The sequence below is a fragment of the Oryctolagus cuniculus genome, chromosome Y (genome assembly GCF_051225735.1).
Source record: "Oryctolagus cuniculus isolate XC-2025 breed Fujian yellow rabbit chromosome Y, ASM5122573v1, whole genome shotgun sequence".
NCBI classification, from domain to species: Eukaryota; Metazoa; Chordata; class Mammalia; order Lagomorpha; family Leporidae; genus Oryctolagus; species Oryctolagus cuniculus.
The window spans coordinates 18,334,648-18,623,005 of NC_142889.1; the positions used below are offsets into that span (position 1 = coordinate 18,334,648).

Sequence of the window (288,358 nt, forward strand, 5' to 3'; positions counted from 1 at the left end):
CTGTCTGGTTTCTGATCTGTGAACTTCTCTAAAGTAGTTTCATCCCAGTGTAAGGGAAATTATGATCAGCCCACACATCAAAAATGGTAGTATACCCATTAGCCTCTTCAGTACTAGCATATACAGCTTCATGGTAGCATGTAGTGAAATGTTCAGCAGTACCAACTGCCAAACCAGTGTCAGCGGATAGCACAGTCAGTCTTAAAAAGAGACAGCACCCCCATTAAAAGAAAGTTGCAAAAATTTTGCTCAGTTCTTGCCAAGTGAACCCCCTCTATCAAATTATAATTGAATTGTATTTAAACTTGTATCAGACAAATGAATTCCTAATATCAAAAAATAATATTTGATGTTTGCCTCCACTTGGAGGCTTAATTTTGGTGCTGAGTTATCATGCTAAAATTGAAAATTTTAGTCTACTTAACAATTTTTACATACCCAATTAGAGATGTAAGGTATACGCTGATATTCAATATAAACCAGTGGAACAATATGGTAATCATTCGACTTTTTAGTCCAAAACCAAGTAATTCCCAACTCCATCAACTTTTTTTTTTTTATTTTTTGACAGGCAGAGTGGACAGTGAGAGAGAGAGAGACAGAAAGGTCTTCCTTTGCCGTTGGTTCACCCTCCAATAGCCGCCGCAGCCGGCGCACCACGCTGATCTGATGGCAGGAGCCAGGTACTTATCCTGGTCTCCCATGGGGTGCAGGGCCCAAGCACTTGGGCCATCCTCCACTGCACTCCCTGGCCACAGCAGAGAGCTGGCCTGGAAAAGGGGCAACCGGGACAGAATCTGGCACCCCAACTGGGACTAGAACCCGGTGTGCTGGCGCCGCAAGGTGGAGGATTAGCCTAATGAGCCATGGCAGTGGCCCTCCATCAACTTTTGTCATCCCCTTGGGGCCATTCCTCAAAGGTTTTCCAAGTAGATTCAACTTCTTAGTGCAATGAAAGAAGGGACGTCTAAAGTCAACCACTCTGTCACTCACCTGGAAAAAGTATCCAAATTATAAAACCCTGAAATAATTTATTACCAAATTTAGAATTTAAATGAAAACAAAAGTTTGCTTGTAAAAGCCTGAAAGAAAAAGACAACATGCATTCAAAAGCTAAGATGAAGACACACATTTTTATCTACACAGGCACTGGCAGACACAACTTAATTAACTTTACTCGTAAGACATACCCCATTCTACACTTTCTCATTCACTAATCAATGAGGTACCAATATTCAAGACTGGGAAATTTAATATTGAAAAATAATAATAAAACCTAAAATTGAAGCTGTTCTCTCACCCCCTTCAGAAAATTATGGTAGGTATTGTGTGAAATGTTAATATATTTAGAGACTTTACCATCTATGGTGGTTATTTATTTATTTATTTATTTGACAGGCAGAGTGGACCGTGAGAGAGAGAGACAGAAAGGTCTTCCTTTTCCATTGGTTCACCCCCCAATGGCCGCTGTGGCTGGCGCACTGCACTGATCCAAAGCCAGGAGCCAGGTGCTTCTCCTGGTTTCCCATGCAGGTGCAGGGCCCAAGCACTTGGGCCATCCTCCACTGCACTTCCGGGTCACAGCAGAGAGATGGACTGGAAGAGGAGCAACTGGGACAGAATCCAGTGCCCAACTGGAACTAGAACCCAGGGTGCCAGTGCCACAGGCAGAGGTTTAGCCTATTGAGCCATGGCACCAGCCTATGGTGGCTTTTTTAAGAACAAAAACCGTGTTCCACTTACTGGTTCTGTGATAAAATTATCACTAGGTAAATAGCATTGTCAGCAGACTTTGCAAATTAACAAACAAATCTTGGCTATCAACTGACATATCTTCTTCATACCAAAAGACTCCTGAAGTTTAAAACAATCTCTTTTATTTCAGAACAAATGCTCCAGGCCAAAGTACAAATATTGTGCGACACTCAACGCAACACCGACAGAGAAGAGCTCCATGGAAATTATGAAATCCACCAGCAAAGCAATTCTGTACAAAGTGCATTGCATGCAAAGGTCGACTCTGCATGATTAGCCCTTCCTCCTTGATGTCAGTTTCTCAATGCAGCCACAGTTTAAGTTGTAGTGCATTGACTCCATTTAAATAATATCTGAATAGCCTCTTATCTGGAACAAAACCAAGATTTTCATAAAGTTTCAAAGCAGACTTATTTGTTATTTCTGTTTCCAAAGCAACTTCATCACAGTCTCCTTCAACCATGGCATAAATAGCTTTCTTAAGCAAGTTAGTACCCATGCCATTACTCCTGGGTTTGGAATCCACAGCTAACATGGCTATATAACCTCTGCAGAACATCTTTTTGTGCATATCCAACTTGCAAACGATGACAGCTACACACTCCTCCCCTATGATGGCCAAGAAGCACAGCTGTGGCCAGCTGTGGATAAAATCTCTATAAGTATAAATGGAGTAGGGTTCAGACAGATCTTTGGTGCTCAGTCTCATCACATCAAGCATCTGGAGCTCAGATTCCTATTGGAACTACCCTATCCTATCATCGGATCCTCCCCTGGCTCAACCTCCCTGCCTGAGGGGCTTCTTAAACTGCAGCCTGAGGTCAGGGACAAAGATAGCAGCCACACCTCCTCCTGCTCCTCCTCGCCCTTGGCCAGTCCAGTCCCTTGTGGGCCACCATGGGATTGCTCGATGCCATTTCTGCTGGGCTGGGGGGTGCAGTTCTTGCACCCCTGGAGCGGGAGTGAGGGGGCCTCTTGCCCGAGGGTACCCAGCTCCTTTTGTTGCAGTCACTTTGGAGCTCCTGCCAGGGTGGCCGTGCACACCCTGGACCTTGCTGTTGAGGGTGGTGTCCGCCCTGAGGGGTTGCAGTTCGGGGCTGATCAATCCATGGAGCTGCGGCTGCTGTGGCAGTGGCTGAGGGCAGTGGAGGCACAGATCCCCTTGGCAGCCCGCTGGGTTCCTGCAACCGCTTTCAGGCTCACAGCAGGCAAGTGTAGTTGGGAAGGGGCAGCAAGGCTGGGCTGCAGCCAGGGCTGGAGGTGCTGGAGGTGGGAGGAGGCCGCTAGGCCCAGGCAGGACCTCTGCCCTCCCCTCACTGGTCCCTCCTGCCGCCACCTCCCTCACCACCAAAGCTCTCACTCATGAACCCATTTTCAATTGAAAATGCTGTTAGTCGGGGCAGAGCCTTGGCTCACTTGGTTAATCCTCTGCCTGCAGTGCTGGCATCCCATGCGGGTGCAGGTTCTTGTCCTGGCTGCCCTTCTTCCAGTCTAGCTCTCTGCTATGGCCTGGGAAAGCAGTAGAAGATGGCCCAGCTTCTTGGGCCCCTGCACTTGCATGGGAGACCAGGAAGAAGCTCCTGGCTCCTGGCTTCAGATTGGCGATGGGAGCTGATCTGATACACTGCCATCTATCAGGGAAGGTGTGTATGTGTGTTATACTGCCATGTATCAGTGAAGGAAGGGTGTGTGTGTGTGTGTGTGTGTTACATTGTCATCTCTCAGTGAAGGAAGGGTGTGTGTGTGTGTGTGTTACACTGCCATCTATCAGTGAAGAAAGGGTGTGTGTGTGTTACACTGCCATGTGTCAGTGAAGTAAGGGTGTGTGTGTGTGTGTGTGTGTTACATTGTCATCTATCAGTGAAGGAAGGGTGTGTGTGTGTGTGTGTTACACTGTCATCTATCAGTGAAGGAAGGGTGTGTGTGTGTGTTACACTGTCATCTATCAGTGAAGGAAGAGTGTGTGTGTGTGTGTGTGTTACACTGCCATCTATCAGTGTAGGAAGGGTGTGTGTATATGTTACACTGTTATGTATCAGTGAAGGAAGGTTTGTGTGTGTGTGTGTGTGTGTGTGTGTGTGGTTGGGTGAGTGAGAGAGAGAGAGATACCAGTGAAGGAACAGAGAGGCTAGGTGGTTCCTGACTCAGCCTATAACCTCCTGGACATGAATATGCATGGGAAACCAACCTCAGCACCCAGCTGGAATCAGAAGGCAGAGGAAGATGTGCCACTACAAGACAATACTTATGTGTCAGACACCATTAGCAGTTCTGAGAGTTTGGAAGAAGAGGAAACAGAAGCCCAAATCAACAAAGCCATTCCAGGATCAGGGTCTAACTTTGGGAGTGGATTTGCCATCAAGCAGTAAAGAACAGGCTGACAAAGACCAAGAACACTGGCAAGGCTGTGAATGCTGTGCCATGCCATGTCTCTGAGAAGTGAACAGCTCCACTCCTCTCTGGGATATAAGCCAAGAAGTCAGAAGTTATCAACTTCCTATTCTACTAGTAATTCCTAACCACTTTATCTAACTTTACTCCTCTTTATGTTTTACCTTATTCAGGCAAATCAAAACCACCTTCCAGCCCAATATAAAAACCTAGGAGTCATATTTAAGTATGACTACTCTGTGACATAAAATCACTCACTAATCTTATGATTGAGGTTTTTTTTAATATATTGTGAATACAGTGAGGATCTCCGTTTCTCCACTGTTCCTCCCTGGTTCAAGATACCACCAGCTCTCCCTGGAAAAACTTCTACTATCTCTTAACTGGTATTACCATTTACACTTACCCTCTGCTGTCTAGTCTCAACAATCTATGTGATCTTTTAAAAATCTGACATAAAAATCTCCATGCTTAAAACCTACCAATAGCCCTAATTATATTTCTTAAATTTGTTTTATTTAATTGAAAAAATAAAGTTTAATTAAAATATAATCTGCATTTACACACTTTTATGTGTATCATGTATACATACACTTCTATTAAATTTTGTGGAGAATGAAATTCAAAGGTATATTTATTTTTAGAGTTACTATTTAAGAATAAATGATACATGGATTGGCAGAAAGTATGATCTTATTAACCTTGTATTTCAAGTGTAACCTTACATAATGATTAAAGAGATGTGTAAATTAATAAATTTTATTCCCCACATCACTACTCTTTACTTCCTTTGCTCCCAAAAAGCAAATGAAAAGTCCTTCATTATTCAAAAGCAAGAAGACAGGGCTTAATAACAATTTAGCTAGAAAAGAAATGCCGGTGGGTAAGTGTCACAGTGGAGCTGAGAGTTTGTATGAAAGCACTTTTGAGAGCATCTACAACAGCTTCAAAAGTGTGGTTTTATTGTTTTACTAACATTATCTAAAACAATGTCTACCAGTGATGGGGAAAGGGAAAAGTTACCATTGGTTTGACTTACAGAGACCTTTCTTTGAAGACTTCCAAGAAGTCACAAATATTTTATCCTCATGCTCCCCTCAGACAACATGGTGATTGGCCCAGCAAGAAGCAGCGGGGCAAGGAGCCAGCAAGTGCTGGAAGAGGGACTACAGAACAGCCTACGAGGATAGAAAAAGCAAGAGTAGAAAGTGGAGAAGCCGGAGAGGAATCTGGCCCAGCTACAACCATTTCCATAGAGATAAAAAATGTCAGCGCTGACAGGGGTGGGAAAAGGTGGCAACTGGTAGGCGGGATGTGGCCATTACCTCCAGCAGAGCTCGTCAGGGTGCGCCCTCCTGCTTGCCCAGCCGTGGGCATGGAGGTGAGTGGCCCAGCCCTCTAAAGGAGGATGGCCGGGTTCCGGCTCTGCACTGGATCCTCGGGGCGGTCAGGGTCCCTCCTCCTGCTTGGCCAGGCCATGGGCAGGGAGGAGAGTGGCCTCTATGCACTGAGAGCGCTGCCACTGCCTCTTAGCAAAAGAAGGTGCCGGGTTCAGCCTTCGCAGCCGCTTCCCTGTCTGTGCTCCAGGCCCGCTACACCCTCTTACACATTACCTCCGAATTTGGCGCCAATGCGGCCTTCAAACAGGGTCCGTGTCTGCCATGGGCAGCATGCAGGAGTCTGGGCTCTTGCAGTGAGCGGGAGAAGGGATGGCCTGTGTTGGATGCGGAGTACACCTGGGGTCACGGGGAAGGAAGCTGGTTTTGTCCGCGAAAGGTAGATTCATGGCCCCAGTGCCAGGTGCAGTCAGGGCCTCCACACTGGGAGAAGCCTACATGGTGCTCTTCCCAGACCCTGGGGCTGGGCGGCTGAGCATGCGATTGGCTGAAGCGCATGCGTTGGTTCATGTGGGAGTTTAGGGTGAACTACAAACGCTCAAACTAGACAGGGTCAACAAATGCAACAGTCAAATTTTCCTCTGGTAGCACTGTTTTCCCTATTTTATATGTGAGGTGCCTAAGGTAACACAATATCTGTATGACAAATCCTTATACTCTCCTTTGTGGTTGTGTACTCTGAAAAAATTGCTTTTAATATTAAATATTTCTTCCAGGTTTAGTGTTAAAATTATATATGAATGGGGATTTTTTTGAGACATTACACTTGTGCTAGCTTTTATAATAATAATGCCTTTGTGAGGCTTAGTTTTCTGATTTTTTTTATGTAATAGTAGCTACAGCAATGCAGCACTATTACTTTCATTTTACTGAGGTTCTGCAACTGGCCCAGATGTGAAATCTGTCACATGTTATAGGTGCAATAAATGAAAACATGGCTATGAGCTAACCTTGGACAATCATCCATTAAGAGAACCAGCTGTGTCAGTTTACCACATTTGTAACCGTATTCAGTGGACTTTACTTTAGAGGTTAGTTTAATATTGAAAATATTGTTAGGGATTCATAACCTTGATTGGCTTGCCCCACTTTTGTTCCCCTGAAAAGGATGCACACATACAGATTATGTTCAGTATCAGCACCTAAAGGCCTCTGCCAGCTGAGGTCAGCAATGCTGTGGACCATTTGCTGTTGCTCTCCTGTTTTGACTGGAAGTCTTTTTAATGAGAACTTTAAATGGGTCTGTGACACATGATGAGTTTTATGGTAAGAAATACAAGTTGAATGGACATATGTGTACTCCTATTAATAAGCATGTGCATTTCTGTTAGCAGCCTTTAAAATGAAAGAGCTCTTGACTAGGAAGATGCCTCAGAACTGCCAGGCTCCTAGAGGATTCTGAAGCACTAAACTTTGAGTGAGGCCTGGCTTGGGCACTTCCAAGCATTACAGGTAATTCTGATGCACAATGATCCCATTCTGAACATACATGACAAAACATAAGACTTGGTTTAGACACTTTTTAAATCTTTGAACTTGCCAGGAAATTAAAGGGCTAGGGATAGTGAACTCACTGGAAGTGATGATTTGTCCAGCGATCCTCAGCCTTTTCACCCCCTAACCACATTGGAGCCCTGTGGGATGTGCTTTGTCTTTCTGAGCCCTTAACAGTGCCTTGTGCAGAGTGAGTGTGAATGGACATGAATTCTTCTCCCAAGAACAGTAAATGATGAACTATATATCATTGTCCCTGTGTATACAGATGAACTCAGTTGAAAAATGTTTGGTGACTTCTTTGAATTGGTTTATAACCAGGGAGTCCTCATACAATATTCTGTGGTGAGATCTCTTTGTTTTCTCTTCTGTCTCAGTAGTTCCCTGGGAAGATAGTTTTGACAACACTTACCAGGCTGATGTGTGGTCAGTCTGACTGATTTGTCTGTAAACTTGTGAGACAGAAGTGTATTGTAAGATTTTATTTTGTACCTAGCATAGAATAAACATTTACCTTCAGAAAGTTATTTTAAATGTGCATTTAAATAACAAGGTTGAGTCAATGATAATCAAATTTTGATTGAACAGTAGTTCTTAAATTACTGTTTTCAATCCTAGAGTTTTACATGTAAAGGTTCTGTTTTGTGAGCATAAATTTTTTCTTTTTATAATGTAAGTTAATTACTGATAACTTTTGTAATATTACAGATGGGAGGATTATTACCTTCATATGTATCTGTCTACAACTTTATATCAATTGTTCTGTAACAGTTTATGTTTGATTACTATATATAATAATCTCATCAGACTTATGCAATTTGTGAAATTGCATCTGGCTGTAAAATAACTTTAAACCTCAAATATAGGTGATGGTAATTCCATGGTATGCTTTCTTAACTTAGGTAGATTTCATCCTGCTTGAAGTTGTAAGGTCAAGACTATTGAATATATGCACATAATGTGGCTTGCATTAGAATATGTTATTTTCAAATAAAAATTCTTATGATGTTAAAAACTTAAAAATATTTTTGTGAGTCTGATGTTGTGGTATAGTGGGTAAAGCTGCTGCTGCCTGTGACACCAACATCCCATATGAGAATGATTCATGCCCCATCTACTACACTTCCCATCCAGCTTTCAGCTACTGTCCTGAGAAAAGCAGTAGAAAATGTCCCAAGTGTTTGGGTCCAAGACACCTATATGGGAGACCTGGATGAAGCTCCTGGGTCCTGGTTTCATCCTGGGCTAGTGCTGGCCATTGTGGCCATTTGGGGAGTTAACCAGGGAATGGAAAATCTCCCTGTTTGTCTCCCCCTCACTCTCTGTAACTATGACTTTCAAAATAAATCATACACAATCCTCACCCCCAGAAACTTCTTAACATAATCCCAATTGTCTATTTTTATTTTGATTGCCTTTGCTTCTGGAGTGGTTCCTAAGAAGTCTTTGCTTATGCTTAAATGGTGGCTTGATCAGCATAGCCCTGACTGTTAATGAACAACTTAATACATTATCCCTCTTAGTAGTTTTTTTATCTGTTCTACTTAATATGACTGGTTTAGATCTGTAATTGATGCACAGTTATTCTTAAGTGTTGAAAATTAACTGAAATGTGATCCCTGTTGAACATGGTGATGGGAATGGGAGAGGGAAGAGATGTATAATTTGGGACATGCTCAGGCTGCCTTGCCCCAAGTGGTGGAGTTAGAAGCATACCAGGGGATTCCAATTCAATCCCATTGAGGTGGCATGTACCAATGCCATCTCACTGTTCCAGGTGATCAGTTTCAGTTCACAGTTGGTCATGGTGGAGGGACTGGGAGTCAAAGGGAGCACATAGACAAGTCTAGTACCTGCTAACGCTAACTGATGGAGTAAATAAAGGGGAGAGTGATCCAACATGGGAAGTGAGATACTCAGCAGACTCATAGAATGGCAGATGTCCTAAATAGCACTCTGGCCTCAGAATCAGCCCTAAAGGCATTCGGAGCTGGCTGAAAAGCTCATGAGAGTATTTCAGGCATGGAAAGCCAAGACACTCTGGCAAAAGATCTCTGTGAGTGAGATGCCAGTGGAAAGAACAGGTCATCAAAGAAGGAGGTACCTTTCTCTGAAGGGAGGAGAGAACTTCCACTTTGACTATGACCTTGTCTAAACAAGATAAGAGTCGGAGAACTCAGAGGGCTTCCATAGCCTTGGAAACTCGTGACTGGAGCATGGGGAGATTACTGATGCCATAGACAGGAGTGTCAATTGGTAAAGTCAACAACAGGAGTCACTGTGCACTTACTCCTCATGTAGGATCTCTATCCTTAATGTGCTGTACATTGAGATTTAATGCTATAATGAGTACTCAAACAATATATTTCACTTTGTGTTTCTATGGGGGTGCAAACTGTTGAAATCCTTACTTAATGCATACTAAACTGATCCTCTGTAAAAAAAAAAAAAAGAAATTATCAACTCCCAACTTGACCAACTTGACTCTCACTGGGATTAAACATGACAATAGGTCTGCTCTGATTTCATCATCATTTAAAAAAAATCATCTATTATTTTTCACTTTATGTTTCTGTGTGGGAGCAAACTGTTGAAATCCATACTTAATGTATACTAAGCTGATCTTCTGTATATTAAGATAATCGAAAATGAATCTTGATGTGAATGGAAGGGGAGAGCGAGTGGGAAAGAGGAGGGTTGTGGGTGGGAGGGATGGTATGTGGGGGAAGCCATTGTAATCCATAAATTGTACTTTGGAAATTTATATGCATTAAATAAAAGTTTAAAAAAAAGAAATACTGTGAATAACACTAAAAAAAAAAGAAGTCTTTGCTTATGCCAATGTCTTGTAGCATTTCCCCAGATATTGTCCTCCATTAATTTGATGGTATCCAACTTTTGCCCATTCAATACGATGTTGACTGTGGACTTGTCATCTGATGGTGTTGAGGAATGTTCCTTCTATACCCAATTTGCTTAAGGTACAAAATTAATGGGGGGCTTTGACACCCCACTTTCATCAATGGATAGATCAACTAGACAAAAAAATCAACAAACAGAGCTTACTACACTACGGACCAAATGTATCTGATATCTATACAGAACATTTCATCCTAGAGTTGAATAATATGCATTCTTTTCATCAGCACATGTAACTTTCTCTAGATAGACCATATGCTAGGCCATAAAGCAAGTTTCATCAAATTAAAAAAAATTGAAATCATACCATGTATGTTATCTAACCACAATGGAGCAAGACAGGAAATTAACAACTTAAGAATCTCTTGAAAATATTCAAATATATGGAGATTGAACAACATGCTCCTGAATGAAGAGTGGGTCATAATATAAATCAAAAGGAAGAATCAAGGGCCAGTGCCACAGCTCACTAGGCTAATCCTCCACCTTGCGGCGCTGGCACACCGGGTTCTAGTCCCGGTAAGGGTGCTGGATTCTGTCCTGGTTGCCCTCTTCCAGGACAGCTCTCTGCTGTGGCCCAGGAGTGCAGTGGAGGATGGCCCAAGTACTTGGGCCCTGCACCCCATGGGAGACCAGGATGAGTACCTGGCTCCTACCATCAGATCAGTGTGGTGTGCCGGCCACAGCGCGCTGGCCGCGGCAGCCATTGGAGGGTGAACCAACTGCAAAGGAAGACCTTTCTCTCTGTCTCTCTCTCTCTCACTGTCCACTCTGCCTGTCAAAAAAAGGAGGAATCAAAATATTCATAAGAAAAATGAATATGCAATATAAAACTTAAGAGATACATCAAAAGTAGTGTTACCAGGGAACTTAGGTACTTTATGAAGTGGGGTCCTGTGGATGGATACACTTGGAAGGTTGTTTCCATGTGACCTTTTCAGTCTTCATGAGAAGCTTGTTGTAAAAGCCTGATCTGTTCCAATTCTTTTTCCTCCTCACCCTGTGATCTTTCTTCCATATAGGCTTAGCTATTAGCATCAGACTCTTATCAGAGGGGTCTGTGTTATGTCATTTGGACATGGGGTATCCAAAATTGAGTTAAAGCTTTTCTTTTCATAAGGTAGCTGCTTTATGTATTTCATTGTAATGAAAGTGCAGTGGGCCGGCACCACAGCTCAATAGGCTAATACTCCACCTGCAGTGCCAGCACACTGGGTTTTAGTCCCGGTCGGGCACCGGATTCTGTCCCGGTTGCCCCTCTTCCAGGCCAGCTCTCTGCTCTGGCCAGGGAGTGTAGTGGAGGATGGCCCAAGTGCTTGGGCCCTGAACCCGCATGGGAGACCAGGAAAAGCACCTGGCTCCTGCTTTTGGATCAGCGCGGTGTACCAGCAGTAGCGCCATGGCCGCGGCGGCCATTGGAGGGTGAACCAATGGCAAAGGAAGACCTCTCTGTCTCTCTCTCTCACTGTCCACTCTGCCTGTCAAAAAAATTTTAAAAAAAAGTGCAGTGCATTTATACTTTTGAAAAATTGAGACATTCACTTATTTCTTTAGTATTTCCTTTCCTTTTTTTTTTTAGATTTTTATTTTATTGGACAGAATTATAAATAGTGAGAGAGAGAGACAGGGAGAAAGGTCTTCCTTCCATTGGTTCACTCCCCAAATGGCTGTAATGGACAGAGCTGCACTGATCCAAAGCCAGGAACCAGATCCTTCCTCCTGGTCTCCCATGCAGGTACAGGGGCCCAAGCACCTGGGCCATCCTCCACTGCTTTCCCAGGCCACAGAAGAGAGCTGAACTGGAAGAGGAGCAACTAGGACTAGAACTAGCACCCATATGGGATGTTAGTGCCACAGACAGAGGAATAGATAGTCTAATGCAACACTCCAATGTTTTATTCTCAAGAAAAGTGTGATATAGCAAGTAGCTCTGAGATTCCAGCTTCCCAAATTTTCACCAAGACTGTCAGTGCAAATTTGCTATTTCATGGATGTATTAATTGATCCTTACAAATTAAACATAATATTTTCTTTCAAATAATTTCCTGCTTAATCCACAAAACGTATGTATACTCTTTTCTAACATTTTTTTTGCCTAATTTTCTTTTTTTAAACTTTTATTTAATGAATCTAAATTTCCAAAGTACAGCATATGGATTACAATGGCTTTCACCCCTTACCTTCCCTCCCACCCACAACCCTCCCCTTTCCCTCTCCCTCTCCCCTTCCATTCACATCAAGATTCATTTTCAATTCTCTTTATATACAGAAGATCAGTTTAGTATATATTAAGAAAATATTTCAACAGTTTGCACCCACATAGAAACACAAAGTGAAAAATACTATTTGACTACTAGTTATAACATTAAATCACAATGTACAGCACATTAAGGACAGAGATCCTACATGAGGAGTAAGTGCACAGTGACTCCTGTTGTTGACTTAACAAATTGACACTCTTGTTTATGCTCTAGTCATGAGTTGCCAAGGCTATGGAGGTCTTTTGAGTTCACCAACTGTGATCATATTTAGACAAGGTCATAGTCAAAGTGGCAGTTCTCTCCTCCCTTCAGAGAAAGGTACCTCCTTCTTTGATGACCTGTTCTTTCCACTGGGATCTCACTCGCAGAGATCTTTCATTTAGGTCATTTTTTTTTCCAGAGTGTCTTGGCTTTCCATGCCTAAAATACTCTCATGGGCTCTTCAGCCAGATCCAAATGCCTTAAGGGCTGATTCTGAGGCCAGAGTGCTGTTTAGGACATCTGCCATTCTATGAGTCTGCTGTGTATCCTGCTTCCCATGTTGGATCGTTCTCTCCCTTTTTTATTCTATCAGTTAGTATTTTCAGACACTAGTCTTGTTTATGTGATCCCTTTGACTCTTAGTCCTATCATTATGATCAATTGTGAACAGAAATTGATCAAATGGACTAGTGGGATGGCATTGGTACATGCCACCTTGATGGGATTGAATTGGAGTCCCCTGGAATGTTTCTAAGTCTACCATTTGGGGCAAGTCAGCTTGAGCATGTCCCAAATTGTACATCTCTTCCCTCTCTTATTCCCACTCTTATATTTAACAGGGATCACTTTTCAGTTAAATTTCAACACTTAAGAATAACTGTGTATTAATTACAGAATTCAACCAATATTATTAAGTAGAACAAACAAAAAATTCTTAATGTGAATATACGGGATGACAACCATTCAAAGTTATCTTTGTCACTGATGTAGATGAGATATCAAACACATATATCTTTTGGTGGCTTAAAGTGTTTCTGAAGTGAAGGTCCCACACAATGTAACAGGAAAGGAATTTGAAAAGGTGTGAGTAAAGAGAAACTAAGGGGTATCCTTATTCATTATCAAGTCAAAAATAAAATCTACTTTTTAAAGTTGTTCAAAGCATTTCTATGTCATACAGAATTAGAAATTAGGCCTTGATCATATCATTTGCATATTTCATGTCAATGGTACCACTTCTCTGGGCCTTAGTTTCATCATGTAAAAATAAATTATACCTAAAGTTTCTATCTTTATAATTTAATTGTTTATTACTTGCTTGTTGTCCTCTGCTAAGCAAGATGTTGCCACTCTACCTTGGATACAAAAAAAGTTATCTTTAAAACTAATATTTGTTACTATGCACAATATTGTGAAAGGTTATTAAATAATATTTAAGGATGAATAGAGCCAAGTAAAGAGTACTCTGAGAAGTAGAAAACCAAATTGGAAATAGAAAAGTGGAAAAAAGATGTTGAAATCATCTCCTGGTAGAGAAATTTTTGAAAATGTATTAATTATGTGGCAAATATTTTTGTTCACAATAGTGAGTCTGCATATTTGATACATGTGGAACAACTCAACCCAGAAAGCCTTCAAATTCTGCCCTCAAGTATTCCATATAATTTACCACCTTGGTGTATCTTAAGGAAACAGTGAAAGATAATTCTACCAGGTCCATTGAATGTTATGGAATAAATCAAAAGCAGCCATCCTGTGTGTTAATGGAGAATTCATGGATAATTTACCCCATATGGCTTTGACCAGGTAACCATACCAAAATTTACCCTTATATAAAATGAAGTAATAGTAGTCCCTGATACTCTGAAAATTCCAGGAGACAACACACAATAAAAGAGAGCCAATACTAGTGTTCTATATTTTGTATATAATTTACAATATGTGCATTGCAAGCATTGATGAATCCACTAACCAAATTACAAATTTAAATGTTACTATACTTTGGAAACCTTTTCCTACCTCTCTGTTACAATTCTTCCCCAGTGGAAGTCACTCTCTTTGATTTTATGATAATCATTCTTTAAGTGGGTTGTTCTCTCCTGCACAGGGAGGCAGCCTGTCAGGTTTCTTCCACCCAACTATAAACATTCTTTAAGTGATATTGTTTAATATTTTCTTATTTTGCATTTTGTTTATGAAAAAAATCACATGGTGCCAAATCCAACTTGCTTCCGTAATATACTTTTTAGGATTCATCAGAGTAGACATACGTCTTGTTGATTCATTTTCACTGTGCAGTCTTTACTACATGAATATGTGCTGATTAGTTTGTTCACTCTAACAATGGTGACATTTTGGGCTATTTCCATGATTTTTTGATATCATAAAAAACACTGTTATGCATATCCTTATCCATGACTTCTCTGTACCTAACCCAGATTATTGCTAGATTTCTAACTAGAAGTGGAATTGCTCTGATTCATGTAAAGCATCTGTTCACTAACTGATCTCCACCTCTTTGATTTTGACCTCAGTCATCCCATTGACTTTAATATCAACTCTGGATATCCCAGAGAACCATCACTAGACTGATCAGTCCTTGTTACCATTTCTCATCCCAAACACACACACACACACACACACACACACACACACACACACACACACACATTGAAATAAAAGGCACAATAATATTAGAGAACATATTTTAAAGCTGATTGTGTGAGGGTGAGGAAATCTCACTGCAATGCCTAGTGCTTCAAAGTAACACACCTCTGTGAAAAATGGTGTCTTCTAACTCTACTTTTGTAGGACCCTAGTGTCCTCTTTACCTGACACATTTCATTTTAAGTTACTGAAGCAAAAATGTTCTCTACACTTTAGGAATTCTTTTTGTCATCTATATCTAGATTGTGGGCCTAAAGTAAAAGACAATAATTTTTCAAATGGCAAAATTTTGGATAAGCTCTTTTCTTTGAGCCTAACAGCATCCATATGCATAGTTCTTGATGATACACACCCTTTTTAGCTCATAAAACCCAACAAACTCTCAGTACCTAAGCCAGCATCAACATTTCCTTTACTAATTTATTGTAAATATTACATGGGTTGTGCCTGAATTCCTGTTTTTTTTTTTTGAAAAATTATATTGATAAATGCTCTTGGACTTTTAAATAAATACAGAAATGCACTGGGAAAATTACAGCAATTTTACTCTATACAAAGGTAAACAAATCATGTCAAACACTGCTTTCAGCTTTAATTTCTGCACAAAAATATAAAATAGAAGTATTTCTATGGCTATATTGGATATTCTATTATAAAGGTATTTATTTTTGGAAGGATAGGATGTTAGAAATGGAGAAACAGAAAGATACAGAGGGAGAGGTAGAGAGAGAAAGAGAGGGAAGAACAGAGAGAGGAGAGAGGAGAGAGGAGAGTGGGGAGAGGGGAGAGGGGAGAGAGAGAGAGAGAGAGAGAGAGAGAGAGAGAGAGAGAGAAGCTTTTCAGTTTCATTCTCCAAATGCCCTGAAGAGCTGCAGCTGGAGCTGGGCCAGGCCAAAGCCAAGAAGAAGCAACTTCATCCAGGTCTCCTATGTAGATGGCAGCAACCCATGTACTTGGGCCAGTATCTGCTTCTCACAATAAATTATCAGGAACCTGGATTGATGTGTGCATTCTAAGTGTCAGCTTAACCTACTGTGCTATAACACTTACCTTAAGATAACAACTATTTTGCAGATAACAATACATAATAAGGAACAAAATGAGCCAGGTATTACTAGCTGGAATTGTGCATGCACAATTAACAGCCAAGTGTTATTATGCCCTCTCACAGTTATTTATTTAAATTATATTATCTTTCCTTATTTTCTCTAGTTTTCAGACTACTATCTCTTAAGCTAAAGGAAATTTGTTTTAGGAAACATCTTGAAAACTACTTTCTCTAGACATGTGTTTATTGCAAAAAAGAAGATTACAAAAGTGAATTCATGAACAAGTGAACATAACTGCTATTTTTATTTAGATTAATTTTAATTAAGTGCCTTTTAATACAACTGATAGAAGGAACAGCAAACATCATTTTAGAAACTTTAAAATAGTATTATTATAGTCTACAAGCTATCTATATTACTTGATATATCTTTCTCATAGTTATATTCCTGAAGTAATATTAGGATTGTGTTGAAGCTAAAGGGGTACACACACTGGGAAGTCTTTTCCTTAATATCAGAGAGACTTCATGCCTCATTTGTGGGAGACTAAAGTACCATAAGGGACAACCTGGGTAGGAGATGAGGGGCTTGACTGATGACAATTGTGCTTACTAAACAAAATAAAAAGGATATATTGTTTCTCTTCAGTTAAGAATAAACCTACATATATGGAAAATTGATCCAATGGGCTTATCGAAATCATTGGTATTTTTCCTATGTAATAAAGCTCCCTAAATTGCTTGATCTGTGGCTAATATGGTAATCTGAGAGTATAAAAGTGACATGATCTTGATAATGTGACTTACATTCCCTATATTCTTAGCTCATGGCTACACATTAGCTGCTGTATGACCAACACACTGTGTTTCAGGAAGGAATAAGGAAAATGATTTTGCAGCATAAGCTTCCTCCATTATAATGAACATTCCAAGGAAATTATCTCAATGACTTCCATTTTCACCTTAGTTTTTCAAGAGAATACATCACAACAGAGATTTTTGTTCAAATACTTTGAACTACAGTAATAGTTAAACAGGATGTGCTAACAGATACCATGCAAGTCATGTTGACACACAGAAACAAATATAACAAAATTATCATAATTAAATCTGTGTGCTGTATTTAAAAATAAAAAATACAAAAATGAGTTAAAAATAAAAGTCAAATATTAACACATTTGAAGGTATTACAATGGAAATTAACATAAAGTCATAGGGCTAAGATCTGATTATAAATGGAAAATAAATGTGTTTGAAAACATACAAACTGAAACAAAGCAAAAAATCAAAATAGATAATGAAAATAAAAATCATTATACTATAGTGTGCATAGTTTTAAGCAAAAATAATTTTCCCATATACAGAGGTGGTGAATTTGGGAGGTTGACAAAGGAATGTGGTGTGATGGGGTTAAGATGCATTAACTTTAATATTCTAATGATTGAAATATTTTTATTTATTTTTAAGCTGTTAATATAGTGAAAAATATCTTCCTTACTGTTCAATTATGTAAGTATTCACCCTTAAAGGCAGTGCATGATATAACTTCAGTCTCCACTTTCAGAGATATTCCACCCATTTAACCTATACTTTATTGCCTTTTTTCAGAACCAACAATAGAAGAATAAAGTTACTGGTCTGAATTTTGTTATGGTGTCCAACTGATAAATCTTGAATATAATACTATAAAAGTGCTTTTGTAACTTTGTAAAATCACATGCTGTTACATTTTATATACCATTCTTATTGTTTGAAACATACATTTCCTCTTTTGCCGATTTTATCTTTCTATTTTTCCTTACTACAAGGGAGAGGTCCCTGCCTGGCCCCTTCCCAGATTGGCAGGAAGAAAAATGGCATCATGGCAGTAGGGAGTGTAGTAACTGTGGGTATGGAAGGAAACACAGGTCTAACATTAGCTGTGAGGAAACAGCATGGAACACATTCCATGACAAATGTGTATGTTTCTGTGTCTACCCCATGTGGTCCACGGTGTCCTTGCCTGCTGGCCACCTGTTCCAGATCTTGTTGTGGGATGGAAGAGGGAGATGCAGGGATTCTGAGACAGAGGGGCAGCAAGAGGCAGGGGCTGATGGAGGCCTTCAGACAGCTGGGGTGGGCCATACACTCAAATGTGAGGAAACTGGGAGAGAGGTCCCTTAGGGCTTTGCCCCAATGTTCCCTGAATATTCAACAAGACTGCTCCTCACCACTGAGCCTCTGAGTCTGAGGAGAGAGAGGGTTGCTGGCTGGGTCTCTCAGAGAGTCTGGCATTTGACAGTGTTTCATGTCAAAAATAAATAATTTACTAAAAAGCAGCTTGCCACACCCATGGTGAGCAAAGCCTCGTGGTGGAAAGGGGATGTCCGGCCAGCTGGGATTGTTAATACCTGTTCTATCTCCTCCCAGCCCACCAGGTGCAGCTGTCAGACCCAACAGGCCTGTGACAACAGCTGTCAGATGAGCATCAGGTAGCAGAGAGCAGGGTGGAATGTTGATGATGAGGGAATCTCCTGATGTGATTTTATGTAAAGGATGACAGTGGCATGTGCTGAGTTTCAGAACATGGGCAGCAACAGCAATATGGTATAAATAGTTCCAAGTCCCCAAAGCAGAGACATGGATGGATGTCTGGGCTCCTCCAGTTAAACGTGGACAGCTGCTGTGCAGCAGGCAGGTCAGGGCCTTCATCTGGTTTACAGGGCTGTCAGTCTGTTGAGGGCAGAGGCACTTAGCTCCATAGTGCATTGTGTCAGGATGGACAGGAGTAGGCTCTGTAGATGGCAGGACTGCTCATAGTAAATTGGATAGTGATTGCCTAGTGGGTACTGGATCCACCACCACCACTGTTTGAGGAGACTAGGACAATCACTGTGCTCCTTATTCAGCCTGTTTAAGAGGCAGTGTCACTGACAATCCCTACATTGGCAAAAAGAATCAGGTCCTTGTGGCCTATGAATGGAGCTGCCACCAGTGGCACCAGTCAGGTAGTGGGTAGAGCACATCCCAGCCATGGCGATCCCATTACTGAGGTTGCAGGAGCTGTCCAAGTTCCATATGGTCTCACATGTGATTCATAATGGGAACCAGGTAGTGTTAAAGGCCTCTATGCCTGTGTATCAAAAAAATGGGTTTTTCAAATCCAGGAAGTTCAGGGATTTAGAGCCCATCTTGTCCTGACCATAATATTGATGTCTGTATTTGGGGTCCTGTTGGCAATAAACAGATATGTTGCTGAAAGCATATCTCCAGCCTTGGCAAATTGTGATCACTGTTGCAGGTACCAGAAATGGTAGCAGTGTGTTAAGGGACCTGTCACAGCCATGCAGAGCCACATGGTCGTAATGGAGCCAATAAAAGCAACATCAAACAAGAAGGTCAGATCTCTGAATGAAGCATGTGGAGTTGTATGAGTTCTCCCTGTGAGAATCTCTCTTTGGCTTCTTTTTTTTTAAGATTACTTTACTTATTTGAAAGGCAGAGTTGAGGGAGAGAGAGGGAGAGAAAGAGAGAGAGAGAGAGAGAGAATCTTCAACCCATTGCTTCACTCCCCAAATGAACTCAATGCCTGTAGCTGGGCCTATCTGAAGCCGGGAGCCAGGAGCTTTTTCCATGTCTCTCATGTAGGTGCAGGAGTCCAAGCATCTAGACCAATGTCTTCTGCTTTCCTAGGCCATTTGCAGGGAGCTGGATCAGAAGTGGAGCAACCAGGACTCCAGCCAGCACCCATATGGGATGCAGGCACTGCAGATGGTGGCTTTACCCACTATGCAAAGGCACTAGCCCATCTCTTTGGATTTTGAGAGATGCCTCTGCCAGCATCTAACTTCCTGCCACAGCCCCTGAAACACACCCCAGCCACTGACTGACATCCCACTGCACATGCCACCACCCCAACTGCCATCTTAAATCCCAGCATAGGCCTCGTGGCCACATGAGTAATGCAGCAGCTTGGATGTTCTGTATTTATTGAATGGTGCCCTAATAAAATTAGGACATTGCAGGTAATCACTTTGATATGGATCTCAGAAACTGCAGTACACTTGGGTTAGACAGATACAAACTACATTTCTTGGGGAGACAGTTGTGTCAGAGAGGGCCTTCATGGTGGACCTCAATAATTTATATTCTTCTCCACAATATCTAAGAGTTTCTGATTCCTGTATCATTTCTAATCTGTCATGCTGTGGTATTTGGTATCCCAGTTTACTTTTTTCTCCTTTTTTCATCCTTCTATTGTTTCTATCATCCAAATATTCTATAGTAAGAAGGTACTGCTTTTATTTTCATGAAACATATATCAATATGTTTATAATGTGAATATAAATTCTGTTTGTTTTAAGTTTTATTAATATAATGGGAGCAGATCTTACGCATTCCATAGGTACAGTTCCACGAAGACAACCACACTTCCCCTTACTCCTCTGCTCCCCCAACCCTCTCTCATCCTCCCCCAAACTCCTCCCACCCTGCTCCCTTCATCAATTCTTGCAGACATAATTTTAATCCAGTGTATATTCAAAGACATAATTTGCCACTAATTAATTATAACATTCAACAAGTAAATTATTATTATTAATTATAATATCCAACAAGAAATATAAACACTAGCTAAAATGACAATCTCAGTTTTCTTTCATGTGTGTTTATTTTCTTGTGGGTAAAATTAGACCTGCTCCCATTAAGATACATTTATATTTATTTACTTTGATTTGTTGTCTATATTCTTCCTTGACTTTTCTATCTGATCATTCAGTAGTAACTTTCTGTTTAAATGTCTGTGTCTTCAAATTATTGTCTAAATCTAGAAAGAACTGTCACCTTTCATTGTGTTTTATTTTTAGAAATTCTTCATGCTTATTTTACCCATGAACTTTAAAATCACCTTATAGAAAATACACATCACATATGACAATCACCCTCTTCTCATTAGTGATTGAGCATGCAAAAAGCAGAAAAGATTAATTCATTAAATGTCCCTCAGTGTCCTAATCATCTCCATTTTTCTTTAAAATCATCAGAAGCAATTCCAGCGTTACTAGCCAACTCCTTCAGACCAGCTCTGTACCCTTTGCTTTCAATGATTTCCCACCTGGCAGAAGCTGTGGCAGATTTTCACCTTGCAGCCTTACAGTCACACAAACCAGTTCCTTACTGTCAGCATCCTTCTATGCACCACACACACACACATACACACACACATACAGTGGTTCTGTTCCTCTGTTCCTCTCTCCCTTCAAACTTTTCCATTTCCGTTTTTTATTTTGCCTGGCATTAATATTTTACCTTTGCTCCCATAGATTTTCTGCTGCTGCTTTGTTTTATTCTAAGCATTTATATCTTTCTTTCCATCATAGTTTCTCATTATTGTTTCTACTTATGAAGAGTAGTGTTTGAAAAATATTTATATTCAACCAGCAAAATTATCTTTTTGTGCTATTTGTTTATATATAGTTCTTTTAGAATTTCAAGTTTATCCGCATACTATCTAAAATTAATGTAATTTTGTCTCATTTTCACTGTTACATAACTTTCTACTTGTCATATTACCTACTACCTTCATCACAATACAACCATGTGTTCTCTTGATATTAAATGGATACTTTCCAGGGGCCACTTCCTACAGTGCCAGCATCCAACATGGGTGCCAGTTAGTGAGTCAGCTGTTCCATCTCTGATCCACCTCCCTGCTAGTGGCCTGGGAAAATCATCAGGATATGGCCTAAGTGACTTGGTCCCTGCTACCCACATGAGAATGGAAAGAAGCTCCTGACTCCTGGTTTTGGCCTTGCACAGCACTGGCTGCTGTGGCCACCTGGGTAGTGACCAGCACATGGAAGATCCTTCTCTCTGTGTCTTCCTCTCTCTCCTTCTCTCTCTATAACTGACTTCTAAATAAATAACTCTTTAAAATGGCAGTTTCCATAGAGATTTTATTCACATATTCATTTTTCATTTGAGAAGCGGAATCTTGCATTCACTGGCTCACTGCCAATGATGGGCCAGGACAGAGCCAAGAGTCAGGGAATTGATCTGGGTCTCTGAGTTGGCAGGGACATGAGTGCCAGAGTCATCTGCTGCTTCCCATGTTGTGCATTAGCAGAAAACTGGAGTGAGATGCAGAACCATGACTCAAAGCCACGCACTCTGATGTGGGATGCAGAGTTCCCAAAGCAGTTCCCCACTGCACTCTGAAAGGAATAGTTTCCAATTTTTCATATAACATAAAGTAACAATTTTCATCATGTTTTGCATCATTTTTCTATATTTCCCAAATCATCATTGTCCCGGAAAATTTCATTGATCTATAAGGGGTTTCAAAATATGTCTCAAGAGTGGTTGTTTTGAAGTAGCTGTTTAAGCCTCCACATCAGAGACCAAAATCCCATATCAGAGGGCCTGGTGTAAGTCCCAGTGATTGTGGCCTTCTGACCCAGCTTCCCTCTAATGTCCCTAGGAAGCAGAAGGTGTAGCATGTATGTTTAGGTTCCTACCACCTCCCTGGGAAACGGGGATGCAGTTCTTGGCTCCTGGCTTTGTTCTGGCTTAATCCTAACTGTTGTGGGAATTTGGAGTGAGAAATTCATTCTCTCTCTCTCAAATAATTAAAACATTTGGAAATACAATGGATGTAAAATACTTACAGAAATTTGACATAGAAACAAAAGCCATAGGATTTTGACATAGAAAAAATACAAAATAATACATTTATCTGATTTTGTCCCTATACCATATTCTCTCCTTCAGGTGAGTAACTATGTTAATTCAAAAAAAGGCCTTAAAAGTTGTAAAATGTAAGTGCATTGGAGTAAGAGGATGGGTAGAAAGTAGAGACCTGCAAGAACATGGGGCCTTGTATAGCAGGGCCTTGTATAGACAGAGAGCAGTGCATACCTGGTCACATGAAATACCTGTCCCAGATCTTTTCACCTGTGCCTTAGGGAGGCCTCAAGACCCCCACCTCTTGAGATTTTTACTATTCAGTGGGTTGAGGAGGCTGGCCCTCCTGTACATAAAGTGCACCATTGTGACAGAGCTGGTTCTATGATGTCACTGTTGTCCAACACCCCTCCACATTCCACTGCAATTAGAGGTCACTGATTTTTAGATAAGTCACTATTGACTTGGAGTTGGGACCTTCTCTCTTCATTTCCTTCTGAGTTGGGGACATTCACTTTGAGGTGGGTGGACCCGATTTCTCCTGGCTGCTGCAGAAAGTGATGTTGGCTGTGCCCTTAGTGGTGCCCAATAGATGCTGAGTATGTATATAGTTGTTTCTCTCCCTGTAGGGTGGGATCAAATTTCCCCTTGATATGGGTCTGTGGAGGGATATAATGACTATGGTGCAATTATTCAGGTTTCCAAAGCCTGCTGTGTTTCCTTGGTGTAGTGTGAAGGAATCATTACAATATAAGATGGAGGTGTCTTCTAACTTGATGCAAGCTTCCAAAACATCTTTATGTTGGTTTAAAAGGTGGATGTGCAGGTGTCTGACTGTGTTATGTTCCTGTTTGTCTTGAAATCTTAAGGAAGTTCTTGGTAATTTTAAAACCTGCTGCAAGGTGTTTTGTGGGAAGTCAGAAGATGAACTACAATTATTTAGGTGACTGGGAGAGCATTGGAACTTCCTATCTCAGACAAGCTGTGGTTACCCTGAAAATGATCTAGGAAAGTTTGAGGGATGACCATATACCCATGGGAGAAACTGAGCACTAATGTAGCAGTGTCAGGATTTTGTGTCCCAAGTCAGTGTTGTAAAGGGGAAAAGATAGGAATCAGAAGGTCTCCTGGGAAACTTATATACATCAACAGTGGTTAAATACCAGTAATTACGTTGGATGATATTGACAAGTAGTGGTTCAAAAATAGTTAAAAAAAGAAGAAAATCAATAGCTTAACAGCTATTAAGCCATATACACATAATTCATGTGTACATAGCCAAAAATGTTAAGTTTCCCACTAGCCCAACTCAACCTCAGGCTTGTCACATGAGGCAATGAGCTGGTAGACCAAGGGACATCAGGATAAACAGGTAATTCCTTCCCTAACCATCACTATTCAAAACAAGAAGGCATTTGTTCTGTCTAGCTACTTCTTTAGAGGAACATTTCATTTTATGAGCTTGTGCTCTGCATGCTGCCCTTGTAAGTGAGATAGTAAGTATGTTGCATTCAGAAAACATCCAATAAAGAGGGAGGATTGTTCTAAGTGTCTTGCAGACTGAACCATTTGTTAAAGTGAGACCCCTATTAACAGAAAAAAAGCCTCATATACCACAATAAGATTCTATGGCAGAATCTGGAAATGCAATGTGAAGGTTGTCCTAATCCGACTTGACTTCCATTAATGGAATTATTAAGTAAACTTTTGTTAAAAATGATAAATTCAGAAAATTTTAAGTAGTGCTTGACACCAGATTGGTGTAAAATGGTACTGAACAAAGGCAGCTGAGACATGTGGTCTCACTGACATAGTTGACAGTGAAACCTACAGGGAACCCAGATATTTGAACTGAAGAGAAGGAAAGAAGGACAACAAGCTAAATGATCTTTTATTTAATTGAGAAATTGAACTCAAAACCACATATTCATAATTGTTAAATCCATTTATCCAATAAACTGGAAAATCTAGAAGAAATGGATGTATTTCAAGACACACACAGTCTACCATATTGTAGTCATGAAGACAAAAACCTAAACAGACCAATAATCAAGATAGCAATGGAATCAGTGATAAAGATCCTCACAGCAAAGAAAAGCCCAGGACTGGATGGCTTCACTGCTGAACTCTACCAGTCATTTTTTTTTTAATTTTTATTTATTTATTTTTTTGACAGGCAGAGTTAGACAGTGAGAGATAGAGACAGAGAGAAAGGTCTTCCTTTTTCCATTGGTTCACCCCCCAAGTGGCCCCTATGGCTGGCACATTGTGGCTGGTGCACTGTGCTGATCCTGGTCTCTCACATGGGTTCAGTGCCCAAGGACATGAGCCATCCTCCACTGCACTCCCGGGCCAAAGCAGAGAGCTGGACTGGAAGAGGAGCAACTGGGACAGGACCAGTGCTTCAAGCAGGACTAGAGCCCGGGGTGCTGGTGCCACAGACAGAGGATTAGCCTAGTGAGCTGTGGCACTGGCCCACCAGTCCTTTAACAAAGGACAAATTCTAATTATTCTCCAATTATTTAAAATAATTGAAAGGAGTGAATTCTTCCCAAACTCCTTCTATGAGGCCAGCATCACTTTAATTCAATAACCTGAAAAAATATAGAAAGAGAACTACAGACCAATGTCCCTTATGAACATTCCCTTATGAACATAGACACAAAAACTCTCAACAAAATACTAGCTAATTGAATCCTACAACACGTCAGAAAGATGATTCACCAGGACCATATAGGAGTTATCCCTGGTATGTAAGGATGGTGCAACATAGGCAAATCAGTAAATGTGACACATCATATCAACAAATTGAAGCATAAAAGCCATATTATTATCTCAAAAGATGCAGAGAAAGCATTTGATAAATACAACATCCTTTCATGATATAAATATTAAGCAAATTGGGTATGTAAGGAGCATTACTCAGCACAATCAAGGCAATATATAACAAACACACAACCAGTATCATATTCAATGGATGAAAGTTGGAAGCATTTGCACTGAAATCTGCAACTAGATAAAGATGCCTGCCCACTTTCACCATTGCTATTCAATATAGTCATGGAAGTTTTTGGCAGAACCATTAGGCAAGAAAAATAAACCCACAGCTTCAATATATCAAAGGAAGAGAAACCCAGTGCTCCAGAATGCCTGGGGGAAGGGGAGAGGGATAACATGAGGTGGAAGGAGCTGGCCAGTGCCCCAGGAGAAGCCCTGGGAAACAGCTCTAATTAAGAAGGCACACTGAGGTGTAATCTCATCCAGAGCTTAAACATGGCCCTGACTGATCTTAAGTGTGTGGGGACCTGCAAGGAAGGGCCAGATGGACTACCTAGCCCAGATCAATCTTCAGGGGCTGGACTTGTGAGGAAAATGAGTGGAGGAGGAGAGCAGGTTCCCAGTTTGCAGGCTATGGCCAAAGTCCCCAGTAACACTGAGTCAGTGGCAGGAATGTGGAGGGGGCCCCTCTTGAAATATTGGTGGCTACAGTCTCTTATGATCTCTGACACTGGGGGGCTCAGTCTTTTCCTTGGAAGCCTTCTTCTTCCTTCTCTTCCTCCTGAGGCATCTCAAGCTGGAGCCTGGAGCCTGAGGCATACCGGGGGCCTGTGTTGGAGCAGGTGCTGTTCTCTACTTCTGTGGGGACAGGCCACTCCCCTGTATGGTGGCTGCGGCCTTTTCCACTTTGAGGTCTTCTACCTCTTTGGAACTTTAGGGAGTCCTCCAGCAGGTCCCCTGCTCTCCTCTTCAGTGTCCCTTTCTCTTTTTCTAGGCATGGTGGGTGTGTGTTTGCATAACTGCTTGTGTGTGAAATGCAACCCCTCCCTACTCTGTAGGAGCCTCTTCCTCCACCCAGGCCTGCTCCCACTCCTCCTCCCCTGGAGATGATTGATATGAATAGTCTGCCTAATTTTGTTCTCTGGAACAAAAACCACTTTTTAATTTTTGAGATCATTTTTACTATGGGCAAAGCATAATCCTGTAATTTACTGTGGTAATCTCACACAGAGATGAGATAAGGAGAAAATTCTAAGGTTTCTGTCTAGTTATCACTTTTACTGATTAGTCAAGACATCAGGACAATGCTTTTAGATTCTCAGGCTTGCTCAGTTACACTCAGCATTTTTACCTCATTTTAACATCTCTTGTTCCTTACCTTTTCTTTATTATAAGGGATAGAAACTATAGAATACAAAAACTATGGAATACACACAATGATAATAGAAGAGTTTCAAGTCAAAATTCATTAATTTCTTCACCATTGTTCTTCTGAGACTATTTTTTCCAGTCAGAATGTTTGCTTCAATATTTGCTTGAGTCAATTTTTATTTGAAATTGCATATATATAAATACACTTTCACATATGATGTCTATAGGTGTTAATGAATACTGATTATACACATATACTGACAGCAGTACAAAATTCAGATTCCTCAACTAATACAGTGAAGCCAGACACAGATAAGTCAGCTATTCTCTCACTTTAGATCCTTTGGAGATTATATATTTTGTTGTCTTCTGCTTGTCTTTAGTTTCAAAAAGTGAAACTACGGCTAAGTATGGTTTACCTTGAAAATGGTTTGCAGCTTTTAATGGATCTATGAGTTGATGATTGTTGAGTTTTGAAAGTTTTGGAAAATTTTCAATGATTTTCTGCTTCAACATTGTTTCTGTTTCTTGTTTCTCCTTTTAAATCCTTTCCACTTGGGCCTACAATTTAAAAATGTCAGCAGTTTCTCTGTGACTTATTTAATTCATACATCATAGTCATTTTTCATCTTTTATTTTCTCCCCATTTTAAGACTGAATATTTTATTCTCTCTTGGATTTGGCTTTCTATAAACAGTTTATGCGTTCATGTGTTCAGCAAAAAAAATCGACAGAAAATACATTTTTAAATTTACATGTAGAGCTTCCTCCTCTGCCTTCTCCTCCTGTGGCTGCAGCCTCCGCTGGGCTGAGGAGCCGGGCGTCCACAATGGTGGCGGCAGTGGCCACAGCACAACCAGCCCCCACCCCCAGTCCTGTCCTGCTGGGGAGCGCCGGGCATGGCCATCCCACCCCAAGGCCAGAGCTGGGCAAGTGGATGTCACTGGAAGATGGCGCCCTCAGGCCCACGCAGCGTCAGGCGATGGTACCGGCATGTGTTGTGGTGGGTGCTGTACTGGATCCCAGTGGTGTTCATCAGCCTCCTCCAGGGCTGGTCCTACTATGCCTCCACCATCCAGCTCTGCCTAGTTTCCATGGAAAACACTGGCGAACAAGTTGTGTGCTTGTTGGCTTATCATCTACTTTTTGCGATGTTTGTCAGGTCGTACTGCAAAACTATATATTACCAATGGATCCTTCCAAAGAATTCCATCTCTCTTATGCAGAGAAAGAATTGTTGGAGAGGGAGCCAAGAGGACAACCCCATCAGGAGGCTCTTAGGCGAGCAGCCAGGGTCTTCCCATTTATACCAGGACATGATTGGAGCCATCCGCTACTGTGACAGATGCCAACTTATAAAACCAGGTCACTGCCATCACTGTTCCGTCTGTGATAAATGTATTTTGAAGATGGATCATCATTGCCCATGGGTGAACAATTGTGTGGGAATTTCAGATTATAAATTCTTCCTCCTTTTCGTGGCTTATTATCTGCTGTACTGCCTTTTTATCACTGCTACAGACTTACAGTATGTTGTCAAATTTTGGACAAGTGGTCTACCAGATACTCAAGCCAAGTTCCATATGATGTTTCTATTCTTTGCTGCAGCTAGTTTTCTGTCAGCTTATCTTCTCTATTTGGCTATCATTGTTGGCTAGTCAGCAAAAATAAATCTACATTAGAGGCATTCAGGAGTCCAGTATCTCGATGTGGAACCAATAAGAATGGATTCAGCTTAGGTCTCAGTAAAAATAATGAGACAAGTTTTTGGTGATGAGAAGAAGTACTGGTTTTTACCCATTTTTTCACATCTTTCTGATGGCTGCTCCTTCCCAACTTGCCTTGTTAACCAGGATCCTGAACAACCATCTACTCCTGCAGGGCTGAATTCAACAGCTAAAAATCCTGAAAACCATCAGTTCCTGCAAATCCATAGAGAGAATTCCAGAGCCACCTTCTCACTGACTCTCAGTCTTGGACAGAAAGCAACATAAGCCCTGGAAGAGGCAAAGCTCCTATGAGCAATCCTGTATTAACCATGGAGAATGAGACTTAATCCTCAAGCAAAGTAAATTCATGCTTTATTAAAATATCGATGCTGTATGTGGATGAAAGGCTCCCATATGAAGGCACCGTTTGGATATCCAGAATATGAGTTAATTGTCTGCAAGTTGTTACTTAAAACATAACACACTTTGGATCCAATATACAGAAACAGATTCTTATTAAATATTAAAATGTTTTATTGTATATGAATCAAAGAAGAAATATCTTCTATTGAAAACTCAGCCTAAATTCATGAGCCAGTTTTCACCTAAATAATGTGGGTAGCACAGTTTATTACTTAAAAACTTCATTGATTATTTGATTTTTATTTCAAAAATTGAGACTGTTAAGATATTGTTTCAGATTTAAAGGATTTCATGTCACATTATAAGGTGCTTGATTTGTAAAATCTATTAGTTACTGTTAAGAAGGTAGGGGAAATAAACCAGACTTCTTTTACTTTTCCTTCTGATAGGAAATGAACCTCAGACATAGTGACCTGTCATAACTATGACTTCACTACAAAGTCCAAATGGCCTGTACTTGAAGATCACCATCCATTTTTATCAGACTTTAATTACTTCTAGACTTTGCTCCCCATTAGAAAATAAGTATGAACATTGAAGCTGGAGCTTTCTGAGCAAGCAAATGGCTAGAACACATTTCTGAGAATGAATCCAGTGCTCTTGGAAAATAATTCTAAATCAGAAACACCTTTAATCTTTCCTGATTTTTGTAATTGGAGGAAAATCTGAAATATTACTAAGATTGAATTCTGATACACTTTTGTGGGCTTAGGTTTTTACAAACATCTTTTTTGGTCATTTCTCCTATTGAACTTAGTAAAAGTATTAAACTTCTGTTAAGAATTCCTTTTGGTTCTGTGGGGAGCAACTGGGAGCAACTCGGACTAGACTAAGTTACTCGAATTAAGACTTATTCTATGCATCTGCTCTCCCACATTATGGCGCTGGGAGAGGAGCAAACAGCTTCTACACAGCTGCCTCCAGTTCAACCAATAAACAGCAGGACCTGCTCCTGATTGGAGGAGAGCAGCGTACTCAGCGTGTGGGCAGCCGAGTTGGGATTGGTGGAAGAGGACTATAAAGGAGGAGAGAGACAACATGCACCAGGAACATCTAAGAAGAACATCTATCTGAAGGAACACCTGAGCAGCCCCCCGAGAGAGCCGGCCGGCGATGTGAGTCAGGTTGAATTCGCCAGGTTAGCCCGGGGAACTTAGACTGAATACCGGTGGCGGAAACGTGAGCTAGGCTGTGTGACTCGTGGAATCCGCCACTTGCAGAGAGAGCAGGCGGGGCTCTAATAGAGAGAACGCAGGGCTGGCGCGAAGGCCATGGTGCAGGTGCAAAGGGCGTGGAGACCGCGGAGTGTGCAGAGCCAGGAAGCAGCCGCGGGGCGGGCGCCGGGATGCAAGAAATAGAAGTATAGAAGTAAAATGAGAGAAATAGGAATGCTGGCAGATAGAAGTAAAATAGGATAAATAGGAATGCCCGGAGATAGAGAAATAGAGAAAGGCCTCCCCATAACACGGCAATGAGAGAGCTTGGATTCGGTCTGCCTGATTAGTAAGGCGGTAAGTACCTGTGGGTAGCTGCAGGTCACCGAAGACAGGCACGTTATCAACACCAATAGGTCTCCCCACAACACGGCAATGAGAAGGCTTGGATTCGGTTTGCCTGATTGGTAGGGCTTGTAAGCGCCTGCAGGCAGTTCTAGCAGAGCAGAGCATGCACTGCAGGGCACCGAACACAGGCACGCATCAGCGCCTAAAAACCTCCTCACAACATGGCGAAGAGAGGACCCAGATTCAGTTTGCCTGATTAGTATGGCTTGTAAGCACCTGTGGGCAACTCTAGCAAGCAGAGCAGAGTGTGTGCCATGGGTCACCGAAGACAGGCGCGTATCAATGCCAAAAAATAAAAAGAAAGGGGGATCTGTGGGGAGCAACTGGGAGCAACTCAGACTAGACTAAGTTACTGGAATTAAGACTTATTCTATGCATCTGCTCTCCCACAATATGGCACTGGGAGAGGAGCAAACAGCTTCTACACAGCTGCCTCCAGTTCAACCAATAAACAGCAGGACCTGCTCCTGATTGGAGGAGAGCAGCGTACTCGGCATGTGGGCAGCTGAGTTGGGATTGGTGGAAGAGGACTATAAAGGAGGAGAGAGACAACATGCACCAGGAACATCTAAGAAGAACATCTATCTGAAGGAACACCTGTGCAGTCCCCGAGAGAGCCAGCCAGCGGTGTGCAGCTCCCCCGCAGAAGTGGGGAAAGTGGCAGGGGGAACCGCCCTTCCACGGAGGTGGGAGGGACGGTAGCCAACCCAGGAAGAACCAGCAGCAAACCCGGGGAGGGCCGAGCAGACCAAAGAACAGCGCAGGGTCCTGTGTCGTTCCTCCACGAAGACGGGGAGCGACAGGTTCAATGGATTTGCCCTTCTGTATCATCTCTATTATTTGTCCTGTTAATCCTCCAGTGGTATCTATATTATTTTTATTATGTCTTCTCATCAAAACTATGACAGTAAAACTATATGTTTCCTGAAGTACCTATCAAGATTAAATTATGCAAATCATTGAACAAAAATCATATTGTTTTGGAAATTTAGTTCAGTATGAACTAAATGGCATGCTGTTTGAAAATTTAGTTTAAGATGAAAAGATGTTTTTGTTGATGTCAAAATGTTTGGCTTCACTAAATATACTAAGAAGCTCTTGTGCTTTGTATGCATTATTTACAAAAAAAGTATTATTTTTTATTTGAATGAACTATACTTTTTGTAAATGTTAACAATTGGGATAAGCTCTATACTTTTTTTAGTATTGACTTTGAGAATTTAAAGCAGATTACCTTTTAAAACCATGTAGTTGGGGCTGGCGCCATGGCTCACTTGGTTAATCCTCCACCTGCTGTGCTGGTATCCCATATGGGCACTGGTTCTAGTCCCAGTTGCTCTTCTTCCAGTCCAGCTCTTTCAGTCACAGCACCAGCTGTAGCGGCCATTTGGGGAGTGAACCAACAGAAGGAAGACCTTTCTCTCTTTCTCTTTCTCTCACTGTCTATAACTTTTCCTGTCAAATAAATTTAAAAAAGAAAACAGGAGACAGTGGTGTATCATTAAATTATATTATTTAATTGCTAGATCTCCAGTTAGGACTCTAAATATCTCCAGGATCTACTTTCAAAAACAAAAGCAGAAAGGCTAACTCTAAGCTATTGTATTTGTGATGTTGAAAAGAAAAGTTGAGGGGCCTGCACTGTGGTGCAGTGGGTTAAAGCCCTGGCTTGAAGCACTGACATCCCATATGGGCACCTGTTCTAGTCCCAGCTCTCCTCTTATGATTCAGCTCTCTGCTATGGCTTGGGATAGCAGAAGATGATGGCCCAAGTCCTTGGGCACCTGCACCCATGTGGGAGACCTGAAAGAAGCTCCTGGTTCCTAGCTTCAGATCGGCGCAGCTCTGCCCATTGCGGGGGGTGAACCAGATCTCTCTCTCTCTCTCTCTCTCTGTGTCCCTACTTCTCTCTGTAGCTCTGTCTTTAAAACAAGACAAAACAAAACAAAAAACACATAGTTAAGTAACTGGTAGGTAATCAAAGAGAAAATGATAATAAACTGTTCAAAATGTTTGTTAGAAAAATATTCAATAAAGATAAACTAAAATACCAGAGGACAATGGAATAAAAACTCCATTACTTATCTTTAAAATTACTTACCCTTGCTAAAAATATGAAGAGTTTTATATTAAATGTGTTTATGGAATGAGCTACATAGGCCAAGTCTATTTTATAGGAAAGTAATTCTTTGAACAATATAGCAGCAATCTTTTTCAGACTTTTTTTTAAGAATTTGACAATCTGCTTCAAAAAATCTGGGAAGACATGATATATTCTTGCTTTTACCTTAAAGTTTTTTATCCCTTGGTCATTATTCATTATCCTGAAGTGCCACACTAGAAATGATAACTACTGCTAGAAGTCTTAAGGGAAATAGCAGCATTTGATGTATCAGACTCAGATGTCACCAGATATTTTTTCAAAGCACAGAACTAGTATAGCGATATACTGAACTGAATTTTGTTAGGTGTTCCCTCTTGCAAAGCTGGAAGCTAGGGGAAAAAGAGGGATTTGTATACTTCACCTTGTTAGAGTACTGGTAAGATCCCCTCTGGGTCTTTTATGTATTCATTTAAGCACCTAAGTGATTATACCTAAAATTGCATTTGGAAAAGTAAAAAAATTAAAATAAAAATTTTTCAAAAAAATGAAATCTACATGTTAGATTTAATTGTACATTCAAAGATTTCTTGTTGGACAGTGCGGTGGCTCACTAGGCTAATCCTCCACCTGCGGTGCCAGCACCCCGGGTTCTAGTCCCAGCTGCTCCTCTTCCAGTCCAGCTCTTTGCTGTGGCCTGGGAAGGCAGTTGAGGATGGCCCAAGTGCTTGGGCCCTGCACCCGCATGGGAGACCAGAAGAAGCACCAGGTTCCTGGCTTCAGATCGGTGCAGTGCGCCGGCCACAACACGCCAGCCATAGCATCCATTTTGGGGGGGGGAACCAATGGAAAAGAAAGACCTTTATCTCTCTCTCTCACTGTCCACTCTGCCTGTCAAAAAATATTTCTTGACATTATTCTTTCAATAATACAATAATTATTTTCATAGTAGCATTTACATTTTAGTAGGTACTTAAGTAAATCCAGATGATTTAAGGTGTACCAGAAGATGTGACTATGTTATGTATAAATACTATGCCATTTTATATAAGAGATTTAGGAATCCATGAATTTGGAAATCTGTGAGTGGCATTGGAGCCAATCCTCCATGAATTCTGAAGGCCAGCAAGTATTCCACTTCTCTTTCACTTTAGCTTTTTCTAAACTGTTATTAATCTCATTCACTGACTTATTTTAGTCTTTCTGTTTTTGTGTTAAAGTATTTCTATGTGATTTTTTATACTAATTTTTTATTTCTCTGTGAAAACTGTCTTATCATGAATCTTGAATATTTGTCAGTTATCTATATTCTAGTCTTGATAACTCCAATATATAGATCTCCAGTCATTCTGTTTCATATATCTTTCTTCCCAGCATGTCTATTAAATCTAAGTTGTATTTTAGATACTTTGCATGAAAAAATGCAGACATAATTTGAGGTTCTGAATGATCCTATTTTTATTAAGAAAAATTTTTCTTTTACTTTTTGCAAGCAACCAATCAGTGTAGTGACAGTTTAATTTAAAACAATCAATTGTTTACCTGATATTGAAAATATAGTGAAGATGATTTTAAAGATATCAAAAGGGGCAGCATTGTGGCTTAGCAGGTAAAACTGCTGCTTTATAGTGGCACTAGCTTTGACTGCTTCTCTTTTGATTCAGCTCCCTGATAATGCACCTAGGATAGTAGCAGAAGATGGCCAAAGTCCTTGGGCCCTTGCATCCACATGGAAGCCTCAGATGAATTTCTTGGCTTCAGAGTGACCCAGGCCCAGTCATTGTAATCATTTGAGTAGTGAACCAGTGGGTGAAAGATCTCTCTTTCTCTCCTTTTCTCTGTAACTCTACCTTTCAAATAAATAAAATAAATCTTTTAAAAAGGAAATGTAATATCATTCTCAGTGACAGTATCTCATTTGAAACAACAATGTCTTTTTTACTCTCCTCCAATTTTTGGCATAGGGTAATACAAATTGTATAATTTAATAAAATTAATAAATGAATTAATGAATCAATGAATGTTGAAAAAGAGGTGCATTTTAATATTTTATCTCTATTTGCATGAATTTATATATTTCCATTTTGTCTGCACAAAGCTGGTAACAATATTTTCTTGTTCATCATTTGTTTTTAATCTTAATATTTGGCTTTGCTTGCCTTCTTTAATTCCTTCCACCCTGCCCTCCTCCATCACTTTCCTTTCCCCTCCTCCTGATTCTACCTTCTCCCTTCTCCCCTCTTCCCATGTGCTTCTCCCTCCCTCTCCTTCCTTCGTCCTCTGTAATAATTTGAAAAAAAATTTTAATGAGCACAAAAATTTATACATATTTATGGAATATCATGTTATGACTTGATATTTGTATATATTTATAATTTAATGTATAATCAGGGCTAACATATCTACCTCCTCAAACATCATTTCTTTATGGAGAAAATATTGAAAAGCCCTTCACCCAGTTTGTTTTAGAATAATGTATAATACATTGTTATTATCTATAGTCAATCAACCTTCACCCAGTTTATTTTAGAATAATGTATAATACATTGTCATTATCTATAGTCAATCGACTATACAATAGAACACCAGAAATTCTTTCTCCTATCTAGCTATGGCTTAGTATCGGTTTATCATTTTTTCTCCATCCTTCACTTCCCCCCTACACTCCCCAGACTCTCGTAACCACCGTTATATACCTAATTTACATTAGATCAACCATTTAGATTCCACATGAGTGAAATCGTGCAATGCTTGTCTTTCTATCCTTGGCTTATTTCACTTAAAATAATTAGCTGTACCTCCAATCTTCTTACATATGAAAACATTTAAATCATTTAATGGCATAATAGTATTCCACTGGTTATATGTATCATATTTTCCTTATTCATCAGTGAATGGACACTTAGGTTGTCTCCATTTCTTAATTGCTGAAAATTGTTCTGTAATAAACATGGGAAAGCAAATATATCTTCAAAAGACTTATTTTGTCCTCTGTTGATGGGAATGTAAACTGGTGTAACCACTCTGGAAGACAGTATGGAGATATCCCAGAAATCTGAATATAGACCTACCATATGATGTGGCTTCCCACTTTTGCAACTAGATGGGCACAACTGGAAACTATTTTTAAGTGAAATAATTCAGAAACAAAATGACAGATAGCATATATTTTCCCTGATCAGTGTTAATAGTGCATCTAAAATATAATGTATTATATGAAATGGACATTTTGAGATTTGAGGATTATTTACAGCCTTGTCTCTTCTGTTGAGGGACAGCATCATTTTCTTCATACAATTTGCTGAACTCTTTCACTTAATGTAGGGTTAACTTTATGATCATTCAGTAAATGGAAAATAGATCTTTATAAAAATTAAGAGTGGGAATGGGAGAATGAAGAGAAAAGAATGTTGGAGCATGGGCAGGAAGGAGGTTAGGGTGGGTGTATTACTATGTTACTAAATTTTTATGTATCAAATACATGAAACTTGTATAACTTATATAACATTTTAAGAAATGAAGCAATAATTTCTAAAAATAAAAAGATAAATTTTAAAAAATGGGAGAAAATATTTATAATCAATATATCTGAAAAGGTGCTAATGATTAATACATATGAGAAACTCAGTTTGATAGCAAAAAAATACAATTTATAAATGAAGAACACATTTAAACACAGATCTCTCAAAGGAAGATGTAGAAATGAAAAACAGGGTAATGAATAAAGGCTCACTATAACTAATCGAAAGCTACAATAAGCTATTATTTTATTCTAAGTATATTGCCTTTTACCCAAAAGACAAAGACAATGAGTGATGGAGAGGATGAGGAGAAAGGGGCATCTTTGTGTACTTTGGTGGCAATGTAATGAAGTACATCCCAAAAAAAGGGATTAATATTCCTAAAAAATCTGAAAGAACTACTACATGTTCCAGCAATGCCACTATTGGAGATATATAGATATATATAGATATATATATGGGATATATATATCCATTATTTCCATTGGGCATGTATATAAATATATATATATTCCCTATATATATACACACATATATACACATATATACATATATATATATATATATATATATATATATATATATGTATGTATGTATATATACACACATGCCCAATGGAAATAAGTCTCTATTTTTTAAATTTTGTTTGTTATACAAATATCATGTATTTCCTATATACAGATTTAGAAACATAGTGATACTCATCCCCACCCTATTTCCTGCCCAAACTCCAAACCTTCTTCCTCTTTCTTCTTACATTCCCACTCCTAATTTTTACCAAGATCTATGTTCAATTTACTTAAAGATCATATAGTTAACCCTACACAAAACAAAAGAATTCAACAAATAGTATGAAGAGGGAAAACAAAAAAAACACTGTTCCTTAATGGGAGAGACAGGAGCTGTAAAATAATCAAATCTCAAAATGTCTATTTCACTACATTGCATTTCAGGTATTCTATTAGTTACCTCAGATCAAGGAAAACATATGATATCGGTCCTTTATGGACTGGCTTATTTCACTTAGTAAAACGGTTTTGATAGTGCCCATCTTGTTGCAAAATACAGGATATTGCATAGTTTATATATTGCATAGTTTCTTTTTCTAGTCAAAACCTGATGGAGGCTGGTGCTGTGGCTCACTAGGCTAAACCTCCACCTTGCGGCACTGGCACACCAGGTTCTAGTCCTTGTCGGGGCACCAGATTCTGTCCTGGTTGCCCCTCTTCCAGGCCAGCTCTCTGCTATGGCCTGGGAGTGCAGTGGAGGATGGCCCAAGTGCTTGGGCCCTGCACCCCATGGGAGACCAGGATAAGTACCTGGCTCCTGCCATCGGATCAGCGTGGTGCACTGGCCGCAGTGCACTGGCCGCAGTGGCCATTGGAGGGTGAACCAACTGCAAAGGAAGACCTTTCTCTCTGTCTCTCTCTCACTGTCCACTCTGCCTGTCAAAAAAAAAAAATAGAAATGCTTAAAGTGATCATTTTGTGTTATTCCAGATCTTGGAGAAGAATTCTTCAGCCTCTCCACATTCAATATGGTGTCAGCTGTTGGCTTGTTGTATATGTCCTTTGTTACGTTATTGTGTACCTGATTTGTTCAGAGTTCCTATTATGAAAGACTCTTAATTTTTATCAACTGCCTTTTCTACATCTATTGAGAATGACATACGATTTTTGCACTTTGGTTGTTATAGCATGTCATGTGTAGTGATTTGTGTATGTAAAAACACACTAGTATCCTTGGGGTAAATCTCTTCTGACTGTAGTATGTAATCCTTTTAATGTACTAGTATTTTTGTAAATTTTCCCATCTGTACTTACCAAGGATATTAGTTTATAATTTGAGTTTTTGTTGTATCTTTGGTTTTGGCTTAAAGGTAATGCTGACCTTATAGAATGCATTTTGAAGAATTATTTCTCTCCTATTTTTGAATAGTTTAAGAAGTATTGATGTTAATTGTTTTTACATGTTTCATAGAATTTATAAAAGGGCAGGCACTATGGCCTAGAGGGTAAAGCCACTGTCTTCAGTGCTGGCATCTCATATTGGCCATCACTTCAAGTTCTGGCTGATCCACTTCCAATACTGCTCCCAGATCATATGTCTGGGCCACTGTACCCATGTGGGAGTTCCAGATGAAGTTTCTGATTCCTGGCTTCATCCTGGCACAGTTACAGATATTGTAGCCATTTTAAAAGCAGGAAAATTGCAAGTTTACAACATAGTACTGCATGTAAAAAACTAGAAAAGCAAGAGTACACCAAACCTAAATTAGGGATGACTTATAATAAAACCCAGAGCATAAATAGATAAAACAAAAACTAAAGATGTGAAATAAAGTCCTGGCTCTTTGAAAACATAAACACATTGACAAACCCTCAGCTAAATTAACTAAGACAAAAAGAGAAGTCTCAGGTAACTGAAAATAAATATAAAATGGAAACACTACAACTGATAACACAGTTATCAGAGATACAAAGGGTCACTAATGATTATTAGATTCAATCATATGCCAATATGTTTGATAACTCAGAAGTGGTCAAATTCCTGGACACACACACTTTAACAGAAGTGAACCATGAAACAATAGAATCCCTAAATGGATGAGAAACAACCAGCAAGATTAAATTAGTAATAGAGTCCAGCATCAAAGAAAAGTCCAGAACCAGATAGTTTCCTTTATTAATTCATTTTGTTTTATTGGATTTTAAAGATTTATTTATTTACTTGAAAGGTAGAGTTAGAGAATGAGAGAAAGAAAGAAACAGAGAGGTGGAGAGTGATGAAGATCTTCCACCCACTGATCCAATCTCCAAATGGCCTCACTGGCCAAGGATGGGCAGGCCAAAGCCAGGAGCCAGGAGTTTCTTCTGGGTCTCCTAAATGGGTGTCAACGGGCCAAGGACTTGGACAATCTGTCATTACTTTCCTAGGCTGGGATCTGCATCAGAAGAGAAGCAGCCAGGATATGAACCAGTGCCCATAAAGTATGCTGGTATCTTGCGTGGTGGTTAAACACAGTACATCACAATGCTGACCCCTGAAGCTGATTATTTTAAAATATTTATTTGAAAGTCAGAGTCACAGTAGAGAGGGGGGTATAGAAAGAAAGGAGAGATTTTCTATGCACTGGCCCATTCCCCAACTGGCTGCAAAGTCCAAGACTGTGCCAGGCTGAAGCCAGGAGCCAGCAGCCTCATCTGGGTCTCCCATGTGGGTGCAGAGCCTGAAGCACTTGGGTTATCATCTGTTGCCTTCCCAGGAACATTATCAGGGAGAATGATTGGAAATGGAGCAGAAGGGTCTTGAACAGGACCCAATTGGGGTGCTGGCACTGCAGATGGCAGCTTAGTGCACTACACCACAGCCAAAACCCCCTTAAAGCTGATTTTTTTAAAAGGTGAAATAATGTACTGCAAATCTTCTGATTATGAAAAATAATCTAATGACAAGTTGTCATATTTTGGTGCCTTTATATTTTAATTGTCCCTACAAAAGCATGACTAAAATTTTTAATTCAACATAGTGTGCACAGTCTAGTGCATCTTAAATCTGAGGATATAAATGAAGAGTAGAAAAATGAAATAGAGCCACGTTGATTTATCTGCTTCAAGTTCTGTAGCCAGGGTAGTAAGGATGGTTTTACTTCAGTAACCATTCAAGTGGGGGATTGGATCTTGGAAGGCTCTAAAAATCTAAATGGATATTTTAAAGTTCAAAGATTTCATTTAGAACTTTGGATCTTAAAAAAATAAAAAGACCAATTCATGTTGTCAGAAGTTTAAAACATCAAGATACTATATCACTGAAAAAAATTCATTTATTCAGGGTTTCAACTAGAATTATTGACTAAGTTTTGTCGATTGTAAGGTGACCAAATGTGTGAAAAAAGTAAATAACCTTGACTATTTTACAGCTCAGTTCTACCTAAGCAATCACATCTCAATATACAAAAGAAAATGCATATATTTCCTTCCCAATGACACATAAAATTATTACAAAACTAAGTTTCTTAAATCAGTACAAAAACTTAGAAAAATGAATAAAATAATTAACACATTAAAATTTAACAAAATTACCACATGGCATTAACCCATTACTTCAGACAACTTAAATACATAAAGACAAAGTGAGACGTAGACAATCAGACAGGAGCTGAGTAAAAGTGGAAGGGAATAGCCACACATTAAATACAAGACAAAAAACACTATAGCCTAGAAGATGGGTTGACATTAGATTTTGAAATTAAAAAGATGAAAATTTTGTGAGCAATGTTTAATACAAAACCTTTTTTCTTTAATTTATAAGATTAAATTCTAGTCTTATAACAATGTGCCTTTAATGTTACTGCATCACTGATGTTTAGAAATACATATAAAGACCTGTTCTTTCCACTGAGATCTCACTCACAGAGATCTTTTGCCAGAGTGTCTTGGCTTTCCATGCCTGAAATACTCTCATGGGCTTTTCAGCCAGATCCGAATGCCTTTAGGGCTTATTCTGAGGCCAGAGTGCTATTTAGGACATCTGCCATTCTATGAGTCTGCTGAGTATCTCACTTCCCATGTTGGATCACTCTCCCCTTTATTTATTGTATCGGTTAGTGTTAGCAGGTCCTAGACTTGCTTATGTGCTCCCTTTGACTCTTAGTCCTTTCATTATGATCAATTGTGAACTGAAATTGATCACTTGGACTAGTGAGATGGCATTGGTACATGCCACCTTGATGGGATTAAATTGGAGTACCCTGGTATGTTTCTAACTCTACCATTTGGGGCAAGTCAGCTTGAGCATATCCCAAATTATACATCTCTTCCCTCTCTTATTCCCACTCTTATGTTTGACAGGGATCACATTTCAGTTAAATTTCAACACTTAAGAATAACTGTATTAATTACAGAATTAAACCAGTCATATTAAGTAGAACAGACAGAAAAACTACTAAGAGGGATAATGTATTAAGTTGTTCATTAACAGTCAGGGCTATGCTGATCAAGTCACCGTTTCCCATAGTGTCCATTCCACTTCAACAGGTTTCCTTTTTGGTGTTCAGTCAGTTGTCACCAATCAGGGAGAACATATGGTATTTGTCCCTTTGGGACTGGCTTATTTCACTCAGCATGATGTGTTCCAGATTCCTCCATTTTGTTGCAAATGACTGGATTTCGTTGTTTCTTACTGCGGTATAGTATTCTAAAGAGTACATATCCCATAATTTCTTTATCCAGTGTACCGTTGATGGGCATTTAGGTTGGTTCCAGGTCTTAGCTATTGTGAATTGAGCTGCAATAAACATTAGGCTGCAGACCGCTTTTTTGTTTGCCAATTTAAATTCCTTTGGGTAAATTCCAAGGAGTGGGATGGCTGGGTCGAACGGTAGGGTTATCTTCAGGTTTCTGAGGAATCTCCAGACTGACTTCCATAGTGGCTTGACCAGTTTGCATTCCCACCAACAGTGGGTTAGTGTCCCTTTTTCCCCACATCCTCGCCAGCATCTGTTGTTGGTAGATTTCTGAATGTGAGCCATTCTGACCGGGGTGAGGTGGAACCTCAATGTGGTTTTGATTTGCATTTCCCTGATTGCTAATGACCTTGAACATTTTTTCATGTGCCTGTTGGCAGTGGAAAGAACAGGTCTTCAAAGAAGGAGGTACCTTTCTCTGAAGGGAGGAGAGAACCTCCACTTTGACTATGACCTTGTCTAAACAAGATAAGAATCGGAGAACTCAGAGGGCTTCCATAGCCTTGGAAACTCATGACTGGAGCATAGGGAGATTACTGATGCCATAGACAGGAGTGTCAATTGGTAAAGTCAACAACAGGAGTCACTGTGCACTTACTCCTCATGTAGGATCTCTGTCCTTAATGTGCTGTGCATTGAGATTTAATGCTACAACGAGTACTCAAACAATATACTTCACTTTGTGTTTCTATGGGGGTGCAAACTGTTGAAATCTTTACTTAATGCATACTAAACTGATCTTCTGTAAAAAAAAAAAAAAAAAAAAAAAAAGAAACTATCAACTCCCAACTTGACTCTCACTGGGATTAAACATGACAATAGGTCTGATCTGATTTCATCATCATTAAAAAAAATCATCTATTATTTTTCACTTTATGTTTCTGTGTGGGAACAAACTGTTGAAATCCTTACTTAATGTATACTAAGCTGATCTTCTGTATATTAAGATAATCGAAAATGAATCTTGATGTGAATGGAAGGGGAGAGGGAGCGGGAAAGGGGAGGGTTGTGGGTGGGAGGGAAGGTATGGGGGGGGAAGCCATTGTAATCCATTATTCGTACTTTGGAAACTTATATTCATTAAATAAAAAAAAAAAAGAAATACATACAAAGAGGCCAGCACTGTGCTCCACCTGCAGCACCGGCACCCCAGGTTCTAGTCCCGGTTGGCGCACGGGATTCTGTCCTGGTTGCTCCGTTTCCAATGCTGTGGCCTGGGAAGGCATTGGAGGATGACCCAAGTGCTTGGGCCCTGTATCCACATGGGAGACCAGGAAGAAGCACCTGGCTCCCGGTTTTGGATTGCTGCAGCATGCCAGCTGCAGCGCACCAGCTGTAGTGGCCATTTGGGGAGTGAACCAACAGAAGGAAGACCCTTCTCTCTGTCTCTCTCTGTCTAACTGCCTGTCAAAAAAATACATATAAAGAATTTTTCTAGTGTCAGCCAACCAAATCCTACACAAGATTCATCTTCCACCAAACTTCTAAAACATTCTTGCATTACCTTACTCATTTATTCTTAAAGACCACCAGCGTTTTCAATTTAGGATGAGTATTACTTCAATTTCCCCTGAATTGGCTTCTTTCATACCCCATAGCTTTATTTACCAAGACATTCCCATGACTAAAGCTTCATGTTTCTTTTTCCCCTACCTACAAGATTCTTGAATTTACATAAAAAATTAAGAACACATAGAATTTTAACCTAGAGTTACTTTAGTTTTTTGAACATTAGAGGAATTAAGCATGAAGCAAAAATATTCTTGTCTTTGTTACATAATTATACTTTGCAAAGTGCTGCTACAAACTCTAGAAATATCAGGAAAACTCTAAAGTCTGGAAGATAAAACATTTAAGCACTGAAAAAATGTTTTTAGTAAAGGACAGAAAAGCCCACCAATCGGACAATGGTTAGGAAAGAACATCAAATGAGAACAAGAAAGAAAGAAAAGAGAGAGAGAATATAGGGATATCCTATAGGTACCTTAAGTAAGTCCAAGTCATTCTATAGAGGTGGATGGAGCCAGAAACTGGGTTGGTAACTTCTGGACACCTGGTTCCAGAGGCTGGGTATATAGCATCTGGGCACCTGGGTCCACCCATACAGTTCCTCCCCAACCCACATGTCCCACTTTGTCCCCTTCCTAGGAGGTAAAGACAACCAAACAGTAGGGTGCTGTCCAAGGGGGCTTAGATTTTGAGAAAAGAGGGAATCTACTCATCACCAAATTAGATCTAATAGGTACTCTGGGGTGGGATGCAAGGAGTATCTGGGTAGGCTGCTGCCCAAGCATCCCTTCAGAGGGTCAGCCCAGGGCTCACATAAAGATGAGTGCTTGGGGTGGGGGACACTATGTAGTGATGCACCAACTTCACATAAGTTTAAATGCAGCATGGTCTACATGACCCTGGGATTGCATTGCAGATCAAAATTGCTGCCCTTACATTCAATGCTCAGATTCTTGGTGCCTGACAGGGTCTTGATCCCAAGCATGACATGTTAGTCATGCCATCACATAGGAAGAGGAAAATAGGCTTCACACTGAACAGGCTTGCTTCACTATTGGTGCTCCAGTAGAAACTGCTTTGCAGCTTGTGCATTGTGCTCACAGTCAGCTGGTACTCACTCATAGACCTCAATGTCTTGAGGCACAATCTTGTTTCCAGGGACAATTCATCCCAATGGAGGGAAAACTTGGGTGACTATCAGGCATAAAGGGAATGTGGAGCTGTCTCACAGCCTCTACATTAGCAAATACTATATCCCAGGACTTTCATACCAAACTGAAGTCTCCTGCCTTAGGGCTGTCTCTGTCTTCAGGATAAGGCAGTGGACAGTTGTAGCTCATGGTTTGCAAAGATGTTGGAAGCCAGGAGTTCCCAAAGGGGACTTCATGTGCTTATTGCTTAGTCTTTGTTACCCCAGGCAACCTGGGTAGGAATGAGGCAGAGGCTTTCAGAGCCAACATGGTGGCAGAAATACTTGATGCAAGCTAAGGCAAATCTGGGGATCTCAATGGGAAGTAGAGTTCTCTGCCTGTGCACCCAGGAGCAGCATGCCTCATAGTGCCTTTCAGAGATGGGGGCCCAGAAGCCAGCATGTCTTTCAATGCCTGCTTTCTCAAGCAAGAGGCAAGATGCCAAAGTGCCTTAGAGTTTGTGCATGTTGAGGAGGAATTGGGATGCGAGGAGTTCAAGTGACAATGTTCAGCATTATGCCAACAAATTAGAAGATTCAAGGCACCTGCTAATGCACCTCCAGGGATGCAAAGTACATGTGCTCCCTGATGTGCAAGCATGATTTAGGATCAAGATGTCTGGCACTGCAGGTGGGGCAGGACATGCAGGCATATAGCAGGAGTCAGGCCTCATATCCATTTTTCCCTGACAAATTCCTCATTCCTTCATCTGGCACACACATGCCCTATCATTATCTACATCATTATTTCACTATTTGGTCACAGTTGCTGGCAGTTTGTCATGTGCCTTACCTCTACAGGTATTTAGCAGTCAACATTGTATTGTTGTAGAACCAAAAAATCTGATAATATAAACAAGGCAGCTGGTAATGATGTGGCTTCTGCTGAACACTCAGAAAAAATTTCAAAGGAGTGTAGGTAATGTAGTCAGTCAGAAAAAAAAAACTGAGGTAGAAATTAGAATTAAAAACACCAAGGTTGGAACAGCTCTGTGTTGCAGTGGGATAACCAAAGGCCTACAGTGCTGACATCCCATATGGGCTCCAGTTCAAGCCTTAGCTGCTCGTCTTAATATCCAGTTCCCTGTGAGGTACCTGGGAAATCAGTAGAAGATGGACCAAGCCTCTGGACCCCTAAACTCACCTCTTAGACCTAGAAGAGGCTCATGGCCCCAGCCTGATCAATTGTGATAATCTGGGGAGTGAACCAGCAGATGGAGGATCTGTTTCTCCTTCTCTCTCTTTCAAATTACCAAATCTTAAAAACAATAAGTTGCAAGAGTTAAAAAAAATGATGCTGAAATTCATATGGAAACACAAGAGACCCCACATAGCTAAAGCAACTGTATACAAAAACAACAACAACAAAAAAAAAACACACAAGCCATCAGGCATCACAAAAATTTGAACACAGACCTACCATATGACCCAGGCCTCCCACTCCTGGGAATTTACAAATGGGAAATGAAATTAGCACATAAGAGTATCTCTACCCCCATGTTTATTGCAGCTCTTTTCACAATAGCTAAGACATGGAACCAACCTAAAAGCCCATCAACCGAAGACTGGATAAAGAAATTATGGGGTATGTACACTATGGAATTCTACAGCAGTAAAAAAAAAATGAAATCCCTGAACTGCGATAACTAATAGAGCACCTAATAGGAGGTCTGTAGAAGTGAAATTGACACTTTGAGAAGCAATGAGAACAGCCTTTATCTTGACTATGAAGGAACTTTTTTCATTCTATTTGTTGAACTCTTTGCTTAACAGAGCTAATCATATGTGTATAAAATCAATTAAAAATAGAACTCGGCCAGCGCCATGGCTCAATAGGCTAATCCTCTGCCTGCAGCGCCAGCACACCAGGTTCTTGTCCCAGTTGGGGTTCTGGATTCTGTCTCGGTTTCTCCTTTTCCAGTCTAGCTCTCTGCTGTGGCCTGGGAGTGCAGTGGAGGATGGCCCAAGTGCTTGGGCCCTGCACCCCCATGGGAGACCAGGAGAAGCACCTGGCTCCTGGCTTTGGATCAGCACGGTGTGCTGGCTGCAGTGGCTATGGGGGGGGTGAAACAATGGAAAAAAGGAAGACCTTTCTCTCTGCCTCTCTCTCTCTCACTGTCCATTTTGCCTGTCCAAAAAAAAAAAATAGAACTCAGTAAAAAAATAAGAGTGGGAATAAGGGAGGAGGAAATTTATAACTGTAAAGCTGTATAGTTTTGCATATATTCCTATGGACTTTTTGCTAACAGTACAGTTTATAAACTTGCATTGGACCCCAATATGGGGTCCAACATGGGAAACAGTCCACACAGCAAACTCATAGAATGATAATCACTTCAAATAACACTCTTGACCTCAGAATCAGCCCTTCAGTCATTCTGGTCTGGCTGAAATGCCCATGAGAGTATTTCAGACATGGAACACTATAACATCATGGCCAAAAATGTCCTATATGAAGGATATCTGTGGGTGAAATCCCTGTGGAAAGAAGTCACCAAAGAAGGATGTACTTTTCTCTGAAGCAAGAACTTCCGCTTTGTGTGTGGCCTTTTCTAAATACTGATGGTGTTTGAGGGTTCAAAAGGCTTCCATAGCCCAGGCAGTTTATGTCAAGAGCCCCAGGCAATGTTAATTGTTAAATTAACAACAGGAATCACTGTGCACTAACTTCCTATGCAGAACTTCTATCCTCAATGAGTTGTATTATGAGAGTTAAACTTGTTCTCAATTTTGTGTGTGTGCAAGTTGTTGAAATCTTTACTTAGAGTTGGTCTTCTGTTCATTAAGTAATTGAAAATGAATCTTGGAAAATGGGACTGTGCATGGGAGACAGCGGATGAGGAGGGACTGGAGTATGGGTGCAAGAGTGTTGTACTTAACAAATGCATGAAGTTTGTTATAGTTGAATGAAAGGTTTCTTTGGGGGGAAAAGCAGGATGGGTTTATAGTGCATTGGTAACTGGAATACATATGCTTTATTCTAAGAAATATGAATCCAGAACATCATGAATTAAGGCTCAGGTTCTTGATGGGGAGTGTGTGTGATGAGCCTGGAGCCATGTAAAATAATTCTAGCTGAAAACCCTGTATGCTGTATGGAAGGTCTGGGTTTTGGACAGTGTGTGACTGCAATACACATGCTGCTGGCAGTTTTCTATTCCTAGAGCTCACTGGCTAGCTGCCTATATCATCAGATAGTAAAATGAAATAAAACAGAAGTCAGAACATTGGTAAATGACTCCAAACAGGCATAACCACAATAGAGAGGCAAGAGAGCTGCAGAACAAACAAGGACAAAAATAAAAAGAACTATGGCCAGCACTGTGGAACAACAGGTTAAGCTGCTGTGAGCAATGCTGACATTTTATATTTAAGTGTTAGCTGGGAGTCCTGGCTACTTTGTTTCTGTCACTACATTGCTAATACTCCTATGGAGTTAGTACTTAATGATCCATATGTTTGGGGCCCTACCACCCATGTGGGAGGCTAAAATAGAATTTAGGCCTCCTGGCTTTGGTCTCACCTAGACATGGCTGTTTCAGCCATCTGTGGTAGTGAAGTAGTGAATATAAGAACTCTGTGTACATGTTTTGCTCTGTCATTGTCTTTTAATGGAAAAAAAAATTAAACATTGGCCCAGAAACAATCCCAGGAAGATAGTTTGGACATTTGGCCACCAAAGCAATACTTATGAATCCTCTTCAATCTATAAATAGATTGGTAATATGGACAAATGAGACAGTCTACACACAAATCTGGGATTCACATGACTGAAAAAGCCACAAGACAAATCCTACCTAGGACAAAAAAACAACAACATCCAACTCTAATAGTACAGCATTATGGCTGGCATGTGAGGTAACACAACTGTGGTCACATTACTGATCTGTACTAGAATAAATGGAGGAAGACTCATGTGCAGGCAGTGAAAGAGTTGTACCAAATACTTTGCAAATGTTAGGATTGTATTTCAAACTGAGTAGTATAGAATGAGTATTTACTTACAAAAAATTACATGTGGATATCGTCCCCTACTCATAATAAGTGCAGGCAAAACAGCAGATTATTTGGCACAGAGACTAATGTAGATTTCAAAGACTGCATAGCCAGCCTCTGCAGTACAGTGTTACACCCTCATGTGAATTCCCTAATACCTGCAGAGATGTGATGTTAAACAGGTATTTTTCCACCTTCATTACTGTTTTGCAGAATAATATTGAGTAATTTGGCTAGCACTTATTTTATGTACTAATAATTTTGTGGATAATTTTGCTGATGCTTGTTGAAATCTGCCTCAGAGTAAAAGCTTTGTCCACTTCCACTGCCTTTGTAGAGTTCTTCCTCTAAGATCCCTGATAGTGAGATCTGGCTTATGGTAGAAAGTTTTCCTATATTCACATGCTTTCTCACCTGTGAGTTCTTTGATGTGTGCCTAACACTGACTTCTGGCATCAGGAATTTACATAATCACTTCATTAAAAGGTATTTTTTTCCTTTTTGTGAGTTCTGCCTTCTGTTGAGATGTATCTTCTGGCAAAAAGTCTTTTCTTATCCATAGCATTGACAAGTTATCTCTTACATGTGAGTTCTTTGATGCCTTCTGAAGTTTGAATTCTGAGAAAATGTTTTTCCACATTCATCACATTGATAAGGTTTCTCCCCTGTGTGAACTCTCTGATGTGTAATGAGTTGTGAGTTATTACAAAAGACTTTTCCACATGTATTGCATTCATAAATTTTCTCTGATCTATGCATTCTCTGATGGGTAAAGAGTTGTGATTTCCAACAAACGGGTTTTCCACACATTTTGCATTTATAAATCTTCTCCGTCTTATGTAGAGTGAGTTGTGACTTCTGGAAAAAGGATTTTCCACAGGTACTACATTCATAAGTTTTCTTCCTTTTTGTGGATCATCTGGTGTGCAATGAGTTGTGATTTTTGGCAAAAGGCTTTTCCACATGTATTACATTCAAAAGGTTTATCCACTGTGTGAATTTTCTCTGATGTGTAGTAAGGTTTGACTTCCAGCGAAAGGTTTTTTCACACATTTCACATCCATAAGGTTTCTCATTTATGTGAATCTTCTGATGTGAAGTTAGATTTGACTTTTGGATAAAGGCTTTTCCACCTTTATTACATTCATAAGGTTTCTGCCCTATGTGAATTCTCTGATGTACAGTGAGATTTGACTTCCAGAAAAAGGCTTTTCTGCATATATCACATTTGTAAGATTTCTCCTTTGTGTGAATTCTTTGATGTGAAATAAGGATTGTTTTCCAATGAAAGCCTTTTCCGCATGTATTACATTGATAAGGTTTCTCCCCTGTGTGAAATCTCTGATGTAGAATGAGTTGCGACTTCCAATAAAATGCTTTGCCACATGTTTTACATGTCAAAGATTTGTATCTTGTGTGAGTCATGTGATTTGTAGTATCTGACCTCGGGTAAATGGTTTTCCCACATTCATTGCACCCAGAGGGCCTTTCCCCTTTCTGAGTTCTATGATGGATAGAAAGGCAGGATTTACAATTGAAAGATTTTCCACAGGGGTTACAAGAATAGGTTTTTCTTCCTGTATGTGTTCTTTGACTTGTGATAAAATCTGATTTGTAAATGAGAGTTTCCTCATACTCAAAAGATTCATAAAGTTTCTTTCCTGTGTGTGTTTGTTGAGGTTTACTGAGGTAGGACTTTTTCTGGAAAGTTCTTTACATGTTCAGTTGTCTTTCCTACAATGCCAACTGACTTATTACAGGTGTCTCCCATATGATCCCTTTCATTTGTAAAGAACACCCTTTTCCTGTTGAACCCTTTGCCTTTTACACTGTGTTCAAACACCTGCTGAAAAGGCTGAATCTTGTGAGGCTGCCTGATGGGCTCCCAACGTTCACTTGAGTTGCCAGGTACATTAGTGCCATCAGATTTCTCTGCAGCTCGCATCTCATCAGGCCTCCTAGGGAGAAGCAAATTGTGAAATAAATTATATGTCTCAGCTTTCAGTAAAAATATGGCCTGAGCTTAAATTAAGTGTTGCTTTTTTTTTTTTAACAGGCAGAGTGGACAGTTAGAGAGAGAGAGACAGAGAGATCTTCCTTTGCCATCGGTTCACCCTCCAATGGCCGCCACGGCTGGTGTGCCATGCTGATCTGAAGGCAGGAGCCAGGTGCTTCTCCTGGTCTCCCATGGGGTGCAGGGCCCAAGCACTTGGGCCATCCTCCACTGCATTCCCCGGCCATAGCAGAGCTGGCCTGGAAGAGGGGCAACTGGGACAGAATCTGGTGCCCTGACTGGGACTAGAACCTGGTGTGCCAGTGCTGCTAGGCGGAGGATTAGCCTGTTGAGCCGCAGCACCAGCTAAGTGTTGCTTTTTAATTTAACTCTCTTGTGTGTTAAGTTGTTGTTTGTGATTACAACTTGCCTCAAATTTATTTGTTGACTTTTCCAGTTGGTTCCCAATAGGTCATCCCTTCTGTGGGCTGAAATGAGAAAAAAAAATACTATATCCATGAACCATATCTAAATGTTACTTGTAGAATGTTCAAGTAAAAGCAATGCAATTTCTTAGTGGAATAGCATTTGAATAGGTCAGTAAAAGGTATTCAGTGTTGCCCTATATATCTTTTTCTTCATAATACACTAAGGTAATAAAACAAAGGAAGCTTTCCCAAATTCATACATTTAACTATGTTAAATGTTTTAAGTGGAGAGAGGGGGCAAGTGATGTCAGGCAGTGGGTCAAACCATTTCTGAGGATACATGCATCCCACATTAGTACCAGATGAGTCCTGGCTACTGTGCTTCCAATACAGATTCCTGCTAATGTGTCCTAGCAGGCAACCAATGATGATTCTAAGTGTGTTGGAGCCTGCCACATACTTAAAAGACCCAAACAGATTTACTGGCTTTTGGTTTCAGGTTGGCCTCATTCTTACTGTAGCAGGCATTTGGGCAATGAACATGTAGATGGAGGACTTTTCTCTCATTCTCTATTTCTCTGTTACTTTCATTCTGCCTTGCAAGGAGAACCTAATAAACATTTTCATAACTAAGTAAATATTTATAAAATTTGAGAAACACTTAGTAAAAATACTTACCAACTATCTTATTTGAGTAATAAGCTGCAAACTTCCCAGCAACCATCATCATTTCTTATAAAAGTGAGGTTTCTTGCTTCCTTAATCATTCAGCTTTGAAGATGGGAAAACTTCATTGGATCACTTACTTATAGGTACCAGAAGAGGACATGTGTGTATCCCCTAGGCAGGACCATAACTTAGAAACGGCATCCATTTTTTGGTTGCTGCATGTTCAGTTTTTCCAGGGGAATGGCTATAGAGATCTGTGGGGTTTTTTAAGCAAAAACACCTCCTTTAAATGTTTTCAAGATTTGTTTATTTTAGAGGCTGGTGCTGTAGTGCAGTGGGTTAAAGCCTTGCCCTGTGGCACCAGCATCCCATATGGGTGCCAAGTCTCAGCTGCTCCACTTCAGATTCAGCTACCTGCTAATGTGCCTGAGAAAGCAGCAGAGGATGGCCCAAGTCACTTGGTCCCTGTACCTGCATAGGAGACTCAGAAGAAACTCTGGACTCTTAGCTTCATATTGATTCAGCTGCACGCATTTCAGTCAGTTAGGAGTGAACTGGCAGATGAAAGACCTCTCTCTCTCTGTCTCTACCTCTCTCTCTCTCTTTCAAATAAATAAAAAAAACTTTTATAAAAGATTTATTTTTTTTTAAAGACAGAGTTACAAAGAGAGATGGAGAGATTATTCATCCACTTATTCACTCCCCAAATGGCTGCAATGGTCAGGGCTGTACCAGGGTAAAGACAGGAGCACAGAACTCCAAATGAGTCTCCCAGATATGTGCAAAGAAACATCTGCTGCTTTCCCAGGCACAGTACCAGGGAGCTGCATCACAAGTGGGGCAGCCAGGACTCAAGTTGGTGCCCATATGAAATGCTGTCATTACAGGAAGTGGTTCAACATACTGTCATAATCTCAGCCCTTCCCAAATCTTTTATATGTACATTATGATGACAGGTTTCCACAGATTCCTAAGAAAACCTAGTATCTTCAGATTCTCAGTACCACAGAAGGCCCATAAATGTCCCATACATCATTTTTTGTATGCTTTCCAATCAATTTAAGGAAATATGTTCTGCCATTAGGATTATGTTCACCTTCTTTGAGAAGTACTTCAACCTCATTATGAAACCAGCATACTTGGTATTCTTTGAGTTCTTGGTATACACTCTTGCTCTAAAATTTGAAGTTATGGCTTTTAATGCTTGTGCTAGATGCTCAAAATTATCCCATTTTTACAGAAAACTGACTCTCTTATGCATTTCTAAACTTTTATATTATAATTATATTATAAAAGGAGCAGGAAAAGTATTATAGCATGTTAACCTGCTTGCTGCAACACTGGAATCCCATTTTCTTCATGATTTATTTATTTGAACTACAGGGATAGGGACAGACAAACAAAGCCCATTCACTCATTCACTTTTCAATTGCTTGCAATGGCCATTTATTTTGTTACTCATTTATTTGAGAATCAGAGACAGAAAAAAGGGAGAGAGGGGATGCCACTATGGCATAGCGAGTAAAGCCACTGCCTGCAGTGTTGGCATCCCATGTGGGTACCAGTTCAAGTCGCAGCTGCTCCACTTCTGACTGGGAAAGCAGTAGAAGATGTACAGTAGAAGTACTTGGGCCCTGCACCCATGTGGGAGTCCCAGAGGAATCTACTGGCTCCTGGCTTCAGATTGGCGGCAGATGCAGCCAACTGGGGAATGAACCAGCACTTGGAAGACCTCTCTCTCTCTGCCTTTCCTTCTTTCTCCATGTAACTGACTTTCAAATCAATAAATCTTAAAAAAAAAAGACAGAAAAAGGGAGAGGAAAGAGACAATGAGAAAGCTCACATTCACTAATTCAGTACTCAAATTTGTGCAACAGTAAGGCCTGTGCCTGGTCAAAACCATGAGTGGGAACTAAATTTCTGCAACTCATAAGAAATCAGTTCCTCTGTGCGATCCAATTTTTATAAGCATTGATAGAATAAATACATGAATAGGACAGTGCCATGGCTCATTTGGCTAATCCTCTGCCTGTGGCACTGGCACCCCAGGTTCTAGTCCTGCCTGGGGTGCCAGATTCTGTCCTGGTTGCTCCTCTTCCAGTCCAGCTCTCTGCTGTGGCCCAGGAAGGCAGTGGAGGATGGCCCAGGTGCTTGGGCCCTGCACCCACATCGGAGACCGGGAGGAAGCACCTGGCTCCTGGCTTCAGATTAGTGCAGCACACCAGCCACAGCACACTGGCTGGAGCAGCCATTTGGGGAGTTAAACAATGGAAGGAAGACCTTTATCTCTGTTCCCCTCTCTAACTCTGCCTGTCAAAAAAAAAAAAAAAAGAATAAACATCTGAAGAAAAACAGGATGTGACAGTAGGAAGAAGGACAAGTTTGAATACAGGGCATGTATTTAACCTAAAAATTAGTCTCATTACAGGCAGAAATTGATTGCAATGGAGCTAGCACTATGGCACAGTAAGCTAAAATTCTGCCTGCAGCATCGACAACCCATATGGGTACTAGTTCATGTTCCAGGTGCTCCTCTTCAAATCAGCTCTCTGCTAATGGCCTGGGAAAGTGGTGGAAGACGGCCCAAGTGCTCTCCATCTTGGAGACCCAGAGGAAATTTCTGGCTCCTGGTTTCATATCAGCTCAGCTCTGGCCATTGCAGCCATCTGAGGAGTGAACCAGTGAATGGAAGACCTTTCTATCTCTCCCTCTGTCTGTCTGTAACTCTACCTCTCAAATAAATAAATAAATAAAATTTTAAAAATAAATTGATTGCATTGTTGGTAGTTCTGACAAAATATTCACCCAGAGCAAAACAACAAGCAGATGATGCATCATATCAGCTGTTCTCAGGACTGGGACTTGGGATAAATAATGAGAAATGCTCTACCCAGTCAACATTCCTTGAGATCTTTTCCATCCCAGTCTCCCTGTCCCATGTGTGCTGACTGACCTGACAGGCTCCAATTTAGGGGTTTTGTCACTGTCCATGGCTCTGCCCCCTGTTCCAACTTGAAGATCACCTCAGGTTTGCTTTTGCAGTACCCTGTTAAAGGGAAATAATGCTGGGTGTCATCATATCATTATGTTAGAGTTTTGAAAGACAACAGCTTGTTCACAGGGGCTGTGAAACAAAATTGTTGATTTCAATCCTTTCCTTATGTTTCTTGGCCTCAAATTCTATGCTTATCCACCATGTAATCTTTTAAACAATTAATTTGCTTGCCACATGGGAAGTAACTGTTTCACTTCGGCATGAGAGGGGAATAGCACTCACCCAAAAACAACAGGCTATTGTAGGTCTCCATCATCATATCTTTGTACAGAGTCCTCTGAGAACTGTCCAGGTACTGCCACTCCTCCTGAGTGATGTCCACAGCCAGGTCTTCAAATGACACCAACATCTGCAACAGCACATTTTTTTTTGTTCATCATGCCAGTTCTGTCACAAAAAGACTAGGAGTGCATTTCTCTGTGTGTGTCTTCTATGCCTTTTATATAAGATGCGGATGATTTTGGAATCTATATGGCAACAGCATGCAAAATTACAATGAAAATGTCTTGCTTCTATATTAATTTCATAATTCAAAAATCAGTACAATGGAATGCTCATTATTATGGAACTGCTCTTTCTCCTAATGATTTTGAAAAGAGCCCACACTGTAATCTGTAGACATACATGTAAGCATATGACTGAATTAACATTAGATGAGTTACAGGAGAAAATGTTGAACATCAATTGGGAGAACGAGGAATTTCTTAAAAAATAAATTTTTCTGTATTATCAGATCATTTATTTTATTGCAAACTTTTTAAAATTTATGCATAGTTTTTTTAATGTATTTTTCCATTAATTATTTGATAAATTTTTGTGTGTACTTAATGACTACCACAATTATGTAACCAGGCCATAGGTCAAATAATATTTACATCATGGACATAGAGTTTGAAGCAGGAAAAAGAATATCAGTAACATGTATCAGGTATAGTTCACTCTACTTCATATGTCTACAGGAAAATGCTGAGCTCATAAAAGTATCCAAATCATACAAGAAAGAGATAAAGGGAAGAGGAAGAAACCAGAAACTTGAGGATGCATAGGAATGGAAAACTCTCAAAGCATTTTCATTTGGGCTTTTATTATAAGGTTTTCAAGTCTGCCTTTTTTAATCTTACAAGTAAAATATACAGTAAGAAACAATTTGGAAAGCCAAAACATTCATACTGAAATCCATGTTAACTTGAAAATTAAGGTTATGACCATGACAGCTATTGCTAAATCATGTAAATGAAGTAGTTGTTCTCAATAGAATTTTCAATTGTTCAAAATCACAGGAAGGAGATCACAAGGTACATCTAAAAAACATGCTAAAACACTAGTAACATAACCAGACAAAATGTCATGTTTCAGAAGGCTGACAACTGGCTGGAATAACAAATACACTCACACACACAAATGCACACAAACACACACATTCTAAAGGGTTATACTGTCAGAAACAACCAAATTTACTTCAAAAGTGCCAGAAGATAAAGAAGTTATATTATAAACAAGAAGGAAGCCAACAAGGCAGCCCAGCCCATAGTAAGCATGCTCTATTCAGTCCTGGTCAATGATGTAATGTGGAGCCAGTGCCGTGGCTCTCTAGGCTAATCCTCCTCCTTGTGGTGCTGGCACACTGGGTTCTAGTCCCAATCAGGGCACCAGATCCTGTCCCTGTTGCCCCTCTTCCAGACCAGCTCTCTACTGTGGCCAGGGAGTGCAGTGGAGGATGGCCCAAGTGCTTGGGCCCTGCACCCACAAGGGAGACCAGGATAAGCACCTGGCTCCTGCAATCAATCAGCGTGGTGTGCTGGCCTCAGCGCGCTGGCTGCACCGGCCGCGGCAGCCACTGGAGGGTGAACCAATGGCAAAAGGAAGACCTTTCTCTCTGTCTCTCTCTCTCACTGTCCACTCTGCCTGTAAGAAAAATGATGTAATGTAAATAATATTGATAATGGTTAAAGAAAGCTATTTATTAGAAGAAACAATGATTCCTTGGAAAACAAAAGGTTGAAGAGCTACCAAGGTATGGAATGGAGTCAACAAAGTCTGTGTCTCAAGTACACAGCACAGGCCACTCTCCACATGTATCCCCAGCATGGTCATATTGCCATGAGACAGTGCTGCTATCCTCCAGAATTCCTAAATTATTTTTAAAATGAAATTATAAAAAAGGAATGGCTGTCGTGATTATCCTCCTCCTTTTTAAATCATGTACACTGATTAAAAACGAAGCAGTCACTTGTCTGCTCATGACACACAGGTCTAACAATCAAGAGAAGCCACATCTGGACATGATACATTTCTGGTATCATTCACAGAACTTGGATTTGATTTCAAAGTTGAGAATAGATGATATTTTTTAAGTTTGTCTCTCTGGGTATGGAATGAAGTTAAGATACTTGTGAGATAAGATTAACTGATGTGTGGTGACCACTGCTCACTCAACTTCAGTATTGTTTCTTGTGAGAAAATCACATATCCACTCCCAGTCTAGAACTCACACAAATTCACATGATTCTCACTCAGCAAATATCAGTAGATATGAATTGTGTCACTTCTAGGAGAGCTTTACTTGGTCCAATGGCTTCTATATTCTCCAATCACAAAGATGAGCATTTCTAGTAAAGGTCACTATAGCAGGATGAAGAAAAATAGGAGATCTGAAACACACTTTAAATGTGGAAGCCCTGCAGTGTCTGGGAGTCACTTGTCACCTAATTATACCCTAACTTTTCAACCCAATTGTTGTGAGACACTAACAAATAGAGCATCTGTTACAGCAGTTCACTTTAATAGATGGATCTCTCTAAGTCCATGGAAGGGGGCAAGAAATGCACAGAGGCTGGGGGTTATAGACTTTTTAGCAAATTTTGTGGAAAACATACACAAAATAAAATTAAAAGTGAACCCACAGTTCACACTGAGTATTTAACAACTTTAGAATTACATGCAGTGTGTGATTAATAATCTTAGATTAGGAAAATCTATTCTAACTGAAACTCAATATCCAGAAACTATGCAAGCTCAAAATCAAGAATAGAAAACTCAGCAGAATTTTTAGAGGTAGAATGACAAAATTAGTAACTTAAACATCAGCAGATATGCCTTTTTTGTGTATTGTCAATTGCCAAATTCTGAAGATATGTAGCATGGGAGGTTAAATCCAATGCCAAAAATGACTACAGAGGAAAGAGATTTTTTCATTCTCATTTTGCTGAGGATACAAATATCTCCCATTGGAATGGGTCTCATTAATATGGGATCTCAGATGAAAGTACTGGAGACTCAGTGATGTGTTGGATGGTAGCAAGTGGTATGGGCAAGTGGTATGGCACATATGTAACTGCAGACCTCACTGGGAGTAGGATCAGAGAAATATATCCTAAGCTAGTGAAAATTGTAATCCTATTGATCAACAGATCAGGCTACAAATCACAAGCTATACAGAAAAATGTTAACATTTCCTGAAGAAACATTGTCCTTTACCAAAATTCTAGAGGTTTTTCTCTCCTTTTAAGTATTTATGTATTTGCATGACTGAATGACAGGGAGAGAAAGATAGGGAAAAAATCTTCCATTAGCTGTTTCACTTCCCAAGTCTCAGCAAATTCAAAAAAGTCAAAATCATACCATGCATCTTCTCAGAACACAAAGGAATGAATCTGGAAATCAGCAACTCAAGAATCTCTAGAGTATATGTAAACACATGGAAACTGAACAACATGCTCCTGAATGAACACTGGGTCACTGAAGAAATCAAAAGAGAAATCAAAAACTTTCTAGAAGCAAATGAAGATAACAACACAACATATCAAAACTTATGGGATACCACAAAAACATTGTTAAGAGGAAAGTTTATAGCAATAGGTGCCTACATCAATAAATTGGAAAGGCACCAAATAAATGAGCTACCAAACCATAACAGGGATCTAGAAACTCTACAGCAAACCAAACCCAAACCTAGTAGGAGAAAAGAAACAATTAAAATCAGAAAAGAAATCAACAAAATTTAATCCAAAAAATTACAAAGATCAGCAAAACAAAGAGCTGGGTTTTTGAAAAATAAACAAAATTGACACACCATTGGACCAACTAACCAAAAAAAAAAAGAAGGAGAGGGAAGACCCAAACCATTAAAATCAGAGATGAGAAAGGGAATGTAACAACAGAAACAACAGACACCAAAGAAATAGTCATCAGAAATTACTACAAAGAGCTGTATGCCAACAAACTGGGAAGTCTAGCAGAAATAGAAAGATTCCTGGACACATACAACCTAACTAAATTGAACCATGAAGACATAGAAAACCTAAATAGATCCATATCTAAGACAGAAACTGAAACAGTAATAAAGGCCCTCCCAACAAAGAAAAGCCTAGGACTGGATGGATTCACTGCCGAATTCTACCAGGCATTTAAAGAATTAACTCCAAGTACTCTCAAGGTATTCAAAACAACTGAAAGAGAGGGAATCCTCCCAAATGATTTCTACAGAGCCAGAATCACCTTCATCCTTAAACCTAAAAAAGAGGCACCAGAGAAAGAGAATTACAAATCAATTTACCTGATGAACATAGATGAAAAAAATCATCAATAAAATTCTAGCCAGTAGAATGCAGCAACACATCAGAAAGATCATCTACCCAGACCAAGTGGGAGTTATCCCTGGTATGAAAGGATGGTTCAACATTTGCAAATCAATAAATCATTTACAAACTGCAGAAGAAAAAGCATGCAATTATCTCAAAAGATGCAGAGAAAGCATTCAATAAAATATAACACCCTTTCACAATGAAAACTCTGAGCAAATTAGGTATAGAAGGAACATCCTTCATTACAATCAAGATGATTCATGACAAACCCATGGCCAGCATCATACTGAATGGGGAAAAGTTGAAACCATTCCCACTGAGATCTGGTACTAGACAGGGATGTCCACTCTCACCACTGCTATTCAATATAATACTGGAAGTTTTAGCCAGAGCTATTAGGCAATAAAAAGAAATCAAAGGGATTTAAATTGGGAAGGAAGAGTCAAACTATCCCTCTTTGCAGATGATATGATCTGCAACTCTACCAAGAGACTATTGGAATCATAGAAGAGTTTGGTAAAGTAGCAGGTTACAAAACCAATACACAAAAATCAACCACCCTTATATATACAGACAATGCCATGGCTGAGAAAGGATTTCTAATATCAATCCCATTCATGATAACTACAAAAAACACATTGGAATAAACTTAACCAAGGGATTCAAAGATCTCTATGATGAGAATTACAAAATTTTAAGAAATTGAAGAAGATATCAAAAATGGAAAAATCATGTTCATGGATTGGAAGAATCAATATAATCAAAATTTCCATTCTCCCAAAAGCAATTTACAGATTCAATGTGATACCAATCAAAATACCAAAGATGTCCTTCTCACATCTTGAAAAAATGATGCTTAAATTCATATGGAGGCACAAGAGAACTTGAATAGCTAAAGCAATCCTAGAAAACAAAAACAGAGCCAGACATATCACAAAACCAGATTTCAAGACATACTACAGGGCAGTCATAATCAAAACACCTGGTACTGTTACAGAAACATATGGATAGACCAATAGAATAGCATAGAAACACCAGAAATCAATCCAAACAGCTATAACAAACTTATATTTGATCAAGAAGCTAAAACCAATTCCCAGAGCAAGAGCAGTCTATTCAACAAATGGTACTGGGAAAAACTGGATCTCCACATGCAGAATTAGGAAGCAAAACCCCTACCTTACACCTTACAAAAAATCCACTCAACATGGATTAAAGACCTAAATGTATGACCCAACATGATCCAATTACTAGAGAACATCAGAGAAACCCTGCAAGATACTGGCACTGGCAGAGTTCTTGGAAAGAACCCAGAGGTACAGGAAGCCTACGCAAAAATTAACAACTGGGAATACATCAAATTGAGAAGTTTCTGTACTTCACAATAAAGAGTCAGGAAAGTGAACAGGCAACTGGCAGAGTGGGAGAAAATATTTGCAAATTATGCAACTGATAAAGGAATAATATCCAGAATCTACAAAGAGATAAAGAAATTCCATCACAACAAAACAAACAACCTACTTAAGAGATGGGCCAAGGACCTCAATAGACATTTTTCAAAAGAGGAAATTGAAATGGCCAACAGACACATGAAAAAATTTTCAGGATCACTAGCCATGAGGGAAATGCAAATCAAAAGCACAATAAGATTTCACTTCACCCTGACTGGAATGGCTTTCATACATAAATCCACTAACAACAGATGCTGGCGAGGATGTCGGGAGATAAGCACACTAATTCACTGTTGGTGGGAATGCAAATTGGTAAAGCCCCTATGGAGGTCAGTTTGGAGATTCCTCAGAAACCTGAATATAGCACTACCACACAACCCAGCCATCCCACTCCCTGGAATTTACCCAAGAGAAATTAAATTGGCAAATAAAAGAGCTGTGTGCACCTCAATGTTTATTGCAGCTCAATTCACAATAGCTAAGACATGGAATCAACCTAAATGCCCATCGACAGATGATTGGATAAAGAAATTATGGGACATGTACTCTATAGAATACTACACAGAAATAAAAAAATGAAATTCCGTCATTTGCAACCAAATGGAGGAATCTGGAAAACATCATGCTGAATGAAATAAGCCAGCCCAAAAGGGACAAATAGCATATGTTCTCCCTAATCTGTGACAACTAACTGAGCACCTAAAAGGAAACCTGTAGAAGTGAAACTGACACTATGAGAAGCAAGGACTTATTGATCACTGCAAAGAATATGGAGTTCAGAATTTTAATACAGCAAATTAATGTAAAGCAAATCATTCTGAAGAATATTACAGTATTCACAATTTCTGCAACATATGCCTTACAATACTCAAGATAAAATTCAAAATCATTATACTTGGGGGAAAAATGAAAATCTGACTTATACTCAAGGACAGAAAAACTAGGAAGAAATTTAAGTTAGGTGTTGAAAGTAGTAGACAAGATACCTAAAGAATCTCCAAGTATCTTCCAGTATTTACAAATCATATAAAGTTAGATAAAGACTGATAAGCTATTTAAATTCTATAGATGTAACAGTATTACAGTGAAAACCTATTTGTAGGAAAAGGAAAAAATAGCGCAATGCAAGTTTAGTCCACAAAGTAAAAGTTGCTATCATAAAGAACAGCTTAACACCAATTTTAAAAGACTTCTACTTTTTTCTCTTACTGTGTGATGTTATCTGCCACACTGTGATGCAGGAAGATGGTCTTTCTATATTGGCCTCTTGACTTTAGACTGTCTAGCTCCCAGACTAGAAGAAATAACTGTTTTCTTGAGGCTGGTCTTGTGGCACAGCATATTATGTCACCACTGGTGAAGCTCTCATCTCATAGAGTCTGATTTGAGTCCTGGCTACTCAACTTCAAATTCAGCTTCCTTCTAAAGCATGTAGGAAGGCAATGTATAATTGCCCAAGTACTTGGGTTCCTGACACACATGCAGTGACTCAGATGGAGGTTCTGGCTCCTGGCATTGGCCTTGCCCAGTTCTGGCTGTTGTAACTCCTTTTTTTTTAACTTTTATTTAATGAATATAAATTTCCAAAGTACGACTTATGGATTACAATGGCTTCCCCCCATACCGTCCTTCCCACCCACAACCCTCCCCTTTCCCACTCCCTCTCCCCTTCCATTCACATCAAGATTCATTTTCGATTCTCTTTATATACAGAAGATCAGCTTAGTATACACATCAAGTATGGATTTCAACAGTTTGCTCCCCGACAGAAACATAAAGTGAAAAATAATAGATGATTTTTTTAATGATGATGAAATCAGAGCAGACCTATTGTCATGTTTAATCCCAGTGAGAGTCAAGTTGGGAATTGATAATTTCTTTGTTTTTTTTACAGAGGATCAGTTTAGTATGCATTAAGTAAGGATTTCAAAAGTTTGCACCCCCATAGAAACACAAAGTGAAATATATTGTTTGAGTACTCGTTATAGCATTAAATCTCAATGTACAGCACATTAAGGATAGAGATCCTACATGAGGAGTAAGTGCACAGTGACTCCTGTTGTTGACTTTACCAATTGACACTCCTGTCTATGGCATCAGTAATCTCCCTATGCTCCAGTCATGAGTTTCCAAGGCTATGAAAGCCCTCTGAGTTCTCCGACTCTTATCTTGTTTAGACAAGGTCATAGTCAAAGTGGAGGTTCTCTCTTCCCTTCAGAGAAAGGTACCTCCTTCTTTGAAGACCTGTTCTTTCCACTGGGATCTCACTCGCAGAGATCTTTTGCCAGAGTGTCTTGGCTTTCCATGCCTGAAATACTCTCATGAGCTTTTCAGCCAGCTCTGAATGCCTTTAGGGCTGATTCTGAGGCCAGAGTGCTATTTAGGACATCTGCCATTCTATGAGTCTGCTGAGTATCTCACTTCCCATGTTGGATCACTCTCCCCTTTATTTACTCCATCGGTTAGCATTAGCAGGTACTAGACTTGTCTATGTGCTCCCTTTAACTCCCAGTCACTCCACCATGACCAACTCTGAACTGAAACTGATCACCTGGAACAGTGAGATGGCATTGGTACATGCCACCTCGATGGGATTGAATTGGAATCCCCTGGTATGCTTCCAACTCCACCACTTGGGGCAAGTCAGCCTGAGCATGTCCCAAATTATCCTATTGTGAGTGAAACAGGTGATAGAATCTCCCTTGTTCTCTCCCTCTCTCTTTTATTAACAGAAAGAGAAAGTACATACATTTTGAAAAAAGTATTTTAAAGTAAATACATTTTGGCAAAAAATGTTTTCTTTCTAAATAACCTGTTTGACAGTCTTATCACAAAGAGACTAAGATGGACATAGATCAAAAGACATTTTTTATTTAAAGACTGTATGTATTAATTTGAGAGGCAGAGTTACAGACAGAATGAAAGACAGAAAGTTCCTCCATCCACTGGTTCACTTTCCAGATGGCTCAGCCAGAGCTAAGCCAATCAGAAGCCAGGAGATTCCTCTGGGTCTCCCATGTGGGTACAGAGAACCAAGCACTTGGGCCACCTTCTGCTGCCTTCCCAGGCCATAAGCTGGATTGGAAAAGGAGCATCTGGGATACAAACTGGTACCAATATGGGATGCCAGCACCACAGCCAGAGGCTTAGCCCACCATGCCACAGTGTCACCCCCTAAAAGCCTTTTTTAATTAATGAAAGATACTACATAAATATGCAAAGCTTCAGAAGTCCAGGAACAATATAGAAAGTAATCTAACATTTAAAATGCAGAATTAAAAAGAAAAGTTCACTTTGGTTAAAAAAATTTAATCTACAAATACACACTTTCCATATCCTTTATGAATCATGTTTTATAGTATGCATTTATGCATTTTCAATGAACTTATAGACCAGTTTTATGCATGGGTTACTAACATTTTTGCACTAAAATAAACTTTTTTCTTTCAACTTTCCAGAATCTTTGTGAAGTCCCTCATAACTGCAATAAATTTCAGTAGGAAGAGAATAAATGAAAAACAAAATATGTATTTTGAAATGGTGAAAAGCTTCTCAAATTTTATTAAAAAAACATCAATTTATAGATTTGAAATGTTCAGTGACCCCTTAATCAACAGATAGAAAGCTACTAAAGGCAAATAAAATGAAGGATTCCAAATACAAAGAACAGACCTTGAATGTTGTGAAAGAAACAACAGCCTACTGGGTCAGCTATGTATGAATGATAGCTGACTTCTCCTTAGAAATTAGTGAAAGAAATCTTCACTACACTGAAAAAAATATCCTTCCATCTTTGATCCTATATGTAGTGTTAATTGCTGTAAAATATGAGATGAACAAGGGCAGGTATTTTCGCTCATTGGGTTAAGCTGCTTCTTTGGATGCTCACATCTCATATCAAAGTTCCTAACCTTGCTTGTGATTTAACTTCATAATAATGCACACCAGGTAAGTGCCAGATGATGGCTCTAGTAGCTGGGTCACAGATATCCACATGAGTGATCTGGATTGAGTTCCAGCCTCCTGGCTTTAGCCTCAACCCTGTTCCAGCCATTGCAGGTATTTGAGGGAGTGAAACAGCAGATAGAGCTCTTAATTTTTTATCAAGTAAATAAAAATAAATAAAGCATTAATCCATGAAGTATACAAAAGACATTTTCTGAACAGGAAAATGAGAATATAATATAAAAGAAGCAGTTCATTTTCAAATAAAATGATACAAAATGAATACTTGGATTAGTAGGAGTTAGGAACATAGGAGCATTTTTTACTGACAAAGGCCATTTGGATATTACAACATTATGTGCTGTCCATACAAAATTATCAACTTAAAATTAGCTTGTTATTAGCTCCTTGAATTAATAATACCACCTGTGGTTGTCTTGGCAGGGTCAAACCAAATGATTTTTTGGGTCTTATATGGCTAAAGAAATACTCAGGGACTTTTCATCATAATAAACAGATAATACATCAGGCTGATCATATCATTATAAATGCTAATGTGCCTAAAAACAAAACCTCAAATGATATGAAACAAAGTCCACAAAACTAAAAAAAGAAACTTAAGAAAAATCCTCAAAAGTAATGTTAGAAAATTGATTTACATTTTATAGTAATTGATGAAACTAATAAAACATCAACCATAAACATGAATGACAGTATTGACCAAAATAATATTTATAAATCACTGTCCAACATTTACAACAACAGAATAAATGATGAGCTACAAATCAAAAATATATCATGGTGAGATCCAAGATGGCTGAATCGGGTATAGCCATAATGACTTAAGCTGCTCTGAGATATGAACAGAACAAAGGAAATACTATTTTCCAGAGAAGTGACTGACTGAAATGTTAGACAAAGAAGTAAAAAAAAAAAAGTCAGTCACCCACTGACTTCCTACCTCAACCTGAGAGCTGATGGGGTCTGAGCAACTGATGAGCTTGGAGCAAGGAAGCCTCCTTGCTTCCTTCCCCTCCCTGATTCCTGCAGAGCATGACACTGAGCAGAGAAGATACACAGTGAGCCTCTGCTCTGCTCCTACCAGCACTGTAGAGTCAGGGCAATGTGTAAGGTAAAAGACAGATCCCTGCATCCTGCATCTGTGGGAGTTTGGGGGCAGAGCTACACTCACATACTCTACCTGAGCCAGAGAAAATCACCTTAGCTTCTGGGGGCTACCACCAGAAGCAGGCCATAAAAATGTTTGTTCCCACCCCAGGAGATCTGGGTAATGATCCACTATACCTGAAAGACCAGGACTGTAACAATTTATTGTAAATTTCTGGGTGCCACTGAAATCTACCCAGTGGACATAGGGAAGAACCTGCTTGCATTCCTCCTCTCTGGACCCATACTCTGCAGAGTAAAACCTGTACACCTAGTCCTAGGACTAGGGTTGTTGTTATTACTCAACAAAGTACCAGTTGGACTCTCTTACCAAGAACTGAGGAAGGGACAATCCATATCGCACAGTCCTAAAGCCACAGAAATCAGTGCCACAAATCCCAGTATCACTCAAGCTTGCCAGTAAGTCAAGGACCAGCCATCCTCATCTTCCTCAGCACCAAGAACAAGCCCTTGGCTATCACAATCATCAGGGAGACTAACACAGAATCTGTGGACCAAAGATGCACACCCAAAGAAACACTTATTCATCCCTAGGAACTGCAACTGACTAGACCATTGTGTTACTAACAGACACAGCTGACAGCCACTAAAATAAAAGGACTCACTCAGACACTACAATCCTGGGTTCACCTAGAACCAAAGCCAAGGCAACAAGATTTGCACAAGAGAAATGAAAATAAAAACCATAATGAGGTTTCACTTCACCCCAGTAAGAATGGCTTTCACCCAAAAGTGCCCCTCCAAATAAATATTAGCAAGAATGTAGGCAAAATATACCCTAATACACTTAGGTGGGAATGTGAACTAACACAATCATTATGGAAGACATTTTGGAGATTCTTCAGAAATCCAAAAATGGATATAACATATGACATAGTCATCCCACTCCTGGGAATTTACCCAAAGGAAATAAAATCAGCATATGAAAGAATTACCTGTGCCCCCAACTTTATATAGCAGCTCAATTCATAATAGCTAAGATAGGGAATCAACCCAGATGTCCATAAACTGATGACTAGATAAAGCAAATGTGGTATGTGTGTGTGTGTGTATGTGTGTACACACACACATATATAAAATGGAATACTACTCAGCCATAAAAAAGAATGAAATCCTTCTTCTGCAACAAAATGGATGCAATTGAAGACAATTATGCCTACTGAAACAGGTCAACCCTAAAAATACAAAAATATTTTCTCTGATTTTTGGTAGCCTATACAGCAGAAAAAAATGTATGAGTGAAACTGACATCTTGAGATCTGATTATCATCTGTATCCCTTTTCTATATTCCTCAGGAACAGTGACGTTTCTACTATCTACTTGTTGAATTCTTTATTTAGTGGAGGGCTGAGCTTGTGATTATAAAGTAACTTGAAAATGTGCTATCACACAAATTAAAAGAAAAATAAGAAAGGGAAAAGGAGGAAGGGAAGGGAGAGTGAAAAGTATCATCATGCTCTTAAAACCATATATAGGAAATGCATGAAATCTGTTCTACTTATATAAACAAATAAAATTTTAAAAAGATATTCTAATTCTAGTTAACAGTGCTTGTTTTTATTCCCAGCTCTTGCTTTTGAGTCCAATTTTATGCTACCGCATGTGCTGGGAGGCAGTGGTGATAATCCAAGTAATTAGGCTTCTACCACTCATGTCAGGGAAAAGGAGTACATTCCTGGCTCTTGGATTCATTCTTGGTTACTATGGATATTTAGGAGAGTAAGTTAGTGGATAAGACGCTCTTTGATTTCTCCTAATCTACCTGTCTCTCTTTCTAATTCTCAAATATGTAAATATATTTTAAATGTAAAAGATTCAAGCAAGGAAAAAGCCAGACAATATACTTAATGACATTGATAAATATTTGACTATTTGAATTGAGGGTACTTTGAGTAGCTTAAAGTATGAATGAAGAATGGAATGATTTGCTGGAAGACAGAGCTTTGGGAAGTTTGCAGCACAACCAGCATGTATAGTCTGGCAGGAAGAAATGTATGTAGAGCTGTTTAAGAACCTGAAGAGATTCTGCTCTCCACACAACCCCAGTCCAATCCATAAATCTGGTACAGTCTCCCAAGGGTATTTTCACAATTCCTAAAACACTTTATTAACTGATTTATTACCAGTTAGCAACTCTTACCAGTGCAGAATGTTGTATGTTTATTTCTAGATTGGAACTAAACCACTTCCACTTTAGCATCATATGACCAATAAATACTATTCCAGACTTCATTTTCCACTAGAATTTAGCAAATTCTAATTTCTGATTTGGACCATGTAACAGATATGTCTTTGAGGCACCAGAAAGACTGTAGACAAATTTACAATCAGCTCTGATGGCTCTAATACCTTATAACTATGACAATACTACCTTGTTTATCACTTTTATGTTTCCATTTTAATTTAAAAATGCTCATAAAGCTCCTATAATACAATGTAAAACCAGTTGAGAAATAAGTAAACAACTTACTGGTGTTGTATTCATTTTCTTTGGCCCCTGAAACATGTAGTGGTATCTACAATTACACCTGGAAAAGAAAGTGAATACAGGGAGTTGTAAGAGAACTGGTCTCGCTTGCACTTAGACTCTACAATGTAGGGAAGATCATGATAGAAATGAATGCAGAATTATAGATATATTAGCTGGAGAAACAGAAACAATCTCTGTGGTGATTTAGCAATTTACACTTGATAAGGGGAAGGGAAGATCCTGAAAGAGCACCCAAAATTTTACTAACTGGCAGTGATTAAATCTAGTTATCCTTAGGTTAATGGAATCATTTTGTTGTTACTTATTTTTAAAAAGCAAGTGATAGGGCCGGTACTGTAGCACAGTGGGTTAATGCCCTGGCCTGAAGCACCGGCTTCCCATATGGGCAATGATTCTAGTACCAGCTGCTCCTCTTCTGATCCTGCTGTCTGCTATGGCTTGGGATAGCAGTAGAAGATGGCCCAAGTCCTTGGGCCTCTGCACCCACATGGAAGATCCAGAAGAAGCTCCTAGCTCCTGGCTTTGGATCAGTGCAGCTCCAGCCATTGCAGCCATCTGGAGAGTGAACCAGCAGATAGAAGACCTCTCTCTCTGTCTCTACCTCTCTCTGTAACTCTGTCTTTTTAATAAATAAAATATATCTTTAAATAAAAAAGCTAATGTTATGACTGAGAAGCAATTTATTATTTTCAGGATGACTGTTTAAACAAATTTCAGTATATCATAGAAATAAACATCATTTTGTCACTAAAACCATACTACAGAAAAAAAATACTTGAGTGGTATTAACTACTTTGGTATTACTACAGATGTACTGAACAGGAGTCTGTCCATATACTGAAAATCCTATAGAATTTAGTCATTTAGCAATCTGTGTATTTTTACCCACAACTGTACAGTAAAAATGGATATAATACATACTTATTGTACTATACTTTCCTAGTAATTATCCCAAATAACACACCTCCCAACACACAAGCCTTCAAATAATCTTCATCACAATGATCCTTGGCATTACCATTTTTCTTGCTTTACACATCTGGACATCAGTAAATATGAAACCTACACACTTTGAAAAGTACTTGCTTATTGGAGTTTACCTTATTAAACATTTATATTATGAAGAAGTCTGGGACTTGCCTATTGGAGACACAGAGTTTGGGCAAGAGCCAGAGCAAACCACCAAACTTGAGAGGGTTGTATATGGTGATGCAGATTAGAATATTGCTTGGGACACACATCCCATAAGCAAATTTGTGGTTTTCATCCTGGTTATTCCATACTTAAAATAAAACACCCTGTTGTTGTACCTGGGAGGTAGTGGATGATGGATAAGTACTTGGGTTCCTGTTACCCTCAAAAGAGATGCAGGTAAGATTATTTCCTTCTGGCTTCAGCCTGGCATAGCCCTGGCTGTTAGGATAATTAGAGAGTGAATCAAGCAGTAGATGGAACAGTCTCTCTTTCTCCCTCATCCTTTGTCCCTCCCTCCTCCACCCCTTCTCTGATGCTCAGCCTTTTAAAAAATAATTACAAAGAAAATTATAACATAAATTTTTGTTGATTTGTTATATATCAAATGCTGATATACTCTTGGTAAGGAAGAATTTAATTGCATGCCATATACAATCAAGAGACCTTCACATAGACCTGTTCGTGAGCATGAGTCATGCCAACTCTGTCAGCTAGGCTGCTGCCACACAAAATGCCTGGATATCATAAGAATGTATTGAGGGGCTGGTGCTGTGACACAGTGGTTTAACATCCTGGCCTTAAGTGCCAGCATCCCATATGAGTGCCAGTTTGAAACCTGGCTGCTCCATTTCCAGTCCAGCTCTTTGCTGTGCCTTGGGAAAGCAGTGGAGGGTGATCCAAGTGCTTGAGCCCCTGGGCCTGGGAGACCCAGAAGAAGGCGGATCAGCACAGCTCCAGCTATTGCGGCCAATGGGGGAATGAACCATAGGATGGAAGACCTCTCTCTCTGTCTGTCTTTGCCTCTCCTCTGACTTTCAAATGAATAACTAAATCTTTTTTAAAAAAGAATATATTGAAATATTTTATACTCTAGTTGGGCACTGTATTGCATTTTATTTATATTTTACAAAGTGATTATCAGCAGTAGTCTGATTTGCTCACATTTTATATAATTGGAAATGGGCCGGCGCTGTGGCTCAATAGGCTAATGCTCCACCTGTGGTGCCAGCACACCGGGCTCTAGTCCCAGTTGGGGTGCTGTATTCTGTCCCAGTTGCTCCTCTTCCAGTACAGCTCTCTGCTGTGGCCCAGGAGGAAAATGGAGGATGGCCCAAGTGCTTGGGCCCTGCACCCACATGGGAGACCAGGAGAAGCACTTGGATCCTGGCTTCAGATCAGTGTGGTGCACCAGCCATAGCACACCAGCTGTAGCGGCTATTGTGGGGTGAACCAATGGGAAAAGGAAGACCTTTCTCTCTGTCTCTCTCACTGTCTACTCTGCCTATCAAAAAAAAAAATTAAAAAATAATAATTGGAAACGGACCAACACTGAATCTCTGCAACATTTATGATTGTCAAAAAATGGGTAACTGATATTAAAAGAGAAAAACTTGCATTATAAACATATTTGATTCACACAATCCATAGACAGTATGGGGAGGGGAAGTATGGTCATATAAAGATACTTAGTCTTTTCTACTAAAATAATTAGTGTTCCATCCTTGGGTCATATTCCAGAGTTGAGAAAACTATTCTAGTGCATATTTTGAAACAAAAAGTGTCCACAAATACAAAGGTTTCAATCTCCATTAGTTACATAACTAAGAGCTTCTGAAATCCATCTGTCCATCTAAATATCTAACAAATCACTTACTGTTCTAAGAAATAGATCTGAACTTTTCCCTCTACTCGTTGGTTTATGTTACAAACTAGGCAAAGAGGCCAACAGAGGGTTTCATGGAGCTCTCATATGAAGATGGCTAGAATTGAGATGGGCTTGAGTGGAGTAGGACAGGGTATTGACTCTTGACCCACAGCCTATCCCTGGCTTTCTTTGTGCCTCACCTATGGTTTGCCCTGTTGAAATTCCCAAGCCTTCTCTGATCCTGCCATTGCCCTTTAGTGACTATTGTGCAAAATTGAATTTATAGCCTAGGAACTCTCATCTCAGGACACAGAAGAAATTACATGCTTAAAAAAATGGGTCTCTATGACACATTCCTTGAAATAAAAAAAATGAACTTTCAGGGATCAAAGAACTAGTTTAGCAACACAACATACTGGTTTCTCATACCCATTCCCAGGAATTGTTCCCTTGGTCATCACATACCTCTTTCAATGGGAGCTGTTCCTACTGGGGTCAGATATTTGGATTCAATGAGGAGTCCTGATATGAATAAAAGCGGGAAGAACATACTCACAAATAGATGGCTAACCTTAAGCAACTTCTTTATCTGTTTCTTAAGTATAGATATCATATGATGATTGCAGTTCATGTTTTTGAGCACCAAGTCATGACAGCAATTCTAGTAAGTAATTTGTACTGGATGAATGGGAATAAATAGTCCCTGTAGTATAAAGGGAGAGATGAATAGAAAGGAGATTGGGTAATTAAGATTCCATCACAAGGATTATGAAATGAGGTTAATCTTTTTCTTTTTTAAAGATTTATTTGAAAGGGAAATAAGGAGAGAGGCAGGAGAGACTGACAAAGAGATAGATGGATCTTCGTTCTTGTGGCTCACTCCCCAAGTGTCTGCAACAGCCAGGATGGGGCCAGGAGTCAGGACCAGGCCATTCTATCTGGGTCTCCTATATGGCTGGTAGGGATCCAAGTTCTTGGGCCATGTTCCACTGCTTTCCCAAACACACTCACAGGAATGTGGATCAGAAGCAGAGTAGCCAGGACTCCAAATGACATGCCAATATAGGATGCCAGCATTGCAAGCAGTGTCCTAACCTACTGCACCACAATGTCAGTCCCAAATGTTAGTCTTCTCAGATTCATCTCTGGTAAATTATATATTCACATGCCTCTGATGTCTGACCATGGTTTGTTTCATGTTAATTCATTTCTTAATTTTATTCTCAGAAAAGATATACAGAAAAGATTAATGTCATCTTTTAACCAATATCCCTTGGTCCTGAATCAATCACTGTTCCTTATCTAGTTAATATGCTGTCATCCCTTGGTCTTACATTTATATTCATATTTATATGTAAATATGCAATGTAACCTACAGAGGAAAGTCGACATTTTATGTGCATTGGAATTTGAGACACTAAAATATACATTACATGAAAAGTTTGAAATAATACAATATATTCTAAGTTATATAATTTTCTTAAATAGCATAATTGGATATAAATGCAAATTCCCATGAGATTCATCTGTTAATAGTACCTATACAATTCACTGTTTTCATTCAGTTGTAACCATCACCATTGACAATTTTATAATTTTTTTTTTATCTCCTTAAAGTGTTGAGGTTGAGTTTAGTGGTTAATAAACTGCTTGGGTCAGCACATCCCAGACAGCCTGGGTTTGAGTCCCAGCTCCATCCTGATTCAGCTCCAGCTTCTTGCTAATGGTCACCCTAGGTCTGTATCACCCAGAAGGTACAGGCTCAAGTAGTTGGGACACCTAGCTACATTGTTGACCAAAATTGAGTGCCTAGCTCCCAATTTATAACTGTTTAAAAATAATTTATTTGAAATTCAGAGAGAGTGACAGAGATTTTTCCATCTGGTGGTTTATGCCCCCATCTCTCCAAATACCTACAACAGCCAAAGTTGGGCCAAGGCAAAATTAGGGCTGAGGAATTCCATGCAGGTCTCATCTCCCATACTGGTGTGGGCCAACATGGGTTGCCTTCCCAGGCCTAATAGTCAGAAGCTGGATTAGGAGCAAAGTGGCTGGGATCTGAACTGACCCTCTGAAAAGGGAAGTGAGCATCCCAATTAATACTTAATTCTCAGTGTTATCATGCCTATCTTACCAGCTTCCAATTTTAACTTAGCTCAGTCTTATTTGTTTTGAATGGAGAATGACCCAGCAGGTGGAAACTTTCTTTCATTGTTATTTGTCCTTGCTTATAAAATAAAAAATAAATAAAAAGAAGGCTGTCTCTTTAATATCCCTAATACTTTCAACCCAAAGTCACTGCAAATGTACTGTTTCTATGGATGTGCCTACAGTGGACATTGCATGTTGTGGGGATGAAATCCAAGCATCCTAATGCCCAATACAGAGTCTCCATTATTCAAGTGTGGTCTGAGCCCTTCCTCTCAGCTACACTCACCCAGCACATAGTTCTGGCAGTAGGCAACTGAGGACAGGAAAAAAAATGAGGATGTCATCCCAAGCTGGCAGCTAGCAGGAGAGAGTGCCATGTGTTCTCAGTTGCACTTAGGATTGGAGTTTCCATTGCACTGAGTTGTGATAGGGAAGGTAGGAAACAGGTCTGGATCCATAAGCACTGAGTCTCTCTGCTCTTAACAAATCTGTCTTCAGTAAATATTTCTTTACTTGCAAGTGTCTTTGGAACCATTTCTAGGGAAGGTACAAGAATTTTCCTTTCTTTTAAACAAAATTTGTCAGGGCTGGCATTGTGGTAAAGCCACCATTTGAACTACTTGGCATCTGCATTAGAAAACCAGTTCCAGTCCTAGCTACTATGAATCTGATCTGGTTTCCTGATAATGCACCTGGAATAACAACAAATGATTGTCCAAATGCTTTAGCCCCTGTCACATATGGGAAACCAAAAGGAATTTGGGGCTACTGGCTTTGGCCTTGCTTTGTCTGGATCCTTGGGCCATTGATGGAGTAAACTCTCCCACCCTTTGTCACTCTGCCTTTCAAATGAATAAGTAATATATCTTTTTAAAACATTTTTTATAAATCCTACTAAAATGAAGGCAGACATATACTCACACTGTCATGCCAAAATTCTTTCTAGGAAACATGCAATCTTAATGCTTACTTTTTTTTAACATTTATTTAATGAATATAAATTTCCAAAGTACAGAATATGGATTACAATGACTTCCCCCTCATAACGTCCCTCCCACCCGCAACCCTCACCTTATCCACTCCCTCTCCCCTTCCATTCACATCAAGATTCATTTTCGATTCTCTTTATATACAGAAGATCAGTTTAGCATGCATTAAGTAAAGATTTCAACAGTTTGCTCCCACACAGAAACATAAAGTGAAAAATACTGTTTGAGTACTAGTTATAGCATTAAATCACAATGTACAGCACACTAAGGACAAAGATCCTACATGAGGAGTAAGTGCACAGTGACTCCTGTTGTTGACTTAACAAATTGACACTCTTGTTTATGGCCTCAGTAATCACCCTAGGCTCTTGTCATGAGCTGCCAAGGCTATGGAAGCCCCCTGAGTTCACTGACTCTGATCATATGTAGACAAGGCCATGGTCAAAGTGGAAGTTCTCTCCTCCCTTCAGAGAAAGGTACCTCCTTCTTTGATGACCCATTCTTTCCACTGGGATCTCACTCACAGAGATCTTTCATTTAGTTTTTTTTTTTTTCTCCCCCAGAGTGTCTTGGCTTTCCATGCCTGAAATACTCTCCTGGGCATTTCAGCAGGATCCGCATGCCTTAAGGGCTGATTCTGAGGCCAGAGTGCTGTTAGGACATTTGCCATTCTATGGGTCTGCTGTGTATCTCACTTCCCATGTTGGATCATTCTCTGCCTTTTTGATTCTATCAGCTAGTGTTTGCAGACACTATTCTTGTTTATGTGATCCCTTTGGTTCTTAGTCCTGCTTTATCAATTATATTTCTAACTGCCAAACAGTAATGACACATTAACCATAAAAATAAAACTAAATCAAATATCTCTAATAAATTACTGATGTGATAATTTATGTGCTTTGGAGGCTTTGAAGATTTTAGGGAGACCTATGTCATTATAATATAAATTTCATTTTAAATCCTGCAGTGGCCACCCCAGTGTTCACTAAACTGGCAATATCAGTGCCTGGGTTGAAAAAACACACTCGATGATAAATTTGTAAATTTCTTAAATACTATAAGTGGTATTCAAAGAGCAGAAAAGCCCACCATAATTCACAATTAAGTAGATAATATTGAAAAAATAGGAAACAATAATGAAAAATTACTATAGTGGTATTGGATTTATGCTTTTGGTAAAGTAGCTTGCCATTGTGTCCCTATAATGAAAAGTTTAAGTTTTGAGTAATTATAATTTAAAAAATTTAACCATGTTAAGAAAACACTCCTTGTTTGCTGTTTATGTTTTAGGAATTAGATATTGGATAACACACTTATTCAGTTTTATCATTTTTCTACTTTTCATAATGTTTTAATGTTTGTTACTGTGTCATTTTTAAATAAGATTTGTTTATTTGAAAGGCAGAGATACAGAGAGAAGAGGAGGAAGGGAAGGAAGGGGAGGGAGAAAGGGTGAGGGAGAGGGAGGGAGAGATAGAGATGGAACATCCATCCATTAGTTCACTCCCCAAATGGCAGCAACAGCTGGGGCTACACTAGGCTGAAGCTAGGATCCAGAGGCTTCTTCTAGGTCTCCCATGTGGGTGCAGGGTCCAAGCACTTGGGCCATCTTCTGCTGCTTTCCCAGGTGCATCAGCAGGCAGTTGGATGAGCAGTTGAGCAGCCAGGACTTGAACCCACACATATATGGGGTGCTGGCACTGCAGGCAGAGGCTCAACCTTCTATTCCACACTGCTGGCCCCAGTATGTCATCATATGGATTACTATTATATTAACTTTACCTCCATGCAAGCATTAAACATCTTCACAATAATGTATCTAATGTATACAGGGGTTTGTGCACATGCATGTTCATGCATGCAGCAATATTTACATACGGTATTGAAAATGATACCATGAGGCTGGTGCCATGGTTCAATAGGCTAATCCTCCACCTTGCGGCACCGGCACACCGGGTTCTAGTCCCGTTTGGGGCACCGGATTCTGTCCCAGTTGCCCCTCTTCCAGGCCAGCTCTCTGCTGTGGCCCGGGAGTGCAGTGGAGGATGGCCCAAGTGCTTGGGCCCTACACCTGCATGGGAGACCAGGAGAGGCACTTGACTCCCAGCTTCAGATCAGCTTGGTGCACTGGCCACAGCGCACTGGCTGCAGCAGCCATTGGAGGTTGAAGCAACGGTAAAGGAAGACCTTTATCTCTCTCTCTCTCACTATCCACTCTGCATGTCAAAAAAAAAAAAAAGAAAAAAGAAAATGATACTGTGAGAAACATTAACACACATTTCAAAAATGAAGTCTTCCTTGGAGACAGCTTCCTACAGGGCAAATCCCTGGGTCCTTCTAAGTACTACAGGCTGATCTGTATCTCTATAAAATTTATATCATGAAACGCTGACAACCAATGTGACCCTATTTGGAGATAAGACTTTAAGCAGATAATTGACATCAAATGATATCATCAATGTGAAGCCCTGATTCAAACTGATCAATGTTCTTATAAGGAGGGATGCACATAGACAGAGGAAGTACCATGTAAGGGTACAGTAACATGGTGGCTATGTGGTAACCAAAGGGAGGTCTCAGGAGCAACCAAACCCATTATCATCTTGCTCTCAAATATTTAATCTCTAGAACTATGAGAAATACATTGCTGTGATTCAAGCCACATATTCGACAGTATTATGTTATGGCCACCCTAGCAAAGCAATGCACTCTTTTCTCTGCTTATATTTCCTACAGCCAATTAGAAGGCCACCACAATTATCAGACAAACACAGAAATTAAAAGCCATGGCTGGGGATCAGCACTGTGGGACAGTGGGCTAAGACTCCACCTGCAGCACCAGCATCTCATATCAACACTGGTTTGTCACCTGGCTGCTCCACTTCCAACCAGCTCTCTGTTTATGGCCTAGGAAAGCAGTGGAAGATGGCTCAAGCCCTGGGTTACTGCACTGATGTGGGAGACCTGGAGGAAGCTCCTGGCTCCTGGCTTTGGATCAGACCACCTTCCAGCCCTTGGAGCCATTTAGGGACTGAAGCAGTGGATGCAGATCTTTTATCTCTCTCTTTTCCTCTCTGTCTGTAACTGCTTCCCAAACAAATAAATAAAATCTTTAAAAAAAGACATAATTGATCATAGAAATATGATATTTTATATATATATATATATATATATATATATATATATATATATATATATATATATAATATGGGACTATTAATAAACCGACAGTTGGCAGCTCTACCTGTTATGCCACAGTGTTGGAAACTTAAGGAGTGAACCAGCACATGGTAGATCACTCTGTATCTCTGTATTTAATGAATTAAATTAATAAAAAAAATTAAAATATAAAATAAGATTACAAAAAATGTTTAAAAACAAGAATCAGCATGGGCATTTGGTGCAACAGCTAAACACACCATTTTTTTTTTACTTTTATTTAATAAATATAAATTTCCAAAGTACAGCTGATGGATTACAGTGGCCTCCCCCCCATAACTTCCCTGCCACCCGCAACCTTCCCATCTCCCACTCCCTCTCCATTCCATTCATATCAAGATTCATCTTCAATTATCTTTATATACAGAAGATCAATTTAGTATATATTAAGTAAAGATTTCAACAGTTTGCACCCACACAGAAACACAAAGTGTAAAGTATTGTTTGAGTACTAGTTATAGCATTAATTCACATTGTACAACACATTAAGGACAGAGATCCTACATGGGGAGTATGTGCACAGTGACTCCTGTTGTTGACTTAACAAATTGACACTCCAATTTTGATAACCATGTCCCATATAAGAGTGCCACCTTTGAGTTCAGCAACCCCACTTGTGATTCAATTTCCTGTGAATGCACCCCCTGGGAGACAATAGGGGATGGCTCAAGTTATTGGGTCCCTGCCACACATGTGCAAGACCAGGATGGACTTCCTGGCTCCTGTGTTCAATCTGGCTGAGTTGCAACTGTTATAGGTTTTTTTTTTTTTCCAGAGGGGGTGAAACAGCCAATGGAAGATCTCCCTCTCTCTGTCTCTCTGCCTTTCAAATAAACAAAAATCAATAAATAAGACTTTTAAAAAAAGCATAACAGAGAAAATGATTGCAACCACATTACATACTAACCCACTTACATCAATAATCACTTTAAATGTGCATTATCTAAATACACTAAAGATAGAGATTGACATGGGAAAAATAAAACCAAGACCCAACTTCGTGCTGTCTATAGGAAAACCATTTAAATATACAGATACATGAAGGGAATTTGAAGTCATCTTGGCCAATCACATTTCATTTGCATAGTAGGAATACATTCAAGAGGTCTGTTGTGCAACATGGTGAAAATAGTTAATAACAATGTGTTCTACTATAGAAAAATAAATAAGAATTTAGACTTTTAAGGATTCTTATCATGAAAATAGGTACATAACATAATGGAGATGGTAATTGCCTTCCCTTGTTCATTTAAATTATATAAATATTTCCAAATTCCATTCTCATCAATTTAAGACACATCTATACACAGCTGCTTAAAAATAAAAATATGCAGAAAAATAGTCCATTACAATACCAATTCAATTAAATGTAGAAAAACAGCATTCATTTCAGACTAATCAGAATTTAGGTCAGACTACTACAAGGGTTACACAGTGAGACAACTGGCAGTTCTTCAAGAAGACATTACAAGGCTTGCTACCAGTGCCCCTAAGTAGAGCATTAAGTTATGTAAGAGAAAACTTATATAACTCCAAGCAAAAATACAGATCCATCATTCCTAATCAGTACAAATAGATCAACAGTATACATACTCAACCAGTGGTCATTAGGAACTAGGAATATGTTACCAACCAGAAATGTCAGTTAACACCAGGTGGGATAAATAAATAAGGTAAATCTAACTGCTGGGAAGTCAAAAACTTAGTAAGTGCATAAGCATGAAAAGTTAGATACTTAATCCTTGTATTCCACTAACACTGCCTACAGAAGTAGAATTTATTCACAACCTATAGCCTAACAACATTTTTGCATTATTTTAAAAACATACTGTGAAGCAACACATGAAAAAAAATTAAAATATTATCACAAATATCACAAAATAAACAAAGAAAAGCTCACTGTTGAGAGTAATAGCTTATTATTATTATTATTATTTTGACAGGCAGAGTGACACAGTAAGAGAGAGAGACCGAGAGAAAGGTCTTCCTTCCACTGGTTCACCTCCCAAATGACAGCTACAGCTGGCACGCTGCGCCAATCTGAAGCCAGGAGCCAGGTGCTTCCTCCTGGTCTCCCACATGGGTGCAGGGCACAAACACTTGGGCTATCCTCCACTTTCTTCCCAGGCCACAGCAGAGAGCTGGACTGGAAGAGGAGCAAACGGGACAGAATCCGGCGCCCCGACCAGGACTAGAACCCAGTGTGCAGGCACCACAGGTGTGGAGGATTAGCCTAGTGAGCCGCGGTGCCAGCTGAGAGTAATAGCTTTATGCCACACACACACACACACACACACACACACACACACACACACACACACACAACATTAAAAAGAACCTCAGCTCATTCACCAGTGGGGGCAGAGGTAGAAGAGATCAAGAAGACCCCTGGTGCCAACAATGTAGCACAGCAGATAAAGCTGCTGCCTGCATTGCCAGCATCCCATACAGGTGCCGGTTCCCAACCCAGCTACTCCACTTCCCATCCCACTCTCTGCTATGGCCTGGGAAAGTGGGAGATGCTCAAGTTCTTGGGGCCCTGCACCCCCATGGGAGATCAGGAAGAACCTCCTGGATCCTGGTTTGGATCAGCACAGCTCTGGCCATTGTGGCCATCTGGAGAGTGAACCAATGGATGGAAGACCTCTCTCTCTCACTCTTTCTCTCTCTCTCTCTCCACGTCTACCTCTCTGTAACTCTACCTTTCAAATAAATAAATAAAACTTCAAAAAGAAACAGGACCCCTGAACTGACCAAGGCCCACTTATTTACCTGGGTAGCCATTCCATTAGTGTTTACATTATTAATCAAACTTAGCAGAAAATAAAAGATCCTCTTTCCTTTTTCAAATCTTATTACTGAATAAACTCAGGTTTCATCAAAGAAAACAGCAGTGTAACATTCAAATCAAGTCACACAGTTCCTACACAAGTGGGCAGACTGTGAATAAATGGAAGCAAATTTCTGCAAAAGACATGAGTGGAATGAGCGCTGGGAGGCTGCCTGTTGAACCCACACTCAGGTTCCCCAGGCTCCAGGTCTTGGTGCTCACACTACCTGGGGTTGGACTCCCCCACTCTCCATTTGTCCACGGGGGATCTGTGCCATCCCAAGCCTCACCAGCAGAAGTCCGTCCCCACACCCTGCCCCGCATCCTTGGCTTAAAAACATGTGGTTGCTGTTACATCATTAGCAACAAAACCCCTAGGAAAAGCTATGGACCTGAGACCCAGGTGCCCAACTCAAGGAAATCAGGTCACAGGTGAGGTTCAGATTCTCCTTCTCCCCACACAAACTGGAGAGGTGAGGCCGGGTTCAGGCGGAGTCGCTGCACACTGAGACAGGGCCTTACACCAGGGTTGTAGCTGCCCGCTCCCCTCACCTCCTGTGGGCCTGGGACTCACACTCACCGCTTCCTGCGTCCAGGGACTCCAGGCATCCTCTCAGGGCCCTGCGCTGAGGGGAGTTCAGAGTAGAAGTGTCTGAGCTGACCGGGGCTCTCTCAGGAGCAGACCAGGAAGAGGATCCCCCAAGGTCTGCCCTGTTGCCATGGCGCACCTGATTCAACAGTCACAGAGGCTGCATGACGTCACAGAGGACGCACCCAATCAGCATCATCCCTAGTGTGAGGGCGGGCCCTTGGGGTTACATCGAGTGGGGGAGTGAGAGGCGGGGCTTGGTCTCAGGTCTGAAACTTGGCCTTCCCGACTGCAGGGGGTGCTGCCCCGCCCGCAGGATCCCATCTCCTGAGATCCTGTTCAGACCTTGAATCTGGAGCTTGCCATAATCCTCAGGTGAGTTACAGTTTACTGTTTATGGATTCTGGGCCTTTTTCTCTTTGTGTTCTTGGCTTATTTTTCTGTTAGGTCATTTGATTTTGTTAAATACGGATTTGAAGAGTATTTCTCATACAGATATTCATTTTCTGGATTGTACTTTGTCCGTTACCATTGTTTTCTAATTGCTTCTTACGGGGACCTGGTAACCTACTTGATTGTATTGATCCTGTACCCAATAATTTTAGTTAATTCGCCTATCAGCTCATATTTGGTTTTGGCTTATGTTGGATTTTCTCTACATATACTAATATCATTAACATACATTAAGAGTTCTATTACTTAAAAGCTAACCCAATACCTCACATTTCTTTTTGTTTGTTTAATTTCTCTAATTATGCATCCAGGACAATGTTGAAGAAAGAGAGAGGAGAAAACCTTGTCCAAGATTATTTCCAGGGAAAAATCGTTTAGTGTTCTGTGTTAATTATGCTGTTTATTATTACTTCTCTGTAGCTAGTCTTAATTACAATTAGGGAACTGCTATCATTTTTCTGTTCTTTTTATAGTTATAAGTTGTTGTATTAAAAGCTTTTCAACATTTAATCTCAACATTCATGTGATTTACTTATATTTTTCTTACACATGAATTATTTACTTGGATTATTTTGGAATGTTAAATCATCTTTGCATCTTCTAATGTATCCTGCTTGTTGTTGATCTCTTCTGTTTTCATATTTTGCTTCAAATACCTGTATCTCTTATTAAAGATTTATGTTAAGTTCCTTCCACCTGATCTGTGTCCACTAATGTAAAGCAATGAATTCAAAAGAAATTCAAATATATTCTGTCTATTGCCACTTTAGATGAATCTGGGAAAATGAGCAACAACCTTCCTTGAATGTCTAGAATTTTCTAAGTCTGAATCTGAAATTTTCCTTGTGGAATTTTTAAATTCATTGATTTGATTTTTCAACTACTGATTAGTCTTATTTAACTTATATGGAAGTTCTCTACAGTATGCAATATCTGTGTTATGGTATATTGGTTTCCAAAATTCAGTGACTTGATATCTCTTTAAAATTTTTTACTCCAAACTATTTCTCATAATACTTACTATCTTGTTAAGGTTTATAAATGGAGGAGGGTATCTGGGGGGCTTTATGGTGTAATGAGTAAAGCTGCATCAGGGATGCCAGCATCCCATAAAGGCACCAATTTAAGTCCTGTGTGCTTCACTTCTAATGTAGCACACTGCTAAGTGTCCTGGGAAAGTAGCTGAAGCTGGCCCAAGTGTTTGAACCCCTGCAACCAACACAGGAGACCCAAATGAATCTCCTGGCTCCTCACTCCTGGCTTCTGCCTCCCTATCCACTGTAGCCATTTAGGTAGTGACCCAAGGGATGGGAGATCTCTCTCTCTCTCTCTCTCTCTCTCTCTCTCTCTCTCTCTCTATCTCTATCTCTATCTCTCTCTGTGTGTGTTCATGTGTATGTGTGTAGTTCTTTGTTTTTCTTTTTTTTTTCTTTACTCTGCTGCCTCCCCTGTAACTCTGACTTTCAAATAAATCTTTAAAATGAAAAAAAAAAAAGAAAATTTTTGAAGATGATGCTATTTGGATTCCTGAAGCTGGTTGTTTGTATGGTATTTTTCTTTGCTTTCCTTAATGACTTATACTAATTTTTATTAATTTTGTTAATATGCTTTAAAAACACTTTTTCCTTATTTCTATTGTGCATTTTTCTACAGGTTTCATTGATGCCTGCCTGTTTTTACTTGCCTCTCTTGTGTGGTTTATTCTATAGTTAATTTTAGTTCTTAAGAAAGAAACTGCAGGAAGCTGGCATTGTGGCATAGTGGGTAAAGCTGCCACCTGCAACCCCAGCATTCCATATTGGTACCAGTTTGAGTCCAGGCTGCTCTATTTGCAGTTCAGCTTCCTGCTAATGGCCTGGAAAAGACAGCAAAAGATTGCCAAAATGCTTGGCCCTACACTTGTGTGGGGAATCCAGAAGAAGCTCCTGGCTCCTGGCTTCAGACTGGCCCAGCTCTGGCCATTAAAACCATTTGGGGAGTGAACCAGTGGAATGATGGAAGATTCTCTCTCTCTCTCTCTTTCTCTCAAATAAACAAATCAGTTTTAAAAAAGGAAGCCATAATGACTGGTTCTCAATCACTTGAGACTCTAAATTTTCTCTAAGCAGGTCTCCACCTACTGTGACAATTTATATTGCATCTCCTGTATTTTTTGCTGTGTTTCCAAATCCTGTAATAATATGCCCTGTCTGCCTCCTAATGTTTCCAGTTCCATGTGTCTGCTCACTTTGCTTATCTCTAATCCTGTTCCTAAAGCCCATATGTTATTTGCTATTTCAACATCTCCTTTATCTGGGACCCTTGTTCATTTTGATAGTTTTGTCATTTAAAAAGTGTCATCCAAGCCAGCTCTTTAAAGCTTCTGCTCCTTGTGTCTGCAGCATGTCCCAGCTGTGAGAGTCCTCATCCCTTTTATGTACAGCACATCTCTCTGCAAGTCTCCTGCTGGGCCTGCACACCATGCCAGTCCCCATGGGTCCCCAGCCACTCTGTATGTAGCCCTAATTTTCCCTAAGTGCTGACCTCCCTTGTCCATACATCCTGTGAGGACTTGTGTGTCTCCAGTCTTTCTCTGTATAGAGTGACCTTTCTCCTGCCCTGCAGTGACTTTGTCCCTTTACTCCCAGTTCATGGAAGCCTATGGGTACCACTCTGCCCTTTGCTTACAACTACGGCTTCCTTCAGCTGTCTGCCTGCTACTTGCCTGAAGCCAATGTCTTCCTTGTGTCTCTGGAACCCCTGTGACTCCAGCCCATGCCTTTTCTCTTGTGTCCCCATGTCCAGTGTCCAGGCCCCATATTTCCTAATTCCATGTGCCTTCAAGAGCCTCCACCTACTGTGACAGCTTGGCTCTCTGTTTATCTACTAAAGAACATTTTGATTTCATTCAGGTTTTAGGCATTAGGAATAAAGCTGGTGTGTATGTTTTTATCCTAGATTGTGGGTCTAAGCTTTCCAGTTAGCTGGGTAAATCATCAGGACATCCTTCCTGCACTGTATAAGGATACTATCATAGGCTTTAAAATACCTTATCCAGATATCTTGTGAAGGATTTAGCCATTTTGACCAGTAATGAATAATATTTTTGAATACTCTGCATCCTAGTAAAAATTGGCACCAAAATGATTGTTTATTAAGACCATTTTATAAATATGTAGTGTTTCTACCTCATTGGCATTTAATTTGCATTAATTTTATGGAACATTCATTCTTTTATCTCACAATTCCCTAAAGTTCAATATATTGTATGTATTTATTTCTAAGCTGCATATATCCTATGTAAATACAACTCAATTTTTTAGGTTTAAATTGGAGGATTTATCACCTTATTAAATGTCACAAGCTTCATGAAATTTGCAGGCAATTCTTGTGGATATATGTTTTACAAGTGTTATCTCCCATTGTAGGGCTTATCTTTTATTTAAATAATATGTTAGAGAACACCTTTAGTTAACACAGCTCACATTCTATATTTTTATGGATCATGCATTCAATGCTGTATATAAAACCTTTCATATAAATAAATTCATGTCTTATTAAAAAGGAGAATAAAACAATGTATGTACATCATGATTATACCTGTATAAAAACACTTGGATAGGAAAAGGTGTCAAAACTATAATAACTGAGATTTTATCAAGCTAGCAGACTCATGGGTGATTTTTTTCCCTTTATTCTAAAGCAAATGTTGTTCATTTTGGAAAAAGGGAATTCTGAAAAGCATTAACATGAACAATAACCCTGTGATTCCATCATCCACGAAAGTCACTGCCAATACTGAAGTAGATTCTGCTTTGTTTCTGGATTTCCCCATGTAGCCTATTCAATTGATTGTATGGTGTTGATACACCATAATATGCATATTTTATAGTATAGCCTAATGGCAACTTTTCACTGGAAAAGAAATGACAGCCATGTCCTTACTCAAATTCGAAAAGTCCTTCCAGGGACTGGCTTTGTGGCCTATGAAGTAAAGCCGCAGCCTGCAACACTATCTCATATGGGCTCCAGTTCTCTAGGCTGCTCCACTTCCAATCCAGCATTCCACTAATGGCCTGGGGGGTGCATTTTAAATCTCTGTGGGTGCAAACTGCTGAAATTTTTACTTAGTATATACTAAGTTGATCTTCCATATATAAAGATAATTGAAAATGAACCTTGATAAAGAATGGGATGAGAGAGGGAGTGGGAGATGGGATGGTTGTGGTTGGAGGAAAGTTATGGGGGGAATAGCCACTATAATCCAAAAGCTGTACTTTGGAAATTTATATTTATTAAATGAAAGTTAAAAAATCAAAATACAAAAAGAAAAGTCTTAGCTGCTTAGCCCCTGCCACTCACATGGGAAACCTGGAAGAAACTCCTGGCTCCTGGCTTCATCCAGAGAGTTGGCATAGAGGTGGATGGAAGTCAGGAGAAGACTGAAGCAAAAGGGAGTGCTGTGGCTCCCCCCTCTGGCCCAGGTCATCTGGGGGAATCTTAAAGCTGTGAACTCTATCAGCAGCATTCCTGACCTCAGTGCTCCCTTCCAGGGCAAATGAAATTTGTCTCAGGCCTTAGTCTTACACAGGGGTGGGCTCCCAGAACAGGAGGCACAGCTAGGCATAGAGGGGCACCCTCCCCTATTTAACTCTCCTAATCTGAGCTCTGGGTTGAGGCAGTGCAGGGTGAAGCTGAAGCCAAGGATTATGTGCTAACTGCAGAAAAGGGAACCTGAGGGGCCCAGTGACAGTCAGAGGCCTTCCTAGTCCAGAGCTGACCAGAGCTGACCACGGAAAGGAATGGGGATGGAAGACTGAGACTTTCAAGGCAGATGTTCAGAAAGGCATGGGTTGGCCCTGAAATGTTGTAGAGGGCAAGGAGGAAAGAGAAAATCTGACAGCCAGGAGGAGGAAAGCAGCAGGCTGATGAGAGCTTTCCCAGCAGTGCAGGTGCAGGCTGGTGAGTGTGGAGGGTGGGTAGTGACAGTGTCCTGAGTGTGCCTGGGGCATAAAGGAGACAAGAAATGGGCAGTGGGCTGGTGGAGCAGAGGTGGGTGCATGAGTCAGGAAAGAGGGGATGGGCAATGGGAGAACAACAGGGTGATGCATCTTTGGCTCTCATATCATCTATTGCTACTGTCTGGATGCCCACAATTTTCTCCTTTCCTTAAAGAGAGGCAGGATTCAGTGGCACCAGATGCCTGGAGTCTACTACATCTTTGAGGGCAGGTGATGGATGTGGGTGAGGTGGGTCCCATGGGTACCAGCTCTCCTTGCTGGGGAACCAGCACAAACCTGGAGCTGTGCTGCAGCCACCTGGGGTCAACAGGAACCCCCAATTTCTGAGTGACCTTGTGACTTTGATGGCCACCTCGACTCCAAGCTCCATGGCCAGCTAGGGCTGGCTCTCTACAGTGCCCAGTGGTTTTGGCCTCACACTGCGCCCCAAGGCATGATGCTGCCAGCTGGAGTTGAGGACCATGAGGATAAGGGAGCTTGGGAATAATATCACCAGAGGGATCCCAGGTCCTGTGCTGCCAGCGTGGGTAAATCTACCTGCAGCACCAGTATCCCATATTCCCTACTAATTCCATAACTCCATTATCTGCAAATGATGCTGGGAAAGCAGTAGAAGATGGCCCAAGTGCTTGGGCCCCTGCACCCCCATTGAAGACCATCAAGATGTTTTGGAGCTCCTGGCTTCAGCCTGGCCCAGCCAGTGGATGGAAGGTCTCTGTTTCTGCTTCTCCTTCCCTCTCTGTAACTCTGCCTTTCAAATAAATACATAAATCTCTTTTTAAAAAGTTAAGATTATCAACTTATTTTTCTAAGATGAGTGATCTTAAAACTCTGCATCTGGTCTATACTTCTTGATCAAAGCATCCTGGTTAAATGTGACTATGTTTTCAATGATGAGGAGTCTTATTTTGAGGAGATGTTTTAAACTTCAGATGATTGTGGGTTTTTTTCTTCATATCCAAAATCTAAATTAAATCTTTGAATTTTGGAATTTCCTGTTGGATTTCTTGAGGAATAATATTGTATATAATGCACTGTCAAGTTATTTAGGGATATTTCAGAGTCTTCAAGATTTCCCCCCCACATGTTGACAATGCTACCTGTGTACCTGGGTCAACCATCACACTTGGAACTGAGTTTCAAGGCTGATTCTTTCTCATGGCCTGACTAGGCATCATTAGGTCAGGATAGGGGTTAAAAGTGGAAGGTTCTGCAGCCAATGTACTTGCAGTGCCATCTCATAGAAGCATCAGCTGATGCCTTGGCTGCTTCACTTCCAATGCACTCCCTGCTAATGTGCCTGGGAAAGCAGCAGCAGATGACACAAATCCTTGGGCCTCTGCACCCATGTGGGAGATTTGGAAAAAGCTCCTCATTCCTGGCTTCAGATCAGCCCAACTCTGGCCATTTCTCTCATTTTAGGGGTGAACCGGTGGATAGAAGTTATCTCCCTCTCTGTGTGTCTCTCCTTTCTGTGTAACTCTGCCTTTCAAATAAGTAAATATTTTAAAAAATGGAAGGTTTTTCCACATATGGAAGGACCCTCTGCGAGAGATTTAGAAATATTCAGGATGGGGTTATTCAGTAAGGACTAGTTGATTCTTTCACTAGTATTATTTGATTCCATAAACCCAGAAGTATCGCCAGGCCTGTTCTTCCTCAGTTGGGAGATCAAACAGGAATGGCTTGTTATCTCCCCTTATTTGTTGGAAATGAGCAGAAATGCCTATCTTATTGCCATTATTTTTCCTTTATTCTGACAGGTGAAACCCATGGCTTTATGATAATACTGTATTGTATAAAAACTGTTCATGGTTTGATCCCCAGACCTTAAAGGAATGACCCATCATTTTTTGTAGTATTCCTTGGCTGCAGTAAATTTGAGGGAAAAAACACAGCTAGATAATTGGAACTTAAATTGTAATACCATTTTATAGCTAGAACTATTGTGTCATGTGTGTGGTAAATAGATATCCCTTATGTAGAGGCCTTTATGGCAGCTTAACCAAATACTACTGGGAGCCCACTGTAAGGCAACACCTGCCAATCTATTGCTGGTCCCTTCTGGAGCATCATTCCAGTAAAAGAGCCTTTCACTAGCTGTGAGAATCCCTTACTACCCATAGTGTTCTTTTTAAGGTTGATTGATTTGTAAGGCAGAGTTAGAGAGATAGAGAGAGAGAGATAGAGAGAGACCTTCCATTTGCTTTTTCAGTCCCCAGATGGCCACAACAGCCAAATCTGAGCCAATCTCAAGTCAGGAGCCTGGAGCCTTTACTGGGTCTCCCATGTGGGTGCAAGGTCCCAAGTACTTGGACCATCTTTACAGCTTTCTCAGACCATTAGCAGACTTCTAGATTATAGGAGAGAAGCTGAGACTTGAACTGGTGCACATATGGAATGCTGATGCTGCAGAGAGAGGCTAACCTACTATGCCATGGTGCCAGCCCCCCATAGAGTCTTTGGAAAGTGAGAATCCAACCTCCAAAAAGAACCATCAGTTGAACAGAGGCCAGCATACCCTTGGGTGCCACTGGGCAAGGGAGGTGGGTATGCTCATGGAGATAAGATGAAGAGGATGGAGCAACTGGGGATGATACAGCACATTGCAGGAAGCTTGGATTGTGCATAAAGACATAGCCCAGACCTCATACATCTTCTACAGATTGTGAGTCTGGTCTGTGATGTGATACAGATCCTGGGGGCTGAGACAGCCCAGGTGCTGCAGAGAACATCAATGAAAGTGGCTAGGAGCTCACTTGTTTGTTGTTTGCTGTCATTTGTGTAGCTGCTCATGGAGATGATTAGTTTTCCCAGCTTTTTCTAGCTTTTTTAAAATGGGAAGTCTGCCTTATGGATTTTATATATTTCTTCTTCATAAAATAGATTTTTTTAGATCTAATAACTTCCATATATGACTCTTTAATCACGAGTTCTTGTATAATGTGTTTTAATTTTCTATAATTTCCTCATATTTTATAATTTCCCTTGAGGTTTTTTTCCATTCCATTACTTATTTTTTCCCACAATGTACTGCTTATTTTCCACTTATATTACAACTTCTCAAGTATCATTCTGGTTTTGCTTTTTATAATTTATTCAAAAAAACACTGAGAGAGAGAGAGAGAGAGAGAGAGAGAGAGAGAGAGAGAGAGAGAGATTGCACAGCTTCCTAGATACTCACAACTATTGGAGTTCATCCAGGCAAAATGGAGCCAGTAAGTCTTCCACATGGGTGACAATGCTGCAATTACTTCAGCCATCACCTGCTTCCTACCAGGATGCATATTAAAGGAAGCTGAAATGAAAGCAGAGCCAAGACTTGAACTTAGGTGCTCTGATTTTGATTTGGATATAACATACATCTTTTTAAAAAAAATTATTTTATTTTATTTGAAAGACAGAGTTACAGAGAGAGACAGTGACAGAGAGAGGGGTCTTCCATCTGCTGGTTCACTCCCCAGATGGCTGCAAAGGCTGGAGCTGCACTGATCTGAAGCCAGGAGCCAGGAGCTTATTCCAGGTCTCCTACATGGGTGCAGGGGCCCAAGGACTTGGGCCATCTTCTACTGCTTTCCCAGGCCATAGCAGAGAGCTGGATCAGAAGAGAAGTATCTGGGACTAGAACCAGTGCCCATATGGGATGCTAGTGCTTCAGGCCAGGGCTTTAACCCCTGTGCCACAGCGCCAGCCCCTACACACATTATCTTAACCACTAGACCGAATACTCCTAATTGTGGTCAGAGAAAATATCTTAAATGATTTCAGTTCGTTAAGGTTTATTCAGGTGATTTTATGATGTAGTAAATAGTTTTCTGTGGAAAACGTTGCATGCACACTAAATGAAAGGCATATTCTCTTTATTAGTGTGGTATATATCAATTAACTTTGTTGTTTTATCATATTCAAATCTTCCAAATCCTTTTCAGTCTGTTTCATAGTTGTGCCATCCATTACTAAAAGAAGGATACTGGCAAATCCAAATGCTATTGTTGAAGACTCTGCTTATCCCTTTGTCTCATTTTCCTAAAATGTGCCACTCCACAAAATAAAGAGTTCAACAAATAAAAAATAAAAACAGCATGGTTCATTAGGAATATTGACAAGTCTATAAATAAAAATCAAATAAAATGACGTCCATTTCAATTATACACAGTAAATATTAAAATAATCACAGATCATTGCAACTGTGGTACATCATTCTTAACCATTGGTTTGTCAAAGATATAAAGTTTGACAAAATTACTTTGCAGTGATATTGATACAGGAGTGTCTTTTTTGTTTATGTTTTTTATTTTTAAATTTTAGCCCCCACTGGCACTAGAAATGCTTCCTTTTCAGTTTGAGTCTCACCGGTGCGGCGGCTCACTAGGCTAATCCTCCACCTGTGGCACCAGTACTCTGGGTTCTAGTCCCAGTTGGGGTGCCAGTTCTGTCCCAGTTGCTCCTCTTCCAGTCCAGCTCTCTGTTGTGGCCCAGGAAGGCAGTGGAGGATGGCCCAAGTGCTCGAGCCCTACACCCACATAGGAGACCAGGAGGAAGCTCCTGGCTCTTGGTTTCAGATCAGCGCAGTGCGCCAGCCGTAGCAGCCCTTTGGGGGATGAACCAACAGAAGGAAGACCTTTCTCTCTGTCTCTCTCTCTCTCACTGTCTAACTCTGCCTGTCCAAAAAAAAAGTTTGGGATACAAAAGTCTTCCATAACCTTGGCAACTAATGTTAAGAACCTCTGGGTGATCACTGATATAATACATGAATGTTAATTGTTAAATTAACAACAGGAGTCACTGTATACTTGCTTCCCATGCAGTCCTGTCCTCAATGAGTTGTATTAACAGAATTAACTATAAAACTTGGTCTCAGTTTTGTGTGTGTGTGCAAATTATTGAAATCTTTACTTAGTACAGAGTTAGTCTTCTGTGTATAAAGTTAATTGAAAATTAATCTTAATGGAGAATGGAACTGGCAATGGGAGAAAAAGGAGGAAGTGGTGTGGAGTGAGGGTGGGAAGGTGGGTACAGTGGGAAGAATCACTATATTCCTAAAGTTGTACTTATAAAATTTGTACCCATTAAATAAAAGGTTTCTTTGGGAAAAACAAAAGTTTGGGTCCTTGGTTTGCAAACTGAGGCATGCATCCAGACCAATAATAATACAATCAACAGTCAGAAGAATGGTGTGAAAATGTATTTGGATAGCTTTTTCCTTGGATTTATTACATAATTTATTTGAAAAGCAGAGTTACAGCGAAGGAGGGAGGGAGGGTTCCCTCCTCAAATGGATGCAATGGTCAGTGTTGGACCAGGCCAAAGCTGTGAGCCTGGGAATACTTCCAGGTCTCTCATATGGTGGCACTATCCCAAGCACTTGGGCCATCCCCTGATACCCACTCAGGTACATCAGCAGAGAGCTGGACTGAAATGGGGTGGCCAGGTCTTGGACCTGGGCTCATGGAATGCCAATGTTGCATTCATTGATTTAACCAGCTGAGTCAAATGCCAGGCCTTAAATTGCTTTTGTCATTTCATGCTGGGAGGTGACCACTGCCAGAGAGGATGGCCTCCAGTGTTTGCTGTCTAAGGCTACATGTCAGGAATAGGATACGGAAACTCTCCAACATCAAGTAACAAAAGCTATTCACGGGGTCTGGTATTGTGGTTCAGTTAGTTGAGCCACCACCATGTGAGTGCCATTTTTCTTTCTAGTTTTAAGAACAAAGCAAGGGAAAGCAATGGGAATACTCATCTCTTTGTTAATTGTTTCTTTTGTCATAAATTGCAATACTTGAAGCCTTTGAATTTCCTTATATTTGGCCATCTTACTCATTTTAATTTGGCCTGTGGATTTCCACTTTATCTAGGCAAATTTTAACTTCCAAAAACTTAGTTTACTTTTAATTTGTTACTTATTCTTTTAGAGTCACTCTGCCTCCTATGGAATAATTGAGTTCATTTGACCATGGAAAATTGAAGCATTGTTATAATTAAAAATAAGTATAATAAGTGAATACCTTATTTTTTCTTCTCTTTTCTTTTTGTAATTTTCCTAAGATCATATGTTGTATTTTGTTTAAATTTAGAGCTATCCATAGCTACAATTGTAATTTGGGCCACACTATGGATTTCGCCCATGAAATTTTGAAAATAGGTAAATACTGGAAGCTGTGAAAATTAATTTTAATAAAGACTTATTTATTTTCAAGGCAGAGTTAGAGGGGGGGATGGAGCAAGGGAAGGAGGAAGAGAGACAGAGACAGAGACAGAGAAAGATCTTCCATCTACTACTTCATTGCCCAAATGGCTGCAATGCTCAAGGTTGGGCCAGGCTGAAGCCAAGAACCACGAGCTTCATCAGGATCTCCCAAATGAATGCAGGGGCCCAAGATCTTGAGCCATCCTCTATTGCTTTCCCAGGCACATTAGCAGGGAGCTGGATTGGAAGTGGAGCATCCAAGAGTTGAATCAGCATTCGTATGGGATGATGGCATCATAGGCTCTGGCTTAACCCATTAAGCCACAATGCTGGTCTCAAGAGTTAATTTAGACCCTGTTCTATGGAAACACCATAGTCCATCAGGGTCCTTTTAAATCTGCTTATTATATCATTAAGCATTATAATTTCTACTTGGATCAAAGTATTAGCTTTTTAAAACCACACACATATACATAAGAATAATTTATTCATTTTTGTATTTTCTTTCCCTTTCTCTGATATCTAGATTTTAATGGACATATTTCTAGTGTTTTATTTTTCATTCATCTTATTTCTCTCCTTTTCTCACAGTTTTTAATTTCCATATTTCTTTGAAAGTTTTTTTTTTTTTTTTTTTTTTTTTTGTGGAGCTTCTGGGTGGGTGCAATTTAAGCAGGTAGTGATTGGGTATATTACTTTGCCAAAGTCACCATGACACATTACAACAAATGGGATGGTTTAATTCACCAGATGTTGTTTCTCACAGTCCTGCACATTGGAAGTTTGAGATCAAGGTGTCTACAGGCTTGGTGACTTCTGGGACCTCGCTCCCTGGCTTCCAGTCAGCCAGCAACTTGCTATATGTTCACATGGTATTTCCTCTGTCCATGTGAATCCCTGCTGGCTCTCCTTATAAGGTCAGGTGTGAGCCTGGATTAGGGTCTCACACTTGATATCATTTTCCTTCTGTTACACCTTTAAAGGTCCTGTCTCTAAAAACAATCACATTGGGGATTAGGGCTGCAAGATATTCACTTTTGGGAGAATCAGTTCAGCCCATTACAGTGAGAGGTCCCGGTGCTCTGCTTCAAAGAAGCCAGGTCTGAGGAGGGCTTAATGCTTGAAATGAGGGTTAGGATTCCTCATAATATTATTTTCTATGCTGTCTCTCATATGCACACACACACTTACAAACTCCTGTGTGTGCATACAAAAATATAAATGTCTAAATGTTGCATTCAGATAAAGTCAACATAGTAACCAATGAAGTTGAATATTAGAAAATATTAAAATGGAAAAGAAATAGGAAAATGAGAACACAGGTAATTATATAAGAGTACATATGATTCCACCGTTCATCGTTCAGAAAACACATGCATCATAGTATGAGAAACAAAACTAAAACTATTCTTTACAGGAATACAGACCAGTTTACAAGAGGGATGTTGTCCTAATTATTTTATAAACTTTGAATTAATGTTAATCTGTTTGAAATTATGATTATATGACAAGTAGGGAATATAAGTTCTGAGAGAGTATCAATCTGTTATTATAGGAACAGGTTTAATGCTTCCTTTTATCTTCGAGCATTATCTACTAAAGTAACTGCAGAGTGGTTCAGTATGGATTTTTCAATTCCTTGACAGTTTTATTTTAAAGATTTATTTTATTTGTTTGAAAGAATTACAGAGAGGTAGAGATAGAGAGAGCGGTCTTCCATCTGCTGGTTCACTCCCCAGATGGCCACAACGGCCAGAGCTGCACCAATCTAAAGCCAGGAGCCAGGAGCCTCTTCCCAGCTTCCCATGTGGGTGCAGGGGCCCAAGGACTTGGGCCATCTTCTAGCTTTTTTTGCAGGCCATAGCAGAGAGCTGGATTGGAAGAGGAGCAGCCAGGACTATAACTGATGCCCATATGGGATGCCCATGCTTCAGGCTAGAGCTTTAACCCACTGCATCACAGTGCCACCCCCCACTGCCAGTTTTACATAATGACATTTTTAAAATCATGGCTAGATTTTTTTAAAGATTTATTTATTTACTTTTAAGATAAAGTTCCAGAGAAGCAGAGGCAGAGAAGAGAGAAAGAGAGAGAGAGAGAGAGAGAGAGAGAGAGAGAGAGAGAGAGAGAGAGAGATTATCCTTCCACTGGTTCACTCCCCAAATGGCCACCATTGCCAGGGCTGGGCCAATCCAAAACCAGGAACCTGGAGCTTCTTCTGGATCTCCCATGTGGGTACAGGGACCCATGCACTTTGGCTGTCTTCTATTGCTTTTCCAGGTGCATTAGCAAGGAGCTGGATTGGAAGTGGAGCCGCCAGTACTCAAACTGGTGCCCATATGGGAGGCTGGCACTGCAGGCATATGCTTATAATTCTTGTAATTATTTTACAAATTTGGTGAAGTAGATATGATTATTACTAAACTTGTGAGAAAATGTTAAATTGGCATATATGTCACATTAGTTTCTTCAAAGCCAACAAAGTGCATCAGTAATAATGTGCTAAATTCACAGAATATTGGCAACTTATTGAGTTTATTTTTAGCAGCTAATGGATAATTACTAGGTGGTAATTGCAAACATAATTCACAAGTCCCTGAGCACTCATGTGTTAAAATTGAATGGGGGGGGCAGTGCTGTGGCATGGTGGATGATGCCCCTGCCTGCTGTGCCAGCATCCCATATGGGTGCTGGTTCGAGACTCGGCTGCTCCACTTCTGATCCAGCTCTCTGCTATGGCCTGGGGGGGGGGGCAGTGGAGGATGGTCTAAATCCTTGGGCCCATGCACCCATGTGGGAGATGCAGAGGAAGCTCCTGGCTCCTGGCTTCAGATTGGTTCAACTCCAGGATTGTGACCAGTTGGGGAGTGGACCAGCAGATGGAAGACCTCTCTCTCTCTCTCTGCCTCTCCTTCTCTTTCTGTGTAACTTTTTTCAAATAAATAAATAAATAAATATTTTAAAAAAATGAATGGGGAGCCCTCACGTCCACAAGGTGCCACACCTGCCTTGTACTATGCCTGAAAGCAGAAGCGAGTCTACACATGTCATGGATGCACACTCCTGGAGGCAGAATATGTAACTTCTGAGCCGGCGCCATGGCTCAATAGGCTAATCCTCCACCTTGCGGCGCCGGCACACCGGGTTCTAGTCCCGGTCAGGGCGCCGGATTCTGTCCCAGTTGCCCCTCTTCCAGGCCAGCTCTCTGCTATGGCCAGGGAGTGCAGTGGAGGATGGCCCAGGTGCTTGGGCCCTGCACCCCATGGGAGACCAGGAAAAGCACCTGGATCCTGGCTCCTGCCATCGGATCAGCGCGGTGCGCCGGCTGCAGCGGCGGCCATTGGAGGGTGAACCAACGGCAAAGGAAGACCTTTCTCTCTCTGTCTCTCTCTCTCACTGTCCACTCTGCCTGTCAAAAAAAAAAAAAAAAAAAAAAAGAATATGTAACTTCTAAAAGTGAAAGACCAAGAGCCAACAACACAATCCAAGTCTCCTACGTGCATGGCAGGAATCCAATTACCTGGGCTATGACCACCGCCTCCCAGGGTCTGCATTAGCTGGAAGCTAGAGTCTGGAGCTGGAGCTGGGCTTCAAACCTAGGCACTCAGGTGTGGGACAGAGGTGTCTTAACTATTAGACCAAATGCCTGCTCTGAGACTCTATTTAATTAACTTTCTTCAAGCAGAAGCTGCATGGTGTAATGGGAAAAATAGCCTTGGAATCTAACAAAGCTGATTCCTGGATCCCAGTTCAGCATGACCTTGGGCAAGTTGCTTTACTTCTATGAATTTCCATTTCCTTCTCAATGGACACCTTGCAACTCAATGTCTAGGAGTGCGCCTAGCACAACCCGAGTCGGCCTAAAGGACAAGCAGCAAGGATTATGAGTCTGCCATTCTGTGACCCTCCCCAGGCCAGCACCCTCTCTCAGCAGGTATGTGCACAGCCTGCCTCTGCCCCCTCCTCTCTAGGCTCCCCAATCTGTCTGCGGGGTGTCCACTCACAGACCACAGAGGGTGGTGGCAGTGCGACGGCCTCTTGATGTCCCCGGCCCACTCCAACGCGGAATGTCACCCAAGGGCTCCGCCGAGGCCACCTCCCGCAGAGTGCAGGAGATCCAAGTAGGCCAATCGTGTGCACGGCCACCGCCCCCTCAGCGCTGCCCTGGGCCCTTGCTCCCCCTCCTCTGCCCTCTCGAGCCCCTGCCCTGGTCACCACCGGGCAGTGGTGTCTGGAGAGAGCGCAGAGGAAGTAGCGCCTGCATGCCCTGCGCTACTGCACAAGCTGGGCCAGGCCACCCGGGATGGCGAGGTGGCGGCCTGGAAGGCTGCTGGTCTAGCGCGCCCAGAGTGGAGATCTTGGTCCCACGCAGGCCGTACACCCTCAACCCTTGCGTGATGAGGCACCGAAGCAGCCGCTGGCACTGCGGGGCTGTCCCCAAGGATGAGAAAGCGGCCTGGCTGAGGACGTTGGCGCCGGCCTGCTTGAATAGAGAGGCAGTGAGTGCATGGCGCAGAAACATTCTCTGCCGCTCTCTGCTCCCTGGCCCTGAACTAGGCAGTCCAGCCCCCACCTCTCCTACTGGACCACCAATGTCTCCACCATGGGCAATGACAGTGGCGGGCCTGGGGGGCAGGGCCAGAGCAAGCGGGACCAGCGGTACTGTGAGCCCTGTGGGGAGATGGAGAGCCTGCTGTGCTGCGGCCGCACCAGCGCCAGAACTGGAAGGAGCAGGAGCTCCTGTGCCAGGGCAGGGAGGGCGCCTCTGGCCATGGGGAAGGCCCGCACCAGCGCCCTGGCCTTTCCCACCACACCACGGCCCAGGGCCGTGGGGCCAGAGCCCAATAGGCCAGGAAAGGAGCTGCTCATCCCTAGTCCCTACAGCACCTCCATTGCCTCCAGGTATTCGGGCCGGCTGCAGGAGATGCAGCCAAGGCAAAGGCCAAGTCCATGGCCCACCCTGCCATAAACAGGAACCCTGGCCTCCAGGGCCGGCAGTGGCAGAGGTGGAGCCAGGGAAGGAGGAACTGCTGAGCCGCCCATCGCAGTATCAGGAGCAAGCAAACCAGTACCCACCTAGAAACACGCCCTGCGAGGGACTGAGCCATAGCTGTGGTCTGCAGCCCAAAGGGCAGATGAAGCCAGTTCTGCACTGCCTTGCATGAACAAGCGTGGCATCTGGGTAGTGGATGACTTCCTGGACAAGATATGCGACGAGATGTGCGCCCTGCACTGCACAGGCAAGTTCACAGCCAGCCAGCTGTGAAACCGCTGGGCTGCTGATGAGCAGCATGGATGACCTGATCCACCACTGTAATGAGAAGCTGGGCAACTACAAAATGATTGGCCGGAGGAAAGCCATGGTTGTTATCCAGGCAATGGAACAGGTTACGTGTGGTATGTTGATAATCCAAAATGAGATGGGAGATGTGTGACTTGTATATATTAATAAAGACTGGGGTGCCAAGGTAAGTGGAGGTGTACTTAGAATTTTTCCAGAAAGCAAGCCCAGTTTGCTGACATTGAACCCAAATTTGATAGACTGCTGAAACTTCTATATTAAGTAACAATGGTGAGAGTGGGGATCTTTGTATGAAATGCTTACAGCATTTCCCCATTCAGTAGGATCTGGCTATGGGTTTGTCATAAATTGTCTTGATTGTGTTGAAGAATGTTCCTTCTATACCCAATTTGTTTAAAGTTTTAGTCATGAAAGGATGTTGTATTTTATCAAATGCTTTCTCTTCATCCATTGAGATAACCACATGGTTTTTGTTTTTCAGTTTGTTAATATGATGTATCACATTTATTCATTTGGGAATGTTGAAACATCCCTACATATAAAAGATAAACCCCAGTTGGTCTGGGTGAATGATCTTTATGATGTGTTGCTCAATTAGCTAATTTTTTGTTGGGGATTTTTGCATCTATGTTCGGCAGGGATATTAGTATATAGTGTTCTTTCTCTGTTGTTTCTTTTGCTGGTTTAGGAATTAAGATTATGCTGGCTTCATAGGAGTTTGGGAGGTTTTCCTTTCTTTCAGTTGTTTTGAATAGCTTGAGAAGAATGGAATTAATTCTTCTTTAAATATCTTGTAGAATTGAGTAGTGAAACCATCCAGTCCTGGGATTTTCTATATTGGGAGAGTTTAATTACTGATTCAGTTTCTGTCTTGGTTATTGGTCTGTTAGTTTTTCTGTCTTCATACTCAATTATATTAGATTGTATGTGTACAGAAATCTATGCATTTCTTCAGGGTTTCCCAATTTATTTGCGTATAGCTCTTTGTAGTATTTCCTGATGATTCTTTTTTATTTCTATGGTATCTATTATATTTCCTTTTTCATTTCTGATTTTATTGATGTGGATATTTTCCTTCATTATTCTTAGTTGGGCCAGTAGTGTATTAATTTTATGTATTTTTTCAAATAAAGCAGCTCCTCATTTCATGATATTTTGTATTTTTGTTTTTGTGTATTTCTTCTCTAATATTAAGTATTTTTTTCTTCTACTACTTTGGGTTTTTTTTTCTAGGTCCTTGAGATGCATTGACAGCGCACTTATTTGGTGTCTTTCAATTTCTTATGTAGGTACCCATTGCTATAAATGTCCCTCTCAGCACTTCCTTTTTTGTATGATGTAATTTTGGTATGATGTATTGTACTGTTTCTTTCCAGAAATATTTAGATTACTTCTATGACCTACTGTTCATTCAGGAGCATGTTGTTCAGTCTCCATTTGTCTGCATATGTCCTAGAGATTCTTGAATTGTTGATTTCCAGGTTGATTCCACTGTGGCCATAGAAGATGCATGGTAGGGTTTCAGTACGGTGTAGCATATGGTCTATGCTAGAGAAAGTTCCATGCACTGGTGAGAAGAATGTGTGTTCTGCTACTGTGAGATGAAAAGCTCTGTAGATATCTTTTTCAGTGTTTTAAACATGCCAAGCTGTGTTGACTCAGTAGGCAAAGGCCAGCCTACATTCAAAGGGCAGTAATTTCCACCTCAGATGTTAGAGTTGTAAAGACATTCTGGCCTCCATGTATCTACCAGAAATGTGATTGTCATTTTGTATTTTAGTTTTGTCCAACATAAATTATAATTTTCTTTGTGATTTTTTCATCCATAGATTATATAGGCTATTTGAGTTTTAAATACTAGAGGCTCCTCTGGGCCTCTGTTTTCTTATTTAATTCTTTTTAAAATTTTTTAGAAAGCTTTAATTTAATAAATGTAAATTTCATAGGTATAGTTTTAGGAATATAGCCGTTCTTCCCCGCATACCCACCCTCCCACCTTCAAATCATCCCATCTCCTACTCCCTCTACCATTCCATTCTTCATTAAGATTCATTTTCAATTAACTAAAGAAGACCACCCCTATATTTAAGTAAAGATCTCAACAATTTGCACCCACACACACACAAAGTATAAGGTACTGTTTGAAAACAAATTTTACAGTTAATTCTCATAGTACAACTCATCAAGAACAAAGGCCCTTCATGGGGAATAAGTGCACAAGGATTCCTGTTGTTGATTTGGCAATTGACACTCTTATTTATGATGCCAATGATCACCCACCTGGCTTTTGTTTCATGCCATTTGATACTTTCTGTTGGTCACCTTAATATTTACAATTGTTATATCATTCTGATATATGATCCATTTATTATCATGCTGCTAATGTATAACATTACAATTTATAAGATAAAACTAACCACATATTTGGGCCAGCATTGTGACATAATTAGTTAAGCCATCACCTGTAGTCCTGGCATTCCATATGTGTGCCAGTTCTAGTCCAGCTGCCCCACTTCAGATGCAGCTCCCTGCAAATGCACCTGAGAAAGGTAACAGAAGGCTCAAGATACTGGACCTCTACACCCATGTGGGTGACCCGAGTGAAGCTCCAGGTTCCTGACTTTAGCCTGGACCAATCCTTGCTGTTGTGGTCATTTGGAGAGTGAACCAGCAGATTGAAGACCTCTATCTCCCTCTCTCTCTCTCTCCTTCTGCCTCTCCAATAAATAAAATCAACCTTAAAAGCCCACATTTTTACATTAAATATCTTCCTCACAATAAAAAGAAGTAGAAGAAATCTGAAAATCCTTGGAAGAATAGATGATCTCACACTATCCACATACAGACAGGAAGGAAAATTTGGTCTAAAAAATTAACAGATTTCATCAAAAAAGAGATCTTAAACCAAAAATGATGTATAACAATTATGAAATATTACAATGAGTGCAAAATATTAATAATTTTAAATAGCAAAATAATTATATAAAATAATCTAGATTGAAATTGGTTTAATATGAAATCTATTAATGTAATCAATTACATTGAATAGATAAAAGGAAAGTAATATTGTTATGTCTGATTATGTGCAAAAATGACAGACTTTGGACATAAACAGTGTATATTTTTTAACTTTTATTTAATGAATATCAATTTCCAAAGTACAGAATATGGATTACAATGACTTCCCCCCCATAACGTCCCTCCAACCCGCAACCCTCACCTTATCCACTCCCTCTCCCCTTCCATTCACATCAAGATTCATTTTCGTTTCTCTTTATATACAGAAGATCAGTTTAGCATACATTAAGTAAAGATTTCAACAGTTTGCTCCCACACAGAAACATAAAGTGAAAAATACTGTTTGAGTACTAGTTATAGCATTATATCTCAATGTACAGCACATTAAGGACAGAGATCCTACATGAGGAGTAAGTGCACAGTGACTCCTGTTGTTGACTTAACAAATTGACACTCTTGTTTATGGCCTCAGTAATCACCCTAGGCTCTTCTCATGAGCTGCCAAGGCTATGGAAGCCCCCTGAGTTCACTGACTCTGATCATATGTAGACAAGGCCATGGTCAAAGTGGAAGTTCTCTCCTCCCTTCAGAGAAAGGTACCTCCTTCTTTGATGACCCATTCTTTCCACTGGGATCTCACTCACAGAGATCTTTCATTTAGTTTTTTTTTTTTTTTTCTCCCCCAGAGTGTCTTGGCTTTCCATGCCTGAAATACTCTCATGGGCTTTTCAGCCAGATCCACATGCCTTTAAGGGCTGATTCTGAGGCCAGAGTGCTGTTTAGGACATTTGCCTTTCTATGGGTCTGCTGTGTATCTCACTTCCCATGTTGGATCATTCTCTCCCTTTTTGATTCTATCAGCTAGTGTTTGCAGACACTATTCTTGTTTATGTGATCCCTTTGGTTCTTAGTCCTATCATTATGATCAATTGTGAACAGAAATTGATCACTGGGACTAGTGAGATGGCATTGGTACATGCCACCTTGATGGGATTGAATTGGCATCCCCTGGTATGTTTCTAACTCCACCGTTTGAGGCAAGTCAGCTTGAGCATGTCCTGAATTGCACATCTCTTCTCTCTCTTATTCCCACTCTTATATTTAACAGCGATCACTTTCCAGTTAAGTTTCAGCACTTAAGAAGAATTGTGTATTGATTGCAGTATTCAACCAAAAGTATTAAGTAGAACAAACAAAAAAAATACTAAGAGGGGTAACATATTAAGCTGCTCATCAACAGTCAGGGCCAGGGCTGATCAAGTCACCGTTTCTCATAGTGTTCCTTTCACTTTAACAGGTTTCCTTTTTGGTGCTCAGTTAGTTGTCACCTATCAAGGAGAATAAGTGGTATTTGTCCCTTTGGGATTGGCTTATTTCACTCAGCATAATGTTTTCCAAATTCCTAACAGGGATCACTTTTCAGTTATAATTTAAATACCTAAGAACAATTGTGTGTTAATTACAGAGTTCAACCAATGGTACTAGAACAAAAAAAAATACTAAAATGGATAAAGTATTACATTGTACATCAACCGTCAGGACAAGAGCTGATCAAGTCACTGTTTCTCACAGTGTCCATTTCACTTCAACAAGTTTCCCCTTTGGTGCTCAGTTAGTTGTCGCCAATCAGGGAGAACCTATGATATTTGTCCCTTTTGGACTGGCTTAATTCACTCAGCATGATGTTTTCCAAATTCCTCCATCTTGTTGCAAATGACTGGGTTTCGTTGTTTTTGACTGCTGTATAGTATTCAATAGAGTACAGTGTATATTTTATTATCTCATGATCTTGTCAGTCAAAAATACAGGCACTAATTCATTGGCAAATATGTCCATTTCTCATGACATTGAGATCATGCTGGGATACTCATGTTGGGTCTCAGCTGATCTAGAAGGTTTAAGACAATTGATACACATAACTAGTGTGTTGTCATGGAGGAGGCTAGGGTGCTGGGAATCAGCTGGGCACACTTCCCTCTCTAGGTTTCTCCAGGCATTGCCCATTAGAGTAGTTCTACTGATTTCAGTAAGGCCTAGAGCTGCCATTGCATTGAAGGCCAGGTCTAGAAACTGGCATGACATCATTTATAGTGTAATCTCATGTCAAGGCACTCACATAGTAGCTTAGAGTTAGAGGAAGAGAATACAGACTCTATCTCAAATAAAGAACATCAGATATTTTGTTGGCATTGATAATTAGAGGCAGATTATGCATTAACAAAATCTTCCTCAGATGTAGGACCCCCAAAACCCCTCAATCTCAACAAATAACTGTTAGTGTTAGAATCTGAAAGTGGTGGGTTGGATAGAGGGAGTTGGGTAAACAATTGGCAAAACTGGCATGGTTCACTAATTGTGACAGACTATCACAACTAGTGAGATAAAAATAGAGAAATCTATGAGTGGCTCATTGATTGTGACAAATATATCATACTAGTATAAGATGTTAGCAGTAAGGATTCTGAGAGTGGGATATATGGGAACTGTGTGGTTATTTTGTAATTTTTGTCTTATAAATTTAAAGTATTCTGAAATAAGTTATCTTTATAATGGCATTGATACACTAAGAATTTTGAAACAGAAGTGTATTGCACTTAAGAGTTGGACATAGATGCTACCATTTTCATTGTTATTAGGTTATTAACCATGGAAATAGGGAAGAAAAAAATCAAGTTAGAATCATGATAACTTCAGAAGGAGAAGAAAGTATTTTATTGAAAATTATTTGGTTATAGAAAAAAATTAAAAGAATCTTGGAAAAGCTAAAATTAGCAAGATAACTTAATGAATCAGTTTATAAAACCAACATCCAAATCACAATAGTCTTTGTGCTTTTCAACATACACCAATTACAAGATATGATGGAATAGAAGACCCCATTTTTACTAAAAACAATTTTTAAATAAGATAAAATGTTAGAAGCTTATACACATGTATCATTGTAAAAGGGGAAAATATCATGTTTTTGAATATTGGCTTAATATAAAAAGTTCTTTACTCCACATTAATTTTAAATATGTAAATATGGAAGGTGCATTTTTATAAAATTTATTTATGACTTATAAATTATAAATTATTAATTTAAAAATCCCTGAATATTTTATTTTCTGCAGAAAATTATTATAGGCATGTTTAGAACACTCAAGCTGAAAATAGTAAAAAAAATCCCTGCAAAATAGAAGAGCAATGAGAAAGGACTCTGTAATAATGTTCACACAGTGTGACACTAGTACACAAAGGAACAAAATAAAATGTATATATTGATTCAATTATGCATGGAAAAAATAAAAAAAGACAACATGTTTCTAGCAAAGGCAAAAAACTGAGGCAGAGGAGGAGGTGTAGGAGGTGGGGAGGTGACAGGAGGGGAAAGGAGGAGCAGGGGGAGGAGGGGGAGGACCAGAGGAAGAAAAGGAGGTCCTTATGTAACCAGAAGTTGGAGTGCCATACAATATCACTGAATGCTTATTGATAAATTCCCAATATTGATAAGCCCATGAGGGTTCTTGCCTAATGTTTAGAGAAGAATTCTGAATACTGGCATAAATGAACGAGGCAGCGTGGTGCATTTTAAACTTGTATTCAGTGATTCAGTGCGAAAGATGCATAGGAGAGTGAGGGCTCTGCCTAAAAAGAGAGTTAAATCTGGGCTCATACCAAGTACCAGGAACCAGCCACATGTAAAAGCATCTGGGCCAGGAAGCATGGGGAAGGTGGCCCAAAGACAATGCACCCTGGAGGTTCAGGGCCACACAGACCCTGTACTGGCAAGATGCCAAGGAATAGGAAAGGGTGGACACACCATGTACCAGGCTTTTAAACTATTTTCAAAGGGGAATGGTTAATTAACCTGACTGGCCATTGTGTGCACAGGTGTGGCCAGGTAGGGCATGAGGTCACACAGGGGTGTGGTGAGGCATGGTCTTCCAGCTCACAAATCTAATCAATTTTAACCCATGTGCCTGCCTACATCACTTGGGGCCACACTCCCAGGTCTGAGAAGCCACATTTTCCAGAAGTGACTTCCAGGGAGCACAGGGTGCCACCCCATATGCCCTGCATGCACAGCTGCAGCCCCCACCTTCTCATGAGTGCAGGCCCACACCAGGCCTGTGGAGTGGTATCTGCCCTGGCCCCCACAGTGAGCCCCCACCATGGTCCCGCATGTGCCCCACTAGGCCAAGGGCAGCAGACATGTGGTTGTACTGCAGTGAGGAGCTCCTGTGTCCTTGTGGGGAAGTGACACTCAAAGTCCTGCCACGTTGTGCACTAGTGCAGTTCATGGACCCCCAATGGGGAAAATACTCAGGGGCCTCAGACAGGCCCTACGTGCAGGCTCCACTGCTGACCCGCATCCTCCCTGCAAAGCCCAGAACTCGGTGTCCCAATGGAGAAGATGGACTCAACTGAACTCAGTGAAGATGTGAAAGTTCTAAGCAATAACACCATGAAGGTGAAGATGGAGGCTGAAGATGCTGCCCTGGACTGCCCTCCAGTATTCCAGCTGACAGGAGAAGCCAGCAGTAGTGGGCAGCTGCGTGGGAGGAGGTGGCTGGCAGGAGGAACCTGGAGAACAGCTCACCCCACTGCAGCAAGGGAGCACAGCCCAGCAGGAGCTTGGGCTCGGAGAGGTCAGGCAAGGAGGAGCCCAACAAAGACACAATTTGACTGCTGCTTCTTTGTATGGCATCTCACACAAGCTCCTGGAAACAAAGAATCCACTCTCTGGAACCTGCTCTGCACCAATGAGCTCCTGATGGCAAACCCCAGGAACAGCCACTCCCACTCTCGTCAGCAAGCCACAGAAGCAGGATTGCAGTAGCATAGGGGCCAGTGAGTGACACTGAACCCATCTACTTCCTGATTTAGGAGATGTTAGGCTGAGCAGTGGTTGCTGTTAGGGTTGAGCACTGTTCTAGAGTGTATGATGTCCACACACTGGTACCTTGTATCCTGGAGCATGGCTCCCTGCATTTGCAGATGTAAACACCTACAGAGTACAGAAAAGAAACCTTGAATTTGGTGTCTTGTGATTCTGACTTCTTGCCTGTGTTCCCTGATGGTGCAGCTGAGGTTGGGGGGAGTTGAACTGTGGGAGTGAGGGGCAAGAGGAATGGGGTCCTCTCTTCCTGGCTGTGTCCTGCCCACCCCTGGCAGTTCAAAATGCAAATCAGCAATTGTCTTGTTCTTCTGCCCACATTTTTCATGCTCCATTTTACCTATGTTTTAATTAAAATGAAATTACTTTTTGAAAACAAATTCCTGAGGTTTAAGGGTACAATTTACTTAGAAAACAAAATTTTAAATACTTGAGATGAAGTACCATAAGATGACTTCAGTTACTGAGATTTAAAAAAAAATATGTTTCATGATTTATGATTTATGGAACATTCAGAAGTGCCATGTTCACACATGATGGCTCCAGGTGACTTAAGAGACTTGTCTTTTCCTACTGGGTTGAGAAGGGTCAAGCTGCCCCCTTGCACAGCAGTAGGGAGGATGTCGTGTCTGAGTTGCCTCTCTGCTGTAGTGCCCAGGAAGGTTGCATGTGGCCTAGTCTGTCTTCCAGTGCCATCTGGGTTAGAATGTTATGCACACTCCAGAGAACACTGGCTAATGTTGATGCATACATGAACATAGATGGATGTGAATTGTGTCTCTCATGATCCCCATTGTCTCCCCATACATGGTGCTGGTTGGAGGAGCAGACATATTTACTTGGAAAGGAATGTCTATGGGCATTTGATTCTTGTTTGATTTAAGGGTCGAGCCCCTCTGGGCTCACTGAGAACTGTTTAATCTCTCTGTATGTATTTGTACAAAATCAAGCTCTGGGAGCTGTGTACTGACTTCCCCAGACTCAAGTGTTAGCTCCTCCAGGCAGCAATGCATCCTTGTTCCCCAGAGCCAGGCGTGAGCTAGGGCCCACTGGGAGACCTGACATTGGAAGGATATAGGTGGTTTCAGAAAGGCTCCTGTGTTCTTTCCACAGTCTGCTCAGGAATGTTTAAGTCAACAACAGGAGTCACTGTGCACTTCTCATGTAGGATCTCTGTCCTTAATGTGCTGTACATTGAGATTTAATGCTATAACTAGTACTCAAACAGTATTTTTCACTTTGTGTTTCTATGTGGGTGCAAACTGTTGAAATCTTTACTTAATGTATACTAAACTGATCTTCTGTATATATAGAAAATTGAAAATGAATCATGAAATGAATGGAAGGGGAGAGAGAGTGGGAAAGGTGAGGGTTGTGGGTGGGAGGGAAGTCATTGGGGGGGGAGCCAATGTAGTCCATAAGCTGTACTTTGGAAATCTATATTCATTAAATAAAAGTTAAAAAAAAATGTTTAGGCCCTGTTGGCCCACCCCTACCCCATTTCTTATTTTTGAGCATGTGTCTCTTCCCTCCTTACTGATTGGGAAAGCCACACTGTGCCTGGCTGGCAGCTTGCTCTTCAGGAGTTGGAACAGGAAACTTCCCCATCAGGCCAAGTCTGGAAAAACAATACTTTTGCCCAACCTGCCCTGGGGGCCACATGCCTGGCCTAAGAGGGAGAGGAAACAGTTAAACCCTAACTTAGTAAGGAGTCCCAGATGCCTGGGACATTAACTGATCCACAGAGTGTAGTCCTAAAACCCTTGTGGGAGGCTACAGATTTACTAACTTCATGGCTTAATAGTTTACAGTCTTAAATTGCAAATACTAAGGCCTGGCATTGTGGCATAACTGGTTAAGATGCCACGTGCCATAACAGCAACCCATATGAGTGCCAGTTCAAGTCCTGACTGCTTCATTTCCAATCCATCTCCTTGGAAAAGTAGTGGAGGACAGTCCAAGTATTTGGGCCCCTGACACCCACATTAGAGACCCAGATAAAGCTCCTGGCTTCTGGCTTCGACCTGGTCCAGCCCAGCCATTTTGGCCATTTGGAGACAGAATCAGTGGCTGGAGGATCTCTCTCTCTCTCTCTCTCTCTCCCTTTTTCACTGCTTCTATCTGTAACTCTGCATTTCAGATAAAATAACTTTTAAAATGCAGAAGTACTAGAACTAGCCTGTGAGTTTTCTTCATATCCCTGATATGCACTGTATTCTAGGGGCTGTATGTCATAATTCTGCCTACACACAGTAGGTCTTTTTCTTCTGTGAGCCTGGATTTTGAGCAATGTGTGGTTATTGTAAACACCATTGCCGGTTATTTTGTTGAAGCTTCAAGCCTAAGTTATAGGGATTTTGAAATGCACAAGGAGACACTCACACTGTCAACCACACAAAAACACACACACATACATATACACACATTTGTTGTTAGTAGAAAACTTAAGTGAGATGAACCAGACCTGCATGAATAGTGATTTCACCTTTTTGTGTGCCTGGGAAGAAGGGACTGGAGAACCTGGGAGACTCTCCTCACTACATTGGCCTCCTTAACACATGAATGCACACTTGTGCACCAACACACATGCACGGGCCCTACCCAAAGACAGCTACAGCTCTCTCCAAGCAGCCCTACCAGTGAGGCATCCTGTGGAATATGTTCTAGTGACTTGAATGCATCTGACAGGATTCCAAGCCATGAGAAAACTATCCTGTTCTCACAGGTAGACTGTGACCCTGAACTTCTGCAGCATAATCCATTGATAAATCATTTTTTAAAAATTTCCTGACTACTCACATTAGACAAAACCAACAGTTTATAGAAATTAAGACCACCTCTCTGTAACTTAGATCATCGTAAACTTTTGCAAACTATTTTGGTGATTTCTTCAACACTTTCCTTATACAGGGCTTCTGCTCCCCCAATCCCACAGCTATGTTCAGTAAAGAGAGATGGGTCTGCTCTGAGAGCTGTCTCATGGCCTCCTTACTGTCAGACAATGCCTGCAGCTCCTGTGTCCTGCCTGTATGATGTCCTCAATTCTCCAACACACAGGCAGCTCCAGTGAGGGGTGGTGGTGACAGTGGTCATGATGCTGGTGGTGTGTGTATGTGTATTTCACATGAAGCAGCAAAAGTATAAAATACTTCATTTTTTCAAAATTTACTGTGTTCCAGAAATTTGTTGGCAACCCCCATCCTTGACTCATCTAGTTCTTTGGTTTTCACTATTTTTTTTTCCTTTTGTCTTTGCCTTGTTATCTTGAGGATTAAAGAAGTAGCACACAACTTGACATTGAGTAAAACACTAAGTCACAGTATGTGATAGTATTCATCCTTTTCTGTTAGTAAGTTTTGAAAGAGTTAAAGACAGTGAGAGGAAGAGACAGAGAGAAAGGTCTTCCTTCCATTGGTTCAATCCCCAAATGGCCACAATGGCTGGAGCTGTGCCGGAGCTATGCCAAACTGAAGCCAGGAGCCAGGTGCTTCTTCCTGGTCTCTTTGCGGGTGCAGGGCCCAGGTACTTTTGCCATCCTGCACTGCTCCCCCAGGCCACAGCAGAGAGCTGGATTGGAAGAAGAGCAGCTAGGACTGGAACCAGTGCCCACATGGGATTCCGGTGCCACAGGCAGAGGATTAACCTACTGTATAATGGTGCCAGGCCCAGTAAGTTTTGAAGAATGTATGAAGATAGTCATGAATGCACTAAGCGTTCAAATTCTGCTTCATTTCATGTGTTGTCTACATAACAAACATATTACAGGGAATAAAGTCCTGTCTAGTTTCACAAGTGCTAATGTCCCCCTACCTTTTGGGCATTGGCCCCAAACCTCCCTTTCAAGTTTTCAGGAGGGGCATCACATCAGCAGCAATAAGAAACCAGAGAGCGGGGATACCCTGGCTCTTTTATTTTTTTTAATTAATTAATTTATTTGAAAGTCAGAGTTGCACACAAAGAGGAGGAAAGGCAGAGAGACAAAAAGGTCTTCCATCTGCTGTTGCTGTGGATTTGTTTCTGAAAGGAGGAGCATGGTGGAGGAAAGAGGCACAGGGTCACCACATAGACCCTGGGAGTTGGATGAAAGCAGACCTGAGGCAAGCAGCTTGCAGACTCGCTTATTTCAGTTGCTACAGCTGCTTATATAGCCAAGGCATCCAATCCAGTCAAGGGGCAGTCTATGCCCTAACCAATCACAGCCTGTTGCCAGGCAGTTTCCAAAGCCATCCAATCACAGCTTGTTGCCAGTCAGGCTCTGTTGCCACGCAGTTTCTGAAACCATCCAATCATGGCCTGTTGTAAGTCCATCTCTGTTGTCATGTGGTTTCCAAAGCCATCCAATCATGGCCTGTTGCCAGGCAGTTTCTGTTGTCAGTGGTCATCTTGGCATGACCTTCTCACCTGCTCATGACCTTCTCACCTTCTCATTCCACCACATTTCCCCCTTTTCATTTATTATTGAGCAACTGGAGGCATGATTCTTGGCCATACCATTGTTGACCCCATTTCCAGGTCGTCTCCATACACAGCTGTGCCTGTCTTAGGTTGTCCCCCAGGGGATCTTTCCCATCATTGACTAACCAGCACTCAAAATGAGAGACCACAAGAGTGCTTGCTCAGATAGGGTTAGGAATGAGGAACAACTGTTATCAGGAATGGCATGACCACATGCAGGCTGTGGGCCATTCAAGTGGCTGACCAGAGCTAGTGGCGTATAAAACAGTAACAGATGGCTATGGGCAATTTCTCAGGGTAGGATGATAGGGCAGGTATGTCTGCTAACAAGGCAGATTCTCAGTCTTGTTCAGCTGGTTCTGGTTGGCTGTCAGTTGCAGGCTTGATGTTTCTGGCTGGTACCCAAATGGGCTGTCCTGCATTCTCTGGAAAGACACAAGCATATCCTCAACCCTTGGTTAGCAGAGGGTGTGGTCCTTCCCATTCTCCTGTCAGGGGGTCTTTCCACCTAACCATAGGGGCTGGGGTCTGGGATGGAAAGGAGCCCCAGTGTTTGTAAGCTGGGCTCTTCGCTTGGGAATCAAAAGTAAGAAACTTGATAGTGAAAAGGACCTCAGTCAAAGCAAGCTGTGGGTCTGGGGGCATATGATTGTTTTTCTGTCTTTGTAAGAGATCTTTAATCATCCTATGAGTTCTTTCAATGATTGCCTGTCCCTGTGGGTTGTATGGGATACCTCTGGCAGACTGTATGTCCCAGTATTTCAGGAAGGAATTAAATTCTTGTGATGTATATGCTGGCCCATTGTCAGTCTTTATGATCCAGGAGACACCAAGGATCAGCATGGCTGATTTAACTGCCTTTATCGCATTACTAGCCTTTTCTCCAGATTGGGCTGTTGCAAATACAGCCTTTGAATAAGTATCTACCACCACATGGGCAAACTTAAGTTTACCAAAGGAGTTAATGTGTGTTATGTCCACTTGCCAGAGCTTATGAGGAGCAAGGCCTAGTGTGTTCACTCCTGCTTGTTGCAGTGGGCCTAATAGGGCAAAGGGTGCACAATTCTTGCAAGAGTGCACTAGGTGTTTGCACTGGCTCATTTTTAGCTCTGGGAAAAGCAATTTTATGTTGTTTGCTGACATGAAATTTTTGGTGTAGAATACGGACTTGTTCTAGGTGTCCAATGGAAGCTTTTTTTACATCTGGGTCACAGCATTTTGGGCTTGCCCTATCTGTCAGCATTTGGGCAATTTCGCTGTAGGTGTCCTATTTCCCAACATCCCCAACAAACTGGAGGGTCATTAGACTTCTTTGTGTTGTTTGTTAATGGCCGTAGTTAGGGCCTGTATGGGTGTTTCAGCAGGGTTTACCTCCACTCCCCAATTGGCCACAATGGACAGAAGCCAGAAGCCAGGAGCCAGAAGCTTCTTCCAGAGCCCTCCAACATGGATGCAGGGGTCCAAGGACTTGGGCCATCTTCTACTGCTTTCCCAGGCCATAGCAGAGAGCTGGATTGGAAGTGAAGCATCCAGGACTCAAACCAGAGCCCATATGGGATGCCAGCACTGCAGGCAGTAGCCTTACCCGCTATGCCACAGCACCGGCACCCACACTGGCTCTTTTGTTGGTGTCACTGTTCCAACCACACCACAGCACAACTTGGGTTCCTTAGAGATGGCCTTTGTTTCCATTTTACCCCCCAAAATTTGCTTCTTGCCCAAATGAGAGCCTCTGTAGACACCAGGATGGAGGCCCCTGAGCTCTCAGCTTGCCCATATGTGTAGACATATGACATTAATGTAGCAGTGTGGCCCAAGGCTGACACTGCTTCTTGGCAATATCTGCCTCTTGTCATTCCAGGCTTAAACTTTTCTGACATTCTAGTACTAGCAGATTGTGCATCAAGTGGATCCCAGAGTTAATACTGTGAGGAGACAGACTAATGAGGATATTTTTTACCAAAGGTAATGAAATACCGCATAATGTCTGCATTTTAACTATTGAGTTGAGGGCATCCTTTGGAAACTGAATGTACCAAAAACTCAGGACATTTTTGGAAATCGTATGCTTTGCTAACTTGGTGTCAATTTTTATACAATCATTATTTTGTGAGTTATATAAAATATAAAAATAGAAAAATAAGTAATAGAAATGTTGTTTTATTATTCTGTGATAAGCAACTATTTAGGAAAAACTAATAAAAATGATAGCTTGCTCTCTCTTACTTTGGCTTCCACTTAACTGAATCTTAATTTTAAAAGAAGGCCTGGCATTGTGCCACAGCAGGTTAAGCCCTGTTTGTGGCAGCAGTATCCTGCACTGGAATGCCTCTTCAAGTTCTCATTGTTCTGCTTCCAATATAGTGTCTTGCTATTGTGCTTGAGAAAGCAGTGGAAGATGACCCATATACTTGGCCTCTGCCACCCATGTAGGAGACCAGGATGTAGTTTCTGGCTCCTGGCTTCGGCCTGGCCCACACATGCATGTTGTGGCTATTTGGGCAGTGAGCCAGTAGAAGTGAAATCTCTTCACCTCTCCCTTCTCTCTGTTGTTCTGCCTTTCAAATAAATCTGAAAATGTGACAGACTTTCAAAATTTAACATTGTATCAAAAGGAGTTACTAAAATTCATTTTTCTCATATGAAATATCAGGAAATATTCTCAGTGGACAAAAAACATGAATGTAGAAATGAAATCAGGTGATTTTACTTTCAATACCTGGTTAAAATCTCTTGACACTAAAAAACACAACAAAAAGCATTGAGGAAAGTTTGTGAGAAGATGTCAGGCAAACAACAGGCAATAAAACATTGAGATCACCAAGAAAAGAAAATTTGACAAGCAGTCAGTACAGCTATATGGGTTTCTGCTGGGAAAAATGACTTTTCAACAATACAATGAGCTGGATTCCAGTCAATACCTGTTGCTATTGAGATGCAGTAGTTACCATATCTGAGGACAGCAAGAACTTTCCAAAGAAGAAACTGGAATGAATATAACTGAACAGATGAAAACTTGAGAGCTGGATATGTAAAGTCCCCACAAGCCCTTGAGCATGAGATAATTTGAGCATCAATGAAGTGAAACTATATGAGGTTCACCAGAGAGTAACTGATCCTGAGGTGGGAGTGTAAAAATATATTTCAGATTATTTGGTTTGGAGGGTATCTAAGTTCTAACCCAAGTAAGACCTTGTTGACATATTATTAACATCACAGGCATGTAAGTGAAATACCTAAAGGCTGTACTTTATAAGTAAGAACCACACACTGCAATAATGCTTATTTTAGACCACTCTACAAAAAAAGTATGTTAAATAGCCCTGGTTTGATGTTAAGGGAAATAAAATGTTGGAGGTCAAGACCTTCAAAGCTAATAGTGTTTATGGAAAACTTGACATATAGTCAGGCCTACTATAGAAAAGCTGAAAAACCAAGACTAAACAAATTCAAGTGACAAGCCAGTAATTAGGCTACCTATTAGTACAAATATGAACATAGGAGTCAAATAAAACTGTTACCTGGTGAAATAATGAAATAACATTGACCAATCTTCTCACTGAAATCATATAAAATGCTGAATTCATGGCTTTCAAATTGTCCTTGCAAAAATATTGGAGTTTTAATCTAGAAGAAATGGACCAGCTAAAATAAACAATCTGCCTCAACTCACATCAGAAGAAATAAATATCCTAAAAGTTTCTATATCTATTAAAGAAATTCAGTTAAAAGATGTTTTCACAGCAGTTGCTGCTTGATATGCCTGCAACCAACAGTGGACTACCTTGGTTCAAGTAACAGCTCCACTCCCAATTCAGACTCTCTACTGACATGCACACTGGTAGGTAAAAGCCAATGTCTAAAATTTCTGTGTCTCTATCACTCACATCAAAGATCTGGATTATACTAATATGGAGAGACCTGGGTTGTGTTTATGTCTCCAAACTGCAGGCTTCCTGAGTTTCAGCTGTTGTGGTCATTTGATGAATTGAACTGCAAGAGAAGAGACCTCTTTTTATGATTTTCACATAAATAGATAAAAAATAAATATAAACATAATTTAAAGATAAATTAATTCAGTAACAATCTCCTAAAACAGAAAGCACCAGGCCCTGATGGGTTTGCTGAGAAACTCTATGTAACATCTAAGAAAAAATTGCTGTAATTATTTATGAAGTTTTCTGGAAGATAGAACTCGAAGAAATGCTCCCCTATCCAAACCATACAGAGACGGTAGAGGAAAATAATTTAAAGGCCAGTGTCTTTCTTATACATAGATGCACATATTTTAAAATTTTTCATAAAATTCAATAAAGTATTATAAGAGTGATGTTTGATAAATGTATGGAATTAGTTCCAGATATTTACGGCAGGTCAAACTGGTGGCAATTTAATTTCCCAAATCAATGGAAAAAAAGAAAAGCACAATTTTATCAATTTGATGAATACAGAAAATCCTGACAAAGTCTAACACCATGAGTGATGAAACAAATGGATGAAAAATTAAGTAAGAGCCTCCAGCCCAGGATGTCCTCAGGTTGATACAGTACATTTACACAGACCTCTCAGCTCACATTATAGAGAATGATAGAAAGCCCCAAGTTTTTCCACTAAAATGAGGAATAAAATAAGCGTGTGTCTTCACAACCAATTTTCAACATGTTACTGAAAGTCCTAAACAATGCAGTAAAGTAAGAAATAGAAATAAAATGCATACAGTAAGAAGAGACACTCTGTGGAGCAGCAAGGATTGCACAGACACACAGCAGCTCAGGGGACACCACCAGCTACTCCTATGGCTGCAGCTCCTGCAGGCCTTATCTGGCAGTGAGGCCATCTTCCCAGAGTGAGTTGAGAGGATTCTGTACAAGCCTGTGCACCATTGATGATCCTGTCTGGAGATGAGATTTGTGGTCCCTGCTGACTCTCATTCTGGTGAGGTGAGTTATCCAGGGACAGTGTCCACTTAACTTTGTGAATGGAGGGCACATTGCCCCTTCCCCCACCAAGGGGGAAAGTGCCACCTTCTCATAGTAATGGGAGTAGAGGCTGCCACAGCTAGTGAATGTCTGGGGTTTTTATCACAGGGAGAAATCTACAATCTCCACTGACTTTGAGTCCAGAAAGAGGAGCTGGTGGGGGCAGGGCACCCATTTAGCTCAGGGAATGGAGAGTATGTTGCCTTCCTGCCCTATCCCAAGGTCAGGGAGAGAATAGGTCTCTGGATAGAAAGGCTCCAAGGGCAGAGAGTGGATACCCTACAGTCTGACTGCAGGAACCCTACACTCTGTGACTGGGAATGGAGGTCTTATGCTATAAGCCAGGAGGACTCCATGTTCAGGCTACATAGTGGACAGATTTTTGTGCAGTTTATGCACCTGAGTGAGTTGGGGGCAGGGTGCAGGCACAGAGAAGTTCATCTTGGCACAGAGAAGGGTGGAGGCAGTGACCACAACAACCAGGGGGATCATCCACTCTCTTCTGCTGAATACAGAGGAGAGCTACCATGCATATTTTGGGTGTTACCCTGGACTTTGACCTCACACACAAATGCTGACCAGAGCTTCCAGATCCCACCCAGTACACACCTCTAGATATCCACTGAAGGTGCAGGCATCTCCCTATTCTTAGAGGCATGTTCCTAAAAACAAAGACTTCAAAGGAGATATCCACAAGTGCTTCTCCAGATGTGTAAAAATCATAAATATGAGATATATTAACAAGGAAGACAATATGAAACACCAAAGAGAACACAATAATACTTCAATATTGGACTGTGAAGATGAGGATCTTGACAAAATGCCTGAAAAGGCATTCAAAAGACTTATTGTAAGATTACTCAAAAATACAGAAAAACAATTACATGAGTTAAAGAAACTGATGCATGCCACAGATGAGAAATTCATCCAAGAAATAGAAATATTAAAGAATAACCAAATTGAAATATTAAGAAATGAAGAATTCAATACGTCAAGTAAAAAATACAGTGAAAAGCCTGAACACCATTCTCAGTGGTGCCAAAGAAAGAATATCCATGGTGAGAGACTAAGGTTTTGAAATATCACAGTCTTGGGGCCAGAGCTGTGGCTCAGTGGGTTAATGCCCCAGCCTGAAGCACCAGCATCCCATATGGGTGCTGGCTCAAGTCCTGGCTGTTCCACTTCCAATCCAGCTCTCCACTATGGCCTGGGACAGCAGCAGAAGATGGCCCAAGTCCTTGGGTCATTGCACCCACGTGGGAGAACCAGAAGAAGCTCCTGGTTACTGACTTTGGATCAGCACAGTTCCGGCCATTATGTCCAACTGGGGAGTGAACTCTCAGATGGAAGACCTCTCTCTCTCTCTCTCTCTCTCTCTGCCTCTCCTCTCTCTATGTAACTTTGACTTTCAAATACATAAATAAATCTTTAAAAAAAAAGAAATATTATAGTCTGACAAAAAAAGAAAATAAATTCAGAAAAATGAAAATAGTGTTTAGTCTATGAGATACCATCAAGGCCAAACTACACATGTCTTAGACATTCCCGAAGGAATGGAAAAACAAAGTAACTTAGAAAACTTACTGTGAAATAATAGAAGAAAATTTCTGAAATTTGGACAAAGATATGGACATTCAAGTACAGGAAGCACATAGAATCCCAGATAGACATGATTGGCAAAGGTCTTAATCACAATATAGAATATTTGGCCGGTGCCGCGGCTCACTAGGCTAATCCTCCGCCTAGCGGCGCCAGCACACCGGGTTCTAGTCCTGGTTGGAGCGCCGGATTCTGTCCCGGTTGCCCCTCTTCCAGTCCAGCTCTCTGCTGTGGCCAGGGAGTGCAGTGGAGGATGGCCCAGGTGCTTGGGCCCTGCACCCCATGGGAGACCAGGAAAAGCACCTGGCTCCTGGCTCCTGCCATCGGATCAGCGCGGTGCGCCGGCCGCAGCGCGCTGGCCGCGGTGGCCATTGGAGGGTGAACCAACGGCAAAGGAAGACCTTTCTCTCTGTCTCTCTCTCTCACTGTCCACTCTGCCTGTCAAAAAAATAAATAAATAAAAAAAATAAGAAAAATAAAAAAAATAAAAAACAATATAGAATATTCAAACTTTCAAATGTAAAACACAAGGAAAAGATGCTAAAAAGTACAAGCAGAAATGCCAGATTATCTTTAAAAGAGCTCTATTTTGACAGATTTCTCAAAAACTCTACAGAAGAGGGTAGAACAGAGAGACATAGCCCAAGTCCTCAAAGAAAAATAAAACTGTCAGGCTAGAATACTGTATTAAATTATTTGCATTACCAATTAGCACCCATTTATAAAGATGCATTCTTAACATTGTTTGGTCTGTTGGAATACAGCAGAAAAATTAAAACACTTCAGAAATATTAAGCATCCATTTTTGCTACATATTAAACTGTGGTAACTAGACCACAGTACATAGTTCTGATTAATGTTTATTATCCAAAAACTTGTTTTCAAAAATTATTCCAGTAATCTGGGAATTCTGACTATTTAGAGTTGAATGATCACTATTTTTATGTCAGAACAGAAAGCTAATCGTTAAAACTCGTTTTGCTAAATGAAAACTTAAGTTCACTGGCATAAAAAGCACTTTTTTTTTTGAGAGGTAGAGTTATAGACAGTGAGAAAGAGAGAGACAGAGAGAAAGGTCTTCCTTCCATTGGTTTACCCCCAAATAGCTGCTACAGTCGGTGCTGGGCCGATCTGAAGCCAGGAGCCAGGTGCTTCCTCCTGGTCTCCCATGCAGGTGCAGGGGCCCAGGCACTTGGGCCATCCTCCACTGCCCTCCTGGGCCACAGCAGAGAGCTGGACTGGAAGAGGAGCAACTGGGACTAGAACCCAGTGCCCATATGGGATGCTGGTGCTGCAGGTGGAGGATTAGCCAAGTGAGCCATGGCACCGGCCCAAACAAAAAACATTTTTCTAATGGAATGTTTATTTCCTACAGTAGCTGGTTTGAAACAAATGTACAGAAAAGAGAATCTATACTACCAGGAGATGAAATCATCTCAGAAATTAGTTTGTTTTTAAAGATTTATTCATTTATTTGAAAGTCAGAGTTACACAGAGAGGAGAGTCACAGAGAGAGAGAGAAAGGTCTTCCATCTGATGGTTCATGCCCCACCTGGCCGCATGGGCTGGAGCTGTGCTGATCCAAAACCAGGATCCAGGAACCTCCTCCAAGTCTCCCAGGTGGGTGCAGGGGTCCAAGGACTTGGGCCATATTCTTACCTCTATCCCAGGCCACAGCAGAGAGCTGGATGAGAAGTGGAGCAGCTGGGCCTTGAACCAGCACCCATATGGGATGCCAGTGCCTCAGGACAGGGCATCAACCCACAGCGCCACAGCACCAGCCCCCAGAAATTAGTTTTTAAGATTAGTCTTAATTATTTCAGAACACACTAGAATGTGATCTAATTATTCTTTTAATTATATACAGAAAAATAAAAACACAGAATGACTTATTACCTGGATTGAAGATTCTAATCACTGAACAGGTCCAAGTTTAGATTAATGTACAGCTACTTGAAATATTATACAGAAAGTTTTAAGTAATAGTTGCTTTCTCTTAAAGTGCAAATAGATTTTCAATACCATATATCTATGATTCAGAATGTCAAATTACAGCATTACTGACACACATTCTATGGCAGGAAAGCAGTATTTGGTCTGCGATGAAGGACAATCAGGCAAGAACATTTTTTTCTTGATACCCAGGGAAAAGTCTGTTCCCCAAAATAAAAGGGCCATTACTTGAAGAGAAGAATATTACTCTTTACTGACACTTAAAAGCATTATCCCCACTATTTGGAATAATGTAATACCTTCTCCCTCTTATGCATTACAATCATTACACATGAGAGCATATATAAAAACACCAAAGAGTGCATGGTGACTAAGCAACTTTGGAACAAATTTATAGACTAAGTCACACCATGCAAAAATCTCATTTCTTAACTGTTCATTCATACCTACATAAATTTTTCTTAAGCATACTGTTAAATTTCAAATAATATAATAAAAAATCTGACTGAAATGCTTAATTATTTTTCTAAATTCCAGTTAAGAAAAAAAAGCTAGCTGCTTCACCTATATTAATAACAGGTATTTTGGATCATATTTTACAAATACACGTATAGAAACTGATATATCACAAGTTTCCTATGAGGAGACATTATTTAGTCAGTGTCATAGGTGTTTAATTGTGAAACATTTTAACACTGCAAACAGAAGTTTCAAGGCTGAGTACAGGAAAAGGATTATACTGTATAACAATGATACTGGTGTACTTCTTTTTTTAAAAACTTTTATTTAATGAATATAAATTTCCAAAGTACAGCTTATGGATTACAATGGCTTCCCCCCCATAACATCCCTCCTACCCGCAACCCTCCCCTTTCCCACTCCCTCTCCCCTTCCATTCACATCAAGATTCATTTTCGATTCTCTTTATGTACAGAAGATCAGTTTAGCATACATTAAGTAAAGATTTCAACAGTTTGCTCCCACACAGAAACATAAAGTGAAAAATACTGTTTGAGTACAGTAGAAAGAATGGGTCATCAAAGAAGGAGGTACCTTTCTCTGAAGGGAGGAGAGAACTTCCACTTTGACCATGGCCTTGTCTAAAAATTATCAGATTCAGTGATACTGGTGTACTTCTACACAGTCCTCTTAATGACTCAATCAATTGGAGGTAGGATTTTACCAATGAATTCCTTGACATCCATCTTTTCCTGCTGACAGGAACTGTGACTCATGCCTTCATAGGCCTTAAAGGTTACACTGGCCAGATTTAGCAATGTGTTTAGTTTTTCCACAGTAAGAGAACCAAACATGAGTGGAACTAAAGAGTTGCAATCTCCATGGCACTGGAGAATAGAAACATCTCTATTAGCACCACTGATAGGACCCTGTGAATGAAGCCTGAAGTGGAAGCCAGCAACTGAGTGCAGTGACACCACCAGTTTCTGCTATATGGTAAGAGCAGTATATAAAGCTCCTCCCTGAGGAAATCCTCCCAAAATAATTCTGTTAGAAGCAATGCTACTCGTCACCTCTTGATCTATCAAAGCCTTTACATTTTCTGTTGCTTGTTTAATTCTAGATTCATCCTCCGGTGAGTCTGGTGAAAGTCCAATATTATCAAACCAAAAAGGCATAGCCATGTTTATATTTAATGCAACAGGCACAATGGGTACACGCAGGCTGATATATCTGGCATGTGAACTTGTGCTACCTGCAAAGGCTTCTGCCCATCCATGTCAAGGATCTTCCAATCATGAAGGAAAATTACCACAGTGGCATCCTTCCTGGTGCAAGGCACTATGGCTGACAGTGGAGCAGGCATGGTATTACCACACATACACAGACTAAGCCAACAGCATGTCAGAGGTGGAAGGGATGAAGAGTGTCTGGCCTCAGCCCAAGGGTCTGCCAGCAGTGAGTCACCAGAGCCCTACTTGGAGTATGCTCAGTTGTGTGGGTGCCAAGCCAGAGAAAATAGACTTTAATACAGAAACTGTCAAGGCCAATGCTGTGGCAAAGAGGGTAAGGCCACTGCCAGCAGTGCTGGCATCCCATATGGGTGCTGGTTCATGTCCCAGCTGCTCCATTTCTGATCCAGCTCTCTGCTATGGCCTGGGAAAGCAGTAGAAGTCCTTGGAGCCCAAGTCCTTGTAGACCTGCACCCAAATGGGAGACCAAGAAGAAGCTCCTGACTCCTGGCTTTGGATTGGTGCAGTTCTGGCCATTGCAGCCAATGGAGAGTGAACCAGCATATGGAAGACCTCTCTGCCTCTCCTTTCTCAGTGTAACTCTGACTTTCAAATAAATGAATAAATCTTAAGAAAAAGAAGGACCAGTGCTGTGGTGCAGCGGGTTAATGCCCTAGCCTAAAGTGCCAGCATATGGGTGCTGGTTTGAGGCCCGGCTGTTCCACTTCCAATCCAGCTCTCTGCTGTCCTGGGAAAGCAGTAGAATATGGCCCAAGTCATTGGGACCCTGCACCCACATGGGAGGCCGGGAAGAGGCTCCTGGCTCCTTGCTCCTGGCTTCAGATTGGTGCAGCTGTGGCTGTTGCAGCCAATCTCCCTGCCCTGTGTAATTCTGACTTTCAACTAAATAAATAAATCCTTTTTCAAAAAGAAACCATCAAAAAAGACAAAATAAGGTCATTATGTAAAAAAGCCAAAAATCAATGAAATGAAGAAATAGTGCTTTGAAAAATAAATAAAATTCATACCTCCTTGGTTGGAGCAGGCCAAAATTACCAAAATCAAAGATGAAAAAGCCGCTGCCTAAAGTGCTGGCATCCCATAGGGTTGCTGGTTTGAGACCCGGATGCTCCACTTATGATCCAGCTCTTTGCTGTGGCCTGGGAAAGCATTAGAAGGTAGCCCAAATCCTTGGGCCGCTCCACCTGCATGAGAGACATAAAAATCTCCTGGCTCCTGGCTTCAGATCAGAACAACTCCAGCCATTGCAGCCAATTGGGGAGTGAACCAGAGGAAGACAACTCTCTTTATCTCTGCCTCTCCTTCTTTCTTGGTGTAATTCTGACTTTCAAATAAATAAAAAAAAAAACTTTAAAAAAAGAAAAAAGAAATGTTACAACAACCACAAAAATAAAGAATCATCAGGAATTACTGCAAACAGCTATATGCCAACAGATTGGGAAATCTACAAGAAATGCATAGATTTCTAGAAGCTTACAATCTATCAAACTTGAGTCATGAAGACACAGAAAAGTTAAATAGGACAGTAAGCAGGATGGAGACTGAATTAGTAACAAAGACCCTCTCAACAAAGAAAAGTCCAGGACCAGATGGTTACACTCGAATTCCACAAGACTTTTAAAGAATAACTAATTCTAATTCTAATTCTGAAATTTTCAAAATTGAAAGGGAGGGAATCCTCCCAATTTCCTACTATGAAGCCAAGATCACCTTAAGTCAAAAACAAGAAAAAGATACAGCAAAAAAAACTATAAACCACTATCCCTGATGAACACAGATGCAAAAATCTTCTATAAAATATTAGCTAATCGAATCCAACAACACATCAGAATGGTGATAAATCTCACTTGCCCTGGACCAAGTGAGATTTATGTTTCAACATATGCAAATAAATAAATGGGATACATCACATTAAGCTGAAGAATAAAACCATGGTTATTTCAATACATGCAAATGAAGCATTTGATAAAATATAACATTTTATCATTATAAAAATCTTAAGCACATTGGATATAGAGGAACATTCATTCCTCAACACAATCAAGGAACTATATGACAAACCTACAGCCAGCAATGCACCGAATGAGGAAAAGTTGAAAGCATTTGCACTGGGATCCAGAACCAGATAAGGATGTCCACTTTCACAAGTGCTATTCAATATAGTCCTGGAAGTTTTAACCAGAGCCATTAGGAAAAAAAAAAAAAGGAGAAAGAAAGAAATCAAAGATATACAATTTGTAAAGGAGGAAATCTGATTATCCCTGTTTGTAGATGTCATGATCTTATATATAAAGGAACCAAAAGAGTCCACTGAAGAATATTGGAACTCATAAGAGAGTTTGGTAAAGTTGAACAGTATAAAAGCAAAACAAAAAATTAGTAGCCTTCTTATACCTAGACAATGCCATAGCTGAGAAACAATTTGTAAGTTCAGTACAACTCATAATAACTACAAAAAATTTAACTACCTTGGAATAAATTATAGTTTTGAAAGATCTCTACAATCAAAATTACAAAACATTAAAAAGGAAATGAAGAAAGCACAAAAATATATTTAAAATTCATCCATGTTTGTGAGTTGGAAGAATTAAGATATTCAAAATGTCCATATTACCCAAAACAATTTACAGACTTCAATGCAATCCCAATCAAAATACCAATAATATTCTCAGATCTAGAAAAAATGATGCTAAAATTCACATGGAAACACAAAACACCTGGAACAGCTAATGCAATCTTAAACAAACAAACAAAAAGGCCAGAGGCATCAGAATACTAGATTGAGACATACTACTGGGCAGTTACAATCAAATAGCTAGGTGCTGGCAAAAAAATTGACATGCAGTCCAATGGAACACAATAGAAACCCCAGAAATTAATCCATGTATCTAAACTAACTTTGACAAAGGAGCTAAAATCAATCCCTGGAGAAAGGACAGTCTCTTCAACAAATGGTGCTGGGAAAATTGGATCTCCACACACAGAAGTATAAGACATTTACCTTACACCTTACACAAAAGTCAACTCAAAGTGGATCAATGATCTACATCTATGACCTGATACCATCAAATTACTAGAGGAAAACAATGTGGAAATTCTGCACATTAACATAGGCAAAGAACTCTTGGAAAAAAAACGATAAGCACAGGCAATCAAAACTCATAGACAGATGGGATTACATCAAGCTAAGAAGCCTTTGCGATATAAAATAAAAACTTGACACAGTGAAGACACAACCAACAGAATGAAAGAAAATATTTGTGAACTATGAAACTGATAGTTAATTTTCAGAATCTATAAAGAGCTCAAAATCTCAACAACAATAAAACAAGATACAGTTAAGAAATTGGTAAAGGACATGAACAGGCATTTTTTCAAAAAAGGAAATATAACAACAAATGAAAAAAATGCTCAGGATCAGTAGCCATCAGAAAAATTTAACTAAAAACCACATTAGGTTTTTCCTCACCCAGTTACAATGTTAATAATCCAAAAATCAGAAAAATAATAAATGCTGGTGAGGACGCAGGGACGTTACCTTAATACGCCTTTGGTGGTAATGTAAACTAGCACAATTGTTATTGAAGACAATAGGGAGATTACTCAGAAATCTGAAAACAGATCTATCATATGACCCAGTCATGCATCTCCTGGGAATTTACTCAAATGAAATGAAATCATCATATAAATGAACCTATGTTCATTGCAGATCAATTCACATATAGCTAACACATGGAATCCACCCAGATATCCATCAATTGATGACTCTATGAAGAAAACATGTGGGCCACAGCTGTTCTGCAGCAGGTTAAACTGGCATCTGCAGTGCTGGCATCCCATATGAGCACCCATTCAAGTCCTTGATGCTCCACTTCTGATCCAGCTCCTTCCTAATGCACATGGCCAAATAGTTAAAAATGTCCTGTGTTCTTGGCATCTAGAACCCATGTGGGAGACTTGTAAGAAACTTCTGGCTCCATTCTGGCCCAGCCTTGGCTTCTGTGGCCATTTGAGGAGTGAACCAACAGAAGGAAGATCTCTCTCTCTCTCTCTCTCACCCTTTATAATTCTGCCTTTCAAATAAATAAATAAATCTTCAAAAAGATTTTTAGTACATGTACATGATTGCATACTACTCGGCCTTAAAAATTAATGAAATCCTGCTTTTTGAAAGAAATGGATGCAACTAGAAACATTATGCTTAGTGAAATCAGCCAGTATCCCAAAAACAAATACATGGTTTCTCTAATATATTGTAGTTATTATAAAGCACGAAAGATGTATAGGAATGAAATGGACATCTTACAAGTTGATGTATTTAGCCTTTGTTCATACTTCTGTGGAACTATGGTCTTTCTACCTTATTATTGTTAGTGGTATATTAAATCTGTGAATATACAATGGATTGAAATTGTGCTTTTGCAAAGATTAAATAAAAAAGAACGGAAGGAGGAGCATTGGTTGATGGAGAGAAGGAAGGGAGTGAAGTATGGTTATCTCACTAATTGTACCTCAGAAATATATTAAATCTGTTCTTTTTACATTAATGAAAATCAAAAAGAATTGAAAAAATATTTTGAAATAATGAAGGGAAAATTTTAAAATTATACTGAATACATAGAAAAAGACAGAATAGGAACTCAAATTAGTCTTTCCATCATATTTGTGAAATGTAGAATCCCCTTGTAATCTTCAGTGGTTAGGATTAAAGTCTAATGATTATTTACTATTATGTATGCTTTGTGAGTCCCAGAAAGAAGACTTTAAACTTGTTTAGGCATTTTTGTGTCATCTAGTGACAGAAAATAACAAAGCTAAAGGTCTTTATTCACTCACCCATGTGTCGGTATCTATCCATTAATCACTACCTAAACTTCCAGTAAGTCAAAATGTTTTCAGAGTAGATAAGGAAGAGGTATATACTTCTTTAAATTTCTATTTCTCCACCATTTGTGGAAAACAAATGAGAAATGACTGTTGCTGCACTTAGAGGGATAAGGCATAATTCCAGATCTGTAAGCCTCTAAACCCCATGCTCAAATGCATTATGTACAATAGTTTCTCTCTGGAGAAGAAAAGAAAAGCATTTGTGACCTTCACATGCTACTTAAACTCCCTGGGTCTAGTTTCTTTTTGCAAAACATAAAAAAATTATAGTTTCTGCCTTACAGTGTTATTGGTATACCTGCCAAGTCCAAAATTATTAGCCATTAATTTTATTACCACAATTCAAATTCATGATTTATCCAATTATAGTCATAGTCTCATTCAACAGAATGAGATTGCCAAAGCTCAAGGACCAGGAACTCTGGTGTCAGTGGAGAGAACAGGGATGTCTCAGCACAAGAGTAATGAGATGGAATTGGCTTTCCCTTTCCTATTTTGTTCTGTGTGGACCTTCAGTGGTTTGTACAACACTAGCCCACAATAATGATGGTGAATCTTTACGCATACTGATCCAAATGTTAGGCACTTCTGGAAATACCCTCAGATATACTTGGAAATAATGCTTCACCACCTCCCTGAGCATCCTTTACTCAAAAAATTAATCAGAATCACTAAGTGAAGAGCTCTGGTCCCTAGCATTGAAAGTGTTGCCAAATTGTGTTGGTACCTCCCTAAACATGTTAAAGACCATGGAAGAAAGATTAACAGTCACATTGACAATAAAGTTTGGCGTTCTACTCTTACAAGATAGAAAGCAGCCTGCAGAACCATGAACATTTCAGAAGTTACATCTCAGGATTTGGAGGCTTTGGAGGATAAAGTCACACAGTTTTGTCAGGGTCAGATCATCATTGTTTAGTAAGCAATTTGGTGAAGTATTCAAGTTTTCTTTTATCTTTAGAACATATAACCCAATGCCAGATTACTGTTTGATTTAACAGATGTATTAATATTGATATATGGGCATTTAAAAAGTTTATTGCTCTTTTGTTTATGTTCTTATGTTTATACTCTTATGTTTCTTGCATGTCAGGAAAATTCATCTCTTTTGTGATACATAGCAATGCTTTACAAATTGTGATTTACATTCAATTCTAAGTCCCCCTCTCCTTTAGCCTATTTGCTAGGAAAGTCATTTTTCACATCATCAGAAATTAGTTCGGAGTTTTCTAATATTTATAAGGAAAAATAATTTGGGGTTAATAGTAATGGGTAGAAACAGAAATAATAGTGTATTTGAGAAATATTCATGAGGCAGAGCTATTAGGCTTATTTAGGGCTAAGGGGAAAAGAAGTGTCAAAGATGCCTATTAAAGAATCAATACAATTTTGCTAAATATTCATCCACATATATACACATATTAATGCTAAACCAAATGAAAAACAAAATATTTAAATTATTGCATACTCTATAAAATATTTATCTGTTAAGATTTATTTATTTTGGGTTTTCTTTAATTTTCATATATTTTTAAATGTATTTAAGTTATACAAGTTTCATGTAGTTCATATATAAGGTTTAAGGAACATAGTGATACTTCTCACACCACCATCTCTCCCACCCATTGTTCAAACCTTCTTCCTCCTCCCTCTCCTATTGCTACTCTTAGTTTTTACAAAGATCTGCTTTCAATTTACTTAATCACCATAAGGTTAATCCTACACTAATAAAAGAGTTCAACAAATAGTATGGAGAGCAAAAAAAAAAAAAAAACCTAGAAGAGATAAGGGCTGTAAACAATCATCAAATGTTATAATGCCCCTTTCACTCTAATACATTACATTTTAGGTACTCTATTAGTTATGTCAGATCAGGGAAAACTTATGGTATCTCTCTTACTGGGATTGACTTGTTTCACTAAATAATGGTTTTCAGTTGCATCCAGTTTGTTGCAAATGACAGATTTTGATTTTTTAAATAGCTGAATAGTATTCCATAGTGTATATATACAATGATTTCTTTATCCAGTCAATGGTTGATGGACATTTGATTGGGTAATTTGGTTTGAACATTTACAGCCATTGTGAACTGAGCTGCAATGAACATGGGTTACAGATAACTCTTTCTTATACTGACTTCTCTTTTGGGTAAATTCCCAGCAGTAGGATGGCTGAGTCATATCCTAGGTCTATATTCAGGTTTCCAAGGTGTCTCCACACTGTCTACCACAGTGTTTGAACCAGCTTATATTCCCACCAACAGTCGACCAGGGTACCTTTTGCCCCACATCTTCACCAGCATTTGTCATTTGCTGATTTCTGTATGACATCCATTCTAACTGATGTGATGTGAAACCTCATTGTGGTTTTGATTTGCATTCCCCTGATGGCTAGTGATCCTGAACATTTTTCAAGTATATGTTGGCCATTTGAATTTTCTCTCTTGGAAAATGCCTGCTAAAGCCCTTTGCCCATTTCTCAAGTGTATTTTTTGTTGTTGTTGTTGAATCTCTCAAACACTTTATACAGCCTTGGTATTAGCCCTTTGTCAACTGTGTAATTTGAAAATATTTTCTTCAATTCTGTCAGTTGCCTCTTTACATTGCTGATTTTTTTTTTCAATGTAAAGCTTCTCAGCTTGAAGTAATCCCATTGTCAATTTTGGTTTTGATTTCCTCTGCTTCTGGGGATATTTTCCAAAAAAGTCTTTGCCTATATTAAAGGCTTGCAAAGTTTATCCAAGTTTGTTCTATAATAATTTGATAGTATTCGGTCATAGATAGGTCTTTGATCCATTTGAGTGGATTTTTGTGTAAGGTGTAAGTAGGGTTCTAGTTTCATTCTTAAACATGTGGAAATCTAGCTTTACCAGCACCATTTGATGAAGAGACTGTCCTTGCTCCAGGGATTGATTTTAGCTCCTTTGTCAAAAATAAGTTGGTTGTAGATGCATGGATTAATCGAGTTTCTGTGCTGTTCCATTGGTCTACTCATATTTTTTTTGCCAGTTCCAGGTTTTTTGATTATAACTGCCCTGTAGTATGTCTTGAAATCTGACATCATAATGCCTCCAACTTTGGTTTTATGTATAAGATTGCATTAGCTTTTCAGGGTGTCTAATGTTTCCATATGATTTTAGTATCATTTTTTTCTACATTAGAGAAGAATGTCATTGGTATTTTGATTGGGATCTCATTGAATCTGTAATTTGCTTTTGGTAGAATGGACATTCTGATGATATTGATTCTTCCAATCCATGAACATGGAAAATGTTTCAATTTTTTGTGTCTTCTTCTATTTTATTCATTTTTTAAAAAGTTTCATCATATAATCGCTCACATCCTTGGTTAAATTTATTCCAAGGCATTTAAATTATTTTGTGTCTCTTTGAATGGGAGTGAACTTAAGACATCTTTCTCAGCCATGACATTATTTTTCTATACAAAGGCTATTGACTTCTGTGTGTTAATTTTATATACTGCCACTTTAAAAAAAAAGATTTATTTTATTCATTTGAAAGACAGAGTTACAGAGAGAGGTAGAGAGAGAGGTCTTCCATCCACTGGTTCACTCCTCAATTGGCTACAATGGCCGGAGCTGTGCTGATCCAAAGCCAGGAGCCAGGAGATTCTTTCAAGTCTCCCACGTGGGTGCAGGGCCCCAAGGACTTGGGCCATCTTCTACTTCTATTCCAGGTTATAGCAGAGAGATGGATCAGAGGTGGAGCAGCCAGGTCTCAAACTGGCACCCATATGGTATGCCAGCACTTCAGAACAGGGTGTTAACTGACTGAGCCATAGCACTGGACCCTTGATTTTTTTTTCTTGCCTATTGGATGTAGCTAATACTTCCAGGGCTATATTGAATAGCAATGGTGAGAGTGAGCATTCTTGTTTGGTTCTGTATCTTAGGGGGAATGCTTCCAGCTTTTCCCCATTCATTAGAATGCTGGCTGTGGGTTTGTCATAAATTGCCTTGACTATCTTAAGGAATGTTCCTTCTATACACAATTGGCTTAGGGTTTTCATCATGAAATGATGTTGTATTTTATCAAATGCTTTCTCTGCCACTGTTGAGATAATCTTTTTTTTTTGTTCTTCAGTTTGTTAATGTGATTGATCACATTGATTTGTGAATGTTGAACCTTCCTTGCATATCAGCTTTTAGTTCTACTTGGTTCAGGTGAATGATCTTTCTGATGTGTTGTTGGATTTGATTGGCTAGTATGTTTTGAGGATTTTTGTGTCTATGTTCATTAGGGATGTCTGTAGTTCTCCTCTGTTATATCTTTTTCTGATTATGAAATAAGGTGATACTGGCTTCATAAAAGGAGTTTGAGAGGATTACATCCCTTTCAAATGTTTTGAATAGCTTGAGAAGAATTAAACGCTGTTCTTTAAACATCTGGTAGAATTCAGCAGTGAAGCCAACTGGTCCTGGACTTTTCTTTGTTGTGAGGGTCTTTATTATGGATTGAATCTCAATGTTGGTTATTATTCTGTTAGATTTTCTATGTCCTCATGACTCAATTTTGGTAAATTGCATGTGTCCAGGAATCTATCCAAGTCTTCTATATTTTCCAATTTGCTGGCATATAACATTTTGTAGTTAATTCCTGATGATTCTTTTTATTTCTGTGGTGTTTGTTGTTACACCCCCTTTTTCACTTCTGATTCCATTGATTTGTGTCTTCTCCTTTGTTTTGGTTAGTTGGGCCAATGGTGTGTGTATCAATTTTGTTTACTTTTTCAAAAAATGTGTTCTTAATTTCCCATCCACAGAGAAAGTAGAGATGTTCCCAGAGCCAGCTACCTGAGGGTGCTCCTCCTTGGCATACTGAGCATTGGAACCTGTAATATGTTGAGAGGCTGGGGGCACCTCACAATCCTGTATGGGTGCTTAGCCCCCAGCCAGACTCAAAGTCTGTGGGGAACATGGATTTTTCCCTCTGGTAACATCCCTGGCTCACAAGCACATACAAGTACTGCTGCATCCACTCTGTTCTCAAAATGGCTCCTTCCACCAGGTGCCTTGGTTGGGGTAAGGGAGAAAAAAATGCCCTTTGTCTTCACTGTGTTAGATGGTACCCTGCTCCTATTAGGACCCCAGGATGGAATCAAAGACAGTGTGGTCTGCCAGGCTCTCCCTCTGGCAATATCACAAGAGGCATAGGCTGCTGCATGCAGCCTGCTCTCACCTCACTCTCCAAAGCTGGCAGTGTCCTGTTGCTCATGGTTGTGGGACCCTATATTGTGTTTGTATTCATTGCTGTATCTTCTGCACTATCTCATAGTGTCACTCTTACATCTGTAGAATTTCAACTGCACTTTTGTCTCCAACTCTCTCCTGGGAATGCAATCCCTCCATTTTTTTCTGCTATTTTGTCCTTGCCTAAAGCAGTACATCTCTTTTCATTTCAGCTGTCTTGCAATCCTACAAGTTATGAGGATAGTACCTTTGCAATTACCCCACTGTATTGTGCCTACAACTTCCAGCATTTTGTGGGCATTTTAAAGGGTGATATACAAAAGCATTTTCAGTAAGATTAATTTCTTATTGACTATATAAGGATAAAAAAAAGAATAAATGTTTCCATACTTTAGATTTCTAGCCAGTATTTAAGTCCCTCCATCTCCAAAATGGAGACGACTTTTCTCTGAGAAATTGTAAGAGATGCCACACAACTAGGAATTAAATATAATCTACAGCAAGGAGCTACTTTGTGATGAACACTACTCTGCTACTGGCAATGGGAGGAATATGCCAGGTGAAATCCTGAAACAGAAACCAAATCATGAAATTATGTGGGGTGTTTCTTAAGTGATAAATAAGACAATTTCAGAGGCATGAATGATGAAAATGTATATGAATTCCTATATCTGAAATTAGTTGCCATTGTGCCTTTGGTAATCAAATACATGAACTCTGTAGCTAACAGGCAGCTGCTGTTAGATTTTTGCAGTGTTTTGAGAAATACACTCATCTACATTTAAGCTTAAGGAAATTTCAACTAAGAATCCCAGTTGCAGTCCACAGCTGCCCACATTAAGCATGGACAAGCTGCCACAATGACCATCTAGTTCACTTTATTCATTGATGGTTACTTATGCAGCCCTTCCTTATATAGTCTGAGAACTCAGTATGACTGAAATCATAGAACAACAGGAACCTGGCGGATCCCTTTTTCCAGAAGAATTAAAGGAATTATAATTTTTCTGGTTCAGACTGTCTATTATTTGTTAGAGAACATTTAGGTTCTAAACCCATAACCATTGAATTGTAGAATTCAATGACACTGAGTTATTTAGACATAGTCAATAAACTTGTTACTATTTCTCTCCTCAAGCATGCCTTCTAATTATTCAGATCTGTCATATTTCCATGAGTTGTTGTTCATCTATTACCTGGAAATCTGATTTTTATAATCACAACTTTCTTTCTGTCTAAATAATGGCATCAATTAGAATAAGTATCTCAGATACATTTTTGTTGAATTCAAGATAGTTTGTCCATCTCAGTTATATTCAGCAACATGAATTTTTACCACCTGTTACACATATATGTTGTGCATATTTCCACTTAACAATTCCTTAACACTAATGTTCATAATCAAGCAAATAGCATTTTTCCTTAAGGTTTGATTTTAACTCTGAGAATTTGAATCAAATTCATATTTTACTTAAAAAGAATTTTGCATATTTTTTCAAAATTCTAATTTGAATGACACACTTAGAATTCTGACTAATCCATGTTCTCTAGCATTTTCTATAAAAAGCAATAGGAAAGGAAATAAAAGAGTTGCAAGCAAACTGGAAGCTAAATGCATATACTCTGGAAAACATAAGAAGAAATACTTGGAATCACTGAAAGTTAACCATCTTGAGTTTCAGTATGAAAATTTATTTATTATGCTTACAAATGTAAACAAAATAAATATGAATCACAATATCTATGAATTACAGATTGATTAAAGGCACGTGATAATTTAGCATGCTCTCTGAATTCCAAACACATAGAGAAACATAGTGATGGTTGGATCCCTTGTACATAGTGTAATTTTTCAATGAATAAAATCACATACAAATTATACCACAAGATGGAAATATATGTATATAGCTAATTGTGAATATTTTGACACTTAAACTCCTGCATTTTTGCTACAATTCATAATGATGCATGAATAACATGATCTAAAGCTATCCAAATAATAATAAATCTAATCATATAACTCTTATTTTTTATAGTTCTAACACCATTTATTGACCGATACTGTGTGAATGATAAAATGTTTCATTAATATAAACCCAGTTACATAAAAAATGACTATGAATAGAAAGCATCTGCAAAGGAAGCTGTCAGTTTAACAATAGATTCTGGTTATGATGTATTATCATACTGTATGCCCATAATTATATTATATTTTCCATGACTCATAATTTATCTATATTTAAATAATAATATTTTTAAAGTACAAGGTAGTAATTTCAACATTTTCTTTGTTTTCTAACTGAGGTTGATGCTTCTCTGGTTTACACCTACATTTCAGAATCTATATATTGTATTAATAATTTATAAATGCATTTCTGGACATAAAATTATGACATGTCTACTTTAATAATAAATGCAAATATTTTATTTTGTTGCTCTTCTTGACAAATGCAAACTGTGAAACAGTACCCTGTGTGGTTAGAATTTTTTCCAATGTCAGCTGTGCATTGGGAGAGCACTAACACTTGGCAGCCATGAGATAGTTCACTGATTCAGCTGGGCAGATGGAAGTCATTCAGGACAAACCCTAAGTACATACTGTTTATGTTTTATATTTCTCAACAACTAGACATGCTTTTATAACTTATTAACATACTCAGAAATCTATACTGTATGAAACCCCTTTATTTGTGTTTTTATTTCATGATCACTTTGAAGCCCTTATAGGATCCAAAAGTTACAACTAATGTGCTTGCTTCCCTTCAGAAATATCTACATGTAAAGGAGCTCAAATATTCATAAAATGAAATTATCTCCATAAAATGATCTTGCCATCTCAAGAACATTATATATCACTAGACAGGCCTATTTTTAATAAGATGGGATACTCGAGTCCTACTTCTCTGAAGGTGTCTTTCACTCTACAAATCAGGCTGTTCCCACTCAGAGGTGGAAACACCACTGTTGAGGTTTTGAAGGTTAAAGAGCTGGAGGCATAGGTGGCTGGGAGGCTCCCAGAACTGTAACCAGGCTGCTGTCGCTTCTCTCTTCTCTCCCATCACCTCTTATCTTGAAAATAACTTTTTTACTCCAAAGAAGTGGCGAGGGCAGTAGCCATCAGTGCTTCACTCCCTCTTAGCTCTCTCACCTGGGAGGGATCCCAGGGGAAGTCTCAGCCACCTGGATGCAACCCCATGCATCCCTTTTACACCTGCGCCACCCCCATGATATGCGAGATCGCCACCACCAAGTTCATCATCTCCATGTTCCTCCACACCAAGAGGCTCATGATCAAATGATAGCTGCAGACCTTCAGTCAGAGCCTGCAGGAGACATGGGCAGAGCATTACACACTCCACTGGCTCCCAGAGAAGCTGTGCAAGGGATCACGTTACATCATATTCCTGTGAGCATCAACCAGAAACTGGACCCTCTGATTGCACTGAGCAGTCAAGAGCTATTCAGGCTGCTCCCTGAACACTAACTTGCACTCTGGGCTGATGCCTATGAAGTGTCCTACAGAGTAGGACAGGATGGCTCCACCAGCGTGCTATAGGAAGTCTCACCAGCAGGAGGAAGCACTCAGAACAGCACCAAGGTACAAATGGTAGACAGAAGAATCTGCTCAAAGGAGGGTTCTCTTAAGTAGAAAAAAAACCTTCTAAAAATTATAAGATAATGCCTATCAGGCTAAGATATAGGCTATGGAAAGATGTCTTATAATGGATGGACAAATTTGATTTTTGCTTTGGGTGAGCTTTCTTGAGGATACATTATGGAACTTAAAACATGTCACAGCTTTGAAGATCTTGCACAAAATAGAATGGTAAAATAATTTTAAGTGTCAAAAGCCATGGTTTGTACAGTCCATTTCAATGACTTAGTAGCCTTTGAGACCAAGTAAATGATCATTTTATTTCCTAGGGAGTGAAGTCCTATGTTTCAGTTTCTCCAAGGCATTAAACCTAAAGTTTTATATCAGTCACTTTAATGAAAATCAATATTTCAATGAATCTTTCTCTGCAGTATATCTTGCAGATAAGTTTTCACTATTAATGCTTGAAAATTAGCATCAATTTTTGGTATCTCAATAGGAAAGATAAATGTCTTTAAAATGGTAGTACTGGGAATTTTATGACAAGACTTTTAGCTAGCACTTAAATATCTATAAATTTACACAAATACAGACCAGTAAGCATGACCTGGGGAAATGGTCAGCTCTTGTATTTTTTTTTTTTTTTTTGCCTTGAAAGTAGCAAGTGACCAGAATCTTAAATGGCCACAGGATTTAAAAAAAAAAAAAAAAGACTCTTTAGAAAATACCAGGCACCAGCCAGCTCTCTGTATATTTGTTAGTTTGTAGTTTTCTAAGACCAAATAAACAACTTAATTTTAGAAAGTGTAGGTCTGGTTTGTAACTCTCCTTGGACTTAATTATTTAAAAGTCTTTTCCACAAATCACCATCTATTTCATTAACTTTGTTAGTCATGTTTTATTGTGTAAATTAGGAACTGGTATAAATTTGTACAGATTGTGGCAAAGTTGTACAGATTTCTATATTTTGGATTTTGGATGAGCAATATTTCTTCTCTCTATAATAGTTTCTTATAGTGGCATTGAAAATAAATGCTTTAGAAAATGTCAGGAAATATATAACTCTGTATGTGTTTTGAATATGTCATTTTCAAAAATGTATTGGTAGATGAAAAATATGCTGTGATTTATTAAAGTCAGATATTCTAAGATTCAATTCTGCTTTTCCAATTTAAGCTGATAAGACTGAGTCTCATCTGGAAGAAGACTGAATTATGAAAGTACACACTCAAGAGAGGAAGAATATATTATTCACATTATTATTTACAGGAAGGTGCATCAGATACGTAAATGATTTCATAACATATGTATTGTGTGTATGCAATGTATGATTTCTAAGGCTAATAGGTCTATTTTATCTTTCATCTGGATTCTATGTGGTGCATTTTTGGTTAAATATTCAAATAACAGAAGTTGTATAGAATATATATGTATTTATACATTATTATAAATATATCAATTTGTGATACTAAATGGACCAAAAGTAACTCCTAAACTAGTAGTAAAAATCAATTAAAATCTATGTTTTCAATATTTTCTCATAGTGTAAATCTAGAATTTTATTTAAATAATTTTACTTAACAAGTTTACTTAAATAGTCTTAGAGGCCAACATTATGGTATAGTAATATAAGTCACTGCTTGTGATGCCAGTATCCCATATCAGAGCATTGGTTCAAGTCCCAGTTGCTTTACTTCTGATCCACTTTGGCTAGTGTTCCTGGGAAGTGTTATGGGTCATGGAGGGGAGGGTGGTTACCTGAGCAATCTCCATGTGTGCTTTTCCTCAGCTTAGCATAGAAATAAAAACATGGGAAACAATTTGCAAATAAGATGCAAAATCTTTATTTAGTTTGCAAAGCAACAGTAAAGCATCTAGCCCAACAGGAGACCGGATGGAATGCCAGAGCAGGACAATGGCTTTCAGGAAGTGCCCAGGGTTTTTATGGCATGACTGCATTTTAATTGGGTCAATCTATGGGGGTGCCCATTGGACAGGGGCTTCACATAGTCTATGTTGATTGAACTGGGGCCACCCAAGGAGATAGTGGGGGTCTCATGAAGTCAGCCAGATTCCCCTTAGGGGCTCAGGCCTCTCCTGTACTAGCTCTGGGTAGAGGATTGATGTTGTGGTTAGAACTACAGGCTCACATATACTGAACAGGAGGTTATCATGGGGGAGATGCCAGCAGGTAAAACAAGCTTTCCAGCCACAGCTTGCAGCCTGCTTGCACATTTGCAACCTCATTATGTCAGAAATTCTTTCTGTGTCTAAGAGGCCCACAGGCACTTGTCCCCCTCCCCAGATATCCTCAGGAAGGCAGCAAATTATGGCCCAAGTACTTGGCCCCTAGCCACCCTCATTGAAGACTCAGATGGAGTCTCTGGATACTAGGTTCAGCCTGGTCCAATCTCAGATGTTGGGAGCATTTGGGAAATAAACCACTAGATGGAAAATCTGCCTCTACCTTTCAGAAAAATATATACATTTAAAAAATAAATATTTAATTTTTAATATTTTTCAGTGGGAATTTTGTATAGAATATTGTTTTTTAAGATTTTTTAAAAGATTTTATTAATTTATTTGAGAGGTAGAATTACAGACAGTGAGAGGGAGAGACAGAGAGAAAGGTCTTCCTCCCGTTGGTTCACTCTCCAAATGGTTGCAATGGCTGGAGCTGCACTGATCTGAAGCCAAGAACCAGATACTTCTTCCTGGTCTCCCATGTGGGTGCAGGAGCCCAGAGACTTGGGCCATCTTCTACTGCATTTCCAGGCCATAGAAGAGAGCTGGATTGGAAGAGGAGCAGCCAGGACTAGAACCGGTGCCCAATGAGATGCCAGTGCCACAGGCAGAGGATTATCCTATTGTGCTATGGTGCCAGTCCCCTGGAATATTTTGAGCCTTTATTTCATTTTGCTGTACTCTCAGCATTCTTTGAGTTAGCCATTGAGTGTGAAATGAGCTATTGTATAATGGTAACACTGAAGACTGGGCAGCAGAATACTCTGGAACTTATAATTGCTCATGATAAATGGACAACAAGGACTCACACCTTGTTAGTGACTACTGCTGTCCCTCGCCCTGTCCTGGATGACACCAAGTGTGACCACAGGGTTTCTGTGATTGGTTGACACACTGTGATCCCAGTCATCAGAATAGCTGGTGCTATTGACATTACTTCCCACAAGCAACTGAGAGCAGGTGATAAAATTAAGAAGAACTTTTTGGGGAGGTGAGAAAAATAGGAGCACAGACACATAGGCACAACCTCAGATAGGCACATCTGCACATACAACAGAAAAGCAGCCCAGAGCTGCTGCATAGGGCTGCATCAAGTTAGGGATACTAGTGTTGCTTCCATCATACTAGAACTAAAAACACTCCAGGTCTTAGAAACCCAAATAAATTGATGATATACCTCTTAGAGTTGGAAGGGTTTTACTGTCAGCACATTTATAAGGCCTTCTCTGATTACTATTTTCTGTTTCTCACATTTTCTTCCCAAGACATTTGCCTGTAGAGATAATTCCATTTAGAAATGTCCTCTCCCTTTAAGTGTGTTTTGTTTATGGCCCTGCAAAAGCACTCATAATATAGATGAAAACTAACTCATTTCCTAAACTCTGGATTATTTATAGCTACCACTGAATAGTATATTCAAGATTTGGATATGTTATATGATGTGTGAAAACTTAAAATTAAAATTACAATTAAAAAACACACATGTTTCTCATGAAAATCTGAGAACTGTTAAAAGCATAAAACTGTAATGCATTCCACTGCATGTAATCATTCTATATTTATTTTGGAACACTAAATTATCTATTTTCATTCTATATGATCACCACATAATAGATAATTTGCTAGTGTTTACAAGAGAGGTACAACACTTTAACGTATTTTTAAAGTCTTGATAACACAATGAACATACATATTTAATGTAAAACTGTATGATTTTCTTAAAAGCTTGGTAGCATTTTCAAATAATTTCTATTAACGATTTTTTGAGAGAATTAGAAGAATGTGCATTTATGTGCATGTAGGTCCTCATGTATATGTATCTTTCTTAAAGTTAAGCAAATTATATTTGAGAGTAAAATGGATTTATACCACTGCAATTCATGTTTTGTGGTATGTTGACAAAATATGATATCAATGTTTATCTCACATTAAATTTTTAAAGTACATGGTAAGAACACTGAGAATTTATTTCTAGGAGATTATAATATAATTCTCTAGAGTTCTCATGCTGTTCACCAGATCTCTAAACTGATTAACCTTACAGAATTAAAACTTTATACATAGACCAGGCATTTGGTGGAGCAGTTAAGATGCCACATGAGAGGCTCACATCCCTTATTGGAGGGTCTGGGTTTGAGCGCTGGCTCTGCACTAAATTCTGGAGTCATGCTAATACATGTTTGGAGGCAGCAGGTGATGGTTGAAGTTGTAGGTCTGTCACCACAGGGGAAACTTGGGTTGAGTCCCTGGCTCCTGTTTTGACTTGGCCTAGCCCTAGGTATTGTGGTAATTTGGATAATAAACTAAAAGGATAAATTTCTGTCACTGCCTTTCAAATCAATAATGATTAAAAACAATTTCTACCCTTTGATCTACATCATTCCATCCTATCCCAGTAACCAATGTTCTGCACTGTTTCTATGTACAGCATTTGAATCCTAAAAATTCTACATATAATCAAGACCATAAAGCAATTTAAATATTTTTATATATCTGGTTTATACTCCAGATTCATCTGTGCTGTAGCAAATGGCTAAATAATTTTCTCTCAATAGCATTCCATTATAAAATATTTGATTCTCCATTTCTTTATTTATAATATTTCTTCATCCATCAGAGGTTACTTAGTGTGTTTTCATTTCTTGGTTACTGTAAAAATGCTGTAATAAACATGGGAGCACAGATATCTCTACCAGGTGATGACTGACTGATTTCTTTGCATATACACCCAGTAGAGTAATTGATGAGTCCTATAGTTATTCTATTTTTACTTTTTGAGGAACTTTCATATTGTCTTCATATTGGCTGTACCCATGTACATTTCCACTAATTATATAGATGGGTTCTTATTTATCCACATCCCTGACTACACTTGTCATCTCCTATCCTTTTGACAAAAGGCACTGTAAAAGAAGGTGAAATATTATTGTGTATTTGACTTGCATTTACCTGGTATGTTAGTGATATTGAGCATCTTTCTATATATCTGATGCATTGCAAGAAAATGGTTCTCTACTTATATATGTACTTTGCTATAACTTTATTTTCTATAACAAAAGATGCCAGAAGGTAATTATAATAGCATTATTTATTAAAACCCTTGCATATTTGTTTTTTTCCAGAAACTGGTTTGCAGCTCAGAAAAGAATAAAATATTTTTAAATAAAGATTCTTATTTGCTTTCTGCATATTTACAGATATTCCAAGGTTTGTGCTGTTATTTGTCTCTAGTTTCACTTGTAATCACCAGATGATATATTTTATATTATTCAAACCTTTGAAATATTGAATACTTTTCTTCTAAAAAATTATGACTTAAGTCATTTCCAGACAGCATTCCATGTATACCTGGTAAGAAATATTTAACTCACCAAGAAAATAATGACTATGCCATACATTCTGAGTGTTCCTCCCACATAAGGTCTTGATGTGATTAACAGGTGACTTGTTAGTCTTACAGACAATTAAGTCATGCATTAATGAGTTAAGGTTTAGACTGTGGTAAGGGAGTTCTTATTCTATAAGCTTACATAATATATAACTTTAAAATATATAAGACATTTCTTGTGTACTTCTTAGTTATTTTTATTTTTATTTCATCATACTATATCTTTTTATAAAAGGCACTTATTGTATAAATCAACGTAAAGTAGCCAAATCCAGCTATATAGCAGCTTCAGAAACAGACCTGACCAAAAAGTTCCCAGTAACCAGACATGATCCAATTGTAGTGGTTATTTGTATCTCACGAATATCAGAACTTCTTTCAGGAGCTGGTTATAAAAGAGAAGATGGCCCAAGTCCTTGGGCCCCTGCAACTCCATGGAGACCTGCTAAAAGGTCCTGGCTCCTGGCTTCAAATTGGTGCAGCTTTGGCAATTGTGGCCATCCAAGGAGTCAGTGGATGGAAGACCTCACTCTCTCTGCTTCTGCCTCTCTGTACTGTGCCTTTCAAATAAATAAATAAATCTTCAAAAAAGTAATAGAAATACAAAGTAAACAATAGTAATATTTATGGAAAAATGGCAGGGTCAAGTTGTTACATATCAATAGTAACCTTGAATGTAAATGCCTTCAACTCTCCAGTTAAAAGATTCAGACTGGCTGAATTGATTAAAAAACAAGAGCTCTCTATTTGCTGCTTATAACGAACACATATCACCAACAATATATACACAGAGAATGAAAAGTTATTCCATGCTAACAGAAAACAAAAAGAGCGGGTCAAGCCATCCTAATATCAGATAAAATAGACTTTAACGCAAAAATTGTTAAAAGAGACAAAGACGGCAGTATGTAATGATTAACAGGACAGTTCAACAGGAAGATGTCACTATATTAAATGTATGAACCCAATTGCATCATACCTGGCAATTTTTTCTTTTTTTTTAACTTTTATTTAATGAATATAACTTTCCAAAGTACAGCTTATAGATTACAATGGCTTCCCCCCCATAACGTCCCTCCCACCCGCAACCCTCTCCTTTCCCACTCCCTCTCCCCTTCCATTCACATCAAGATTCATTTTCAATTCTCTTTATATACAGATCAGTTTAGCATACATTAAGTAAAGATTTCAACAATTTACTCCCACACAGAAACATAAAGTGAAAAATACTGTTTGAGTACTAGTTATAGCATTAAATCACAATGTACAGCACATTAAGGACAGAGATCCTACATGAGGAGTAAGTGCACAGTGACTCCTGTTGTTGACTTAACAAATTGACACTCTTGTTTATGGCCTCAGTAATCACCCTAGGCTCTTCTCATGAGCTGCCAAGGCTATGGAAGCCCCCTGAGTTCACTGACTCTGATCATATGTAGACAAGGCCATGGTCAAAGTGGAAGTTCTCTCCTCCCTTCAGAGAAAGGTACCTCCTTCTTTGATGACCCATTCTTTCCACTGGGATCTCACTCACGGAGATCTTTCATTTAGGTTTTTTTTTTTTCTCCCCCAGAGTGTCTTGGCTTTCCATGCCTGAAATACTCTCATGGGCTTTTCAGCTGGATCCAAATGCCTTAAGGGCTGATTCTGAGGCCAGAGTGCTGTTAGGACATCTGCCATTCTATGGGTCTGCTGTGTATCTCACTTCCCATGTTGGATCGTTCTCTCCCTTTTTTATTCTATCAGCTAGTATTTGCAGACACTATTCTTGTTTATGTGATCCCTTTGGCTCTTAGTCCTATCATTATGATCAATTGTGAACAGAAATTGATCACCGGGACTAGTGAGATGGCATTGGTACATGCCACCTTGATGGGATTGAATTGGAATCCCCTGGTATGTTTCTAACTCTACCGTTTGAAGTAAGTCAGCTTGAGCATGTCCTGAATTGCACATCTCTTCCCTCTCTTATTCCCACTCTTATATTTAACAGCGATCAATTTTCAGTTAAGTTTCAGCACCTCATCCTGGTTAGAAGGGCTCACATTCAGAAACCTACCAACAATAGATGCTGGAGAGGATGTGGGTAAAAAGGGACACTAACCCACTGTTGGTGGGAATGCAAATTGGTTAAGCCACTATGAAGTCAGTCTGGAGATTCCTCAGAAAACCTGGATATTCAGAATTCTTATATAAATATACAGCAAGGACACTCAACATATTAATCTTAAATATAATTAATAAAATTTTGAGCAAAACCAGCCAATTTCATTTCGAGTTAGTCTTTCCAATTCAGGGAAGCAACAAAAGCAGGCTGTTTCTTCTAGAGTTATTCATCCCAGAGGCAACAAAGAACAAAGAGAAAAAAGAACAAACATCTGCTGAGTTTGACTAAAAAATACAGTGACCCTATTACACTTGGCAAGTAAAAGTAGCCTAATGACTAAAACAATATCTCAATATTGGGAGAATAACTCTATATCCTATTATGACCCACAGACTCTTGACCTTAGGCTAATAACATTTTCAATCATCTTTTGTGCAACTGTAAAGTGATAATAAGGGCAGGACAATTTATTTTCTAGTACACATAAAATCAACAGTATGTACTAATAAAGGATTTTAATCATACTGTTTTTTTGAACATCAGGTTCTACTTACATTTTACTTAAAGTGGCCACATAATTTATCATTTTCACTGCAACTATTTTAAGAATGAAAGAGATAAATGATAGTAATTACGTTGGAATTACAGGCATAAATTAGGACTGATTGAGGAATACCACACCAATTAGTATTGTCAGCAGAGAGATTTTATTTCTGTGTATCTTCAAGATCTATGGTGATCTAGTGGCTAATTAATCACTATGAAATACAATATAATAATTAAAAGCTCTTACTGTGATCAGCTATTTGTACTCTGCAATTAAATATATGAAAATAATATTATTGGATGCCTTGCACTTCTAAAATTGTAGGGGCCTCAGACTGCATATGTCAACTCAAGTTGCACTTGAGTAATCTCCAATCTATAGATTAAGAAGTATGTCTGAGTTAGCACAGCTTTTAAATGGTGGAGTTGGGTCTTGAACCCAGGAAACGAAACTCCCAAACTCAGTGTTCTTTCTCCTACATCATGGACAGTCTCTTACTTGTTTCTTTGACCTTAAATCTGCTAGAAAGTATTCCCTATACTGATTAAAAAAAAAAAAAAAAGCACCACCACAGAAATCTGTGTTAAAACATTTTGTATTTACAATCTTTGCAAAGTTGCTTTCTATGTTTGGGAACTCAAACTCATGAGGATTTGATCAAAGTTCTGCCACCATGGTCAAGTGAAACTTCAATCTTTATAGTGATTAAATTGGACTATTGGTTGATGAAAAGAAGTAAGTGTATTCACTGTAAAGTAGACTTGACTTTTCAAATTTATTGGCTCTGGGTAAACTATTTTACCTAGCCTGATTGTTACAACAGATGAATGCTGTTGAATGCTGAGTACATTGCCCATGAAGTGGTCCTACCAGTGGGATCTTATCAAGGTCAAGGAAACCAGCAGAATGGATATTGTTAGGGATACCTGGACACTGAATCCACTTCTTCCTCCCCAGGTGCAGATACTGACTTGATATTTAGAGTTCTGTTCAAGAACTAGGATGACCATGTATATGTCAACAAGGGCTTAACAGAAGTGCAAAAATTATTTGCAACCACCTGAAGAGAGATGGAAATTAAAAAAAAAAAAAACTGTAGGAGGAAATGCTGGCACAGTAAGCAATGGGCTTTCCAGACCAGTGAGTCCCTACTACTGACAGCAGGTTCTCATGGCAGGAGGGAGACTAGAAAAATTATGTTAGGAGTATTATTGGGTTGAATCTTAAGGAATTACATAATTCAAATTATTTTGACCCACAAAAAAGTCAAATTCATGTGTTTTAACTAAATACCTATTTCGGCTCCATGACCTGGATGGTTAATTTTATCCTGCAAAATTTGTTTCCTGCAAAATTTTAACCCAATTGAAACACATCTATTTCTTGTCAGTTTCCAGTGCAATGAATGGATGATACAACCAAATTCATGTGCTCAAAAGTATAAATAGATTGAAAAATTAGAACAGGGGTCAGAAAATTTTCCTATACAGCCCAGATAGTATATATTTTAGTCTTGTGGGCCCATCTGTCTCTATTTCTGTATTTTCTCACTTCTGCAATTACAAACTAGAATCAACCAAAAACAGCCCCAAGCAATACATAAATAGGTGTACATAGCTCTATTCCAATAAAACTTTATTTATAAAATAGATGCCAGTCAGATCTAACATACAGATCATAGTTTGCCAACCCGATCCAGTAAAAGAATAGCAGATACATCATCAAACAAGTAGGAAAATGTAGCATTTGGCTACAACAGAGGAATTACATGTGAAAAATATGGGGGGATATAGATAAAGGGGAAGAAAAGTAAATGGGTGAAATTGTCATCAAATTCTAATTAATGTAAATGTTCAAACCTAAGGAACAACTACCTTCAATAAGCATACACCAACATCAAAACCTAAAAAAAGGTTACAAAAGCCACTATTATCCTAACAGTCACCTCCATTTCCAAAGGTCATCCAAATCAAAGCTAGAAGAACCAAAATACCTGAACATCTGTGTTAGATGGTTCTTGCATGTTGCTTTTTTCCTAATGTTGTATTTTCCCACCACAAGAGGGGTTCTAGTGAAATAGGAGAACCAATATGGCCTGGGAGTGAGAAACCCTAAAGTAGAGTCCTACAGTTAGAACCAGAAGAAAATGTTCTAGTCTTTGATCAAAGGTTTCCATGTAAAAAATGAAGGGGTTAATTTATTGCCATATATTCTACTAGCACATATATATTGTTGTTCTACACACTTAGTCTATTTCTTCTTTCAACAATCCTGTATGAAAAAAATAACACATTAAATTAAGATAAATTTCCACTTGAACTTTAAAATGCATATATAAAGTACCAAATAGACACATGAACTTTTTTAAAAAGATTTTATTTATTTCTTTGATAGGTAGAATTACAGATGGAGAGAGAGAAAGGCAGATGGTCTTCTGTTTGCTGGTTCACTCTCAAAATGGCCACAAAGGCTGGAGCTCAGCTGATCTGAAACCAGGAGCCAGTATCCTTTTTCTAGGTTTCCCATATGGGTGCAGGTGCCTAAGCACTTGAGCCATCTTTCACTGCATTACCAGGCCATGAGCAGAGAGCTAGATCAGAAGAGGAACAGCTTGGGCATGAATAGGTGCCTTTATGGGATGCCAGTCCTGCAGGCAAAGGCTTTGCCTACTACACCACAGCACTGGCCCCATACAGGAACTTTTAATGCTAAGATCTATCAATAGGTACTTTGACCACCTTACTGAGAAAGCTTCCTCATTTCTCACATGTGACTTAACACTGCCGTCTTCTATGGTTTAGGGTGACTGTATTCAGGCCAATACTCTGCTGGATATCAGCTTTTGTCTTCAGGGAGAAGACACTATCCACTGTATAACTTAAAGCCAAGCTTAATTCAACTACAAAGCCAATTATAACTGGGCCACTGGGCACCAAGCATATGCAGAATTGTAAGTCCTTTGAAAATGAGCCAGTGATAATTAGCTCTGTGTTTTGCTTTTGGATTCGGGTCAGATTCATGGTGATCAGGGCCTTCGATTCATGATCATTATCTTACACAGAGACCTAAATAGAATTACATTGAAGCCTTCATGGATCAGGTTCACATAGGCCATCTGCTCTGGGGAAATTTTGGCTTTTTTTTTTTTTTTTTTTTGACAGGCAGAGTGGACAGTGAGACAGAGAGAAAGGTCTTCCTTTGCCATTGGTTCACCCTCCAGTGGCCACTGTGTCCGGCGCACTGTGCTGATCCAAAGGCAGGAGCCAGGTGCTTCTCCTGGTCTCCCATGTGGGTGCAGGGCCCATCCTCCACTGCACTCCCGGGCCACAGCAGAGAGCTGGCCTGGAAGAGAGGCAACAGGGACAGAATCTGGAGCCCCGACCAAACTAGAACCTGATGTGCCAGCGCCGCAAAGCAGAGGATTAGCCTGTTGAGCCATGGCGCCGGCCTCTGGGGAAATTTTGGATGTGCTCTCAGCAGAACAAAAGAACCAGATTCCTGATCACCCATATTTCAATGCTGGCCCAAATCTGCCATTATGGAATCTGTAGATGTTCTGAAATTCAACTGACTCTATGATTTTTAAAGGGCTATTTTGTTTAGCACTATCAAAGTGAACAATATGGATGTGAGGCCAGATGTTTTGGATTCAATTTACTTCAGAATTAAAAATACCAAGGACATTGAGGAATAAGGTCCCATTTTTGTTTCTTTGAGTTTTTTCAATCAACTACAGTCTTTAGAATAATGTTGAAACAAAATTTATTCTCAGCAGCTAAAGCTTTGTTGCTTGTTTTCCTTCTTCAATCCAGGGCACATAGCAAACAGTATTTAGATTTACAGAGTTGATACAAACCAGAAAAAGAGGGACCCTCCTTGAAATAATCTCAGTTTGTTTTTTTTTTTTTTTTTTTTTTTTTTTTGTCTCTGCAAGGTTTGGACTGAGAATTTCCTGACTATAGGCTATTTGATATGATGCAATCTGACAAAAACAGTGGAAACTCTTTTTGCCATCATAGTTTTAAATGATACCAAGATAAACTTCAACATACCCACTAGTATGTCCAAGACCCATAAAGTATTACAAAGGGAACACACAAGGAAATCATAAAACAAAAACAATGAATTTACTTCTATTAATATTTATTTTAAAACAGAGAACTTCAATTATCACTGTTCAAATAACACCACTGATTTTTAAACATTTATATATATATATATATATATATATATATATATATACTGTACATAAATGCATTTTAAAATATTTATTTATTTATTTGAAAGGCAGTTATCCACACACACACACACACACACACAGAACTTTCACTCACTGGTTCACTCCCCAAATGGCCACAAGGGCTAAAGTTGGGCCGGTCCAAAGTCAGGCGATTGTTCTGAGTCCCACACATGGGTGTAGAAGCCCAAGAACTTGTGCCATAACCTGCAGCTTTTCCAGGCACAGTAGCAGGGAGTTGGATCAGAAGTGAAGTAGCTGGACTCCAAAGGGCACCCATATGCAACGCTGGTATTACAGGCAATGACTTTACCCACTACAACACAATGCCAGCCCCCACATACACATTTTATATTTTACCTCTAAACTGCTTATTCAAAATTTAATAATAATTTCTAATAAAATAAGATTTATATTTTAAAACAAAAATGGTTTACTACTCATAAATGTATCCCACATGATACGAATATTCTAGTGATTTAGTGCTTACTAATGTAAGAAGATAATTTTCCCACTTTGTGACATGGTTATAAGATTTAAAACTGATTGTCTTGTCTATTGAGTTTACTTATATTTTTTTTTGGACAGGCAGAGTGGCTAGTGAGAGAGAGAGAGACAGAGAGAAAGGTCTTCCTTTGCCATTGGTTCACCCTCCAATGGCCACCGTGGCTGGCACTCTGCGGCCGGCACACCACGCTGATCCGATGGCAGGAGCCAGGTGCTTCTACTGGTCTCCCATGGGGTGCAGGGCCCAAGCACTTGGGCCATCCTCCACTGCACTCCTGGGCCACAGCAGAGAACTGGCCTGGAAGAGGGGCAACCGGGACAGAATCCAGTGCCCTGACCAGGACTAGAACCCAATGTGCTGGTGCTGCAAGGCGGAGGATTAGCCAAGTGAGCTGTGGCGCCAGCCTAGAGTTTACTTATAATACATCTTATGTCATTAACTGAAAGCTTTGAAAATCTGTCAATACCCAAAATATTCTCTCCCCCCAGGGAATCACTGAATTACACCCATAGCTTGATGATTTATTATTCCTCAACAAAGCATTGAGTTCTCCATTCTAATGATGTTTATAGTTACAATATGTTGACTACAGCCAGTTTTATCATTGTAAGATCATTTCTGCTTTATACAGAAAGCTCTTGCTATCAAATATTGAGTCTTCTGGGGAAAAAGTTAAAAAAGTTTAGAGTAGAGGTTTCTCAGTACAGGTTACAGTGTTAGCACAAATATGGCAGACTATATAAACAGCTTAGGATATCACGTACAGGATTTCTTCATTTCTGAATCAGATGAATTTCTAGAATTACAAGGCTTAACCAAGAACCACGAAATTAAGATAGACATCTACGACAATGACTGTTGACTTTCAATGTAATTTCTGTTAAGTACTTTAGCTGTGTTATTTATATTTCATCTTCTAGGACATAAAATACTTTATATAGATTATAATATTCAACAAGGCCAAAACTGTATATCAACCTTTAATTGTTGGGTTTATATATTTGTCCTAAAAGATGATTCAGCTAGCTACAGTTATAATATTCATCCACAAAGTTAGTTTCCATGTCTGATTAACCTATAATTGTTAACTGTGTCAATAAAACATTTTAATACAACTATCATTTTAATGTTGATAATATTCATCAAACATGTGGATTTGGGGAGAAATACAAGAAAGCTTACTTTTAAAAAGATTAAATTATGACAGTACTCCAGTGAAGCCATATAATATACTTACATAATTTTGATAATACCATAACATTAGGGGAATTAACTGGTTATGTTGCTTACTCATGAGGAAAATGGTCTTTGCCTAGTAGAACTAACTATACTCTCTTTTGTCTTGCTAAACTAGTTCCCAGACAGTGGATTTTCTGAAATTACTGATTGTGGTCATCCTGGTTTCATGAATTTATGTAAAGGTAATATAATCATATCACATATGCCTTAGTGAAAGAAAGGAGTCTGCTACCTACAAATAGATTTCACTTGGGGGTTTTACTACATCTACTAATCCTAAAAGTACTTTGAAGGACCAAATAACTTTTTCATCCTCATGAACCCAGATACAGAAGTATAGTTTTTTTAAGAGAGAAAAAATGGGTCTATCTCAAAAGAAACAGTTGCAGGGCATAGCCAATATGTTCTATCAGGAGTAGGAGAATATGTATGGGGTTGGGTCCTGAGGGTACAGGACAAAATTAGGAAAGGGGCATTTCTCAAAGTGAGAGCACTCATTGAAAACAAAGGATTTTACTATCAAGAATTCCAAATGGTGATGGTAATGCTAGCATGACATCTGAAATTGAATAAAAATAATCCATGTTAAGTGAGGTACAAATACCTGAATTGCCGTGACAGAGAAACAATCGAAATCTCACAGTAATTATGCTTCAGTTATTAAATTAATACAGAAGTATATTTAAAATTGAAAAACTTATAAAACGACTATTTTTCTACAAGAGGCCCAAAGACAATCCATTTATGAAACTTATAAAATGTGTGTTGGTGAGAAAGGCACTGTCATTTCTGAGTACCACAGAGGTGAATCTTCTCTCTAGGTCACTCCTGATGGTGGGAAATGTCATAAACACTGGGAACTCAGCAATTTGAATGTCAAGATTCCAAAACAATAATAATAGGGACTCGGTGGAAGTACTTAACTATTGAAGCAAGCTGTGTTCACTTTGAATAAGAATGAAGTAGCAGCCAAGGGTACTTGATCAAGAGAGCTATGGAAATGCTTATTATAGCATGCATCCCTAGAAACAACATGAATTCTCAGATAAAAAGGGCAGTGCTCAACTGATGCAATCTAAACACTTTAAGATCAGTTCATAAAACGAGTGAGAGCACATGTTCCATCAGTCATATTTCTGTTGTTCCTGTACATAAGCCAGTTTTCAAACACAAATCTCACTTGATTGAAGTAGATGACAAGTTCCCAGATATGTGTAACATCACATCAAGCATATAGGTTAACATTCTTCCAGTCTCTAACTAAAACAATCTGTCACATTTATGTGGGTAGTGGCACAGTGAGGGGAGATAAATGCCCTAATATTTTTTACCTGTATAAGGAAACCTCACACCAAAAGATCACAGGGAATTCAAAGCATATATTAGAACTTATCTTTGGCAAATGGCAGGGCAAAGTTACCACTTATCATTAGTCACTTTGAACGTGAATGGCCTGAACTGTCCAGTTAAAAGACACCAATTGGCTGCTTGGGTTAAGGAACAAAACCCATCTATATGCTGCTTACAAAAAACACATCTTTCCAACAAAGATCCATACAGACTGAAAGTGAAAGGCTGGAAAAAGATATACCATGCCAACAGAAATGAAAAAAGAGCGGGCGTAGCCATCTTAATATCGGACAACATAAACTTTACCACAAAAACTGTTAAGAGAGACAAAGAGGGACACTATATCATGATTAAGGGATCAATTCAACAGGAAGATATAACAATTATCAATGTATATGCACCTAACTACAGGGCATCGGTTTATCTAAAAGATTTGTTAACGGACTTAAAAGGAGACTTAGACCCCAATACAGTAGTACTGGGGGACTTCAATACTCCACTCTCAGAAATAGACAGATCATCCGGTCAGAAGATCAACAAGGATACAGTAGATTTAAACGACACTATAGCCCAAATGGATCTAACAGATATATACAGAACTTTCAATCCTACAGCTAAAGATTTTACATTCTTCTCAGCAGTACATGGAAGCTTCTCTAGGATTGACCACATACTAGGCCATAAAGCAAGTCTGAGCAAATTCAAAAGAATTAGAATCATACCATGCAGCTTCTCAGACCATAAAGGAATGAAGTTGGAAATTAGTAACTCAGGAATCCCTAGAGCATACGCAAACACATGGAGATTGAACAACATGCTCCTGAATGAACAATGGGTCATAGAAGAAATCAAAAGAGAAATCAAAAACTTTCTGGAAGTAAATGAGGATAACAGCACAACATACCAAAACTTATGGGACACAGCAAAAGCAGTGTTAAGAGGAAAGTTTATATCAATAGGTGCCTACATCAAGAAAGTGGAAAGGCACCAAATAGATGAGCTTTCTATTCACCTCAAGGATCTAGAAAACCTACAGCAAACCAGACCCAAATCTAGTAGGAGAAGAGAAATCATTAAAATCAGAGAAGAAATCAACAGGATTGAATCAAGAAAAACATTACAAAAAATCAGCCAAACGAAGAGCTGGTTTTTTGAAAAAATAAACAAAATTGACACCCCATTGGCCCAACTAACTAAAAAAAGAAGAGAAAAGACCCAAATCAATAAAATCAGAGATGAAAAAGGAAATGTAACAACAGACACCACAGAAATAAAAAGAATCATCAGAAATTACTACAAGGACTTGTATGCCAGCAAACAGGGAAACCTATCAGAAATGGATAGATTCCTGGACACATGCAACCTGCCTAAATTGAACCAGGAAGACATCGAAAACCTAAACAGACCCATAACTGAGACAGAAATTGAAGCAGTAATAAAGGCCCTCCCAACAAAGAAAAGCCCAGGACCAGATGGATTCACTGCTGAATTCTACCAGACGTTTAAAGAAGAACTAACTCCAATTCTTCTCAAACTATTCAGAACAATCGAAGAAGAGGGAGTCCTCCCAAATTCTTTCTATGAAGCCAGCATCACCTTAATTCCTAAGCCAGAGAAAGATGCAGCACTGAAAGAGAATTACAGACCAATATCCCTGATGAACATAGATGCAAAAATCCTCAATAAAATTATCGCCAATAGAATGCAACAACACATCAGAAAGATCATCCACCCAGACCAAGTGGGATTTATCCCTGGTATGCAGGGATGGTTTAATGTGCGCAAGACAATCAATGTGATTCACCACATTAACAGACTGCAGAAGAAAAACCATATGATTCTCTCAATAGATGCCGAGAAAGCATTTGATAAAATACAACACCCGTTCATGATGAAAACTCTAAGCAAACTGGGTTTGGAAGGAACATTCCTCAATACAATCAAAGCAATCTATGAAAAACCCACAGCCAGCATCCTATTGAATGGGGAAAAGTTGGAAGCATTTCCACTGAAATCTGGAACCAGACAGGGATGCCCACTCTCACCACTGCTATTCAATATAGTTCTGGAAGTTCTAGCCAGAGGTATTAGGCAAGAAAAAGTAATTAAAGGGATACAAATTGGGAAGGAAGAACTCAAACTATCCCTCTTTGCAGATGACATGATTCTGTATTTAGGGGACCCAAAGAACTCTACTAAGAGACTATTGGAACTCATAGAAGAGTTTGGCAAAGTAGCAGGGTATAAAATCAATGCACAAAAATCAACAGCCTTTGTATACACAGACAATGCCATGGCTGAGGAAGAACTTCTAAGATCAATCCCATTCACAATAGCTACAAAAACAATCAAATACCTTGGAATAAACTTAACCAAGGACGTTAAAGATCTCTACGATGAAAATTACAAAACCTTAAAGAAAGAAATAGAAGAGGATACCAAGAAATGGAAAAATCTTCCATGCTCATGGATTGGAAGAATCAATATCATCAAAATGTCCATTCTCCCAAAAGCAATTTACAGATTCAATGCAATACCAATCAAGATACCGAAGACCTTCTTCTCAGATCTGGAAAAAATGGTGCTGAAATTTATATGGAGACACAAGAGACCTCGAATAGCTAAAGCAATCTTGTACAACAAAAACAAAGCCGGAGGCATCACAATACCAGATTTCAGGACATACTACAGGGCAGTTGTAATTAAAACAGCATGGTACTGGTACAGAAACAGATGGATAGACCAATGGAACAGAACTGAAACACCAGAAATCAACCCAAACATCTACAGCCAAGTTATATTTGATCAAGGATCTAAAACTAATTCCTGGAGCAAGGACAGTCTATTCAATAAATGGTGCTGGGAAAATTGGATTTCCACGTGCAGAAGCATGAAGCAAGACCCCTACCTTACACCTTACACAAAAATCCACTCAACATGGATTAAAGACCTAAATCTATGACCTGACACCATCAAGTTACTAGAGAACATTGGAGAAACCCTTCAAGATATTGGCACAGGCAAAGAATTTCTGGAAAAGACCCGGGAGGCACAGGCAGTCAAAGCCAAAATCAACTATTGGGATTGCATCAAATTGAGAAGTTTCTGTGCTGCAAAAGAAACAGTCAGGAGAGTGAAGAGACAACCGACAGAATGGGAAAAAATATTTGCAAACTATGCAACAGATAAAGGGTTAATAACCAGAATCTACAAAGAGATCAAGAAACTCCACAAAAACAAAACCAACAACCCACTTAAGAGATGGGCCAAGGACCTCAATAGACATTTTTCAAAAGAGGAAATCCAAATGGCCAACAGGCACATGAAAAAATGTTCAAGGTCATTAGCAATCAGGGAAATGCAAATCAAAACCACAATGAGGTTTCACCTCACCCCGGTTAGAATGGCTCACATGCAGAAATCTACCAACAACAGATGCTGGCGAGGATGTGGGGAAAAAGGGACACTAACCCACTGTTGGTGGGAATGCAAGCTGGTCAAGCCACTATGGAAGTCAGTCTGGAGATTCCTCAGAAACCTGAAGATAACCCTACCGTTTGACCCAGCCATCCCACTCCTTGGAATTTACCCAAAGGAATTTAAATTGGCAAACAAAAAAGCGGTCTGCACCCTAATGTTTATTGCAGCTCAATTCACAATAGCTAAGACCTGGAACCAACCTAAATGCCCATCAACGATAGACTGGATAAAGAAATTATGGGATATGTACTCTTTAGAATACTATACCGCAGTAAGAAACAACGAAATCCAGTCATTTGCAACAAAATGGAGGAATCTGGAACACAACATGTTGAGTGAAATAAGCCAGTCCCAAAGGGACAAATACCATATGTTCTCCCTGATTGGTGACGACTGACTGAACACCAAGAGGGAAACCTGTTGGAGTGAGGTGGACACTATGGGAAATGGTGGCTTGATCAGCATAGCCCTGACTGTTAATGAACAACTTAATACATTATCCCCCATAGTAGTTTTTTTATCTGTTCTACTTAATATGACTGGTTTAGATCTGTAATTGATGCACAGTTATTCTTAAGTGTTGAAAATTAACTGAAATGTGATCCCTGTTGAACATGGTGGTGGGAATGGGAGAGGGAAGAGATGTATAATTTGGGACATGCTCAGGCTGACTTGCCCCAAGTGGTGGAGTTGGAAGCATACCAGGGGATTCCAATTCAATCCCATCGAGGTGGCATGTACCAATGCCATCTCACTGTTCCAGGTGATCAGTTTCAGTTCACAGTTGGTCATGGTGAAGGGACTGGGAGTCAAAGGGAACACATAGACAAGTCTAGTACCTGCTAACGCTAACCGATGGAGTAAATAAAGGGGAGAGTGATCCAACATGGGAAGTGAGATACTCAGCAGACTCATAGAATGGCAGATGTCCTAAATAGCACTCTGGCCTCAGAATCAGCCCTAAAGGCATTCGGAGCTGGCTGAAAAGCTCATGAGAGTATTTCAGGCATGGAAAGCCAAGACACTCTGGCAAAAGATCTCTGTGAGTGAGATCCCAGTGGAAAGAACAGGTCATCAAAGAAGGAGGTACCTTTCTCTGAAGGGAGGAGAGAACCTCCACTTTGACTATGACCTTGTCTAAACAAGATAAGAGTCGGAGAACTCAGAGGGCTTCCATAGCCTTGGAAACTCATGACTGGAGCATAGGGAGATTACTGATGCCATAGACAGGAGTGTCAATTTGTAAAGTCAACAACAGGAGTCACTGTGCACTTACTCCTCATGTAGGATCTCTATCCTTAATGTGCTGTACATTGAGATTTAATGCTATAACGAGTACTCAAACAATATATTTCACTTTGTGTTTCTATGGGGGTGCAAACTGTTGAAATCCTTACTTAATGCATACTAAACTGATCCTCTGTAAAAAAAAAAAAAAAAAAAAGAAAAGAAACTATCAACTCCCAACTTGACTCTCACTGGGATTAAACATGACAATAGGTCTGCTCTGATTTCATCATCATTTAAAAAAATCATCTATTATTTTTCACTTTATGTTTCTGTGTGGGAGCAAACTGTTGAAATCCATACTTAATGTATACTAAGCTGATCTTCTGTATATTAAGATAATCGAAAATGAATCATGATGTGAATGGAAGGGGAGAGGGAGTGGGAAAGGGGAGGGTTGTGGGTGGGAGGGACGGTATGGGGGGGAAGCCATTGTAATCCATAAGTCGTACTTTGGAAAATTATATGCATTAAATAAAAGTTTAAAAAAAAAAGTGGAATCACAGTCCTATTTTAGAGTAGCTGTGCATGGGGCACTGGTAGAAAACAGTGTTCTAGTCCAAGGTTAGTTTTCAAAGAGTCTACTGGTTCCCCAAGCCCAGCATAGCTAATGTCCCTGGTCTCAAGCTGTAGAATTGGAAGGGAAATACAGAGTAATGGGAAGAATTGGTTTCATGGCCTATAGTGTAAGAGTAAGTCCTCTAGCCATTCTTCCAGCCATAACTAAGTCAAAATCTATGTGACAATCAGAAGCAGTGGGTATTAGATAATATTCAACTATCAATTTTGAAAGTTGGGATGATGGTACTGGATTTATGTTCTTAAAAAGTATTATCTGCTTACATGCTACCCTTAAAAACTAAATAAAGCAGGAGGCAGAGATAGTGAACCCAACATATCCAGATTTAATTCATCAGTTGAAACATTACAAAGCCAGATACTGGAGAATGATGTTAGACTATCATAAATTCCATCCATGCCAAGGATCAGAAATGGTAAATGAGAGCTGGGAAAGAACAACACCGGAGATGTAAAACATGGCCTTAAGAATGATGACCATAAGAGTATGCTAAGGGCTAGCCTTCTTCTTAATGACCCAGCAGGGCTAGTGCACTGCACTAATGAGTTGAAGACCAAATGGCCTATATTCAGTTCCAATAAGGCCATGATTGTCTATGCCATGAGCCAGTAAACAGGTGACTGTCATCCAGAGGGGTGCCTGTGGGGTTCCAGGCCTAGTATGCCAGGGGCTAGCTACTGGTGGTTATCTGGGTAGATGGGCCACCTGGATGTCAAGGAAGGACTAGAGGAACCCATGAGATTTACTTGAAATGAGTCATCTTAGAAGTCCCTCTCACCACCACATCAGTAGAGAGCATTCTGACTTTGTTGTGGATGGCCAGATTGGGTGCTAGCCTGTGGATAATGGATGGAGAGAAGTCAGGGAGAACAGCACCTGGTGGTACACTGGATATGTAGCACAGCAGGAGTCTGATGCTGTGAAGACTCCTTGGATGATTGTGCCTGGGAACTTTAGGGGCTGTGATCATCAGAGCCAGGAGAGTGGGTTTGGCCTCCATTGGGAGTCCTCATAAAATAATAGATGAATCAGCATTTGGGAACTACACTTAAGATAGATCTTTAGAGGCCCACATCCTGCATCTGAGCACATAGGTTTGAGACCCCACACTACTACCAATCCAGCTTCTTGCTAAAACACACTCTAGAAGGCAGCAAGTGATAGCTCAACAACTTGGGTCTCTGCCACCCAGACTGAGTTCTGGGATCTTCACTTCAGGCTGGCTCAGTCCCAGCTATTGTGAGCATTTGATGAGAGAATCAGTGGATAGAATATCTGTCTTAGTGCCTTTAACACGAATAACACTGATTAAAGTTTTAATAAACTGCTGAACCCAAATGTGGCAGAATGGGACTACTCTGGTCTTCTTCCTGTCCCACAGGGATGGCAGTCAGATAAACTCTATGAAAAACACCTAAATGCCTCAGCAGCTCTTTTCTCAATTGTGCACCATCATTTGTTGTAAGAAAATTTATGCTGCAATATGCAATTTGTCAGTCTCCAAACAAGCATTCTGCACCTAGGACACCATCAACTGTGCTTTTGAGATGATCTTGGCATCTTTTCAGTGATGGCTATCAGCTCTCCAGTCCCTGTCTGTTGAGTTACAGATCACTTCCTGTCAGGAACATATGTGCACCAGGTGTGTCTTTCTCACTGAGTCTTTGTCTTGGGTCTTTGAACAGGCTTTCTATTTCCATCTCTATCAAAGGTCATACCTTGGTATGGAGTTCCTTAGTATGGGCAGCAATCTTCCTCTTCCTGACAGTAGATGTGGCCATCGCTTATGTGCTAGGCTAGAACAGTAAGAACTTGAAGTGCAGGCAGCAGTCACCTGGTGCTCTCAGAATCACTATTTCACAGCTACCAAAACTCTTGTTTATGCAATTTAGAGGACCTGAGTCTCAAATAATCCCATTGGATCTGTCATGCTTATAGACTGCTGCTATAAGCACACAATACACATTATAGGGTGTAAGATATCCCTTAAGAAGCTGTAGTGTCTAACTGGGAATGTATGAAGCAGAGGTGGTGTGATGCCCTGGGTGATTCTGTGGATTTTGTTGGCAGTGTTAGCCCAATGTCCAGCAGACAGATTTCTTTTTTTTTTGGGGGGGGGGGGTGGCAGCACCATGGCTCAATTGGCTAATCCTCCGCCTGTGGCGCCGATACCCCGCGTTCCTTTTTTTTTTTTTTTTTTTTTTTTTTTGACAGGCAGAGTGGACAGTGAGAGACAGACAGAGAGAAAGGTCTTCCTTTTTGTTGTTGGTTCACCCTCCAATGGCCGCTGCAGCCAGCGTGCTGCGGCCAGCACACCGCACTGATCCGATGGCAGGAGCCAGGAGCCAGGTGCTTATCCTGGTCTCCCATGGGGTGCAGGGCCCAAGCACTTGGGCCATCCTCCACTGCACTCCCTGGCCACAGCAGAGAGCTGGCCTGGAAGAGGGGCAACTGGGACAGAATCTGGTGCCCCTACCGGGACTAGAACCCAGTGTGACGGCGCCGTAAGGTGGAAGATTAGCCTAGTAAGCTGCGGCGCCGGCCCAGCAGACAGATTTCTGACTCTCACAGGACAAACAACAGAACCTTTCTGCAGCCTTATTTGCATGACCGTTCATGTAGAGGATATTAAAGATTCTCCAGTAAAATTGTTAATATAATCAAATACAACAAAGTTTCATAATACAAAATAAGCATAGTAAAAGTAGCTGTCTTTTTATAAACTAAAAATTAACAATAATAAAGGAAATAACAAGAACAACTGAATTTTCAATAGCATCAAAAGGAATAAAATAATTAGGAATAAATTTAACCAATGAAATAAAATATCTAAACACTGAAAACTATAAAGGATTACTGATAGGAATTAAAGATGGCCCAAGTAAATGGAAATATATCCTGTGTTTGTGGATTATAAAATATATGTAAGAAATCAGTATTGGGGCTGGCTTTGTGGTATAGTGGGTAAAACTGCTGCTGTGATGCTGACATTCTTATGGGAGCTGGTTCAAAACCAGCTGCTCCATTTCTGATCTAGCTCCCTGCTAAAGCACCTGGGAAAATCAGTGTAGCATGGCCCAAGTCCTTGGGCTCATGGCACCCACGTGGGAGACCCAGAAGAAGCTACTGGCTTTGGCCTGTTTCAACCCCAGCTGTTGCAGCTATTTGGGGAGTGAACTAGTGGATGGAAGATCTCTCTCACTGTATGTAACTATGTCTTTCAAAAAATTTTTTAAAAAGAGAAAAACTTTCATTAAAAATGAAATCAATATGATCTGAAGTGATCTATAAATTCAACATATTCTTTATAACATTCCAATACTTACTTTTAGCAGAAATTAAAAAAAAAAAACTATACAGAAAATTCACATGGAATGTCAACAATTCAAATACACAAAGTATTACTGAAAATATGATAAATATCAAAAGCAAAAGTCATCAAAACAATGCATTATTACTGCAAAAACAGATAGACCAAAGGAGCAGACTACAGAGGTTAAGTGTGGGCATTCGGCCCATCATTTAAGATGCTGGCTAAGATGCCTTCACTCCATATTACAGTTCAATGTTTAGCTCTGACTCCTGACTCCAGTTTCTTGTCAATTTGGACTCTAGGAGGCAGTGGTGATGGTACAACTGGCTCCCTGCCAGCCAAATAGGAGGCCATGATTGTGTTTCTGGCTTCTGGCTCTGGTCTCAGTTCTATCCCAGACCTGGTTACTGCAGACATTTGGGGAGTGAACCAAAAGGTAGGAGCTCTATCTCTATGTAGTTCTCAAATATAAACAAAGAAAATGTTACAGATAAATAATTAATGTAATAATTTATGCTAATAAAAGGAAATCAAAATTTGATATCCTCATTGATAGAGGAAAATTTTTGACTAATGCAGTTTATGATTAAAACCCTAAACAAACTAGGAATTGAAGAGAACTTCAAGAAGGGCACCTATGGGAAATCTACAGTAAACTCCTATAAGATGAAAACAAACCACAAATACTCTTAGGAGTTCTACTCAACAGTGTATTACAGGATTCTGCTAAAGACCTCATAATAAAAAATTCAACTCTCCAAATTAGAAACAAAAGAGCAAACTTGGCTTGTAATGCCTAACACATAATCTTGTATGTAAAATATATCCTAAGGAACTCACTATAGACCCACTCAAAGTAAAATTCAGTAATGTTGCAAAATATAAAAGATTCAAATATCAATCATATTTCTGTTTAGTAGCAATGAACATTCTGAAAATATAATCAATGAGAACATTCAATGTAGCATCACAGAATGAAAATAGCACTAAGGAATTAAAATAAGACCATGGATTTTATACTAAAATTACAAAGTATAATTAAAAAGCATAATAAAATGAAGCAGTGATTTCAGTAACACATTTTAATATTACAAAAGAGGTATGCTTAAAGTTAGTCGTTGTGAAAATGCAAATCAAAGCCTCTGGACAATCCAACTTCACAGTCAATAAAATGACTGATTCAGCCATAGGTAAACAAACTTCCAATAAAACTGTGAGACCACTAGGAAAAATAATTTGGCAGTTTCTCAGCATGTTTTACATGGGATTATTGATTGCCTCAGCAGTTTCCTTCCAAGATACATCACTAAAAGATACAAAGCCCGCATGCACCCAAATACTCACTTCAGCAATATTCATGAAACCCAAATGTGAAAGCAACCCAAATACTGATGTGGAAAAACAACAATATGTAGTATATCTTTTATAATGCTATAGTATTTAGAAATCAAAAATAACTATTAAATGACAGACTACAAAAGTAATGAAACTCAAAAAATGAAAAAAGAGAGAAAAGAAATAAAAAGCAAAACCACACATACTGTAACACTATATGAGTCCAATTATGGGTCAGTCCAGAAAAGGTCAATGTCTGGAGACAAAATTTGGATTAAGACCTGTCTGGGACTAATAGTCATGAAGAGGTACTGTAAATAATATGAAACATTTGTGGAATTAATGAAAATGGGCTTATCTTATACTGTGCTTATGATTATATGACTACCAAAGTAGTACAAAGCATGGAACACACACTGAAAACATGGGACAGTTAGGACTGCACAGACAGGCTTATGAGTTTGGGCTTCACAGAAGAAACTAAAAACCAATAAATATGAGGGGGCTTCAAGTATTTTGTGGAACATGAAATTAAAATATGTTCATTTTATTTCAAAAATATTTGAAAGCATGAATATGAGGGGACTTTAAATTCATGGACAATATTTTGTATGAAAGAACTATACATATGTTTCAAGAAATTTCTGCATCAAAATTAACCCAACATTTAATTCCACATTTCTTGTTTGATATTGCCCTAATTCTTATTCCATATACACTTTAAGAAATAATTTATTTTTTTCTTACATGAAACAGTTTAAAATATTAATCATTAATTTAAGGTAAAATACTGCCTCCTGATTGCTCCACTTAACATGACAAAATATCAGTCCATGTGTTCTAGATTATATTTGTATTAATAAACTACTTCCAAAGATCACATTAATTGTGATACTAACTTAAATATTTCAACAACTTGTAACATTATACACTAAGTAAAATGTTGTTTTTTAATTTTTTATTGACAATAATTGTACATATCTATGGAATACAGTATGAGCTTTTAATCCATGTGTATTGATCAAATCAGGGTAAACAACACATTCCCTTCTCAAAATTACAATTCACAATTCTATTTGTTCATAAAATATAAGATTATGGACTATAGTTACTCTAATATGCTATGTAACACTAGGAACTTACTCCTATAATTTAACTCTGATTTGGTACCAATTATTCCATGCAGTTTTTACAAATTCATTAATTAATTAGTGTGGAAGAAAAAGAGATGTGCACAGAGACAGAGAGGAAGAGAACACCCTCATCTATTTGTTCACTTCACAAATGCCCAATAAAGCTATGGCCATGCCAGACCAAGCTGAAGCCAGGAACTCAACCTGGGTCTCTCAGGTGGGTGGCAAGGATTCACTACCTCAACTATCACTCCCCCCCATCCAGGAACACACATTAGCAGGAAGCTGGAAGTGGAAGATGTAACTTTAGCCCAGACACCCCAATATGGGACATGTGCATTCTAAACAAGGTTGTAACACAATGTCCATCCCTCCAGGAAAGTTTTGAATTACCTCCACATCTCTGGCTTGCAGAGAGGGGACACAGCCCCATGAGCCCAACCCCATCACTGCACGGTCTGTTTCTCCCCATCATCCCAAACTCTTCTCATGTCCCTCTCCCTGAATTCTCCCCTTCTGTGGTATCCCAATACAGACAGGGCAGAGCAACAGAGCACAGCAAGATGGGCCTGGGAGATGAGATAGCAAGTGATGGTAAAACTGGACTCTGCCAGTTTCTACCTTATCACTGTTCAGCTCCAGGCACAGCATCAGGGGCGCTTGATAAAGTGACAATGGGTTCACTGAGTGTACTCATTGGACATTTTGGGGGCCAGCATTGGAGGCAGGGGCAAATTGGCCATCCACATGCCAGAATCTGAAAGTGAATCATTATATTACACCATGCCTGAAAATCAATCCAAATGGATTGAAGGCTTACACAGAAGATCTCAGAACTTAAAGCTCCTTAAATACTGGGAGCAAATCCATTGTCTTTAGCTTCAGCAATAATTTGGATATGACACAAAACGCATAGGTGACAAAAGCAAAAATAAGGAAGTATGATTGCAAAAAAAAATGAAAATGGAATACTTTCATTTTCATTTGGAAAATATTATATTCAGTGAAGGAAGTCAGTCTCAGAAAGACAAATACTAAATGAACTCCCTGATCTGTGGTAACTAAAGTATGCCTCAAAGGTAATCTATAGAAATGCAAGTGACACTTTGAGATGTAATGACATTGAACAGCCCTTGTCTCCACTGTTGAGGAACAGTGTTGTTGTTGTTGTTGTTGTTTTCATGCTATTTGTTTAACTCTTTATTTAGTGTAGGGTTAATCTTTTGTGTTTAAAGTTAATAGAAAATATATCTTAGATAAATCTTAGCAAAAAATAAGGTTGGGAATAGGAGGGGGAAGAGGAAGAAGGGTGGGGGGGTGCAGGTGAGAGGGAGGCCAGGATGGAAAGGATCACTATGTTCCTAAATTTGTATTTACAAAATGCTTGAAGTTTTTATATCTTAAATAAAAGGTTTATAGATTTAAAACAAAGCTGAAGATGTCACCAGAGCTGTGGCATAGCAGAGAAAAATAAAAACCTGCCCCCTAAAGTGCTGGCATCCCATGTGCACACTGATTTGAGTGCCGGCTCCTCCACTTCCCATCCAGTTCTCTGCTATGGCCTGGAAGGGCAGTAGAAGATGGCCCAAGAGCTTGGGAGACCCAAAAGAAACTCCTGACTTGTGGGTACAGATCAGCCCAGCTCTGGCCATTGCAGCCATTTGGGGAGTGAACCAGAAAATGGAAGATGTCTCTTGCTGTCTGTCTGCTTCTGTCTCTCTGTAACTCTCCTTTCAAATAAATAAATATTTTTAAAAACTGAAGAAAGATTCTGCATACTAACAGAAAAAATTAAGAAAGAAATAAATGAGAGAAAATCTTGGCAGATGATAGTAAGAGTAATGTAATAATATAAAGAACATACATATTGCAAAAGCAAATACTGTAATAAAAATGGACAAAGTATTTGATCAGATTTTCCAACCAACATATGCAAGCAATCCTATGAAAAATGGCTCAGCAATGCTAATAAAAACCATAATGCCTACTACCTCACATAGGCTAAAAAGATATTATCAAAAAGTAAAATAAAATCAAAAGTGTTAAATGCTGAATCAGATGTGGAGAAAAGCAAATTCTGAAATTTTTCACAATTTGGATCCAAAAGCACTGATGTGGACATTACACTATTTGGAATATCACAGAGAATAATAAATACCACATACTCTCATGTATATGTGGAATATAATAAAGTCAAATGAAAGACGGAACAGAATGGTGGTTACCATGAGCCTGAGTGTGGAGGAAATGGAAAGATGTTATTTGAACAATACACATTTACAATTATGGGATCAATTAACTCCTTGAGATATAATATAAAACACAATAATGAGATGAATACAGCATTAGATATAACTTATTAAAAACTTAAGTACTCTTTTAAGAATGATGTAAGTTGATGGATATGAAAGTTGGATTGTCCTAATAATTTCATGATATATATGCACATGGGGACTCCAAATGTTTTGTGAAAATAGGTTTAAAAATAATGTTAATTTTCCATATACTTTTGAAATTCCAGTAATGTATCAAAATATCAGGTTGCACGCCTTCAGTAAAAACCAATTTTGTCAATTGTACTCAAATAATCTTGAAAAATTACCTTGTTAAAATACAAATTAAAAATAACTTAGGAATCTAAGTTTTACTTTATCTTTGGGACTGGGAAGGTAATCATGGAACAGAAATCTTTTTTAAAACACTCATAAATGTAACCGAAGTTTCTATTTTGAAAGTTCAAACACAGATGACAGCCTGTTAAGGGAATGTGTGCGTGATAAAATGACATTCAAGTATCAAACACAGTGTCCCCCTGCCCCACTAAAACCTGGACCAAAAGCCTTGAACCACACAGCTTTCATTTTAACTTGTCTAGTCTCAAACACTGATATCAGACTCCCAGAAAGAGCTATGCTGAGAGGTCAGAGTTTGCGAAATGAGACCCTGCCTCTGACATAGTCAGAGTAGGGTCAGCCCTGGGATGAGAAGGGGAACCGAGGACCCCATAGAGGACAGCTGCTCGCCTGCATGCACCCTCCCACCCCCAGCACGGGTTCTCCCAAAGGACCGCTCACCCCCACTACACAATCGGGGAAGATGGGCGACTGCTGCCACACAGCTGCCCAGAGATGGCTCTGGGCTGACAAGTCTCTGTGAGGAAGGGACAGGAAGCCCGGAGTCCCAGGTGCCAGTCCAGGCCTACACCGTGGAGCAGCGGGGGGCGAAGGAAGTGAGGTGCCAGCAGTGACATGAGGCCCAGGGACAACCTCCGGAGCCCTGTGAGTCCTGCCAGGCAGAACGTCAACTTCTGCCAACTCCCCCCTACCCCTCCGCGCACTCCCTGTCCCACACACTCACCTCTGCCAGGCGTCCTGCGTGAAGGAAGATCAGAAAACAAAGAACGGACGCTCCTCACCTTCTCAGGTTCCCATCCGTGAAAACTCCTCCTGGACCTCTCTCCACGGCAAAACCGGAAGACTACTATGGCGTCAAGATCCCGCGCGATTATGTATTGTTTACGCAAGCGCCCCTGATTGGACAGTTTGTGTAGCCGAGGGCAAGCACAAAGTAATACAGAACGGAGCCAATCAGCACCCTCCACAGCGCAGACGCGTATCTTCAGGGATCACAGGGGAGAAAAGTAGGGGCCGGTCCCGGGTTAGTTCTGAAAGAGTCCTCACATCACCTCCCAAGCAGCAGGAGGGGTTTTCACCTCCCGGTCCTGCCACCTGCTGGCCCCTCCTGCCTCCCTGGTCCCTGTTCCTGAGAGGATCCTGCCTGGGGGTTGCAGCAGCCTACTTCATTCAGGTCAGTTATAATTTAGAGGCAGTTTATTGCCTTCCAAGCCTTTGTTTTTCTTTTCATTCATTTTTTTAATTTAATTTTAAGAATACTTAAAGATATTAAAACTTTCATCCTTTTTTCCATTTCTCTTGCAGACTTTTTTCTAGTCTACCTATTGTCCTTTAATATTATTTTGTATTCCTTGCTGTACTTAGTAATCCAGTGGATTTTATATATTTTATGTATTATTTATATATTGATTTCTCCAGTAATTTCATTTATCCCTTGTATGTTTTTAGACTTCATCTCTGTATAAAAGCAGCATCCAATATAGTAACATTTTGTTACTTAGAAGTTGATTTTTGCACCTTGTAGCTTCTTTTTACTGTTTTATTTCCCTGACTACTCCTGCAATAGAAAGCTGAAGAGAGATAGTACAGGTATCATGGTCTAGGTTTACTTCCAGGGGGGGAATAATACAGTGATCCTATACTAGTTACACTGTTTTTGTAAGTTCCTTTCAATCTTGATCACAGTAATGAACTCACTGGCTTTTATTATTTCAATGTTCTGCTAGCAGTTTTTAATTTTTTTACTAGATGCTGAACCTTATTAAATGCTTTACAACATGTAACCTACATGATGATGTGGTTTTTCTTCCTGTAATTTTACCTACCTGGATGACTTGTCCGAGAACTTTAACGACTGTTTCATTTTTATTATATCTTGCTTGCTATTGATGTTTTCTTATGTGGTTTAATTTATTGCATTATTACTTTGCTTTGGATACCTATAGCTCAGTTTATGAATGGATGCTTTTAAAAAACTTATTTTTTATTTCATAGCCTGGTCCACTTGCTTCATCATCAAAGAAACATTGATTTTCCAAAGGAAATTTAAAAATGTTCTCTGCTTATTTTTACTTTGGGTAGGTCTTGGAAATGTAGATCTGTTTTTTTCTACCTTAAAACTCTGGAGCATTCTGTAAATCTGGACCTGAAATTTTTACTGTGTGACTTTTTTCTTGGTTGGTTGTTTGGGATTTTCAAAATGTGATTCAACTTACTTAGGAGCTTTCCTGTTTTATGGGTTTTTTTAACTTTTATTTAATGAATATAAATTTCCAAAGTACAGTTTATGGATTACAATGACCTCCCCCCGCCCATAACTTCCCTCCCACCCACAACCCTCCTCTCTCTTGCTCCCTCTCCCCTTCCATTCACATCAAGATTCATTTTCAATTCTCTTTATATACAGAAGATCAGTTTAGCATGTATTAAGTAAAGCTTTCAACAGTTTGCACCCACACAGAAACACAAAGTGAAAAATACTGTTTGAGTACTAGTTATAGCATTAAATCACAATGTACAGCACATTAAGGACAGAGATCCTACATGAGGAGTAAGTGCACAGTGACTCCTGTTGTTGACTTAACAATTTGACACTCTTATTTATGGTGTCAGTAATCACCCTATATTGTTTTATGTTACACTTGTGTTTTGGAAATTCAATTTTCAAAACATGGTGTATTTTTTTAGAGATTTATATATTTGAAATACAAAGTTAAAGAGAGAAGTAGAGAGAGAGAGTGAGAGGGAGGGAAAGAGAGAAAGAGAGAGAGAGAGAGAGAGAGAGAGAGAAGTCTTCCATCTGCTGGTTCATTCTCCAGATGGCCACAATGGTCAGAGCTGTGCAGATCTGAAGCCAGGAGCCAGGAGCTTCTTCTCGGTCTCCCATGCAGGTGCAGTGGTCAAAGAACTTGGATCATTTCCCATTTTCTACTGCTTTCCCAGGCCATAGCAGAGAGATTGATGGGAAGAGGAGCAGCCAGGACTCCAACTGCCACCCATATAGGATGCCAGTGTTTCAGGCCAGGGCTATAACCTCTACAAAAGGATGATTCTGTATAATTACTGAAATTGGTTATTTGTGTTACTTTTCCCTATGTCTCCCTAATTCCCTTTATTAATGGTTTATTAACTTTATTAACATTTTTCTTTAAAAATCATTGGATCCTTTTTTATGTGTGGTATTTTTAATGGTATTTGATAGATGTCTACTTTTACTTTTTCTTTCCTTCATTCAATATTCTTCTAATTTTCTTTTAAATTCTTGACAAGGAAGCTATAATGATTGCTTTTCAGTGTTTTATTCTGACATAATCATCTAAGACTATAAATTATCTCCAAGCAATGGTTTATTTGTATCCACTTTATTACATTTCATGTCTACAAACCCTATATGTGCATGCCCTGTCTGACTCCCAGTGTCTCCACCCACATGTGCCTGCAACCATCACAGGCTATGCATGTCTCCATTTTTGTTCCTGAAGTCCATCTATTCTGATTGGTGAATTAGTGCCTCAACCATCAGAGACCCATTCTTTACACTTATATGCTCAGGTAGTCACAGCCCATCAACTACCCTTTCCATGTCTACAAAAGGACTGTAGCCCCTCAAAATGTATCATATCCTCATTGAGCCATGTCTCTCCTGTTTTCTTTTAGAGAAGCAAGTAAACTTTCCCGGACCTTCAAAGGTAGACACTTCCGTATTTACTACTGACTAATTCTGCATTATCAGCCTATAAAGCACTCTTTCATAACAAATATAATTGCTCTGATTTTCAGTTTTCTGGATTATTTTGTTTGTTTTAGTTTGTTTTTTAGTTTATGGGGCTGCCTGTTAATTGCTAACTTGTGTTGAAAATGAAGTTCATATATCTGAATTTTCTATAATTCATTCTACATTCTGGAGTGGGCTGAATGTCAAAAACTCTGACCTCATAGAGCATATTTCAAGAAGGTAGTACAAAATAAAACTTTGTGTAAAAATAGTTCGTTTTAAAGAGCTCTGGAGAAAAAAATAAAATGTTGTAATGTGACAGGTCCTAGTACAGGGTTAAATGTTAGTTTAGCTTTAGTAGTTTGAAAGACATAACTAATTGGTAATATTTAATATTAAAGCATAATAATAGGGTAACATTAAGGAAACTAGGAAAAGAACATTTAAGTTCAATAGACAAAGTTGAAGATCTTAATTAACAGAAGAAAAATGTGCGTGTATAATCAAAAGATAGAAGATGATTGAGCTGGGACATAAATAAAATGTGAAACATGGTGACTATGGTTAATAAAAATGTATTGTATTCTCTAAAGTTGTTGAAAAAAATAGATTTAAGGACTACTACCTCTTAAAAATGTGCAAGATGATATATGTGTTAATTCACTGTTTGGTCATTCTACAATGTGTACATCTTTCAGAACAATGCAGACAATGATGTTTCAAATAGTTCATGCAAAATGGAATTAAGAGATTATTTTTGTTGAAAAAGACTTGAATCTATGTATAGATTTTTATAATAAACATGTCCTATTACTTTTTAAAGAGCACATATATACATAGATTTCAAAATTTCTTCCACTAAAATAAATTTAGCTTAAATTCTATTTCCCTCAAACTTTTGAAATACCCATTGTTCATAATTAATTAATATATAATGAATATATTTTTGTTTTTAATTAAAATGCAATTTTTGCTTTTTCAAATGAATAAATAATTAATAAAAATAAAATGAGATTCTATTGGTGGATTTGAAGCATGGAGAGCTTTTTTGTCTTTGGTGTTTTTTTGAGATCACATAGTTTGTTGAGACTGGACAGTAGGGTAAGGTCCCATTAGGAAACTAATCTTGTTTGGTGCACCATCTGGGACATACCTAATCCTATGCTGATGGAGATTTGAATGTTGGCCTCCATTTTTGTTTCTATTTATTTGTTGATTTATTGCTATTACAAGTAAACCTGTAAGGAACATCATCTGCGTATGTTTTTGTGTTTTTTTGTTTGTTTGTTTCCTTAGCATAAATTCCTGAAATGAAATTACTAGGTCAAAGAGCACAAACAGTCTAATCTTCCCTCACACAAGGCATCCTATTCTTAGAGTCATGGTGCTTGAGCTGTGGCTCAAAAGGTGGAGTTGTAGTCATTGTTATGGAAGCAGTGATCCTGCCTTCCTCTGCTTTGATTAGGAATCATAGCTTGAGCATTACTAATAGCCTCAGCTGACAAAGGAAGTTTTTCTGTGCAGTAGAATGTTACTACAGTAATGTAGGAGTTGATTTAACAATTGACACTCTTAAATCAACAACAGGAGGCACTCTGCACTTGCACCCCATGTAGAAACCCTGTCCTTAATGTGTTTTTCTATGAGAATTAATAGTAAAACTAGTCTTCAAACAGTAATTTATACTTTGTGTGTCTGTGTGGGTGCAAACTGCTGAAATCTTCACTTGGTATAGAGTTGATCTTCTGTATATAAAGATAATTAAAGATGAATCTTAATGAAGAATTAGATGAGAGAGGAAGTGGAAATGGGATGGTTTGCAGGTGGGAGGGTGATTATGGGGGAAAGAACTGCTATAATCCAAAAGTTGTATTTTTGAAATTTATATTTATTAAATAAAAGTTTTCTATTAAAAATAATATAGAAGTCAACTTAGAATTATGAGAGGCATTTTGTGAAGCCTAAAGATAGGACTAGAAAAGAATCAGTGTAATAACCTGGGAAGTTGGTTAAATGGTTGTTGAGAGTGGAAATTTATATGATAGCCAAGAAACCTCACACACTTGGTAGCAAGAAGGAAATAACCACAATGATACAACATAGATAGCAGTTTGTCATTTTATTAGTTAATTTGAGAAGCTTTTATGCGTCTTTTGAGTAAGGCAGTCAGAGTTAGAAAGATGGAACATTTAGTTGAATTTGAATTTCAGTTAAACAACATACATATTAGTATAATTATGTTCCACACAATATTAGGGTGTCCTGGACTTTATATAGCAAACCACCCCTGCAGCAACACAATATGTGATACACATAGTGCACAAACACACTGCCTTCCACTCAAGCATGTTTACCTAGAACCTATAAAGATTTAGCTTTAAAACTTTCTTCCTTTTGAAGGATATTTTGTAGATAAAATGAAATATTCAAGGATAATCTAAGAGAACCCAGACTAAAAAGTAAGCTGAGGTGGCATTGGGTACAGCTGGCCATTGTCTCCTGCAATTCAGTGAAGTAGGGGCCTTCATTTTGCCATAGTGGGTAAAGCTACAACCAGCAATTCCTGCCCCCCATATAGGTGCCAGTTTATGTTCTGGTGGCTTTGTTTCTAATCCATCTCCATGGTAATGGCCTGGAAAAGCAGCAGAAAATGGCCTGAGTGTGTGGGTCACCACCACCCATGTGGGAGACATGGATGAAGCTCCTGGTTTTGGCCTGACCCACCTTGGACATTGCAAGGAGTGAACCCACACTTTCAGGGTCTTTCTGTATCTCTCCCTGTAGCTCTGACCTTCAGCTAAATAAGTATATCTAAAAAAAATCAGTGAAATGTTAATAGGAATGTTGACTTGGTTTCTTCCCAGGACATTCCTGTTATGTGGGAAAGTTGAAGTAAGCATTGCTCATTAAATGGGATAGGACTTCATTGTCTAATAAAAATAAATACCATTAACTCATGAATTCAGGTTACCATGCTACACAAAGAATGTTTTAATATTGGGAAAAAAGTCATACTATATCTGCATACTGAATCTGAGATAATATGATCAGAAATCATGGAAATATGTATTTTAGAAAAACTGCGTGTCATGGTTGTCACAGAGAAAAGGAAGAACATTCGTGCTCCTCCTCCCAGTGCCCAGGCTGCAGTGGCTACAGCAATGGGGTCAAGAACACTGAACTTTCACTGACAAAAACAATAACAGTTTCTTCCTTCCCCACAACCCCTGTGGCACCCCCAGGCTCTTGCCATCTACCTACTCAGGGGGCCCAGTCTCACTGTGCCCTGCCCTCCTCTTTGGGGGTTGCCCGCCGCCAACATGAGACCTGCTTCCAGGCCACTTTGGTGCCAAATCCTGAGGTTCTCGAAGGATCTTGCTTCACCTTGGCTACAAATATGGAGGGGCTGGTTCATTACAGAATGGGGACCCACAAGTGGTTGAATTACCACCTACAAAGACCTCTCTACCAGAATCTCTAAGGGATGGCCAGCCTCTCCCTGTGCTTTCAGATCATTACACCAACCTGGTTCCTGGCAGGATCCAGGTCGTCATGGGTTCTGCTTCTGTGGAGCAATTTCTGGGCAGGATGGACCTACAGCAGCTCCAGGTGGTGGAGTACTGTACAGTCTGTGGTGACAAAGCCTCTGGCCATCACTATGTGGCTGTCAGTTGTGAAGGTTGCAAAGGTTTCTTTAAAAGGACCATGCAAAAAAAAAATTTCTAGAGCAACCAAGACTTCATCATCAGCAAACATCACTACAATCACTGTCAGTTTTGCCAGCTGAAAAAATGCTTGGCTATGAGCATTAAAATAGAATCTGTACAGAGTAAACAGATGTCCTTTGATAGCAGTGGGAGAAACTGAGCAATTGTGCTGCTTCACCTGAGAAAATCTATATCCAGAAGGACCTGAGAAGTCCTCTGATATCCACAAGACATAGAAGGAGCAGGGATGCTTGTGAATGTCTAGCAGCCCAGGATGGCACAATTCTCTTTACTCCAAGGCAGAAACAAGCCAGGGAGCTTAGGCACACTGGCAAACGTAGTGACCTCCTTGTCAACCTAAGTGAATCCTTGAACAATGGTTACACTTCAGAAATCCAGCTAGAGGGCCAGTCTGCAAGTGAGATTGCAGGGCATTTGATACCTTAGCTAAAGCACTTAATACCACAGACAGCTCCTGGCCACCAAGCCTGATCAAACAGATGGACACCAGTGGAGGAGGGAGCATCCATGTCACCAGACAAGACCAGTAAGCACCTGCCATTGAGGTTGAAGGCCCTCTCCTTTCAGACACACACTTCATGTTTAAGCTGACAATGCCCAGCCTGATGCCGAAGCACCTCAATGTGCAGTACATCTGCAAGTCTGTGTCCTTCCTGTTCTTCCTCTCCATGCACTGGGCCAGTTCAGTCCAAGCCTTTCAGGCACTTGGGCAGGACTGCCCTCTTCACTTCCTCAAGGGTCTGTTGGCCACATGCAGACACAGAGCCTCAAACCTGTCAATACTGTGGCTGTCTTGTTCCCTAACATTTTCTCCACTGTTTTTATTTTGTAAATAATACACAGTGAACATCAGGGATTTATGAATGTTAGAGAGTAGTCACCAAATTATTTTAAGAAATATACAAAGAACATTTATGGTAGCACCCTATAAAGTAAGAGTCCCCAGACTTATCTGATGTAAGCCATTAGTAAAATTATAATCAGGTTTGTGAACACTGATTCATTGATAGCATCCACATGAATTTTAGCCAATTCATAATTACATTTTGTCAAATTTACAATCCCTTGCATATTTTGAACACTCCACCATCCAGAGATGTACTGATTAATCATGGACAGATTATACATTGAGCTATTCCATTGTGGTGTAGTGACACATATATATCTCTCCAATTTTTGTCACAATCCAATTGAACATAATTAACAAGTCCCTCTGTCACTTCCCTTAGGAGATTTATGTTCTATTTTAGGGTCATGATCCCATTATGCAGATCCTGGATATAACTTTGTATCATTTACACACCAATATGGAGCTGCCTGATACCATTCTAGCACATGCATACCAGGTGGGTAAGGAACAGAAGCCCGATGTACTACTTGAACATTTACATTGCTAACCGTAGGTGTCGCTAAAAGATTAATAAATTTTCAGGCTTGGAAATGTCCTGTCTTTCTCTTCTTCCTAAGTTATTGGCTTGTTCCACAAGTGCTTTCAGCACTCTCCATGTCCTGCCCACTTTTGATCTCCCTCAGTGTTTTGGGGATGTGTAGCCTCTTTATCCCCTGTTGTATGGTGTGATTGGATGTGTAGGAGAGGGATCCATTGTGATCTGGGTTCATTTTTTGGAAAGACACAAGCATATCCTCTGCCACAGGTTAGTAATGGGCTAGGACCACACCATTGATTAGTTTAGAGATCCTTCCACTGTACCTGAGGTAACGGAGTTCAAGAGGCTAATGGGGTCCAATGAGTCATAATACGAGCTTCTTGTTTGTTATTTAAGGCAAAAAAATAGTTAGTAAGGCTTTTGATAATAATGCATGTTGAGAGTGGGATCCCCCCTTGTGATTTTTTTATATGTGTGCCTTTAATCTCTGATGATGGTGCTCCACAATAGCTTGAATTATACTGTTATAGGGAATGCCCGTGACATGTTGAATTTTTCACTGCCTGCAGAAGTCCTGAAACCATTGACCTGAATATACTGGGCCATTGTCTGTTTTAATCTGAAAATTAATGCCTAAAAATAAGAAATATTTAATACAACAACTTATTGCATGTGTGTGGCTGTTTCTCCTGTCAAAGTGGAGGCCATTAAGGCATTAGAAAAAGTATCTATAGTTATATGGACATATTTTAATTTTCCAAATTCCAGAAAATGTGTAACATCCATTTGCCAAACAGCATTTTTTTAAATCTTCTAGGGTTGGCAGACATTTATAGACCTAATGGCTAGAATGGAGAGTATTGGTTGCAAGACAAGACAATACATTTTGATTGCTGAGTAGTAAATTGTAGAAACTGTTGATTTATCATAGTTGGATCTTGATGTAGCAACAGATGATTGAGTTTTTCTTGTTCTAAATATTGGATGTTTATCCTAGTAAGTTTGTCTGTAGCCTCATTTATTCAGCTAGCTGTCCAGGAATTCCAGAGTGGACTCTGATATGGAAGATGTAAAAAGGCTTATTATGTGATAAAAAATTTTTGTAGAGAGGTAAAAAAATAGTTGCAAATGGTGTATTCTTTGGTTTAATATAGGAAGTTTATAAGGATTGTAAAGGGTCAGTAAGGACATTGACCTCTTGGGAAGTCATTTGTAAGTCATTGTGAATACCCACTAATTTCAAAATTTGTGCTGATCCCTGAATATTATGCCAAGTCTTGTGGACAGAAAGTTTTTGATTTGATTTATAACAAGTCATTGTGGCTGTCTCTGTAGAACTACCATTTGTACATAGGGTATCAGCCTGGGGAACAGCATATCTACTCAGCATTTGAGGCATAACATGGGTCTTGCAAGTAAGGTGAGTGAGCATCTTCCTAGATGGGTAGTGGGAGTTTATTTTTCCCAGAAAATGTTGTAGAGTAGCTTGCCCTATGGGATCATTTTCATGTAGATATTCTACTTCTTGTTTATTTAAATGTAGTATGAGGGTATGATACTCTACCCCAGCAATAGCTTGACACTTTTCTGCCTTCCTTATTAAGAGTCATAGTCATAGTTAAATAAGGTGTGATGAAGTTAGGAAGTACATGAGAGAGATGGGTATACTCTATGCCTGCTTCTGAATTTTGGCTTATTATTTGCAAAGGTTGTTTTTTTGGTAGGGACTATAAGTAATTGTATTTCCTTTTCTTGGATTTTATCTATGTAGTTCCATTTTATCCAAAACTTTATCAATTGAAGTACTTCCTGAGCATGAAGAGTAGCCATTCCTATTGAATTAAAGTGGAATCTCCCTCCAATAATTGAAATAAAGGACTCATTTGAGCAGTAGTAATGGAAAAATATGGTCCACACCAATTAATATGTCCTAGGGCTTTTCTAGCTCATTTAACCTTAAAGTTTTCTTTAACTCCAAATGAGGTTTTATAGATCTTATGGCTGTGTCAGTAATTATTGTTCCCAAATATTGTAAAGGTTTCTACTTTTGTACTTTTTCTGGTGCTATGTAGTCTGTTTATACAGCATGCCCTGAAGGTCACAAAAGGCTTTGTCTAAATAATCCTCATCTGGATGTCCTACCAATATATAATCCATATAATGAAAACTGTGGGATATAGGCAAAGGAAAGGTTGTGTAGCCTTATTAACATAATACTGGCATATATTAAGACTATTTTTCATTCCCATGGGGAGGACTGTCCACTGATATCAGGGTGTAGGGATATTATTATTTAACTGTTACACTGGAAAGGTGAATCGCTCTTTGTCTTTAGGATGGGGAGGAATAGAGCAAAAGCAATCTTTTAGTTCCAAAATAATGATATGGTAATGAGCAGGGATAGCAGGAGGAGCTAGGAGTGCAGGCTTCAAGTGCCCATCTTATTCATGACTTTATTAAGAGCTCTGAGGTCCCAATTTTAATTGGTTCCTCAACCAAATGTTGAAAAGCCTTTAGTTCTCATTCAGGGGCCATTACTCAACCCATGTGGTGGTATCTGAAGTCCACTGTAAAGGAAGAAGCTATATGTTTGGTGGTGGCCCTTAGAATAGTAATTTACAAAAGGCATTGAAACTATGTGCACACTTTACTCCTCTTGTCTTTAGCATACGTTTTCTCATAGCTATGAAATGCCTTCTTTCCACAGTGGCTGAATTTCCCATGACTACCTGTATTTATGGGACCAATTACCCCTATTTACCCAAACTGCCATGGTGAATTTCTCTCCTCTCTGAAAGTTCTGTGTGCCAGGATGAGTCCTCTGTCCCAATCAGAAGCAGGAAAGACTAAGGCAAGGACTACAGCTGCAGTGAGCAGCAGGGGTTGGCAGTGCACTACAGATGATGAAAAGATAGCAAATGCAAACTGTGCCAGCCCCACATTGAGCAAAACTTATGCTGCTTATTTTCTCAAGCAGCAACCCAGTGAGTCTGAAATACTGTAGAAAAATGATCGAAGGCACTGAGTGAAGACTCTGGGACTATCTTCTTTAGATCAGCCAATTTTTTTTCAAACAAGAAATATGGAGTCTGGTATGAGAGGTTTGACAGGGAGGCTTTGTTTTCCACAAAACTATAACTACAGTAAGGACTTAGGTCGTCAGAGAGGAAACAGACATGAAATCACCCACAATATTGAGAAAGGAGGATGTTGTGCACTTCTCATACAGCCAAATTCCCTATTGCTCCATGCAGTGTTCTGTGAAACTAGGACAGAGTTCACTGTGTGCAGCCCCCTCTTCCCTTCCTCAAGGGTCTTTTGGCCATGTTAGACAAGAGCCTCCAAGTTGTCAGTGCTGTTGATGTCTTGCTTCCCAACACTCTCCACCATTCTGACTGCCATTATAAACCACCTGCATAACAGCATCCAGGAAGACACACTCTCCATCTACTAGATAAAACAGGTCATGGAGCACATCTGGAAGCTGCAGGAGTTCTGTAACCGCATGGCAAAGCTGGATATAGGCAGCTATGAGTATACATACCTTAAAGTTATAGTTCTCTTTAGTCCTGAGCATCCACGTTTGACTGAACAAGCCAAAAAATTTCAGGAAAAGGCACAGATGGAGTCGCAGGGTTATATTCAGAAAACCTACTTGGAACACACCTACCAATTGGCCCAGATTCTTGTCTGCCTGCCAGCATCCAGGTTCATGGGATCCAACATAACAGAAGAATTTTTTTTTTTTACTTATCCCATTTGCAATGCTTTGATAGCATAATATCCTATATCCTCAAGATGGAGACTGCAGAGTACAGCAACTCGATCCCAGGATCCTGCCTGTAGTGCACACCTCATGCCCACCCAGCAGCAGAGGATCCTCCAGACCAACCAAGACACAAATGAAATAAAAATAGTGGCATTTTGGCATGTGAGGATAGTCTCAGTTTGTTAGCCATTTCCTACCTGGTTTCTTTTTATCAGTTAACCCCAAAAAACTACAACTAAAAGACTAGTGGATCCGTTCATGCCTAAGAAACATTTTAATGCCTTTTAATGAAATATCAGATTTTGGAACATTCTTTTAACTCAATTTATATTTAGAAATTCTCGAAGGACAAAAAGCAAAAATGAAGCTTTATAATGTCAGAGATTGGTATTAAAGAAAACTAAAAGAAAAAATAAAAACTATGTATGAATTTAAATAGTTTTGAAAAAATAAACAATTCTACTTTTAATAAACCTTCTTGAAGCTCCCTTGTGTATCTATGTTAAGAAATCTTTGAACCCCGTGCTCTTTTTTTACCATCCCATTATTCAGAATGATATTTGCTTGTTTTAAGCATGCACATTATGACTAAAAATAGTATAAAGCGGGCCGGCGCCGCGGCTCACTAGGCTAATCCTCCACCTTACGGCGCCGGCACACCAGGTTCTAGTCCCGGTCGGGGCGCCAGATTCTGTCCCGGTTGCCCCTCTTTCAGGCCAGCTCTCTGCTGTGGCCAGGGAGTGCAGTGGAGGATGGCCCAAGTGCTTGGGCCCTGCACCCCATGGGAGACCAGGATAAGTACCTGGCTCCTGCCATCGGATCAGCGCAATGCACCAGCTGCAGCGCACTGGCCGCGGTGGCCATTGGAGGGTGAACGAACAGCAAAGGAAAACCTCTCTCTCTCTCTCTCTCTCTCTCTCTCTCTCTCTCACTATCCATTCTGCCTGTCAAAAAATAGTATAAAGCTTCACATCTGCGGTTGGTAAATTTTGAATTTTTTAAATCAGAAATTTCATCAATGGGAAGTTAAAGATGTTGGTCATCCATTCTGTCCTAGATACTGAGCACTGTTTACCAACAAAGTCATAGTGCCTAATTTTGCACTCTATATTGTTGTCTGCTGGAAATGCAAACATTGCAAATAGTATCTTCATTGTGAAATTCAATTCTGCTTAAAAGGAAAGCAAAAGAAATATCAGCACTGTTCACATTCAATTTATTATAAGATAAATAGTACATTAACCCTCACCTACACCAGTTTACAATTCTGTTTCTTACTGTTTCATATTGTAAATTTTTAAAGCATTAAAAGATGGCAAGAAGAAAATGAGGATCAATAAGAATCAAAGAAAATGCTTAGCAATATTGCTGATGTCAATGATGTTAATATTTTAGTTAAAAAGTTCATAAGAAGATGGAATTAAAAGATATTGTGCATTTCCCATGAACTTTGAAGTCCCAATTTCAGCATAGTCACTTCCATAGGCTGCTGGCCACACAGTCTGAGGCCCGAGAGCAAGTGATGAGAAGACCTTGATGTGCTTGATGCCCTGCAACAAGTGAATGCCCGTGTGCCTCAGAGCCCTCATACCTGGGTTGGGTTCCATGGAGCCTCCTACTGGTGCACTTGCTGCTTTCCCATGTGCAGTTAAATAACCCTCCCAGGCACCCAGAAGCTGCCTATGGTGTTAACTGCAATTTGGGATGGCATACAGGTCACCACGTCTACCTGTGCTGGTGCCATCCTGGGATACAGTGTTCCTCAGTGTATGCAGTAAGTGAGGGCACGGGGCCATTTCTGGTACTTCTTGTGTTGGTCAGAGTGGGAAGAGACAGTCCTGTTTTACTTCTTCATGACCCCAGCACAGAATCCTAGATGTTAATTTAGGTCTCACCAGTTTCTGTGTAAAGGTGCTGACTTGTGGAGTACAATCTCAGTCGGTTGATGGCACTGATTTGGAAAACCCAGTACCTTGTGACTCAGCTCCAAGAGAAGTCTTCATAATGAAGTCTGCAGCCTCCCTTGCCAACTGTGTCTAATCCCCTGATCATGGAAACCCTGGAGGTCAGCAGGAATCTTGCTTTGTAACCTTAGCACCATCTTCTGTGCATGTCAGAGCAAGCTAACAAGAGTATCAGGCAAAAGAAAACAGAAAAGCTGCCTTCCATTCTTCAAGGGTGCCTCCCAATGCCAATGTGGATCACAAGCTGGTGGATGTCCTTCCAAGTTTTGTGCATACAGGAAGAGAGAATAAATGCTGACTGCCCAGAAAGCAGGTTTCTGTAGCTCAACAGGAATTGATGGCTGAAGCCTACCAGACAGAGGTTTATCAGCATTAATAGTGGAAGTGAGAAAGCTCAGTGAGCTGGTTCTAAGCCTCTCTCCACATCTCTGCTGACAGCTAAGCAGGCCTTCTCCAAAAAGAGTAGGGAGGAAGGAAGAGAAGGCATACAGCGCATTCTCAGACAAATCAATATTGACTGCTGATTTCACAAAAGGGTCATTTTACTTAAAGTAAACTTGCAGGGCTGTTGTCACACTCATTTGGGGAGTGAACCAGCAGATGGAAACCATCTCTCTCTCTCTCTCACTCTCTCCCTCTCCATTTTATTAAATAAATACTATTTTTACAAATAATACTTTTATCAACAGACTAAGTTTTAATTTAAATCTATGTGTTTTAAACTGCAAATAATTTTGCATATGAAAAGAATATTAATAACTTGGTCAATTTCACTTTCTTAAAACTGAGCGGATTGGTATTTTTGATCATATGACTCATGGATTTGCCTGAGAAGCCGGACCCAGTTGCACAGGACTCCAGGCCTTCTGGGAGCTCTGTCTCTGGTGGTAGATGTGGCATGTCTGCAGAAGGCCTACTCACCTCCTTTCTCCTTTCTTTTCCAGATGAAGAGGGTGACAGGCATGGACAGGGATGGCAATGCCACATGTATCTGCCTCAACTAATTACTTATTGTGGAGAATGTGTGACGTTTATAAAAATAGCCTCCCTTGTTTTCACTAGTGAGATAATGAGGAGTATACAATTTGCATCAGCAATGTCAATATTTCATTTTAATTCTTGATACTGAAGTGTCTTCCCTCTGTCCTGGGAAAGATTTCTTGATGAAAGAATTTGGGCAACTTTGAACAAGGACAAAGCTCTGCCTTGAGATGGCTGTAATTTCAGGTGATGTAACTTCCCTTTCCTGGGACTCCTTTTCCTTATCTGGGAAGTGGGAGTTTTGGGTTCACAGATGTCATGTTCCATGTTCTGAGGATAAAAAAGGTCTTTTAGTCATAAAGGGGCAACATGGGTCTGTAAATACCAGATATGGAGTGATGACACACAGTAGCTCTGTGTGAATGTGCAGTTCCCTGGTCACTCACTGCCTTACCACCTCATACATCACACATTCTAACCAAATCCACAGAAGATATTCAGTGATGACAGCCGGGAACCATGAGTGGACATGTAGTTCCATGTTACTCATGACAAGCTCCCCTTATATATCACCCATTCTAGCACAAGTCATACAAGTCTATCATGGACAGGGACATCAGAAGGTGTTTGATGCTGTGTTGCAAGGCATGGCCCACATGACTCTGGTGAGTACTCAGAATACTCAGGTAACACTGGATCACGTGTGAAGAGCCACACTGTATATTCCAGTGGTCTCTAATGATCACTCTATGTATCTTAAAGACTTTGAAGGGAGGGCTTTTTTTTTCTTCACTATTATCTATTAAGTTTGAAATCTTATAATGTGATATTAATAAGAAAATATTACCTTTATTTTCCCCCAGAGGACCTGAATCTGAATATGCACTGATTTTTTTTAGTATTTTAAACAGCAGTATAGTTTGCAGTCCTATTTAATCTGAGAAAAAAAGACTTCATTAATATAATTACATTAAAGTAAACAAGCCGCTATAATCCAAAAGTTGTACTTTCAAAATTTATATTTATTAAATAAAAGTTAAAAAACATACAAGGTAAAATGTGTCAATGCTAAAAAAAATGGAGAGACCTCTAAAAAATCTTTGTGTTGTCTCTAGTCCTTGAATTGCTGCATAAACAAACCAAAATCCATCTCCGTGTAAATAATAAAATGAAAAGCTTAGCCAATTAGAACTGCAGATTAACCAGAAACCCCCAACTAACCTCTGCCTAGAGACTTTACCAGTCAGAAACCTCCAAGTAACCTCTAACTAGGGACCTTCCACTTCAACCAAACATTTTATTTGTTTATCTTCGGTGAACTCATTAAAGGTTCCCCTAATGCCCTCTTGGTTGAACCTGAACTACTTGTAATCTGGGGCTGCAAAACATATAAATCACTGAGTGCTCAGGTAAACTCTAAGAATTTCAGTGTGCCTAGGTTTATCTATTAATATCAATAAATTGGTATTTAAATACAAAAAATAAACAGTACATCAAAATATGGACATTAAAACAAAGTATACCAAAAACTTACTCCTTTTTGGTCTTCATCTGAGTTCTGCTGGTTTCTGAATTCCTATCACTGTTAAACATTTTGTTTCTTCCATAGCAGACAAAAGTCAAGTGGACAATCTAATAATTATTTATACCCTTTCTTTGAGATAAAATGAAAATCATGGGTGGTTGAAGACAGTGAACCCCTGAGGGACCTGTCTTATGTATTCCCACTGTGATCCCAAATTTCAAATCAGGGCAACATGGTACACCAAAGAGCACTTAATAGAATATAACCTAGGGATCATGGGAATTGAAATTCAGTCTTGTTTTTGCCAGGTCATAGCTAGTGGCCAGGGGAGGAGGTTTGAGCCCTCTGGGAGCTTCCCTATTTTCACAGCTGTTTTGTTGAGAGATTTTGGCATGAAATGCTTGGAGTATGGTAGGCACTTATCAAAGAGCTCTTCCAAGTATGTTCAACCATGGTGCTACTACTGTTTGAATGTGAGAGAAATATTACATTTGACTCCTTGGGCATTTCTGTAACACCTCTTCACTAAGATACCCCACCAATGCAAAATCAACAAAAGCAAGTTTTTCCATGAGGATGGCAGAATTTAAAAGAGGATTGATAGGAAAATACTCAGAGAATGCTTTGTGAGAACTCATAGCAGAAACATGGGGAGCAAGAAAGGGATTTCATTGCCCTGAATCAAAATGTCCAAGTCTGAAAGTGCTGTGGTGTGCTGAGCATTGTGGCACAGCAGGTTAAGCTGTTACCTCCAGGATGAGCATCTGAAATGAGCACAGTTTTGAGTCCAGATTGGTCCACTTCTCATGCAGTTCCATGCTATTGTGATTGGGAAAGCAGTGTAAAGATGGCCCCAGTAGTTGGGCACCTACCACCCACGTGAGAGACCTCACTTAAGATAACATAGGTGCTTTGGATTGATTTTGCTGTGTTTGCATTTCAATTTTGATGATTTTTTCCCTTTCACTGCTATTTTCCTGGTTTGCTATATAGCCTCACCATTCCATTTTCCTTCTATGTTCTTGCTGGGGAGAGGGAGTTGGGAAAGATGTCTGGGCTGAAAGCCTCCCTGTGCATTCTATCAGGGATGTTCTAGGGTGTCATTTCTTGTTAGCCTCTTGCTACCTTTGTGGTCAGTCATTGGCTCCTAGGCAATGAAGCTTTGGAGGAGGCCCTACTTGTAAGACTTTGGGTATCAGCAGATAAGAATGGCATTGATTTTAGGGAAAGAGTCAGTTAAATGGCCCTGAACTTAACAACACTTAATGGGTAAAGCTGTCACCTGCACCACCAGCATTCCATATGGGCATCAGTTCCAGGCAGAGTTGCTCTGCTTCTTATCCAGCTCCCTGCTAATGTTCCTGGAAAGCACAAAGTATAGCCCAAGTTCTTGGGCCCCTTCACTCATGTGGGAGATCCAGAAGAAACTCCTGCATCCTGACTTCAGCATGGCCCAGTCCTGGCCATTTGGGGAGTAAACCATTGGATAGAAGTTCTCTCTCTCTCTCTCTCTCTCTCTCTCTCTCTCTCACACACACACACACACACACACACACACACACACACACGCACACACACACACACACTTTCATGTATGTAAATAAATCTTTAAAAAGTAAAAAGAAAAATAATATTTTCCCATGAAAATCAAAGGTAAGTATAACTAAAGACTTACCCTGGGATGGCATTCTGGCACAGCAGGTTAAACTTTTGCTTGCAACACAGCATCCCATAGGAGTAGCAGATCAACCCTTACCTTCTCTGCTTCTGATATATATATATATATATATATATATATATATATATATATATATATATATATATATATATATATATATATATCTGTCTCTTTCCCTCCCTCCCTCTCTCTCTCTCTGTCTTTCAAAGAAATATCTCTTTGAAAAAATATCACACAAGCCCATCCATCCCCTTCCCCAAAGTTACACTTCATCCCAAAATGAGCATATGTTCTCATAATTGCTGCACCTGTTTAATTTCTTAAGAGTTAAAGAGAGAGGTAGAGATACAGAGAGACTTAGTTCTTAGTTTTTTACTTAGTTCTTTTTCTCATGACTAATATTCTTTAAAAAAAGATTTATTTACTTATTTGAAATTTAGAGTTACACACAGAGAGAAGGAGAGGCAGAGAGAGATAGAGAGAGGTCTTCCATCCTCTGATTCACTCCTAAATTGGCCTCAATTGCTGGAGCTGTGCAGATCTGAAGCCAGGAGACAGGAGCTTCCTCCAGGTCTCTCATGAGGGTACAGTGGCCCAAGAACTTGGGCCATCATCTGCTGCTTTCAAGGGCCATAGCACAGAACTGGATTGGAAGTGAAGCAGCCAGGACTTGAACCACTGCCCATAGGAGTTGCCAGCAATGCTGGCCATGGATTTACCTGCTATGCCACAGTGCTTGCCCCATGACTTATATTCTGAGCCTTAAGAAATTCTGTCATAACTTGAGAAAAGAGACTTTTTCTTGTTTTCTCCTAAAATGCTTTTTTTTCTTGTTTTCTCCTAGGATGTCAAGTAAGAATATACTTTTATAAGAACTCAATTTTCTCAACAATATTTGTTTAATATATACTGTTTCCCATCTGGTTTTCAAATATTTTATTATGAAAATTTTAGTGTACAGAAAGAAACAAAAGTCATACAGTGATGTTCTGTATACCTGACATGTAAAATTAGCAATTTCTAGCATTTTGCTGTGTGTCAATGAGTGTGCAGGTGCATATGTAATTTTTGTTGAATTCATTTGCAGGTAAGTTGCAGATATCTTGACATTTCACTCCTCACTATTTCATTATACGTCTAAAAATATGGACAGTCTCCCAAATAAATGCAATGTCATTATTACACCTAAACAACTACCAATAATTACAAAATTTGCTATTGTTACTAAACATTTTTCAAATTTTCCAGTTGTTTCAAAAATTTGTTTAAAGTGTAAAAATCAATACCTTTGTAGAATAAATTGTATTCAGTTTTGTCTGAGTATTTCCTAATGGTATCCTTTAATTTACTCATTTAATCTCTTGTTTACTGTAAGCTTGAGGTTATATCTAGAGGTTTAGATTTAAGTAAAATATATTTTGGCACAGTCCTCACTGAAACTTTAATAGCTTCTTCATCATGTATCAAGTGCAAGTATGTACCTGGGCTATTTGTGAAAACTCTATTCTGTCTTAAGAGAGTTCTGTCTCCCTGCAGTATACCAAGTGGCCCGAGTTTCTGAGTGATAATGGAACAGGATTTGTAGGGCCTTGACCTTTCTCCTTATTCTTTTTGTCCTGGATAGTTTTGCACATTTATTCAGCTTTTTTATATCTTTGGAAAATATTTTTGGGATTTAGAATTACATTAAATTTATAGATTAATTAATTGCTATATTGTCTTTCCCTCATGAATTTCTTAAATTTCTTTATTTGTTTCAATCTTCTTTTATGTACTACTGCAATGGTTTGTGATATTTTTCCAAAAAGGTTTTACCATGTATTTCTTATGAGATACATTGTAGTTCTTACTGTTACTATAAGTGTGATTATGTTAAATTGAATTTTTAGTGGATTTTTCAATGTATTATTGATTTGTATATTAGTTTTTTGCATATTAATCTGCAAACAATGTACTTTCATAATTTCAAAATGTTTTTTGTTATATATCCTGGCATTTTTGTCTTTTTCCTTAAAGGAAAAATGGGAGGATTTTAAGAAGTTCATGTAAAAAGAATGCTATGAAAATGCTATGCATGGATTTCAAAGCATGTTAGACCCAAATCAGTTTTTATCTTTTTTTTTTTTTTTGACAGGCAGAGTGGACAGTGAGAGAGAGAGAGAGAGAAAGGTCTTCCTTTGCCATTGGTTCACCCTCCAATGGCTGCCGCGGCCAGCACGCTGAGGCCGGCGCACCATGCTGATCCGGTGGCAGGAGCCAGGTACTTACCCTGGTCTCCCATGGGGTGCAGGGCCCAAGTATTCAGGCCATCCTCCACTGCGCTCCCTGGCCACAGCAGAGAGCTGGCCTGGAAGAGGGGCAACCAGGACAGAATCCAGCACCCCGACTGGGACTAGAACCCGGTGTGCCGGCACCGTGATGTGGAGGATTAGCCTACAGTTTTTATCTTTTAATTCTGTTTTCCCACAAATGCTTTGAAGTGCCCTCATATTTCTCATGTTTGACCACTGAGCATGATGCATAGGTACATTGGTGTAATTTCCCTCCTAATCCTAAATTTAGAGATCCTTGGTTATTCTTAGAATATTAGCATGGACAGAAAGATCTTTACCAGTTTCTATTAACATTTACCATAGGCTTACTTCAAGACCCACTCTTAGGTGTATGCAGAGAAGTAGATGTGTAAATCTACCTTAAGACCTAACTAGAAAGTTTATAGCACCTATTCATAAAAAAGCCTGAAGTACTACATCACTAAACATTATAGCACTACTTAAAACTGCCATTCTCTTTAAAGCAGAAACAATCCAAAAGGTCACTGAAGGAGGATGTATAAACAAATCGTTGAATCATTGGAACATGGCACAGCAATTTTCTTTGTGTTGAACAGTGTATTTCAGCATTTCTTTTGTACAAGTGTATGAGAGGTAAATTCCATTTTCCTCATCTCTTGAATCATAACTTCCATGTGTGGAATTCTGGAGTGACCAGGTTCCTCAGCATATGAAGATGCCAGCTCATGATCCTCTGGCTATGACCCTTGTTGAGGAAAGGCCCCAAGTGGTATCAACTGATGACATAAGGATAATCTCTGTGTTCTCTCTGTTTGCTGTTTACACTACTTATATTTTAAGCTTTTGGTGTTCTGAAGGATCCCCACGATGTGTCTATACATAGGCTATTTTTGCATCCTACTTGGGCCCCTTTCTGCTTTCTGAATGTGATAATCCTATACCCTTCATCAATCCTAGGTAGATCACTCCCATCTATCACCCCAGCCACTGCTGAATCATACATGTTCTTTCTAGTGTCTGCTTCTGCATCTCCAATGAGGCTAACTTTAGATTCCTAGTAATTTATTACAGGCCCCTGAATGATTTGTTCATAGTTACTTCCCTTTATCCTTAGCATAGTCTATGTAATTTACACACATGCATCTTGTACTAGCCTACTTAATGTAAAATTAATGTACATTTATTTTGTATAGTATTCTGCAATGATTTTATTGTGGTTTGTGCTCCCTTTATTTTTATATAATTAAAAGGCAATAAAATGTCCAGAAGGTACAATAAAATACATGGTGTCCACCCCCTTAGAGACAATCATATCATTACTAAAATCACTTCCTCATATTTTGAGACTCATGGTCTCTAGTACAGATGTTCCTTAGATATTTTACTTTTTCCTTTTTCCAAACTTTTATTTTTATAGCAATACATGCTGTAATAGATATCAATGAAATATATTAATTTACACAGGTGAAGGTAAACCTCTAAGTGAAATTACTAGAACTAGAATTGCTGAGTTAAAGAGCATAAGAACTCATAATTTTGATAAATATTGTCATGTTTCCTTTTTAAAAAATATTTACTTATGTATTTGAGTGGCAGCATTACATACAGAGGGAGAGACACAGAGGAAGGACCTCCACCTTCTGGTTCACTCCCCAAATGTAGGCCATGGCCAGAGCTAGGCTGAACTCTCCCAGGCCATAAGCAGAGAGTTGGGTCAGAAGAGGAGCAGCGGGGACATTAGCTTGTGTCCACGTGGGATGCTAAAGCCACAAGTTGAAGCTTAGCCTATTATGACACAACACTGGCCCTGTCTTATTGCCTTTTATAGTGGTCATGATAATTGGATCTGGCTATTCTAGCTGTTCGTTAATAGATATGATGGTTTGTTTCTCCAGTCAGCCTGACCAATATGGTCTTCTGAGACCTTTAGGACTCTTGCCAATCTTAAAGTTGAAAATGATGATCTCCGGATTGTTTTTGTTAATTTCTCCCGGTGAGGTTGCATTTCTGTTCATATATCTAAACTCATTTTTCCTTTTTTAAAAATAATCCATACATATTTTGTCCATGTTTTTGTTTGGTGACTGGGTTTTTTTTTTTATTTTCAATTGATTTATAGAAGCTCATTATGTAACGGAGAAACTCACCCATTATCTAAAGTAAAAAACCCTATGATTCATGTCTTATAAATTTTTTAAAGATTTATTTGTTTGAAAGGTAGAATTATAAACAGAGAAAGGGAGAGATAGAGAGAAAGGCCTTCCATCTGCTGGTTCAGTCACAAATGGCTGCAAAGGCTGGAGCTGGACTGATACAAAGCCTGGGTCCAAGAGCTTCTTCTGGGTCTCCTAAGTGGGTAAGAGGCCTAAGCATATGGGCCATCTTCTTCTTTTTTTTTTTTTTTACTTTTTCTTTTTTTTTAAATTTATTTAATGAATATAAGTTTCCAAAGTACGAATAATGGATTACAATGGCTTCCCCCCCATACCGTCCCTCCCACCCACAACCCTCCCCTTTCCCACTCCCTCTCCCCTTCCATTCACATCAAGATTCATTTTTGATTATCTTAATATACAGAAGATCAGCTTAGTATACATTAAGTAAGGATTTCAACAGTTTGCTCCCACACAGAAACATAAAGTGAAAAATAATAGATGATTTTTTTAAATGATGATGAAATCAGATCAGACCTATTGTCATGTTTAATCCCAGTGAGAGTCAAGTTGGGAGTTGATAGTTTCTTTTCTTTCTTTTTTTTTTTTTTTTTTTTTTTTTTACAGAGGATCAGTTTAGTATGCATTAAGTAAAGATTTCAACAGTTTGCACCCCCATAGAAACACAAAGTGAAATATACTGTTTGAGTACTCATTATAGCATTAAATTTCAATGCACAGCACATTAAGGACAGAGATCCTACATGAGGAGTAAGTGCACAGTGACTCCTGTTGTTGACTTTACCAATTGACACTCCTGTCTATGGCATCAGTAATCTCCCTATGCTCCAGTCATGAGTTTCCAAGGCTATGGAAGCCCTCTGAGTTCTCCGATTCTTATCTTGTTTAGACAAGGTCATAGTCAAAGTGGAGGTTCTCTCCTCCCTTCAGAGAAAGGTACCTCCTTCTTTGAAGACCTGTTCTTTCCACTGAGATCTCACTCACAGAGATCTTTTGCCAGAGTGTCTTGGCTTTCCATGCCTGAAATACTCTCATGGGCTTTTCAGCCAGATCCGAATGCCTTTAGGGCTTATTCTGAGGCCAGAGTGCTATTTAGGACATCTGCCATTCTATGAGTCTGCTGAGTATCTCACTTCCCATGTTGGATCACTCTCCCCTTTATTTATTGTATCGGTTAGTGTTAGCAGGTCCTAGACTTGCTTATGTGCTCCCTTTGACTCTTAGTCCTTTCATTATGATCAATTGTGAACTGAAATTGATCACTTGGACTAGTGAGATGGCATTGGTACATGCCACCTTGATGGGATTAAATTGGAGTACCCTGGTATGTTTCTAACTCTACCATTTGGGGCAAGTCAGCTTGAGCATGTCCCAAATTATACATCTCTTCCCTCTCTTATTCCCACTCTTATGTTTAACAGGGATCACATTTCAGTTAAATTTCAACACTTAAGAATAACTGTGAATTAATTACAGAATTAAACCAGTCATATTAAGTAGAACAGACAAAGAAACTACTAAGAGGGATAATGTATTAAGTTGTCCATTAGCAGTCAGGGCTATGCTGATCAAGTCACCGTTTCCCATAGTGTCCATTCCACTTCAACAGGTTTCCTTTTTGGTGTTCAGTCAGTTGTCACCAATCAGGGAGAACATATGGTATTTGTCCCTTTGGGACTGGCTTATTTCACTCAGCATGATGTGTTCCAGATTCCTCCATTTTGTTGCAAATGACTGGATTTCGTTGTTTCTTACTGCGGTATAGTATTCTAAAGAGTACATATCCCATAATTTCTTTATCCAGTGTACCGTTGATGGGCATTTAAGTTGGTTCCAGGTCTTAGCTATTGTGAATTGTGCTGCAATAAACATTAGGCTGCAGACTGCTTTTTTGTTTGCCAATTTAAATTCCTTTGGGTAAATTCCAAGGAGTGGGATGGCTGGGTAAAACAGTAGGGTTATCTTCAGGTTCCTGAGGGATCTCCAGACTGACTTCCATAGTGGCTTGACCAGCTTGCATTCCCACCAACAGTGGCTTAGTGTCCCTTTTTCCCCACATCCTCGCCAGCATCTGTTGTTGGTGGATTTCTGAATGTGAGCCATTCTAACCGGGGTGAGGTGGAACCTCATTGTGGTTTTGATTTGCATTTCCCTGATTGCTAATGACCTTGAACATTTTTTCATGTGCCTGTTGGCCATTTGGATTTCCTCTTTTGAAAAATGTCTATTGAGGTCCTTGGCCCATCTCCTAATTGGGTTGTTGGTTTTGTTTTTGTGGAGTTTCTTGATCTCCTTGTAGATTCTGGTTATTAACCCTTTATCTGTTGCATAGTTTGCAAATATTTTTTCCCATTCTGTCGGTTGTCTCTTCACTCTCCTGACTGTTTCTTTTGCAGTACAGAAACTTCTCAATTTGATGCAATCCCAATAGTTAATTTTGGCTTTGACTGCCTGTGCCTCCCGGGTCTTTTCCAGAAACTCTTTGCCTGTGCCAATATCTTGAAGGGTTTCTCCAATGTTCTCTAGTAACTTGATGGTGTCAGGTCGTAGATTTAGGTCTTTAATCCATGTTGAGTGGATTTTTGTGTAAGGTGTAAGGTAGGGGTCTTGCTTCATGATTCTGCATGTGGAAATCCAATTTTCCCAGCACCATTTATTGAATAGACTGTCCTTGCTCCAGGAATTAGTTTTAGATCCTTGATCAAATATAACTTGGCTGTAGATGTTTGGATTGATTTCTGGTGTTTCAATTCTGTTCCATTGGTCTATCCATCTGTTTCTGTACCAGTACCATGCTGTTTTGATTACAACTGCCCTGTAGTATGTCCTGAAATCTGGTATTGTGATGCCTCCAGCTTTGTTTTTGTTGTACAAGATTGCTTTAGCTATTCGAGGTCTCTTGTGCCTCCATATAAATTTCAGCACCAATTTTTCCAGATCTGAGAAGAAGGTCTTCGGTATCTTGATTGGTATTGCATTGAATTTATAAATTACTTTTGGGAGAATGGACATTTTGATGATATTGATTCTTCCAATCCATGAGCATGGAAGATTTTTCCATTTCTTGGTATCCTCTTCTATTTCTTTCTTTAAGGTTTTGTAATTTTCATCGTAGAGATCTTTAACGTCCTTGGTTAAGTTTATTCCAAGGTATTTGATTGTTTTTGTAGCTATTGTGAATGGGATTGATCTTAGAAGTTCTTCCTCAGCCATGGCATTGTCTGTGTATACAAAGGCTGTTGATTTTTGTGCATTGATTTTATACCCTGCTACTTTGCCAAACTCTTCTATGAGTTCCAATAGTCTCTTAGTAGAGTTCTTTGGGTCCCCTAAATAAAGAATCATGTCATCTGCAAAGAGGGATAGTTTGAGTTCTTCCTTCCCAATTTGTATCCCTTTAATTTCTTTTTCTTGCCTAATAGCTCTGGCTAGAACCTCCAGAACTATATTGAATAGCAGTGGTGAGAGTGGACATCCCTGTCTGGTCCCAGATCTCAGTGGAAATGCTTCCAACTTTTCCCCATTCAATAGGATGTTGGCTGTGGGTTTTTCATAGATTGCTTTGATTGTATTGAGGAATGTTCCTTCCAAACCCAGTTTGCTTAGAGTTTTCATCATGAACGGGTGTTGTATTTTATCAAATGCTTTCTCAGCATCTATTGAGATAATCATATGGTTTTTCTTCTGCAGTCGGTTAATGTGGTGTATCACATTGATTGTCTTGCGCACATTAAACCATCCCTGCATACCAGGGATAAATCCCACTTGGTCTGGGTGGATGATCTTTCTGATGTGTTGTTGCATTCCATTGGCGAGAATTTTATTGAGGATTTTTGCATCTATGTTCATCAGGGATATTGGTCTGTAATTCTCTTTCAGTGCTGCATCTTTTTCTGGCTTAGGAATTAATGTGATGCTGGCTTCATAGAAAGAATTTGGGAGGACTCCCTCTTCTTCGATTGTTCTGAATAGTTTGAGAAGAATTGGAGTTAGTTCTTCTTTAAATGTCTGGTAGAATTCAGCAGTGAATCCATCTGGTCCTGGGCTTTTCTTTGTTGGGAGGGCCTTTATTACTGTTTCAATTTCTGTCTCAGTTATGGGTCTGTTTAGGTTTTCGATGTCTTCCTGGTTCAATTTAGGTAGGTTGCATGTGTCCAGGAATCTATCCATTTCTGATAGGTTTCCCTGTTTGCTGGCATACAAGTCCTTGTAGTAATTTCTGATGATTCTTTTTATTTCTGTGGTGTCTGTTGTTACATTTCCTTTTTCATCTCTGATTTTATTGATTTGGGTCTTTTCTCTTCTTTTTTTAGTTAGTTGGGCCAATGGGGTGTCAATTTTGTTTATTTTTTCAAAAAACCAGCTCCTCGTTTGGCTGATTTTTTGTAATGTTTTTCTTGATTCAATCCTGTTGATTTCTTCTCTGGTTTTAATTATTTCTCTTCTCCTACTAGATTTGGGTCTGGTTTGCTGTAGGTTTTCTAGATCCTTGAGGTGAATAGAAAGCTCATCTATTTGGTGCCTTTCCAATTTCTTGATGTAGGCACCTATTGATATAAACTTTCCTCTTAACACTGCTTTTGCTGTGTCCCATAAGTTTTGGTTTGTTGTGCTGTTATCCTCATTTACTTCCAGAAAGTTTTTGATTTCTCTTTTGATTTCTTCTATGACCCATTGTTCATTCAGGAGCATGTTGTTCAATCTCCATGTGTTTGCGTATGCTCTAGGGATTCCTGAGTTGTTCATTTCCAACTTCATTCCTTTATGGTCTGAGAAGCTGCATGGTATGATTCTAATTCTTTTGAATTTGCTGAGACTTGCTTTATGGCCTAGTATGTGGTCAATCCTAGAGAAGGTTCCATGTACTGCTGAGAAGAATGTAAAATCTTTAGCTGTAGGATTGAAAGTTCTGTATATATCTGTTAGATCCATTTGGGCTATAGTGTCGTTTAAATCTACTGTATCCTTGTTGATCTTCTGTCCTATTGATCTGTCTATTTCTGAGAGTGGAGTATTGAAGTCCCCCAGTACTATTGTATTGGGGTCTAAGTCTCCCTTTAAGTCCGTTAACAAATCTTTTAGATAAACCGGTGCCCTGTAGTTAGGTGCATATACATTGATAATTGTTATATCTTCCTGTTGAATTGATCCCTTAATCATTATGTAGTGTCCCTCTTTGTCTCTCTTAACGGTTTTTGTAGTAAAGTTTATGGTGTCTGATATTAAGATGGCTACGCCTGCTCTTTTTTCATTTCTGTTGGCATGGTATATCTTTTTCCAGCCTTTCACTTTCAGTCTGTATGGATCTTTGTTAGAAAGATGTGTTTCTTGTAAGCAGCAAATAGATGGGTTTTGTTCCTTAACCCAGTCAGCCAAACGGTGTCTTTTAACTGGACAGTTCACGCCATTCACGTTCAATGTGACTAATGATAAGTGGTAACTTTGCCCTGCCATTTGCCAAAGATAAGTTCTAATATATGCTTTGAATTCCCTGTGATCTTTTGCTGTGAGCTTTCCTTCCTTTACCTTCTTTCATATTGATGACCGTGTTTCTTTGTTTCTGTGTGTAACACATCTTTAAGCATCTTTTGCAGGGCTGGACGAGTGGCAACAAATTCTTTCAATTTCTGTTTGTTATGAAAAGTCTTTATTTCACCTTCATTCACAAATGATAGCTTTGCAGGATATAATATTCTGGGCTGACAGTTGTTCTCTCTTAGTACCTGGGCTATATCTCGCCATTCCCTCCTAGCTTGTAGAGTTTCTGATGAGAAATCAGCTGTGAGTCTGATTGGAGATCCTCTGAGAGTAATCTGACGTTTCTCTCTTGCACATTTTAGGATCTTTTCTTTATGTTTCACTGTGGAGAGTTTAATTACAAAGTGTCGTGGTGAGGATCTCTTTTGGTCGTGTTTGTTAGGGGTTCTGTGAGCTTCCTGTACTAGGATTTCTGTGTCCTTCTCCAAACCTGGGAAATTTTCTGCTAATATCTCACTAAAAAGGCCTTCTAATCCTTTCTCCCTCTCCATGCCTTCAGGAACTCCTAGAACCCGAATGTTGGTTTTTTTAATAGTATCCTGAAGATTCCCGACAATATGTTTTAGATTCCTAATTTCCTCGTCTTTTCTTTGGTCTGACTGTATCCTTTCCTGTTCTCTGTCTTCTAAGTCTGATATTCTCTCTTCTGCTTCTCCCATTCTGTTTGTAAGGCTCTCTATTGTGTTTTTCATTTGTTCTATTGAATTCTTCACTTCAGTCACTATCCCAGTTTCCTGTTGTACTAGTTGTTTCGTTTCATTTTGATTCCTCCTTAATATTTCATTTTCACGAGAGAGATTTTCTATCTTGTCCATTAAGGATTTCTGTAGTTCAAGAATTTGTTTTTGAGAACTTCTTAATGTTCTTATCAATTTTTTGAGATCTGCTTCTTGCATTTCTTCTATGTCATCATCCTCATAATCTTGAATTGGGGTGTCTTTTTCATTTGAGGGCTTCATGGTGACTTCCTTGTTTTTATTACCTTGGTTTTTGCATTTGTTATTTGTCATATTGAAGATATTTGGTTTCTTCACTGTGGTGCTTTTTCTTGTTATACTATGACTCTAGATTAAGTGGACTATCTGTTTTTGATGGAGCCTTAGGGCTTGAGATGGGTGTGGCCTGAGAGCTCTGTTTGGTGTGCCAAAGGTGACACTCCCAGGTTGGGTGTGGTAAACCTCTCTCTCTCTCTCTCTCTTTCTTTTTTTGATTCAAAAGGGAAGTTGTTCTGCACAGCTGAACGAAGTTGGAGGTAGTTAGCAGGCAAATGATATACCCATAGGAGCCAGAGATTTTAAGCTCTTTCCCAAGGACCACACAGGGAATCTGTTCGGCGCTCAGAGTGGGCTCAAATTCTCCTTCAGTCTCCCACTGGGTTGCCAAAGTTATGGAATTGTAGCGTCTCTGGAGAGTGCTCACGTGAATTCCGTGAGTTCTCTCCCCCACCGTCTCTTTTTTCACAGTCTCAGTTCAGTAGCACCACAAATTTACAAGGTCCTAATCTCCTGTTAATTCGCCCCGCCCAGAGTCAGGTTTTTCTGCTAGGCTCAGGGCCGGTGCAGACCTGAGGTCGCTCTGCTTATGACGTATGTCCAAGATGGCGCCTGCTCTTTGTCTTGCTCGCCCTTGAGAGGTGAGCGGAGAGAGAGAAACCCGTGTCCATACCAGTCACCTTTTTTTTTTTCCCCTCTCTCTCTCTTCCAGTTAGCTTGGTGAAGTCTCCCCCCCCGGGGGTCGTTCACTCTAGTCTCCTCTCTCCACTTGCCTGCCGGTGTCTCGGGTTATTGAGGTTCAGCTCACCTCGTGTTCCAGCGCTGGTGTGTTGAGTCTGCCGCTGGTGTCCCGAACTGTGGGCTCCCACGCTCTCCACGCAGGTCTGCTCCCCTTCCAACGCCGATGTGTGGACTGGGCCATCTTCTTTTGCTTTCCCAGGGCATAGCAAAGAGCTAAATTGGAAATGGGGCAGCTGGGACATGAATTGGTACCCATATGGGATGCTGGCACACCAGGAGGAAGCTTAGCCCACTATGCCTCAATACCAGCCCCCATATCTTAGAAATTTTTAAAACATTGCTTACAATGCATTGTGCATCAAAATGTTTACTTTTGTTTATTTAAATATTTCAGCTTTGAATTTGAGTTTCTTGGGTTTATTGGAACATTTTGAATGGAAAGTGTCTCACTAAAATCTAATATTTTGTGATCTATTCAAGTTCCATGTTTGGTTTACCTTGCCTGGATATGTCAATTAATACCCCCCACAAATTGACTAGCCTATTTCCTTTAACATTTATTGTAATACATCTTCACAATCTGAGGTCCCACCAATATTGTACACAAAATTCTAGTAAACATCTGGAAGAATTTTATTTATTCATGTATTTCTATTCTATTTCAATTATACATCTTATAGCACTCATTCACATTCATTATTTTTTCCAAAAATATCAGCTTTACATTCTTAATTTTTATTTTCCATTATGAATGGTTATTTCAGCTTGTTTAGTCCTTTAAATATCTTCTTGTTATGTTAGTGAGTTTTTAATCATTCTATGCAGAACTATAGTATATTTTTAAAAATATTTATTAAGAGGATTCCAAGATAGTGAAATAGGGAGGGAGCTTACTGCTCTACTCTAGCAGAAGATAGTTTTAGAAAAGTAAAGAGAAAACAATCTCAGGGAAGATACATTGAGAAAAGCTGCAGAAGAAATTTAATGCAAATTAGAGGAACACTGTGGACTTATGTAGAGGATGTGGATTCACACATCTCAGGAATCCAGCAGCCAAGAGCCTCAGCACCAGTTTTGGAGAGTGAGGTGAGATCAGACTGCAGCAGCCCAAGCCACTGGTAATAAAGGTGAGGGAAGAGTCTAGTGTGAGTCTGGGTTAGAGCCCTGTGGGGAACAGTGTACCCACCAACCTAGAGGGAAAAAAAGTAGGCATGTTTCTCTCTGTGTGACCAGCAGACACTGGAATCCTGCAACCAGCTGAGAGAGAACAGGCACCATTTTGAACACATGTAACAGGTGCACCAGCTTGTGTCCATGTGCCCAATAACTAGCCAAGAGGAATCATCTAAGTCTTCTGGGAGAATTGACAGGGTTCTGGTGGTTGTAACTGTTAGCTGGGGTTGTGAAAACATTGTGGCTGCACTGGAGGGCACAGGGTGTGGCTGGGTCTTTGGGCAGTCACTATGCATGGCTCCACATGCTTGTGGCTCCCTGAGTCCCGGTGAGGATCTTTGCAGCAGGATTCATGATCACACCAAGGGCTGTACAGATCTTTGTATGGTTCTTGTGTCAGCTTGCATAAATATTGTAGCAACTGTGGCTAGCACCTAAGCATTGGTCATTGGAGGAAGGAGGTGAGCATGAGACTATATTAATAGAGTTGATCAAACCTCCCCTGTGATAAAAAAAAAGAGATTTAACACAGTCAACTTGGGTGTCAATGTGCACACTTCCCTCAACTTGGAACATTGAATAGAACTACTTGGCCACACCCAGCACATGCCTCTGATATTCACTGAAAGAATAGACAGACACTCCACTAAGCCATGGAGGCATAGTCCAAAGATAAAATCCATAACAAAGAAAAATAACCAACAATTACCAAGTATCTCCACAAATGCCTAAAAATAAATGCAGCAATTCAGGAAACAAGAAAAGAGAAGACAATATCTTGCCCATAAAAGAGCACAACAACACTTCAATACCAGAATATGAAGATGAAGATATTGAAGAAATGGCAGAAATGGAATTAAAAAAAATTGAACATTGGATTACTTAGAAGTAGTTTTAGAAGCAAATCCATGAATTAAAGAAATCCATACATAATATGAAAGAATGACTATTTTCTCATAAAATTGAGATTATAAGAGAAATCAAAATGCAACATTAGAAATGAAAAATTCAATAGATCAAATTAAAAATGTGGTGGGAAACTTTAGCTACAGATTTGGTGAGGTAGAAGAAAGAATATACAAGTTACAAGACAATTCAATGGAAATTTTATAGTAAGACAAAAGAAGAAAAGAAATTTGAAAAATAAAAAACAGTGTTGGAGATTTATGGGATACTATCAAATGACCCAACATACAGATCTTAGGAATTCCTAAAGGCATGGAAAGAGAGAACGGATTTAGAAGGCCTTTTTAAAATATTTATTTATTTATTTGAAAGAGTTACACAGAGATAGAAGGAGAGGCAGAGAAAGAGAGAGAGAAAGAGAGACAGAAAGAGAAAGGGAGGTCTTCCATGCACTGGTTCACTCCCTGGTTGGCTGCAATGGCCAGAGCTGTGCTGATCCAAATCCAGGAGCCTCTTCCAGATCTCCCATATAGGAGCAGGGTCCCAAGCATTTGGGCAATCCTCCACTGCCTTCCGAAGACATAACAGGGAGCCAGATCAGAAGTGGAACAGCTGGGACTCGAACTGGTGCCCATATGGGATGCTGGCACTGCAGGTGGCAGTTTCACCCACTGTACCACAGCACTGGCCCAAGAAAGCCTTTTTAGTGAAATAATTACAGAAAACTTCCCTAATTTTGGGAAAGAGAGGAACATTCAAGTACATTAAGCACATAAAGCTCTTAATAGCCATGATAAGAAAAGATCTTCATGACACATTGTACTAAAATTCTCTACAGTAAAATATAAAGAAAAGATTCTAAAATGCACATGATCGGCAACAACTAACTGAGCACCAAAGGGGAAACTTGTTGAAGTGAAATGGACACTATGAGAAACTGTGACTTGATCAGCTCTTGTCCTGACGGTTGATGTACAATGTAATACTTTATCCATTTTAGTATTTTTTTGTTCTAGTACCATTGGTTGAAATCTGTAATTAACACACAATTATTCTTAGGTATTTAAATTATAACTGAAAAGTGATCCCTGTTAGGAATTTGGAAAACATTATGTTGAGTGAAATAAGCCAACCCCAAAGGGACAAATACCACTTGTTCTCCTTGATAGGTGACAACTAACTGAGCACTAAAAAGGAAACCTGTTAAAGTGAAATGAACACTATGAGAAATGATGACTTGATCAGCCCTCACCCTGACTGTTGATGAGCAGCTTAATATGTTATCCCTCTTAGTATTTTGTTTGTTCTACTTAATACTTTTGGTTGAATACTGCAATCAATACACAATTCTTCTTAAGTGCTGAAACTTAACTGAAAAGTGATTGCTGTTAAATATAAGAGTGGGAATAAGAGAGGGAAGAGATGTGCAATTCGGGACATGCTCAAGCTGACTTACCTCAAACGGTAGAGTTAGAAACATACCAGGGGATTCCAATTCCATCCCATCAAGGTGGCATGTACCAATGCCATCTCACTAGTCCCAGTGATCAATTTCTGTTCACAATTGATCATAATGATAGGACTAAGAACCAAAGGGATCACATAAACAAGAATAGTGTCTGCAAATACTAGCTGATAGAATCAAAAAGGGAGAGAATGATCCAACATGGGAAGTGAGATGCACAGCAGACCCATAGAATGGCAGATGTCCTAACAGCACTCTGGCCTCAGAATCAGCCCTTAAGGCATGCGGATCTGGTTGAAAAGCCCATTAGAGTATTTCAGGTGTGGAAAGCCAAGACACTCTGGGGGAAAAAATAAAAAACCTAAATGAAAGATCTCCACGAGTGAGATCCCAGTGGAAAGAATGGGTCATCAAAGAAGGAAGTACCTTTCTCTGAAGGGAGGAGAGAACTTCCACTTTGACCATGGCCTTGTCTACATATGATCAGAGTCAGTGAACTCAGGGGGCTTCCATAGCCTTGGCAGCTCATGAGAAGAGCCTAGGGTGATTACTGAGGCCATAAACAAGAGTGTCAATTTGTTAAGTCAACAACAGGAGTCACTGTGCACTTACTCCTCATGTAGGATCTCTGTCCTTAATGTGCTGTACATTGTGATTTAATGCTATAACTAGTACTCAAACAGTATTTTTCACTTTATGTTTCTGTGTGGGAGTAAATTGTTGAAATCTTTACTTAATGTATGCTAAACTGATCTTCTGTATATAAAGACAATTGGAAATGAATCTTGATGTGAATGGAAGGGGAGAGGGAGTGGATAAGGGGAGGGTTGCGGGTGGGAGGAACATTATTGGGGGAAGCCATTGTAATCCATATTCTGTACTTCAGAAATTTATATTCATTAAATAAAAGTAAAAAAAAATAAAATGCACATGATAGAAACTCCAGATTGCCTTCTGAGGATTTCAAATTAGATTCATGTAGGCAGCCTTTGGACAATCAAGGTCAATCTTGGCTTGTGGAGTTCTTGGGATAAGAAAGTCACATACTCCCATCCTGAAGGAGGATGATAATCAAGAACGCTCTGTTGGCCAGCACCACGGCTCAATAGGCTAATCCTCTGCCTGTGGCACTGACACACCAGGTTCTAGTCTAGGTTGGGGAGCTGGATTCTTTTATTTATTTATTTATTTTTGACAGGCAGAGTGGACAGGGAGAGAGAGTGAGAGACAGAGAGAAAGGTCTTCCTTTTTGCCATTGGTTCACCCTCCAATGGCCGCCGTGGCCGGTGCATTGCGCTGATCCGAAGGCAGGAGCCAGGTGCTTCTCCTGGTCTCCCATGTGGATGCAGGGCCCAAGCACTTGGGCCATCCTTCACTGCACTCCTGGGCCATAGCAGTGAGCTGGCCTGGAAGAGGGGCAACCAGGACAGAGTCTGGCGCCCCGGCCAGGACTGGAACCCAGTGTGGTGGCGCCGCAGGTGGAGGATTAGCCCATTGAGCCACGGTGCCGGTGGGGTGCTGGATTCTGTCCCAGTTGCCCCTCTTCCAGTCCAGCTCTCTGCTGTGGTCCTGGCTTCGGATAAGCATGGTGTACCGGCCGCAGTGTGCTGGCCTCAGTGGCCACTGGCGGGTGAAGCAATGGAAAAGGAAGACCTTTCTCTATGTCTCTCTCTCTCTCTCACTATCCATTCTACCTGTCAAAAAAAAAAAAGAAAAGAAAAAGAACACTCTGTTAAAATTATCTGTGCCACCAGAGGCCCCAATAAGTTGCTTATGTATGTTGTTATCTTTTGTGTGTCTTTGTGCTTTTTTGTTCTTCTTTGTGCTTGTTATGTAAAAATACCACCCAGACATTGGAATAAATGAGCTTTGATCAGCCTTGTTGTCTTGGCTCCATTCTCTCTGATCGCTTGCCTCTCTTTTAGGTCCCTCTCCCTTCCTCAGGTTCCATTTGACTGATGCGGCTGACCCGCACAGATTCATAGCTGAATTTTGATAAGAAACACCAAAGGCTAGGAGAGAATGGGAAGATATATGCAAAGTGTTAAGAGGTAAAACTGTCAACCAAGAATAATGCACCCAGCAAAGCTCTCTTTTATAAATGAAGGTGAAATAAAGATATTCCATAATAAACAGAAATTTAAAGAATTTGTCACAACTTGCCTAGCATTATAAAAGATGACCAAAGATTTTCCATTCTCTGGTTTATTGCCCCAAATGTCCACAATGGCTGGGGCTGAGAAAGGCTAAAGCCAGGAGCCATGAACACCATCCAAGTCTCCTATGGGGGTGGCAGGGGCCAAAATACTTGGTCCATCCTCTGCTACTGTCAGAGGAGCATTATAGAGAGGTGGATTAGAAGAAGAGTGAGCAAGCGAGCAGCACCCACATGAGCTCTCATATGGGATGCCAGCATTGTAGGTGGCAGCTTAATCCACTGTACCACAATCTCAGCCCTTGAGGTATTTTAACTGGAATCCCTTTATATCTTTTTCTTTATGGACATTCACAAAAAATTGTTTTAATGAATAGGAAATATATTTTGTTAATACAGAAATTATTAGTGTTGATTTATCTCACATTTGTTGGTTTTATGATATTCTCCATTATAATCCTCATCATTAAAACCTATTTCATAGAGAGAAAATTCCCTGACCTTTACAGACAATATTTTGTAACTATTTACATTTTTTAAAAACTTTTATTTAATGAATATAAATTTCCAAAGTATGGCTTATGGATTACAATGGCTTCCCCCCCATAACGTCCCTCCCACCCACAACCCTCCCCTTTCCCACTCCCTCTCCCCTTCCATTCACATCAAGATTCATTTTTGATTCTCTTTTATATACAGAAGATCAGTTTAGCATACATTAAGTAAAGATTTCAACAGTTTGCTCCCAAACAGAAACATAAAGTGAAAAATAATAGATGATTTTTTAAATGATGATGAAATCAGATCAGACCTATTGTCATGTTTAATCCCAGTGAGAGTCAAGTTGGGAATTGATAATTTTTTCTTTTTTTTTTTTTTTACAGAAGATCAGTTTAGTATACATTAAGTAAAGATTTCAACAGTTTGCACCCCCATAGAAACACAAAGTGAAATATACTGTTTGAGTACTCGTTATAGCATTAAGTCTCAATGTACAGCACATTAAGGACAGAGATCCTACATGAGGAGTAAGTGCACAGTGACTCCTGTTGTTGACTTTACAAATTGACACTCCTGTTTACATTTGAAGCATTTTGTTTTGCTGACAATCTGTTACACAGTGATTAATTGTTCTTGCATAATGAAAATTCATTATGCTATCATGCTTAGAGTTTTTTTTGCCTTATAAACCATTTTCCGAATTGATTATATTTTCAAAAAGTATTCATTTAGTCCATTGCTTTTACCATTATTTTTAAATGAGAACTATAATAGTGAGTACTGAAAGTTGAATAAGTCATGAATGGGTGAGAGGCTTGTGCTGCGATTTAAGCAATGGAAATGTCCTCATGGAAAACTGACAGCCTTACAGAATTAATCAAGTTAAAAACATTTTCCCAGGAAAATTCTTCTTCCCCACAGATTATTCCTTTGCAACTACATATCTTTTAAACTTCAACAGATTGCACCCACACAGACACACAAAGTACAACACACTGAGGGCAGAGGCCCTACATGGGGAGCAGGTGCACAGTGACTCCTGCTGTTTATTTAACAATTGGCACTCATATTTATGATGTCAGTAATTACCTGAGGCTCTTGTAATGAGCTGCCAAGGCCATGGAAGCCTCCTGAATTCACAAACTCCAATCTTATTTAGACAAGCCATATTCAAAGTAGAAGTTCTCTCCTCCCTTCAGAGAAAGGTACCTCCTTCTTTGATGGCCCGTTCTTTCCACTGGGATCTCACTCACAGAGATCTTTCATTTAGGTCTTCTTTTTTTTTCCAGAGTGTCTTGGCTTTCCATGCCTGTGAAACTCTCTGGATGCCTTAAGGGCTGATTCTGAGGCCAGAGTGCTGTTGAGGGATTTTGCCATTCTATGAGTCTGCTGTGTATCCTGCTTCCCATGCAGGATCATTCTCTCCTTTTTAATTCTATTAAATATTTGCAGACACCAGTATTATTTATGTAATCCCTTTGACACGTAATCCCATTTCCAATGGGCCTTCCTCATTGTAGCTCTCTGCTCCAAAACAGAAGCATGTGCTATTGACTTTTGTGAGCTTTGTCTTCCTAGGTCACACCAGCATCAATGAACCTTCAACTAAACAAGCAACCCTTAACCCATCCTCCCTGATTTCAGCTTTTCTTAAGTCATCCAACAAAATTTCTCTACTGGATTAACATTTCACTTTTGCTAGGGGTTTTTGGTTTCCCTGGATTTCAAGATGATCCATAATTTCAATGACTTCTGTTTTATCCCATGAAATAATTCATGCCATTTTGAGGTGGCTGCAAGAGTGGGCCAGATTTTCAAATTTCCTTTTAAATATTTATTTTTATTTATTTGAAAAGCAGAGTTGAGAGTGAGAGAGAGAGAGTGAGTGAATATCTTCCATCCATTGGTTCACTCCCCAAGTAGCAGCAGGCCTGTCCAAAGGTAGGAGAATTTTGTTGGTCTTCCACATGGGTGGCAGGAGCCCAAGCACTTGAAACATCTATTTTCCTAGGCCATTAGCAAGGAGCTAGATCATAAGAGGATCACCTGGGAACTGAATTGGTCCCCATATGACTGCAATATTTTGAGGAATATTTACGGATGCTTCCAATTAATTGGCATAGTTCTAATAATCTGAAACGCTTATAGAAACTGAAAAAGTTCATTAGTATATGGCATATAGCTAAAATGTTAATGTATATAATAAATAAATATTCAAAAACAATGTTCAGAATTTAACAACCGCATATGTGATGCAATATTTCTTTTTATTAATAATTTAAACCCTTAGAACAAGTAAGTTAAAACATACTGGGTTATACAAAAACAACACTGGTTGATATGAGATTGCTTAGCATATATACACAAGGGCATACTGAGACAATTTTGGAAAATGGAATTAAAAGTAAGTATTTTGTGCAGAAACATTAAATCCATGCATAGTTTTTTCATAGTACATATTTTACATCAATCAATTTTAATACTTATATAATCCCAGATCTCATCATGAAAATACAGTATTACAATTTTCTTATATGAGAACTTCCTGTGTGTCACAGTTACCTGCTTTCATGAATACGTCTTTTTCTTTTTTTAAGATTTATTTATTTTATTTGAAAGCCAGAGTTACACAGAAAGAGGAGAGGCAGAGAGAGAGAGGTCTTCCATCTGATGGTTCACTCCCCAACTGGCCGCAATGACCGGAGCTGTGCCGATCCGAAGCCAGGAGCCAGAAGCTTCCTCCAAGTCTCCCATGTGGGTGCAGGGACCAAGGACTTGCGCCATCTTCTTTCCCAGGCCATAGCAGAGAGCTGTATTGGAAGTGGAGCAGCCAGGTCTCAAACCAGCACCCATATGGGATGCTGGCACATCAGGCCAGGGCATTAACCCACTGTGCCACGGCACCGGCCTTGATGAATACTTATTTTTCATCAATGTGTTTCTATCTAATTTAGTTCTTTCACATGTCAGACATGTCCAAGTAACAAAGCAGTGCAAATGACTGGATATGTTCTTGGCCCATTTCTTTCATTTAGTCTTACACATTCCCTTTAACATTTCATTGACCTAATGGAAATAAAGGCCAGTTGCCTAAAACTCTACCTCATCATCATCTTTTTGTCTCAGTTCTTTTAGATTGTCCTTAAATATTTTTATTCTATGCTCTGAAAATCCTTCAGGAATACAAATTTAAAGCTAAGTATTTATTTGATGTGTAACATGTTGACTGGAAGACAATGTGTATATGCATTGTAGTATTACACATTACATTGCTATAAAAGTGGTTCTGCCAGATAAAATACAGGGCACTCTAATACTGCCTGGAATATGATCAAGCTAATTTTATCTTTTTAAATATTTATTTATTTATTTATTTGAAAGCCAGAATTACAGAGGAGACCCAGAGGAGAGAGGGTGGAAGGGAAAGGGAGAGGAAGAAAGAGAAAAGGAGAGGGAGAGGGAGAGAAAAAGGGATAATCTTCCCCACACTTGTTCACACTGCAGATGGTGGCATAACCTCCTCTGCCACAGTGATGGCCTCTCAAACTAAAATTGATGTTGTTTAACTGAAATTCAAATTTAACCAAGGGTTCCATCCTTCCTTCTAAAGCTTACTACTTTATTCAAATGACATATAAAAGCTTCTCTAATTAACCAAAGTAATGATGACAAACTGCTGCCAAAACCATATCATTATTGTTATTCCTCCCTTGTAACCAAGTGTGTGAGGTTACTTTGATGCTGTGTAAAGTTTCACTTCCATAAACCAATTAACTATCTGAGCAATTAATTATTCTTACTATGGTGTAGTACATATATGCTTAGGCTTTAAAGTACTTCACTTATAACTCTATCCTTTCACATCATCTTTGTAACAATCTCTGAAAAGAAAAATTTCCCTTGTCAGCTGCGGCTATTACTAATGCTCAAACAGTGGTTCTTTTTTTTTTTTTTTTTTTGACAGGTAGAGTTAGACAGTGAGAAAGAGAGACAGAGAAAAAGGTCTTCCTTCCGTTGCTTCACCCTCCAAATGGCCGCTACAGCCGGTGTGCTGCACCGATCTGAAGGCAGGAGCCAGGTGCTTTCTCTTGGTCTCTCATGGGGTGCAGGACCCAAGTACTTGGGCCATCCTCCACTTCCTTCCTGGGCCACAGCAGAGAGCTGGACTGGAAGAGGAGCAACTGGGACAGAATCTGTTGCCCCCACAGGGACTAGAACCTGGAGTGCCGGTGCCACAGGTGGAGGATTAGCCTAGTGAGCCATGGCACCAGCCGAACAGTGGTTCTTAATCAAAAGAAAAGTAAGATCACTGCTCCCAAAATAATTAATTACTAATTTACCTTTCCTCAAATCCCAGAGATGAAGAACCATGACTTTTAAGGACAATATTTCCTGTGTGATGAAGAATTAGACTTATCACACCTTTTGACAAAGTAATTTCATTTCTAAGAATTTCTTCAAAGGAACCAAAAGCACCAACTACATACTGATCACCTTGCATATATTTTAAGTTAGAATTCCTTAAATCTATTTCTCAACAATTTTTATTAATAGAATTCATTGTCATTGCTTAAAGATTGATTCATTTATTTGAAAGAGTTACACAGAAAGAAGGAGATGAAGACAGAATGAGAGAGAGTGAGAGAGAAAGAGAGAGAGAGACAGAAAGAAAGAGAGAGAGAGAGAGAGGTCTTCTATCCATTGGTTCATTCCCCAGTTGGCTATAATGGCTGAGGATTCGCCAACATGAAACCAGGAGCCAGGCACTTCTTCTGTGTCTCCTACATGGGTGCACAGGCCCAAGAACTTTGGCCATCCTCTACTATTTTACCAGGCCACAGCAGAGAGCTAGATCAGAAGTGGAGCAGCCAGGAATTGAACTGGTGCCCATGTGGGATGCCGGCACTGCAGGTGGCCACTTTAACCAGTAAACCACAAACACCATCCCCCTTCATTTTTATTAAAGTCAATTAACTTTTTAAAAATGCATTTGTTTAAATTTTAATAATATAAGGAGAACAGATTTCTTGTATTTTCATGCATAATTCTAAGAACATAAGCCTAATTCCAACCCTCTTTTCCCCTGCTCAACTCCTCCCTTTTGTTTTCTTTATTTTTTAAATTTTTGCAAAAATGTAATTTTAGTGCACTCTATAATCACAGGCTTAACGCATCACTAAACATAATGTCCAGTAAGTAAGAAATATCAACTTTTATCCTTTCATTATACACCCATATTGTTCTCTCTCTCATTAATACAATTAAATGTGTGGTTTGCTTCCTCAGTTGGAATATTCATTTCCTTGCTTCCTTATTGAAAATTGAGTTACAGAGTTCTATTTTTTTCTCAAGATCATTTTTTTTTGACAGGCAGAGTGGACAGTGAGAGAGAGAGACAGAGAGAAAGGTCTTCCTTTGCCATTGGTTCACCCTCCAATGGCCACTGTGGCCAGCGCGCTGTGGCCGGCGCACCGCACTGATCCAAAGGCAGGAGCCAGATACATATCCTGGTCTCCCATGGGGTGCAGGGCCCAAGCACTTGGGCCATCCTCCAATGCACTCCCGGGCCACAGCAGAGAGCTGGCCTGGAAGAGGGGCAATCGGGACAGAATCCGGTGCCCCGACCGGGACTAGAACCTGGTGTGCTGGCGCCACAAGGCAGAGGATTAGCCTAGTGAGCCACAGTGCCGGCCTCTCAAGATCATTTTAAAAATGTTAATTATTTTGAGTTAAAATGATATTATCTGTACCACATTCTTCAGATATACTCTATGGTGGCAGAATTTTACCATTCAGGTCACACCAGAATGTGGAGTGAATTGGTAGGAAGAGAAAATATATGAATCTCATTTGTATTAACACATGTCAGCAATTAACAGGCAGCACCATAAAGAAAAAAAATCAACAATCATAGCAGCATTTATTTCAAAAGATTAATGTAGAAATGAACAAATTGCATGTAGTCAGCAGTACATAAGTAAATGTCTACCTTAGGATATCTGGGAAATTTTACTTGCTTTATTGAAATTATTGGAGACACTGCTCTGTTGTGGTGCTCTCTTCAGCACCACAGCCATTCTGCATCCATGAAAGGGGTAGTTGACATACTGTGATTACCTGGGCAGGTAAGCATAAATAATGGATCTCAGATAGTTGAAGCACTAATGTATCAACCAGAACATATAGGTTTAAGGTACAGAAATTAAGACATGTAGACTGCAATTGCTTCAGGTACATGGGATTGGAGACACTGGGAGAAACATAGGACTTATACATACAGGGGTTGGAAAAACATGAGGGAATAAAGAGAATGCAGTAAACCATAGTAAAAAAAATAATTTACAACCTTCAATGATTATGTTAGAGTGAAACAATGAAATCAATCATTACAGCTTATTAAGAATTATAAAGAAAAAATGAAAGTATTTAATTAAAGCAAGAAGATAACAGCAAACCTTGTGAAAAGCTGCAAAAAAAAAAAAAACTACCACAAGCAAATAAACAAGGATATAATGATTTAAAAAATGTTAAGTTAATAAAACATTAGTAAAAGCTATTAAGGAAACAGAGAGAAAAGTCACACAAATAACCAGTTTCAGGAACTAAAACAGGATCATTCTTCTGCAGCCTTTACCAAGATACTAAGAGAAATCTGTGAAATTCTTAAGAGCAAAATTCTGAGTAGGGAGATCAAAATCCACCATATTTTGAAAATCAAATTCCCAAAACACATATATAACATAAAATAGAAAAAGTCATATATAAATCAAGTAAGTTGAATGACATTTCAAAACTCCAGCCAACCAATGAAGGAAAAACTTGCATAATCAAAATTTCAGGTCCATCTTTGTAGACATACTCCAAACTTTTAAGGAAGAAAGAACAAACTTATGTTTCCCAGATCTATGTAAACTGGAAATAAGCAGAGGATATGTTTTAAATTTCTCTTGGAAAACCAATATCACACTGATGATGATGCAAGTGCATCAGGATTTGAAAGAATTTTTAAAAGCATCCCTTTTATAAACAGAAATATGAATATCATAAGCAAAGTGTTATTATAATAAATTAAATCATGTATGAAAGCCATAGATCAATTACAAGCAAGAGAAAATAAAAAATGCAGGAGTTGGAAGATTCCCAATTAGGTGAAAAATACAAAAAGAAAATCACATGATCATTTTGAGTGAATGTTTAAACACATATAATAGAATTAAGTTTCTATTTGAAAAAACTTGCTATCAGTTAAAACAAACAAAAATTAATGTCCTCAATCTGATCAAGATCAAAAGGAACCTAAAACAAATAACACACTTAAGCTTTGAAAACTTTTTCCTTGGAAGAAAGCCTAGAATAAGATGCCAACACTATTTTTTTTTTCAACTTCATAGTGGAGGAGTAGTCCTGTAAATAAGCAAAAAGAAAATATAAGGGGTAAATGGCCGGCGCCGCGGCTCACTAGGCTAATCCTCTGCCTAGCTGCGCCGGCACACCGGGTTCTAGTCCCAGTCGGGGCGCCGGATTCTGTCCCGGTTGCCCCTCTTCCAGGCCAGCTCTCTACTGTGGCCAGGGAGTGCAGTGGAGGATGGCCCAAGTGCTTGGGCCCTGCACCCCATGGGAGACCAGGATAAGCACCTGGCTCCTGGCTCCTGCCATCGGATCAGCGCGGTGCGCCGGCCGCAGCACGCCGGCCGTGGCAGCCATTGGAGGGTGAACCAATGGCAAAGGAAGACCTTTCTCTCTGTCTCTCTCTCTCACTATCCACTCTGCCTGTAAAATATATATATATATATATATATATATATATATATATATATATATACACACACACACATATATATATATACACATATATATATATATATATATATGGGGTAAAGATAAATTTTGAAGGAATATATTGTTTATATAGATCATATATATTATATATCTAGGATGACACTTTAATACAGAGATAATTCAGAAAATCTAAAATACAACTGATAAATTTAACAAGATTACTGGGAAGATTAATGTATAAAATCTGCTAATTACTCAGTACCAGCAAGAAACAACTATCATATTTAAGAACAAGAGGCAGACTAGAAAACAAGTATCTACAACAAAATGATTATTTAACCTCTGGAAGGGGAGAGGGAGTGGGAAAGGGGAGGGTAGTGGGTGGGAGGGACGGTATGTGGGGGAAGCCATTGTAATGCATAAATCGTACTTTGGAAATTTATATTCATTAAATAAAAGTTAAAAAAAAGAATAAATAAAAAAATAGAAAAAGAATAAAAAACAAAAAAAAAATCAAATGACCCAACAGAGAAATGAGTCAGAAATATGAAGAAAATGAAAAGGCCCAGAAGCCAATAAACACCATTAGACTTTAACTCATCTTAAGCAGGTTACTACAACTTCTAGGTAGGACAGGTGCAGGAAAACCCATGGGGAGGCAGGTGGCATGATCCAGTGGTGAAAGGCCCTCCCCCTGCAGGGAGGGTGGATCCCTAGGGGAGGCAGTTTGCAACACAAACGCAGCCCTCCCTGTTACTTCTCCCATCTGGAGAGGCCTAAAATTATGTAACTGCTATCTAGGATGCTGATTCCTTGTGTCTTTTGTTTCATGCGTGCTGATGGCTATGCAAGCTGTCTAATCAGGCCCAGTGGTATAAACACTGCATAACTACACAGGATCTTGACACCATAGTAGTCCAGTTCCTATAGGGAGAAAGGATCCAAGGAGGGGGCTTTGCTACTGGGAGACTCCGAAAGCTGTCCCAGTGTCCACTGATCTCTGACCCTCTTTCAGCACAGGAAACCACACACTTAGGACACTGGGAAATGGTGAGTGTGTGGGGCTGGGGTCTAGAATGGGGGAAGGTGGAGCTAAGGCAGGATGCAGACTCCCAGAGCTGTCTGTGCAATGCTTGGCCCCATCTCACAGGTGGCACAGCACTTCCCTGGGTCTCTTTTGACTGACAAGGTGGGGCCTGGACTTGCACCTGGGACCCCCGGTGTTCTGCCCTTTCCCTGCTGGCAGAGACTTCTGGGCCCAGAGCCATCCCTGGGCAGCTGTGTAGCACAGCCTTGTGTCTCCCCTGATTGTGCAGTTGGGACCAGGTGGCCACTACAGAGAAGCCTGGGCTGTGTGTGGGGCTCACGCAGGTGAGGAGCTGTCATTTATGGGTCCTCGTTTCTTCCATTCTTCTCATGTGGGACGAGGGGCCTCAGTTCCATCACGTGACCTTTCTGTGTAACTTTCTAGAAAACATCCCATTATTTTTAATATATAATAATATTAAGTATAAACAGTGTAGATGATTTCTAAAATTTACAAGGAGGGGGAAACTTCGTTTAAATTTATTAAAAAGTTTTTCTGTGAGATTGTCAAGAAAGCTTGAGAGAAGTTCCATTTTATTACACAAAAATAATCCACTTTTTACATCCGTTTTCACACTGACATTTGTTAAATAATAACTTTCTCTGAGTCTTTTAGTAAAGAAGTTAAAACTGTGATTTTATCATTTAATCTTTTCTATTCTTATTCAAATATGGTTTATGGCCATTGTCTGTATTCTTATTAAACTAGGTTTTTTTTTTTTTTTTGCTTTATACTTGTTAAACTAATTCCCTGAAGTATTAAGTTTTTTTATCATAATGTAAATTTAAAATGTTATCTCAAAAACTAAAAAGACAAGGAAGGAAAGAGGGTGGCAATGAATAAGGATGGGTATACATTATTTCTTCAACTTGTATCTATAAACCTATTGAATCTGTTAAAAACTAAAAACTTAACTAAAAATTATCAATGTGACAAATTTTTAAACAAAATTATGAAACACTGTAGATATCTTCAATTTTCACTATCATTCTATGAGATTTCAAAGAAATCCTATTTTCTCACCTTAAAATATATTAATGTGTTAGGATTTATTATGAAATTATTCCCTTGAGAGTTCTTATTTAATATACTGTTTTAAATGAAAACATAATGATTACCAAAAAAGAAAAATCCTCATTATTTAAAAATCATTACTCAAAACATTAAACGACCTAAAATATAGCATTATATCTTAAAATGCAAGTGACATAGTACCCTTCAAGGTTTTCAAATACGCATTGCTTTTTCATATTGCCAAGTAAGTCAGCAAATAATTTTAAGCATATATATGTAATAGTTTCTAAAATTCTTCTGGGAAATAGATGTAGTTACTTGTTATATATATATATATATATATATATATATATATATATATATTTCAAATAAATAGCAAACATACTCAAAAATATGTTGAAAAAATTCATGCAACTCATGAATAAGTATGCAAAGAAATTTTGCACCATAACAAAAAAGCAAGTATTTATTTTCCAACATTAATTTCCCACAAATTATAACCTTGAACTCAAGAAGGAGTACTATATTGATAGAATGATGGCCTACATTTCAGGATACCAGATTCTTCATATAATTTTCACTGCTACAAATTACCTGCATGACTTTGAACAACTCACTTTACTTATCTGGGCATTAGCACTTAGCATACTTTTGTGCAAAATAAGGTTTGTGTAACATTAATTACACTCAATATAGATTTCAAGGATCTCCAAAGAGGTATTTTCATGTATCGATCACAATTTAAATCATAGATTGCATTCTTATATACCCACATATTTTGAACTTTTGCTAGAACTAATATAAAGGAACTCACACATTCAAATTTATACAATATCAATTTTAGTATTTGGGGATAATTAATGCATTAACATTTGAAGCTAAATTGTTTTGGTACAACCCATTTTTCTTAACAGGTCCAGTAATTTATACTGCTTGCATTATACACCTGATTAAAATGGTTAGGTTTGTACAAATCTGTTTTAATGCAAGTAATGCTTGTGTTTTCACATAAAATTAAGAGTAGAGATATCATGTGAGCAGGTGGTATCCTAATGACTCAACTGACAAACTTGTCAAACTTAATAGTTATGGTTTTGATTTGCATTTCCCTGATGACTAGTGATCCTGAGCATTTTTTCTTTTCATGTGTCTTTTGGCCAGTTGAACTTCCTCTCCTGAAAAATATCTGGTCAGGTCTGTTGCCCATTTCTTGACTAAGTCGTTTGTTTTGTGTATGATTAGTTACTTTACCTATTTATAAATTCTGGAATTCAATCCTTTGTCAGTTTCATAGTTTGCAAATAAATTCTCCTATTATATTGGTTGCCTCTTCACATTGCTGAGTGTTTCTTTTGCAGTGCAAAAGATTCTCAGTTTGATGTAACCCCACTTGTTAATTTTGGCTTTGATTGCCTGCGCTTATGGACTCTTTGCCAAGAAGTCTTTCCCTATGTCAGTATCTTGTAGCATTTCCCCAATGTCCATTAGGAAAATGCAAATCAAAACCACAATGAGGTTTCACCTCACCCCATTAGAATGGTCCTCATACAGAAATCAATAAACAACAAATGCTGGTGAGGATGTGGGGAGGAGGATCCCACTGTTGAAGGGATTGTAAACTTGCACAGCAACTGTGGAAGACAATATGGAAATATCTCAGAAGGCTGAATATAGACCTACCATATAACCCAGCCATCCCACTCCTTGAAGTCATCCAAAAGAAATGAAACTAGCATATGAAAGAGTGATAGGTATCTGCAGGTTCACCTCAGCTCAATTTACAATAGCTAAAATTTGGAATCGACACAGATGTCCATCAACTAAGGACTGGATAAAGAAATTATGGTATATATACACTTTGGAATACCACACAGTGGTAAAAATTAAATCCTTTCATTTGCAATAAAATGGATGCAACTGGAAACCATTATACTTAGTGAAATAAGCCAGTCACAAAAAGGTAAATGTCATAGGGTCTCTCTGATCTTTGGTAACTAATATAGTACTAAATGTAATCCATAAGAGAAAAACAGGGCAAGATGGCGGAATAGGAAGGGAGCACACTTATAGTCCGGGAAGAGACAGTTTAATAAAAGTGGAGATACTGCAGGTTCAAGGAAGAGTTGGGGAAGCAACAGCAGAGGAAACTATTCCAGAACTAGTGATTCATGGTGGACCTGTGTGGAGGGAGTGGGAGCCCATGGCTCAGGACAACAGTGGTGGAATCTACGCACCAGCACTGGAACACGAGGTGAGCCGAACCTCAATAGCCCAAGACACTGGCAGGAAAGCAGAAGGAGGAGCCTAGAGGGAATGAGGCTTGAAGCGCCATGGGGGAAAGTTCACCAGGCTAACTAGAGGAGAGGGGAAAAAAGGGGGAGCAGTACCAATACAAGTTTCTCTCTCTCCGCTCTCCTCTCAAAGGCGAGCAAGACAAAGAGCAGGCACCATTTTGATCATACGTATAAGCTGCATGACCTTAGGGCTCTGCCCACCCACAGCCAAGCAAAAAAACCTGACTCTGGGAGGCGGGGGTGAAATAACAGGAGAGTAGGACCTAGTGAATGTGTGGAGCTAATGAACTGAGACTGTGAAAAAAGAGACGGTGGGTGAGAGAACTCATGGAGTTCACGTGAGTACTCTCCAGAGACGCTGCAATTCAGTAGCCTTGGCAACCCAGTGAGACTGCAGGAGAATTTGAGCCCACAATGAGGGCAGAACAGATTCTCTGTGTGGTCCTTGGAAAAGAGCAGGTGAATGTTATACCCACAGGAGCCAGAGATTGGAAGCTGACTACCTTCAGTTCTGCTCAACTGTGCAGAATTACTTCCCTTCTGAATCAAAGAGAGAGAGAGAGAGAGAGAGAGAGAGAGAGAGAGAGAGAGAGAGAGAGAGATTTACCCCACCTAACCTGGGAATGTCACCTTTGGCACACCCTTAACCCTGAGGAACCAAACAGAGCTCTCTGGCCACACCCATCTCAAGCCTCTAAGGCTCCATCAAAAGCAGACAGTCCACTTAATACAGTCATAGTATAAAGAGAAAAGAAAAAACACCACAGTGAGGGAAGAAGAATCCAAAGAATATCTCCACAATACCAAGCAACAAACGCAGAAACTGAGGAAACAAGAACAAGGAAGACATTATGACACCCCCAAATGAAAAAGACATGCCAAGCCAAGATTATGAAGGTGATGAGATGGAAGAAATTCAAGATACGGATTTCAAAAAATTTATGATAACATTTAGGGAGATTTCTGACACCATATACAAGAGTGTCAAATTGTTAAGTCAAGAACAGGAGTCACTGAGTACTTAATCCTCATGTGGGATCTCTGTCCTTAATGTGTCATCCAATGTGAATTAATGCTATAATTAGTACTCAAACAGTATTTTACACTTTATGTTCTGTGTGGGTGCAAACTGATGAAATCTTTACTTAATATATACTAAATTGGTCTTATGTATATAAAGATAATTGAAAATGAATCTTGATGTGAATGGAATGGGAGAGGGAGTGGGAGATGGGAGGGGTGTGGGTGGGAGGGAAGTTATGGGGGGGAAAAGCCATTGTAATCCATAAACTGGAAAATTATATTTACTAAATAAAAGTTAAAAAATAAAACAAATCTAATTTTTTCTCAAACACTACTTGTAACAAACATTCGTTCTAGAATTCAAATATCTGGAAAATCAAGAATCTCCTATGTGTACCTGCATTTCACTAGGAAAAAAAGAGGTTCAAAACTCAAAATAAAACAGAATGGCCAATTCTAAATATATAATCTTCTAAGAATGTAATCACTGTAGCTATTTAGTAATTCATCCATTAGCCTGCATTTCATGTGTTTATCAGATGTGCATCACATTGTGAGGATCTGGCTTGCTGCTTCTCCAATGATTGATCTCCATTTAAAATATATTTGTAACATTACAAAAAATTAAAATTTTCATAGTGAAAAATTGTACATAACAAATTTATATGACTTGGTGTTATAAGGGCAAGTGTCCTAAATATTAAAAATAAAATCTAGTATGTTATAAATCATCTCATGCTTAGAAAAAAAAATCAGTTCTAAGAAACATGTGTGTGCACAGTGTCATGTGCAGGAAGGACTGAAATATCACCTATAATTGATGTCAAAAATAACTTTCTGGGCTGGCGCCATGGCTCAATAGGCTAACCCTCTGCCTGTGGCATCAGCACACCAGTTCTACTCCTGGTGGGGGTGCTGGATTCTCTCCTGGTTGCTCCTCTTCCTAGTCCAGCTCTCTACTGTGGCCCAGGAGTGCAGTGGATGATGGCCCAGGTCCTTGGGCCTTGCACCCACATGGGAGACCAGGAGAAGCACCTGGCTCCTGTTTTGGATCAGCATGGGGCACTGGTCACAGCACGCTGGCCACGACAGCCATCTGGGGGAGAACCAATGGGAAAAAGGAAGACCTTTCTCTCTGTCTCACTGTCCACTCTGCCTGTCAAAAAAAAAAAAAAAAAAAAAAAAACCAACTCTCTAATTGTTACACAGAGAAGATAGAATGTGACAAATTGATGTTTGACATTTTCTGCTACTTCAAGGATGGATCTGTCAAGAAGTTACCATCTCTTACACTGACAAAAGCACATTTTGTTGCAGCTAATTTTAAATCCTCATTTGTTTTAGAAGTTAGACAGTCTCTAGAATTAATGCTCATGACCACTTCTAATAAGATCTACATCTTCCATGTGTCAGTTTTTTTGTGTGTGTAAAGACCTATTTCTGTTTCTGAGTATATTATGATCATTATATAGTAAAATACCATCTAAACTAATAAAAAGTCTGAAAAGAAAAAAATGCTTTCTATAAAAGTTGAACATTTTAGAATACCAGTGAATATGAATGTCAAAACTGACAAATCAGATATGAATCAATCAATACGATAGATTGAAAATGTATTAAATTTGAAGGAGTTTATACCCAGGTTACTTGTCAAATACCTTCAAGTGTTTGATCTTTAAAATACTTCAAAATGAAAAATTGCAATTGGTTTATCAGATAAGAGACTACATAAGTACAAAGATAAAAATGTGCCTGTTAGATATAAGCAATGAGCCTTTATATTTTAATATTTAAGCATATAATGTAAAAAGCTACATATAAATCAGTGATGACCAATCTACAATTAATAATTATGATTAATTCAGTTCTGTGTACTGAAAGTATAAGAAAGAAAATGCATGAGTCGTACTTAGCCACATATTAAATAGAACTATCCTATCTTTACTGGACCTTTGCCTATAGAATATATCAAAGAAAAAAACTCCTGGATTTCCTCTCATTCAACTGTTTCCACCTGACATTTACAGAGTACAACATAGAAGTGATATTCAAGTATTTTGTGGAACAGGAAAACTCATTAAAATTATGCTCCTTTCACAGAAATGTACATACTTAGAAGACATCTTTTTGTACTGGTAGATTGCAGGTAATCCTATTATAGTAACATGTCTAATTGGCCCCATCATATGCAGCAACCAAAGGAAAAAAGAAAAAACTGGACAAGGAGAAGTTACACATTTTTTCTCCCTTAGGACATAGCAAATAGCTTTCAAAACACAAAATATATGTTTCAAGAACCCAATGTACTTATTAGACATAGTCATGAATGATTTCTTTCCCAGTTATCCACCATTTAGTGCAATGGTACAAGCAGTTTTTCTCACCACAGTTTCTGGGTGCCTCCCTTGCACTTGCCCATTTTGTACTGATACATTTTGTTTTTCTTAAAGATGACCTTACGTTTTCAGTTTCAAAATTCCCAAATCTATCTCCTTCTATTTATGATTTATTCAATGATCAATCTACAATAGTATGGTCCCTAATTTCCAAAATATCTCATTTCATATTCACCTGCCATCTTCAAATAATATTTACCTGCTATCTTTAAATAATTGATAATTTGTATTATGCTTAATCTTTCCTGTGATAAACAGTGTATGTATGCACGCATGCACACACACATAGCATTGAAGGTACAGTTAAATAAACAGAATACATTTTTCTGTCAACATCTTAACATCTTTTTGTTCAGATATGTTTTATAGAAAATACTTATTTATTTTAAAAGGGTAGCTTACCTGTTTGGGTATATTATACTTGTTAGGTGGAAGAATAATTCTCACCTTATGAAAAATATTCAGACCAACTATATAAACACACTGATCTTCAAATAATACAATAGCATGATGATTCTTAGCAGTTTCCAATTCAGAACAATTATTACTGTTCATAAAATGCAAATAGAATATTATGTATTATGCTACATTCAAAATGGCAAAACTATACTCTGATTTCTCTTCAGAATGTATAAATCTTTCACCTTTTTCCAAAATAGCAAAACAGACACATGGCTATGTCTGTTATTGGTAAATTTTAGATTTTAGCAAAGAGCAGATATGTTTAAAAGGCTATGCATTTTGGTAAAAGGCAAAATACATCAGTAAGACTTTTCTATAAAATAATCCAACAAATGATATAAAAGGATTTACCAAGTGTAAATTTGAATTTGGTATGAATAATCAAATAAATGATTTATTGTTAGGCAACTATGAAGTACCATTTTTTAAAAAATATTTATTTTATTTATTTGAAAGACAGAGTTACAGCAAGAGGTAGAAACAGAGAGAGAGGTCTTCCACAGATGGCCACAACAGCTGGAGCTGAGCTGATCTGAAGCCAGAGCCAGGAGCCAGGAGCCAGGAGCCCGGAGCCAGGAGCCAGGAGCTTCTTCCGGGTCTCCCACATAGGTACAGGGACCCAAGGACTTGGACCATCTTTTACTGTTTCCCAGGCCATAGCAGAGAGCTGGATGGGAAGAGGAGCAGCAGGGAATAGAACTTGTGCCCATATGGGATGCCAGCGCTTCAGGCCAGGGCTTTAAACTGCTATGCCACAGTGCCAGCCCCTAAGTACCAATTTTTTAAGAAAACATTTTAGTATTATTTATTATTTATTTGAAAGGCAATTACGGCTGGTGCCATGGCTTACTTGGCTAATCCTCTGCCTGCGGTGCTGGCACCCCAGGTTCTAGTCCCGGTTGGGCCACTGGATTCTGTCTCGGTTGCTCCTCATCCAGTCCAGCTCTCTGCTGTGGCCTTGGAAGGCAGTGGAGAATGGCTCAGGTGCTTGGGCCCTGCACCTGCATGGGAGACCAGGAGGAAGCACCTGGCTCCTGGCTTCGAATCACAGCACGCCGGCTACAGCAGCCATTTGGAGGGTGAACCAAAGGAAAAGGAAGACCTTTCTCTCTGTCTCTCTCTCTCACTGTGTAACTCTGCCTGTCAAAAAAAAATTAAAATTGGAAGGCAATTACAGAGAGACAGATGCAGAGAGAGAGCAAGCTTCCATCCACTGGTTCATTTCCCCAAATGACTGCAACCACCAGAGCTGGACCGATCTGAAGCCAGGAGCCAAGAACTTCTTCTGGGTTTCCCATGATGGTGCAGGTGCCCAAGCACTTGGGCCATCTTTTACTGATCTCCCAGGCCATAGCAGAGAGCTGAATTGGAAGAGGAGCAGCTAGGACTACAACCAGTGCCCATATGGGATGCTGACACCCCAGGCAGTAGCTTTACTTACTACACCACAGCACCAGCCCCAAATAAGTACCAACTTGAGAATATTGATTTTGAGCAGTCCAGGAGATGGAGTCATGTAGGAATAGAATGAAAAATGCTGGCGGTAGAGGTAGATGGACTTGAGATCAGATCTTCAAAATACAGAAATAGCTAATTTTTTTAATTTACATATTTAGTATCATTGGAGTTGACAGTGGAAAGTTCATGACTAAGCTCTTTTGAACTTCAGATAATGAATTGAACAAGGCTCACACAAGCAGTGAGTAAAGAAATAAATGTTTATTACAGGAAAGTAAAGTATACTCATTATGAAAATATGAGCTGGCAACAGGCTGAGACCAAAGCCACTTGAATGTGGTTAAGGTCTGTATATTTATAGGTGTGGTTATTTGGTGAGAGGCAACCCTCCGTGTGGTTCTGAGATCATCTGGCATGTAAGCCATCTGGACATTACCACATGCATATGAAGGTCAAGTTTGCAACTTTTTTCCTTAGCTTCTCCAATTATCTCTTTGTCTACTGCCTCAAGGTCAAGTATAAGGGCAAGGAGGTAGAGACTGGAAAAAGGAAAAACACACTAAGACTACAAAATAATTTGAGAATTTGTTTTTCTCAGATTCCCCAATTAACCCTTAGCTGACTCCTGCCTTGGTATGAGAAGAAAATAGTAGTTTAGGATTACTCAAATGTGTAATGAAGGCAGACTTCTGTGTGTGTGTGTATATATATACATGTGTATGTGTGTGTATGTGTGTGTGAGAGAGAGAGAGAGAGAGAGGGAGGGAGAGAAAGAAAGAAAGAAAGAAAGCAAGAAAGAAAGAAAGAAAGAAAGAAAGAAAGAAAGAAAGAAAGAAAGAAAGAAAGAAAGAAAGAAATAGATAGATAAATATGGTCAGGGCAGGTTAGTTTGGAGCTGGCAATTAGACATCATGATTAGTAAGTCATGTAAATAAGTTATTATTATAAGACAGTATACTAAATATAAGAGAAGCTGAAGATGGTGTTTGGGCTGTAGGTAGACATTAAGATGTCATGAGCTTTCAAATGTCCTTTAAAGATGTTAGACTGAATGAGATTCCCTGAGAACAACTGCTGCAAGAAAAATAATTAGGAAGGGGCAAGAAGTAAAGTGTAGTGCATACAACATGGTAAATAATGAAGTAAAGCAGAACAAATAAATAAAATAAACCAACTAATAGGCTCTGGACCCTTGATCCAAGACCATCCAATAATTGATTTACCTCATGGAATTTGGAAACTTAGTAATCTAGTAGCTGTCCAGGAAAGAAATTAAATTATGCAAATGAGAGATGTTATAAATGGATGTGGGGACTGGCAGTGGGTAGTGTGGAAAGATCATGCCAAGTTGTAATTTGGAGGTAGAAGCTGTTATGAGTTAAAAGAGAGAAACAATTAATATGGAGAGTGTCAGAGCACTGAGACACAGAGAAAAGATGCTGAGAATGGGGACAGGAGGAGAAGCATAAAGGGGAGATCTCTTTTTCTTGAGAGAAAGCAAGTGTGGCAAAGTGTTAGTCTCCTCATTTTTACTGGTGAATGTTTCACCCTAACCCAAGGGCTGCTATGTCTAATCTAAGTGATTCTCACACTCTGCAACATGATCTCCTCAAACAGAAATTGAGAAGCAGCAGGTGCCCAGGATCTGTTTGAACTCATGCAAAAGGTAATGCACTTGAGCCATCTTGCTATGTCTGTGGAACCTCAATGATTCATGTTCAAAAGCCACTGCTGACAGTTAGGTCTGGGGACCTCTAATGTTGAAGAGCTATTGAGTGACCTCTATGACCTAGGGTTTCCAAGGTCCCGCAGATCCCAGCATCATCTTTCCAGAGTCTGACTGAAGTGGTATGGGAGGGAGATACAGAATAGCAGGCACTCCTGCATCTATACGACTTATGATTTTCAGTGGATTATTTGAAATACTGCATGTCTTAATATATTTATGTCTATCTCCTCTGGGTCCTTGGGATGCAGTGTGTCCTGGTTGTTCTGAGACTAGATTCTTTCTGATTGTCTATTTTACATGATTTCCGAACTCTCAGCATCACAAGATTTCAGATCTGCAAAGCTGACCTTGCTCTTTCCTTAGACAGTTTAAGATTTGGAAAAAGTAATGCTTTAGAATATTTCAATATGATTTCATCTCTTAGGATAAGTCTTCCCTGAGCATGTACAGGTGGGATTGATAGTTGTTTCTATAAATCCATATAGAACCTCATAAGAGCATATCACTGCATTCATTGTTTTGGATCACAGAGGTTATTTCCATAACATCTTCTCCCACATTACTATGAACTTTTCATGTCCAATTCTTAATACTCACTCAATGATTTCTGGTGTGTTCTTGTTACTCGAGTAAGGGAGGAGCGAGATCTATTCCTTACACTTATGCATGTAGGACACCCTTGAGACAGATTGCCAGATATTTTTTCTGAGAGAGAGAGAGAGAGAGAGAGGCCTGTGTGATGTGCTATCCTGTGTTTGTGAGAGGCCTGTGTACAAGGCCTGTGTTTAGGAGATAAGGCCTCTGTGTATGTAAGTTTCACAGGCTGTCATAGCCACAGTAACACTCATCTGGAGACAATGACTTACCTTTGTGGTAGAAGTGAGGCCAGAACTCAGTGCTTTTTACTGCCTGACTAGTATCCACATGATAAGATGACAGAATTGAGTAAAAAAACTGTGTTCTTGGTTCATCATTCCTTTCTTCAGTCTGGAGGTCTTCTACATTTCAGTCTCTGTCTTGAGAATGAGAAGTAATCTGAAAAGACCCCTTACTTTGTGGATACTAGAGGTGAACAGGGAATGAGAAAACATCAATTAAATCATCACAAGGTGTAACATTCCAAATCCTGATATCTAAGAATTATTGAGGGTTTAGGGTTTGTCCGACACTAGCTGAGGAGTGTCTGTATCTGGAACTCTTTATACTCAAAAACAGTTTTGGGCATCAGGAATCATTGCCCTTTTTATAGAGAATGCAAGGCATAGAAAGATAAAGTCACTTGGCTGATACTACATGGCAGGTGAGCAGTCACTTACCAACACTCTGATCATAGTTTAGTCTATTTCTATAATCAGAACATCAAATCTCACTTGTGAAATTTTGGAAATAGGACCAGGTTCACTGTCAGGACTTAATCATAATTGTTGAATCTTAATGGTTTTGGGACTCAGGAATAGGAAAATATTATTTCTGCTCCTAGCACTTGCCCAGGGTTATTGATTGACATTTACCCCTAGAGGCTTCCTACATGAATGTGAAAAACTTGATTGAAGTCTCTTCCTTAAGGTTCAGGAAAGTATTCAAAATACAGCCTGGCAATTGCACTCAACTTTTAATGGCCGTAATTGAGTTGTCTCCATGTGCTCCCTCCACTAGGAGACTGGTCCAGAAAGTGATGAGAAAGCATACTGTAGACACAGGAGCCCAGTCAGACAGCACATTTTAGAAAATAGAAAGTGATGAAATTGTGGAAAGATCCCAAGGAGACAGATGTCCACAGAAGGCAGCACCGTTCATAAAGATACAGAGTCTGGGCAGATGGGTACTGGGATACCTCAGACACAGATCAAATCCTGTAACTCCTCTTCCCCTAACCCTGTGACTTGGTGATGTGATCATTAGCCATCCACCCCCATCACTGCTCCTGCGTGAGGACTGGCACAGGTATTGTGTGAGTGCCAAACACTGCAGGATGAATGCTCATGAGGGTGGATGTTTCCTTACATCCTCAGGTTTCAAGTCTTTCTTGGTGATGAGAAATATCATGTGGTGACAGTTGAGGCAGGGGCTTTCTATTGTCTGCTAGAATGGTGACTACATGGCCAGAATTACTACAGGGTCCTCCAGAATCAATAATAGAGAGAATCTTACCCAAGACTTCCTTTCTAGCTCTGGAATAAATTGTTACTTACCACTTGAACTTCAGAGTCTTGAGAAGGGCCACTAAAGAGTCATCACACCTGTCTCTGCTCCTAATGTGGCTCACCATTGTGTTTCTTATTGCATTTCTTCTCTCCCATCCCCTCAACTTCTAAGACCCTTACCAGTCTGTCACACTGATGACATCGTAGTCAGTGTGACCACCATGCCCTCCTGTCCCAATTTTGTCTATCAATGATTATTTGGAGCCTACTGTTCTGTTGTTCTGTCACTACTCCAATAAAATATACACTTCACACAGCTCACAGGAGTATTAGCACTCAGTGCCTTTTTTATTCTTGCAGTGACTGAATAGGCTTGAATAAATGAATTAGGAGCACCATGTATAAGGCAAGTTCCTAATTTAGCATTTCTTCCTCACAACCTCTCTTTGAAGTAAGCTTTTATGAGTTTGCTTCTAAGATTTTTATGGCAGAGGATTTTGGTTAAGTGTGTCACACTGAGTACTTAAGGTTTCAATCCGGTGGACTGAAGTCACTATGATCAGACTGGACAGCATATAAATCACAGTTCTTCATTTCCTTCTCTTGTGTAAAGTTGTCTTCCTCTTCTCACACTGCTGAGACACAGAATGTAAAAATCATGCACATGAATAAAATATATTTCTAATCTGAATCACATTAATGAGTAAGACGCAAAAATACTTAAAGAAACACTTGGTATAAGTGAAATAAGATATACAGGAAAATATAAGATTCTGACCATATAATTTTGGAAAGCTTTATTTTAAGAAGTTAGGCAGGTTCAACATGTTAGATATGTTAGTATTGAAACACCTTGCTGAAGTCACTGTGACAGGATTCTTAGTTTTATTAGTTTAACTTAGGGACTGATCATGCTTACAGGAAATATCCAGGGACATGGAGGATCTGAGAGAGAAGGACTGTGGAATGAATCATCTAGAAAAGCAGGCAGTAACAGTCATGGTAGAGTAGGAAGCCCAGGAGACAAGGAAAGACCCCCTTGCCAAGAAAGGGCTTCAGTCATAATTGAAGACATCATCAAATTTCTACATGCATTGGCTGTCATCTGCGGGATCAGATTTATCTGCTCATGAATACACACTTATCATCAGCATTATTTATTTCCTTATGGCACATGACTGAGAGATCCAGCTTCTCTGTGTCACTTGTCATCTAACCTCAGTTCCTAGGGTATATTTGTACTTCCCACTCATACCACAGTACACAGTCCAGCAAGGGAATTTCCCTCAAGTCTTTCAAGTGGTTCCTCATGTCAAAGGCCATAACAATAGGAGTGTCTGTATATCAGCTTTGCCATCCTTAATCATCTAGACTCAGTGCTAATCTAAGGGTGAGGGAAATGCAGGGCATAACACAGTGTGCATAAGTCAGAGGCCACCTTAAAATTCTGCCTACTGTGCCCACTCTTCTATGAAAAACTTTGCTCATGATGCACAAATATCCCAATATCTCAAACTATTGGAAAAGTGGTTTAAAAGGTGAAGAGTTTGAAAGAGGGGGGAGTATAGACCCTTTTCCTATGCCAAAATGCTCTACTTGGGCACCATACTCATTTTGAGCTGGATAATAGTTGGGGCACAGGCCAGTGCTGTTTTTAGGAGGATGACAGCTATCCACTGGAAGGCAGTGAAGCCCATTATGTGACAGCTGGAAATGTCTCCGGACAGTTTTCAGAATTCTGGGACGTCAAACTTACCCAGCTGAGAATCGTGTTTCTACATCTTGTTAGTGCACATAGGGGAGGGCATTCTTTCCAGTAGTGAAGAGTTATGGTGCTGATTGGTAGGCATTGTTTGTTTTTTCTTATAACTTATGACATTGAGTGAATTCTTTCTAAAGTCATTGGAACTATGATACACCTGCCTACATTCACATTGGCTGCCAGTATTATATCATTTGCACTTTCAAGGTTGTGAATTAGTGTGGGAGTCCTATTTAATGTAAAAGGATGATGGATGGCATCAGTTCCCCTTTGGTCTCTTCACTTTTTCACAACTCTATAAGAGAGCTGAAATGTTCTTGCACTAAGACACTCAGCACCTATCACCCTTATGAATGAGGGCCCTACTTTCTTATGTATTTCTCTCTCCTTTGATCCTTGATCTCCCTTTGTTTGCCACAAAGTTTGAGATATTTCCCTCTGTTTCCTGTTAATTTTCTTGTTAAAAACAATCATGGGTGTTCAAAAACTATCTTGTACTGTAGTTTGATGGTAAATATTTTGCTGTGCTCTGTCGCTCCCCCTCTTCATGGAGGAATGACACAGGACCCTGCGCTGTTCTTTTGTCTGCTCGGCCCTCCCCGGGTTTGCTGCTGGTTCTTCCCGGGTTGGCTACCTTCCCTTCCACCTCCATGGAAGGGCGGTTCCCCCTAGCCACTTTCCCCACTTCCGCGGGGGAGTGGCACACTGCTCTCTCGGGGGCTGCACAGGTGTTCCTCTTAGATGTTCCTGGTGCATGTTGTCTCTCTCCTCCTTTATAGTCCTCTTCCACCAATCCCAACTCGGCTGCCCACACGCCGAGTACGCTGCTCTCCTCCAATCAGGAGCAGGTCCTACAGTTTGTCAAGTTGGTGAGAGGCAGCTGTGTAGAAGCTGTTTTCTCCTCTCCCAGCGCCATATTGTGGGAGAGCAGATGCATAGAATAAGTCTTAATTCCAGTAACTTAGTCTAGTCCGAGTTGCTCCCCACAGTGCTCATAGATAAAATAGGTCATCTTTTACAAGCTTCAAACTTACAAACTTCTGTGTTAACCCAAAGGTAGATGGTAAAAAATATGTCCCAGGAAAAAATTAGGTCTAAAGAAAAGTCAACATCAATGCTTGCTGTTAATCAGAGATAACTGACTAGTTTAATATGTAGAACACAGGAAGATGCCCCTGAGTCTATCTTAGTCAGCTTCCTTCATCTGAAGTACTTACAGAATGGATTTGTACTTTGTTTCCTTTCTTCTCTTTGTAGGTTCTCCATGGATTAAATCATCAACAGTGACAGGATTTCTTCTGTCTCCATTGTGGTGTATAATCTATAGACTATAATACTGTATATACTCAATAGTAGACCACCTCAGCTATCTACTCTCAGGATGAAGTTGGAAGATGTCTGACAGTGGCCTGAACACACTTATTTGTCTTAGAGACAACCTCAAGTATTAAACTGTTGAACAGGTACTGTTGGCCTAGGATACTTGTTGACTAAAAAAAAAAAAATGGGGTTAAGTTAATTTTAAAATCTAGATAAACATCTGGTGTGAAATTGCTTTGTATCATGTCAGACTTATTTTGTAATTTCTTTCTTTTACAGATCCAACTGGCTGTAAATAATAATGGATAATCTGATCTCTAATCTTATAGTCTAGATGTGTTTTACAAATTAAGAGCTTTTAATTCAAACCTATAAAAATATGGTGCTTTACTTTAAGACTGCTTGCCCTCAGTACTTCCTGAGAGTAATAAATCATTCTTTGAGTTATGTCACTGATTTCTAATTATATTTAAAATTACAATTTATGAACATACAAGATTTATGAACATGCAAGATAAACATTCAAAATAATTGTAAGAACATGAATGACTATATAATGGAAAGTCATCTGGAAATAAGCACTGCTATTTGGTCTTATTTATTTCACATTCCTCCTCAGCACTCCATGAATAATCAACTGGAAATGCTGAGGAAGAAGTCATACAGACAGTTTTGGTTTTGACATTGATTTCCATACTTAAGAAAAAGCATGGAAATGTTAAAGGAAATTTCACATGCCTGTGGGTTGGCATGGGGAGGATGGAACACTTTTGAGAGATTAAAAAAAGTAGCCATGCATATTTTCATGAATAAATTATTTATCAAATTTTTCCAAACTGTGTTTTAAATATATCATTTTATTGGCTCAAATTCATATCAGAAATACTTGTTCATTTTTAGCCAGAAACTCCATAGGTGTTATAGAACACAAAAGTACACACACTATGACTTACCCTTTTGTCTTAGCGTTTCAATCTCCCAGGAATGAAAGTTGCTTTAGGTTTCACATTGATCAAAATAATTCTGAAGATTTCAAATACCCTCCAACTTCACAACTCTGACTTAATCTGCTTCTCTGTGGAGCATTGTCTCTGCTATGAATCCCCACTGGCTTCATTCTAGTAGTCTCTAAGCCAAATTCCAAATTGAGTGAGGTTTGTGGGTGATATTACAGAATCGACTCTTCTTACAACTCACTCTTCTGTGATAAGAATAACTATAGTGAGATTCCAAGATGGTGAATTTGGGACCAACACACTGTGATAGGCTACAGATGAACAGGAAGAAAAAGGATAGGGAGTACACTCTCAGGATAGAATAGGAGAGAAAACTGCACTGGAAATCCTACAACAGGAAAAGGAATGTCATGGACCTGTGTGGAAGGTGCAGCCATGCAGTAAGAACACCAGCACAAGCACAACTGAAGCAGCCAAGAGCTGGAGCAGGAGGCAGCTTGGAGACAGAGGTGAGGCTGGGCTGAAGCAACCCATGGTGATATAGCCAGAGGGAGTCACAGTGTGAGTCTGGACTGGAGCTCTGGAGGCCAGCAGTTGCTACAGGTTGTCCACGAACCCAGTGGAAGGACAAGGGGCATGTTTAATTCACCTCAACTTCCCCATAAAAGCTCCTGCTGCTTGGATGAGAAGGAGTGAGCATCATTTTGGATTAGAGCAGGAACTGCAGAAGAATTTGTGCACATGCACAGCAACTGGCTGAGCAGGACTCCCTGTTTTTTGCAGTACTGGCAGTAATGGTAAGGAGATAGCAACATTTGGCCAGTGACTTCTATGTATGCATGTGATCCAGTGACTCTAGCAAAGAAAATACTAGGCAGTCCCCACTGACTTTGAGCCTGACAGGGAGGTAGGCGGTCAACCTCAGAGGACCATAAAGCACCCACAGACTCCCAGGAGCAAGACACCTAGGCAGAACTGTCTCAGGGAACATTTGCCACTCTATTGACTGGACAGCCTGGTAGGGCAGAGAAACCTGTGCACTTGGAGTCTGTTGGGGCCTTTTGTACTGAGACTGTAGAGACTTGGTGGATACATGAAAAGATACAGGGTATAGTGGGGCCTGTGGGCAATCACTGGTTGCAGCTCCACATGCTTGGATTTCCTTGGTTACTAATAACAGGTCTTTGCTGCAGAAAATGTGCTCACAGTGAAGACTGTGCAGAACACTTGTGGGGTTTATAGTGGTTCAGAACACACCCAGGCATTGAGATCTACTATAACCACCTGTGTGTTACTCTGGAAAATTACCCCACACCTAAGCACTGACCAGAGCTCCGTGGCCATACCAACCATATACCTCTGGGTGTTTACTAAAAGTGCAGGCATTACATTAAGTCATAGATTCATAGCTCAAAGAAAAAAAAACTCTACCATGAAAAGAAAAAAACTCCACAAATTTATTCATTGTATTTAACTAAATACAAATGAAGAAATTCAAGAAACAATAATAAAGAAGACCCTGTGAGAACACAACTATGTTTCAATATTTAAATGCTTGGATGAAGAGATTGATGAAATTCTGGAAATAGAATTAAAAAGTAAACATAGGTTATTCTTAAGCAACCAGAAGCAAATCCACAAACTTAAGAAAACCATACATGGTATGAATGAAAATTTTCCTATGAAACTGATATGTTAAAGAGAAATCACAATGAAATATTAGAAATGAAAAATTCAATAGACCAAATAAAATATGTGGTGGAAAGCCATAACAGCAGACTTGGCATGGAAGAAGAAGGAATATTGTCCTAGAAAACAAAACTTTGGAAATCATTCAATTAGATCAAAGAAGAAGAAAAAGAAGAAATTAGAAAACTTAAAAACAGTGTTAGAGATTTATGGGATACTATCAAATAACACAACATACAGGTATTAGAGTTCTTGAAGGTGTAGAAAGAGAGAATGGATTAGAAGCCCCATTTAGTAAAATAATTAGAGAAAACTTCACTAATTTGGAGAAAGAAAGGAACACTCATGTAGATGAAGTATATAGATCTCCTAACAGATATTACCAGAAAAGATATTCACCATAAAGACCATAAAATGTGCATGAGAGAAATCCAGATTACTTTCAGAGGATCCAGTTAGACTCACAGCTGACTTCTCATCAGAAACACAAGCTAGGAGAGAATGGCAGCATATATCCCAAATCTTAAGAGAGAAAAAAAAAACTGTCAAGCCAGAATCCTGTAGCCTGCTATGTAGTCATTTATGAGTGAAGGTGAAAGAAACACCTTTCATAACAAACATAAATTGAAAGAATTTGTCACTTCTCATCCAGCTTTACATAAGTTGCTTAGGGATGTGTTATGCACAGAAACACAGAAAGATAGCCATCAATATGAAAGAATGTAAAGTTTGATAATCCTCCAGTAAACATATGAAAGAAATCCAAAGTAAGCACTAGGAATATTTACTGGAAAATGGCAGAGCCAAGTTGTTAAATATCAATAGTCACATTGAATGCAAATGGCCTCAACTATCCAGTTAAAAAATACAGGCTGGCTGAATGGATTAAAACATATGACCATCTATTTGCTACCTATAAGAAAAACATCTCACTACCAAAGAGACATACCAACTGAAAGTAAAATACTGGAAAAAATTTTCCATGCCAATGGAAAGTAAAAAAAGTCAGGTGTTTTCATCCTAATATCAGACAAAATAGATTTTAACACAAAAAATTGTAACAGATGAAGAAGGGCTTTATATAATGATTAAGGAATCAATTCAACAGGAAGATGTGACTAAAATAAATGTATTGACAACTAATTATAAGGTGCTTAGCTATTCAAAAGAAATGTTAATGGATATAAAAGGATACATAGACTACAATACAATAGTAAGGGGGATATCAGTATCCAACATTTATCAATAGATCAAATAGACAAAAAAATCAGTACAGAAACATAGGTAATAGACCAAAAATGGACCAAAAGGACCTAACAGATATGTACAGAACATTTCACCCTACAGTTGAAGAATGCACATCTTTCTCATCAGCGCATGGAACTTTCTCTAGGCTAGACCATATGCTAAGTCCATAAAATAAGTCTCAACAAATTAAAAAAATGTTGAAACACAACATACATCTTCTCTAGCCACAATGCAATGAAGCTGGAAATCAACAACTCGGGAATCTCTAGATCATATGCAAACACATGGGACTGAAAACATGTTCCTGAAAGAACAGTGGTTCATAGACTAAATCAAAAGTGAAATCAAAAATTTTCTGGGAACAAATGAAGGTGACAATACATCATATCAACATTTATGGGATTCAATAAAAGCAGTGTTAAGAGCAAAGTATAGCAATTGTTGCCTACATGAATAAATTGGTAAGGAACCAAATAGATGAGCTATTAATGTATATCAAGGACCTAAAAAAAATGACAAACCAAACCTCAAATTAGTAGGAAGAAATACATAATTAAAATTAGAGAAGAAATAAAACTCAAAGCAAAAACCAACACAAAAGATCAGTGAAATGAAGAGCTTATTTTTTGCAAATAAGCAAATTGATACATCATTGGGCCAACTAACAAAAAAAGGGGGAAGAAGACACAATTCAATAAATTTAGAGATGAAAATAGAAATATAACAGACACCACAGAAATAAAAAGAATCATGAGGAATTACTAGAACAAGCTGTGAGCCAAAAAATTGGAAAACTAGAAAAAATGGAGAGATTCCTAGACACAAATAATCTACCAAAATTTAGTCATGAAGGCATAGAATATCTAAACAGATTGATAACCAACAGAGAATGAATCAGTAAGTAAGACCTTTCCAACAAAGAAAAGCCTAGGACCTAATGGCATCACTTCTGAATTCTACCAGACATTTAAAGAACTAATAGTATTCTTCTCAAGCTACTCAGAAAAATTGAAAGGGAGGAAATCCTCCCAAACTCCTTAAATGAAATGTTAATCATTTACTTTCTAAGTCAGAAAAATGATACAATAAAGAGAACTATAAACAAATATCCCTGATGAACATAGGTGTAAAACTCCTCAACAAAATATTAGCTACTCGAATCCAGCAAAACGTCAGGCATATAATTCACCTGGATCAAGTGGGATTTATTTTTAGTATTTAGGAATGGTTCAACATTCACAAATCAATGGTTGTGATACATTACATGAACGAACTGAAGAACAAAACCAATATGATTATCTCAATAGATGCAGAAAAGCATTTAATAAAATACAACATCCTTTCCTGAGGAAAACCTTAAACAAATTGGGTATAGGAGGAATGTTCCTCAACATTATCAAGGCAATTTATGACAAACCAATGGTCAACATCCTACTGAATGGTGAAAAGCTGAATGCATTCCCTCTAAGATTTAGATCCAGACAAGGAAGCCTACTCTCATCATTGCTAGTTAATATAGTCCTGGAAGGTTTAGCCAGAGCCATTAGGCAAGAAAAAGCAATCAAAAGGATATAAATTGGAAAAGAAGGAATCAAACTATCCCTATTTGCAGATGACATAATCCTATATATAGGGAATCTGAAAGACTCTACTAAGAGACTGTTTGAACTCCTAAAAGAGTTTGGTAAAGTGTCAGAATATAAAATGATCACAGAAAAATCAATAGCCTTTGTATACACAGACAATGCCACAGCTGAGAAAGAACTTTCAAGATCAGTCCCATTAACATTAGCTCCAAAAATAATTAAATATCTTGGGATAAATTTAAGAAAGAAGTCCAACCAAGTTCTCTATGATGAAAATTACAAAAGCACTAAAGAAAGAAAGAAATAAAAAAACAACATTTAAAAATGAAAAAAAAACTTCCATGTTCATGACTTGGGAGAAGCAACATCATCAAATGTTCATACTTCTGAAAGCAAATTACAGATTCAATACATTTCCTGAGACTATTGTGGTTACTAGGCAACAGAATCTGTCCTTTCCAGTTTGTGCCACACAAAACCAGCCATAGGAGAGTCACTATAGCATGCCAGATCTTAAAACCAAAATCCTGAGGCAAAGCAATCACCAATAACCATAAAATCATCCGCTAAGAAAATTGGATTTCCATGTGCAGAATCATGAAGCAAAACCCCTACCTTTCACCTTACACAAAAATTCACTCAACATGGATAAAAGGCTTAAATCTACGACCCAACACCATCAAATTATTAGAGAGCACTGGAGAAACTCTACAAGATATAGGTACTGGCAACTTCTTGGAAAATACCCCAGAAGTACAAACAGTCAAAGCCAAAATTAACATTTGGGATTGCATCAAATTGAGAAGTTTCTGTACTTCAAAAGAAACAGTCAGGGAAGTGAAGAGACAACCAACAGAATGGGAAAAATATTCACAAACTATGCAACAGATAAAGGGTTGATAACCAGAATCTACAAAGAAATCAAGAAACTCCACAAGATCAAAACAAACAACCCACTTAAGAGATGGGCCAAGGACCTCAATAGACATTTTTCAAAAGAGGAAATCCAAATGGCCAACAGACACATGAAAAAATGTTCAAGATCACTAGCAATCAGGGAAATGCAAATCAAAACCACAATGAGGTTCCACCTCACTCCAGTTAGAATGGCTCACATTCAGAAATCTGCCAACAATAGATGCTGGAGAGGATGTGGGGGAAAAGGGACACTAACCCACTGTTGGTGGGAATGCAAACTGGTTAAGCCACTATGGAAGTCAGTCTGGAGATTCCTCAGAAACCTGAATATAACCCTACCATTCTACCCAGCCATACCACTCCTTGGAATTTACCCAAAGGAAATGAAATTGGCAAACAAACAAGCTGTCTGCACATTAATGTTTATTGCAGCTCAATTCACAATAGCTAAGACCTGGAACCAACCCAAATGCCCATCAACAGTAGACTGGATAAAGAAATTATGGGACATATACTCTATAGAATACTATACAGCAGGGACCTGTATACTTAAACATGAAAAATATTATTACTACCTGAGGAGCTGAAGCCCACAGACTTGAGAAGGAGTTAAAAAACAAAAACCTGAAATTCAACATGTAGGTATGGTGAGATTACTAACTGATACAATGAATCATCTTGGAAGCATTTCACTCAGCTTCACTGTGAACCTCATTTCCTACTTTTCCACACTGACTACAAAGCCATTCAGAAGACATATTTTCTAAGGAGAACACATGTTTTGAAGAGCAATTGTACAGGCAACAGAACTAGAACTACTTCCAAACTTAGGGAATATTTTGGTACTAACTAACATTGTTCACAGTTTCTCATTTTAGTCTGTCAATGTGCTATACCTTGAAATGATGTTCCTATTGTTTACTTTGGTGAAAACAAGTGGCATCTCCATGATTATTGGTTTCATTTGTATTCCCACTCTAAGATTTCATTCCATCAAAATCAAAAGCCTTGAGTATGTTGGTTGTATCTTAGCATGTGATTTTTATTTATTTCTGAAAGATTTATTTATTTACTTAGAGAGAGAGAGAGAGAGAGAATTTTACATCAACTGGTTCACTCCCCAAATGGCCACAGTGACTGGGGCTGTGCCAGACTGAAGTCAGAAGCTAGGAAACCTTTCCATGTCTCCTTTGTGGGTGCAGAGGCACAAGTACGTCAGCCATCCTCTGCTACCTTCCCAGGCAGATTAGCAGGGGGCTAGATTGTAAGTGGGGAAGCCAGGACTTGAACTAAGGAACAAATGGGATGTCAGCACCAGAGGTGGAGGCTTAACCTTCTATATCACAGCACCAGGTGTATGTGATGTTTATAAACAATTACTGTTTCAGGGTCAGTCTTTATAAAATGCTTATATTATTTCCACATACCTTATGACCTTGCTAACAGAAGCACTCTCCAAACCTAATTATACAGTGTTCAATCCAGAAATGACTTAGTTACCGAATTGAATATTTCAGTATATTTTTAGGCCATAGTGTTCTAATTTTGTAAAATTTCTTGTTTCTCTTTTAATTTTAATTCTTTATTTCATTTAATTTTTCTAAAGTTAAGAGATATAAAATAATCCTAGGCACTTCTGTGGGCCAGTGTGATGACTTTATCCTTTTAGATGTATTGTAGCACCATGTTTATTTACTGAGAACTAATGCATTCATAAGCACTTTAATAATCTGTAAAATGAACTAGTACAACTTTTAGACAGGATATCATTTTATTTTTTATTTATTTAAAGAGGTACTACTTATGTAAATCTCAACTGTGGATGTTTCTTGCTTTATGAGAGAGATTCAAATTTCTTACACTGAAACTAGGTCATGATTGTTTAATATATTCAGTAGTATGCCTGTAAGCACCTTGCAGATACACATGGGAATAATATATTATGAAAATAAATAGTTTTCTAATGATGTAAGCTGCCCATATGAAAAAATGCAATTCAATAATAGAAAGTTTACTGTAAAACTACAGCTGTCTCCATTGAAACAGCTCATACAGACTTTGAAGTATTCAGGTAGCAGTGAGCACTGCTCCTGTGATTCGTGGTTGGCAACCTCTTTTCTGAGTAAGTTCTTCACTTGTGGACCTTTTTGACGTAAGCAACTTCAAGTTTACTCTGATGGGAACATACAAAGTATAGTAAAATGTGATTCCAGAAACAAAAACAAATTTTTATTAAAAGTTTAAAAAATAAAAATGAAATCTATGCGAATGAATGATAACTATGTATGCATGGATTATCCATGAGAACATCTATAAAGGTTATTACCTGAAATCTAAATGAGCACATTTTTCCTTTTGGACTACTTTTCCTTGGCTTTATTTTCCCCTTACTCTGATAAGTCAGTGTATATCTTACAGACTTCCAAGTGACTCTAATCAAGTGAGACTTGAGCTACTAGCACTTTTCTACATAGGATCCCAGGTTTTTAACTGTATATAAAGGTAGTTAAGGGAAATGGTGTGCTCATGTCCGAATTTGAAATAACTTAATTGGTATAGTGCATGTAACTAAAATGGTAACATCTCTGACATTAGCACTATTGCTAAGCATTTTCTTTGAGTGTTATTGCTTTTCACTTTCTTCTTACTAACTTCTAATGTTTTGAAAATTTATTGAAGGTTTATACAACATTTATTTAACAATAAATTGCAGGCCTGTGAGCAGTGCTGGTATTTCTTTTGCTTTGTTTTAAGTGGAACCAAATTTCACAAGAAAGTGCCAGCTGTCAGCTATGCATCTCCAGCACAGAGTAATCCAAATAGTAAACTGAATACCCCAAGTTTATAGGTAAACAGTGCAAAGTATCTAGGAGAGACTAGAGGATTAACATCTTTAACTTCCAATAGATGACATTTCTGATTTTGAAGTCCAAAATTTAACAACTGCAGATGCGAAGTTTTATATTCTTCTTAGTCATAATGTACAGCCTTAGAAAAGGCAAGTAAGTATCACATTGAAAATGGAGTCATACAAAAACAACATAGGGTTTAAAAATATTTCTTAGCATAATATACAGGGCATTTCAAGAAGCTTTTGCAAGAATTCAATTAAAAATAAGATTTTGAAGCGAAATATATTTACATCCATGGATGGCTTTTCCATAATACATATTTTCTATGAAATTTAAAAGGCTTATCATATCATCCCAGATCCCATCATGTAGGGTTGGTGCTGTTGCATTGCAGGTGAAGTTGCTGCCTGCAATGCCAGCATCCTATGTGGGTGCTGGTTCAGGTTCTGACTACTCTACTTCTGATGCAGCTCTCTGCTAAGGCCTAGGAAATCAGTGGGAGATTACCCAAATCCTTGGGTTGGGGCACCTGCATAGGATACCCAGAAGAAGCTCCCGGCTCCTGGCTTCATATCAGCCCAGCTCTGGTTGTTGCGGACATATGGGGAATGAACCAGAAGATGGAAAACCTCTCGCTTGTCTTTCTGTCTCTCTGTATCTGTCTTTGTCTCTCTGTCTCTGTCTCTGTCTCTCTTCCCATTTCTCTCCCTCTCTTTCTCTCTCTCTGCCTCTGCCTCTCTGCTTTGACTTTCAAATAAATAATCTTTAAAAAAGAAAATATAATATTGCCTTTTTCCAATATGTCAACATTCTATGTGTACAATAGTTACCGGATTTAATAATATTTTTGTTCAGCAATGCATTTCCATTCCCTTTAATAAGCAATGATTACTTCAATTTTTCCTGTGTCAGACACATCCAGGGGACAATGCAGGGAAACTGACTGGATTCTCTCTTTGACCTTTCAGTCATTTAGTCTTGCTCATTCCCATTAACAGTTCATGATGTGTTGGAGACAAAGGCCAGCTCTCCCAAAGCCCACCTCATTCTCTACTTTTTGTCTGAATTCTCTTGGGTTGCCTTTGACTATTTTCTTGAATATCCTTCAAACAGGAATACAAGTCTTTACGGGTTCAAATTGAACATGTTTGACAATGTGTATATGCAATATGTGCATAACACACTGCACTGCTACAAGAGTTGGTCTGCCAGGAACAGACACAGACATCTTCATATGATGTTCCTTCCAGTGTTTTTTATGGCAACAATCAATCAACAAATAAGTAGGAAAAAGTTGGAGGTCAAAATTCAAATCTCCACCAGAAAAAAACAGATAGGTCGTTGTTGGTGCACCCAAAGAGATTAGTCTACAAACTGGATCCTATAGTCCAGTGTCTAAAAGATAAGTGATCTCTTTTTTTTCTTTTTCTTCCTTTTTTCCATTGGTTCACCCCTCAGTGGCCACTACGGCCGGTGTGGTGTGGCCGGCGCACTGTGCTGATCTGAAGCCAGGAGCCAGGTGCTTCTCCTGGTCTCCCATGTGGGTGCAGGGCCCAAGGATTTGGGCCATCCTCCACTGCACTCCTGGGCCACAGCAGAGAGCTGGACTGGAAGAGGAACAACTGGGACAGAATCCAGCACCCTGACCGGGACTAGAACCTGGAGTGCCAGCGCCGCAGGTGGAGGATTAGCCTATTGAGCTGCGGTGCCAGCTGATAAGTGATCTCTTAAAACCATCACAAACAGAAAAAGATCTCCATACTTAAAATCCACCAACAGTCTCATTTTATGTTTCTTATTTATTTATTTGAAAACATAAAAATAGATTTCAATTAAAATAAAAATTAAAATATATACATTATATATCCATTTATTATTCACAATAGATATTTTGAAAAGTCTGAGGTGAATGGAATTCAATGGTAAGTTTATTTTGGTGCAAGATAATTTGAAATTCATGAATATGAGGGATTTTTTTTTTGACAGGCAGAGTTAGAGAGAGAGAGAGAGAGAGAGAGAGAGAGAGAGAGAAACATCTTCCTTCCATTGGTTCACCCCCCAATTGGCTGCTACAGCTGGCGCTGCACTGTTCTGAAGCCACGAGCCAGGTGCTTCCTCCTGGTCTCCCATGCAGGTGCAGGGCCCAGGGACTTAGGCCATCCTCCACTGCACTCCCAGGCCACAGCAGAGAGCTGGACTGGAAGAGGAGCAACCAGGACAGAACTGGTGCCCCACCCAGGACTAGAACCCAGGATGCCGGCACTGCAGGCCGAGGATTAGCCTGGTGAGCAGCGGTGCCGGCCAATACATTGTTATTAACTACAGCATGTTTCATTTTTTTCTTCATCTTCCAGCTCAGTCCTCCTTTATCCTTTGATTATACACCTGCATTTTTCTTCCCTTCATTAAAATATCTAAATTTGTTGTTCACTTCTTCAGCTTAAATGATCTTTTCCCAGCTTCCTTATTGAAATTTACTCTCCATTATTCTGTTTTAAGATCATGTATTATCCATTAGTGAGAACTTTCAACTATTCTGGCCAAAGCACTGGGACATTATTTTATTTTTTATCCAGAGCACTTCAAAAACTTGAACTATTTTTACACAAAGATATAATTTTTGCCACCTTCTTCAAATGAGGACAGAATTTTGCCATTCATGCCACTCCAGAATGTCATGAGAATTAATAGAAAAATAAGATATATGACTCTCATTAGCATCGAGACAAATTGGCAATTAACAGGCAGCCCTGTAAAGAAAAAACACCTGACAATCAGAGCAGTTCTATTTGATATGAAAGGTTGATATCGAAGCTGACACTTCAATGTTGTCAGTAGTTTCTGTGGAAATTTCTAACTTGGGCTGTCTGGGAAATTGTATCTGCTTCTCTAAAAGAAATTAAGATGTGATATATTTTAAGGGGCCATAGTCCTTTTACAGACTTGGAAAGGGTAATTGATGGGCTGTGATTAACTGGGCACACAAGTGTAAGGAATGGGCCTCTAATGACTGAAGCACTAATCTACCAATCAGTACATATGGGTTTCCGACCTGGAGACACATGTAACCTGTGATGGCTGCAGGTACATGGAATTAGGGATACTGGGAGACAGACATGGCTTGCACACACAGGTGTTAGAAACACCTGAAGGAACACTGAGGATGCAGTAAATGAGTGCTCAGAAATAATTTATAGTCAAATGATTACAATAGAATAAAATACTCAAAATCATCATTACAGCTTCCTTGTTAAGAATTATAAAGAAAAAAATCAAAAAGTATTGAAGAAAAGCAAGAAAAAAGAAAAGCAGACATCTATGAAGTGCTATAAAATGTATCACAAATAAACAAGGACACAATGACTTTAAGAAAAATATTAACAAAGTTAATAAACCATTAGGAAAAACAATTAAGGAACCAATGGGGAAAGTAACACAAATAACCAGTTTAGGAATTAAAACAGAATCATTCCTTTGTAGATTATAATTTTGACCAAGGCGCTAGGAGAAAGGTATGAAATTCTTAGAAGTAACATTTCACTACAGGAATCAAAATCTTCCCTATATTGAAAATCAAATTTGCAAAAAAACAAATATAACATAAAGTAGGAAAACTATATAAATCAGGTTAGTTAAATCATATTTTGAAAATTCCAAACAACCAATCAAGAAAAAAGTCACAGAATCAAAATTTCAGATCCAGAATTACAGAATACTCCAAAATTTTAGAGAAGGAAAAACAAATCTACATTTCACCCAAAGTGCAAATAAGTAGAGCTTTTTTCTTGGTTTCTTTTGGAACACCTGCATTGCAGTGAGGATGATGCAAGCAGACCAGGACTTGAAATAAACATTAAGTTTTATTAAAAGCATCCCTTTCATAAACATAGCTACAGATATCTGCAGCAAAGTACTAATATAATAAATGAAATAACATAAAAATATATCAATAGCAAGCAGGACTTAATAAAACACACAAGAGTGGTAAAGATTCTCAGACAAGTCATCCAAGTAGGTAAAAAACACAAGAAAAAAATCACATGGTCATTTAGATTACATATGATGTTATAAATCAGTATTGGGGTGGCATAAAGTATTGTACTACAGTAAAACAAAATAATAATAACAGAAACTAACCATTGTGGTATTACAAAACTACCATTGTAACATTATAATCAATTGCAATGCATAAACAACCATGATTATGTCATAATGACCAATGTGATTTTATAAAATTACCATTTTGGTGTCATAATCAATTGTGAAGTCATTGAAATAATTGGGACATCATAACCTTACCATTATGACATTATAATTAATTGTGATCTCATAAAGTAACCATTATAATGTCATATTTAATTGTAAAATCATGAAAACCATTGTGATGTCATAAACTTATAATATGATGTCTTATTCAATTACTATGTCATAAACCAGCATTTTGATGGCAGTATCAATTGTGATGTCATAAAACGCAATATTGATGTTATAATAAAATCAGATATTATGAAAACTATTTTGATATCATATACTAATATGCTGCCATGAATGTGTAATTGTGATATCATAGATCAAACATTGTGTAGTCATGATGAAATAGTAAAACCATGAATATCATTGTGATGTCATGAAACTGCCATTGTGAGGTAACAATCAATTGAGATGTCATAAATGAACACTGTGTGGACATGACTTTTCACTGTGAGGTCATCATAATTTATAAAGTCATAAAACAATATTTTGATATCATAAGCCACAATTGAAATGTCATAAAACTGCCAATATAATGGTATAATCAACTATGATGTAATTAAAACAATTTTGAAGTCAATACCTATTATGATATGAAAAACCATGATGTAAATGACATAAAGCTATAATTGTAATGTCATAATCAATTAGGATATCATAAAAATCCTTGTAATTTTCTTATCAGCTAGGATATAATACACCTACCATTGTGATGTCCTAATCAATTGACTCATAAATACTATTGTGATGTTATACATATACTAGTATGAAGTTATAACCAGTTTGTGATGTCATAAACTATAATTGTGATAACATGAGCAACCATTGCTGTTTAAACTATCGTGATGTCATATCAATTATGATGTCATAAAGCATCATTTTCATGATAAACCCAATTATAATGTCATAAAATCTATTGTGATTCCATAAACCAGTATTGTGATGGCATAACATACAATTGTTATTGCAATAAAGGTACCAATGTTATGTCATAATCAATTGTGATGTCACAAAAATCAACTGGGATATGATAAATAATCATGGTGATTTCATAATCCATTTGATATTACGATCAATATTGCAGTCTTAAAAGCCACCCTGATGTTATGAACCTATCATTGTAACATTATAAGCAATTCTAAAGTCAATAAATCATTGTGATGCTATAAAGATACCATTTTGATGTCATAGTCAATTGTGAACTAATAAAAACCATGGTGATGTCACAAACTTACCTTTAGGAAGTCATAATCAATTGTGAAGTGTTAAACTGCCATTGTTGTATGATAATCAATTGTGATATAATGAAAGCCATTATTTTGCCATCAATATTATGATGCAATAAACTAATATTTTCATGTCACAAACCAACCACTGTGATGTCATAATCAATTGTAAAGTCATAAATACCACTGTGACATTTTAAACCTAGCATTGTGATGTCACATTATGATTCCATAGACCATGATTGTGATGTCATAATCAATTATGATGTCATGAAAACCACTATGATGACATATACTAATATTGTGATGTATACTGTGATAAATAGAAAAATGTGATTTCATAAACCAGCTACGATGTTGTCATTATTAACTGAACTTTTATTTTTTTGACAGGCGGAGTTACACAATGAGAGAGAGAGAGAGAAAGAGAGAGAGAGAGAGAGAGAGAAAGAGAGAGAGAGAGAGAAAGCTCTTCCTTTCCATTGATTCACCCTCTCAATGGCTGCTATGGCTGGTGCTCTGCGGCTGGCACACTGTGCAGATCTGAAGCCAGGAGCCAGGTGCTTCCTCTTGGTCTCCCATGTGGGTGCAGGGACCAAGGATCTGGGCTATCCTCCACTGCACTGCCAGGCCACAGCAGAGAACTGGACTGGAAGAGAAGCAACCAGGACAGAATCCGGTGCCCCAACCGGGACTAGAACCCGGGGTGCCAGTGCCGCAGGCAGAGAATTAGCCAAGTGAGCTGTGGTGCTGGCCATTAATTCAACTTTGAAGCCATAAAAGCCATTGTAGCATAACATACCATTGTGATGTTATAATTGTGATATCATATACTACCATTGTGATGTTATAAGCTTCCACTGTGATGCCATAAAACTTGTTATGGTGTTATAATCATCTATGATATAATAGAAACATTGTGAAATCAAAATCTGTTGTGATTCTGTAAAAAATTTTGATGTCCTAAACTACCATTATTATCTCATAATCAATTGTGATGACATAGGACCTGGTGATGTAATAATTAATTGGAATGCCATAAACCACCATTATGATATCATATTTTTAAAAAGTTACCAGGGGAGTGATGTTCCATTTTTGGGCAATTTACATATGAGTGTGAATTTTAAGAAACATAACAATAGCAATGCTTCCCCACAGCATCAGCCCCAAGACCCCATTTCTTAAATCTGCAATTTAATATGCAATTCCAATTTTTTACTGTGCAGGCAAAGCTCAACATTTCTGCAAGACAAATAACATCAGTTTATGGCTCATGGCTCTAGCATTTACATGTTTACTATTTTTCATAAAAAGATCCAGCTGAGTGTATATTCAAAAGAAATTAGATCATACTATTAAAAATATACCTGAACTCCCATGTTTATTGTAGTGCTCTTCACAATAGCAAGATATAGAATAAACTTAAATGTACATTACCAGATAAGTGGATAAAGAAAATGCAGTACATATTCACAATGGAATACTATCAGCCATAAAAAGGATGACATTCTGTAACTTTCAGCAAAATGGATGGATTTGAATTTGATGTCACTTCAAATATGCAAAACAGACAAAGATAAATACTACACTTTATCCTACATGTGTTGAAGCTAAACAAGTCGATCTGAACACAAAATAATGATAATTGTAGGATGGTAAGTGTGTATGTTAGATTAAAGGAGGTTGAATAATGGCTACTAAATCAGATTTTGAAGGAATAAGTTCCTAGTGGTAAATAACAGAGTGGGATGGCTATAGTTCACAATAACCTATTAGATATTTTTTGAGCAAATAAAAAGAGGGGTTATTAATAGGCCGCAATCATCAACTAAAGGCAAAGATGGGAAAATGTTAATGACTGATTTTACCAGCTCATGTGATGTACATTTGTTGAAATTTCACATTACACTTCATAATTATGTACAATTATTAGAAAACCATTTAATATTTAAGAAGATGAAAATGCTAACTAACCTGAGGTGTTCCCTTATCCTGTCATGTCCCATAAATATGTACAATTACAATACTTTAAAAAATGTTATTCTAAAATAATTTTTACAGAATTTATTTTAATTATTTGAGATGCAGAGTACAGAAGATGAGGGAAAGATAGCTGGAAAAGTCTTCCATCTGCTGGTTCACTCCCTAAATAGATGCAATGGTTGGAGATGGGCCAATTTAAAACCAGGAACCAGTAGATTCTTTGGGGTCTCCCATGCTGGCGCAGGGTCCAAGCACTCAGATCATCTTCTGTTGCATTCCCATAGCAGAGAGCTAGATCAGAAGAGGAGCAGCCAGGACATGAGCCAGAACACCTATGGGATGCTGACGCTACATGAGGAGGCTAAGCCAACTATACCATAGCATTAGCCCTTCTAAAATCATTTTTAAAAGAACTTTCTATTTGAGTGAATAGCTAAAATAAGCTTAAAATTATGAAGTGAGCATTTGTCCTAACAGTTGAGATGCCTGCATTCCATGGTGGAATGCTGAGTTTGAATCCCAACACTAACCCCTCATTTCAGTTTCCTGCTAAGGTGCACTCTAGGAAGCAGCAAGTGATGAAGCAAGTAGGTACCTAGATTGACTTCTCATCTGGTCCCAGCCTCACCTGGGCTATTGTAGGCATTTGAGGAGTGAACATGTGTGTGGGAGATGTCTATCTCTCCTTCTGTTTTATCTATTGGCTTGTTTCTCACTCTCAGACAAAAAATAATTGAAGAGGTACTTGTAATATTTACTATGATTCCACAATAAACATCTTGTGCTAATATTTTTGGATGCACAGATTTTTAAATGAAAATTAAGGAAATTACATAGATACTATTTACTTTGTGTGCATAAAATAAAAAGCTATATCATAAAAATCATATATAGTATTTAAAAAGAAATATCAAAGCAGAAATAATCTTTCCGTGTAATAAAGAACAGCAATATTAAACCCATGAAAGTATTCATTGCTTCTACATTTCTATAGGCAAAATGTATGAAAAAGTTACAAATAAAAATACTTTCAGGATAATCATTTGTTCTAGCAAATAACACATAGGTTGGGATGTTTGAGTTCCATATCAGAGTTTGTGTTCCATATCTTGGGCTTGAGTCACATTTCCATTCTGAACTGTAGCTTCCTGTTAATGCACCCCTCAGGATGTGGCATGAGATGGCTCAAAAACTGGATTCCCTCAATCAAGTAGGATTCTGGATTGAATTCTAAGATCCCAATTAATCCTGGTCCAGCTCTGGCCATTGTGGGCATTTTATAAGAGAACCAGCAGATGGTGCTCTGTATGTTCATATTTCTCTGTCTTAAAATGTAAATTTAAAAATAATATTACTACTGATCTATTAAAACAATAGGCCTTTATCCTAACAAGGTTATTTCATATAGTATTATATATGTTTAAAATTAAACTGCATGAATGATTATTCTAGAATAGTTATCACATCAAGTATATTTAATTACATTATTACATCACATTATAGAAGCAGGGGAAACATGCAGAGACTAATTCAGTTTTCTACTTTTCAAAAGAAGTCTCTGTAGAGTCCAGTTTATGCAGGGGCATGCCTGAGCATCACTGAATCCAGCAGCAATGGAGAAAGGCATGGAGTGCTCCATGGAAGAGAGTCCACCTGAAGTTCAGGAGGCACCACACACTGAGGGGTTGTGACAATCACCTTCCCCACCACCAATAAGGTCTTCTAGCACCTTGTACAGGAATTTCATGGGGATCTGAAGTGGGTTGTGATCAATTAGCTTGCTCACCAGGAAGGGCCCACAGAAGCAGGTTGTGGACTAGTCAGAGTAAGCTGAGGAAAGGGCTCAAACAAAAAGAGTGTGGAAACCTGGGACTGGAGACCAACCTTCAACAGCTACTGTGAGGGGAAATCTGTGAGGGATGCCTGAGAGTGCTCCAGGGCCTTGTCACTTCTAGAGGCAATGCATTTGAATCATCTGAGAGGTGCCCAGCTCCAATCTGTGGTTACCAATGATACCCCTGCATGAGTCTCATATGCTGCCATATGAAGCTCATGAAATAGTACATCTGATACAGTCCCACCCTGAACACTGTATCACCAGCTCCAGAGGGTAGTGAACAGAGCTGCATGATGTCATCCACTTGGATCCCTAGGCAGCTCTGCCCCCTTCCTGAATGTAGCCTTGCAGGCTGCAAGCAAAGGAGGGTTACTGTGCCTGACCTGAATAAAGATGGTGGTGCTAGCAGGGAGCAGTTGAGAGACCTGCTGTAGCAAGTTCAGTGCCATAGCCTTCAAGTGCTGGATCTGCCACGAAATGGCCCTGAGGATCATCTTGCAGTTTGAACCTCCAGACCAGCTGCTGCCAGTGCTCTGTGGTGCCACTGCTCATGTAAGGGACAAGTTCTATGAATGAGTGTTTGTTAGAGTCTTAGGACTTATCTCTCCCTCAAAATTCCATACCTAATGCAACAATATTCCTTTTGTTTTACTTGTTAAATATCTTGAAGTTTGACCTACTCTCATAACTTTTGAACTTGAATTGTATCAAGATGCTTCCTACTCATATCCAGTATTTTTTATCTTCAAATAAACCACCCAGTAGTGTATATTTTGTAGATGTGATTAACCTCTACCATCAACTAAGTAAGGGAGGTAATACTTTTTAATGCAAATTCCTCTATTAAGAACCCTGGCTAAAATAATAAAAAAGCAGAAAAATTATGAAAGTAAATTAGTAATATTAATATCTACATGCTCTCTGAGAAAAGGAATGTAGTTATGATTAGAATATTTATGGGCTCTATTCTTTATGAATGAGTTTATGGGGCCGACACTGGTTTTTGACTTTCTATCTACCACCTACATATATCTTTTATATCTTAGTTTAAGTCAGAATTTGCTAAGTGAAATGGAAGCCATCTTGCTTGTATTTTACATTGTGAGGTCATCAAATTCCTTAAAGTTCTGTAAGTTGTCATGGGAACCTTCAAATACACAGTTTCTCAGAGAGACCTTAGGGTGGAGTATCATTTACCAGGTAATATATTTTGTACATTTTATGGAAGTTTATGGGACTGTAAATTTCCTTTTAATTGTGAAAGCTAAAGAAGTTCAAGATTATTCTGGTAACTGTTATTGTCTTTGATATTCTTTTTCCTGAGTCTTTATTTTATGTTAATGCATTATAATAATTTGTTTATCACCAATTTTTCATGTCTTTTGTCAATCTATTATTTCTCCCTCTTAATCATAATATATTTTATTTCACGAAACAGCCAATAATTTTATGTTTCATCTTTCATATTACCATTACCTGTGAATGTTTTTAATATCCTAGTCTAAATCTATCCTTCCATCATGAACCTATAAACAAATTGAATTTTAAGTATTTTATCATGAACTCAAACAAAATTATTTCAGTTGTACAGACTACAATCATATATATCTATTTTGAGAAATCTTGGAACCCTGAATAATTCACACTATCCAGGTAATGCATTTTTAAAGCCATATTTTCTTATTTTCTTTTTAAAAGTTTTGTACACTTATTTGAGAAAACTTTTCAATTAGCAAGAAACTTCGTTGGCTATGATTAGTGCCCAATAAGCTTTTCCATCACTGGGTATAAAAAGAAGTTTTAGAAGACACCATCCAAACTAGAAGGAGCACTAGAGGCTGAAGTTGGGCACCTTTTCCTCTGGACTGCTCTTAGTGATTGGTGCTGAAGATGAAGAATTCCTTAAAGAGCAACCCCAAAGGAAGGCTTTGGATATCTTGAGGGAAAGCAGGAGCAAGAGCTGAGAAAAATGCAATTTCCTTACCAGACACTCGGGGTCTTGTGCATTGTTGACTTCTACCACCCCCCCACCCAGAACTCTTACCAAAGTTTGGTTTAAGGGTCTCAAAGTTACAGGTTTACTGGAAAAGATAATAAATCAAGGACTGTTGAGAACTGCTCTCAAGCATTCCTATCCTATTTTTAGCTGGACAGAGGCAAGGATCACCACTGACTGGCCCAAAGGAAGTTGAAACTCAAAATTGCACCATTCTGCTCACCTTAATCTCATCTATAAGAACTATCTCTGTAGACTCCTGCATTGTTTTTCCTCTGGGAAAGTGTTGATGGTTATTTCTCTATTCAACTGTGTAATTCTAAAAAAGTCAAGTATTTATACCAAACAATCCAGCAACTTAGCCCCTAAGTAACTACCCATAACTACACTAATAAATTATAGACTTGCATATAAATTTCCTAGCAATATTATACTGTGTAGCCCAAAATTGGAAACAACTTAAATGTCCTTTAACTGAAGATTTGACATATAAAATGTAGTATGTTCCTAGTATGGAGTAACACTCAGCAAAAAAAGAATGAAATAACACAATCATTATGCATCTCAAAAACATTGTGATAAGTGAAAGAAATCAAATGCAAAGAATTACATATTGTATAATGAAATATATGATATTTCTAAAATGGCAAAACTATAATGCACAAGAGTTGTTGCCTGGTGCTTTGAAATGGAGTAGGGATTAACTTAAAAGGGCAAGGGAGGTCTTTTCAGGAGAATGGGAGTGTTCCAAAATTGGATGTGGTACTGGTTATATAAGATAAATTTAAGAAAAATGTATTAAAAGTCATAAAACTGCATACATGAGGTAGGTGACCATATGGTATGTAAATTATACAACAAAGCTGACAAAATAATTCAGAGTCCCCAAAAACATTGGCTAAATGAGTTTCTTAATGACATGTTCTAAAATAAAACTAGAAAAGAATTAAATATGCATTTACTGATCATTTGAAATAAGTTGTAACACAATCTTAACCATTGGTACATTTTTAAAATTATCTCCTTCTTGCTATTGATATATTTTCTTACATAATTTGATTTATTACCTTAATATTTTGCTTAGGATACCTATAGCTTGGCCTATGAAATGAATGCATTTAAATAACTTGATTTTTATTTCATGTCCTGGTACCTTTACATCAACATCAATATAATATCAGTTTCCCAAAGGAAATTTTAAAATATTCTTGTGTTTTCTACTCTGTGTAGGTATGGGAAATGTAAATTTATTTTTCTTCCTTAAAAGTGTGGAGTATTCTGTAAGTCTGGACATGAAATTTTGATTCTGTGGTTTCATTTCTTGCTTGGTTCTTTGGAATTTTCAAAATGTGATTCAACTTTCTGGGTTTATATAGGGTTTTCCTGTTTTATGTTGTGCTTGTGTTTTATAAATTTGATTTTCAAAATATGGTGGATTTTGATCTTTGCAGTCAAATTTTTACTTTTAAGAATTTCAAACTTTTCTCCTAGTATCTCTATAAAATAATTATTCTGTTTAAAAAAATAAGAAAGAAGTTGTAATACTATAATTGTGGGGAAATTAGTTACACGAGGCAATTCAAAGATGGCACCCAAAGGAAGTAAGGTGGGTGGAATCCAAAGTTGTTTACCACTAAAACTAATTGGCGGCCGGTGCCTCGGCTCAATAGGCTAATCCTCCGCCTTGCGGCACCAGCACACCGGGTTCTAGTCCTGGTCAGGGAGCCGGATTCTGTCCTGGTTGCCCCTCTTCCAGGCCAGCTCTCTGCTGTGGCCAGGGAGTGCAGTGGAGGATGGCCCAAGTGCTTGGGCCCTGCACCCCATGGGAGACCAGGAGAAGTACCTGGCTCCTGCCATCGGATCATCATGGTGCACCGGCCGCAGTGCGCTGGCCGTGGCAGGCCAATGGAGGGTGAACCAATGGCAAAGGAAGACCTTTCTCTCTCTGTCTCTCCCTATCCACTCTGCCTGTCAAAACAAACAAACAAACAAACAAAAAACAAAAACTAATTGGCTATGCAACATCAGGGGGAGTGGCAACAACTGATAATGAGGGTATACACATGGCTAGTCCTATAGACATTGCCCCATAAAGTGATCTTTGATTGGTTGGTCCTTATGCGCTGCCCCAATGACTCTGCAGTTTTGTGCTTTAAAAGGCTTTGTTACACATGAAATAAACCAGTTCTTGCTACACTTGGCTCCCTGCTGTATCTGATTGTCTCCGGGATCTGGAGGCTGGGGAACGGGCAAGCAGAGCACTTACCTTTTCTCAGGCCCAGTCTATCCTGTATGGGTGGACTAAGACCCTGCAATAATCTATAGCAAATTTTTTTTTTTTGACAGGCAGAGTGGACAGTGAGAGAGAGAGACAGAGAGAAAGGTCTTCCTTTGCCATTGGTTCACTCTCCAATGGCCACCACAGCTGTTGTGCTGTAGCTGGCACACCGTGCTGATCCAATGGCAGGAGCCAGGTGCTTCTCCTGGTCTCCCATGGGGTACAGGGCCCAAGGACTTGGGCCATCCTCCACTGCACTCCCTGGCCACAGCAGAGAGCTGGCCTGAAAGAGGGGCAACCGGGACAGAATCTGGTGCCCCGACCAGAACTAGAACCCGGTGTGCCGGCACTGCAAGGTGGAGGATTAGCCTAGTGAGCCATGCACCAGCTCAGCAAAATATTTTTGTAAGTAACTACATTTTCTAAAACCACAAATATAAAAAATTAGGACAGTAGCATTGTTTTCTATTTTTGAAAATCTAATGTCTTGCTTAATAAAAAAAAATTATCTGGACTCTCATAGCTGCTTGTCCTTCAATCTTGGGTAATACTGCAAGTCACACTACCCCCTGGAAAAATATCCTGTAAACTCATAGAAGGACAAGAGGGCAGGGAACAATTAATGACAAGGTTGACAGAACTATACTTTGAGAATACTTATAGTGAGGAACTGTTTCCCTGCTCATTTGTTGGTTGAAGGTTTAGTTGGGGAAATGGATGTTTTAAAGGGGCAGACTTTCTGGGCTCCTGAACAACAGAGCTGCATATTGTGTCTTGTTTAAGGGGCAGAGCTGATTCAGCCCCTGGACCACACAAAAGACCCATGAAATCATTTGGCCTGGCCTTAAGGCAGCCACAGGCAGGGCTGGAAATTCAACAGACTAATTTTTAAGCTGATAATTTTCTATGGCCTGTGAATGATGTTTTAAATATCCAAATGGCCCCAGGCAGAAACAATTTCCCCACCCCTCTTAGACCCTGGAAACCAAGTGTGCTGCACACTAGGCATCTCATTGCCCTCCACAGGTGCTGTAGCTGTAGGACCTTAAGGGGTTACATGTCCCACCATTCCCTTCTCCTCACCACAACCACAAGCTACAGCATAAAATTCTCATCCTGGAATTATGTTGTGTTATGCAGGAAGATTCTATTGTAATTGCTTATCTTTGTGCAACCTAGAAGTATCATCTTTAATGAACATTAAGCTAAGTCAGAGGTTCTCAAAATACAGTCCAGGGACCAGCACCAGAAGCAGCATCTTATAACTGATTTGAAATTCAAGCTCTCTGGCCCCACCCTCCTGAACAAAGCCTCTGCAGTTGAGGCTCAGCAATCTGTAGTCTAACAAGCCTTTCAGGTGATTCCAATGCACCAAATAGTTTAAGGCATTAGCCTTGAAGTTAAACTGAGCTGGATCTTTCCTTGGAAAGGAAACCCAGCACAGGTGATAAGGAAAGCACTTTCATTCCCTTCCTATCTCCTCCCCTTCCTGTGTGAGTGGTTCTGGAGAGACAGTGGCAGTACAAGCTTTGAATCAGAAACACAAGTTTTTGTTATTCTGTTTCTCTGGAGATTCCTGATTAATCCATGGTGAATAAATTGCACTGATATATAAGAAAAGATATTTGATAAAATTCCTAAATATTATGGATTAAAACCAATTAATACTGGGCCCAACGTTGTGGTACAGCTGGTTGAGGTATTACTTGTGACACTGGCAACCTAAATCAACTGTGGTTGAGTCCAAACTGCTCTCTTTCTGATCCAATTCACTGCTAATATGCCTGGGAAGGAAACAGAAGATGGCTCAAGTACTTGGACACCCCCCAACCCAGGTGGGAGCCAGGTTAGAGTTCCAAGCTCCTGGCTGTGGCCAGGAACAATCTCAGCCATTATAGCCATTTAGATACTGAACCAGTGGATGGAGGATCTACCTTCCTCTGTCATTTTGCCTGTAAAATGAATACTTTAAAAAATAAAATTAATACATATAAACCCAACATTTACTTAATATTTATTTCAAATAATTTGCTAAAATAATGTTTATGGTTGCAGCCATTAGCTTCGAAGTCAGAAGATGAGATCAAATCATTACTATTATTTACCATTGTTTCTGATACTCACAATGAACATATTTAGAAAAGGAAGCTTGTGGTATAAAAATTGTAAATGTTTCAAAACTGATTTTTGATCTAGAAAAACACTTTAAATCATACTTTGTTAAGATTTCTAGGAACAAAATAAGCACTCAAAAATGGCCATCATACATAAAGGGTAGAAATACTAATTAGATATAAATATTTTTAGCACACAATGTAGAATTTGGGGAGTGAACTGGCAGATGGAAGAGTCTCTCTCTCTCTCTCTCTCTCTCTCTGCCAGTCCTTCTCTCTGTGTGTAACTCTTTCAAATAAATAAATAAATAAATATTTATAAAAAAACAACAGAGGAGGGGCTAGCATTGTGGCATAGCTGATTAAGTTGCCACTTATAACTCTGGCATTCCAAGAGGGATGGTTTGATTCCCAGGTGCTCCAGTTCTGATCCAGCTGTTAATATACCTGGGAAATCCACGAAAGATGACCCAAATACTTGGGTCCCTGAATGCGTGTGGGAGACCTGGATGGAGTTTCAAGCACCTTTTTTTGGCCTGGTCCAACCCTAACTAGTATGGCCATTTGAGAAAGGAATCAGTAGATGGCATAACTCTCTCTCTGCCTCTCCAACTCCATCCCCTTCCTTCTCCCTCTCCCTGTAACTCCTTACCAAAAGTACTGTGAGATTAACTACAAAACTTGTTCTCAAACATAAACAAGAATGTCAAATTGTTTAGTCAACAACAGTAGTCACTGTGTACTTATTTCTCATGTGGGATCTGTCCTTAATGTGTTGTCCAATGTGAAGTAATGCTATAACTAGTACTGAAACAGTATTTTACACTTTGTGTTTCTGTGTGGGTGCAAACTGATGAAATCTTTACTTAATATATACTAAATCGATCTTCTGTATATAAAGATAATTGAAAATGAATCTTGATGAGAATGGAATGGGAGAGGGAGAGGGAGATGGGAGGGGAGTAAGTGGGAAGGAAATTATGGGGGGGAGCCATTGTAATCCATTAACTGTACTTTGGAAATTTATATTTACTAAATAAAAAAATTCTAAAAAAATAAAATGATGATACACAGTCAAAAATAAATAAATAATAAAAATATTCTAATAACCAACTATAGTTCAGTTCAGTGATAAATCACAATAGACATTGGCTATAAGCAACATATATGAATGTATGAATCAGACAGATTTTTAAACAACTAGATTTGTGTGGGTGAATTGTTTCACTACCTCGCCATACACACACACACCAAATTCGTGCATTTAAAGACTTAGCCCTCAGTGCAACTCTTTGTGGTGACAGAGCCCTTAATATGTCGTCAAGGTTAATTGAATTCAAAGGCTGAGTCTCCATGCCAATAGAACTGGTGTGCTCAAAAGACCAGGAAGATGCTAGGATCTCCCTCATGCAAGCCAAGACTATCTGAGGGCACAGGAATATGGCAGAAGGCAACCATGTATCAGCAAGCTAAAGAGGCATCTGCTGGTCTCTTGATCTTGGACATCTGGTCTCCTGAAAGGTGAGAAATAGAATTCTAATGTTTCTGCCACCAGTAAAAAACTAGGAGTGGCAATAGGAGATGGAGGAGGAAGATGGGATGAGGGTGAGAGGGAGGATAGGGTGGGAAGAATCACTATATTCCTAAATTTGTACTTATGAAGTGCATGAAGTTTGTACCTTAAATAAAAGGTTTCTGGGGAAAAAGAAGATAATAAGAACAACCAAAAGAAGCATCCTAGATTCTCATATCTTGGAGGCAACAATTTTATACTATTTTAAACGTTTCTCCTGGAAGATGTCTTTATATTTGTAAGTAAAATATTTGTATTTTTTATATATTAATTACTGAAATAAAACTCTAAAAGACATGAAAAAAATCATCCCTTAGGACTAAAGGCTTAAGTTTTAACTTCCCCAAATACATAAATTATCTTTTTTTAAGATTTATTTTATATCTTTCAAAGACAAAGTCACAGAGGGAAGTAGAGACAAACAGAGAGAGGTCTTCCATCCATTGGTTCACTTGCTAGATGGCTGAAATGGCCGGAGCTGTGCTGATCCAAAACCAGGAGCCAACAGTTTCCTCCAGGTCTCCCTTGTGGGTGCACTGCTTTCCCAGGCCACAGCGGAGAGCTGGATTGGAAGAGGAGCAGCTGGCACTAGAATAGGTGCACACATGGGATGCTGGCACTTCAGGCTAGGGCTTTAACTCACTGCATCACAGTGCTCGCCCCCATAAATAATCCTTACAAACACATCACAGAAAACTTGGAAGCACAGAAACACTGGCAAACACTCACAAACAGGCCCCCTTTCCTCCCACATTTTGACCCAAATTCTATTAATGGAAACAGTCTATCTTAGCTTATGCTCCCCTAAAGGTACCAAAGTGGGGAACAGAAAATATAATACAGTTTGCATTTTTGCTTAGCCTTCCCAAGCCACATGCACTGAGGGAAGAGAGATTGAATGGAGGATCTTTTTCAGGCTTCAGAAACTGCATGATTCTGAGGCAAGAGCCACCTGAGACCTGCCACTTCTGAAACTGCATGCTGCTGAGGCGCATACCCTAAGGCAAAAATTGCACATTTGCTCAAGCACATTTGCTGAGGCAAAAATCTTGTGTTTGAAATGAGTTATCAGGGCTGGGACTGTGGTGTAACGATAAAAGCACCACCTGCAGTGCTGGCATCCCATATGGACTCCAGTTCAGGTCCCAGATGCTCCACTTCTGATCAAGCTCTCTGCTATGGCCTGGGAAAGCAGTGGAAGATGGGCCAAGTCCTTGGGCTTCTGCACCCACATGGGAGACCCTGAAGAAGCTCCTGGCTCCTGGCTCCTGGCTTCAAATCGGCGCAGCTCTGGACATTGCAATCAGGGAGTGAACCAGTGTATGGAAGACCTTTCTCCTCTCTCTCTCTCTCTGCTCTCCTTCTCTGTGTAACTCAGACCTTTGTCTTTATATCTCCCTGTCCCTTTAAATCTGCCTCTCAAATAAATAATTACTTTTTAAAAAATTCTAGAGATGGAGACTGCTAAATCACTCTCCACTTAGAGCACTAGAGAAACAAATTGTCCCCAAGTAGTTGGTGGCCTAGCTGACAGGTGAAGCTCTGCTGGAAGTGAGAATGAGCCAGCTCAGCCCCAGGAAGACAAAGTCGCTTTCTTCCACAGCAGACTAGTCAGTGGGGAATTAAAAAAGAGAATTTGCAATTATGAAGTTGGGGATAGCAGGAACTATAATGGAAAACAAACTAAAACTATGCTCATTATTTATGTCATTTTGTAATCATTTATTCATTAAATATATATTCAATTTTGATATTATTATTATCAAGTGTAAAGGTATATAGGGATGTTGATTATTATGAATTTTTAGGCAATCATTGCTTAAGATGACATTCACTCCAAACACTGAAGAATATTTAGTCAGTGCTTTATATAATGTTGCAATAAGTGCAATTTAAATACTATGTGCCCCCATAGTCATAAAACTCAAACTTCTAGCATAAATCCAAATATGTATATTTATATTACATTATTTACAGAATTACCAATTTCTCTAGTGCATATTTGCATTTAAAATAACTTTTTAGGAATACTTTTTTATGTCTTCATGCTTTATAAAATAAAGTAAATGTCTTTAGGAAACTTTTGCAGTAGTTATTCCTGTGAACAGTAGTCAATTATAAATTACTCATATTATTATGATTAAATATATTTAAAAATATTTATTTATTTACTTGAAAGAGTTACACATAGGAGAGGCAGAAAAAGAAAGAGAGTTCTTCCATCAATTGGTTCACTCTCCAATTGGCCACAATGGCTACAGTTGGGCCAATCCTAAGCCAGGAGCCAGGAGACTCCTCCAGATCTCCAATGTGGGAGCAGGGGCCCAAAGACATGGGCCATCCTCCACTGCTTTCCCAGGCCATAGCAGAGAGCTGGATCAGAAGTGGAGCAGCTAGGATTCCAACCAGTGCCCATTAGGGATGCCGAAACCACAGGTGGTGGCTACACCACAGTGCTGGCCCCATGATTAACTACTTTATATTTTAAATTTTTTTTTATTTATTAGACAGGTAGAGTTACAGACAGTGAGAAAGAGAGACAGAGAGAAAGGTCTTCCTTCCATTGGTTCACTCCCCAAATGGCCACTACAGCCAGAGCTGCACTGATCCGAAGCCAGGAGCCAGGTGCTTCTTCCTGGTCTCCCATGTGGGTGCAGGGGCCCAAGCACTTGGGCCATTCTCCACTGCCCTCCTGGGCCACAGCAGAGAGCTGGCCTGGAAGAGGAGCAACCGGGACTAGAACTCAGCACCCATATGGGATGCCGGTGCTACAGGCAGTGGTTTTGCCATGTAAGCCACAGTGCCAGTCCCAACTACTTTATATTTTAAAAATTTGACACCATTTATGTTCTTTCAGATAATTCTAATGAATTATCAAGGTATATTGGTATTTAAAATGTATTTTTTGGTGGGGAGCCTTGAAGTATCTCTTTTCTTAGAATGCCTCTGTTTCAAAGTACATTGAAAACATTTTAACTACACTTTTTCATGAACTCCTATAATGGGGAGGGTTTTCTTTTTTTAAGAAAATTTTCATTTAATAAATATAAATTTTGAAAATAGAACTTTTGCATTATAGCAGTTCCACCCCACAACCACCCTTCCACCCACAAACCATCCCATCTCCTACTTCCTCTCTCATCCCATTTATTCATTTATAGTTATCTTTATATACAGATCAACTTAGTATATACTAAGATATCAACAGATTGCACCCACACACACAAAGTATAGAGTACTCTTTGAACACTAGTTTTACCATTAATATGCATAGTACAACACATTAAGAACAGATACTACATGGGGAGTAAGTGCACAGTGACTCCAGTTGTTCACTTAAAAATTGACACTCTTATTTATGATATCAGTCATCACCCGAGGCTCTTGTCATGAGCTGCCAAGGCTACGGAAGCCTCTTGAGTTCACAAACTCCGATCTTATTTAGAAAAGGCCATAATTAAAGTGGAAGTCCTCTCCTCCCTTTGGAGAAAGGTACTTCCTTGTGTGATGGCCCATCCTTTCTGCTGGGATCTCACTCACTGGGATATTTCATTTAGGTCATTTTTTGCCACAGTATCTTGGCTTTCCATGCCTGAGATACTCTCATGGGATTTATAGCCAGATCCGAATGCCTTAAGGGCTGCTTCTCAGGCCAGAGTGTGGTTTAGGGCATTTGCCATTCTATGAGTCTGCTGTTTATCCCGCTTCCCATGTTGGGCAATTCTCTCCTTTTTAATTCTATCAATTATTATTAGCAGACACTGGTCTTATTTATGTGATCCCTTTGATACTTAATCCTATCTTTATGGTCAATTATGAACTTAAACTGATTACTTTAACTAGAAAGATGGCATTGGTACATGCCAACTTAATGGGATGTTTCTAGCTATACTGTTAGGGATAAGTGAGCATGTGCCAAACTGTACATCACTTTCCTCTCTTACTCCCGCTCTTATTGTTAACAGGGATCAATTTTCAGTTAACTTTAAACACCTAATAATAACCATTGTAAATTAAAGAGTTAAACCAATGGGATTAAGTAGAAAAAGAAATACAGTCATCACAGGACTGATCAAGTCATTGTTTTTCATAGTGTCAGTTTTACTTCTACAGGTTTCCTTTAGGTGCTCAGTTACTTGTCACAGATCCGGGAGAACATATGATATTTATCCCTTTGGGACTGGCTTATTTCACTCAGCATGATGTTTTCCAGATTCCTCCATTTTGTTGCAAATGACCAGATTTCATTTTTTTTTTTTTACTGCTGTGTAGTAGTTGATAGAGTGCTTATCCCATAATTTCTTTATCCAGTCTTCTGTTGATGGGCATTTAGGTTGATTCCATGTCTTAGCTATTGTGAATTGAGCTGCAATAAACATTGAGATGCAGACAGATCTTTTATTTGCCAATTTAATTTCCCTTGGATAAATTCCAAGGATTGGGATGGCTGGGTCATGTGGTAGGGCTATATTCAGGTTTCTGAGGAATCTCTAAACTGTCATTCATAGTGGCTTTACCAGTTTGCATTCCCACCAACAGTGGATTAGTGTGTCTTTTTCCTCACATCCTCACCAGCATCTAATGTTAGTTGATTTGTGTATGTAAGCCATTCTAACTGGCGTGAAGTGAAACCTCATTGTGGTTTTAATTTGCATTTCCCTGATGGCTAGTGATCCTGAACATTTTTTCATGTGTGTATTGGCCGTTTGGATTTCCCCTTTTGAAAAATGTCTATTTAGGTCATTGGCCCATCTCTTAAGTGGGTTGTTTGTTTTGTTGTGGAGTTCCTTGATCTCTTTGTAGATTCTAGTTATTAATCCTTTATCAGTTGCATAATTTGCAAATATTTTCTTCCATTATTTTGGTTTCCTCTTCACTTTCCTGACTGTTTCTTTTGAAGTACATAAACTTCTCAATTTGATGCAAATCCCAATTGTTAATTTTGGCTTTGACTGCCTGTGCCTCTAGGGTCTTTCACAAAAAGACTTTGCCTGTGCCTATATCTTGCAGGGTTTCTCCAATGTTCTCTAATGATTTGATGGTTTTGGGTTGTAGATGTAGATCTTTAATCCATGTTGAATGGATTTTTGTGTAAGGTGCAAGGTAGGGGTCTTGCTTCATACTTCTGCATGTGGAAATCCAGTTTTCCCAGCACCATTTGTTGAATAGAATGTCCTTGCTCCAGCAATTGGTTTTAGATCCTTGATCAAATATAAGTTGGCTGTAGATGTTTGGATTGATTTCTGGTGTTTCTATTCTGTTCCATTGGTCTATCCATCTGTTTCTGTACCAGTACCATGCTGTTTTGATTACAAGTGTCCTGTAGTATGTCCTGAAATGTGGTATTGTGATGACTCCATCTTTGTTTTTGTTGTACAAGATTTCTTTAGCAATTTGAGGTCTCCTGTGCCTCCATATTAATTTCAGCATCATTTTTTCCTATCTGAGAAGAATGTCTTTGGTATTTTGATTGGTAATGCATTCAACCTATAAATGGCTTTTGGGAGAATGGACATTTTAATGATATTGATTCCTCCAATCCATGAGCATGGAAGATTTTTCCATTTTTTGGTATTCTCTTCTATTTCTTTCTTTAAAGTTTTGTAATTCTCATCATAGGGATCTTTGATATCCTTGGTTAAGTTTATTGCAGGGTATTCGATATTTTTTGTTGCTATTATGAATGCAATTGATCTTAGAAGTTCTTTTTCTTCCATGGCATTGTCTGTGTATACAAAGGTTGCTGATTTTTGTTCATTGATTTTATATCCTGCTACTTCCTAGCGCTTCTGTGAGTTCCGACAGTCTCTTAGTGGAGTACCTTGGATCCTCTAAATAATCATATCATCCACAAAGAGGATAGCTTTACTTCTTTCTTCCCAATTTGTATCCCTTTAATTTCTTTTTCTTGTCTAATGGATCTGGGTAAAACTTCCAGTACTATATTGAATAGCAATGGTGAGAGTGGGGATTCTTGTCTGATACCAGATCTCACTGGAAATGCTTCCAGCTCTTCCCCACTCAATATGATGCTTGATTGTGTTGAGGTATGTTCCTTCTACACCAATTTGATTAGAGTTTTCATCACAAAAGAGTGTTTTATTTCATCAAATGCTTTCTCTGCATCTATTGAGATAATCATAATGGTTATTCTTCTGCAGTTTGTTAATGTAGATTGATTTGAAATATTTAACAATCCCTGAATACCAGGGATAAATCCCACTTGGTCTAGGTGGATAATCTTTCTGATGTGTTGTTGCATTCTATTGACCAGAATTTTATTGAGGATTTTTGCTTCTATGTTCATCATAGAAATTGGTCTGTAATCCTTTGCTGCAGCTTTTTCAGGTTTAGGAATTAAGGAGATGCTGCTTTTTAGAAAGAATTTCAATGGATTCCTTCTCTTTCAATTGTTTTGAATAGTTTGTTAAGAACTGAAGTTAGTTCTTTAATTTCTGGTAGAATTCAGCAGCAAATCCATCCAGTCCTGGACTTTCCTTTATTGGGATTTCCTTTATTACTGATTCAATTTCTGACTCGATTATGAGTCTGTTCAGATTTTCTGTTTTCATAGTTCAGTTTATAGGATGTATGTGTCCAGGAATCTATCCATTTCTGATAGATTTCCCAGTTTGTTAGTATATTTTGTAGTTATTTCTGATGATTCTTTTTATTTCTGTGGTGTCTGTTGTTGCATTCTCTTTTTCATTGCTAAATTTATTTACTTTGGTCTTCTCCCTTTTTTTGGTTAGTTGGATGAATGGTGTGTAAATTTTATTTATATTTTCAAAAAAAATAGCTCTTCATGGCCGGTCCGTGGCTCAATAGGCTAATCCTCCATCTTGTGGTGCCGGCACACTGGGTTCTAGTCCTGGTTGGGGGTGCCAGATTCTGTCCCAGTTTCCCCTTTCAGGCCAGCTCTCTGCTGTGGCCCGGGAGTGCAGTGGAGGATGGCCCAAGTCCTTGGGACCTGCACCCCATGGGAGACCAGGATAAGTACCTGGCTCCTGCCATCGGATCAGCGTGGTGCTCTGGCCTCAGCATGCTGGCCATGGCGGCCATTGGAGGGTGAACCAACAGCAAAAAAAGGAAGACCTTTATCTCTGTCTCTCTCTCTCTCACTGTCCACTCTGCCTGTCAAAAAAAATTAAAAAAAAAAATAACTCTTCTTTTTGCAGATCCTTTGTAATGGATTTTGGATTCAATTTGTTTATTTCTTGTTTAATTTTAATTATTTCTCTTTTCCTACTAGTTTTCTGTTTGATGTGCTGTAGTTTTTCTAGATCATTGAGATGCATTGAGCTAATTTATTTGGCACCTTTATAATTTCTTGATGTAGGCACCTATTGCTACAAACTTTCCTCTTAACCCTGCTTTTGCTTTCTCCCATAAGTTTTGATATGTTGTATTGTTATCCTCATTTACTTCCAGAAAGTTTTTGATTTCTCTTTTTATTTTATTCTATGGCCCACTGTTCATTCAAGGGGCATGTTGTTCAGTCTCCATGTGTTTGCATATGCTCTGGGGATTCCTGAGTTGCTGATTTTCAGCTTCCTTCCATTGTGTTTTGAGAAGATGCATGGTATGATTTTGATTATTTTGAATTTGCTGAGACTTGCTTTATGGCCTAGTATGTGGTCAGCCCTAGAGAAAGTTCCACGCACTGCTGAGATGAATATGTATTTTGCAACTGTAGGATAAAAGGTCTGTAGATATCTGTCAGATCCATTTGGTCTATAGTGTTGATATAAGTTTATAATAGTTACATCTTCCTGTTGAATTGATGAATAAATCATTATTTGGCACTGCAGATGGCAGCTTTATCTGCTACACCACAGCACCAGCCCTTCAATTTTCCTCTTGTTTAGAAACTTGAGCTTTTGTTGGGGAAAATGTATTTACTTGCTTAGGTAGGAAATTTAAAAACTGGATGGTATTTTCAGTTAAGTCCTCATTGGAGGGACTGTAGATGAGACTATCATCTACATATTGTAAGATTGCTCTATTTTTAGCTATAATTCTCTGAGTTCTTTTGCAAGCATATTACCAGACAAGTGCAGGCTGTCCCAGAAACCTTGGAGGAGGACAGTCCATGCATATTGTTGAATTATACTGGAAACTAGGTCAGTATATTCAAAGGCAAATAAAAACAGATTCTGAACTTAACAGGATGCAGAAAAAAGCATCCTTTAGGTTTAAAGCTGTATACCATGAGATCCTTTCAGGTATTTGTGTCAGTATTCTATTAGGATTTGGCACAAGAAAATGAATTGAAGTAACTACTTTGTTGACTGCCCTGAGCTCTTGAACCATCCTGGATTCTCCACTTGATTTTAAAACATACAAGATAGGAGTATTATAGGGAGACATGGATTCAAAAGTCCATGGTTGAGCAACAAAATTAACTTTAAGGAAACACGTAAGGAAGATAGCACATCTCTTAGAAGCATTTACACATAACTAAAACTTAAGAGATATAAAAATAATCTTTACTTAACACATTAAAGAAAGTAAATCTTTGAGAACAAGTTTTACCATTAACTCTAATATTGTAACTCTAATATTGAAGATAGAGGTCCTGCATGGGAAATTAGTACACAGTTAATCCTGTTGTTAATTTTAACAATTAATACTTTTAAAATTTTATTTTTATGTTTATTTTATTTATTTTAAAGTCAGTTACACAGAGAGAAGGAGAGGCAGAGAGATAAAGAGGTCTTCCATCTGCTGGTTCACTCCCTAATTGGCCACAACAGCTGGAGTTGCACTGATCCAAATCCAGGAGCCAGGCGCTTCTTCTGGGTCTCCCACACTGGTGCAGGGGCTCAAGAACTTTGGCCATCTTCTTTTGCATTCCCAGGCCATAGTAGAGAGCTGGATTGGAAATGGAGTAGCCAGGACCTAACCCAGCACCCATATGGGATGCTGTTACTGCAGGCAGTGGCTATCCCCACCACACAACAGCACTGATCCCAACAATTAACACTCTTATGTATGCCATCAGTGATCACCCAAGGCTCTTTACATGAGATGCCTAGCCTACTGAAGCCTTTTGAATCTGTAAACTATGTTTTATCAATGGCCAAGAACTTCTCAAAATAGATAGTGGCAGGACACAGGGAAATTAACATTCAGACAGGGACATCTCATTGTCGATTTCCCTGTCATGTAGCCAGCCTGTCCCCAGCATACACCACAAGCCTCCTTGGTTCCCTAAACCATTCTTTTGGAACCTCTAAACTCTAGTGGCTTACCCCAGCAACCAAGCACCATCTGCAATGGGTTCTAGAGCTGCATGGTCTGGGAGCATTGGGTTTCCATCAAGGCACAGGCCCAGGGTGCAAAATTTAAAAGACATCAAGTAATAATCATTGGAAGAAACATTGAAAACAAAAGTGAATGGACATTTGGCATAGCAGTTAAAATGTCATTGAGGATATCTATACCCATGTCATAGTGCTTGAGTTCAAGTCCCAGCTATGCTTCTGAATCCAGCTTCCTGCTAATGCATATCCTAGAAGGCAACAGTGATTTCTCAAGTGATTGGTTCCATGCCAAACAAATGAGAAACCCGTGTGGTGTTCCTGGCCCCTTAAGCCTAGCCCAGAACCAACTATGTCAGGCATTTGAGAGAGTGATCCAACAGATGGAAGATCTCTCTCTCTCTCTCTCTCTTTCTCTCTCTTCCTGCTTCTCTGAGTCTCTGACAGGTCTGGAAACCATTTCAGTGGGATCACTTCACCTAGAGGAGACCCCGAGAGTCTGGCCAAGTAGCATTTCCAGGGAGAAGGGAGCTTACAGGCTCACACACAGGAAGGACACTGATGGTGGTGACGACCAAGATTTCCCAAAGGAAAAGCAAAGAACAGCTTCATGTGAACACCCAGTTGTTTATAACATGCCATGGAAGGTGCAGAGCAGAGTGACATATAAAATCATGACTTGACTTTCTAGGCTTCTCAGTTTCAATCACAACACCCAGACAACTATCTGGAACACTGTTCCAATATAGGAAGGAAAAGCCTTGCAGGGTGGTACAAGTGTGCCCCAAAAGAGAAACTCAGGAAATGAGAATGGGAACACTGGCACTGGGCAAATGAGGGCCTGAACCCCTAAGCCCTTTGAAGAGACACATGGACTCAGGAGGCAAAAGTCCAGGGATGACAGAACCACCCATTTCAGAGCCTTGGCTGCTTCATCCACAGGATCCCCTTAATGGCAATCAACTGGGAAGGTCAAATTAGGTGAGAGCTGGGAGGTGCCTTGCAAACAATAATGTCTCTACAAATGAATGTGTGTCCACCTCATTTCAAAGGCACTGTCACAGAGACAGCATGGGAGACAAACACAAATTCTAACACACCTAAAGCAGGGCCACAACCGGGACTTCATGCTCTTCCTTGATTCATTGGGTGCTGTTGTAATGGAAAGTGAAAGAGATCATGCTGACACAAAGATAAAAAAGAAGAATCTGTATTAAAAGCCATGTCTGGCAATGATAGATCCCATTGGAACCTTGGAGACTGCCTGCTACAGTGAGGAGGGCAAGGGTTTTTAAATTTTCAACTCATATTCTGTTTGGCTTATTTCCAGGGCCTAAGCACAGGTCCTGCTAGCCAATCATGTTGCTCCAAATCTTATCCTCCATATTCTTATCCAATCCAGCTGTAAGCATTTTACAGGGTGAGAAGTAACAGTCGCTCAATGTCTGAATATTTTAAACTGTTTTATACAATTTCTTTAGTCATTATCTTAAGAAAGCAGCAAGCATGTTTACAGAAGCGGAAGGCAGCAGTTAATAGAGATCCAAGTCTGAGGTGAGAAAAATATTTCCTGGAACAGACCCAGACAAAAGCACTTTCTGGAACCTAAACCAAAGCCCACAACATGGGGCTTGGTCCAAAAAATGGAGTAACTTTGGTCAAACCCAGATTATTTTGCAATAATGGGGTGCCTTAATTTTTCTGTACTTTATCATAGTCCAATCCATGTGATCTTGGGCAAATAATTTTCCTTACTTGAACAGCAAGAAGAACTGGAAAACAGCCAAGGTCCCTCTGAAGAAAAAATACTTTAGGAAGCATATTCTGGTCTGCATGGGTAAGTTCTAGGGAAATCACCACAAACCAGATACAATTGCTCTATAATGTTGCCTCCAAATCAGTTCTGTGGTTTCTCTCCTAGCACTTCCTGTTCCTAGCACTTCCTGTTGGGAATTGTCTCTCATAGACCTAAAGGATAGAAACAACGAAAGAGAAGAAATTAACAGGTGCAACTGGATCCTGTGCCCCCAAAACAGAGAATGCCTTTTTCTCAAGATATTAGTGAAAGATTTCAAACACTTACTGCACCTTTGTATACAAATATGTAATTTTTCTTAAATTCCAAAAGGCAGGAATTGCACAAGTCAGGTCTTTCTCCAAACCATAAAACCAAAAGCAAGCTAAACAAGAAACCTGCATTTCTGAACAATGAAAGATAGAGGATAGATAGGTAGGTACATAGGAAGAAGGATGGATAGATATAGCATAGATGGATGGATGGATGGATGGATGGATGGATGGATGGATAGATATAGAGCTTAGATAGAACTAGCTCATTTGAAAACCAAAATGTTCCTATTCTGGGTTCATAAAATAATACATGCAATGGCACTGTACTGCATGGCTTGAAACTTACCACCTAGGAGGTCAGGTCATGATGTACAGACAGCTGCACCACTGAATGAACAAATGCAGTCTCTACCTCTGGGATGACATCACTAGCAGCCCCTGGATCATGCTCCAGTGAAACAGAAAATCTGGCAATAAAAACAACTTAAAAATTAGACAGTTAAAGTCTCCACAAACTGTTCTAAAAGCATAAAACACATGAAGAAACATGCTTTCAACAAAAACTACAAAAGGGTGGACAGCAAGAGTCTGAGGCATGTAGGCTACAACTTTACCTCCTCCCAAGCTCAGGCTCATCTCACAGAAGCTTCACTCAGGCTGCTTTTCCCCCACCTCCCATACAAGTCTTGCTGTATCTCAGGACATTCATTTATCAACCTGTCCAATTCCAACTGAGAAAGGCTATATTCTTACTGAGTGTGGCCAAGAGACTGGAGATATCTTCTTTTGAGTCACTACCCATCAAATAGATGCTGTATATCAGGCATGACAGCCAAGAAACTTGGGCCTCAACTGTGCTCACCATAGCTCACCTGCAGGACTGAATTTTCACGGGAGAGGGAAACTGAAAATGCAGGAGACTCATCTCCTATCCTTTCCTTTGGTTACTGTTGGTTGAAACAGATTCACTCCCACACTGAGAGGTGGCATAGGCTTAGAGGAACACCAGGCTAACCAGTTTAAGCTGCTTATTCTGACTTTAAAAATAATTTAAATTGAACCAGAAGTGAATTATTTAAAAGAGTTACCACATCCTAAGAGATTAGCCAAGGGCCATTAGGATTGTGTCCCTTTGGTTTGCTGTCTGAGTAATGGACTCCATCACACTGATGCATGTGTGTTCTATGTAGCGTCAGCTGGGCTGCAGGACAGGGGTGGACACTGGGATGGAGGTAGGGGGGAAGTCTTGATAAAGCACAGGCACCCACTAGGGTTGGCAAACCCCACAGTTAGGAGTCTCCCCCAAAAGACAAACCCTTGGCCACTGCTGTTCCTCTTTATTAATTGCTAATGCAAATATTTGGGAATCAAATCATAAATAATTTGGTCCAGGAAGGTGGCCCATTGCTGGAACAGAATGAAGTCTCCTTTTGGTTTATTGAGAAAATTTTGGAGCTTCAACCAGGAGCAAATTCCTCTCTGTCTCTTTCTCTCTCTCTCTCTCTCTCTCTCTCTCTCTCTCTCTCTCTCTCTCTCTCCATCAAACACACAGTTGTGGGGAAGGAAGCAAAGGAAAGATTAAGTAAAACCACTAAACTGGAAAATGAAACATTTATAATCAGGCCTGTTGGTGGGGTGACAAAAATGTTAACAAGTCAAGAAAAGCCTCTTAGCAGAATATGGAGCATTCTCTCTTTAAGAAACAGTTCCAGTATGCTTGATTTCCAAGACACTGAATGAGACTGTGGACCTTCTCTCTTTTTCCTCTATTTTATCTATATGGGAATTGGCAGTTGCTGAAATGTTTTACTGCAGCAGAAAATTGGGCTGAATGATAGACAAGGATTAAATCATTCCTTCATATGATGAAACAAACATTTTGTGGGAAACAGACCCTCAGAACCTAGACAGAGGAGGACTATGGGTCCCACCTGCTTCATTCAGGCATGATGTTGGGGTTCCATGTAGTTTGTGAGGGTTTCAGGTAGGATACTGTTGTTCCAAGCAGGAATCCAGTGTGAGCTCTGGTACAGGATTTTTCTTAAGCCTGGAAGCCAGGTACCTTTTGGAGCTATGATCAATTCAAGATTGCACTGAGGGATAATCCACTCTACTGTCAGGCTCAGCCACATGGTTATTGGCCAGATTCCTTATACAGTTAGGGACCACAAGCTTCAGTGCATAGCTAGCTGCTGACATAAGGCCTCAGTCTGCAGTGGACCACTAAGGCTTTGTCACAGAGCAGATCACAGCAGTTCAGCTGGTTTCTCATAGAGTGAGGGGGGCACAAAGGAGGTAAGCAGGATAGATTCTGGGGACTCTGGGACCAACATCTTTGAGTGACACATATCACTCAGGCCATCTTTCCCTAGAGGTGCATCACTCTCTACAGGGCATGCACAAGAGGAGGGCTTCCCACAAGAAAAGCAAATATGTTGAAGTGGGGAACATCGGCAGATGATGTAGGAGTTGCCTACTCAACAGCCATCCCAGTCTAGTGCTGTGTAGCACAACACCCTAAAACTTGACCAGTAATAACATATTTTATCCCCTCACAGTCTCCATGGGAGCATCTTGGCTGGGGACTGCGATGTGATGGTCTCTGTGGTGAGACTGCAGTCAGTGTCAGCTGTGGCTGATGTCTTCTGAATGCCAGACTGAGGCTGGAGGAGCCACCTTCAGGTGGAACACCCTCATGGATGGCAGGTAGGTGCTGACTACTGGTGGGGAGCCTTGGATCCTTGCCATGTGGACCTCTCCAGTGGCTGCCTCTGGATACTGGTCTCCTCCCACTCACTTTTCCATACATTCTTTCATGGAACAAATAATCAGGGTCATGTAATTTTTGGTTCCCTGGTCCCAGAGACTTGGAGGTAGGTAGATAGGGGATATTTTCATTTTAAGCTCCTGATCAGCATTCCTGTTCAACCAGATTTAAAAGTCCCTATGATGGAGGGAAAGTAACTATCCAAACCTAATTTTCTGACACAATCCTTGTTTCATAGGATCTAGCAATGAAGGTAAATTTTATTCAAATGGGAATTATTTCATTTTCTACCCATTAAATTCTCACATGTAAATTCATTTAAGTATTAGCACCCTTGTTTGTGATCCATTGCTCCATTATTGAGCATTATGAGTTTTTTGTTTGCTAACAAGAAGAGGACAAAGTTCTTGAAAAGGATTTCCAGAAAGAACCAAAATAATAGCCTCTTTCCTAATGACTTCACATTGAATCTATCCTCTCACTGCCTCTAATTTAATCTCATGCATAATAGCTGCTAGGTCTAAGGAACAGGAGTGGGAACAAGGCCTGAAAATCTGATATCCTATGAGGCCCTGCCATCTAAGTCCAAAGGCCTGACCGTATCATGAATCAGCTAAACCCAGGCTCAAGGAACCTACTGGCCTTCTTTATTTCCAGTTAGCAGGTATGGGTCATCTGGACACTGATCCCGAGGGGTGGTTCTGGGTCAGGTTTTCAGGGAGCAGTTCAGGGACACTCCTGTGGTTTCAGTTCTCCCTTAGATGTCTGGGAAGAAGGAGTGTATCCTGAGTTTGTCAAGGCAGCCCTTGGAGGGCACAGGGCCCCTGGTCAGAGAGGTGGTCCCAGGGCCAAAGAAAGGAAATGAACATGATGTGTAAGCAGTACAGTCTATGTACCTCTTAGGGCCTCTCACACCCTCATTTTGAAACATCTCCCACTCCAATGGTCCCTACATTCCCAATCCAATGGTCCCTACTTCCCCAAAGACACTTTTCCCTAGAGAAGTAAAATTCCAAAAGCACAGTCCAGAAATTATACTAGAATTTTTACAGAGAGGTGAAAGATTATTCTGCTTGTCTCTGCAAAACTTCTGTAGGACACTCTATTTTTAAAGATTTACTTTATTTACATGAAGAGTTACAGAGACACACACAGAGAGTGAGAGAGTTCTTCTATCCACTGGTTCACTCACCAAATGGCCACAATGGCCAGGGCTGGGCCAGGCTGAAGCCAGGAACAAGGGACTACTTCCAGGTCTCCCACTTGGTGCAATTCCCCAATTACCAGGAGCATCACCAGAAATCTGGATTGGAAGTGGAACAGCCAGGGCTTGAACCAGCATCCATATGGAGTGCCAGTTTAACAGGCAATGGCTTAAGACACTATGCCACAATTTCAGTACCTGTAAAATACTTTTAAGGTGTGGGGATTGTAGGGCTATAGGTTAAGCTATCACTTGGCAGGGCAGATTCCAGTTCTGGCATCAACACTTCCCATCCACCTTTATGCTAATATGCTCTGGAAGGCAATATAATGAACCAAGTACTTTGGTTCCTACCACTCATGTGGGAGACCACCCAGATGGAGCTCTTGCCTCCTGGCTTTGACCTGGCCCAGCCTAGGCTATTTTGAGGTGTGAACCAACAAATGGATGATCTCCCTCTCTCCCTGAATGTGCCCTCATTTTACTCTGCTTTTCAAATAAATAAATCTTTTTAAAATATCTTTTGTTATCTCTACTTATTCCCAAATTTCCTTTCCTCTCCCCGGAGATTTTTCTGTCTCCTCCTTGTCCTGTTCAGCCCCATTGGCTCCATCTGGTTCAGAGGCCTCACTTGCCTGCTCCGTGGGCTGGAGGGATCCATATGATTCTGAAAGCAGATTATGTTCACCATCATAGCTTATGCTGTCCCTGTCTCATCACCACCTGCAGATGAAGATGTCCTTCATGGTCATGGTAGTCTTCCTGGTCATGGCTTGGGGATGTTCCTGCCCTGGGATAGAGTCCTCCCTGAGGGGAAGAAAGTTTTTGTTTATGCAGTGCACACCATTACTCTATACCCACATGCTATGAAACACCTTGAAGTGGTCTACCTTCTGTAGAAGCAAGCTACTTCCTTTGCCCAATGCCACCATACTGTGGCAGTAAATTACACGGAAAATTTCCCTTACATTGAGACAGAGATGGACCCTTGACTTTGGAACTCACTAACTCCCTTAGAAAGCACAAGGCACAAGTTCCTCTTATCCTCTTACTTGTTTCAAACTCAAAATGTCTCTATATGTCTGCTGCTACTCACTCCAAGAGCCCCTTGTACCCAGACTTCCTTCTACAGGCTCCATCCTGCCATGAAAATGAAAGCACGGGTTCTCCAAGAATCACTGGATTGGCAATAATTGATGTTCATTAAATAAATCTCACAAATGTGAATTTAGTCAGAGTTATAGGGATTATATTGAGGAACTGAAGAACTTTGGCCAGGAAGTGCAGGTATAGTCCAAGGGACCAAAGGTGGTGGGATGAGTCCTTGACATTCTCCATCCCCTATGATACTCAGGACTGTGTAGTTCCCACATCTGCATCTCTGGTCCTCTGATTCTTTAGTTTTCCCCCTCCTTAAGATCTTTCCTCCCTGACCTCAAATGTTCAAACATGGATACCTCAGTGTCAGTGCCATCAGTCAATTGACCCATGGATCTGATCCCAAATTCTCAGGATTGATCTGTTTGGTTCCCCTGAATCATGGCATTTCTCCTGCAATCAGCTATGACATAGAAGTAGTGGGTCACCAGGTTCAAACCCTCCCTTGTGGAGGTGTGGGTGATTAGAGGCCCCAGGCATGGACCGTTTTCACTGCTGACTAGATCCTCACTTATCTCTAACCCTACTGTCCTCAAAGAGCTGAACTGAGACAGGACTTGTTCTTTCTTTCTGAACCTTTTCTTTATTTTAATCCCCATTCAGGTTTTTGGAATCAATACTCTTCCTCATATTTGTTCTGTTGGAAACTATGGTGCACATGTTTGTTGGCCCCTATTTGGCCACAGCCACAAGTGCAACATAGGGTGGATGAGGTGCTGAGAGAAAACCTGGAGTCCTGCCCATGGATCTGGCACCAGGACTTTCACCAACTGGACTCTGGACTATGCACCTTTTCTTGCTGTCCACCACTGCCTGTCCCTTCCTGCCAGAACCTTGGCTTCTGATAACTACACCTGCCCAGAACCTTGCTTAGCCCCAACTTAGTGCCCAAATAGCAGGGTTCCCCAAATTACTGCCCCAATCCTAACACTTAGCAGGTGGTCATGCCCCCTACCCTTTCTACAGAACATAGAGAGACACTTGACCCCAGAACTCTTAAAGAACCTCCTGGATGACAGAAAGGGACAGGCATTCCTCTTGAATTATCTGAAATCAAACATCAATAAACAGGGTCCCAGGCTCCCTCAGCTGGGAAGTAGCACCTGTAACAGACTGATAACAAGTGCCAACTTTAAAGGACTGTGGATTATAGTACTCTGCTGGCCACAGAGAAACACAAGGAATTCATCATATTTCTCAGACACTGTCCTCTGCACCACTGCTTCCTGGAGCTGGGGAGCATTTCACAAACACATATTCTGAGCATCGTGGGAGTGCATATGTGTGTGTCTGGAGGTGTTCTTCAAGTATGAAAACGCTTGGATTTTAGGAACCATTTTGGAAGTTTTGACAGGGCTGATTTTCAAGGTTTGAATGAACATTTTCATGAACACATTTTAAAAAATCATGTTGCTAATTCAATTTCTATGGAAGAAAATCCAGCAAGATTTTCTTACTTAATATTTCAGTAACCCAAAAAGACATCATGCATCTAAGGCAATGATTAAATCATTATTCACTCCCCTCTTAGGAATGTTCTAAGGCCACAGCAAGCTTCCTACCCAGGAAGATGGGTTATAGTGATCTAGGCTACATCTGCTCATGTTTTTCAAAACTGGTCATATCTCATCTGCATGTTCCATGGTCCCATGCTATCATGACCATGACCATGACCATGACCATATTATATAATAAAGAGCCCACTGTAGTGGACCTGAGTGGGAGCCACACGATGGGATTGAAGATTTGCTCCCTTCCCAAGGGTTTCAACATGCCCTTGACACAGGCAAATGGACAGCTTGTGGCAGAACCCTTGCTGCCCTTTTGGTATCCCAAGGCCTACCTCTGACAATGTGACTTCTTGGTGAGAAGTACCAAGAGCTCGGTGACCTCACCCTCATCTACACTGATAGCCTCATGCCTATTTCCAGGTGCATGGGAAACTGCTCTGGCCAAGTTCCCACAGCCAGAAGTGCAGAATCCATGCCTCCAGGACCAGCTCATCTCACTGGGGGAGGGGCCTAGTAGGTGAACAGTCCATGCTTCCATCCTTTCAGTAAGCAAATCCATTCCTGTCCTAGAGGTGGCAGTGGATCAAGCTTCAGGGCCAAAGAAAGCAGCCTCAGCCTTTCTTCCTTCCTTAGAGGGACTTCCTTATCTTCTGCTCCTTTTCTTCTGATTCCTGGGACCAGGGCTCACTGGGTCTCCCTGGACCTAAGTCTCAGACTTGGCCTCCTAGGAACTCAAACTAAGGTCCTATACCTTCCCCACCACAGCTACACAGAAAACACATGATACTAGGGCTTTTCAGAAGTATCGAGCAGTCCAAGTGTCTGTATAGGGTCACTCAGAAAAACTCTAGCAGCTTCCCCCCACACTGGCCTCTCCTTACTAGCCCTGAGCTGCATCTCAGCCAAGCATGGTCACTCATGGTAGGGACACCTTGCTCTCAGGCTGATGGAACTCACATCATTGGTTTCTTCCATGCCATAGTTCTCAGTCCATGAAGGGAGGCTTAGAGGCCAGAGATGGGTCTTGTCTTTGGGCTCATAGAGCTACCATCACTGTTGTCACTATCAGATAAGCATGACTCCTGCCTCATAGGCCTACAAAGTGTTCCACAGGGAATGTACAAACATCATCACTTTCTACTGAGGGTCCAACTAGACTCTGCCTGAAGCCAGAGGCCACATCAGACACCTAGACCTAGATGGGGACTCTAAGCAGCCCATCTTCCAAGCACTCTCCCAAACTCCTTGCAGAAGAGCCCAGTGGAAAGAAAATGCAGTTACTGCACAGATCAAGGAATTTGGAACATACTAGTGCCAAGAAAGATGTGGGTGTATCATGAAGCCCACATAGGAGGGAAAATGGCAGTCAGGGTCTCTGAACCCAGGATGACTTGCAGGCTCCATCAAGAAATTCCTTCCTCACATAAGGACTAGCTTTTCCCAGTGACAGAATAAGAAGCTTGGGCAACACCTGCACAGGCCATCCTGGCTCCAAAAATTCTTACTCTGACCATGACTCCAGAGCACCAGACCTGGGAGCCAGAGAAGGATGCTTCATGGATATGGTGTCCATTGGTCCCCAATATCCTCAGGAAGCCCTGCACACAAGAGTCTTACTGGACTGACACAGCTTCTCTGCAGACCCTGAGAAAGCCTGCAGTACCTTTTTTTGAGTTTCCCTAACATATGAAACCACAATAACACTTTTACACAAGGATACTCATTACTGCCAAACACATGTTGAGAACTGATTATTGTGCTCCCTCCCAGTTTGGTTGATCTTTATCAGTGGTCCTCTGAGGACAATGTCTCTTAGGTCTGTACAGTCAGAAGAATCATCTCAAATAATAAAGGTCCAGGCACAGGAAAACAGATGTTTCCAGGGGTTGTTCTCAGAATAGTGCAATGAGGAACAAAGAAGGGAAACATCTGAAACCCTGAGAGTCTCCTTATTTCCACTTGTGTTTTGTCTGTATGTGGTCAGAGGTGGAAGAATAGGCATCTCCAGCTGGCCAGGCCTTAGCAACTCCTCCTCCTGGTCTATTTGCCCAATGATAAAATCAGGAAGACCCCAAAGCCACCCAAGCTCTGCAGATCTTCCGTAAGTCACAACCTCAGGGGGCTAAAGATTGACATGCAGGGCAATGTATTTAAGGTCTTGAAAGAAAAACCTTCCAACCAAGAATGGTTTTTACAGAAAAACTATCTTTTCAAAGTGAGAGAGAAATAAAGTATTTCCAGACAAGCCAAATCTGAGAGAATTCCTAACCATCCTAACCTTACAGGTTATAGTGTAATTCTGAAGGGAGTCCTACATTAGAAGTAACCATATTGAAAGCACATAGTGGTACAAACTTCACTAACAGAGTTGATAGAATCAGTAATCAATCAAGAAAATGACACCACTAAGTTCTTATCTATCAATATTAATCTTGAATGTAAGTAAAATAGGTTCTGTAGTGAAAGATACAGGTTGACTGGTTTGATTTTTTAAAAGATGCAACTATATGCTGCCTATGATATATTCACTTCACCGATTAAAAATACACATAAACTGAAAGTGAATGGCTGGAAAAAGATATTCCAAGCAAATGGAAGCCAAAAACAAGCTGTATTAAAATAGATTTTGAATCAAAACTTGTATAAAACACAGGGGAAATATATATTGTGAGAAGGAACAATGTAGCAAGAAATGCAAGAAGATATAACAATCATAAATATATAGGTACCCAACAAAAGACAACCCAAATTATACTACACATATTATTAGACATAAACAGAAAGATAGACTCCAATACAACCATAGTAGGGGACTTCAACATCTGACTATCATAGGTAGAGAGATCATTCAGACAGAATGGGGGCTGGCACCATGGCACCACAGTAGGTTAATCCTCTGCCTGCAGTGCTGGCATCCGATATGGGTGCTGGTTCTAGTCACGGCTGCTCCCCTTCCAATCCAGCTCTCTGCTATGGCCTGGGAAAGCAGTAGAAGATGGCCCAAGTTGTTGGGCCCCTGCTTGTGCATGGGAGACTGGGAAGAAGCACCTGGCTCATGGTTTTGGATCAGCACATTTCTGGCCATTGGGACCATTTTGGGAGTGAGCTAATGGAAGAAAGACTTTTCTCTGTCTCTGCCTCTCACTCTCACTGTCTGTAACTCTACCTCTCAAATAAATAAATTTTAAAAAAATCTTAAAGAAAGAAAACCAAGAAATATACACCAGATTTCAACCACACTATTTAACGAATTGACCTAACAAATATTTACAGAAAATTTCATCCAACAATTATGCAACCCATATTCTTCTGATAAATACATGGAAGATTTTCTAGGATTGTCCATATATTGGGCAGGAAACTAAATCTCAATAATGTTTTAAAACTGCTTTATATCTTCTAAAACCACAGAGAAACAAAACTAGAAATCAACAAGAACAATGGAAAATTTACAAGCATACCAAAATTGAGCAACATGCTCTTGAATGACAAGTTGCTCATTAAAGGAATTTTAAAGAAATATTTTGAAACAATTGAAAATGAAAATTCAACATATCAAAAATACATATGGTATATGGAAATATTGTTAAGAGGAAAGTTTATAGCATTAAGTGTATACATTAAAAATAGAAATATTTCAAATAAATAGTCAAATGATGCATCTTAAAGACTTACAAGAGCAATAAAAAACACGAAAAAATTATTAGGACAGTAGAAACAATGAGGATCAGAGAAGGAATTCATTAAATTTAAACTAAGAAAACAATACAAAAGATCAACAAAAAGAAAAGCTGATTTTCAAAAAGTTGATTACAAGAGGCAAACATGTCAGAGAAACAATGAAAAAACTGAAATGAACAAAATTTGGCATGAAAAAAGAAACATTGCAACTGATAAAGTGCAATGGATCATAAGAAGCTATATGCTAACTAATTGGAAAAGCTTAGGAAGTGGATATATGACTGGATACAAGCAACCTAATAACATTAATTCAAGAAGATATAGAAAATTTACACAGACCAGTAATAAGCAATGATACCTAAATCTAAGCAGTAACAACATTTTTTCCTAACAAAGCAAAGTCCAGGACCTGATGGTTTTACAGCTGAATTCTACAAAAAGAGGAAAAAAAAAAAGAGGAAATAAATCTGGGAGCAGTGTTGCAGTGCGGTGGGTAAAACCACTGTCTGTGATGCCAGCATCCCTTATGGTGTTGGTTCGTGTTCCACTTCCAATCCATCTCCTTGGTAATGACCTGAGAAAAGCAGGGGAAGATGGCCCAATACTTGGACTTCTACCCCCGACCTGGGAGACCCAGATGAAACTCCTGGCTCCTGGTTTCAGCGTAGCCTATCCCCAGGCACTGTGGTCATCTGGAGAGTGAACTGGTGGAATGAAGATTTTCTCTCTCTCTCTCACTTGCAAATGAATCATTTTAAAAAAGAGGAAATTACTCAAATATGTTCTAACAATTCCAAAATATTGAAAAAAAATAGAACTCTGTCAAACTGTTTTTTAACACCAGTATTACTATGAAACCAAAACAAAAGAAGGATACAACACACAAAAAACTACATACTGATATCCCTGATGACCATAGATGCAAAAATTCTCAAAAATATTAGCAAGCCAAAACCAATACTACATCAAGATAATACATCATGTACAGGTGAGATTCATTCCAGGGATGCAAGGATATCTCAACATTCACAAGTCAACAAAGGTAATAGATGACACCAAAATGAATGAATGAAGAAAAAAAAGCCATATGATTATATCTGTGGTGGAATGAGGTGAAAAGGTCATATCAAGATGGATGCTAGGCTAGAGCTGTGGCTCAATAGGCTAATCCTCCACCTTGTGGTGCCAGCACACCGGGTTCTAGTCCCGGTCAGGGCACTGGATTCTGTCCCGGTTGCCCCTCTTCCAGGCCAGCTCTCTGCTGTGGCCAGGGAGTGCAGTAGTCCTTGGGCCCTGCACCCCATGGGAGACCAGGATAAGTACCTGGCTCCTGCCAACGGATCAGCGCGGTGCGCCAGCCGCAGCATGCCAGCCACAGCGGCCATTGGAGGGTGAACCAACAGCAAAGGAACACCTTTCTCTCTGTCTCTCTCTCTCACTGTCCACTCTGCCTGTTAAAGAAAGGGGTATAAACAATAATCAAATGAAAAGATGTTTAACTCCTTTCAAATAATGCAAATTTAAAATAGTCACAGAATCATAAAAGTTATAGGGTCATAAAACCTAAAGCTAATTTCTCTAAGTTAACAGGGCAACAATATGGAACTATTGGAAACTATATGGAACTAATTGGAAAATGAATTTTTTAAAGATTTATTTATTTGAAGGTCAGAGTTATACAGAGAAGGAGAGGCAGAGAGAGAGAGAGAGAGAGAGAGAGAGAGAGAGATCTTTCATCTCTGGTTCACTCCCCAATTGGCCACAACAGCCAAGCTGCACCAATCTGAACTCAGGAGCCAGGCACTTCTATTGGGTCTCCCACAAGGGTGCAGGGGCCCAAGGATCTGGGCCATCTTCTGCTTTCCCAGTCCATAGCAGAGAGCTGGATGGGAAGTAGAGCAGCCAGGATCTGAACCGGCACCCACATGGGATGCCAGCACTGCAGGCAACAGTCTTACCCATTATGCCACAGTGCCGGCCACTGGGAAATTAAATTCTAAATGCTTACCTATATTTGAGTGTTTCTGGATTTTCTGTTCTTTCGTTCATTTCTTTCCAATTTTGAATAAATGATTAATTTGTGGAAATCAATACCTTGTCATATCTAGAAAGACAAGACTTTTTAAAAATAAATTACAAACATCATCACAACAGTAGAAGAGCATTTGTAACTCTAAAATTTGAAAACCTTGTGGTTTTGGTAAAGGCAATAAACATAAAGTACTAACATTTTGACAAAAATAAGCCTCCTTATCCATGAACACAGGGGCATCTTCTCACTGCAGTGCCCCCTCTTCAAAAATGCACACATCAAGTGAGGTGTGCACTGATATAACATGGATACTGGGATTTACTGAAAGACTGTTTTTAAAGACTTATTTATTTATTTTTATTTGAAGAGTTCAGAGTTATAGAGAGAGGGAGGGAGAGAGAGAGAGAAGAAAAAGACAATGAATGTGAATGCCTTTCAACCCCTGGTTCACTCTCCAAACAACTGCAATGGCTAAGGCTGAGCCAGGCCTAAGCCAGAAAAGAGGAGCTTCTTCCAGGTGTCCCATTTAGGACAGAGGGCCCCAGCACTTGGGCCCTCTTCCCCTGCTTTTTCCAGGCTGTTAGCTAGTAGAGAGACAGGTTTGGAAATGGAACAGCTGTACATGAACTGGCTTTACTTTCTTTGCCACAAAGTTGGCCCTTACTGAAATAATTTTTAGCCCAGAAGTTGACATAGGAAGTGGTTTTTGGATCATGTGCTTCTCTAAAATTGCACAATATGGCTTTTTAATTGTATATATTAAAAGGAAAATTCCATATAAATTTTGTTGGTACAGTCCCTCTCAAATGATAAATAAACGTCTATCAGTGGGAATTAGGAGTCCATGGGAATCAGCCAAGGTTCCGGTTCTGGGTTTGCTCCTCAGAAGGATGACCTGGGCACCTGGCCAAGAGTGACTCCCTCCTCACTCATGAAGGTAAGGAGCTCCCTCATCACTGAGGCTGTGTCCTCACAGACACCGCAACAACCCACCCACTTTTACCACCTCAGGATCCCAATCCTAGCGATCTAGACAGACCAAATGGTGTTCCCACAAGGTGGCCACAGGGCAGCTCCACGCTTTCCAGGCTCTACATTCAGTACAACTGCAGCAGAACAATGTCACTAAACACTAGTACATGGGCGCACCTCTCACAGCTGCAGGCTTGGTGCATGAACACTAAGGCCCAGGTGCCAGGTGGCTCAGGGAACATATGCACAATCCAGGGCTCACAAATCTTGAGGTTGCACTCACTCTGAGCCTAAGTGGGACTTGGCTGATTGTTGATGCTTGTTAGTAAAAGAAAAACTCCTTTGTGGAGAAGCAGTCTTTGTAATGCATTGGGACTCAAGTAGCAGGAAACTTCAGGATGCTTAAAGGCATTGCACCAAAGACAATTTCCTCAAAACATCTTTCTAAATTTCCTGATCCCTCACATCATCCCCTTCTCTGTCACTGTAGACCACATCTGGTTTCCATCAGAGTTTAGCTAGCAACCACAAATGACTACTTTTGTGATTTCAGAAAGTGTGGTTGTATGTGTCATCGAGTGTAAACCTAGGAGGCAAAAGGGTTTCACACTTTCCAGAAGACATAAAAGCACATTTATGCAGATCTCCAATATTTACTCCAGCCTTATAATTGTTTTATGATTTTTTTTTACATTTTACTCCCAATTTCATCTTTAATCGAACCACAATTTATTTGGAGTATTTTGTAACTATTAAAAATTTTAAAAATAGCTTTTCACTTATTCCAAATAGTTCATCATTTTTCAGAATTCAAATATCACTTTATCTTTCCTTATGCTTAAACCAGGAGACAGAAACTCTATTTTGGTCACCCGCATGGGTGATAGGATCACAAGCACTTAGGGCATAATCTACTGCCTTCCCAGGTAATGGACAGTAAAGAGTAGCCTATATTCCTATATGGAATGCCGGTGTGCCAAGCAATGCCTTATACCTGTCCTCAAGTCTGATTTTTTATAAAGACTATTTTTGATATGAATTGAAGAGAGGAAGATTTCCCATATACTAGCTCACTCCTCAACTACTCTCAAAGGCTAAGGCTGGGCCAAGGCAATGCTGTGAGATGAGATGGTAGCCCAGGTTCTCCCACAGGGAGGGCAGACATCTCACTACTTAAGTCATCACATTTTGCCTACCAGGATGCACATTTGTAGGCAGCATGAATCAGGACAAGAAAAGAGTCAAATCTAGGCAGTTCAATGTGATGCTGGCTTCACAACTGCTATCTTAATGGAGAGACCAAAGACCCACACCCAACAATAAAAATATTACATGAACTTTTTGAGTAACCCTTCTGTATAAGAATCTAAAAAATGAATTTCACAAAAATATGTAAATATTTAAGTTTATTTTCCATTAACTTTCAGAAATTATGGAACAGCTGGTTACATGACAATTTGCAATATTGGCATCTTATATAAAGAGCCAATTCAAGAACAATGTTGCTCTGATTCTGACCTATGTTCCTGTTTATGAACCTGGGAAGGCAGATGAAGCTGGCTCAAGAGATGACCTGCATGGAATTACTGGGTCCTGGCATTGGCCTATACTGGACCTGGATTTTGGCCATCTGAGGAGTGAAGCAATACATAAAACTGCTCTTTTTCTCTACCTCCCTCTCCCTGTATCATTTGGTCACTCCTTCCCTCTGCTCCACCTTTCAAAGAAAAATTAATAACTATTTTTTCATGCTTTGTTGTTGTTAGTCTTATTAAATTATGTTAATAGCCCTATTTTAATATGATTTAAGGGATGTAAATTTCATGCCATTAATATGTACAAATTTAGCAACTTAATGATAATTATAACCCTACCTCCCTCCCACCTATATTCCCATCCTTCTTCCTCCTCCCTCTACCACTCCCATTTTTATTTTTTACAGAGACCTCTTTTCAATTAACTGTATACTCATAAGATTAACTAGACTAAGTAGAAGGATCAACAATAGTGTGAAGAAAAAAACATAAGAAGCAGAAAAGAAACAAAAAGCAATGTTCCTCAATAGTCAAGTTAGGACTGTTCAAAATCATTGCATGATAAAGTGCCAATTTCACTCCCATAGATTACCTTTTAGGTACTATAGTAGTTAGCACAGATCAGAGAGAATATATGGAATTTGTCTTTTTGGACTGGCTTATTTCACTAAGTATAATGGTTTCAAGTTGCAACCATTTTGTTTCAAATTACAGGTTTTCATTTTTTAGCAATGCATGATATTCCATACTGTGTGTGTATATAAATACATATATATATATATATCATAATTTCTTAATCCAGTATTCAGTTGATGGACATCTGAGTTGATTCCATATCTTAGCTATTATACATTGAGCTGCAATGAACATGAAGGTACAGATAACTCTATAATACACTGATTCATTTACTTTGGATAAATTCTCAAAAGTGGGATGGCTGGTTCATATGCTAGGTCTATATACAGCTTTTGAGGTATCTCCACACTGTCTTCCACAGTGGCTGCACCAGTTTACATTCCCTTCAAGAGTGGATTAGTGTACCATTTCCCCACATCCTCACAGGCATTTGTTGTTTTATGATTTCTGTATGAGAGTCATTCTTTTTTAAAAAGATTTATTTATTTGAAAGTCAGAGTTACACAGAGAGAGGAGAAGGAGAGGGAGAGGGAGAGAGAGGGGGAGAGAAAGGGGGAGAGGAGAGGGAGAGAGAGAGGGAGAGAGAGGTCTTCCATCTGCTGGTTCACTCCCTAACTGGCTGCAATTGTTGGAGCTAAAGTGATCTGATCTGAAGCCAGGAGCCAAGAGATTCTTCCGGGACTCCCATACCAGTGCAGGGGCCCAAGGACTTTGGCCATCTTCTACTGCTTTCCCAGGCTTTAGCAGGAAGCTGGATCAGAAGTGGAGCAAATGGGACTCGAACCAGTGACCATATGTGATGCTGGCCCTGCAGGTGACAGCTTTATCTGCTATGCCACAAAGCAGGCACCTCCATTCTCTCTTTCCACACCTTCAGGACCTCCTAATTCATATATATGGATTATTTGATAGTATCCATACATCTCAAACAGTGTTTTTATGCTTTTTAATTTCATTTGTTCTGGTATGACTGAATTATTTCCAAAGATTTGTCTTCTAGCTTGGATAGTCTTTCTTTTTCCTCTCCAAATCTGTTGTTAAGGCTTTCTACTGCATTTTTATTTAATCTATTGAATTCTTCATTTCTAATATTTCATTTTGATTTCTCTTTAAAATCTCAATTTCATGTGAAAAATTTTCATTCATGTCACATATGGTATTCTTTAGCTTGTGGATTTGCTTCTGACTACTTTTGAGTAATCCTATGACTAATTTTTTGAATTGTTTTCATCATTTCATCCATTTCTTGACCTTCACATTCTATATTGAAAAATTGTTGTGTTCCTCTGAAGGGCCATGATGTCTTCCTTATTCTCATTTCCTAATTTTCTACATTTATTTTTAGGCTCTTGTGGAGGTAATTGCTCTTTTTTTGTTTCCTCTGATGAGTTGTATCTTTGAGCTATGCCTATGTGCATTGTCTGTACTTTCAGTGAATACCAAGAGGTGTATGACGGATGTTTCCAGGGACCTCTGTTCAGTGCTCTAGAGTGGGGTGAGTATCCAGAGTAACAATCAAGTTGGGTTTGGTAACTCTCCTCTTATTAACAGAAGTGGAGGGAGGATGGTCACGTTTGTTGGTGTGATCAGCCTCTCACCTCTTTCCCTCCAAGCTGAGTAATGCTCAGGTGTTTGTCCCCAGTGTCTTCAACACTCATCTGCACTTCTGGATGAACCACACAAATGATCTGCATAGTCCTCTCTGTGAGCATGATTCCTGCTACAGGGATTTGCCCTGGCAACCAAAGAGTTTTCAGCATGTGACTCTGCATCCAGAGCTTGCCCAGACCCAGGCTACACCTTGCCTCCTCCCAGGCAGTCACAGTGTTTTCACAGTCTCAGCACCCAGCGCTCCCATGGTCAAGGGCTGTAAGAGGGTGCACTCTGCCCTGCTAGCCTGTTCTGTCTACACAGTGACTGGGGAGTTCATGGAGCCACTGTCCATGTATTCTACCCTGGCAGATGGAGCCTCTCAGCCAGACTGAAAGTGGAGAATGTGAATGTTTCCCTCTGGCAAAATCCTTGGGTGATGTGTATGTACAATACCTGCTGGCCACAGCCCCACTCCTTTCACAGTTGTGCTGGGTGTGTACAAACATCCCCACTGGCAGCATTTCCCTTTGTTTAGATTCTCCTCCAAGCCTATTGCAGTTTGGGCATGGAAGAATTGGTGTTTACCTGATGACAAGGTGGAGACAGTGACCACCAATTTACTTAAACAACAGTGTTTGCCCCTGCCGACAATTCTTGCTAGTTGCTGGGTATGCACAGAAGAGCTGGAGCAGCTGCTACTTGCTTATGTCCCAAATGGCATCAGCCTTCCCACAGCTAGCCACAGGGCACTGCTATGAAGTGGAGAGAAGGGAAGAGAGAGATGCATCACTTTTTTATTCCTCCCCTCAAGGTGAGCAGTTGCCTTGCTCCCATGAAGTTTCCCAGTTGGACTCAAAGACAGTGCAGTCCACTAGCTTTCCCTCCATCTGTATTAACAATTGTGCAGGCCCATGCAGTTTGACTGTACTTTGTTCACCAGAGTGGACTCTAGGTCCTTTTTCATGTTCATGCCTGTTGCTGAGCCTTCCACTCAGTTCCAGGCCATTTCCATTGCTTTTGCAGGACTTCCCACTGCAGTTTTCTCTGCAACTTTCTCCTGAGAGTACTTTCTCTACTTTTTTTTTCCTTCTAACTTTGCCTAGTGTAGAGCACACCTTCTTGTCACTATTTTACCATTGTGCAATTAAATTAACAATGCAATGCCTGTAATGCTCACTGATACAATGGTTCAAGATGAAAAGAAAAGGGGAGCCAAAGAGGATCTGAAATATTTCTTTTTTTTTTTTTTTTTGACAGGCAGAGTGGACAGAGAGAGAGAGAGACAGAGCGAAAGGTTTTCCTTTTGCTGTTGATTCACCCTCCAATGGCTGCTGTGGCCAGCGCGCTGCAGCCGGCTCACCACGCTGATCCGATGGCAGGAGCCAGGTACTTATCCTGGTCTCCCATGGGGTGCAGGGCCCAAGCACTTGGGCCATCCTCCACTGCACTCCTGGGCCATAGCAGAGAGGAGCAACTGGGACAGAATCCGGCGCCCCGACCGGGACTAGAACCCAGTGTGCCGGCGCCGCAAGGCAGAGGATTAGCCTAGTGAGCCACAGTGCCAGCTGAAATATTTCAAAATCAGGTGTGTCATACAAGCCAATCCCAAGAAAAGCCTACCAAAGATTTAATGTAATTCCAAACAATAAATAAAGTTGTATTTTTGCTGGAATATACACTATTACTGTGACATTCCTAATTACATGTGTTTTTTATAAAGTAATAAGCAGGGTCAAGTATTGTGATGCAGCACTTGGGACTCAGACATCCCATATAGCAATGCCAGTTTGAGTTCTGTCTGTTTTGCTTCTGAGACAGCTCTCTGCTAATGTATCTGGGAAACAGTGGATTTAGGAACACTTTAGAATTCCAAAGTGACAGCAGTTCAAGTCTCCAAAATCTTGAAGACATTATTCATGGCTGATTTCTTTATACTAAAGCATGACCATCATGTGGGCAACATTCTTTTATTTGTTCAAATTGAAGTAAAACAAAACAACACTTCATATGAAAGGAACATACATAATAAAATGAATGTTATTTTTCTTCTTATTTCATAAATTTTATGTTTTCTCATTAAAAATACACTCAATCATTTTCCAATTTCAGCCATGCAAAAATTAAGCCAATTCTCCCAAATCCATTACCAGAAAATAATGTTTTGCAATGAAGAAAAACATTTTTGAAGGATCTGAATTTTGACTTAATGTGAAACAAGTTCTCATTGTTTTATTTCTCAAATTTAGAAAGAACCTCTCACATCTGGATACTATTTTTTTCAGGTACCAAGCCACTGGCAGGATCCATCAGTAGGAATGCTTTTTAATCACAGAGAGAAGAGATGGTTAACATTTACAAAGCATATTCTACTCTTCTTCCAAGCAGAAAAGATGGCCAGGGCAATGTGAACAAATCACTCAGGTGGCATTTCTAATCTCCTAGTGCCTCCCTCCAACACTGAAGTCTGGTGTTCACTGAATTTATACAAGATGAGCAGTGCAGCCACCTGAAGGCGAGGAACAGTAGAAACCTGCAGGGGACAATTCTGGACTGGAAAGTCCAAGATGGGTAGCCTGAGCATAGATGGCCCTACAGTGGTCTGGGGGTTGGGTGTGAGCCAGGCAGGGTTAAATGCAGTGTTTAGAGGCCCCTGAGAAAGATCTAGTGACAAGCCAGGGTGACCAGGAGGTGCAGAGTTTCTGGACTTTGTGAAGGATTGGAAATTCTCTGCAAGAGCAATGGAATGTCACTTAAAGTTTTGAACTTCAATGCTAAATGTGAGAGCCCAGTACACCATGTGTAAGCATTCCCCCTGCCATTGAATGTCAACCTGACAGCCTCTACCATGCCTCCTCGGAGCAGAAAGTGTCTGTTGTAATCCTAAACTGGACAGTGGTGAATAATCTGGAAGTGGCCTTCAGCATCCTTCTTCTCAGGGTTCCTAGTCAGGAATGCATGGTTGTCTGCTGGGTGCCCAAGCTCCCATGAAGACAAGGATCAAGTAGAGCCAGAAAGTCCTGAGGCCTGATTAGACAAGCCAATAACATGATCAGACCTAATTTCTCCACCTTTGAAATGGGTCAGGATAGCCAACAGAGTCCCTGCAGAGTCACAGCCTGCTTGCAACCCATGTGCCTCCTGATCATCCCCTTCCATCTCCTTCCATATGGGCACTGACCCCTCATGCCCGCAATTTACATTCAAGTTCACTAATGACTCAAGACCCATTGGTGTCCACCCACTTTAAAAGTTAGAAATTACTGAATCCAAGTCCATAATTATTTTAAGAAAACACCAACCAAAAACATGAAGCATCATTGATATGTGTATATTTTCACCCCTCCCCTTATGTCTTGAAAAGTCTTCATTACTATTGCTAAAAAGAAATGACTTCAGCTCAGTTAAGGTTTATGGGGTATTAGGCACCTGGTGTCCAGGACTTTGTTCCTCTGACAAGTCCAGCCATCAGCCTGGCCTTGTACAGCTGGGGGAGACACAAACACAGAACCCTCTCCAACCATCTGTTTGTGGGCCCCTCACACCAGTCAGGGAGCAGAGTTCATGTTACATTGCAACTCAGGCAGTATCCATATCACATTGATCCACAGCAGCATGGCTGGGAAGGGACCTCACAACACTCTCACTTGTACCATCATCTTGGATCTTTTCCCAATTTCTCCTGTGTACCCATCCTTCTTTCCCTTTTCCAGGCCTATCAGGCTCCACAGAAATCCAGGTTTCCTATGACCTATCTACTGATGCCAATTAACAGCTGGGGATGGATCTGCATTCTACTGAATGTAGCATTCTCAGAGGCAGGCCTCAGAAGCAGCCTCATATTCTATACAAAGTACTGCCCATAACTTCATAAGTGGTTCCATTCTTACTTTAAAAAAAAAAAAAAACAAACAGGAGAATCTTCTTTGATTGGCATTAACAGGCTGCCCTGATAACATTGAGTAAACCTTGGGAGGAAATTCTACTGTTTCTTTTAGTTAAATTTTTTTGAAGTTTTTTTTTTATTATTATTATTTGACAGGTAGTTATAGACAGTGAGAGAGAGAAAGAAACAGAGAGAAAGGTCTTCCTTCCATTGGTTCATTCCCCAAATGGCTGCCTTGGCCAGAGCTATGCTGATCTGAAGCCAGGAACCAGGTGCTTCTTCCTGGTTTCTCATTACAGCGCAGGTACCCAAGCACTTGGGCCATCCTCCACTGCCCTCCTGGGCCATAGCAGAGAGCTGGACTGGAAGAGGAGCAACCAGGACTAGAACCCGGTGCCTATATGGGATGCTGGTGCCAGCCTCGACATTCTACTATTTCACACTCAAGAAACATTTTGTCAAAGAAAAGGGGATGGGAGAAAAGGCAAGATAAATTGGACCTCATACCCACAGAAGCCCTAATCTGCAAACTGATATTAGCTCTTTGCTGAGATGCCTACCTGGACTGTCAAGTGTATTCTCTTCATTAAAGTTTCTTATCTTGCTTAGCCAACTCTGAATGACTGGGCACTCCCACTCAGATTCATCTGAAGAGATGTCCATTCATTCTGATGGAGCACTACCTCATTGCACCTCATTACCTTGTTTATCACGACTCTGTGTCTCACATGGAAAATTCTTTTCTTATGCAAATAGAATATTCTCTATTCCAGCCATTGCAAATAAAACATAAAAATACAGACAGCAGCTTATAACTTTCAGGTTAAAACTAACTTGGGAATATGCAACTAATTGCCAGTTGAGTAAGTTTTATTCATTTTTGTTGGTGAAGTTCACTTATTTTTATTTGAAATAAACTCGATTATATAAAATGCTGAGCAAAAAAAATAAAAATTCAAATTATTATTTTACAAAAACTAATCATAACTGCTGATTCTCAGCCATTTTTATGCTTAAAAAGATGAGTAGAGGAAAATGTATAAGTGATGGTGTAGTTTCCTCTCTGACAAAAAAAGTCTACTGAAGAATCTTGCTGGTGGTACTTGATATCTGAAAAAAAGTACCCATGTGTGAGAATTTCTTTTAAATTTGAGAAATAATAAAATGAGAAATTGTATCATGCTATGTAAAAACTTCATGTCCTGTAAAAATATGTTTTCCTTAATTTCAAAACATTCTTTACTAGTAATGAATTTGAAAGAAATGGCTTAATTTTCTGACTGGAATCAGAAGATGCTTGCTTGATTCTCTTTTTATAAGAAAATTTAAAAATTATTTTTTGTGTTCAAACTGTTGAAATCTTTACTTAGTATATATTAAATTGATCTTCTGTATATAAAGATAATTGAAAATGAATCTTGATGAAGAATGGGATGGAAGAGGGAGTGGGAGAGGGGTTGGTTGCAGGTGGGAGGGTGATTTGGAGGGGGAGCCTCTATACTCCAAAAGTTCTACTTTGGAAATTTATGTTTATTAAATAAAAGTTAAAAAAATGAAAAAAATATTTTTGTGAAATAAGTAGCAAAAAAAAGATTAGTTTTTATTAAGCAGTTTTTTTTTTTTAACATGAAGTGATGTGTCTATTTTATCTCAATTTAAAAAATAAAAAAGTTTGCTTCAGTACCTAGAAGTCAGCCATGAGTGATGTCTACAAGATTTTGGAGACTTGAACCACTGTCACTTTGGAATTCTAAAGTGTTTCCAAATCTACTGCTCCCCAGATACATTAGCAGAGAGCTGTATCAGAAGCAGAGTAATCAGTACTCAGACTGGCACTCTTATATGGGATTTCTGAGTTCTAGGTGCAGCACCACAATGACTGCCCTTGTTTATAATTTTATGAAAGGAACAAGTAAATAAGAATTTCAGTGTAGTAATGAGTATTCCTGTCAAAATTATATTTATTTGGCTGTTTGAAATTGAATTACATTTTTGGTGAAGTTTGCTGACAGCCTACTGAAATGTTACATATTTTTAAGTGCTAGACTTGGGACTGGTTTGCATGAGACACTTCATTTGAAACATTTCAGATCCTCTTGATATCCCCTTATCTTTGCCTCCCACAACCAGTCCCATGGGCATTGCATTTGTTTTATGTAACTACAACCTAATAGATTTGTGATTTATGTCTCTACACTTCTTGAATCTGAGTGGCTATGTTATTCCTGAAGCAAGTACCCTTAAGGAATAGAAATTTATAACAAAGTAAATTTTATGATTTCTTCTAAGTAGTAAAAAGCTAGTTTTGTTACTTATGGATGCTTGCTCAGGAATTGTCCTCACAATTTTTAAGATTTATTAATTTTTATTTATTCAAAAGAGCAACAGAGAGGTAGAGACTGAGAGAGATAGGAAGACAGAGCATTTGTAGCCATTGGTTCACTCTCTAAATGACCAAAACAGCATGTCTGGGCCAGGCCAAGCCAAGGGTCCAGGTGTCCCATGTAAGGGGAAGAGCTCAACTACCTGGGACATATTTAAATAAAGGCTTACACATGAGGCCAGCTCCATGGCTCAATAGGCTAATCCTCCACCTTGCAGCACTGACACACTGGGTTCTAGTCCCATTCGGGGCACCGGATTCTGTCCCAGTTGCCCCTCTCTACTGTGGCCCGGGAGTGCAGTGGAAGATGGCTCAAGTCCTTGGGCCTTGCACCCCATGGGAGACCAGGATGAGCACCTGGCTCCTGCCTTTGGATCAGCACGGTGCGCTGGTCGCAGCACACCAGCTGCAGCGGGCATTGGAGGGTGAACCAACAGCAAAGGAAGACCTTTCTCTCTGTCTCTCTTTCTCACTGTCCACTCTGCCTGTCAAAAAAAAAAAAAAAAAAAAAGAGAGACTTACATATGAAACAAAGAGTAATAGAATTCATTAAACTGTATATTAAATTTCTATAAAGTCACAAATGTTTGAAAAATCATAATACTGTATTAGAAAAAGGTATTTAAATCTGAAAATATTAATATTATTTAATACATTTTTAAAAGTTTCAACATTTGAAAATATTTTGAGCAAAAATTTAAAACTTGAAAGTAGTTTAAGTAAGCACTTTCTGTGATATTATTTTTTTTATTTGACAGGTAGAGTAATACACAGTGAGAGAGAGAGCCAGAGAGAAAGGTCTTTCTTCCATTGGTTCACCCACCAAATGGCCGCTACAGCTGGAACTGCGCCGATCCAAAGCCAGGAGCCAGGTGCTTCCTCCCAGGCTCCCATGTGGGTGCAGGGGCCCAAACACTTGGGCCATCCTCCCTTGCCTTCCCAGGACACAGCAGAGAGCTGGACTGGAAGAGGAGCAGCTGGGACTAGAACCGGCACCCATATGGGGTGCCAGTGCCACCAGCGAAGGATTAACAAAGTGAGCCACAGCGCTGGCCCCTGTGATATTATTTTTGAAACTTATTTTATGTCGTGGTGAATTAAAAAGCAAATATAAAATATAATCTCATAATTTTTTTCTAAGGGCACAACGGTATTGAATTCCCTAAATGCGAAGTTGAAGCAATTAGTTCCTATTTAATTGCATAATACCTCCGTGTAACCTCAAAATATCACTTCAGTTCTGCTCTAAGTGCCACACATTTTTCAGTCTCACCTTAAATCATTCTATGTAGGTAGATAGATCTATAAAATGTAGATAAAGTGTCTTTTGTTATTTACTGGGCTTTAATTTTAGGTTTTTCTGGCAATGATCTCTTCACCAAATTAATTTCAAGAGAGAAATAAGAAGAATTTATAGAGGAATATGTAGTGGTAAATGTCATGAGACACATATGGATTTTCATTTGTAATACTTATAAAGAAAATCATAATAGACTATTTCAATAATTTAGCTAAAATTATAAATTATAAAGCCTTTTGAAAGCATATCAGACATAGAAAATTATTATAGAGAGGTAGATGTATTTATAGCAAAGCAGTGTATTTTATGTTAATTGACTTTATATATATGTATATCAGAATATATATGAGAAGGGTGGCGTTATCATGACATTTTTAAAACACATTTCCAGGAGAAGTTTTATAGATTTAGAATTATTTAAAATACAAAATGGTGAAATGAAGGTCTAGCATTTTGGTGTCATGGGTAAAGCTTCTGCCTGAGATGCCAACATTCCATATGGGCACCAGTTCTTGAACCAGCTGACCAACTTCCAATCTAGCTCCAGGTTAATGTCCTGGGAAGATCAGAAGAAGGTGGCCCAAGTGCTTTGCCCCTGCTCTCCATGTGGCAGAGCTGGAAGAAGTTCCTGGCTCCCAGCTTTGGCCTGGCCCGTGGCTGGCAATGGCCATCTGGGGAGTGAACCAAAGGGTGGAAGATAGCTTTCATTGCCTTGATCACTCTCTCTCTCTCTCTCTCTCTCTCTCTCTCTCCCTCTCTCTCTCTCTCTATCTCTATCTCTCTATCTCTCTCTCTATCTTTTCTCTCTCTGTAACCCCTTCAAATAAATATTCACTTTTATATGAACACTAAGATGAAACATCCACCAGAATAATAAAGTCAAGTAATACAAGAATGGCTTGGTTTCCTGACCCAGATTTAGCTATTTCTACATGACTTCCAACTAATCACAAAAATGAAAAACACAATAGAAATACAGAAAAAATCTAATCCATCTTTATGACTCTTTAAACGATGCTTGAAGTGTCTTACATGTACTCTCTTATAATATACTAAAACCCAGTGACAATTATTACTATGACTGCCACCAAAAAATTTAGTGTAGATGGAAGCTATTAAGAAGTATCAATTATTCAACATTATTATTCATCACCAAATGCTTTACACTTACCATTTTATCTGGATAGTGAGCATTCAGCAGATAATTATGAAACAACTGAATGGAAAACTGGTTAATATTTCTAACTCTCTCAGAAGCTCACCTTTCTTAAGGAATTTCTTAAGGAATTTCTCTTGTCCTAGCAGACATATCAAAGATATCAAAATTTTGCTTTGCATGTTATAGGCTTTATTCACTATTTGCTAAGTTAAGATGCAGTTAACAATAAATGAAAAACTTTATAGAGGTCAGTGCTGTGGCATAGTAGATAAGGCCACCCATATGGGTGCCAGTTCCAGTCCTGGCTGCTCCACTTCCAATCCAGCTCTCTGCTATGGCTTGGGAAAGCAGTAGAAGATGGCCCAAGTCCTTGAGCCCCTGCATCTGTGTGGGAGACCTGGAAGAAGCTCCTGGCTCCTGGCTTTAGATCAGTTTAGCTCTGGCCATTGCGGTCATTTGGGGAGTGAACCAGCAGATGGAAGACCTGTTTCTCTCTGCCTCTCCTTCTCTCTCTGTGTAACTCTGATTTTCAAATA

General features: G+C 39.5%; 1 protein-coding gene and 4 pseudogenes across 3 annotated transcripts; 2 read left to right on the plus strand and 3 right to left on the minus strand.

The window, feature by feature from the left end:
- Positions 1 to 2,056: 2,056 nt before the first annotated feature.
- LOC149119316 (N-alpha-acetyltransferase 30 pseudogene) lies at positions 2,057 to 18,662 on the minus strand (annotated as a pseudogene).
- Positions 18,663 to 27,673: 9,011 nt separating this feature from the next.
- Positions 27,674 to 28,779, plus strand: LOC149119317 (palmitoyltransferase ZDHHC2 pseudogene; annotated as a pseudogene).
- A 17,718-nt stretch (positions 28,780 to 46,497) lies between these two features.
- LOC149119318 (zinc finger protein 717-like) lies at positions 46,498 to 163,862 on the minus strand. 3 transcript variants are annotated; one of them, XR_016228785.1, is made up of 7 exons: positions 89,037 to 89,152; positions 67,762 to 67,819; positions 54,346 to 54,472; positions 54,022 to 54,114; positions 51,078 to 51,170; positions 50,402 to 50,459; positions 46,498 to 49,936 (listed from the first exon to the last, which is right to left on the minus strand). XR_016228785.1 is itself a non-coding variant. In XM_089325304.1 (6 exons), exons 2-6 carry the CDS (start codon positions 67,795 to 67,797, stop codon positions 49,660 to 49,662), a joined length of 591 nt encoding a protein of 196 aa, XP_089181430.1. In that variant the 5' UTR covers positions 67,798 to 67,819; positions 163,793 to 163,862; the 3' UTR covers positions 46,498 to 49,659. The 3 variants fall into 3 exon arrangements, 2 of the variants coding, with proteins under 2 accessions (XP_089181430.1, XP_089181429.1); XM_089325304.1 differs by lacking the exons at positions 51,078 to 51,170; positions 89,037 to 89,152 and adding an exon at positions 163,793 to 163,862; XM_089325303.1 differs by lacking the exon at positions 51,078 to 51,170.
- Positions 119,385 to 120,429, minus strand: LOC149119319 (acyl-protein thioesterase 1-like; annotated as a pseudogene).
- Positions 163,863 to 170,526: 6,664 nt separating the features above from the next.
- Positions 170,527 to 175,687, plus strand: LOC149119320 (nuclear receptor subfamily 2 group C member 2 pseudogene; annotated as a pseudogene).
- Positions 175,688 to 288,358: the final 112,671 nt, after the last annotated feature.

Coding starts and splice junctions, on each gene's coding strand:
- LOC149119318 (XM_089325304.1), bottom strand. CDS start 67,797: ATGTTTCAGGGGCCAAAGAAAATGAATACAACACCA. Junction 54,115..54,345: donor CAATAGCCTGTTGTTTTTGG/GTGAGTGCTATT, acceptor TCCCTTTAACAG/GGTACTGCAAAAGCAAACCT. Junction 50,460..54,021: donor CCTAAATTGGAGCCTGTCAG/GTCAGTCAGCAC, acceptor TTCTCATTTCAG/CCCACAGAAGGGATGACCTA.